The sequence below is a fragment of the Brachycentrus maculatus genome, unplaced genomic scaffold, assembly GCF_059751285.1.
Source record: "Brachycentrus maculatus isolate JH-2025_06_01 unplaced genomic scaffold, ASM5975128v1 h1tg000139l, whole genome shotgun sequence".
Taxonomy (NCBI): domain Eukaryota; kingdom Metazoa; phylum Arthropoda; class Insecta; order Trichoptera; family Brachycentridae; genus Brachycentrus; species Brachycentrus maculatus.
The window spans coordinates 137,319-400,983 of record NW_028280892.1 but is presented as its reverse complement, the minus strand read 5'-3'; the positions used below and the strand labels follow the sequence as shown (position 1 = coordinate 400,983).

The 263,665-nt window shown below is 33.8% G+C and overlaps 10 protein-coding genes, 1 long non-coding RNA gene and 1 other non-coding gene across 16 annotated transcripts in view; 6 read left to right on the top strand and 6 right to left on the bottom strand.

Moving 5' to 3' along the window:
• Window positions 1-3,399: 3,399 nt before the first annotated feature.
• Window positions 3,400-7,912, bottom strand: LOC148309085 (general transcription factor 3C polypeptide 6-like). The gene is made up of 3 exons (XM_088260636.1): window positions 7,548-7,912; window positions 6,087-6,257; window positions 3,400-3,696 (listed from the first exon to the last, which is right to left on the bottom strand). The coding sequence occupies exons 1-3, from the start codon at window positions 7,717-7,719 to the stop codon at window positions 3,470-3,472; spliced, it is 570 nt and encodes a 189-aa protein (XP_088116762.1). The 5' UTR covers window positions 7,720-7,912; the 3' UTR covers window positions 3,400-3,469.
• A 570-nt stretch (window positions 7,913-8,482) lies between these two features.
• LOC148309084 (endothelial differentiation-related factor 1 homolog) lies at window positions 8,483-9,185 on the top strand. The gene has a single exon (XM_088260632.1). The coding sequence runs from the start codon at window positions 8,607-8,609 to the stop codon at window positions 9,048-9,050; it is 444 nt and encodes a 147-aa protein (XP_088116758.1). The 5' UTR covers window positions 8,483-8,606; the 3' UTR covers window positions 9,051-9,185.
• A 1,354-nt stretch (window positions 9,186-10,539) lies between these two features.
• On the top strand, window positions 10,540-17,297 carry LOC148309083 (NEDD8-conjugating enzyme Ubc12-like). Its single transcript, XM_088260631.1, has 4 exons — window positions 10,540-10,738; window positions 12,914-13,047; window positions 14,835-15,002; window positions 16,935-17,297. The coding sequence occupies exons 1-4, from the start codon at window positions 10,630-10,632 to the stop codon at window positions 17,073-17,075; spliced, it is 552 nt and encodes a 183-aa protein (XP_088116757.1). The 5' UTR covers window positions 10,540-10,629; the 3' UTR covers window positions 17,076-17,297.
• Window positions 17,298-18,673: 1,376 nt separating this feature from the next.
• LOC148309082 (1-acyl-sn-glycerol-3-phosphate acyltransferase alpha-like) lies at window positions 18,674-51,464 on the bottom strand. The gene is made up of 7 exons (XM_088260604.1): window positions 51,263-51,464; window positions 35,342-35,436; window positions 34,212-34,300; window positions 27,787-27,920; window positions 26,689-26,870; window positions 25,976-26,141; window positions 18,674-25,079 (listed from the first exon to the last, which is right to left on the bottom strand). The coding sequence occupies exons 2-7, from the start codon at window positions 35,429-35,431 to the stop codon at window positions 24,904-24,906; spliced, it is 837 nt and encodes a 278-aa protein (XP_088116730.1). The 5' UTR covers window positions 35,432-35,436; window positions 51,263-51,464; the 3' UTR covers window positions 18,674-24,903.
• On the top strand, window positions 51,458-53,093 carry LOC148309081 (uncharacterized). Its single transcript, XR_015837598.1, has 3 exons — window positions 51,458-51,481; window positions 52,134-52,278; window positions 52,893-53,093. It is a non-coding gene; the product is annotated as an uncharacterized LOC148309081 (long non-coding RNA).
• Window positions 53,094-76,465: 23,372 nt separating this feature from the next.
• LOC148309079 (uncharacterized) lies at window positions 76,466-183,013 on the bottom strand. 2 transcript variants are annotated; one of them, XM_088260619.1, is made up of 12 exons: window positions 182,565-183,013; window positions 165,751-165,954; window positions 102,270-102,400; window positions 100,262-100,442; window positions 99,276-99,523; window positions 97,394-97,576; window positions 95,727-95,821; window positions 93,622-93,740; window positions 86,570-87,487; window positions 79,498-79,645; window positions 78,391-78,502; window positions 76,466-77,864 (listed from the first exon to the last, which is right to left on the bottom strand). In XM_088260619.1, the coding sequence occupies exons 2-12, from the start codon at window positions 165,897-165,899 to the stop codon at window positions 77,734-77,736; spliced, it is 2,415 nt and encodes an 804-aa protein (XP_088116745.1). In that variant the 5' UTR covers window positions 165,900-165,954; window positions 182,565-183,013; the 3' UTR covers window positions 76,466-77,733. The 2 variants fall into 2 exon arrangements, with proteins under 2 accessions (XP_088116745.1, XP_088116747.1); XM_088260621.1 differs by having other exon boundaries at window positions 86,570-87,484.
• LOC148309080 (small nucleolar RNA U3) lies at window positions 103,746-103,962 on the bottom strand. Its single transcript, XR_015837606.1, has one exon. It is a non-coding gene; the product is annotated as a small nucleolar RNA U3 (small nucleolar RNA).
• Window positions 183,014-183,128: 115 nt separating the features above from the next.
• On the top strand, window positions 183,129-191,540 carry LOC148309078 (pseudouridylate synthase TRUB2, mitochondrial-like). 2 transcript variants are annotated; one of them, XM_088260629.1, is made up of 5 exons: window positions 183,129-183,242; window positions 186,581-186,772; window positions 188,526-188,742; window positions 189,447-189,583; window positions 190,073-191,540. In XM_088260629.1, exons 2-5 carry the CDS (start codon window positions 186,616-186,618, stop codon window positions 190,321-190,323), a joined length of 762 nt encoding a protein of 253 aa, XP_088116755.1. In that variant the 5' UTR covers window positions 183,129-183,242; window positions 186,581-186,615; the 3' UTR covers window positions 190,324-191,540. The 2 variants fall into 2 exon arrangements, with proteins under 2 accessions (XP_088116755.1, XP_088116754.1); XM_088260628.1 differs by lacking the exon at window positions 183,129-183,242 and adding an exon at window positions 184,506-184,741.
• Window positions 191,541-191,687: 147 nt separating this feature from the next.
• LOC148309076 (nose resistant to fluoxetine protein 6-like) lies at window positions 191,688-220,348 on the bottom strand. 2 transcript variants are annotated; one of them, XM_088260625.1, is made up of 14 exons: window positions 220,059-220,348; window positions 211,842-212,128; window positions 208,936-209,171; window positions 207,493-207,686; window positions 206,651-206,748; window positions 205,696-205,846; window positions 201,562-201,717; window positions 199,630-199,752; window positions 198,840-199,085; window positions 198,201-198,296; window positions 196,604-196,733; window positions 194,321-194,495; window positions 193,045-193,187; window positions 191,688-192,263 (listed from the first exon to the last, which is right to left on the bottom strand). In XM_088260625.1, exons 2-14 carry the CDS (start codon window positions 212,053-212,055, stop codon window positions 192,078-192,080), a joined length of 2,148 nt encoding a protein of 715 aa, XP_088116751.1. In that variant the 5' UTR covers window positions 212,056-212,128; window positions 220,059-220,348; the 3' UTR covers window positions 191,688-192,077. The 2 variants fall into 2 exon arrangements, with proteins under 2 accessions (XP_088116751.1, XP_088116750.1); XM_088260624.1 differs by lacking the exon at window positions 220,059-220,348 and adding an exon at window positions 218,620-218,855.
• Pa1 (PTIP binding protein Pa1) lies at window positions 204,363-205,151 on the bottom strand. Its single transcript, XM_088260630.1, has one exon. It carries the CDS (start codon window positions 205,062-205,064, stop codon window positions 204,633-204,635), a length of 432 nt encoding a protein of 143 aa, XP_088116756.1. The 5' UTR covers window positions 205,065-205,151; the 3' UTR covers window positions 204,363-204,632.
• On the top strand, window positions 218,948-246,407 carry LOC148309075 (nose resistant to fluoxetine protein 6-like). Of its 2 annotated transcripts, XM_088260627.1 has the most exons (13): window positions 218,948-219,068; window positions 225,424-225,519; window positions 227,314-227,540; window positions 229,646-229,839; window positions 231,008-231,217; window positions 231,766-231,918; window positions 233,341-233,451; window positions 234,498-234,746; window positions 235,218-235,313; window positions 238,459-238,588; window positions 239,435-239,609; window positions 240,932-241,074; window positions 244,529-246,407. In XM_088260627.1, the coding sequence occupies exons 3-13, from the start codon at window positions 227,391-227,393 to the stop codon at window positions 244,688-244,690; spliced, it is 1,773 nt and encodes a 590-aa protein (XP_088116753.1). In that variant the 5' UTR covers window positions 218,948-219,068; window positions 225,424-225,519; window positions 227,314-227,390; the 3' UTR covers window positions 244,691-246,407. The 2 variants fall into 2 exon arrangements, with proteins under 2 accessions (XP_088116753.1, XP_088116752.1); XM_088260626.1 differs by lacking the exon at window positions 218,948-219,068 and having other exon boundaries at window positions 224,880-225,519.
• A 12,886-nt stretch (window positions 246,408-259,293) lies between these two features.
• The window catches only part of LOC148309074 (nose resistant to fluoxetine protein 6-like), a 41,448-nt gene continuing 37,076 nt past the window's right edge, over window positions 259,294-263,665 (top strand). Inside the window, exon 1 of the mRNA XM_088260587.1 lies at window positions 259,294-259,701. Within this exon, the coding sequence (XP_088116713.1) occupies window positions 259,491-259,701 (211 nt within the window). The 5' untranslated portion in view covers window positions 259,294-259,490. The remainder of the gene's footprint in view (window positions 259,702-263,665) is intronic.

Genomic DNA, 263,665 nt, shown 5'->3' with positions numbered 1-263,665 from the left:
GGTGGTAACGAATGACGTCACAGAATGGAATCCACACTTCTAATATTACAGCTCTATAAAGCATATAAATAAAGGGATACACCCCATAACACACCCGATGACGTAAAATTTGGTTACGTTTAGCGGTGTCCGTTTTTCGTATTATTAAAATGTCTAAAGTTTAAACCTTCATATCTTCCTTACTTCTCTACATATTTCAATCAAAATGTTACCAATATTCTTGTGATATTATGTTAATTTATTAGCCAATAATAACACATGAGAATGATCCATTTTTGAAACATTTTCTCCTATATATATATATATATATATTCAAACACTGTATTTCGTTGGCTGTGTCAAGCAAAAAAACATAACTCAATCAGATGTAATTCTACCCCCTATATACAGTCATCGGTGCGCAATCATTATTTTTTAAATATTTATTATAATTTTTTACTATTTCTTTTATAACATTTATTGTTAATATTACATTTTTATTGTTTACATATTTCACTGTTATTGTAGTTGTTTTGTTTTTCTTTTTTTTTTCCTTTTTCCTTGCTTTTCCAGCTTAATTTCATATCGTAGTATTTATTTACATATATTGTATACCCAAGTACAAGTTACGCAATTCTTTGCAATTTATTTGCTTTAAAAAAAATACAAAATGAGCACTATCGATAAAATTTATAAAAACAAGTGAAGATGGCTTGGACATGCAGACCGAATGAGTGAGAAAAGAAGGGTACAACTAATATTTACGAAATGAATGTATTTGGAAATATCAGGAGAAGAAGACCGAGGAAAACTTGGAAAAACACTGCTTCTATATCGCTCATTCCTTTCAACAACGTCATATATAAAAAAAAATTCAGCAGATCGTTTTTAAAGTTTAAATGTAATTATGTATTGTATTGTAAAATTATATCAAACCACTTATTGAACTTTTTACTGTGCAACAGATCTTATTAGGTAAAACCTGAAGGTTTTTTCTCCATTTGACAAATATTTCATTTATTTAAAAAATAATTAAACAATACCTTTTCTTCAAAATGCGAAAACAACACTATCTGTCCTGTAGCGGGACAATATTAAGTTAAAAATATGCCGCTTTTGCTGGGATAAAGTACATTTTTTGGGCATTCCGAAAACATGCACAACTGAAAATTGACGATTTTTGATATATGACCTTGTTGAAAGGAGTGAGCGATATGATATTTTAATTATTTTATATTTTAAGGAAATAAATGTGTATAAATGGTATCACTGTCACAAAATTCATTAAAAAAATCCGCAGCGATAAAAGCGGGAAATCGAGAATTTAAAATGCGCATGCGCCCCCTAAAACGAATTTTATTTTTAATCTGGTTTCTGTTTATGGTACCTTTATCTTGTCATTATTTATTTTTCCATGTGTACTGTATATGTATTATATTTTAAGTAAGAATAATATCCCTTGTATAAAAAGAATGTAAAAAATCTGTTATTAGACCTGAAATTTTGAATTTCATCGACCGTGTCTGAAAACGATCACGTGCTTTGCGGATTGCGTGCAACTAGGAGTAATAATTTTAGTCGTATCGAGTTTATTTGAAAACTTTTTATAATTTCCTCTATTTACTAGGAGATAAGCTTACTTTACGACTTTTCAGATTAAATTAAAATGTAAGATGTAAATATGTGATTTAATTGTAATTATGAATAAATTAAAATATATTTTAATAATGATATAAATCAATATGAAATTTCTGATTTCACTTGTTTACGTACATAAACAAATATTATAATGTTTGGCGTGTTAAGCTACCGTGCTGGAATTTCCGGGTTCAATTCCCAGGGGTGGGGGGTGAAAATAAATACTAGTAATTTAACACTCTAATATTTATTAATACTACCCTGGACTGGGGCCTGAAGCGCAGGAGTGATCGGCTTGCCTTTATATAAGTTACTATCAAGATAACACTGCGTCAATACGATGCAGTGCTCTATGCACCATTGGGTGCGAATAAGGGTTAGAAGAAGAATAATATATTGCTCACTCCTTTCAAGAAAGTCATAAATCAAAAATTGTCAATTTTCAGTTGTGCATGTTTTCGGAATGCCCAGAAAATGTACTTTATCCCAGAAAAAGAGGCATATTTTTAACTTAATATTTATCCTCTACAGGGCAAAAAGTGTTGTTTTTGCATTTTGAAGAAAAGGTATTGTTTAATTATTTTTTGAAAAAACAAAATATTTTTCAAATGGAGAAAAAACCTTCAGGTTTTACCTTAAAAGATATGTTGCACAGTAAAAACTTCAATAAGTGGCTTGATATTTATTTTTAAACTTTAGAAACGTTCTCCTGAAAAATCAAGTTTTTTGATTTACGACGTTCTTGAAAGGAGTGAGCGATATATTTACAGGAGGACCTCTTTAATCCGAAACCCTGCTAATCCGAACGCCCACTCATCCCTTAAACACATGCCTAGAATGGGCTGACCAAGTGGATATTCCTGTGCCAGAGTAGATGCTTTAACGTTAATTGAGAGACAAAGCTTTTTACTTGTTATTAAATAAATCTCGACCAACATAATATATAATTTTAAAAGTTGAATAAATACATTTTTAATTTTACAATAGATAGTTGTTTTATTTGATAAAAATACCCTACATATTACGAACGCTCCACTAGCCCAAACAAGGGGTTTATGAAGATGGTTTTTTTTATTTTAAGTGATTAATTTTTTTAAAATTTTCATTATAATAAGACTAGTTTTATATATATTTTTTTATAATAGGTTAAGTTATTTTTTTACATTTTTTATTGCTTTGTAGAGTACTGTATACACAGATTGTTTCTTCAGTTTAACTTAATGTAAAATATAATTATATTTATTATTATTATTATAGTTAGATTTGTTTTCAAAGTTTGTATTTAAGGTTAAGTTTTCTTACCTTATTTATTGCTTTTGTGTTGTTTATTTGAACTGGATAACTTTTATATCATGTAAACCTTTTAAATGAAAAATAAAATAACCTAATACCTTTAAGTTTTATTTTTGTGTATAAAAAACACGAGTACGAGGGAGTTGACCACTTCCGTGGTCAACCTCTAGAAAAAAAAGTGGGTCAAAAAAAGCCACGCCTTTTTTTTTTCACTTTTATGTTTTTTAATCATATTTTGAAATATAATAAATCAGTATAAAACATAAATAAACAATATTAGGAAAAAAAAACCAAAGTAAGAATGGATTTATCTAGACTGGTGGGGAATGACCCAAGCTGGATTCGGGCAAATCACTATTAAAGTTTCGTGCACAATGTGCCTGAACTGGATTCCGGCAAAACACTGTGTCATCAAAATACCTACCCGAATTGTATTCGGGCAAATCACACAAGGGGTTAATTAAATCATGTTTTACTTTATTTATTATTAAGTTTCTTTTATTTATTATATACATATACATCGGAAAAATAAAAAAATGGATGTTATCATTTTTTCAAATTAGTTTTCATCATCAGTTGTATCATGCAGGGGCGTTGGTTTAGTTTTAATAATCCTCTTGGTAGGTTTAGGAGGTGGGAAAAAACCGGGTGGTTTATTAGGCATCTGTATCGGAACATCCACATCATTCTCGTCAAAGTAAACTTGGAAATTTTTAAGAGCTTCCTCAACTGTCGATGCATGATACTGGAATTCTGACGCCTCGCTCTCTGCAGCTTCTTCCGTAGCTTGAAAAGAGAAGATGAAGATTATGAGGAAAAATTCAACAAATAATAACTCATGAAAGATTTATAACTATACGCTTACAAAAAAAAAGTAAACTTCCCTATTAAATTGAGATAGGTACCGCATTATCGGAGCGGACGTTATAAGGAGTTCTTCTGACCGTTATCCGCACCCAATGGTGCATAGGGCACTGCATCGTATTGACGCAGTGTTATCTAGATTGTTACTTATATGAAGGCAAGGTGATCACTCTTGCGCTTCAGGGAGCAGTCCAGGATAATATTTAATAAAAATGAGAGTGTAAAATCACTAATAAAATAACATTGAGATAGGTACCGCGTTATCGGAGCAGACGTTATAAGGGGTTAATATTTTTATTTGTATTTTTACATTTTAACCAGCAATGACTGAAATGAGTCATTTAAAATTAAAATACAATTAAAAAACATTCATATTATTTTTTTTTATTTTTTTTTGACATCTTATCAAAGATGAAGATGACTTTACACACGTGTAACAAAGTGATCACTTAGACCAGCCTATGACGATCGTCAGCCCCGTAAATGCCCAGACTTCCATATTCTTCTTAATCTTTGATGAGATGTCAAAAAAATAATATGAAAATAATTCCTGTAATTGGGGATAATCCAGATTTTGTGAACAAGTATTTGGACACACTCAAAATGTTGTAAAAAAAACATTAACCCTACATAAAGTTCCCTATGATAGATAACGCGGTAACTATCTCAACGTTATAGGGGGATTTACTATACTTATATATGCATTTGAAAATTACTTTCAAATCGAAAGAAAACAACTCTCAGCTAAGAAAAGACACAATGCATAAAAACATTCATAGAATCACAAGTTCAAAAGCGACAACAGCGAGCCTAATGGATAGACCATAATATAAGACACCCAGGCCTGCTTCTTACTATTGTGGAGGGCATGTCGCTCACTCCTTTCAAGAACGTTATAAATCAAAAAACTAGATTTTTCAGGAGAACGTTTTTAAAATTCAAAAATATAATACAATATATTAAAAATAAATATCAAGCCACTTATTGAACTTTTCACTGGGCAACAGATCTTTTTAGGTAAAACCTGAAGGTTTTTTCTCCATTTTAAAAATATTTAGTATATTTAAAAAATAATTAAACAATACCTTTTCTTCAAAATGCAAAAACAACACTTTCTGTGCTGTAGCGGGTAAATATCAAGTTAAAAATATGCCGCTTTTGCTGGGATATAGTACATTTTCTGGGCATTCCGAAAACATGCACAACTGAATATTGACAATTTTTGATTTATGACGTTCTTGAAAGGAGTGAGCGATGTGCAAAGGCACAAACTACAGAGGATGACCCCGTTCAACCTACATGGACCAAATTATATCCGACATGCATTATAGCAGATAAAGATACGAATGGAGGATAGAGTAAAAAATTTAAACACAAAACTCCTAAGTAGAGAAACCCAGATTTATAAATATAGATTTTTAGAACAATGTCTTTTTATCAGCAGATGCCATATTACCACTCTTTACCTTATTGAATAGGGTAACGAGTGGTGATATGGCATCACAGACTTCATATTCTTCTTCATCTATGTTGAGATGTCATGTTCTGTGTCGGGTTGTGGTCCGTGGTTAGTGTCGAGGACTCTTGAGTCAGAGTTTCTGGGTTGGAACCCACTCTACCACAATTTGATACCTATTTCTAATAATGAGCCGCTTATGTTCACAGAAATACAGGTCAAATCTCGGTATTACGAACTTCATGGGACCAAAAAAAATATTTCGCTAAATGAAAATTCGTTACACTGGATGTATAGGATATGACACGTTTTAAATTTATTTTATCGCTATATTATACCCACTCTTATAAGAAAAATAAAATTAGTTATTACTGTTACACTACACCCGATCTTCCGGCCAGTGATCAATACAATATAGGTACCTACCTACTACAGGACTCAACGAAAATGAAACTATGAGACTTTATTAGAAAAAATAAATTTTTAAGCAATGAAAGAAAAGTGAATTAAAAAGCAAGTTCAAATAGGTTTTTAATTTTTGATAAAAAAATCAGAAATTATCTTTTGGACTTCTCAATGTTTTAAAATGAATTGTAACATCATTTTAAAATTTTGAAAAAAAAAGTTTGTTATTCTGAGATCGGCTTCGCTACATGCAATTTTGGTTCAGTACATTTTGTATGGAAGTTTTCCGGGGATGAATTGCAGATTCGTTATACTGGAAATTTCGTTAATTCGGTATTCGCTACATAGAGATTTGACCTGTAGTATGGAATTTAAGTATTTTTGTAAATAATAAAAAAACACAAATATTTTTTCTTTTAATTTTTTTTTTTATGTAAAAGTAGGTACTTACGGACATCATCCTTGGGCCGCACGAAAATCCTTTTCATATTTAGGACTTTTCTAGTTTTACAAAGGTACTTAAGCGGCCTTTCTGGTTGCATGTCGAAAATGAAGTCTCCTTCCGGAGCGTTCGTGTCATTTTCAAAGAGTAACTGTGTGCCAAAACAGCTTTCATATTCCCCTAAAATGAATTTTACTATTGTTATTATTGGCATGGCCATGTATTCCGCATGTCTCCCGAGAGCCTCAATCAAGCTTGCCTATTTTACAAGGCATCAGGTTCGCGCCGCCCAGGACGACCACTGCTGACAATTCGTCGGCAGTTTTCGTCTGAACTTCAGGATGCGGACGACGGGAGGATGCAAGGCAGCTGGCGGCCGATAGCCTGGAGACAGTTTATGGACTCCATATTCTCCACATAGGGTGTCGATATAGTATAATATTGTTAAAGATAATAAATAATAAAAATTAATAAAGGTGTGTTGAGATGGTTTGGACATGTGGAATGAATGAGTGAGGAATGAATGGTAAAACAAATTTACGAGGCAAAGAATATTTGCAATGACAGAGTGATGTAGCATTAAATTCTCTCTGCCTACCCCTGCAGAAGCGGCGTGACGGTTAGTTAGTTGGTTAAAATAATAATAATAGTTAATAATTATACATCAATATTTGCTTCAAGGGTGCCAAAGGATATTAGAATAATGATCGATAAAGCCAATTGAGTGATTTCATGTTTGAATAATTTTTCTGGCTTCCATGATATTGGTTCGGATAAATGGAGTGCTATTAATTAAAAAAATACTTCTTGTGAGTGGATTTACGATGATTCAATGTACTATAATTCGATGGACCGATCAAGTTAAGGCAGCAGCAGGCACCTCGGTGGTTGGAGCGCTACGTGCTGCGCAGTCAAGGGATAACCGGAGAAGAGTCATCCTACAAGGGTCACAACCCTCAGTAATGAGGAATAAGACGAAGAAGAAGGAAAATAATTTTATGTAATTCATGAGTGAAAATTCTAGGCAAAAGCACTCGCTTCAAATTATAAAATACTTTGTGAGTCATGAAAAATCTTCCTCATTTTTAAGGTTATATTTCTTCGGCTTAGCCACAAATTGGCAATTATACAAACAAAAATAAAAATTATAAAAAAAAAACATTAATAAATGTGTCCGCCTCCATAGTGTTATGGTTAGAGTGTTTAGCTACTGTGCTGGAGGTCCCGGGTTCGATTTCCGGGGGGGGGGATGAAAATAAATATATGTGATTTTACACACTAGTATTATTATTACCCTGGACACCTTGCCTACATGTAAGTATCAATCAAGATAACACTGCGTCAATACGATGCAGTCCCCTATGCACCATTGGGGGCGGATAAGGGTTAGAAGAAAAATATATGTCTTCATTTGTCCGCCTAGAAGCATCGTAGCCAACTTGTGAGTTGATATTATTGCTTATAGGTTACCTTGAAAGTAATAATTATTCAGCTGTATAACAGGAGTTTCTGAGTCCATTCCAATGGCTTTTATGATTCGCAAATTTTCCGGTTTTAGAATATCGTGGTCTATCAGATCCTTAAAATCCGCATAGACCAAAATTTCTTCTTCAGAGTCCGAATCATCTTTTGAAACTTCCATTGGAGTTATATTAATTTTAACTGGATTGTCAACATAACCAGCTGGAAGTAGAGTAGAGAGAGAACCTGATTTTAGGAGGTAATGATTATATACACGAATAAAAGTTTGAAGTACACAATGCTTATTTAAAAGTTTTAAGGTAACCCGGAATACCTCTTTCAAAACAATGTTTGACGTTTGACACAATTTGGTTGTCTATGTTTATCAAATTTAATCTTAAAGACACCTAATGCACAATATTCATCTATTTTAGGGGTACGGAGAAATAAATATTTTTTGTTACTGAAGTATACTTAATACAGTAGTTTTACATTTTCAACTGCTACAGGGTAATACCTAAACCAGAAAACTATTTTAAAAACAAAAGTTAAAGTGTAATACTGTAATATAGAAGCAGTAAGATAAATAAAGCTTGTATATAGTTTCAATTGACAGTTACAAAAGCGGTTTTCATCGTTCAAAATACAGAATTTTGTGATATTTATTGTACTTTACATTTTTTTATTTGCCACTTGACTGTGAATCATCAAATAATGTTTTTGATTAAGTTTTTTACAAAAAATGGTGCTATCAGTAAAAATAGTGATATTAACTTAGAAAACAACGAATTATATATTTAATTTACGGGTGTTTGAATCATTAAGATGGCAATTAAATTTAAAGATCTAGAAGAAAATATTTTCATAAAGTTGACATTACAAAAAGTTAAGTAGGTACTTACACAAAAAGGTGCATGTTTTGCTCAAAACGGAATATTTCTATGGTTTCCACAAATATTGTTTCTCGAATCTTATGTCAGATTTGCACAGGTGTGTTTTTGGACAAGTTATATTGCGTTTTGCTATCGAAATTCCTCGTTTTGCGGTGAGCTAACGCAAATCGTCGTCATGTCTGATTGGGAAGTTCAAATGTTGAAGAGGCGGTTGCCAAAAACCGTCAACATAAATTCTGAGACGGCGATAAACGCGGCACGTCGGCAAGGGGTCGCTGTAGAAACACAACAAAAATACGGAGGAGGCACCAACAAACAACACGTCGTCACCAAAAACACAGCGAAGTTAGACAGGGAAACCGAGGAGCTTAAGCATGACACGGTTCCCATAGACTTGGGCAAGCTGATAATGCAGGGGAGGCAGGCCAAGGGAATGAGCCAAAAGGACCTGGCTACCAAGATTTGCGAGAAACCCCAAATCGTCAATGATTACGAGGCCGGCCGGGGCATACCAAACAACATCGTTATTGGAAAGATTGAGAGAACTCTCGGCATAAAACTACGTGGAAAGGATCGTGGCAAACCGCTGCAGCCTCCCGGACCTGCGAGCAAGAAATGAGTCTGGGGGGCGCGCATAATAAATTTTATTTACGTGTTTTAAAAATCAAATCATTATGAAATATTTGTCAAAGGTCGTTAAAATTTTATAATTTGTAAAGTACGATAAAAGTAAATAAAGGTGATTTTTCCATTATTTTCTGTTTTTCTCGATTATTCCAGCTAGTGTTGCCAGTTGAGAAATTCTTTAGCTCGGTTTATTTTAAAATGTGTCGGCAAAATGTCTTCCTGCGCCTGTAAATAACGTGTTTGGATTTTACATTTTTATAACACTGACTTGTCTAGCCACGTTATTCTTATCTACATAAAGATATCGCTTTTTCCACTTTACTTTATCACCTTGTACGTGCATGTGGATTGATTAAATTTAATTATTTCAATATTATATTTATAAATATACATATGTATATAAATATTAAAAAATAAACATTCATTCAAGTAAACAACTAATTTTATATTGATATCTCAACATAGATGAAGATGAATTTGGAAGTCTGGGTATTTACAGGGCTTACAACCTGTCATAGGTTGGTTTTAAAGTTATCATTTAAACCAGTCTATGACAGATCGTTAGCCCTGGAAATACCTAGACTTACATATTAATTACTAAATGAAAACCCCAGATTTGTAAACAAAGATTTGGCCATACTCAAAATATTGAGAATATAATTTTATTTTTTACTTAGTTGTGAATGGAACCTGGTATCTTATTCATTGCAGGTAAAATGGTACATAATTGACTGAGAAAAATGAAACTCTCAGCTTAAAGCACTTGAGGTCAAATGCTTTTAAAAATCCAAATTGTTTTACTTATTGATTGCATGAAGTTTTCACCCTCTTATGCACTATCGTCTACGCACTAAGAAATAAAGACAGGTCTTGACCTAGATTTTAATGGTTTTTAGATGAACCCCTTGCTTGATTGCTTCAAGCCGTTCTAATTATTTTTCTGACCGTTATCTGCTCTCGAAGATGCATAGGACATTGCATCTCATCCATGTAGTGTAATCTAGATCGTTAATTATGTAAAGGCAAGGTGATCAGTCCCGCGCTTTAGGTAGTGATTTGAAATATAATTTTTTATAAAGGTTTTTTTTAAATGATGGGTCCGAATAGAAACCAAAAGTTATACTGGACCTAAGAATGTGGCGGGAGGTTTCAGAGGTGATATAATAATAATAATAAATTTTAATTCAGGCTTGATTACAAGAATGCAATTGAAGTGGTGGGTGCAATTCATAGTCAGCCATGTGTTTTACAACATTTTAGTTACAATAATTAATAAATAAAAAATAAGGAAAAGAACAAAAATTAAATAAAAATTTAAATGAAGAATTGCTCATACTTATTCTGACTCCGCTGGGAATCGAGTCCGGGACTTCCAGTACCAAATCCATTACTGTAGCCGTTCTAATAGGTAGGTAATGCTGATAGTAAAAATATTTTGCCTTTTGATGAATATTTTTGTTACTGGCAATGTAAAGTACAGCTGTTCGAGATTTCTATTCTGTAGAGTGCATTTGTGCTGTCAAAATAATTTGTGTATTTAGTAAATTGACTCATTTGGGTAAATTTTTAAAATGATAAAATTATTTTCACTCAAACAACAAAGAAAAGACGAAGAAGGCACATCTAGACCTGGCGGGAACCAAAAGAAAGCTTCGGCGGCGCAGCTGAGAATCACAAAAGGTCGAGGCGTTTGCCAAAATTTTGACATAATGTTTTAATTTTTTTGCTTTCTATTCGTCAATTGGCCGTGTATACGCCGCTATTTTACATTTAAAAGTATTCAATGTAGCTCATGAAATGATTTATGCGCGAACTTGAAATAAAAATCTTGTTATTTTTATCAATAAATCTAAATTTTTTAGTCGTGATTCACGATGACAAACTAGTTACCTCTTGCAAAATTATTTCTTAAATTCTTTGTCTTTCTCATAAAAATCATGTATATTATTACGCTTATTCAAATTGTAAAAGTATGTTTAATTTATTTCTCAAATGTCATTCACCATTTTTAGCAAAATCAAAAATATATATTTAATTTAAGTTTTCAATATTGTTATTCACTTTAAATGCTTTTTTAATTGTGATCAACTTTAAAAATGCTTCTATATAATCATAACATTTTTACTGTAGGTATTTATTAAAATTTGTGCAAATAATGTTATTGGCAATGGCAATATTGATGGCATTTTTTTTTGTATGCATAATATTGTATTAAATCAAGTTATTATATTATTATTACGTACAATAAACCATATTTTCTTTTGAAAGGTTTCTTTTTCAGGTGTTACCACACCTGATCATGCTTTTATTTTTAAATATCGTGCTTTCAGAACAAGAAAGTATTTTGTCTATGGAATACGGTATTATCGTTTAAGAAGGATATCACATTTAACATTCCCTACATATGAAGGATTTAAAAAAAATGTTTTTATTTATAAAAACCTCACAAATCAATAACTTCATTAATCTTTTTTTTTTTAATTTCCTTATAGAAAAAAAATCATTATCGTAATTATATGTAGAAGGTGCTACCTTTTCTTCGAGTTGTTATTTTTTTAAACTCGTAATATCAATCAGTTGCACTGTTTTCCTGTCACTTAACACATTGTTTGTGAGAACCGCTAGAGATCGGAATTGGGTTTGCGGTTATTTGTGATTAGTATACTGAGGGTCAGGCGGCAGACTGTCTGAGTATAATTAGGGTTGGGGTTAGCACACAATGGACGGGTAATGTAATTCTACCCATTCGGTCGGCTATGCTTACGGGCGGGAAGGGTATTTATACCTTTTGCGCCGGCCTCATTTCTAAGGTAGAAAAGTAGGAATTACATGTTTGATGTTTTTATATGAATATAATGTACCAATCTCTTTGTTAACCGGTTAACTGCCGGCAGGTACATGTATGGCAGTACCCAGCACGCCGCGAATTTTACGACAAAAATAAAACCTTCTAAACATATTGTTATTAAAAGTGTATTAATGTTTATTTATAAAACTTGCCAAATAAATGAAGAGCGCGCCAGTCGTTCAGTCATTTATCCATAGTCATAAAATTAATTGTTCATGGTGCAGGGTACACACTTTGATTTTTAAAAATTAATAATTCAAAATCATCAGAATCGACACTAAAATCACTGTCATAAGATTCGGCAGTGACGGCAACTCGGGGATTATTGGACAACCCTGAGCGCCATCAGTTGTTCCGACGACAAAGCTCTCTTTAATTTACGTTTAAAGTGGTAAAAACAAATTCCGTTTCAATTCTAAGTATGCGAAGATATTCTCAATAGATGTCACTTTGCGTTCAATATATTTGTACATTTTAAATAATTGATTTTCTTTACTAAAAGCCCATTTAAAACGGCGCGTCTTAAGACGTAATTTTTGTATGAGCGGCGCTCCGTTCACAGAAAATTATGCGTCTTAAAACGCTCTTCGCAGTTAAACGGTTAAGGACCTAACTATATTTACATTATTATCAAATCCCGTCGTCCCGTCCTTAGTGTGTTAACACATATATTTGCTTGCTTTTGGTAGGGCGCAAGAGACGCCAAAGATCGGAATTGGATTTGTGGTTACTTGTGATTAGTATACTGAGGATCAGGCGGCAGACTTAGTATAATTAGGGTCGGTATAGATTGATGCCGCCAGACAACAAAATATAAAATATGAAATATTTAAACTTTGATCCTTTATATCTCTCTTATTTCTTTACATATTTGTATTAGTAAAGTACCAATTGTACTGTGATTTCACACATATGATGCTTTTTTGAAATCGGATGTATAACAATATTTTTTTTATATACATTATTAAATTGGATTGTTTTTTTCTATATATTTTTTCTGATCACAGATCTAAATGAACTCAACCTCCCTAAAACATGCAATACAGAATTCCCAGACCCAGATGACCTCCTCAATTTCAAACTTATCATCTGTCCTGATGAAGGTTTCTATAAGGGAGGGCGATTTGTCTTTAGTTTCAAAGTAAGTTCTCATTTTGCATAAATTATTTCATTTCATTCAAACCCTTTTCTGCACCCCAATGGTGCATAGGGCACTACATTATAAACACAGTGTTATCTTGATCGTTAACTCACGAAGGAAAGGTGATCAGCCTTCCGCTTCAGGTACTAGTCCAGGGTAATATTGAATAAATATTAGAGTGAAAAAATCAATTATATTTATTTGACCCCCCCCTGGGAATCCAACCCGGGACCTCCAGTACGGTAGGCGAGCGTGCTGACCATTAAGCCGGAGACTGACCTCCACATTTCGTCGTAACGTAACACGTTAAAAAAAAAAGAAGAAGTAACACGTTACGATGCGAGCATTCAGGCAGTCAGTACAGCGAGCCGAGCGCTCCATCCATAGTTTCGGATGATATTTATTTGACCCCCCCTGGGAATCGAACACGGGACCTCCAGAACGGTAGCCAAGCATGCCGACCACTACACACTTACACTACAGAGGCGGACAATAAATTATTAGTTAATTAAAAATACATACAAAATATTTTGCATGTTTTGAATCAAATAAGGTAGCGTCTACAACAAAAGTCAACAATGCATCAAGATTTTGATTGGCTGAAATGTACATATAGTCCGCCTCCGTAGTGTAATGGTCAGCACTCTCAGCTACTGTACTGAAGGTCCTGGGTTCGATTCCCAGGCAAATAAATATAAGTGATTTTTTTCATTCTTATATTTATTCAATTACCTTGGATTGGTACCTGAAGTGGAGGGCTAATCACTTTTCCTTCATGTGGTAACTGTCAAGATAACACTGGGTTTTTATGATGGTTTGTATATGTTTGTTGGTTTGTATGTTTTATCCGCCTCCGTGGTGTAATGGTCAGCGTGTTTAGCTACCGTGCTGGAGGTCCCGGGTTCGATTCCCAGGGGGGGTGAAAATAAATATAAGTGAGTTAACACTAATATTTATTTCATATTAATTTAATATTACCCTGGACTGGTTCCTGAAGCGCAAGAGTAATCGCCTTGCCTTCATGTAAATAACAATCAAGATAGCACTGCTTTAATTTGATAGTGTCCTATGCACCATTGGTTGCGAATAAGGGTTATAAGTTGTATTATACAGTACCCCATGCACCATCGGTTGTGGATGAGGGGTTAAAGAAGGAAATATATATACAATAATACATTTTGATAAAATATCAGATTTTATAATATTATGATTTTTGATGACTGAATATCAAACATCCATTATTTCCATCAAACGCTTCACATCATTCATGTGTAAGCAAGTGACAGCAGTTTTGTGGGTAGTAGGTTGTTATTAACCTGTGTTTGTGGGAAACGCTTAAAAGCGTCTTCTGCATACTGTTGATAGAGCGGAAGATGCATATAAGCATTCTATTTGCTTACTTTGAGCAGGGCAAGAGAGACGCCATAAAACATTGTACAGACCAGAATTGGGTTTGCGGTTAGTGATTAGTGTTAGCTTGTGATTATTATATGACCCTAATTAGTATACTAATTAGGGTCGGGGTGGATGACAAAACTGCCCAATAACAATGTGTTAATCCAATTACAACATAGATCAACAAACTAAACGAGAATGCCAACTATATTTTGTTTGATGACAAACAAATCAATTTCAGAACTACAACAACGTATTATGTATGCTGACCTTTCCAACTATATTGCAGCGATTTCAGTTTATTGAATGAATGAATGAGTGAGTTCATGTTCCATTTCCTGTGAAAGACGGGGTTGCCACATATTTAATGATTGTGAATTATGTATTTCCAGGTAGGTCCCAACTACCCGCACGAACCGCCAAAAGTAAAATGTGAAACGTCCGTTTACCATCCCAACATTGATCTGGAAGGAAATGTCTGCCTCAATATCCTCAGGGAAGACTGGAAACCTGTTCTCACCGTCAATTCTGTTGTATACGGGCTACAGTATCTATTCTTGGTATGTTGACTTTAACCTGTCCGGGAGTATGGCCATACATGGTCGTCCAAACAAAACTTTCCTCAAAAAAGTATGGGTGTATATGAATGGCCACACTTACCTAAAGCTGGTGACATTTATTTTTAAAATTGACAATTTATGTTCGAACCTGTAGATGGAAGCATCTGTAGCTTCCGAAACTAGTCGTGATAATATAATACTCAAGTGGTAAAAAACAAGTGTTTTATTTAACCCGGCGCTGTTGTGGCCGGGTATTTGATGTTTTTTTTTGACAAAGAGCTATGGTTTGATGCTTACAGTAGCTGGAGTCATTGACCTCTATGCAGTGTTGCTGCGTCATTCATTTTATCAATACATTCCAAATAAACCTGCAACTTAACTAATGATAATTATGATTATTTTTTATGCTATTGCTTTAAACATAATTTTTTGTCAAAAATTCTATAAATTTTGCTACGATAGGAATCACAAATTTATGTTCCTCAAAAGTTGCTTTATCGGAGAAAGTTTCTATTTTTATTTTTGTGTTTAATGATTATAATTACATTTATAAAATAAAACTGTTTCAATTTCATAAATAATATTAATATTGCCAATGTATATAATAACTTGTAATAATAAGCACATATAATTCATTTCGTATGTGAAATTCCATATGTGTATAACACGTCCGGCCACAACGCCCGTGATCTGTTTAATCGCCATAACGATGCCGGGTTATTCATGACTTACCACAAAGTGAAAGCTCAAACAAATAATTAAAATTTTCCACCCAACCAATTATTTCAGGAAGCTGAACTTTTGGAGCTACGAGAAATGTATTGCCAACAGTGTCTAAAATATGTTTTCGTGCGCCAACATTTATGTCCTAAAAATATTAATAGAAAGAATGAAAAATGCCAAAGAATGAAAAATGAACTAGAAACTTTTTGCAAATCCAGACTTGCGCAGACACTCATTTTTCATAGCTCCAAAACTGTTTAATTCATTGATAGACATGAACTATCTAAATTTATTTCAATTAAAAATTTTGCTTAAATTATTTAAAAAAAAACAGATCTAAGTACCTTCTTTTAAACGTATTATTATTATTATTTTTAACATATAGTACATTATTGAAAACTTTTTTCATTTTCATCTTTTGATTTTTTTTGTTTTTTGTTAAAATCAAATGTTTGTAGTTTATATTAGCTCTTTTAATCTATTTTTATTTCTGATATCTGTTGTATTCTTGCCAGTGCCCTTATATTTTTAAGTATTTTATAACCTAAAATAAAATGTTTACCCACGCACAGGCCATGCTTTTGTAGGATCTTTTTTTGTATTGATTTTTTTTTTGTACCGTAGAACTTTGATGTGTTACTTGAGCCCAGTACAAAAAAAATATTTAGATCTTGGTATCGATCGAAGTATCGTGACAATAAGTATCACCTGTCAGGGAAACAATGAATCATGTCGATACGTTCATTATTGTAGACCAAATACAGATTAATTTTTTTTTGTACTGGGCTCAAGTAACACATCAAAGTGCAAGTAGCCCCGTTCTACGGTACTTGTAATTATAATATATTATGAATGTAAAATAATTTTAAAATAACATATCGTAGTCATACAGGAGAAAGTGACCAAGTGCGTTTCTTACAAAAACGTGATCATTGACTATTTGATATCTTACTAGCTTAATATTACCCTGAAAAAAATCCCAAAGGATTTAAAACTTGGAAGTATAATATATTGACTTAGTAAAAATGACTAACTGCATTGATGTTTATTTTGTTGCCAAGCAAAAGTGACTTAAATGGCCCTCCTGAACATTTTACGTTTTGTTAGTTGGTCACTTTCTCCTGTACGACTACGATATTGTAGTTGTTGCGTTGCATTAAGAAATGTCAGTACAAATTTTGAATGTCTTAAAATGATTGTTTGCTTCAGGAACCGAATCCGGAAGACCCATTAAACAAAGAAGCGGCCGAAGAACTGCAAAACACACGGAGATTATTCGAGCAGCACGTACAGAAAGCAATGCGCGGGGGATATGTGGGAACCAACTACTTTGAGAGGTGTCTCAAGTGATGCGGCCACCGCGCACCTCTTATTTATTAATATACAAGTAACATAGTGTAAGAACCGGCGCTGTGTACAGCCGATCTCCAGTGGGGGCCCTGCACGTGTTGCCACTCTTCACGAAAGCTTTATTAACGATTGATGTTACAATGTGATTACTCATGAATAAAATAAATGTTTAACAAAAAAGAGGAAATAACAAATTCGAATACAGATTGTTTACATCTCAAACTTGGTTTTAATTTTGTGTCGGCGTTGACGGGGAAGGTTGAAAATGAATGCAGACTCAATCGGAAGGTGGCTGGGAATTTAGACTTAGTTCAAACAGGACACAAAATGTTTACAATATTGTGTGTCCAAATACTTGTGTACAAATCTGGATTATCTTGGTGGTTGAGATATCAAATTGTGAGGACATAAAATACATGAACATGAAATCTGTTTAAAAGTTTTTAAAAAATACAACCGCAGCGACTTAATCCTCTCATAGCTATCTATTCACCTATTTTTTGCCGTAGGACATTTGCACAGATCTGTGCAGTGATTTGAATGCATCATTTCAAATCACTGCACAGATGAACTAAAACTAACATCCAAATAAAAGGGTCTCTGCTAAATAAAAGCATTCTCAATCCAAAACCATAGATGGCTTTAGTGAATTCACACATACATCCTCATGAGATTAATGATATATGTATGTAAGAGTTTCAAAATTGTTGTAAGAAGTAAGGATTTATGATTTAGTCCGTCTTTGAGGTGTATTGGTTAGACTATTTAGCTACCTTACTGGAGGTCCCGGGTTCGATTCCCAAGGGGGGGGGGGTGAAAATTAATATAAGTGATTTTACACTCTCATATTTATTTAATATTACCCTGGACTGGTCCCTGAAGCGCAGAAGTGATCACCTAGCCTTCATGCAGGTAACGATCGAGATAGCACTGTGTCAATACGATGCAGTGCCCTATCGGTCATTGGGTGCGGATAAGGGTTAGAAGAAGAAGAATTTAAACAGGAAATAAAATGTCATATCCCGTATATGGGAGTATTTCACTATCCAGATAATTTCAAGACCCATAACGTAACTCAAGTAGTAAAGACGTTGGACTAAAGAAGAGAAGAGTAACAGAAGAACTGACAAGTTTTTAAGACAGATGGACTATGAACTATTTTTTTGTGGACTTTAAAACCAAGCCAACATGCCTGATATGCAATGATTCTGTTTCTATCTTGAAAAAGTATAACATTAAACGGCATTACTAGGCTAAACATGCGAATAAGTTTGAAAAGTAACTAATAAATATATATATATATGTATATATATATATATATATATATATATATATATATATATATATATATATATATATATATATATATATATATATATATATATATTTACATATATGTATACATATATAAATATCATGTTGGCTTTGAATAATACAATTAATTTTTTTTTCCGGCCCGGTAGGAAATCTCATTTCTAAAATTTGGCCTGCTTACTGAAAATGTTGGCCACCTATGATGTAAAGGTAAGGTGTATTATTTAATTGATGTTTAAAAAGAACATACATTTAGAAAGGGATACGAAGAAGAAGACAAAGCATTACGTAATTAAAATTTTATTTCTATAAAAATGTCATTTAATAATGTTATACATTACAAAAAGGGAAACAAAATATTCAATCACTAAGGTTAACATTTATTTCATATTTCACAGTATGGTTTCCACAAAGTTTAAAAAAAATTCATATGTTTATACAGAGTTAAAACAAATATATTCATATGCACTTCTGCTTGAGAAAGTGCAGTAGACTGACATCTATTGGTAAAGTTACTAAATAATTCATTAAAGGGACATATCCAATATTTTCTTCCTTTTTCATTTATTAAGACTGAGCCACAGTAATGCGTGGCTGGATACAAGTACTAATAAATTGAAATATTCTATTTAGAATTAAAAATATATTAGGTTAAATATCAAACAACATATATTACTAATTCGATGATAATACACAAACATAATAGAAACATTGGATATCACTGTGAAAATATTAGTAATTAAGTGCACTTTTGACTGCGCAAGTCACATTTTGTTACTTTTAAATCTTTTCTCGAGAGAGCGTTTGTGTTGTTATGGCTGCTTAGTATTTTGTATACCTTCAAATGGCTCTCAAACAGATATTTAAAAAATGTTTATTATAGGATTAGAAACAATCTGATATCAAAGGTTATACATTTACTAGCAGTAAAACACCATGTATAAGACATAACCTGTGTAAATATATATTAGTATAGTAGAAAAACTAAGGCACAATTTTTTTAAAGGAAAACATATTTTACATCTTAAAAATAGCAATAAAATTAAATTCATAATTTAGTGATTTAGTATTAAATATTTTGTTCACACAAATAGTATCAGACATTTTCGTTCTCTTTTAAAATACATGGAAGAAATCAGTATACAATAGTTTAATATGTCAAACTGTTTTTGTTTCATTCTCTTTAAAAATAGATGGAAGAAATAAATATACAGTGGAACCTCTTATAATGAGCACCTCTCATAACAAGTAATTTGCAAAACTAGCAAAAAAAGTGAAAAAGTTGCATCCTTAAAGAGTGATGTTTGGTATTACGAGTAACAGAGGAAGGGCAAGTCCCTTTTTCACAACATTCACTTGTGAACCGGGTTTTTCGTGGCTTGGGAAGGAGGATTACCAAGAGGACCCTCACTTCTGCTTGGAAAAAACTTTGGCCAGGGAGTGTTGTCAAATGTGATTTTAAAACAGTAAATGTGGAGTCTACAGTCAACGAGATTGTGTCATTAGCCAATATCCATAGATATTGAAGAGATTGTGAAAGAGTACAGCCAAGAGCTGACCACCAAAGAACTTATGGAGTTGCATCGTGTTTCATGGCAAGAAATATTGGAGAAGAGTTTGTTAATGGAGGAGGAAGAAGTAGAGCAACAATCTTCTAGCACAATAAGAGGAATGCTGTGGCATGGGAAACTGTTGCATCGTACATTAAGAAGGATCACCCTAATAATGATAAAGAGGTAACTATTCGTGCTACAAATTTATTCAATGATAATGCTGTGACACATTTTTGACAAATTTTGAAGCGTTGGCAAAAACAAATGTCTTTAAACAGTTTTCTAGTTAAAAGGGATTAATTATTTGTCATAAATTTATATTTTTATTTACATATTTTTTAATCCTTAACAATTCATAAGTAATTTTATTTGAATAAACGTTAAAAAAAAATCAAAATTGAGTTTTCTTTCGGCCTGGAACGCATTATCGTATTTTACATTGATTTGCACGGGAAAAAAAGGTTCGCTTAACGAGTGAGATGCTGGAAAGAATTAAACTTGTTATAAGAGGTTCCACTGTACAATAGTTTAATATGTCAAACCGTTAAAATAGATGGAAGAAATCAATATATAATAGTTTAATATAGTTTTGTTCTCATTTAAAATAGAAAATAGAAATTGATGTACAATTGTTTAATATGTCAATCATATTTATTTTCACTGATCAAAATCAAAATGGTAGAAGAAAAATACTTAATAATATTAAAAACACACATTTTTGTTTACATCATAAATATAAATGTATGTTGTGGTCATACATCTAATTTTATTTGTGCAGAATATTTTTGTGCAGTACAACAAACATATGTTCAATAATCGTTAGAATATATTTAAGCAGTAAAAAAATCACACACACTGAAAATATATTAAAACGATAATCATTAAAAATAATATTTCTAAATGTATGTAATAACTTACAAAATAAATAAAACAGATTCTCTTAACATTATACTATGTACAAACTAAAATTCTACATATTTTTTAATCACACACCAACAGCCATTTGCATTAAAATTATCATTAATAATAATTTAATCACTTCATTACTTTTTTTGAATAGTTGCACATAATGCATGATTGGGTTGTGTTGCCAGGGTTCAATCAGAAGTATGTAGTTTTTTTAAATCCATAGATGTTTTATTATTAAATTAGGTCTTAACTGTTAAGGATAGTGTTATCCATAGAACCACAATCAAATGAAAATTATATCTCAAACTTTATAATACTCTTGAGCAAAAACATACTACGCAAGAGGTTAAAATGGTTAAAGAGTTGATTTAATTTACGTCCAATTATCATCTGGACTTGTCCGGAAAATAAACCAACCATTTTTATGGTTTATTTAAAATTATAGAGTTATTTTGGTGTGGCAGAGATTTTTTTTGCTATGTATATTTAGGGCAATGTTTCTCAATTAAGGGGTATGCGAAGAGGGATGCAACTCAAAGTTGCATCAAGAGATAAAATAATTTTATCAGTAAACAAAATAATTACGTAAACAACAATTGCCAAAATATCTTTTTGATCAATCACCGTAATCATTACACTGTAATTTGTAACATGCATGGCAGAAATAATATTCTTATTAAATAATATATTTGAAACTGGATTTTTTAAAGTTCAAAAGAGTTGTCCAAAGAAAATCATGCTTATTTTTCACATTAAACTTATTTTTACCATCATTGGAACTGTATTGCGATGGTAATAAATGTTTTTAAAAAAAAACGGATTTAATTTTTTTCATCATTCCCGCAATAAGGGGTACATTAATTTGTGGTCTTTCTTGGTGGTACACAGGAAAAAGTAATTGGAAACCACTGGTATACAGTGGCGTGCACTGAGAATTGATTAGGGTAGGCAGTAGAGGTAGGTAGAAAGGTAAGCTAGGTTACTACTTACTAGGGTAGGCAGTAGAGGTAGGTAGTGAGGGAAGCTGGTTCTACTTAGTAAGGAAGGGTAGGTACTTGTTGCGTTTTTATGTCACGCGGGTTAGTTACAATAGGCACTGATTTTCTGCATATATGGAATGCACGCCCCGGCTGGTATATTGAATAATAATACATATACAGGAAATTATGTCAAGATATAAATAACATAACTTAAACTATAATATAGCTGATTTTAGATCACTATTCAATAGTCTTGGCAAAAGTGTATTACCAAGTTATACGTAAACATATTCTGTATGAAAAAATCATGTTTAGATTGTGACAATTTATTTTTATAGCGTAACGTTGATTGAGTCGGGAATTGAACACAGAATTTCATGCATGCTTATAAAAATGGATATTAAATAATACATTAATTAGCTATAAGTATTTCCAAGTATCGTATGTAATAAATCATATGAACAAATAATAATATTTATTATTAAACCGTTGTCAATCCATAAAGAACATTAATTTTAATGATGGGATTAATAAAATATGAACTGTTTGAGTCATGGATATTATTTGAATAACTTGTATGATTATGCAGTGTAACATGGAATTGAAATTGAATAAGAAAAGGCTTTCAAAGGAAAAATACAATCATACCTTTGAGACCTTTTTTATAATCAATTACCAATCACTTAAACTGCCTTTGATTTTCATTACTAATTGAATACTCATTCTACGTATACGCATCGACTGAATCATTCAAATTCATTAATTTGAATAATCTTTTAACAATTGAAAATTATTCAAACAATTATTTTTTCATTTTAATCATCCCATGACTAATTCACTCGCAGAAAAATAATATATTAATGACATGTTTTGTTTGAATTGGACCCACTGATTTTTAAAGATTACCTAAAAATACTTTATCAATTTTATAATAATTATTATTGTACATATTTGCTTTGTGACTACTGGTATTTTTGTATCAATATCAACATTTTTATTTTAACCCATTGGGCGCTGAAATCAACTATAGTCTACGGCTTGTAAAAGCCAACAAAAGTAAACAAATAAATGGAAAAAAATGAATTTTTATTTTAATGAATACTTTATTTTTTATGGAAAATTTGCTTTTTTCGAATGAATTTTTATTTTTTGCTTAACGCGTTTAAAGGGTTAAAAAAAATTATAAATAGGACTTAGATTTGACACTGGCAATTCTCTCACTAGGCTATTGTCGAATAAAACATTTTTATTCATTATTATTATTATTTTTTTAATGCTATCGAAACGCGATCTCTTAGACAAATATGCAACAAAATAATGTTTGTTTGGTGATCTAAAGTAGAGGTATGACTGATGGGTAACCGTTAATTTTTCGGTTCGGTAGAATTTCGAAATGCATAGTAATAAAACATCTGATGACATTAAATGTCTCTTATTTGATAATAATGTTACAGAGATATGTAAAATCTTCTATTTTCATTAATTGATTCGGCAGTCACTTTGTGGTAATATCCATAGATTTTTAATTTAAATTTCACTTGTTAAGTACCACTATTTCTTGAAGTGTATTTTGACACGTGTTTCCGTGCATTCCCCATCATTTTCGAACACCGAAAATGATGCGGAATGCATCCATACATGCGTCACAATAGATTTTAGGAAATAGTGATATTCACCAAGTGAAATTAAGATTTAAAATATAATTTTCTTCTCTCATTTGGGTACGCTAATTACTTATCTGTTATCTTTATTCAATATTTGATTGTTATTTTTTACTTTTCTAAGGAGCTTGTACAAACTCCCAGTTGCTTGTGTATCACAAGATTTTACGAGTATGGATATGCAACCTCGGGTGACCTAGTCATTGCTGTTTTTCTCGTTTCCCCACGTACTACTCCTTCGTTGACTTTTTCACAAAGCAGTAATGTCTTTCTTTGTGGGGACTCTTATATACATTATCTGTATTTTTAATAAAATATACTATTCTAGTTTCCTCTCGGATCTGAGCACCTTGCCTTCATAAATCTGGCAATCAAATTAACATTGCGTCAGTCAGATGCGGTGCTCTATGTACCATTTGGGTGTAGATAGAAGTCAAAGAAAAGAAGAATATTACATCATAATAGCCCAAAATCAGATATTTGTATCGTGGCTCACTCCTCAGCCCAATGACATCAGCACTGTAAGATAATGTTAAAAAATGGAAACCTAAGAACCCATCTTTACATTTAATTTATGTACATTAAAGATACTGATTATTATTGAAGAGTAATATCTACGGACCAGAGAGCAAATATTTATAACAGTCATTTTATGTATTTTAAAGATATTTACCAAAATAAGATGCATGTCATTTAATTTAGATTGGCCAAATTACAAACAAATGATGTGCCGCAAATTATTTGCAAACCCATAGCCTGGCAAATAATTTGGTTTCCGATTTCATTCAATGGCCTAGCGTGTGTCCTCCATAAGTACTTGGTACTCCAACCGAACATCATGCCAAATATCAAACATAATTATCAAATACTTGGTGCATCTCTAGGGTTCACCAAAGTGCGAGCTGGTTGCTAAAATTTTAGCAGCACATCACTGCAAAAATGTGTCAGATATTTAAAAAAAAGTATATGAGTACATTCTTTAATTTTGTAGCCCTGGGTTATTGATCATCAAAATGTGAGTAATGTTCAAATTCCACGCTTATAGTAGTTATGAATTCCAGTCGTTGCCATATTTATATTAACGCACGGAAGGTTTTTCTACCCGCTCGGTCGATTGATGCTTAGGGATGGGAAGGGTATTTTTACCTTCCGCAATGACCTCATTTCAAAGTCAGAAAAGAAGGAATTATTTAAAGTTTTTATATGAATATTACGTACCAATCTCTTTGTTAAGGTCTTAATTATATGTACACAATTATCGAATCCCGTCGCCAGTGGTCTGCAGGCGTAAAAAACACCCGTCCGAAATGTGTTAATGTTTGGAAGTAGTTAAAAGGTACGTGCACTCTTAATGAAATTTTATACTCTTTTTAAATACCACAAAAAATTGAATGTTGGTATATTGCGTTTACTATTTCTGTTTGTAAGACCGGATATTATTGTTGGACACTTTTTGCAGGGCCTCCGAAGTCGTCTCCGCATATGTTTCTTGCATCGCGTTGTAGCACTTGTCCAAAATTTGCGGAAGATCTTCTTTTGAGAGTCCTGCCGTCGGTATTGGTGGAAGAATTGTGAGTATGAAATGTCCTGAAAAAAATCAAACAAGTTTTGTACAGGCATTTCTTGGTGGAACTGCATTTTATATAATATAAAATAACAACTTTATAGTCCAAACCAGTCTGAAAATGACGAAATCGGTTATGACAAAACACGGTCACTGGTTGAATAAAGCAGTGACCTTGAAAGAACTATATACATACACAGTTGTTATTTCATTATTAATCATACATTATTTTACGCATTAATCTAACTATTTTAGTCCTACATAGATGATAATGATTGACGATGGAAGGTTCCATACATTACTGACCCTTTTTTTTAATACATGTTTTATTTTTTGATGAACGTGTCACTAGACAGAACCCATAACGAGACGTTCATTTACATCATAAAGAAATATTATTTTGAAATTACAAGTATGCAACAATAATAATTTGATTTGTCAACTCAATAAGGTTAAACCAAGTGATTTTTTTATTTAACCATTACATGATCGATGCAAGATTTTGTATTTTCTTGTTATTTTATTAATAGCTGATTTAAATGAGTAATTCAGGATGACAATATGGAGATCTCAAAATATCATTATATTTTCCACACCCAATGGTGCATAGGGCACTGCATCAAATTTATGCAATGTTAAGTTGATTGGTACAGATTTAATTTTTTTTTGTACTGGGCTTAAGTAACACATCAAAGTTCAAGTAGCCCCGTTCTACGGTACCAAGAGTAAGTAAAAACGCTTATAAGCGTCTCTCGCTGTCTACCAACAGTATGTTAATGATGCTTTTAAGTGTTTCCCGCAAACAATGTGCTAATTTTTTACCGATACTCCAGGCTGACTTCCGATTTGCCACCTGGAGAAGCTTCACCACATCCTTATCATTACTAATGAGAGTGTATATTAAATATTTTTAAGTTACCTTTTGAGAATCTTGGTATCCTCGCATCGAGGAAATAGTACTTTGAGATGACGACGGGCTGAATGGGACAACCCGCGTCCAGAGCCGCGTGGAATGCTCCTTTCTTGAAAGGCAACAGCTTTTCACTGCTGTTTCTGGTTCCCTCCGGAAACAGTAGGATTTTTGCCTGAAGAAGTGACAAATTATAAGCTGTGCATCACTGAAATTATGCTGTATTTTATGTAAGTTGTGTTTTTGTTGTTGAGATTTTTTCTTATATGAATGTTAAAATTGTTGAGGATTTGAAAATGGTCCTTTTTATAGGGCGTGTACAAAGATATTTTTCTCAAATGTTGGCCGATTTTGGTAAGTTCTTTTTTAGGTGTTGTTGGAGAATATACCCAATTACTCAAATAAAAAAGCATTTCGTAATAAACATACTAATATGTACTTAAAAATAAATGCAATTAAGTTTTTTTTTCATTCATATGAATGTGTAAAGGTCATGTATGAAATTGGATGTCCTTGGAGTTTTCACTAGCGATGTGCGTTCTCCAATTGGAAAATACAGTATAAATGTCAGACCGTAACAATATCATTTTAATAACCTGATGATGGAATGATTATTCCGAAACCAGTAGCCACGAATTAGTGTTTTTTTATTATTATTTTTAAGTGGTATTACACAAAGTGAAAGATGAATGATAAGAAGAGTGTTTAATTATCTTTCTTACCTTTCTAGATTTGATTGCCCGCACTGTCTGATTGAGGGTCTCCTGCGCTTGCTGCGCTCTCTTCCTGTCGATGAACACGGTGCCCCACAGCCAACACGCCAAACCAAAAGGCCACAGGTAGAATAAGGCACGTTTGCTTATTACGGTGGCCTCTTTCATTAGAGGCCAGAGAATAGCCAGAGCTGTAAAGAATTATCGAATAAGTTTACTATGTTACAGTAAAAACCTTTAATATAGGAAAATATTTATTCCAAGTCCATGTTAAGATACAAGTATTTACATGTAAAGATATCGTTTTTGTTTGGCGCTGATTATGTTATGTAAGTTATTATTATAAGTTAAATCATTTATTTTATATTTACATATTAAATAATAAATAAACACTGATATTTTGTTTATGTTTTAAAAAAAGAGAAATATTCGTGTTTTTATTATTTACAAAAATATTTAAATTTCATACTATTTCTGTGAGTCTAAGCGGCTCATTATTAGAAATAGGTATCAAATTGTGGTAGAGTGGATTCGAACCGAGAAACTCTGACTCAAGAGTCCGCGACACTAACTAGTAGTGCAGTAATAATTTATAGGAGACAACAATAATGAATGGGGCAACTTAGTAGACGCAAAAAATAAGTATTTGATTTAACATTTGATATATAAATTAAAATTGAGTTCTAAACACCAAATCTATAAATAAATAATTTAGTATTGGAATATTTTTCAATTGATTTAAACATTCTATACGGAAGGACATATCCCTTAGGGACAGAAAAAAAAATGTTTGGATAAGATAAAAGACCAAGGTTACAACAGGTGTGGTTCAAAGAATCGCGGAAGTAAAGTGGAACTGGGCAGGTCATCTGACACATATATCTAATGATAGATGGACGAAGAAGATGCTTTGACTGGAGGTCTAGAACAGGATGCAAAAACGTCAGACAAGATGGTCTGATGACTTAAGAAAGTAGCGGGCCTGCACTGGAAGAGAGTCCCGTCCAACAGACAATTGTGGAAGTCCAAGAGGGAAGCCTTTGTATAATACTGGACACAAGAAGAAGGCTGAAGGAAGGTAGGTGGGAATATTATTCTGAAACTTACAAACAAGATCGATGGAACTTTGATGGTTAAGTAAGACGATATTTCCTGTCGTGTTGTCGATATTTTGTTCTCCTCTCACTTCCCAAGTGAGTCCAATCAGCTTACCGCACAGTGTACATAGGTACGCAGGTATCCTGCAATGTTAAGGCAAATTGTCATTCTCATCCCATAGTTTTTTTTCGAGTGAAAAAATTCAGATATTAAAGTTATAGTAAGGAATATTCACAATAATATTACAGTACTTGAGTAGCGATACTGATAGAGTACTGTATACTTTATTAACTTCTCGATAATTTTTAAACAAAATTATGTATTATATAATTATTTTATGTAATAATAAATGTGTTTTTCAGTGTTGCATGTTTTTTGAAATGTTTTTTTTGCAAATGTTTTCGTTCAAAATCTTGTTCGAATTTCTGGGGATTTCGGGTTTCTGGGGTTCTACCGTATCTTATATATTTATTTATTTATTTTTATTTATTGATTTATTTATTTCAAAACATATTACATACATAAATCATATGAGTATCCGATGAGTAATTTCTATTTCTCATTTTAGGACATGGGATTAATGTTAACAAAGACTGGAACACAAATAATAAAGTTTTTTTTTTAAATAACCTAAACTAATACTAATACATGGCAGTATATAAAAACAATAAACAGGTATAATAAATAGGCACAAGAAGCATATTTAAAAGAAATAAATGAGAAAACATAAGGTAAGAAGCATATTTAAAATAAACAAATGAGAAAATATAAAGAACAAAAGGTAAAAACAAAATAAGAAAATAAGAAAATATGACTAATCACTACATATATATCTTTCCATAAAGTACCTTCTCAGATCATTTATTTTGGATCCCCGCATGGGAATATAATATCTTAAAATATATTTTGTTGCCTCAGTGCATTCTGCTTGTGTACTGACAATACGTTAACGCCTACGACTTATAACAATGATCATTTTCACTTCCAGATGGAACTAGCGAGGTGGCTTTTGAATTTATAAAAAAAAAATTATAATAAATCCCTTACCGCACCCCAGTGGTGCATAGGGCACTGCTTCATATAAACGCAGTGTTATCTCGATCAATTACACATGAAGGAAAGGTGATCAGCCCTCCGCTTCAGGTACCAGTCCAGTGTAATATTGAATAAATATTAGAGTGAAAAAATCACTTATATTTATTAAACCCCCCTGGGAATCGAACCCGGGACCTCCAGAACGGTAGGCGAGAATGCTGACCATTACACTACGGAGGCGGACAGACTTTATAAAAAAATATGTGTATTAAATTAACTTAACAAAAAATTTGCCTCATTTCTTACTCATATTTTACTTATATTATAGTTAATCAGCTCATTAAAAATTTCGTTAATATAATATTTACCAATAGTAACTAATTAATGCAGGATATAAATATTAATTAAATTGATACTACAATATATATCAGTATTAAGAAGTGATTATGTAAACTTTATTATACTGATTACATACTACTTATGATATTATTTCTCACATTTGTTGACTTATTATTTTTGTAATTTCCTTGTCCTTTGTTTAGGAAGTGTTCATAGTCCAACAGATGTTTGTGTTTGGGAAAATATTTATATTTTTTATGTCTTCATACTTGAGTGCCTAAATGAGCATAAAAAGATCAAAGAATAACATTTGTTATCTATCGTTTTAGATAAATCACAGCAGAAATATGATAACAAGGAGTATCCGTGCAAATTAAATGATAGAACAGCTGACAGTATGAATTAAAGTTCTATGATAACGTATAAATCTGTTGACATACTTAGATATCATAAGAGTAGAAAATGATTAGAAGTTTAATGAAATATATTTAAAATGTTATGTATGTACACCTAAGAAGAAAAATCTAAATAAAACTATTACGAAATGTATTGACATTTACAAATTGACAAATTCTCGAATTTTCTACTTCTTCTTCTTCTTTTTCTAGATCCTAAGGATCTGTTTGTGCCTCCGCTTGTAGCTCTTGGGATGGTGACTCCCAGCTGTCTTTCCACTTTTTTGGAGGTCTGCCTGGGGGTCTACGTCCTTCAGGGATTCCTTGAAGGGCGATACGTAGAAGTCTGTCATCTGACATTCTGTTTACACGATCATTCAAGTATCGCCTTCGTTGTTGTCCCCACCTCACAATATTCTCCGTCTTACACATGCTCCGGATGTTGGTATTTCTTACTCGGTCTCGCAATGTGTTTCCGGTTTTGGATCGGAGAGTCTTCATCTCGGAGGTTTGAAGTCGAGATTTTGTTCTGAAAGTATCTGCTCTTGCCTCAATCCCATAAGTGGCTAATTTAAATTAATTTCATTAATTCATAAAGTATTTGTAAGGCTCGTTTTGTGTTTATAACAACTGATATAATCAATATTTTCATTCATCATTTTCTTTTGCAAAATTCTCCATAAGTTGGTAACGAATGACGTCACAGAAACGAATCCACACTACAACTAGTACAGCTCTATACAGCAGATACATAAAGGGATACGCCCCATAACACACCCGATGACGTAAAATTTGATGTCGGTATTTCTTACTTGGTCTCGCAATGTGTTTCCGGTTATGGATCGAAGAGGCTTCATCTCTTCATCGGAGAGTCTTCTTCTCGAATTTGTTTATATATATATATATATATATATATATATATATATATATATATATATATATATATATATATATATTTGTTATAATATATGTAAAGTTTTTTCCACTTTTATTTTATTTGACCAGTGACCAGGATTTGTCGTTATCGACATCATCAGATTGGTGCGAAGCTAGACAAAATTCTTATCGATAAGAAATAACAGCCGGAAAATTTATATTAAAGAGAATACAGAATTTTCTCATACAAATGTATAGTACAAAGAGTTGTCAATCAACAGTTGAATGAAATGAAATATGACATAAAATCCTACTAAAAAACCCCTTATACCATATCTTATATGTAATTATTATTATAATATACATATTAAATAAACTCCATTTTACATTGCTCTCCTTATTATCATCTTCTGTAACTTATGTTTTTTTATATGTTAATTTGTAATTTATGTTGTTGTTTTTAATGTTCAAGTACTATCTACCCTCTGATTGCAAACAGCTATATATGGTATAAAACGTTTTGATCAATACTACTAGTCTGTTGTTGGTTGGTTGGAAGATATTGCTTTTTAGCAATAAGCCCGCTAATGTACTTATTTATTTTCTGTACTTGAAGTTTAAATAAATAAATAAATATTACACGAATTCATTGAAATTAAACACATTTTGCTAGAAAAATTATATAAAATCATGGTTTTAAACCCCTGCCTTGTTGTGTATATAACATAGAATTTTGAAGGATGCGATTGCCAATCATGCAGATGATGAATGTTAATGTTACTTAGACGAAGTGATCACTTAAACCAGGCAATAGTAGGTTTTAATCCTGTTAATGCCTGAACTTACTTAATCATCAACTCCAAATAAAGATCTCCTAAATGTAGTAAATCCAGCATTTGTGAATAAAATTTAGACACACTCAAAATATTTTCAATAAAACTGGTATAATATTGTATAAAACTTGTATAGTACAATATATTATTAAAAAAAACTGAATATGATTTTCAGACGTCATCTTGTATGATTCGGAAAAGAGACTTGCAAATATTTCATAAACGATTTTGCTAATTCGTTGATTTGGACCATAGATGTTAGACAAAGTTTTACTTTAAAAATACATTTGGTATTGTCATTCATTATGTTTTCTCATTTGTTTATTTTAAATATGCTTCTTACCTCACTTTTTTCTCATGTATTTCTTTTAAATATGCTTCTTATGCCTATTTATTATACCTGTTTATTGTTCTTCTATTTTGCCATGTATTAGTTTTGGTTATTTAAAAAAAGTATTTTTTGTAATTTTACTATTTGTGTTTTAGTCTTGTTAACCTTAATCCCATGTCCCAAAATGAGAAATAGAAATTAACTCATCGGGAATATTATATATATTTGACTTATCGCTCACTCCTTTCAAGAACGTCATAAATCAAAAATTGTCAATTTCCAGTTGTGCATGTTTTCGGAATGCCCAAAAAATGTACTATATCCCAGCAAAAGAGGCATATTTTTAACTTAATATTTACCCGCTACAGGGCAGAAAGTGTTGTTTTTACATTTTGAAGAAAAGGTATTGTTTAATTATTTTTTAAAAATAAAGTAATTATTTTTCAAATGGAGAAAAAACCTTCAGGTTTAACCTAAAAAGATCTGTAGCACAGTAAAAAGTTCAATAAGTGGCTTGATATTTATTTTTAATAAATTTTATTATATTTTTATACTTTGAAAACGTTCTCCTGAAAAATGAGGTTTTTTGAATTATGACGTTCTTGAAAGGAGTGAGCGATATGTGACTTATGTATGTAATATGTATTGAAAAAATAAATAAATACGTATATTTAATTATGTTGAGATATCAATAAAAATCTTGATAATAACGCATCCAATCGATGATATTTATAAATATTCATATTCTTAAAAGTTGACCTATCACCCTTTGACATTTTAAGAGATTGTAAATTGTTTTGCAAGTGTGTTGTGAAAATATTGACCCAGTAATAGGATTAGGTTGTGAAAACCAAACAGGTACATAGTGAAAGTAACGGCTAAGGTTGTTTGTATACTCTGATGGTATTGTGTAAAATTTTACTGGACCTTATGGGTTTCTTTGGTAACACTTTTGATGCTTATTTTGTGGTACGGTGTACAATCTTATCGGACTTAAAGAGTTTCTTTGGTTCCACTATTCATATTTATTAACCGGTTCTTCTAACCCTCATCCGCACCCCAATGGTGCATAGGGCACTGCATCATATAAACACAGTGTCATCTTGATCGTTAACACATGAAGGAAAGGTGATCAGACCTCCGCTTCAGGTACCAGTCCAGGGTAATATTGAATAAATTTTAGAGTGAAAACATCACTTTAATTTATTTGACCCCCTCTGGCAATCGAACCCGGGACTTCCAGAACGGTAGCCGAGCGTGCTGACCATTACATTACAGAGGCGAATTATAAGCGGTACTGTACAGAATCTTACTGAACCTCATGGGTTTAATTGGTTTCATAGAACAATGATTAAAGAAAACACTTGTTTTTTACCGCTTGAGTTTTATTATTGGTTTCATAGAATTTATTGAATGCTTCTATACTCTTAACAAATGTATTTCTTCCAGCAGTGTAGTGTAGGTGTAGTGCCGTATTTAGTGTAGTGCAGTGCAGTGTGTGATGTCATAAGTGTAGTGCAGTGCAGTGTATGATATCATGGGTGCAGTGTAAAGTGTAGTGCAGTGCACAATATCAGTGAAAGTGAAGTGTGGAATACTTTACTTCGAGTGTTTTTTTTCGCCTAGGGTTTTTAATTTGCCACTTTCCCTACAAAAGTGTTTGCTTTGATTTTTCTCAATACAGTGAAAGTAACTTCAATCCTCTAAATGGAATCGATGCGCTAAGCGCAGTTACTCCAAAGTGTAAACTCGTGTCCCATCAGGAACAATTCAATGTAGAATTAGGAAAAAAAAATACTTCTATACCGTAGAATACGGCTACTTGAACTTTGATGTGTTACTTGAGCCCAGTACAAAAAAAATATTTAGATCGTGGTATCGATTGAAGTATCGTGACAATAAGTGTCACCTGTCGGAGAAAAAATGAATCATGTTGGTACGTTTGTTATTGTACATCAAAAACAGATTTAATTTTTTTTGTACTAGGCTCAAGTAACACATCAAAGTTCAAGTAGTGCCGTTCTACGGTACTTCTAAAAAAGTGTGCGTTTCCCAAAAAATTACATTTTTAGGTTCTGTTTTGACAATGTATGTTATGACCGATTATAATTTGTATAAGTGTCAACTAATTTAAGAGGAACATATTACTGTTGTTATTTATTACACTGGCCAACAATGATTTTGTAACTAAAATTTTGATGACTGATTTGGACCAAGTTAATCGTTCTTATTCAAAGTCTATATGGTGACAACCTTGTATCACGTCAAGTTTTGATGTTACAGTCATATTATTGTTTTTATGGACCCCATACGTTGAAACCGTAAGGTCTAAGGGATTCAAAAAAAGTATTGATAATTGTGGAGTAACAGTAGAAATATATTAACTAATTAATATTGAATACGATAGCATTTTATGTTTATTTATATTTATACATAAATAATAATATAAACTTTTGTCAAAATCAGAATTAAAAATATCCATAACATAAAAATCTGACGCGCTACATTTTTTTCACTTTCGTTTTTTAATTCAGCTATGCAAAGTGCATAAAGATCAGGTATTTTCATGCCAGTTACAAAATAAAAGTTGTGAACTGTTGGCCAGTATTATTAATTCACACTTACAGAGCATTTGTATAACTTCTTGGCTTCAAAAACATCAGCGGAAGAACAATAGTTGCGTTGAATAAACTCGATAACACGAAGAAAACAAACTGAAAGAGAAAAAAACATAATTTCAACATTTGTCTCTTGTATTTATTTACTATATCTCCTCCTCCTAACCCTTATCCGCATCGCGGTGCATAGGGCACTGCATCATATAAACGCAGTGTTATCTTGATCGCTAACACATGGAGGAAAGGTGATCAGCCCTCCGCTTCAGGTACCAGTCCAAGGTCATATTAAATAAATATTTGACTGAAAAATCAATAATATTTATTTCGACCCTCTTGGGAATCGAACCCGGGACCTCCAGCATGGTAGCCTAGCACGCTAACCACTACACTATGGAGGCGGACATATATATATACTATATCTAGTGAGGTGTCTAATACATTTAGTAATAATTTTAATATAATTTTGCTAACACGTTCACTGCGTTCAATATATCGCGAATAATCACGAGATGCTGACAAAACAGTTATTTTCAAAACGCTATTAAAAATATGAAATAATACGAAAATTATTTTTGTACATACTAGTACACACTGCCCTCTTTGTGTGTTGCATTCACGCGCAGCTCATATTTATACTCACATTGAGACAAACGAGTATAAACATGAATCATCAAAAGGACTAAAGCTGAGTTTACACTTACAAATAAGACAAATATATTTAATTTTATTATTTATTTTTTTGTATTTTTTTATTCATTACACACAGACATAAAATATTGTGTCTCAAGACTGTAGGCGTATGTGTACTTTCAAACACGCAATGATATTTTTAAGTCACGCGTCTTAAAAATATCACCCATACGCGCTTAGCGCGTATTGCAAACTGGAGTGAAATGTTACATGTACGCACCTGACGCGTACGCCTCACCCAACATGTTGATTGTATTAGATACCCTTTAAACTGTAGCAAACAGGACATATTGTATTATTTACCATGTAGAAAATAATCGTCAATTTTCGACACAAAACTGAACTGAACTGAATTGATGGCAACTTCAGTAAATATAACGGCAAATTTAACGTCCAGAAAATATTGCAGATGCTGTATTCATATTTGGTCAATTATGTCGTACATACCTTGATATAGTACCGTGCAGCAGAACTTATATTGTAAAGGATGATCATGAACATCATAAAGCAGGCAAACAGTATGCTGTAGAGCGCCATCTTGTCTAAAAAAAGGAAAACAACAAAAACATTAATTCCTGAGAAATTATTTAAGGTGGGATAATCAAGAGACAGCAAACTTAATTTTCTTAAAACCCAGTTAACATTTAACGTAATAATAAATAATAAATCCCTTACCGCACCCCAATGGTGCATAGGGCACTGCTTCATATAAACGCAGTGTTATCTCGATCGATTACACATGAAGGAAAGGTGATCAGCCCTCCACTTCAGGTACCAGTCCAGTGTAATATTGAATAAATATTAGAGTGAAAAAATCACTTATATTTATTAAACCCCCCTGGGAATCGAACCCGGGACCTCCAGAACGGTAGCCGAGCATGCTGACCATTACACTACGGAGGCGGACAAAACGTAATAGGTAACATAATTGATTTTTTACGTAATAGGTAACATAATTATTTTTTTTCCTTAAAACATGTTTTTGTATTGAAAAATAAATTTTTCTAAGTAATTTTTCGAATTAAATACATGGTTTTGAAAATAAAACAGTTATTGAAAGGGGAGGATTTCGTTAATTGATTCGGTAGTCACTTTATGATAAAATCTATTCATCTTTATTTGATGTTTTACTTAGTAAACTTAATAATAATAATAAAACCCTTATCCGCACCCCAATGGTGCATAGGGCACTGTGTCATAAAAACGCAGTGTTATCTTGATCGTTTACACATGAAGGAAAGGTGATCAGCCCTCCGCTTCAAGTACCAGTCCAGGGTAATATTGAATAAATATTAAAGTGAAAAAATCACTCATATTTATTCTTACCCCCCCCCCTGGGAATCGAACCCGGGTCCTCCAGAACGGTAGCCGAGCGTGCTGACCATTACACTACGGAGGCGGACAAAGTAAACTTAGGGAACAATAATTATGTTTAAGAAATAAGAGTTTTTCAGAATTCTCTCTCCATTTAATAGATAATGATCACAAATTTAACAAAATTAACGTAGAAATCCTAAAAATAATTCAAACGAAGAGTCATAAATTTCACCATTTTGGGACAATAGAAATTCATAAAAATAAAAGTAATCATAAAACCATATTTAACAATATGACAATGACGAAAGCCTCCCCTCTATCGTATATGTTCCCACTGATAAGAAATAAAAAATAAATAAATGAAAATAATAAACAGCTCCTACATCGTCCCAAGGACCCAAATATTTTTTTTTATTTGTAAAATTTAGAATTGGTTTTACATACGGTGTTTGAAAATGATGCGGAATGCATCGAAACACGTGTCACAATAGATTTTAAGAAATATTGGTATTTACTAAGTATAAATTAAATTTAAAATAAAAGGTATTGAGTTAAAAAAATGATCATTATTCTCAACATTTTGAGTTACTTGTTCACAAAATCTGGATTATCTCCAATTACAGGAATTATTTTCATATGATTATTATTTTTTTAATATAAGAGTTTCTGCTTAATAAAAAGCTTTTTTACATCTCACCAATAGATGTCTCTAGTGAAGTTCTAGTGATTCAAGAACAAGATTTCTAAATTGGTTCATATATACAGAACTTCCAAGAATTTGAGTAGTGTGGTTGTCAATAATGGGTACAATTGGTGAATGTTACACGTGTGTAAAGTGATCACTTAAACCAGCCTATGCCGGTCGTCAGCCCCGTAAATGCCCAGACTTCCATATTCTTCTTCATCTTTGATGAGATGTCAAAAAATAATCATTATTGTAATAATGTATTATATTAATAATATATATAATAATATATATTCTAAAGAAAATTTAATAACTTCCAAAGGCACAATCCCATATTTGTAAACGAAGATTAGGAAACACTTAAAATATTGTGTACCAAGTAAAATAAATTAAAACATATCGCACAATAAAACTTTAAAATACATCCAATATTTGAGAATGGCTTTAATTATTTTTATCTCGAAGCGATATGATTTATATACCAAATTCGCGTATTGATATAAATTATAGATATTTAAAATAACGCAAACATTTATTTATAATTTATATTTGAAGCAATAACTTTGTGATTTTCCATTTTATGATTAGAATGTAACTTTGTTTTAAAACCACTATAAATATTTTATTATAACTTAATTATAATGTCAACCGGTTTTGGAACTAACCGCTTCTTTATCAAGACTGATTAATACCAAAACACTATGTAGGTACTTAACAAAATTCAAAATATTTTGAAGCTCCTTTGCCTAACCGTCATAATATTTTGAATTTTGTTAAGTACATAGTATTTTAGTATTAATCACTCTTGATAAAGAAGCGGTTAGCTTCGAAACCGGTAGACATTATAATTAAGTTATAGTAAAATATTTATAGTGATTTTAAAACAAAGTTACATTTTAATTATAGCAAATATTTTAGATAAATATGAAGGAAATACTTGTACATTTATCTTAAAATCAAAGCTTTAATTTACATTTCAATTGATTAAACGTCATCGTTCGAATAAACAGGTATTTCATGATAAAATAAGATGAATATATTCCACTATCAATAAATAAATAATTCCCATCGAAATACAATAACACAATCCAGATTTATTGATTGGAGTTTATCTTTTATCGGATAAATATTTTAAAAACCTGTTTACGATTTAATTGATTGGGTTATCTTATACATACTTTAACATGCTTAGTGGAAGTGTCGTTACGTATTTATTAGACGAATATGTTTTACAGCAAGTGTTTATGAATGTCCGGAAAATCTATCACTTATTTGAAAATTACACAGGGATTGCCAATCTTTAGTGGACTACGAAAAGCTTTTAAAAATAATTAGAAACATCTGAACTTATGCGTTAAAAATTGTAAAAAAAAACACATACTTACTTACTCCTCTCAACAACGTAATATTTCAAAAAACTCAATTTTTCAGATCAATTTCAGTTTAAAAATATAATAAAATAAATATAAAGCCACTTATTGAACTTTTTACTGAGCAACAAATGTTTTTAGGTAAAACCTGAATGTTTTTTCTCCATTTGAAAAATATTTAGTACATTTTAAAAAAATAATTAAACAACACCTTTTCTTCAAAATGCAAAAACAACACTTTCTGCCCTGTAGCGGGTAGAACGTTTAAATAAAAGTCCGCAAGTAAAGTTTGAGGTATCTACGCTACGTAGTTAAAACCTTTCCTTCCGCATAGAATCGACGCCCTCACGATGTTTTCACAAGTTGATATTAAAACTAAGATTAAATAATGTTTTTTAAATACATTTTTATTATTATAAGGGCAAACACAAATGATCAATTTTTTATTCGATTATTTGGGTTAAAAAGAGACGTTCATATACATACGAGTAAATAAAAAAATAACGTCGAATGAAAGTTCGAGAATATTTTTTGCAAACGCGCGAAAAAATTGTCAATTCGTGACGTCACCAAGTACGACTAATGTCGTACTAATGTACGGATTTTGTGATTTTAAAACAGTTTATTTTGTAAGTTATACATTGGACGATCTTATAAAAACCTACATATATACTACAAAAGTCAACGAATTCATTGATATTTTGAATTTGTATAAATTTAAAGAGTGTCCTATCAATATTTTTATACATCGCTCATTCCTTTCAAGAACGTCATAAATCAAAAATCGTCAATTTTCAGTTGTGCGGAATGCCCAGAAAATGTACTATATCCCAGTAAAAGAGGCATATTTTAAACTTAATATTTACCCGCTACAGGGCAGAAAGTGTTGTTTTGCATTTTGAAGAAAAGGTATTGTTAAATTATTTTTTTAAAAATACGAAATATTTTTCAAATGGAGAAAAAACCTTCAGGTTTACCTAAAAAGATCTGTTGCACAGTAAAAAGTTCAGTAAGAGGCTTGATATTTATTTTTAATACATTGTATTATATTTTTAAACTTTAAAAACGTTCTCCTGAAAAATCAAGTTTTTTGATTTATGACGTTATTGAAAGGAGTGAGCGACATATGAACATACAGTATGTTTCATCTGATACCTAGCAAAATAGCTTAATGCTTGTTAGGGGTTTTATTACATTTGATAGGCATATAGATATATGTAAGAACTAATCAAATTACTGTTCTCGAAACTAAACATGCATTGGATTGTAGCAGGTGTAAGTAATAAAGTAGGAACTGCGAAGAAAGTAAGAACTGTACTCGTAATTACAGTCACGCGATACCCGTAATGCAAAGATAGCGCTGTTTTATTATACATTTGAATGATTAGGTAGGTACTTGTTATCACACACCGTGTCATTTCACGTAACGCTTCAAGTAGGTAGGAACCTACTTATGTTAGTTATCGGAATTACATTTCGTATTAAAAATGCGAGTATGGCAACACCGAGGCCGGAGTTGCAGTGCCAAAAAATGCGTTATTTTACAAAAAAAATATACTTTAATAAATATCCCCAGCATGTGAAATAATTCGAGAAGATTCTTCTCTTAAGGCCTTACTCGCAATAATAGAATCCATTAAGCATCTGGCTTGGCTGAGAGCCGGGCGTGACTTCAAACCCATTTTTTTTTAAATGATATACTTATATCGGATTTTTATTTTTATTTTTAGAATAAATATTTTTTAAAAAAATGTATTTTTTTCTCCTATATACCTCTCGATAACTCTTTTCTTTTCAAAAACACAATTTTTTTTGGAAGAAAAACTTATTTTTCCAACACAAAAAAACAGTGTTTTAAGAAAAAAAAAACAATTATATCAAAAGGTTACCCGGGTTTAAAGAAAATTAAGCTGCGATTTAACGAGTTGCGAGTTCGGAAAATTTAATTAGCGTGGTTGTCAATCATGTGTAAAATGGTGAATGTAGTACGTGTGTAATGTGATACTTAACCAGTCTATGACAGTTCATAAGCCCTGTAAATACGCAGACTTCCATATTCTTCTTCATCTATGTTGAGATGTCAAAAATGTACAATTTTTAACTAGAAATCCAGTCCCATTACGTTCAAGCACGGATAAATATTCATGTTTGTTGATTTAAATTGAAATATATTATTTTAAATAATATTAATGTTTAAAGCATTTACTTTGTGGTTAGCCATTTTTACTTATTTTTTAATGTTAGTAATATTAGTATATAACCAATTACTGAGATTTTTATGTCTACCGGTTTCAAGACGTACCCGTCTCCTCGTCAGGACAATCACTACCATAGCACTATTTACATACTTAAAACTACAGTTAAGTTACATATTATATACTGTGTCACATGTTATAAGTTGTTGTTTTATACTAATATTAGTAACATTAAAAAAAAAATAAAGTGAAATATTACATATATTGTTTATATTCAAATAATACGGATGATTCTGGCTTCTATGACAAATGAAGAAAAAACAAAATAATGTTGACAGTCCCTTTAGTACATACGTATGTTGATATCTGCCCGTAGAAGCAGAACGAGATAACGATTTTATGATACAACTTAATAGATATAAACAATCTCTAAACAGTTTGATGTTTTTGCAAGAAATTGATACAAGAATATGTAATACGAAATGTTTTTTCACATCACAAGAATATAAACATTTTGTCTTTTATTATAAATAAATATATAAAAGCCTTTTTGTTCAGTGTAATATTTTTTTAATTTTACCCTGGACTGGTTCCTGAAGCGCAAGAGTGATCACCCTGCCTTTATTTAAGTAATGATCAAGATAACCATTGGGTGCGGATAAGGGTTACAAGTAAGTAAGTAATATATACGTATATATATATATATATATATATATATATATATATATATATAAAAATATATAAATATATATATATATATATATATATATATATATATATATATATATATACATATATATATATATAAATATAAATATACATATATATATATATATATATATATATATATATATATATATATATATATATATATATATATATATATATATATATATATATATATATATATATATATATATATATAAATATATGTATATATATATATATATATATAATATATATATATATATATATATATATATATATATATATATATATATATATATATATATATATATATATATATATATATATATATATATATATATATATATATATATATATATATATATATATATATATATATATATATATATTATTTTTTTTTATTCATTTAATATATTTACATTTTTATTTATAACATAATATATGTATATATATATATATATATATATATATATATATATATATATATATATATATATATATATATATATATATATATATATATATATATATATATATATATATATATATATATATATATATGTATATGTATATATGTATAGTCCTTAGAGTGACCTCAAGTACAACATAAGTATGTACGAATATATATTCATGAGCAATACGCACATAAAACGTTTATCTTTCCAAACACGCGTCATTTGAGTAAGCTCTGAATGATGTAAGTATGATATAATACATATTATAATAATGTTACTACAATGTCATTTCAATTATCAATTAGAATTATACCCGTATTCAGAAATCACGTTAATATTTGACCTTGTGATTAAAAGTCTACATATATTGGAAAAGGGTTTCTTCTATAGTATTATTGAAATATTCTCCTTCATCTATGTTACGATATCAAATTTACATTTTTATTTCAAAAGATTTTTTTTTTAAATACTAAAAATACCTTATGGGTTTTTTACAACATTTTAAGTGTGCCCAAATATAATACTTCACAAATCTGGATTATCTCCGATTAGGAATAATTTTTAGGAGTTATTTTTTTACATTATTTAACATCTCAACATAGATGAAGAAGGATATGGAGGTCTAAGTATAAACAGGGCATACGACCGTCATAGGCTTGGTTAAGTGATCACTTTACACACTGAAAACTAAAATAAATTAAAAATCATGTTTTCAAGCGTTTTTAAAGTATGTTGATAAAATCCAGGTTTTAAAATGGTCTGTTGCACAGTAAAAAGTTCAATAAGTGGCTTGATATTTATTCTTAAAACATTGTATTATATTTTTAAACTTTAAAAACGTTCTCCTGAAAAATCAAGTTTTTTGATTAATGACGTTCTTGAAAGGAGTGAGCGATATAGCTGCTTGCTATCAGAGGGCAGATAGTACTTGGACATTTAAAAAAAAACATAAATTTCAAATTGATATAACAAAGTAAAAACATATATAAATTACAAGAAAATAATGAGGGCAAAGTAAAATGGGAGTTTAGGGAAGGAGGTAGAGGGAAAAACTAAGGGAGGAGGATTGATGGACAGTTAGGATTCTAATGATTAATAGTAATGTCTCAGACGTCTCTTATTAAGTTAAGTCATAGTTCTTCATCTATGTTGAAATTTCAAATAATACCTTTTGGATATTAACGACAGCCTAATGGCTTTAGAAATAGGTACGTGGACTGTCACGTACATACGAGCGTATGGATGTCACGTTTCATGTGCTGTGCATATTGTTTTTTTGAACGTTTCGACATTCACTAGATTGCAAGTAACGCAACATAACCCGTTTTGTTAATCGCCGACAGTGTCAAGGGAACTCGAATGTTAGTTTGGCGAGATAGGAGATAGCTGATTACCAAACGTCGGAGAAACTACATAACCAGCATACAGAGTATACGGAGATACCTCGCTTATTCCTGCTTCGATCAAGCCGGTCTATAACAAGGACGCAAATTGAAGTTATAGGCTCTAAGGCAGCGGTCGGGAAACTTTTTTTTTTTTTAATTACACACAGTAACATTCAGCCAGTAGTTACACAAGTGTGACATTCACCAATTCTACCCATTATTGACAACCACACTTATCAAATTCTTGAAGTTCTATATATATATGAACCAATTTAGAAACCTTGTTCTTAAATCACAAGAACATCACTAGAGACATCTATTGGTGAGATGCAAAGAAGCTTTTTTACTAAGCAGAAACTCTTATATTAATTAACTCTTTTATTTGAGATGTCAAAAAATAATATGAAAAATGACTCCCATGATTGGAGATAATCCAGATTTGTGAACAAGTACTCGTATATGGAGGACGCACTCAAAATGTTGTAAACTTTATCTACATATTACGAATCACCTCATGGAATATTTAGTTTGGGTTAAATTCAATTCAATTTATTTATTTCAATTAATATATACATTACAAACTATAAAAAAATTAATCGTATACATTAAAATAATATATATGCAAGAACTATTGCTAAAGGTCTAGAAGAATCCCGCTTCGGGAAACTCCTTCAGACACATGGAACATATCAATATCCAATGAGATATTGTTCAACATAGCGGTAGCTATGCCGCACAAGACAAAGAAAGCGGTTTCGTTTAGACTGGAGTGTTACAACCGGACTATGCGAGGTATGTCCATATCTACTATTTCTCTATATATGCATAATGTACAAAATATAATCCAACTTCGTTGAGCTCTGAGAATGGCAAACAAATCAGTGCCTTTGTGGTCCAGTTAGTGCAATTGGCGAGTACAAGGTTCGAGCAGACAACTCACATGCACCACAAAGAAAAATCCTGTTCTCATGTACATACTCTATACTTATCTGACCAACATGAATATTGTTATTATAACGTAAGAATAAGACTTATATAACAAAACTCGATGCACACAATAAACTATTTTTTTTTATTTATTTAGTATGGTTACAAAAGTTTTTCATTTAATATGGTTTAAAGAAATTCTAGATATCGCCCACTCCTTTCAACAACGTCATGTATCAAAAATCGTCAATTTTCAGTTGTGTATGTTTTCGGAATGCCCAGAAAATGTACCAGCGAAAGCGGCATATTTTTAACTTAATATTTACCCGCTACAGGGCAGAAAGTGTTGTTTTTGCATTTTGAAGAAAAGGTCTTAATTATTTTTTTAAATATACAAAATATTTTTCAAATGGAGAAAATACATTCAGGTTTTACCTAAAAAGATCTGTTGCACAGTAAAAAGTTCATTATGTGGCTTTATATTTATTTTTAATACATTTTACTATATTTTTAAACTTTAAAAACGATCTCCCGAAAAATCAAGTTTTTTTTTATATATGACGCTGTTGAAAGGAGTGAGCGATATAGTTTTTAATATCAGATTAATATAATAGGTTCCACTGGAGTTAGCAGTGTTGCACTCTCAGCAGCGATGTTATTCCCCACAATCGATACTGCGATGATAAAGATAAAATACAATCTATTTCAGCGAGATAGGGAAAAACCTTCTCTGTGAAATATCAGAGATCATTTCAATCATAAATGTATCTTATCACGAAAATGTGATGTATATCTAATGATAATGTTGATGGAGTGAGATTAAACAGATGTGTTTTGGTGTTTACTGACTGAAAATTATAAAATGGATGATGTGCTATTATTGACTAATAAATTAACATAAAAAACATAAGACTATCGGTAACATTTTTATTGAAATCTGTAGATAAATAAGGGAGATATGAAGGTTTAAACATTAGATATTTTATTAAAACGAAAAACGGACACCGCTATACGTCATCAAATTTTACGTCATCGGGTGTGTTATGGGGCGTATCCCTTTATGTATCTGCTTTATATAGCTGTAATAGCAGTAGTGTGGATTCGTTTCTGTGACGTCATTCATTACCAACTTACGAAAAAATATTTTTTTACGAAAGCGAATTTTGCAAAGTTAGCGGACTAACTTTAACATCAACATAAAGTCGGAAGCGAAATGGACTTTGAAAAGAATGGCCTATGAATAGACACAATCCAGCAAAGCTCAATTATCGAATTGGATAGCTATATAGCTAATATATATGCATATATCGCTCACTCCTTTCAAGAACCTCATAAATCAAAGAACTTCATTTTTCAGGAGATCGTTTTTAAAGTTTAAAAATATAGTAAAATGTATTAAAAATAAATATAAAGGCACATATTGAACTTTTTATTGTGCAACAGATCTTTTTAGGTAAAACCTGAAGGTTTTTTCTCAATTTGAAAAATATTTATGTAGTAAATTTAAAAAATAATTAAACAATTCCTTTTCTTCAAAATGCAAAAACAACATTTTCTGCCCTGTATCAGGTAAAAATTAAGTTAAAAATATGCCGCATTTGCTGGGATATAGTACATTTTCTGGGTATTTCGAAAACATGCACAACTAATAATTGACGATTTTTGATATATGACGTTGTTGAAAGGAGTGAGCGATTTGTTAAAATTTTGCTTAGATTATTTATTAAAGAGACAGATTTAAGCTTCTTTTACTTGTAGACGTATCACTCATGAAGTACATGATTGCTAACTTTATACTTTTTCATCTTTTTTACTTTTTATGTTTTTAATTTTATTTATATTTTTTTCTTATTTATTGTTTTCTGTTAGTCAAGTATTATGTATTGTTTCTGTATTTTATATTAACACTTTTATTCTAGTTCTAATTCTTATAATATCTATTGTATTCTTGACAGTGCGTTTTACTATGACCTAAATTATATTGTATACCAACACACAGGCCATGCCTTTGTGGGATTTTTTTTGTACCTATTTATATTTAATATACATATTTTGTATTTGTATTTATATTATCTTGTATAAAGCAAAATAATTTAAAATAAAGAAAGAAAGAAAAACCTCTGGCAGTCAAACGTTTTTAACTCTAAACGAGCAGTTCTCAAACTTTTTTGACGACAGAACCCTTTTGAAACTGATATATAAACTGAGGTATAGTTGACAAAAATTGATGAGGCAATAGGACATAAAAATGTATCGGATTCTGTGGTGTCTTATTTAGAAAATAAAGCAAGACGTTTAAGACAAATAAATGAGCGATGTGACAAATATTGATTGATAATAAATATTAAGATATTAAATCCATTGTGTCTTTTGTTTAATTGTCTTTAATCTTTTGTACTGTTCTTAGGGATCAATCCTATTCATTTTATTATGAGCTATACACATCCACTACCATTTTTAAGACATACAAACTAAATATGTATGTTATAAATCCATTTGCATAAAAGGTGAGAAGAATTTTCTAAGGCAACTAATAAATATTAAAAAAAAAAAACAGATATTTTATTATGACACGTTGTTTATTCTCGGACAAAACAATAGTAAAAAAGTCAGATTGCCAGGTTTTATTTGTCGCATCTGGCACATCTTAGGTTTATTAGGGTCCCATAGCCATCGAACCCACGTTTGACACATTAAAAATATATAGTATGGACGATAATAAATATTTTAAGTATTTTTAAAAACAGAATTTCAGTAGAAAAAATCAATCTTTTAATTTAAAAAGAAGATAAAGTATTTTAAAAAAAAATGGAATTCATAACATTTTGAGTGTGTCCAAATACTTGTTCAGAAATCTGGGTTTTCTCCACTTAAGAGTTATTTTAAATTTTGTTTTACAACAAAGATGAAGAAGAATATGGAAGTCTAGAAAAAAAACAGGTCTAATTATAGAGTACATAAATATTTAAAATCATGTTTATAGGCGTTACCTAGTGTATAAAAATAATCTGGAGTTCGGATCTTACACACATCAGATGGCTGTTGTGAACTCATATGTGTGTCACGAGATTGGTCATATATCTAGGAGTTCCAAAAATTTGAGTAGTGTGGTTATCAATCATGGGTGGAATGATGAATGTTGAATTTATTAAAAAAATTAATGATCATTTAACCAGCCTATAGACAGGTCATTAGCCCTGTACATACCCAGATTTCCATATTCTCTTTCATCTATGCTGAGATGTCAAAAAAAAAATTGGAAATCTATTTTTTTTAAACTTCTTATTTTCACTTTTATGGTTACAAACAAATTCTAAAGCTAGAAAAACATTAATCATTTTTTGGCCATACACGCAAACACAGAATTCAATCAACGGCCGTCGCCGGAGAGGTTACACATCCCTTCAAGCTTGGTTTAGGCAGGCGCTGTGGCAAAGTTGGGTAGACGCTCGACTGCGAAGCTGGCGTCGCGGGTTCGATTCCCGCCAATTGAAATATGAATTAAAAAAATGTATTTTCAATTGGTCTGGGTGTTTGTGATGTATTCTTCACATTTACCTTCTCTATCCTTACTATCCTACCTGCAGACAAGCATCTAAAATAGACGCTTTGCGGGTTATTCTTTTTTTTAAAGTCTATTGGATATTTTTTTGTGTTTTTAGAATAGATATGGGAAAAAATGTTTTAACTCCATCTTAAAAAAACTCATTTCTTTTCAAAACCTTATAAATATTTCGAAAAATAAACTTACTTTTTTAATTTTTTTTAATTTTTTTTTTAAGTCGCGACTTAACGAATACAGAGACATAAGTCCATTTAAAAATGTTATGTAAGCTGATTGACCTTTTAATTCTCCATATATGCAAATGTCTGATTCAATAGAAAGTTCATTGTACTGCAAAAAAACAACAACGGAATCTTAATACGTTAATTATAATATTTTTTAAATAAATTATTTAAAAACTTGTAATACTGTATTTCAGTAGACTATTAAAGTCAGTAACCTGTTTCAATATGTATACATTACTCTAATACAAATTATGTTTATGGACTTCAAATCTATTAATTGTTTCGCGAATTCAGCCTTAATACTTTCAAACCAAATCGTCCGCCTCCGTAGTTCAATGGTCAGCACGCTTGGCTACGGTACTGAAGGTTAAGGGTTCCATTCCCAGAGGGGGGTCAAATAAACATAAGTGATTTATTCTGGTAACTGAAGCGGAGGGTTGATCATCTTTCGGTTTTGTATTAACGATAAAGATAACACTGCGTTTATACGATGCAGTGCCTTTTGCACCATCGGGTGCGGATAAGGATTTGAAGAAGGAGACTATGTACACACACATGTGTGTACATAGTCTCCTTCTTCAAATCCTACATATATATATATATATATATATATATATATATATATATATATATATATATATATATATATATATATTTTTATATTTATATATCTTTGTTAAACAAAGTTAATGCCGAATCAATAAATAATATCAAATATAATATTTTAAATACTCGCAAGTGATGGCATTTCAATACCTGAAAGCGGTCAGGTAAGCAGTCGAAATAATCAGCGGGCATGTATGAGCAGATGCATAAATGTAGAAGAGGCGAAGGTTAGTTTGTAGTAAGTTAGTTTTGAAAGTGATCAGGCCAAGAGCCGGAATAATCGGTGGGTATGTATGCGTCTCCGCATGAACGTGGAAGTGGCGAAGAAGGTTTGCAAAGACATATTGGTGTGGCGTTCTATTCTCTCTGCTTACCCCTGCAGGAGAGCGGCGTGATTTTTATTGGAAAGAATATTATTATTTAAGTTTTTATTTTGGCATTTCTGACGTGTTTTTCGATGTTTTTGGATAATTCTAAGTTTGCGTTTACAACATTCTTGGTGCCTTCAAGTCTAGGAGATTTAAAAATATGAAACGCGCCGATATACCACTGGTCTTTATTATAATGATCGATAATATAACCTGACATTGGACATTGGATGCCATTAATTCAATTTATTATACGTCATTAGTCGATAAAATAATAATATACAATAATAAATAATTACGGAACATTCATATCTTCCTTTTCCTCTCCTTCTTTCCTACAAGCGAACAATCCTTTGATATATTTAAAAAAAAATATTTTGATATTTTACAGAACAGTTACATATATATACATTTACATTTATTCATTTATTTATTTACGGCATTACTGCTTTTTACAAAAAATAACATAGAAATTAGAAATTAAGATATATTACATAGAAAATAATAAAAAAATATTAAAAAAATAAAAATAGTGAAAAAGTACTAAAAAAAATACAAACTTGGTGAAAAATTTTCTTTTAAAAAATTGTACAAATTAGGGAAGCTTATTTTATAATAATCATCATAAAATTCATAGCAAGAGATCCAAAAAGTGCTGTATAAATGTTGACATTACATTGATTTTTCCATTAGTGAGTAACAAAAAACAGGTATTTGTAACATTTCGTTTACAAAATTTTACATATGTAATTTAATATAAATACCTGGAAGAGGGACGGGAGGGAGGAAATAGGGGAAAAGGGAAAGATCAAAGATCAAGCCAAGGAAAAATTACGTGAATATTGGGACATACCACGATATGAATATTGACTTACTATGTACGCGATATAAAGTTTCGCGGGTAAAAAAAGGATTTCCACTTAATGCTTATAAGCTAAGCATACCACACTGTTGTCAGGCGGTTTTTTCATCAACCCCGACTCTAATTAGTATACTTATTAGGGTCGTATACTTATCATCAGTAACCTAATCACATGTAACTTAATCACTAGTAACGTAATCACAAGTAACCCAATCACAAGTAACTGCAAACCCAATTCCAATTTGTACATTTTTTTGGCGTCTCGCGCTCTACCAAAAGTAAGCAAATAGAAAGCTTACAAGCGTCTCCCGCTCTCTACCAACAGTATGTAAAAGACGCTTTTAAGGTCCGGTACCTATTCGGCTGTCCAAACTCAAAACATAGTAAGGGACATTTTTTGTAGTACTTTTTTTTTAGCATTTTTGGTTTAAGTAGATTCTACTTAGTCCAAAAATTAAAAAAAAGAGGAACTACAAAAAATGTCTTTTACTGTGTTTTAAGTTTGGACAGCCGTATTCGTTAGGTCGCAACATAATTTTCTCTAAATCCAGGTAACATTTTACGTATTTTTGTCTTAAAACACCGTTTTTGTAATGAAAACACGAGTTTTTCATTGAAATAATTATACCGATTTGTAAAGAAAAAAGTTATTGAAAGGTAAGGAATTTTAAAAAAATCATAAAAATATTTTTTCTTTATATATTCTAAAAACAAGAGAAAATGTTCAATATACATTCTTTAAAATATCGGGAGTGAAAAGACATGTGACCTCTCCGGTGGTCGCCCGGCGAATGAACGCTGTGTTTGCGAATATCCGCTTGAGCATTTCCCGCAAACAATATGACGTAGGTTTGTGATTGCGAATTTTGACGTCAGCAAAACAATTTTAGCTTACATTGACTGTTATTTATTGATTTTGCATTAACTTTGTAAAATAAAATGTGATGATTTAAAAATAAAAATAAAACACTTGTATTATACTACGTTTGAGTTTATCACCACTAGTTTAGAGAACCGCAGATGTTCTCATCAACAGGTGAAAATACAAACCGTTTAATTGTTATTAAACAATACATATTTATGAGGCGAATTTAGTTGGAAGTAGGACCAGAGGAAGACCAGGGAAAAGTTAGGACGTTGAAGTATATCAAATATTTGAAAATGGTCAGGTCAGGAGTCGGAACAATCGGCGGGTATGCATGAGATGCACGAATGTGGAAGAGGCGAAGAATCTTAGCAACAAAAAAAAAGGTGGTGTAGGGTTCTATTTTCTTTGCCTACCCCTACAGGAGCGAATAACAAACGTAGAATTAGACTTCCAAACCCTCTAGTACCAGTTTATTTATATATTATATATTTATTAAATATATACAATATATATGGTTGACAGCATTAGTAATTTGAGAAAAAAATCGTCATAAATAAATAAGAAGTTTGCATCTGTTTGTCGTGATGTTATATTACGTTATGTTATGAAATACGTCATATAATAAAAAAATACATAATAAAAATGGGGGAAAATACAAATGATTTATCGAATAAAATTAAAATAAGTACTTACCCGCCTAATAAAACACAATGCAAAGCGAATTAGGACGTTCTATTTTCAAATAAAAGCTGTCAATATTATGATATCCTCCCGCGCAAAACGCCACAATATTGATCAAAAGCAAATGTCAAACTATTTATAAATTTATATACCTTTCTTTGTGAGCTTGTTGTCAGTCCCACAAAACGGCCGGAAAATTCGTGTTCCTTCGCTGCTATTTCACGTATATAATCTAATATTCACAAACGTACAATTTTATTGATATACATATGTATGTTACTCCACGCACTATCTTCGGCGCGACCAGCCGACGCGATGTTCACAACACCACTGACTGACGACGAACACTGAACTAAACTGATTTGTAACATGTACGATATATATTTATTACGCATATAAGGCGATTTAGACTCTGATAAAATGTATTTATATTATACTAAATGTGATTACAAGATTTAGAACGAATAAACAAACAATAATAAAAAACTTTGACCGATATGAAACTACACTTCGAAATTTGTTTGAAAATGGCGGAAAACGCTAGCTGTCAAAACCTTTATGGTTTATTTTATTTTCAGCTTTTTTCTTTCATTTTTCGCTTTGATTTTTGTCGTTGGTTTGTTGACTCATTTATTAAAACCTTTATTGCTTATTTTACTGTTCGTTTTTTTTCGTTGTATTAATTTCGCTTTTTTTGTCGTTGGCTTTTACCCACTTTATTATTTACCTGTAATTATTTCTCGAGGATTCAAGTATTGTAATATTTCATTAATTGATTCAGCAGTCGCTTTGTGGTAATATGTATCCATTTTATTAAAGTTTTACCACATTTCTAAAAATCTATTGTGACACGTGTTTCGATGCATTACGCTTCATACGGTGTTCGAACACGTGTCACGATGGTTTCTAAGAAATATTGGTATTTACCGAGTAAAACTTGAATTAAAAAAGGTTGTAATATTATTACGTATTTTTAAGACCCTGCTGAAATAAATAAAAACAGATTTCAGTAATTTTTTTCAGGTTTTCAACAATTTTCAAGATTCAAAAAATGTAACATATTCTTTGATTACTCCTTTTTTTCCATTTTCGGGTTACCAGTGATATATTGAGAGTTATTTACATGCCCACAAGGTGATCAATGCTGCGCTTCAGGTTCCAGTCCGAGGTAATATTAAATACATTGAAAAATCATTAACATTTCTATTAAGTTTGCCTACGTTGTAATTATTTGTTCATTAATAAAATAATAAATAAATAAAACCCTTATCCGCACCCAATGGTGCATAGGGCACTGCGTCATATAAACGCAGTGTTATCTTGATCGTTTACACATTAAGGAAAGGTGATCAGCCTTCCGCTTCAGGTACCAGTCTAGGGTAATATTGAATAAATATTACAGTGAAAAAATCACTTATATTTATTTTATCCCCCTTGGGAATCGAACCCGGGACCTCCAGAACGGTAGCCGAGCGCGCTGGAGGCGGACATGAATGAATAATTTATAGTCTATCATATTTTATAATTAAGAATTCAATTAACTTGACATTGGCAAATGCATTGTATTACATGTGCAACGCCATTCTATATTAAAAAATATAAATATATTAACCTCCGTCCTATATTAACACAAATTACTATATTAACCTCTGCCGATTTCATTTTAGTGACAACTTGTAAATTGTATAAAGGGTTCACGAACCGATTAATTATTATTTACCTACAAACCGCTGAACAAGGTTGCCACACGAACATACGTTTTACTAAAGTAAAATTCCTCAGGTGGCGATTCAAGGACGCGTCACGTTTATTAGGCACATTTCGTTATGTGAGAGAGAAGCTAGATATAATAGAACAAAAGAGAAAGAGAGCAATACATTCCGATGCCACGGGAGCGAAAGAGAGCGACGTATACGCAACGATACAAAGGAATGGAATAAGATAGTGTCGCGTACGTGAGTCTTGTAGATGTACACGTCAGACGCCATATATGAACAGTTGAGGTACCACGCAAAATGTAAGTAATGCATATTTATAATTGTCTTTTGTGATTATTTACGTTTTGGTTTGTGTCCCGAGAATTCTTCTTCTTCTTTTAACCCTTATCCACACCCGATGGTGCATAGGGCACTGCATCGTATTGACGCAGTGTTACTTTGATCGTTTTTTATATGAAGGTAAGGTGATCACTCCTGCGGTTCAAGGACCAGTCCAGGATAATTTTAAATAAATATTAGAGTGCAAAACTAGTAATTTTATTTTCACCCCCCGGGGAATCGAACCCGGGACCTCCAGCACAGTAGCTAAAACATGCTAACCACGGAGACGAACAAACTAAATATACCAAACACATTTTGACATCGCAACATAGCTGTAGAATAATATGAAAGTCTGGGTATTTACAGGGCTTAAGACCTGTACCAGTACTCCAGATGTTATGTATATTTACATCTAAACGTCGATGAAGAAGAGTATAAAAGTCCGTCATATGCTGATTCAAGTGATCACTTTGTATACTCATAACATTCACCGTTCTACCCATGAGTGTGGTTGTCAATCAGTGTACAGTTGTGAATGTTACGCGGTGTTATAAAGGTGATCACTTGAACCAGCCTATGACAGTCTAACATATTCTTCTTTATCTACATACGTTGGGATGCCAACAAAAAATTGAATTCGTAATATTTGCTCGGTAATAATATTATATGTACAATAAAAATTGTAATTAAAATTTTATCGAAGGATGATAAATTATAAATAAATGTGCAATGGATGACGCAATCAGATGAGCGAGTACACATGCGAGTTTAATATTAATCAAAGTATGTAATTAAGTACTATCTCTTTAGCAGGTCATCTGGGCCAAATAACCATTTATTATATTATATTAATAATATAAATTAATTTCATTAATTGATTCGGCAGGCACTTGTGGTAAAAATCTATCCATTTTTTATTTATGTTTTACTTAGTAAATACGACTATTTCTTAAAATATACTGTGACTCGTGATTCGATACATTCCGCATCATTAAGAAGATGTAAATATATATATATATATATATATATATATATATATATATATATATATATATATATATATATATATATATGTATATATATGTATATATATATATATATATATATATATATATATATATATATATATATATATATATATATATATATATATATATATATATATATATATATATATATATATATATATATATATACATATATATACATATATATATATATATATATATATATATATATATATATATATATATATATATATATATATATATATATATATATATATATATATATATATATATATATATATATATATATATATATATATATATATATATATATAAATCGTTATTATTTATTTTATAACAACAAATATTTTATTTAACATCTGAAAATGAACAGATTAATATACATATGTGCCTACATGCATATTAGATTATTGTTTGACGAAAAACTTACTGTGCGGCTGGAATTTTATAAAAAAAATCCGAAGAGGGTATTATCTCACTCGGGAGGAATATCTAATTTAACATACTCAACCTATAAAGGATTGTGTAAGATTCGTTTTGTGTTTGTAACAACCGATGTAATCAATATTTTCATTCATCATTTCTTTTGCAAAATTCGCTTTCGTAAATTCGTAAGTTGGTAACGAATGACGTCACAGAAACGAATCCACACTACTAATATTACAGCTCTATAAAGCAGATACATAAAGGGATACGCCCCATAACACACCCTATGACGTAAAATTTGATGACATATAGCGGTGTCCGTTTTTCATTTTAATGAAATATCTGTTAATAAAGTTTAAACCTTCACATCTCCCTTATATATCTACAGATTTCAACGAGAATCGTTTTGATAGACTTGTGATATTTTATATTAATTTATCAGCCAAAATAATATCATGATTAATCCCTATTAAAAATTTTTTCTAAAATCTTACGCTCCCATATCCAACCTGCATATGATAAAAATAATAATTTACATAAAATCCTCGATAACTCAAAATCAAAAATAGGTATATTACAAAAAAATGGTATTTATGAAATATCGTGTGGAGATTGCGATAAAAAATATATGGGTCAAACCGCGAGAAATTTAAAGATTAGAATTAAAGAACATCGTAGCGGTCTTGTTAGTAATTATTTTTCGGAATTAGCAAATCACATAATATGTAGATACAGATCACTCATTCCACTCTCATAAATTAAAATTATTACACCTTGTATCACGTAAAGACATAATTATGAATTATATAGAAAATTTAGAAATCCAAAAAAACCTAATTTCTAATAATAATTTATTAAATAAGATAGTGTTTCAAAATTTTTTACCTTTGCTTTCCATTTTTCCTTTGTTTTCAAACTCCGCCCCTTGACTAACTCCCCCTCCTCCTAACTTACCCCTCTCCATATTTATATAACAGTTTTTATTTTATATTTTAATTATTTTTCAGACCTGATGACGGATGTTTAGCTTCCGAAATTTATTTTTTTTATTCCCTTTTCCCTTACTCGCACCCCAATGGTGCATAGGGCACTGCATTATAAACACAGTGTTATCTTAATTGTTAACACACGAAAGAAAGGTGATCAGCCTTCCGCTTCAGGTACCAGTCCAGTGTAATATTGAATAAATGTCAGAGTGAAAAAAATCACTTATATTTATTTGACCCCCCCTTGGGAATCGAGCCCGGGACCTCCAGAACGGTAGCCGAGCGTGCTGACCATTACACTACGGAGGCGGACGAGTATATATTAGTGATTTATAATTATTAAATAGTTTATATTAGTGTAATATAAGCTAATTAAAGAAAAAATAATAATAATGCACACTCTCTTGGATTTGAATCCTGTGGCTAGACATTCAACATTTGCTGTATCTGTTGAATTAGCATATTTTAGAATTAGTAAACATTTAGCTTACGTCAAAGCTGAATTTTGAAATCATCTGAACATCAACAGCTCTGTTTATTTAAGGCTGAATAAACAATGTTACCGAAGCATAAAAAATAACTAGAAATTAATTTCAAATGAATTTTAACACATTCTACTGTTTAGTGGTAGGATTGATTGCGTCTGATTTTTAAGATGGTAATAAAAAAAAAATTGCATGTGAATTTTAAAATTATGTAAAAATCAAATTATATTCAAAGCATAATATTAAAAAAAAACTAACTATCTAACCATCACGCCGCTTCCCCGCAGGTGGGTAGGCAAAAAGAGAATAGAGCGCCACACCACTCTGTCCTTGCAAACATTCTTCGCCTCTTCCACGTTCATGCATCTCTTCATACATACCCGCCGATTGTTACGACTCCTAACCTGGCCACTTTCAAGTATTTGGCATACCTGATCGTGCCATGTTTTTCTCGGTCTTCCTCTGCTTCTTTTCCCACTAACATTCGCCTCATAAATCCGTTTTACCGTTCTTTCCTCACTCATTCGTTCCACGTGTCCAAACCATCTCAACACACCTTTCTTAATTTTATCGATAATGCTCATCTCAGCTTTGCATTCCTTCCTTATTTCACTATTCGCACATGTATCATATATCGTTTTGTCGCACATTCTTCTGAGAGATCGCATTTCGACTGCATTCAGTCTACTTTCGTCCTTCTTTTGCCAACTCCATGCTGCATAATATTCATGGATAAATATCACGATGTGTGATTATTGGCTAATGAATTAATATGAAAAATCACAAGACTATCGGTGACATTCTTATTGAAATCTGGACAGAATGGTGAATGCATTGAATTGCACGTGTGTAAAGTGATAACTTAACCAGCATATGACAGGTCATAAGCCCTGTTAATACCAAGACTTCCATTTTTTTCATCCATGTTGAAATTAAAAAATAAAAACATTTTTAAATGGTTTTATAAATAAGTACTGTAAAATGTGCCCTCGGTACATTTAACAGTAACTCAGTAAAGGCACGTTATTGTGTTTTGTAAATATGTATGTGTATGATGAAAAACATAAATAAGCTAATGAGGAAGACCGAGAAAAACTTGGCATGGTCGGGTATGTCAAATACTTGAAAGCGGTCAGGCCAGGAGTCGAAATAATCGGCGGTTATGTATATGAGGAGATGCATGAACGTGGTGCTGGGGCGAAGAATGTTTGCAAATGAATGTGACAGAGTGGTGTGGCGTTCTATTCTCTCTGCCTACCCCTGCGGGGAGAGGCTCGATGGTTAGTTAGTAAGTTTGCTAGTTAGATTTATATTTGCTGTTGCTGTTTAAATTCGATAAAAGTATTTGAGTAATAAGAGCTATAATAAAAAGCGCCCTAGGGGCGTTTGTGCACTACACGGAACTTTACCGTCCGGTATTTCAGTTAGCATATAAAACGGATGATTGGCTTAGATTGGCTTGTGCTTTTGTCTTTCTTTCTTCGGATCGGTGTGCTCGATCGGTGCGTGATCACGGTGCGCGTAAATTCGATCACGCTAAACTGTCGAAGTCGCTTTTATTTTTCAAAACCGGACTGCCGGACGGTAAAATTCCGAGTAGTGCACAAGCTGCCTTGAGGTAGTATTTTACGAAAATGGCGCTATATAAATTACCAAAAGTTATTTATTATTTTTTGTTAAAATTAAAAGTATTTTCACTAAAAGTGTTGTGATTTGTGGCCATCCTGTTATTAATCTAGTGTACGTTTTGACGTAAATTGGGGGGCAATGTAACGCAATAGTTACAAATAACCTTCGGTCAAAGTGAATTAGAACAATAAATATTAGCTATCGATTCGATAAAACTTATTGCTTTCAAATTACACGGGTCGTATGACACGCAAAAGTAGCCACATCCAAAATATACATTATCACCATATATACACTATTAAAGTAAGAAGTTACATTTCTATGAAAAAATATTGGCATTTTCTTTTTATTTTCATTCATTCATTGATTCGATAATTTGGGCGAGAATTGGAGATTTCGTTAAATAAGAGAGAAGAAAGATATAACATAGAGAGGAGAGGTTTTATTCAGGTCCAGTATTTGATAAATCGCTACTTAATTTTCTATAAACCCAGGTAACATTTGTAGTAATTTTTTTTTAAATACCTGTTTTTATTGAAAAAAATAGTTTTTTATTGAAATAAATGTATGTATCAAATTGTGTAATGAGAGAAGGTAAATATTTTATATATCGCGCACTCCTTTCAACAAATTCATAAATCAAAAATCGTCAATTTTCAGTTATGCATGTTTTCGGAATACTCAGAAAATGTACTGTATCCCATCAGAAGCAGCATATTTTTAACTTAATATTTACCCGCTACAGGACAGACATGTTGTTTTTGCATTTTGAAGAAAATGTATTGTTTAATTATTTTTTAAATATTTTTCAAATGGAGAAAAATCCCTCAGGTTTTACCTAAAAAGATCTGTTGTACAGTAAAAAGTTCAATAAGTGGATTGATATTTATTTTTAATACTTTGTATTATGTTTTTAAACTTTAAAAACGTTCTTCTGAAAAATCAAGTTTTTTGATTTATAACGTTCTTGAAAGGAGTGAGCGACATGCCCTCCGCAATAGTAAGAAGCAGGCCTGGGTGTCTTATATTATGGTCTATTCATTAGGCCCGCTGTTGTCGCTTTTGAACTTGTGATTCTATGAATGTTTTTATGCATTGTGTCTTTTTATTTATGACGTTCTTGAAAGGAGTGAGCGATATATGCATATATATTAGCTATATAGCTATCCAATTCGATAATTGAGCTTTGCTGGATTGTGTCTATTCATAGGCCATTCTTTTCAAAGTCCATTTCGCTTCCGACTTTATGTTGATGTTAAAGTTAGTCCGCTCACAAAATGGTAGAATTCAAATCAATTACGGAAATTGCCGCGGTATTCATTTATTATTCACGTTCAGAAAATACACAATCGCTCGCTTATTCGTGTAGGCAGGCTTTTGTTATCAAGCGTGTTTACTAATGTAATTCCGTTAAGGGTGTACACTATAATATGCAAAGCCAGCACGCGACCGGCTGCGCGAGAGGTCGCACGTGCTGTCCTTGCACAATTTATGTTTAGAATATTATTTTGTCAGTATCAAAACCCTCATCCGCACCTGATGGTGCATAGGGTACTGCGTCATATAAACGTAGTGTTATCTTGATCATTAACACACGAAGGAAAGGTGATCAGCCCTCCGCTTCATACCAGTCAAGGGTAATAAATATAAGAGTGAAAAAATCACTAATATTTATTTGACCCCCCCCACGTATATCATCTTAAGATAAAAAAATGTAAAGATGCAAATAAAATTTTCCAACACTCAAAATATTTTATTTACTTACTAAAAAAGTTTCACCTCCGTAGTGTAATAGTCAGCACGCTCGGCTACCGTTCTGGAGGTCCCGGGTTCGATTCCCGGGGGGGTAAAATAAATATAAGTGATTTTTTCACTGTAATATTTATTCAATATCACCCTGGACTGGTACCTGAAGCGGAGGGCTGATCACCTTTCCTTAATGTGTAAACGATCAAGATAACACTGCGTTTATATGACGCAGTGCCCTATGCTCCATTGGGGTGCAAATAAGGGTTACATACATATACACACAAAAAAGTAATTTAAAAACGAAATTTGATGATTAATTTTCTGCCACCCTGTATATATTGAAATTCGGAAAATAAATATTTTTCGTTTATTTTTTAAACTCCCTTATCTTTCAATAACTCTTTTCTTTTCAAAACCGATTTTTTTTTTAAAAACCTATTTTTTTTCAATACAAAAACTGTGTTTTCAGCAAAAAATGCAATTACATTAAATGTTACCTGGATTTAATAATAATCAAGTAGCGATTTATCGTATAAACTACTAAAAAGTGGAGATACGTCTGGCCCCTTGCGCGGCCGGTCGCGTTATGGATTCAAACGGTTGAGATCTCAGCCTTAAGGCCCACTATTCTTTATTTTCTCTAAATTCAGGTAACATTTTACGAATTTGTTTTTTAATTCAAAACGTATTTGCATTGAAAAAATAAGTTTTTCTTCGAAATAATTATATGGTTTTGAAAAGATAAGAGTTATTGAAAGGTTTAGAAAGTTTAAAAAATATATATATATATTTTGACATATATTTTCTAAAAATTCCGGCGTGGAAAGACGTGTTACCTCTATGGCGGTCGGCCGGTGTTTGAATTCTGCATTGCGTTGTAACGGTCAAGATAACACTGCGTTCATATGATGCAGTGCCCTATGCATCATCGGGTGTGGATAAGGGTTAGAAGAAGAAGATATTTTCAGTGATTCCCGATGGCGTTTTTATAAAATTGTCAGCAAATGGGTATAAAGGTATTAGGTTACACGAAGGAGCATTGCAAACTTTCAGACATTCTGTAATAGAGCCGTTTAATGAAATTAGAACTTTAATAGCAATGGCAATCAGATGAAAATTGATCTGAAACTACTTCTGAGAAATTATATATTATTCGACCTCTGCCAGTGAATATGTATATCAGTACATATGCATGTTATAAAACATTATGTATCCATAACATACTTGGAAAGAGAACACAATGCTGTATGCCTCTAGCGAGATAGCGAGTGTTTTTGCCTAGAATTTTCACTCACGAATTACATGAAATTATAGTAACTTTACACGTAAAGAGTAAATCCACTCTCACTAGCAGGCAAAGACTATAAAACTTTAAAAGTAGAAGCCTGAGTAGGGTCGTTAAAGGCGGTGTTGCATAAGCCGTAGCTAGATTTCAGTCACTTGGACGTTAAGTAATTTAAAAAACCCAGTTCATTTGTCATAAATTATAAATATTAGGGTGTTTTTTTTAGATGTATACGAATTCAAATTTCTCGCAATAAATTGATGGTGGCACCAGCCGTGTGGCATGTTGCGACATCTTATTGAAACTACAGCTCTGTCACATCAATGCCAGTCAAATGAGGTACAAAGCAGTCAGTAATCATGGTTCTGTAGCGCTCTCCATTGACCGTAAAATTCTGGCCGGCATCGTCTAAAAAAAATTTGGGTCAATTATTCCACTTACCCATAAAGCACACTAAACAGTGAATTTTTTTAAACAATTTTTTTTTAAATTTATTTCAAAACATATTACATACATAAGTCATATATGCATATAATATTCCCGATGAGTAATTTCTCATTTTGGAACGTGGGATTAAGGTTAACAAGACTGGAACACAAATAATAAAGTAACAATTTTTTTTTTAAATAACCAAAACTAATACTAATACATGGCAAAATATAAAAACAATAAACAGGTATAATAAATAGGCACAAGAAGCATATTTAAAATAAATAAATGAGAAAAACATAAGGGAAGTTGCATATTTAAAATAAACAAATAAGAAAATATAAAAAATGAGAAAATGTAACAAGTGAGAAAAGAATGGATGTAAGGGCGTCTCGACAAAGGCTTCTGGGTTTTCTCCACTCGAAATCCGGCAATTCTGCTTATTGACTTAGCCATTTAACCAAAAATGTGCCTCATCGGTGAACAAAATTTTGCATTGAAAAAGGGGACCAGGCTATGATTGAAGATTGTTGGCAAACACATATTGGTGTGGCTTTCTATTCCTCTGTCTACCCCTGCGGGAAGCGGCGTGATGGGTAGTCAATTAGTTAGTTAGTGGAAAATGGTAAATATGACAACCCCACCGTATATGCATAATGAAATAACTCCATCAGGTATTTCACGGATAAACTTTGTATACTAGAGTACAATTTTTGCTCACAAAGTATGACGCATCTATTATACAGCTCGTACCTTATGTTGACTGATAAGAAACACAGTTTACACAGTGCATAACTTGACAGTTGATAGTGATCTTCCTTCCGGGAAGTGTTACCTGAAAAACACAATATTACATAATATACATTGTTTATAATTTGTTCCATAAAATATGTTTAGATTATCATGTCAGAATGAAAAAAATTGTAAAAATTGGGTGTCGATTTTAACCCTTTGGAGTTACTATGCCAGAAAAACCACGATTTATTCTTCTTCTTCATGAGCCCTCTGACCTCCACTGCTGGATATAGGCCTCTTCCTCTTCTTTCCATTTCCTCCCGTCTGCTTGCAGCCAGTTTCTACCCCCCACAGCGACTATGTCATCGGACCATCTCTTATGGGGTTTTCCGACGCTTCTTTTGTTCTCCCAAGGTCTCCATCTTCAAATTTTTGGACTCCATCTTGTGGTGTCCTGTCTTGCAATATGTCCACGATTTAAACATAAATAATTCAAGTAAAATGTGCTCGATAATTTATAAACACTCTGTGCCATTGTTTTGTTTTCAGCGCAACTAAAATATGTCTCTGAGTTTAGTTAACTAAATGTATGCAACGTTATAAAAAAATCACTAACTAAATGACTAACAAGTAAATGCTGCTCGCTTAATGTCCACCTCTTAAACTGTTATTACTCTTCGAAGTACAACATATTGAAATAAAAACGTAATAGAGGTAGGTAGTAAGATAAGCTGGTAATACTTTGTTCTTAGTAACTTAGGGTAGGTACTGGTTGCTTTTTACATGTCACGCGGGTAAGTTCGAATAGGCACTGCTTTTCTATTTATATGGAATGCATAGCCCTGCGTACAGTATAATAACAAAGGCGTCAACGGGTTGATACCTATTGGTACAAAATTGATCTCAATCATTTTATAATATAATTCATTTTACAAAAATGTAATTAACTGATGACAGGATAATTCGCCTTTTGTCTTACGAGATACAGATAAATGTAAACAAGATGCCAACTGCCTGAGATTTAGAGATTATTTTATCATCCGATAAATTATCTCAACAAACGACCTTTATTTTATTATTCAATCATTTGATTTTATTTGTTGAATTATGAAAATAAAACACTTGTAATAAGAGCACATTTTTAAGTACTTTAGCTACAGTATCGTTAATCAAAAAAAAGAGGGTATTCAGTTAGCAAAAATTGATGAGGCAATGGGATCTATCGGATTTGGTGGTGTCTTATTTGGAAAATGTGACAAGACAAATAAATGAGCAATGTGAGGGATCTTGATTGATGTAAGATATTGAATCTATTGTGTCTATTGTATTGTTGTATCTTTTGTTTTGTTTTTATATGGATCACCTTTATTATTTATTGTGAACTATCCACATCCACTATAATTTTTAAGAGGAATTAAACTAAATTTGCAATCCATCCATGTACATAATAAGTCAGCCTCCGTAGTGTAATGGTCAGCATGCTCGGCTGCCGTATTGGAGGTCCCGGGTTCGATTCCCAGGGGGGGTTAAATAAATGCAATTGATTTTTTCACTCTAATATTTATTCAATATTACCTGAAGCGGAGGGCTGATCACCTTTCCTTCGTGTGGTCATGATCAAGATAACACTGCGTTAATATGATGCAGTGCCCTATGCACCATTGGGTGCAGATGAGGGTTTGAAGATGAAGACATAATAAGCAAGGAAAATTTTCTAAGGCAACTAACAAATATAAAATTAAAATAAAATAATAATAAAAAATCAAAACATCTCTTTTATATTAATAGCATTGTTAACTTTGTAGTATGGTAATATATCACCTACTAGTCTAATGGTCAGCATGCTCGGCTACCATATTGGAGGACCCGGGTTCTATTCCCAAGGGGGGGGGAGGGTCAAATAAATAAATAAATTTAAGTGATTTTTCACTCTAATATTTATTCAATATTATCCTGGAATATTTATTGAATGTTACCTGAAGCGGAGGGCTGATCATCTTTGGAATAGAATGCCACACCACTCTGTCATTGCAAACAATCTTCACCTCTTCCACATTCATACATCATCTCATACATACCCGCCGATTATTCTCACTCTTAACCTGGCAGCTTTCAAGTACATATATATATGAAACAAACAACATTTTCTTTGTCTCTCTCTGTTCCAATTTCTAACTACATTCGCATTATAAATTTGTTTTACCATTCTTGCCTCCCTCATTCGTTCCACATATCCAAACCATCTCAAAACACCTTTCTTAATTTTATCAATAATGCTTATCTCAGCTTTGCATTCTTTCCAATATCTATCATACGTCGTTTTGACGCACATTCGTCTGATGGATCGCATTTCGACTGCATTCAATCTACTTTCATCCTTTTTTTCCTAACTCCATGCTTCACTTCCATAAATTCAAAATTCTCCTTTAATAAGATAATTATATTAATCAGTCGCATATTTATTTGATCAAATTTCCACTTGATTATAAAATTATCTCCATAGATAATTCACTTTATTTGCATTGAATTCAAAATATGGTAAATACGCTCATATGTAAGTCATAAACAATGAAAATTTCAGATTAATATTGAGTACCTACCTTTATATCTATGATCAAACGCAGATAGGAAGGTAGGTACTTTCCAGCACTAACATTTACCAGATAAGAAAATAAATTGGTGAATAACACCTTGATTTTGTATTGTTATTGACATTACATCCGAGTACGCCAAACTAAACTAATATTTGCTCAATTTAAACTTTGCCTGAGTCATTGACTCGAATGGGTTATGCCTAATCACTTATTATGTTATGGAAATGATAAGAAAATGGTCGGATATTTCATTTAATTTTTTTTAAAGCTAATAATATTTGTATGCGTCAAATGTCGAAGACTCAAATCTGCATTATGCCGTCAATTAAAGAATATATCGCTCACTTCTTTAAAGAACGTCATAAATCAAAACACTTGATTTTTCAGGAGAACGTTTTTAAAGTTTAAAAATATAACACAATTTATTAAATATCAAGCCACTTATTGAACTTTTTACTGTGCAACAGATCTTTTTAGGTAAAACCTGAAGGTTTTTTCTCCATTTGAAAAATATTTAGTACATTTAAAAATAAAAAAATTAAACAATACCTTTTCTTCAAAATGCAAAAACAACACTCTCTGTCCTGTAGCAGGTAAATATTAAGTTAAAAATATGCCTCTTTTTCTGGGATATAGTTAATTTTTTTTATTTTTGATTTATGCGCATGTTTTCGGAATGCCCAGAATATGTACTATATCCCAGCAAAAGTGGCATATTTTTAACTTAATATTTACCCGCTAAAGGGCAGAAAGTGTTGTTTTTACATTTTGAAGAAAAGGTATTGTTTATTTTATTTTTTTAATATACTAAATGGAGAAAAAACATTCAGGTTTTACCTGAAAAGATCTGTTGCACAGTAGAGTTCAATACGCGGCTTGATATCTGTTTTTAAAACATTTAATTATATTTTTAAAGTTTAAAAACAATCTCCTGAAAAATCATATTTTTTTTTGTATGACATTGTTGAAAGGAGTGAGCGATATGTTGTATGACACATTCCCAATATTATCAACCCGGGGGCCTCATGCCTCTGTTCAAGTTGCAATGCAATAGAAACAGACAACATTATTGAATTGACCTATGTTACCTTAGGAAATTAACCTTACACTTATTCTGTTAATACATGGCTACACCTCGTGAATAATTTATCATCTATTGTCAAAATAGCATTGAAATGCTAAACTGATTTGTTGCATGTATTATGATGTATTTATTCACATTACAGAATGTGTAATTAACACACTTCTGGTGTTTTTTACGCTTGCAGACTGCTGGCGACGGGATTTGATAATTGAGTATATATAGTTAAGATCGTCCGCCTCCGTAGTGTAATGGTCAGCACGCTTGGCTACCATTCTGGAGGTCCCGGGTTCAATTCCCAGGGGTGGGGTCAAATAAATATAATTGATTTTTTCACTGTAATATTTATTCAATATTACCCTAGACTGGTACCTGAAGCGGAGGGCTGATCACCTTTCCTTCATGTGTAAACGATCAAAATAACACTGCGTTTATATGAAGCAGTGCCCTATGCACTATTGGGGTGCGGATGAGGGTTTTATTATTTATTATTATTAGTTAAGATCGTACCAATGAGTTAGTTGCTTCCATGAGGAATAAGACAGAGAGGACAATTTTTGGTATTTTTCTGTAAATGTAAAGGTAAAATCAGAATAAAAATAAAACAAAGTCATATTTTAAATAATTTTTTACTACAGAAAAATGTACATGTTCTATATACAAAATCTCAAAAAAAAGTATTTGAACTGTTATGTCTCCAACTATTGGAAAACTTATTATGTCAAAAAATATAATAATGTTTAACCCTAGATCACGGGACTTGTTTCAATGCACCTTAATACGGGACTATCGTAAAATGTACGAGGATAAGAAACTCACATTTTACCAAAAACATTTGAAAAATAAGTGCAACACGTTTTTTGAGAACTTTATATGAAGTATGAACATAAAATATTGATAAAAAATTAAGATATATGCTAGTTGTCACTACATTCTTAATATGTGTTGCCTCGGTGCTCCCCACATATTGGATGTCTGTCGTAACTTTTACGAATGTCCAGTAATCTAGGGTTAAGGAAACCTAAATCTTTGTAACATCAGCCAACTAAAACTGCACACATTTAAACACGTGAAAATAATTTCGAAACCACAAAAAACTGTGATTTATTCAACCAGTTACCAAAATCATTTTCAATAAATTTGCAAATACTTTGATCAGTTAACAGTTGGTAATATATGTACTTCATGATACATATATTAATTTATTTTAATGGTATTTTTAGACAACGAGTAACCTCTCCAATAGAGTGTACTGCTCCTGTTTAAGGAGGGAGTTCAGTTAACAAACTTTATTTATAACTGAATTTTAAATACAATTTATTAGGTAGAGTAATTAGCACACTTAAAATTAAATATTTATTATAGTGTAAAATGTGTGCAGTTTTAATGGCATTGAATAATAATTTGAAATACTAAAAAAAAAATAACAAAAATAAGATAAAACAATATTTTCTTCATAAATATTTCCTATAAAGACGAAACCTAAATGCTTCTAGGCAAACATTGCAAGCCTCCAAATGTGATTATTGTCACTTCATAACAATAAATAATTAAAATATCAGCTACTTACTCGTAATAATTTTACAGAAATAAAGCTTACATATTAAATATATCGTCCGACTCCAGCATGTATCGTAAGTCACAAATACACAAATTTGGGATTTTTTATATGTGTATCACATTCTCCCTTTCTCTCTCTTTCTCTAGTAGTTCAAATCCTGTATCACATAGGGCAAACAATGGGTTTTTGAGGATTTGCTTCCACGGGCACAAAAAATGGGTTTTTTTCCCACCTGTATCTGGTAAAAGCACCCTAGTGAAAAAATAGCTCAAACTGATTTCACTATAGTAGTTTATAATCGAGTTATAGGCTAAAAATAATACATAGATGGAAAACCTTTTGTATCTAAGATCCGTTTTAAAAGTAATTATAAAATTTAGTTGAAACATTCAATAAAAACATGAATAATTTGGAAAATGCTGTTTAATGCCTTGAAATAATGCATTATTTCTTAATCAGTAATTTTAAAAAACCTGCTCTTTTTGCAAATAAAATCTTCATTAAAACTCAACAGCCAAAGGGTTAATGGTTTAATAAAAACAGCGGAAGCTAAACTAGCAGTGAAAAACGGAACCCAATATCCTTAGTTCCAACTAACAAAACATGTTTTGCAATCAATAAAAAATTCTTACGACACAAGACTCGAGCAAGTCAGCATAGATATTCCTGACAAAACCCTTCAATCATTGCAATTTGAGACTTACGATAGTATATGTTGGAGTGGAGCTGTCGATATAACAACCACATATTCATTTTTTGGTGTAAATCGTATAGTTCTATTTACAAATAATCTCAAACATTCCACCAGATGTACAGAATCGCTCGAACCTCGCACATTGTATTTATTTATCAATTTGGTGTTTTTTTATACTACCATTACTAAGCACATATCGGCACTATGAACATGGGTTTAACAAGTCATATAATATTTAATCTCACCCCCTTTCAAAAACCCAAAGTCTTTATGTCAAAACTATAATGCACCAGGCCAGGATGAATACATAGCATGAAATATTTTTTTAAATATGATTTTTAGATGACGATATTTAAAAAAAAAAATCAATCAATTCAGCAGTCACTTAATGGAGATATCGATTTTCAATTTCAATTTCACTAGGTAAATACCACCTTTTCTTTATGGTGGGAACTCACAGGAGCATTTTGTCGTAACGTAACATTCGCGGCGAGCATCCGAACATCCGATAAAGTATTCGGAATGAGCTTGGCTCGCTGTACTGACTATACGAATGCTCGCATCGTAACGTGTTCATAACAACGAAATGACTCCAGCCAGTCCCCACTATTAAATCTATTGTGGTACAAAATCTATGATTTGATGAATTAACCATCCAAAAAATGTGTCACAATAGATTTTAAGAAATACAGTCAACCCTGGATACAAGACAGTCCAAGGTATCGGATATTTTTCTCTTTTAACCGGATCCACGCGGCTCGCATAACCGTATGTGTTTTCACAAAACATTCCCTGTACGCGGCTGACATAACCGTTTGTGTTTTTACTTTACTCCAAGTTTCGAACCTCAGTTCAACTTGGAGGGATTTTTTCATGGTGTGGAACTTTGGATAAAATAATACGTCAATCCCTTATGACATCTGTTGAAATATCTGACTAATAATTTGTAACATCACAAGGATAAATAAGAGAACAGATCCCTGATTTTTCTTACCGACCGTGCCATAATCATGCCCTATATCTGTCTCACTCTCGACGCTACACATCGCCAGTGGGTAAGAGTGACACACGATGCGTGCTTTGATTTATTTATGTTATGATCTAATTTGTTTAAATTACGATATATTTCAAGTATACTGTGACACGAGTGTATTATAGAGTACCAAAAAGGCACAATGGATCCGATTGAACGTTTTTGTTTAGGAAAATAAATGGTTAAAGAGGCCTCACTTATATGCTTTTTTTTATATGGCGATAAAATGACAGGACCTTAAGCCAGCTCTCTTTTAATGAGGTTTTACTTATGTCCAGGTCTTTAATATCCAGGTTTGACTGTAGCTGCATTTACCAAGAAAAAAATTATAATTAGTTAATTCTTTCTGAATGCCAATTAAGGAAATCGAAATTATTTTGCTGTAAATTTTAATTCATTGAAAAAAATTTTTTAAATACTTGGGAGTTGTAAAAAAAATATATAAAAATAATATTCATCCGGAAGAGTCTGATTTTTTTCATATTTTGGAAGCAGATAACTTATTGACTTTGGATCTTACGGAATATATTTTTTGTACGCTCAACAAAGACACAAAAAAATTTATTTAGATACATAACAATTTCTAAATTTTCTTTCACACTATCCTTAATATTTAAATACTTTGGGCCAAAAAAAAAAACAAATACCAAAATTAAAAAAAAAATTGTTTCACATAATATCATTTAAATTTTCAATTTCAAATAATTTTTAAATCTATATTACAGATGTCTCCAATGATACGAGGCATTTATAGTTTTTATAGAAAAGATGATGGGAGTCCGAGCATTCCAGGGATTACGACCTGTCATTTGGCTGGCTTAAGTGATTACCATTCTGATTATTATTGAACATCCATGTCGCATCAATTTTTAAAACTTTTTTATGCGCAATGCTTCATATTGGCATGTGAAAGAAGGTGTCAATTGACAGATAAATACAGCATCCAAAATTCAAGCAGTGTGGTTGTCAATCACGGCTAGAATAGTCTATAAAGTTATCACTTAAACCAGCCAAACAGGTTGTAAAACATGTAATTTCCCAGACATCCATATCCTTTTTAAAGTATGAGATATAATTTAAAAAAATCTTGATATAAATGTTTCATTTTGTTTTACAGAATATAAGTAAAGTAAAATTTAGGATAAAACAGAATGTTATAATAAATCTTCTCACATATATATACAGTGGTACCTCGACATACGAGTTTAATTCGTTCCGCAACCATGCTCGTATATTGAATTACTCATATCTCAAAGCAAAATTCCCCATACAAAACAATTGAACTACCATTAATCCGTTCCCCGACAAAATGTCACCCCCAGTTATTTTTGTTACGTGGTTTTGAATAGTAAAAACGTATTTATAAATATCAAATATTTATTGCACAAAAACAAAAAAGAGAATGTAAAGAAATAAATTAGATATCCTCACTGGTCTTTGCCTTTTTCGCTACATTTTTCTCGCTTTCACCTGTAGGCCGTTTAGAAAAAAACATGTCCAAGGAGGTTTGTTTCTTCCTCCCTCTCAGAATGTTCCGGAAATGAGTTAGGCAAGTGTCATTAAAAAGGTCAGATGCACGACCTGTTGCAACTTTTTACACAACTGATCACAGCGGAAGCACGCTGCTAACTGATCGTGATGGCGCGACTGCGTGTTACTACCGAACCGAACTCGTATCTCGAATTTCGCTCGTAACTAAAAGCAAAAAATCACTTGCTCGTCGGCTCGTATCTCGAAAAACTCGTATGTTGGGGCACTCGTATGTCGAGGTACCACTGTATATATACAGTGGAACCTCTCTTAATGAGCACCTCTCATAGCGATTAATTCACATAACGAGTAATTTGCATAACAAGCAAAAAAAATTGTGAAAAGTTACTCCCTTAGCGAGCCGTATTTCACAAAACTTACAGAGAAAGGGCAAGTCCCCTTTTCACGACATTCACTTTTGAAACGGGACTTCCGCACCAGTTAAAACAAAAAATGTTCGCTCAACGAGTAAGATCCTGGAACGAATTATGATCATTGTGAGAGGTTCCACTGTATACTGATACTGTATACTGTATATTAATGTCAAGACTGATGTTGGAAAACAAATCATAACTACTTATACTGGCATGGAGGGATATAGATTGAACTATGCAACATATATTGGAGTTTATAAGGAGAAAAGCATTTTGTAAAAACAAAATCATCTAGACTCTAGATTTTATTGGCAAGGGAAGCTTTCATTACTATTACTTGGAAGAAAATTCTGAATACAAGGTCATTATTCTTAAATAATTAATAAAGAAGAACGCAAACACAGGTTTTTCGTTTCAAATCGTTTCAAAACAAATTGATCACCATGCAAATCAAATTGAACGTTTTACAAAACAAATTGGATGTTACATTGTATTTTATATAAAAAGTTAATGATTGAAAGTAGTATTGAAAATTTTGTCTAAAAACTTCAGCACACATCACGCGCAGAGTCTATGACAAGTGCCGCACAAGCTTGCCTACTTGACGACTAACACGTTTGCTGGTTTTAACATGTTGACTGCCAACTACGAGATAACTCGTAGACTGCGTTCTTTGCTAGGACGCCGACTAGGAGTTATCTTGTACTGTGTTACTTGCCATATTCGTACAGCTACGATAAAATTCCTAGTATATCAGTGCTAATATGGATAGATGGCGCATGGGAAGAGGACAAAAAATCAATGCTGGCTTACATGAACAGAAAATTTATCAATAAATAAACAGAAAATATAATTCTAAAAATATTCTTAAAAATCAAGAAGTAAAGGATATTTTTATTGAATATGCTTAAATGAAATTGTCTTTTTAGACCAGAATTTTGAGAATTTCCATAGCAGTTAACATGTTAAGAATAAAAGATGTGGGCAGGTATTCACCCTGACGGTATATGAAGTACTAATATGAATATATTAATTTTTCTATTTACTAATTTTTCTCTATTTTTTGTGTGTATATTAGGTTAAAATGGTTGAAAACAATATAAAAATTATTCAAAAAGAACTCCACCGACAAGACACACAAGGTGGGTCTTTGGAAAATATTTTTTTTTAAATATGTTTAAAATTGTGAGTTAAATAAATGTATACAATTTATGTTATGTTTATATTTAAAAAATTCATACTTTTTTTATAAAATACAATATAACAATATAAAACATATATTTTGTAAAATGTCCAATTCATAGTGAAAAACCTGTATGATACAGTTGATCTTTAAACATTTTTCTCTTAAAAAGAGGTCTCTGAATGAACTACTAATAATGAATAAAATACTGTTATTTAGAACAATAATTTTTAAGAAAATAAATATTTTATTACATTAAAATTCTTTACACCGTTTAAAGTATTAAATTGAATTGTGGATTATTGAAAAAAAATACAGTAAAAATTCAGTAAATTGAATGCAGAAGTAAAGTCAACTGAATTACAGTGCATTCCAGTTGAAATAGCTTCGTAATTGTGTATTTGATACATCGATTTGGGGTGAAAATGACATCGTTGGTGATATAATACAGGTTATCCTAGAAAGGCATCATCACAGATTATATTATTTATTTCGTACCATTTTTTAAACATTCATGAATTGTTTCTGCAGTCACTCTGTGGTAATATCTAACCATTTTTAATTTAAATTTTACTTTGTATTCACCATTTTGAAAATAAATATTAGTGATTTTAAACTCTAATATTTATTTAATATTACCCTGGACTGGTTCCTGAAGTGCAGAAGTGATCACCTCACCTTCATGTAAGTAACGGTCAAGATAACACTGCTTCAATAGGATACAGTGCCCTATGCACCATTGGGTGCGGATAAGGGTCAGAAGGAGATTTACCAGACACTGATTTTAAAATATACTGTTATTTACAACTATATTTTAAAATCTATTTCACAATTCGCTCACTCCTTTCAAGAACGTCATAAATCGAAAATCGTAAATTTTCAGTTGTGCGTGTTTTCGGAATGCCCAGAAAATGTACTATATCCCAGCAAAAGAGGCATATTTTAAACTTAATATTTACCCGCTACAGGACAGAAAGTGTTGTTTTTGCATTTTGAATAAAATGTATTGTTTAGTTATTTTTTTTTTTAAATATACTAAATATTTTTCAAATGGAGAAAAAACCTTCAGATTTTATCTAAAAAGATCTGTTGCACAGTAAAAAGTTCAAAAAGTGGCTTGATATTTATTTTTAATACATTGTGTTATATTTTTAAACTTTAAAAACGTTCTCCTGAAAAATCAAGTGTTTTGATTTATGACGTTCTTGAAAGGAGTGCGCGAATTGTGCAGAATGTATCGAAACACGCATACAAATGATTTTAAGAAATGGTGGTATTTACCAAGTAAACTTAAACACTTTGACATCTCAACATACATGAAAAAGAATAAAAGAAGAATATAAACATAAATGAAATAAAAGAAGTGTTGGGTTGTGTACCCGCGGTTAGTGCCGCGGGCTCTTGAGTCAGAGTTTCTCGGTTGGAACACACTCTACCACAGTTTGATACCTATTTCTAATAATAAGCCGCTTAGGCTCACAGAAATAATATGAAATTGGAGTATTTTTGTAAATAATAAAAACACAAATATTTCTCTTTGAAATTACGTACATAATATGGAAATCTCGGTATTTACAGGGCTTATGAATTGTCATAGGTAAACCAGCCCATGACAGGTAAATACCTCTGTAAATAGTCCTGTATACACCAGATTTCCATATTATATATATATATATATATATATATATATATATATATATATATATATATATATATATATATATATATATATATATATATGTTGAGATGCCAAAAGAAAGTGCGGTGTTAGTGTTTGAATACAACCACACATCAAATTATAAATAAAAACATTTGTTTTTTACCACTTGAGTATTATATTTTGTTTTTAACGACTAGTTTCAGAAGCTACAGATGCTTCCAACTACCGGTTTAAATAAAAACTATGTAGTTCATATTCAAACCCATTATTCCATACATTCAATAAGATGGGAGCATCCGAAACTAGTCATTAAAAACAAAATATAATACTCAAGTGGTAAAAAACATGTGTTTTTAAATATAATTTAATAATGTCTTACCACAAAGTGAATGCCGAAACAATAAATAACAACCACAGATGGCAGTACAAGTACTATTTTAGGAATAAATGTCACCGGGCTTTAGTTATAGGCGCGGCCATTCACGTATGCCCATACTCCTTTAAGGAAAGTTTTGTTTGGACGACCGTGTGTGGCCGCCATACTCCCGGACAGGTTAAACAAAGATAAATTTACATTAGCAGCAGTTGAACGGCTTCGGGCAGGAGATATTTAAACATTGTGATTCAAAATCGAGGGAAGCTCAAATGGACGGTGAAAAAATTGGGTTTCTTTCAAGCGAGATAGTTTTAGTCGGATATACATCGACCCTTTCCTGGCAAATTATGCTTAACGCCAGTTATATAATTTCATTTTTCATTCAAACCCTTATCCGCACCCCAATGGTGCATAGGGCACTGCATCATATAAACGCAGTGTTATCTTGATCGTTCACATATGAAGGAAAGGTGATCAGCCCTCCGCTTCCGGTACCAGTCCAAGGTTATATTGAATAAATATAAAAGTGAAAAAATCACTTATATTTATTTGACCCCCCCTGGGAATCGAACCCGGGACCTCCAGTACGGTAGCCGGGCGTGCTGACCATTACATGTTGTAACGATCTAGATAAAACTGGGATGTTAGTGCGTTTAGCTACCGTGCTAGAGCTCTCGGATTCGATTCCCAGGGGGTCAAAGTAACTTTAAGTTATTTTTCACCCTAATATTTATTTAACATTACTCTGGACTGGTACCTGAAGCGCAGGATTGATCACCTTGCCTTCATGTAAGTTAAAATCAAGATAACGCTGTGTTTATGCGATGCAGTGCCCTATGCACCATTGGGAGCAGATAAGGTTAGAATAAGAACTAATATTAATAATAATTTCCTAGGAAAGGGTCGATACATTTGTCACCTGAATGGAGAACTGTCCTAAGTCACATGCAGGCAAATTTAATTTTCATTATATAATATTTTTATTTATGCATGTTCGATTGTGCTCTTTACGCTCCTAATTTTATTATGCAGAACTTTCGTAAATTAAATGAATAGCCCTTCAAACATTATGAATCTAAATATTCAAAAGCAAATACTACTAATTGTTTGAGAAAACATTTGATTGCATCTCCGGTAAAATTTCGTTATAAGCAGTTAGGATAGTTCTGCTTCCAGGTGAGGATATGCGTGTATGTATGAAGGATTCAGCTTTACAATTTCAATCCCAAATACCATATGGTTAATAACATACATGGAATGACTATGGAAGGTTTCAGAAATGACACAAGTTTTCGGTATTATAAAAGCATCAAAATATCGTACAAAAGAGACCGAATTTCATTTTATACAAAGCGATGGATCGGTATGCGAAAATAAGATTGAAATAGTCATCGATGTACAAAGTGAACTCTCACACACCGCTGATAGGGCAACAATACGTACAGGTCCATAATTACTTATTAAACTACCTAATACAAAAATCACACAAAAGCATAGTTTATAAAAAAATAGACCAGTGACATCTGCTGGCCAAAAAAGAACATTTCTCTTGACACATCTGTGTTGGGGTATTTTCCAGCCAAATTCGGCAAGAACACGGGCAATTATTTGATTTTCGCGGGCAAAATCAACATAGGCGTAAAGAAGCCACATCTTTTAAAACATCGGTTATATTGATTTTTTGCGTGAAAATTATTAACACATTGTTTGCGGGAAAAGCTTAAAAGCGCCTTTTACATACTGTTGACAGAGAGTAGGAGACACTTATAAGCATTCGATTTGCTTACTTTCTATTTGGTGGAGTGCGAGAGACACCAAAAAACATTTTACAGGTCAGAATTGGGTTTGCAGTTACTTGCGATTAGTATACAACCCTAATTAGTAATACTAATTAGGGTAGGGATTGATGAAAAAACCGTATAACAATGTGTTAATTTACTATGTAATAAACATATCGCAGTCATACAGGAGAAAGTGACCAAGTGCATTTTTTTTACAAAAACGTGATCATCGACTATTTGATATCTTACTAGCTTAGTATTGCTCTGAAAAAATCCCAAAGCGATTTTAAACTTGTAAGTATAATATATTGACTTGTTAAAAATGACTAACTGCATTGATGTTTATTTTCTTGCCAAGCAAAAGTGGCTTAAATGGCCCTCTTGAACATTTTACATTGTGTTAGTTGGTCACTTTCTCCTGTACGACTACAATATTGTTGTTTTTAAGCTTCTGCAATTAAAAGACAAAATGTAGGGTCGACGAGGTGTGGGCAGAAGGCAGATCTCCTGGCTCCGGAATATACGAGATTGGACGGGGATCAGGACTGTCATGGCGCTGTTTAGAGCTGCCCGAGACAAGGACAATTACTCTCAAGTGATAGTTGACGTCAGGATACCTGACATGACGCGCACAGAAGACAGAAGAAATTAAAATAGCAAAGGAAGACTGTTTTAAAAAAAATTAATAAAATGGGAGTTGCATTCAATATTTACCTTCTTATTATATACAAAGTAGACTGATCACCTTGCCAACATATAATTTACAATCAAATTAACATCACACCAATTTGACGCAGTGCCCTATGCACCATTCGGTGCAGACGAGGGTAAGAATAAAAATAAAATAAAACAAAACTTAAATTAATATATAATACAATATCATACAGTAGAACAGTGCTAATGAAGAATAGCAATATGTCTTAAAGCTTCGGATAATTTCCAACAGATGTCACCGGTTTGACAATGTTCATATAAAACATTCACACGATTCAACGCTTACAAATAATACAGTCCGGGGGCTAATGCCCCCCTTCCTTCTCTTCTCACCCCACGGAGAATAACAGTGTAATAATAATATACGGTGATTCATTATGATCTTTTTGTTTTAATTCTTAACCGCCCTACACATGCGAACGTACATGATATGCGTCGTTTTTTCCGCACCGTTGCGCTAACCCTGTGCCAAAAATATTTAATGCAAGACAGAGAGAGGGAACACGGTTCCGTCCTAAAAGCACCTATTATGGCAACAAAAAAAATCTGTTTGCATAATTCTGCAGAAAAAAAGATAATTTTTTTCTACAGAATAAACTCAGAAAATAACCCCAAGGTAGGGTGTGAAAATTCTAATTAATCGTGGTACCTTTATTACCATCCTAAAGAGCAATATTCGACAATTACTTTTTAATGATATTATCTTTCAAATGTTGGCCGCCAATGCATTTTAGAATGTCCACTCTAAAGAATTTATGATAAAATTGAACAATTCCAACAGAACCAAATATTTTATTAACCTTTTAATGGATATAAAAAAGAAATTAAAGACACTAAAATGCCAGCAAAAAATTAATCCAAATACAAATGAATTAAACCACCCACAAACATAAACATTAAATAATAAGTATAAGTCCCTCTCCAAGCATAAGAGCTTAGTCTGTTTATTGGAGAGAACTGCGTTGTTAATTTTAAGGTTTTAAATTAGAAACGTGTAGAAAATGAATTGAATCATAAAAAAACTCTTGTAACTATATTACATAAATAAATAAATAATTATAAAGGTTGCGACATAAGTCTTTCCATGAGGAAATGTCAAATAATACTGAACAAATTTACCGTGAAAGATCAGCACGACTCGAGCGCGACCTATGGATGAGAGTCTATTGAAAAAAAGAGGTCAAAATGAATCACCCGTTAACATGTAATAGTAGAAGAATTGTAATAAGTGGTCTAGGGTCGCCAGGCGGGCTACCTGTCGTCCACGGCCTCCATTACGACCTGCTTGAAGGCGGGCACGCCCTGGGACATCTGCGTCTTGACCTGGCGGCTGCCGAGAGCGGCGGTGCCGTCCCTGGCGATGAACAGCTGCAGCCCGGAAGCTGGAAGAGACATTCTCAAATTAAACACTTGTATCAGACCATCTCTTCTTCTGTGCGTGTCATGTCAGGTCCCCCTGACGTCAACTATCAGTTGAGACCAATTGTGCTTGTCTCGGGCAGCTCTAAACATTGCCTCAACGGTCTTGATTCCCGTCCAATCTCGTATATTCCGGATCCAGGAGATGTGCCTTCTGCCCGCACCTCGTCAGCCCTCTATTTCGCCTTTTATGACTAGGTGCAATAGCTCGTACTTTTCTCATTTTAGTACATGGTTATTAACACAATTAGGACGAGAAACGTATTTCTATCTGTTCGGTCGATTGATGCTGAAGGACGGGAAGGGTATTTTTACCCTTTGCGCGTAAAAATTGCTATAATATTGCCAACTTTCAGCATAGAGAAGCGCAGTAAGAAGAAATACAAGTATTGTCTCTGTTCATATAAGCAAGAAATATGCATATCTGTTTTTTTTTTTTTCGTTTGAATTTTGAGTACAAATTTAGTAATACAATGAAACAGAACTTACTCTCCGCACTATCCTCAACTTGCTCGAGGTTGGTAGCCTTGATTAGTTCATCTATAAGGGATCCGGGATTCACCCGCGTGTTCTCCACTCTTCCGGATACCGTGTGCCCACCCTGCAAAAGGAATACAGTTAATCACAGTCTCCCAATATTTTACTATTACTGGGTTTTCCCGTGCCGAGGGCACATTTTACAATACTTGTTTATAAAAGTATGTGAAAAATAAATTGTTTATGACATGCAATCAAATAGCACATGGCCGAATGATGCGATCTATTTCAGATCTACCCACCTCCATTATCCATTTACGTATAGCTCTTTTATACTGTAGTTTCATTATTTAGTGACTTTATGGATAATAGAAGCAGGGTGTACAACTTTATTGCATAATAATCAAAGTTCCTTTGACCAAAAGAGGTTTTATTTGACTTGTTTCATTGTTTTAGATGTCATACACAGGAAACACTCCTTGAAATTTTAAAGATATCTATCCACTTTTATTTTTAACTATACTCGGTAAATACATTATTTAAAATACATTTTTTCTTTTAAAAAAAAGTGACACGTGTTTCGATGCTTTTAACATCATTATCAAATACCCTATCGCTCACTCCTTTCAAAAACGTCATAAATCAAAAAACTTGATTTTTCAGGAGAATGTTTTTAAAGTTTAAAAATATAATACAATGTACTAAAAATAAATATCAAGCCACTTATTGAACTTTTTACTGTGCAACAGATCTTTTTAGGTAAAACCTGAAGGTTTTTTCTCCATTTGAAAAATATTTAGTATATTTGAAAAAATAATTAAACAATACCTTTTCTTCAAAATGTAAAAACAACGCTCTCAGCCCTGTAGCGGGTAAATATTAAGTTAAAAATATGCCGCTTTTGCTGGGATATAGTACATTTTCTGGGCATTTCGAAAACATGCACAACTGATAATTTACAATTTTTGATTTATGACGTTCTTGAAAGGAGTGAGCGCTATGTGAAGCTTAGTCTAAATTTTATGTTGTGTACGTTGAAGGGTGAAGAGAGCTGTTTCTCATTTTTTATCAGTGGGAACATAGACAATAGGGAGGAGGCTTTAGTCACTGTTATATTACCTGAGGATCAGTCTCCGGCACCGCGGAAGCCATGGCGCCTAGATTACCCAAAGTACTAACGCTAGTTTTATGTTTCCTCCGTTCCAGAGCTGCCTTCGCTCGGTCCAAGGACCCAGTCTCAGTCATCACCAGCCCGCCAGAAGGATTCCTGGAGAAGGGACATTTCAAATCAACTTTTCAACAAGACAAAAGCGACACGGGAATACATCGATAAGGAAGATTCAGTTAATAATACAAAGGTAAATACAATAGACAGTCCACCTCCATAGTGTAATGGTCAGCATGCTCGGCTACCATTCTGGAGGTCCCGGGTTCGATTCCCAGAGGGGGGGGGGTCAAATAAATATAAGTGATTTTTTCACTCTAATATTTATTCAATATCACCCTGGACTGGTACCTGAAGCGGAGGGCTGATCACCTTTCCTTCATTGTTAACAATCAAGATAACACTGCGTTTATATGCAGTGCCCTATGCACCACTGGGGTGCGGATAAGGGTTTGAAGATGAAGATTAAATAATCCTAATCATTTTGACGGAAAGGTAACGCGATTTGGAAAATAATTACTGCAATAACACAGACCGACAAACGGTGCACACATCGTAATATACTAAGGTAAAAAAAACATATTTTTCTGCACGTTTTAAGATCAAATCTATTGAATTACGTCTAATAGTTTTTTTTATAACAGTTATTTAATTAAGTTGGCATTATATTTCAATGATCCTCTATTACATATGGTTTTGCATAGTTGCAGGTGACACAATCTTTCAATTTTAATTTAATTTTCCAAATTTGTATAAATATAAAGGATTTTTTATTCATAATGCTATTTTTCAACAGCATACTACTATTAGTATGGCGACTGATAGAAGTTTCGTTTTAACAAGTTTTTTTTAAGATCGAGTTTCGCAAACACGAATAAGTCTTCAGAAAGAAGTCGCTTACTTCAAAACCAGTCAACATTGTTATCAAGTTATTATAAGATATAAAGTGATTTTAAATGTAGTTATTTAAGTTATAAAATGGACGATAATAAAATAACACAAAGATAGTGCTCCAAATATTGATTGTGAAATGGGGGATCATTCAAAATTTTCCAAAATATTGGAAATTTATTTGTCTACCTCCATAGTGTACTGGTTTGCACACTTGGCTACCATACTGGAGGTTTCGGCTTTGATGTCCCAAGGATTTAAAATAAATAAAGTGATTTTTCACTCTAATATACTCTAATACGGATACCAGTCCTGGGTAATTTGATATTACCCAGGACGGGTATCCAAAGCACTGGGCTGATCACTTTGCCTTCATGTATTTAGCGATCAAGATAACACTGCTTACGTATGACGCAGTGCCCAATGCACCATTGAGTGCGGAAAAAAATTAAAAGAAGATAATGTTTGGTATTAATTAGTCTTGGGGAAGAAGCTGTTTGCTTCGAAACCAGTTGATATTTTAACCACGTTATGATAAGTGATTTGAAACGTTATTTTAAATGTTATTAAAAAGTTATTTTGAAAGTGATACACGGTTAATTTTTATATTTTTTAGGAGTAGAAAAATGAGATGATAACTTAAATGAAAGGTCATTATAACTGTTATTAAATAAGATATTGATTATTTGATCCAATTTTGATAACCATAAATCAGTTATATTATTCATACGAAAATTAATAAAAAAACATTAGCATTTTTACGAGTGTTATGATATTTACAGAGAGATTAAAAAGGGACAAACTTATATCAAATTACATTTTATTTTAAAAAAAATAATCGTTCTAATAATAAATAAATGCTGCATAATAGGAAGCGATTTCTAAAAGAGAAAAAAATACTAGTAAAATAAAACTACGTAAAGCAAATTTAGCCATAGAGTTTCATTTATTTAAATATAAAAAAAACTTCATTTTATTGATTGATTTGGCAGTTCTTTTGTGGTCATAAATCTCCATTTTATATTTAAATTTCACTTGGTAAATACCACTATTTTTATGTTTTTGGGTGTAAATTATATTTTAGTCCAAGGGATTGTAATTCTATCTGATCACTATGGTATTTTCCAATTAAAATTTAAATAAACAATTTTACAAAAAAAAACTTACCTTTAAATATAGACGAAATATGTATGTCAATAAATTAATCAGTGAAAGTTGAATAAATTGAATACAATACAAAGTATTTTAATTATATTATCTTTAAAAAACTGCATGCTTAAGGATATTATACTCAATTAATAATTTAAGAATGTTTCTTAATAATATTTAGTCTTAAATATTTTTGTATATTCTACGACACTCAAAAAAAATATTTTTGATTAAATGTGAAACTGATTTTTCAAGAATTTCAAAATTTTAATATGGGTGTACATGAACGCCCGCACTTATAACTAAAGCCCAGTGATATTTATTTCTACAATGGCAAATTTCGGATGACTGATGCACCAAAAATCACTGAAATCTTACAGTATGAAGTGCGTTCAATGCACAAAACATAGTAGCATTACAACTGTATAAACGAATCACTTCAAAACAATTTCATTTTCCATTAATATTTTTTTATTTATTTATTGATTTGGTGTTTAATTTGTAGAACTCGAATTTGTTTTAATTTACGAATTCATTTTTAAATCAAACACAGATTTTTTGAGACTACGAAGTTGAATTTATTTTATTTATTGTTTCTGCATTAACTATGTGGTAAGACATGTTACAATGATTAAAGAAAACACTTGTTTTTTACCACTTGAGTTTTATTAAAGACTACATGTTTCATAAAATAACACATGTTTCATGAAGTTTAACTTCTGAAACATAGTCTTTAATAAAACTCAAGTGGTAAAAAACAAGCGTTTTCTTTAATCATTGTAATTTGTATTTAAGTAACAAAAACATATAAAAAAAAATTATATTGTGACAATTGTTTCGCCTGGTTATGGCATTTTCAAACGAATGTTTTTCGAAAATTTAATTCGTTTGAAAATGCCATAACTAGGAGAAACAATTGTCACAATATTAATTTTTTATGTGTTTTGGTTAATAAAATACAAATTAGTTGAGTCAAAAAATCAATGTTTGATTTAAAAATTAATACATAATTATTTTTTTAACCAGTATCTTGAAAATACCAGAAGATGAGTTTCACTTTTAAATCGGGTACTTACCAACAGCGAATATCAAAATTTCTTCATAAAATATTACAAAAATTCACACATAACAGACAATACTAGCTAAAATACAAAACACATCGTAAAAACAGCAACTAGAACGACAAAAATAAATAAAAAACAAATTCAATATAAACTTCTTTTGACTTTCTACAACAGCAACAGAAGTGAGAAGCAAGCTACGGTACGGACGGATTTACGATACAACATCGAAACTGCGTACAATACGTGTAAAACTTGCATATCAATGTTTCTTAACGTTGAACACACATCTGCTCAGTATTGTCCCATTTCAAGGCGCAATGAGTTGGAGCCAAAATTACTTGTTTTATTTTATTTTATACTAGATGTAACAGGCTACATGTTGCTGTGGCTCAGTCTGGTTGAATGGAAAAAAAATAATTTACTAGCGTATTCAAAAGCAACATTGTTTAAAATTTTCAAAGCAATCGGTGAATAACTTTAGGAGATTTAAGATTTTTAACAAATGAATATTTACATACATAAGTGATTTTACACTCTAATATTTATTTAATATTACCCTGGAATGTTCACTGAAGCGGAGGAGTCATCACCTTGCTTCATGTAACGATCAAGATAACACTGCATCAATTTGATGCAGTGCCCTATGGACCATTAGGTGCGGATAAGGGTTAGAAAAAGAATAAGATATATATATATATATATATATATATATATATATATTTATTTAAGCAATTGTTACAGCAGAAATTTAATACGTCATCAATAAAGTATGAAGTCTTATCAACGCATTAATGCACACGACCACCTAACAACGCTATAACGCTTCAAACGAGCACATATTTGAGTTGTGACAAAATTCTCAAGCGGGCCGTATGTCTGGGTTTGTCCAGTCACAAATTTGTTGTGACAAAATTCTCAAGCGAGCCGTAAGTTTTGGTTTGTCCAGTCACAAATTTGTTCTAACAAAATTCAAAAAGAAAAGAGTTGTGACAAAATTCTCAAGCGAGCCGTATGTCTGGGTTTGTCCAGTCACAAATTAGTTCTAACAAAATTCAAAATGAAAAGAGATGTGACAAAATTCTCAAACGAGCGATGTGTCCAGGTTCATTTTGATAGCAAGTTTTACAGTATTGGCGGCAGGAGGATAGAGTATTGGACTGACGCGGCAGTGGCGCTCGGGCGGCGGTGTTTGAGCGTCGGCGGGAGGCTGTCGCTGTCCTGGTGCGCCGCCCCGGATCCGCACTGCCGGCACCACGCCTCTCTGCGCACACACCACAAGAGAAACACTCCGGTTACTATGCATCCATCACAAGAGAGACACTCCGGTTACTATCCACCGTCAAGAGACAAATTAATAGTCTTGAAACACCAGGGTTTACCTTCTGTATAATCACAATGGTGTACGGCGAGAGTTGAACATATACAAAATATGAATGTCATCCATTTATGGTACAAAATTGACACAGTATACATATCGCTCACGATTTTTCAGGAGATCGTTTTAAAGTTTAAAAATATAATAAAATGTATTAATAATAAATATGAAGCCACTTATTGAACTTTTTACTGTGCAACATATCTTTTTAGGTAAAACCTGAATGTTTTTTCTCCATTTGAAAAATATTTAGTATATTTAAAAAAATAATTAAACAATACCTTTTGATGACAAAAAAAAATAAAATAAATGACTGTAGGATTATTCAGGATAATTACGTTGTCATTTATTTCACTGTACTGTGCACGGGACCATTCTGGTGTCTCGGTTGAACGTTTCAGAAATCTGGCAAGCCTGCCTATATCCATTACAGATTTTTTGATGGCTCTTTCATAAAGAAATAATTTTTTTATAAATTATTTAATTATATTTATTTATTTCATAGATGCATATATTTTTTGAATTTATTTTACTATATGTATTACGGCTCCTTAGGCATGGTCTGTGTTGAGCCGAAATACTTACAAGTTAACCTTGTAACCGTTAACTTTAACTTTGTTCTCAAAAGACGCCCTTACGCTGCGATATTTTGCCATTTTTTAAATGATTACTTTTATCATGTATTTAGTTAAGAAACGATTTATTTTCCTAAACGAAAACGTACAATGGGATTCATTGTGCCTTTTTGGTACTCTATAATACACTTGTGTCACATCATTCTTGAAATATATCCTAATATAAACAAATAAGATCGTAACATAAATAAATCAAAGCACACATTGTGTGTCTTACCCACTGGCAATGCGTAGCGTCGAGAGTGAGACAGATATAGGACATGATTATGGCGCAGACTAATTACCGACTGCGAGAAAAATCAGGGATCTGTTCTTTTATTTATCCTTGTGATGTTACAAATTATTAGTCAGATATTTAAACAGATGTCATAAGGCCAAGGATTGACGTATTATTTTATCCAAAGTTCCACACCATGAAAAAATCCCTCCAAGTTGAACTGAGGTTCGAAACTTGGAGCAAAGTAAAAACACATACGCTTATGTCAGCCGTGTATGGGGCATGTTTTGTGAAAACACATACGGTTATGCGAGCCGCGTGGATCCGGTTAAAACAATTATTTATTTTTATTATTATTTGTTTTTTAAATTATTAGATTATATACGATACATACAAAAGATACAATAACAATTTACAGTATTAAGGTTTTACAATAAAATAATTACACCTGGACTTTAATCACCTTCTACCTTGTTCCTTCCAACGAGAAGCAACCATCGACGGACACTGTTCTCGGCAGATCACTACTGGAATTCTTAATGGACGCAGATCATAAGAATAATTATTTAGGATGATTTATGAAGTGATATTTTAGTAAAATATTACATCAAGAACGCTTCACTGTGATATCATACGATACATGATTTATTTCTAGATAAAACAATAGTAAAAGTCGAAATTGTACACCTTCATTGGGTAATTACTCAACGTTCCTTGACCCAAACGTGGAATATATGAATGAGTAGTCCACTTGCAAACCACATTACGTTAAAAAAAATTAAGCCAATGGCGCCAATCGGTAGAAAATAAAAAATGTTAACGTCCATATTTAACATAATCTGCCAAAACTCATTAAGTTAGGAATAAAATGGAATAGAAAAATCAGTACTCTTGCAAAACACGCTATGCCGTTCGACAGTTCTCTTTTTTAAATCTCTCAAGAAAGCTCAAACTGATTTGAATTTTTTTTCAAATCGGTAGAAGATTAAATCTTCTACCGATTTGAAAAAAAAGAAAAAAAATAATTTTGTAAAAAAAAAAATATATATATTTTTAATGATTAGAAGTTATGTTGACTTATTTGTAAATGATAAAATGTGTATGTGAAAAAAATTACTACATACACAAGCATATGTAAAAAAAAAACGTATATCCTATTACATGGAATAATTCATAATATGTACATGGAATTCGTAAAAAAAAAATTCTTGGGAAAATAACCAACTCTCCGGAGAACATCGGACATCAATTATTGTACTCTCGGAAAGGCAAAAGTAAAACACGTCAGTTAATCGAAATAAAAAAATAAATATTATGATTTATTGCTTTACATTGTCGGAGATATTTTAAGCTATAGTAGGCATGCTGTTAGTTTGCTTTAAACCTGAACCCGTGATACAAGAAATCATTAACCAAGATAATCTAATACATTTTTCAATATATCTATAACAATAAAAATAAAAATATACCAAACTCTTATAAATCATTGCAGTGTTACTTAGTTCGAGTACCTTTGACAAGTGTCATATCTTTATATAACAGGATTCAGAGCTGAAATAAAATTTCATGTAATTAATCATGATGACCTCAAGCATTAGCACACCAAGCAATTCAAGAACCAAGACGTTAGTACAGATGCAAACCATCACCGATGCACGGGAAAACCAACCCACGTATACAGAGAGCTTCACAAACCTTTGAAGGGTGGACGCCATTTTCTTATCGGTGACATTCCCGATGGTGTGACTGTGTCTCAGAGGATTGCCTCCAATATTGACCTCCCGTTTGACGAAAATGACCCCGGATTTCGACGTCTGCAGCCCTTTCTTTTGGAAGGCCGCCGCCTTTCGGTCGTTTGGTGCAGGAGAGTCGGCGAATACCTCGTCGGGATCTATTTTCCTGTCTTTGGTCTCCGCTTTAGGAGTCGAGTGTCCGAAGCTCTGTCTCAGCTTTCCGACGGCTCTTTCAGCCGCGTGGTACGTGTGCCGGGTGAAGCTCTTCCCTCGTCTGTCGTCCAGACCCCCTTCGCTCTTGATCTGATGCCTAAACTCAACATCGACATCAGGACTGACGTAAAAATCGTCCTCGTTGCAGCTGGAAAGTCTGTGCTTATCGTACAGCGAGTTCTTCCTGTTAGCCAGAGGAGTGAGGAACGGGAAGTTGTGAAACAACCCGCTTTCGTCTTCCTTCTGCTGCTCTTTAGCTATCTGCTTTTCCATGAAGTCCGGGATGGTATTGAGAGACTTCTGCTTGAATATTTGAAAGTTCGACAGAGGCAGGACGTTCACGGCCGACCTAGCGAGAGACATGACGTCCTGTCTCTTTCTATCAAAGTAGGAAGGCACTGCGAAGCAATGGTCGGGCTTGGAACCCGTCGGAGACAGAGGCGACATGTTGGTCGCATTCGGCGTGTGGTAATCGGAATCGTCGCTCAGCGGAGAGAGGGGGTATCTGGAGTTCTTCGGGATCAAGTCCGGCTGAACGGATCGGTTCAGGGTGCCGTTCGGAGTCAGGTAGGGGTCGGACGTATCGTCGGAACTGGGGGCCGGGGAAGCCAACGCTTGCGTCGCTTTTCTGTTCCTGTCGATAAATAGCTTCGGACCCAGTCTTCTGCTAACACAACAACAAAACACATTCTAGTTTGAAGATAGATAAAAAAAACATGCTAATTTCTGTTGGTAAAAAAATAGATGGAACAATGAAAATAAAACATTATGCAGTGTTTGATTTAGACTCCACTTAAACCACAGATACATCACAAAATGTTGAGAAACTTGTGAACAATTTATATTCAAACGTATGATGGAATTCACACGGACTACTGACTGAAATCTTGGGGGCAATTATATTGTCACAAGAAACAATCACCCGTATTTGCTTTCGCACTGGATTATTTTTTCAGGTATACAATGAACAAAACATGATCGAAGTCAGTTTCTTAGGAGTCAGGATCTCAAAGAGTCAATCGGTATTTCTCTTTCTCTATCTTTAATAATAATTATTTACTGACATTCCATTCTTCCAAGAACCGAGGACCTAGATGTGACGTGAATTATTGTGAGCAGTAAGTGTGGGCAACATTTTTTTTTCTTCTTCAATTTATCGATAATTCAATTCAATTCAATTCAAACCCTTATCCGCACCCCAATGGTGCATAGGGCACTGCATTATATAAACACTGTGTTATCTTGATCGTTAACACACGAAGGAAAGGTGATCAGCCCTCCGCTTCAGGTACCAGTCCAGGGTAATATTGAATAAATATAAGAGTGAAAAAATCACATATATTTATTTGACCCCCCCCTGGGAATCGAACCCGGGACCTCCAGGACGGTAGCCGAGCGTGCTGACCATTACACTACGGAGGCGGACTTTTTTTATCGATAATAGAGGAATGAACAACATAAAACATTCTACAAAAGAGAGAGGTAGTTGCCCATTAGGTACTTGTATAATGAAAATAGCACAGTAATTAGTATGTCATATACTTGAAAAAATCATCCGGTACGGAAGCAAATATGGGCATTTGTTTCTTGGGACAATATGATCGCGCCCCTGTTTAAACAGCTGTCACCGCATGGACACGTCACACGCTTCTATACAAACTCATGAGCAACAAGTTAATCACTGCTTTGTGGCGACTTTTTAGTCACGCTATGGTCTGTACAAGTTTGTATTTAATCGTAGCTAAGAAAAATGTGGTAAATTAAATAACCAAGAAAGCTTTTGAATTATGTGTCAAAATTCGTTTAGAAAATTAATTGTAACCTTTCATATATTTTTACAAAAATGTTAGTAATATTAGTATATAACCACTCACCGAGATTTTTTGTTTACCGATTTCGAGACGTACCTGTCTCTTCGTCAGGGTAATCACTACAACAGCATGCAAACAATATTACACGTCACTACCGTAGCACCATTCACACACTTATAACTACATATAAAAAGTACTAGTAATAAGGTAGTGATGTGTAGTATTGTTTACACGCTGTTATAGTGATTGTCCTGACGAAGAATTGGGTATGCCTTGAAACCAATAGGCAAAAATTGGCAGTGAGTGGTCATACTAATATTAATAATAATAATAAAACCCTTATCCGCACCCCAAATGGTGCATAGGGCACTGCGTCCTATAAACGCAGTGTTATCTTGATCGTTTACGCATGAAGGAAAGGTGATCAGCCCTCCGCTTCAGGTACCAGTCCAGGGTAATATTGAATAAATATAACAGTGTAAAAATCACTTATATTTATTTTACCCCCCTTGGGAATCGAACCCGGGACCTACAGAACGGTAGCCGAGCGTGCTGACCATTACACTACGGAGGCGGACTAATATACTAATATTACTAACATTTTTGTAAAAAAATTTGAAGTAAAAATGACTAACCATTAAGTAAATGCTTTAAATATAAACAATATAGAGAATATAATTCTAAATTCGCTATTTACAAGACATGAACCACGGATACGACCTACTCCCAATTTCTATTTTGTGAGTGATGTACGGAGTTCTATGGGAATCCCCCACTACCCCATGCACAAGAGTGAGAGGAATCAAAATGAAAGTTATTAGTGAGGATCAACAAATTCTAGATGATTTTTAAAGGAGAGTTAATAAGACAGGGGTAAAAAACATACAGATAAATTTGAAACTTGATATCACAGGTGTTCCTAGTATATCAGTCACATGTACAAATACTATGATACGTCAAGAATTAACAATAAATATGGGAGTCGAACACTGCAATATATCGTCCCGAACATTCTTAATTTGTTGCCGACGGATGTTAGAGGTCAAAATGAAATATGGAACAAAGGCAAAATAAAGGAATGGGTAAATGATCAAGAGTTAATTCTATGAAAATTGTACAATGTTTATATTCTTAATTTTTTCTCTTTATTGTGTCTATATTAGGTTAAAATCGTTAAAAACAATAAAAAATGTATTAAATAAGAACTCCACTGACAAGACACACAAGGTGGCTTGGTGGGTCTCTGCAAAAAAATCTTCTAAATATGTATAAATTGTGATTTAAATAAATGTATACAAAAATAAAATAAATAAAGAGATATGGAGCTGTAATACTACCACTAGCCACTAGTCAAATCTCACAAATCTGTTTCTAACGAATATAACCAGCGATAACATTGTCACTCATAAAACATAAAACTAATTTTAGCTTATCAATGACTTGCCGGTCAGTCGTTTTGCATTGTGTATTGTGAAGCTATCTCTTTCATAGTCTATTGGATTATTAGATACAAATGATGAAAAGAGACAAATATACATGTCGATGTCAGTCACGGCGTGTTAAATATCGCTCGGCTCAGGACTCACCGGGTTCGGAAATACGGGGAGATACGAAGTGTCACAGATATTCCGATATTAAATAATTTAGCGTACCGCGTATCGCGGCGGCGCATAGTACGAGACACAAGGAGCATGAAGCAGAGTCTGGTTAACAGACTAGTATCTGGTAACAGGTAGCGTATCCTAGTATCTTGACATGGTGATATCGGTAATAGCGATATCGCTAAGTAGCAGTTTAAACACAGCACTATTCATAGGTATAAATATATACAGAAAATGATTATATGGTCTAATCCAGTGCTCCGCAAAGTGTGTGCCGCGGCACACTGGTGTACTGTGGTGATTAGTTGGTGTGCCGCTGAATAAAGTCTAGTTTTTCAAGATAACATCCTTATAAACAATTACTCCAAATTTAGAACGCCTTCTCTCAGTTAAACAGGTTCACATTTCGCATGAAACACGATATGTTATATATCGCTCACTCCTTCCAACAATGTCATATATTAAAAATTGACAATTTTCAGTTGTGCATGTTTTCAAAATGCCCAGAAAGTATACTGTTTCCTAGCAAAAGCGGCATATTTTAAACTTAATATTTACCCGCTACAGGGCAAAAAGTGCTGTTTTTGCATTTTGAAGAAAAGGTATTGTTTAATTATTTTTTTAAATACACTAAATATTTTTCAAATGGAGAAAAAACATAAAAGTTTTACCTAAAAAGATCTGTTGCACAGTAAAAAGTTCAATAAATGACTTGGTATTTATTTTTAATACATTTCATTATATTCTTAAACATTAAAAACGATCTCCTGAAAAATCAAGTTTTTTTATATATGACGTTGTTGAAAGGAGTGAGGGATATGTTTTGACTTTATATTAATTTTTCTAATTAAATCGAAATTAAATAAACATTGTTTTTTTTTTTTTGGTGTACTTCAAAAATTTCCTAATTTGGCAGGTGTACCTTGAACAGAAAAAGTTTGCGGAACACTGGTTTAGTCAAGTATATTTCATTTGCACTGTTGTAATTGGAAAAACGATTTTTTTGTTATTCTTCCAGAATCATTTGACGCCTGAAAATGTATTTTTCAAACTTTATTCAAATTAAAATTTTATTCACAACACTTTGAGCATATCCAAATACTTTATGGAAGACGATTCCCACACGACTCTTGCGTTTAAAGCGTGGCTGCAATATTTGTATAGACATGGGAGCCGTGTTAGTCACACGGGACGTGTTTAAAATGTTTATTCATGTCGTTATTAATTAATTATTATGATTCCAACGCTTTTGAAAGTCTTGGTATAAGAGTCCACGACACACAACATAAATATTGCGATAAGTTTTGTTACACAACATAAAGTTTATTAGTGTACACGTCACACTATTAGAGCAAACACGTTGTTAGTGCAAAGGTTTCAAACAGTGTGAGGGAAGCTTAAAGGCGATGTGATATGTGACACAGTTAGAGTGAACTCATAGGCCCCAAGTTGATGAAAAAATGGCCCAGTTTTCAAACATGTTAGCTATATTCATAGTAAACTTGTATTTACAAAGTATCATTAGCTATATTCACTCTGGTTTTCAATGTATTGTTAGCTATATTCATAAAGAACTTCTTTTATAAAATACTATCAGCTATATTCACTCTGATTTTCAATGTATTTTTAGCTATATTCATAAAGAACTTCTTTTACAAAATACCATCAGCTATATTCACTCTGGTTTTCAATGTATTATTAGCTATATTCATGAAGAACTTCTTTTACAAAACACTATCCGCTATATTTACTCTGGTTTTCAATGCAATGTTAGCTAAATTAAAAAGTATCTTTTATTTTCAACATATCTTAAGCTGATTCATTAATTAACTAAACATCGTGCGGCTTCTCTGCAGGGGTAGGCAGAGAGAATAAAACTCCACACCAATCTGGCTTTACAAACAATCTTCGCCTCTTCAACATTCACGCATCCACGCCAATTATTCCGACTTCTGACCTGACCACTTTCAACTTTTTGAAATATAATTCAAATACTTGATCATGCCAAGTTTCCCGCCATCTTCGAACCATCTCAACACACCTTTATCGATTTTATGAACAATGCTTGTCTCAGCACTGCATTCTTTCCTTATTCCCATTCGAACAAGTATCATATATAATTTTGCCACACGTGTAGAGATCGCTTTTTGACTGCATTCAGTCTACTTTCATCCTTCAGGGCTGATACCATGGGCAATTTTAAGTCAATCAAATATCAGTTACATAATAAAATATCTGAACTTTTGAGTAATATATCCAAAATTAAACAAGGTTATTGGATTGAATTCAACTTTTATTTACATATATATATATATATATATATATATATATATATATATATATATATATATATATATATATATATATATATATATATATATATATATATATATATATATATATATATATATATATATAATAAAACCCTTATCCGCACCCCAATGGTGCATAGGGCACTGCGTCATATAAACGCAGTGTTATCTTGATCGTTTACACATGAAGGAAAGGTGATCAGCCCTCCACTTCAGGTACCAGTCCAGGGTAATATTGAATAAATATGACAGTGAAAAAATCACTTATATTTATTATACCCCCCTTGGGAATCGAACCCGGGACCTCCAGATTGGTAGCCGAGGGACTACCGACTATTACACTACGGAGGCGGACAAAATATATATGATAATATGTGACGCGTTTCGTCTTATTAAGAAATTATCAAACACTCAATGTCTTAATAAGGTAAAACGCGTCACATATTATCATATATCGGTAGTGTAAGGGCAAAGGGGTATATCTCAGGGGGTCTCAGACCAAATTTTACAGGAGAGCAAAAACAAACTTACGAAATTAAATAACTCATTTGTTTTATGTATTTTTATATGTACATATCTCAATAAAACTAAATAAATTTGATAATGCCCTAACAAGGGTCACAATTTAATTTTTTATGTGTTTTTGTTAATAAAATACAACTTAGTAGACTCAAAAAATCTGTGTTTGATTTAAAATTAATACATAAACTAAATAAGTATTGAAACTACGGCTATATCCTTTTGCCAGATTATGGAATACACTATTTTAGACATTATGTGGAATATAAAAAAATTGTAGAAAATAAAAAATTGACAGATATGCCCCTTTGCCATAACACTACCGATATATGTAAATAAAAGTAGAATTCAATCCAATAACCTTGTTTAATTTTGGTATTTGATATATTACCCAAAAATTAAAAATGGAATTCTACCAACTGTCTGCAGTTACAATAAATAAAATATCAGAAATGCCAGTTAGAGTGAAATTTGAAGGAGATTTTATGAGCTTGTCTCGAGAATTCGGTGTAGGGCAGAGAGAGTTCGGAGTGGCTGGTGTAGAAAGGTTGTACCAACCTGATGTGTGTGGCGGTGGCGGCCTGGCCGTGCCTCGTCCCTTCTAAGGAGTCTCCGCCTTCGGAGCTCTGCCGCGAGTGCTGGCTCTGCTGGCTGAGCGAGCTCCCGTAGCCGCTAGCCTGGAAATAACATATGTATACTGCAACCACAAATAGCAATGGATGAAGGATGCTTAACCGGATCCACGCGGCTCGCATAATCGTATGTGTTTTCACAAAACATGCCCCATACGCGGCTGACATAAGCGTATGTGTTTTTACTTTGCTCCAAGTTTCGAACCTCAGTTCAACTTGGAGGGATTTTTTCATGGTGTGGAACTTTGGATAAAAATTTACGTCAATCCTTGGCCTTATGACATCTGTTGAAATATCTGACTAATAATTTGTAACATCACAAGGATAAATAAAAGAACAGATCCCTGATTTTCCTTGGGGTAGGTAGTTAGTCCGCGCCATAATCATGCCCTATATCAGTCTCAATCTCGACCCTACGCATCGCCAGTGGGTAAGAGTGACACACGATGCGTGCTTTGATTTATTTATGTTACGATCTTATTTGTTTATATTACAATATATTTCAAGAAGTCCGCCTCCGTAGTGTAATGGTCAGCACGCTCAGCTACCGTTCTGGAGGTCCCGGGTTCTATTCCCACGGGGGTCAAATAAATATTAGTGATTTTTTCACTGTAATATTTATTCAATATTACCCTGGACTGGTACCTGAAGCGGAGGGCTGATCACCTTTCCTTCATGTATAAACGATCAAGATAACACTACGTTTATATGACGCAGTGCCCTGTGCACCGTTGGGGTGCGGATAAGGGTTTTATTATTTATTATTATCATTACAATATATTTCAAGAATAATGTGACACAAGTGTATTATAGAGTACCAAAAAGGCACAATGAATCCCATTGAACGTTTCTGTTTAGGAAAATAAATAGTTTCTTAACTAAATACATGATAAAAGTAATACCACCGCGCACGGGCGTCTCTCAGGAACAAAGTTAACGCGGTTAAAAGGTTAATACAGCGGAACCTCTCAAAACAAGTAATTCACATAGCAAGCAAATAAAAAATCCCTTTTTCACGACATTTACTTGTAAGTCAGGACTTCCGCAACAGTAAAAACAAAAAATGTTTACTTTATGAGTAAGATTCTGGAACGAATTATACATGTTATAAGAGGTTCCACTGTATATCCCTTAGGGATCGAAAAACTAATGTTTGGATAAGGGAAAAGACCAAGGTAACAGGCAGTAGGCTCAAAGAATCATACCGCTCACTCCTTTCGAGAACGTCATAAATCAAAAATTGTTCATTTTCAGTTGTGCATGTTTTCGGAATGCCCAGAAAGTATACTATATCCCAGCAAAAGGGGCATATTTTTAACTTAATATTTACCCGCTACAGGGCAGAAAGTGTTGTTTTTGCATTTCGAAGAAAAGGTATTGTTTAATTATTTTTTTGAATATCCAAAATATTTTTCAAATGGAGAAAAAACCTTCAGGTTTTACCTAAAATGATCTGTTGCACAGTAAAAAGTTTAACAAGTGGCTTGATATTTATTTTTAATACATTGTATTATATTTTTAAACTTTAAAAACGTTCTCCTGAAAAATCAAGTTTTTTTATTTACGATGTTCTTGAAAGGAGTGAGCGATATGTCTGATTATAATCATAATTATATATGGACTATCTATAATTATAGATGGATGAAAAAGGTGCCCGACTGGAGGCCAACAGGACGCAGAAGCGTGGATAGGCCGCAGACAAGATGGTTCGATGACATTAGGAAAGTGGTAGGCCTGCTGGAAGAGAGTCACGTCCAACAGACAACTGTGGGAGTCCAAGATGGAGGCCTTTGTTCAATACTGGACGAAAGAAGAAGGCTGAAGTAAGTACTGCTACTACTGAATCTTGTATGCACCCAATGATTTTCAATATATTATATCTCCAATTTGACCAGTTAATTTATTTACAACATTTTGAGTGTGTCATTAATTTTGAATTAAGCAGCTTTTACTGTATCTTTTTCAAAACGGCTCGGATTTTCTGGAGTGGATTGAAACAAGCCCGTCAGATGAAGAATAATGTATAGTTACCTTGGAAGACATTTCACCGGAAGTGTTGGAACTATTCCTAGAGTGTCCCTGCAAACAAGCGAGACAGTGACCCGTCACGGCCGAATGCGCTATCACTGGAAGAATAAAAAGGAACATAAATAAACTTGTTACAAAATAAAGATTTTCTAACATTCTATTACAAATTGGTTTAGCATATTTTGTATTTTAGAAGTATTATTAACTTTGTGGTATGGTAAAATAAAAACAAACTTAAAAATTTAACTCTGCCTGATTAGCCCACCCTAGCAAAGAAACAGCTAAAAATGATTTTTCCATAAAAACTGCAGTAGTAGTATTTTATAACGGAGTTATAATGGAGCTAATGGAGTTACTAGATGGAAAACCTTTGTGTATCGATCTGTTTTAAAAGTAGTTTAAAATTCTCTTAATTCTTATTGGTGCACATGTTAAAACTGTCACTTAGAATTATATAGCTACATAAGGACCATCAGTCCATTTGATCGTTTGAAAATGCCATAACTAGGCGAAACAATTGTCACAATATTACATTTTTATGTGTTTTTGTCAATAAAATACAACTTGGTAGACTCAAAAAATCTGTGTTTGATTTAAAAATTAATACATAAATTAAAATTATCTTAGTTAATTAATTCTCTTCTCATTTGATAAAAACATAGTGAAAATTGGAAAATATTGTTTTTTAATAATGCCTTAAAATAATGCATTATTTCACTATCACATTTAAAAAAACCTGCCCTTTTTCCAAATAAAATCTTCATTAAAACTTATCAGTCAAAGGGTAAGGTGAGTTTTTAACGCATTAATAGCGGGAATCGCTTAAAAGCGTCTTTTACACACTGTTGGTAGAGATCAGGAGACGCTTATAAGCGTTCCATTTGCTTACTTTTGGTAGAGGGCAGAGACAAACATTGTACAGATCAGACTTGGATTCGGGGTTACATGTGATTAGTATACGACCCTAATTGGTATACTAATTTTAGTCAGGGTTGAGGAAAAAACTGTCCACCAACAACCCTTCAGTGTGATGCGCTGCGTTGCGTCGTCGCAGTGTCCACCGCATAGGGTCAACACGGTGTTAATTTGATTAGTAATCATGTGATTGCAAGGTGATCAGAATCTGGAGCTCAAAAACTTACAGACTCTCGGATTAAGGAATGGATTTAAGAAGGCGTAAAGGGTCGACGCTGTGATGACGCACGTGGCGCATTGCACTAATGGGCTAGTGTGCAAAGGCAAATAGCCGCAAGTTAAAAACAGTAGTTTAGAGATAAACAAGTTTATAGTTAACTTAAAATGATGCTTAAAAGAAATGTGTGTTGAGATGGTTTGGACATGTGGAATGTATGAATGAGGAAAGAACGGTTAAACAAATTTATGAGGCGAATGTAGTTGAAAAAAGAAGCAGAGGAAGACTGAGGAAAACCTGGCACAATCAGGTATGTCAAATACTTGAAAGCGGCTGGGTCAGGAGTCTTAATAATCGGCGGGTATGTATGAGGAGATGCATGAACGTGGAAGAGGCGACGAATGTTTGCAAAGACAGAGTGGTGTGGCGTTCTATTCTCTCTGCCTACCGCTGCGAGGAAGCGGCGTGATGGTTAGTTAGTTAGGTTTTTTTTAGGTTAGGTTTAGTTAGGTTAGATGGTTAGTTAGTTAGGTTTTACCGCATCCGTCCAACATGTCAGAGCCGCTCCTCTGGCGCTGCAGGGTGCCCCCTGCGCCCCCCGTGTCCGAGTCCTCGCCGCCTCGGGCGCCCCCCACCTGCTCGCTGCTGCCCGACTCCTGGTACGGCGGCAGCTGGAGCTCTGTCGTGACGATGCTGGTCTGCGTCTGGTGGTTCAGGAGCTCTGCAAACGGAAAAAAAAACAATTCAATTTGATTCAATGAAAGAAATGTAAGGGTGAACTAGGGATAATTGAAAATATTTTGTATATTAACCTTTCCGGGAGTATGGACGTAAATGAATGTCGGTGCGAATTTTCCTTAAAGGAGTATGGACGTTAATGAACGTCGAAGTCCGTCTGTCAGTTAGTATGATGTAACTTGTGTAGCAATGATATCTGTGGATGTTTGTGTGTTATTTTGTCATAATTGAAAAATATTTCGAAGAGCTGTTTTTCCTTATTTTTAAATTATTTTAACAATTTCTATCTTCATTATACATCGTATGGTTTCTAGTTGAACACCAATTTAATTTAACAGAAGGGAAGCAAGATGAAAGCGGATTACTTTTAACACAAATTTATTCAGTACTATAAAATTACAATCAAGAAATATTAAAGAATAATCGCGTGATTCTAATGTGAGAACAGTTGAAAGACGTGTCGATCGGAGGACGGGCGGTGACGAAATGTGACGGGCCGGTTTCCGCTCGTTGCTGGCTCGATAGGGTGTTCGGTTATGCTCGTTCATTCGATTCGAGTTGCCATAGATGTGTGGGTTGCCACAATCGATTTAATGAAAAAAAAATTTTTCATGTAAAAAGAACCCACTCCCCAGAGAAAGTCAGACATATATTTTTGTGCTCCCTGAAAGGTTAAAAGCATTGATAACTTTGTGGTATGGTAATAAACACTATTTTTTCGTGATCGTAAGCCCTTTAACGACAACAACAATTCATTAAAAAATGGAGAGGTTTAAATATACATCAGTTACTAACACTTTGAGGGGATTCACATCTCCGTTACTTTGATGGCATCTTATCCACTAGCGGCTAAGCTTACCAAATAAGGTACTGTGGACATTTGGCTGTATAAACTAATGAGATTGCCGACCTCTGCACTAGATGAATCAAAAGTGCAATATTCGGTAAAATCGTATCATTAATATTCTGCTTCTCCTTATTTTTCACGAGCCCTCTGACCTCCACCGCTGGATATAGGCCTCTTCCTCTCCTTTTCATTTCCTCCAGTCGGTTGCTGCTTGCAGCCAGTTTCTACCTCCCACAGCGACTATGTCGTTGGACCATCTCTTTTGGGGTCTTCCGACACCTCTTTTGTTCTCCCAAGATCTCCATCGTAAAATTCTGTCTCGCAATATGTCCTGCCCGTTGCCATTTGAGTTTTTCCACGCGATCCATGATATCCTCTACTTTGGTTCTTTTCCCGGTATCTTCATTTTTTATTTTATCCATCAGACTTAAACCAAGCTTTCCATCGTTCCATGGATCTCTGAGTGCACTTGTAAAAAACACCCTTCCGAAATGTGTAAGAGAGAAAAGAGAACAGGGGGTAGGTGTGTGTGTGAGTGTGATTAAACCACTTCTGTGGTCAACCTCTTGGAAAAAAGTGGGTCAAAAAAGCAACCCTCTTTTTTTCAGTACATAATGAGTTTTTTTAAAATCATATTTTGAAATATAATAAATCAGTATAAAACATAAATAAAATATAGTAGTAAAGAAAAAAAAAGGAAGAATGGATATATCTAGGCTGATGAGGGAATGAACCGAGCTGGATTCGGGCAAATCACTGTGTCAGCAAAATACCAACCAGAACTGTACTTGGGCAAATCACACCGTGAGTTAATAATAACCAAGTTCCGACTCACCGCTGCCAAACAGCGCGGGCCTCTTCTTGGGCAGGGACCCGAAGCCGGAGCTGCCGGACGCTATCGAGGACCCGCAGTCGTCATCCTTGCCCGTTGGGGCCTCTTGCGGCGGAAGCGCGGGGACCGTGGGGGGAGCGGGCGCAGGCGGCGCCGCGGGGGGCACGGGCGGCGGTGCCGGGGGCTCCTCAAGCGCCGCTGCCGCCGCCAGGTGCTCCGACAGCTGCTTGTGCTTCAGCGACGGAGACGGCCTGAAGAAGAGACATTCCGTTTGAAAATAAACTAATAAACCAACACTTAATTTAAGTTTTATTATTAAACCATATCCGCTCCCTAAGTGGAGCATAGTCCACAAACTGTCTCCAGGTTTTACTGTTGGCTGCCAGCCCCTTTGCATCCTTCCAAGTCAGATCCGCGTCCCAAAGTTGTGAAGAGAACTGCCGACAAATTGTCAGCAGTGGTCGTCCTGGGCGGCGCGAACCTGATGCCTTGTAAAAGAGGCAAGCTTGATGATGGAGGCATGTGGAGTACATGGCCAAGCCAACTGAATCACCTTTTCTTGACAACAGTTGCGACCAAGATTTGCTGCGTCCTACGCCTTATCTCTTCATTCCTCACAAAGTCAAACCACCGCACTTTAATTTATGTTTTACGTAGTACATTATTATTTATAGATTTGGCGATTAATTAGTAGAACTCCAATTTAATTTATATACCAAATGTTAAAATCAAACACATATTCATTAAAGACATTCATTTGAAAATGCCATAAGGCGAAACAATTGTCACAAAATTTATTTTTATGTGTTTTTTAACAATGAAATACAATTTAGTATACTCAAAAAATCAAGGTTTTATTTAACATTTAATATTTAAATGAAAATGGAGATCTACAAATTAAATGCCAAATCTATAAATAAGGATATGAACGTCTGGGCATTAACATGGTTTACAACCTGTTTGGCTGGTCTAAGAGATGTTTGGCTTACACTTTGAAGAGGGGATCACCGGAGAGCATGTTCATGCGTATGCGCAGCTTGAGCGTGCTGTTGTCCTGGCGGCGCCGCGCGTCGTAGCCCTCCAGCAGGCAGCGGCGCGGGGCCTCGCCCGAGCCCGCCAGCTCCGCCAGGTTCACGTCCACGAACCCCAGCTTCTGGTAGGATCTGCCGCCTGCAACACACGGCCAAACACAAATACAAAATACAAGAAATCAGAGATTTCAGAATCATAGAAAATAATAAAGAATGTTTAGTAAATAGTAACCACCATCAAGCAGAGAAAGCTGATGTACTTCGGACACGTCATGAGAAATGAAAAATATCCTCTTCTCCACCTAATCATACAAGGAAAGATTGAGGGGCGAAGAACTCAAGGACGCCCAAGAACATCATGGCTGAAAAACCTACAACAATGGTTTGGTAGAAGCACCAAATCTCTGTTCCGAGCTGCAGCATCAAAAGTGAAGATAGCCATGATGATCGCCGATCTTCGTTACAAGTGGCACAGAAAGAAGAAGAAGTAAATAGTATGGTGACGCGAGCGGCGTCCAGAGAGCGAGGCAGCATAGACGGGTACACCGCGGATGAGCGTGTCGTCACCGCGCCATCGCTGGCGAGGGTGACGTCACCACTTGAAGAACGACATTGAATCTTTAAAAGAACTGACGACGAAGGATTCATCCTCTTTCGCCCCTAGTCGCCGGAGCGACCAGATCTATATTCAGTTGCCATTTTACCACATAGTCGTTTCGATAAACTTTGTAAAGGTGGAGACTGATCGGAGCATTTCGTCGTAACGTAACATGTTATGATGCGAGCATTCAGGCAGTCAGTACAGCGAGCCTAGCGCTCCATCCATATTTTCGGATGCTCGCCGCGAGCAATGTTACGACGTTATGTTCGGATGTTATGACTGACGAAATGCTCCGGTCAGTCACCACCTTTACATTTAAAAGTGCAACGTAATCAGTGATCAATTCTTTTTTCATAAATATAAACATAGTAATAAGCATTCCATACCATTATAAATATTCCAGAATTAAATGTGAGATCAAGTAAGTGATTAATTCATTAATCTAATTTCCACCCATATGTAAACGCAGCTTCTGAGGAGCAATGAGTGGAGGTTTAGGACCGCACTGAAATCCGTACAATCCACCTGTCCCCACAATAGTATTGTTTTATTTAAAGATGGCAAAAGAGTTTGGCATCACTTTTTGATCTGCTCAAGACCTTAGAGTGAAAGAATTCGTCAAAAAAGACCGGATTTTTGGGCAAACAACTCTGGATCTTGCACCACGATAATGCAACGACGCACAATGCCATCATTATCCGTGACCATTTTGCTAAAAACGAACACCATCCAACAACCACCGAATTCACCTGTTTCGCTCTCTGCGACTTTTTACTATTCGGTCGATCCAAGAAACTGCTCCCGGAACGCGTTACAGCATCCGAGTTGAGGTTGTGGAAAAATCGAAGATGGCTCCGATGGCCTTACCGCAAACCGATTATAAAAAATGTTTTGAGGATTGGATCAAGCGCTGGCATAAGTGCGTTGCAGTCAATGGGGAGTACTTTGAAGGAGACAATTTCGATTTTGATGAATAATCTTGTATTTTTAATTTTCTGAATAAATTATTTTGATCAAGGTGGTATTACTATTAGGAATTGACGTAAGACCAATCATGAAGTGTGCGGTGGAGACAAGAGCCGACACAACCGGAATCAAAAAACTACTCTGCACATTGGAAATGAAATTCATAATGGCTCCCTTACGTTGCACGGCCAACCCCAAGATAGGTGACTTCCGGGCAGACCACCAAAGAGACTTCATACCATAGTGTGTATTTTATTATACTGAATACCCACGGACGGGTTGACAGAATCGAAGTATAAATATAATTATTTATTTAAAAAAAATCATTCTTAAAATTAAAAGGGTGTGCCTCATAAGGAGGAATAAATATTTTTTGGTACAAGAGGTGGGTTTGCTAACCTTTGGACTCTTTCCGGACGGATATCCTGAGGACGGAGGGGTCCAGGACTCCGGTGGAGGCGTTGGCGGACATCTTGCACAGGAACTGGAAGGTGGCGTTCCATTTCACTGTGTGGTTCTTCACCTCCTCCCTGCAACAAGGAAACACAACAGTTAATAAAATGTGTTTATTGATTTGGCGTTTAATTTGTAGAACTCCATTTTGATTTGTGTATTCATTTTTAAATCAAACACAGATTTTTTTAAACAATTCGCTCACTCCTTTCAAGAACGTCATAAATCAAAAAACATGATCTTTCAGGAGAACGTTTTTAATGTTTAAAAATATAACACAATAAATATCAAGCCACTTATTGAACTTTTTACAGTGCAACAGATCTTTTCAGGTAAAACCTGAAGATTTTTTCTCCATTTGAAAAATATTTAATATATTTAAAAAAAATTATTAAACAATACCTTTTCTTCAAAATGCAAAAATAACATTTTCTGCCATGTAGCGGGTAAATATTAAGTTAAAAATATGTCTCTTTTGCTAGGATATAGTACATTTTCTGGGCATTCGGAAAACATGTGCCCTATGCACCATTGGGTGTGAAGAAAATAAGTCATGATAATGAATGGGTAAGACTTTGACTCTGAATCACCTAACATAACGGAATAATTAAAATAAAAGAAGTCACATAAAAAATTAATAACCTGATAAATAAAAATAAATAGATACCTAATCTAAATAGTGTCTGGTCGTGGTCCCGTGGTTAGTGTCGAGGATTCTTGAGTCAGAGTTTCTCAGTTTGAACCCACTCTACCACACATTTTGATACTTATTTCTAATGAGCCGCTTAGGCTCAAAAGAAATAGTATGTAATTGACGTATTTTTGTAAATAATAAAAACAAATACTTCTCTTTCCTCTAAAATAAATAACGAGGTGATCAGCCGATGCAAGTAACGACCAAGCACTGCGTCAATACGATGCAGTGCCCTATGCACCATTGGATGCGGATAAGGGGTTAGAAGAAAAGAAGTCGCGCATCAAAAATGGATGCGTAAATGATCGATTATTATTAGATAACTATTACCTAACCTTAAATTAAATAGATACCTAACGTATGTATATGGAGAGGCGTTCACCTCAAATATTCCTTGTACTATTTTTTTTAAATTACCTAACGTCCAAGTGACTCCGATATCTAGCTACGGCTTATGCAACACCGCTTATCATGTCCCTACTCAGGCTTCAACTTTATAAGTTTCATACCCTCTTTGCCTACTCGTGAGCGGACTTATCCTTTAAGTTTAAAGTAGTACTAATTATAATTTCATGCAATTCATGAGAGAAAATTATACGCAAACACTCGATAAATTAGATAGATATCCTGATACCTAACGTATATGAAGTGACGTTCAGTCTTACATATCTCGTACTAAGTACTAACGCACTTATAATACGAAGAAATAATGGGATTTAAAAAATGGGGCCGCTCAGAAAGCGACGATCCCCCTAACCGTCCGACACGAAGTCGTCCGGCGAACGGTCATCGATGGCCAATGGTCAGCTCGTAGAGCCGACCAGAGACCTGCCTCACGCTCAGGGAACCGCGCCACGTCTCCTCATCGCGGTATGTCACTCTGGTAGAGTGTACACGTTACGAGGGAGGAAGTACTACAGAAATGATCCTGTGAAGTACAGTCCTACCGATGCTCTGTCTCGCCGCGGTATATATGGTCGGCCGGCGCGCTTCTGCGAGCGTGTTGCGAACGCATGTGGCGTTATCTAGCGGCGGAGGATTGAACTGCGGAATGGCGCTACGCGTTTGCTGTTTATCGCTAGGAATTTCGCTCTTGTAGATGCTAATTATATACGTAAATGTATTAAATACGTGAAAACGATTTGCGTAAGTTATAGCAAGATTATAAAACAACTACGACATTAAAAAATGCAAAAAACGTATTTATTAGATGAATAAAAGAACGTATACTAATATCAAAATCATGGTATGGTCTAATTTGCCATTAGATTTTCTCTTAATATTAATAATATTAAATTAACTAACAGACAAAGCAATGACGCTGCTTACCGAAAGGGCAGGCAGAGAGAATAGAACGCCACACCAATATGTCTGTAACCGGCGTGGGTTACGTGCGATGACTCTCAAAAATGTACACGCCTGGCCTTCTTCGGAATCTCCCAACTATGCCACCGTTGTAAGGGGTGACGTTCCAGACGGCCCCGCCGTACCGAGTTACCGAGTAAGCTGGATACGGACGGAGGTGAATGGATGTATGAGCCGGGAAGAGCGGGCACTGAACCGACAAGTCAACCTCAATAGCCCTGATAAGGGCTTTCCGAAACTGGTCCGTGAATCGGTATAATGAGGCGAAGCGGTCCAGGCTGGCGGCGCGGCGAGTAGTCCAAGGAGCGGGAGCGGAGAAATGAAACACAGGTTTCAACAGTCACACCAGAACTGGTTTATTACCAAAAAATGCGCCCTCTATATACCCGGCCGTGATCGCGTACCGCCCGACAGTGGGAAAGTACAGCCAATCAGCGGCCGGGGGAGAGAGACAGCCATATCTCTGTCTCTCTCTAATGGGCACCGGACGGGCTACACTTTCATACCGTACCGGTGCCGTTCCAACAGTTCGTTATTACATTACAATTTACAAGTTTATTTTATCAGTAATCTATTTATACAACTTAACATCTAGGCGCATTTAATATTAACATTGTCTTATTCTTTCTTACATCTAATACATTCTGTAAATACATGAGAAATCGGTAGAATCCATAGAGGCCCTTCTTCGGGTCGCATTCCGACGGGCGACCGTTTCGCTCGCCGCCAGGCGCCTGGAATTCTTTTTCAGGGCCGCCGTACGGGGTGTGCGATCCGTCCGTAACACTCCCCCCGTGCAGCTAGTCTGCACCTAAATTCTCGGGGACGGGTCGCGCGCCTTCTCTTCTTATTACCGCGATCTTTGCGGCCGGCCTGGTGTAGACCCCCCTAGGGGTCTTTACCTCCACGACTCGTACTTGGCCGTCTGCTGCTTGGTCGGCTCGGGTCACTATTCCCCGCGGCCAACAGTTCCTCGGCAGGTTCGGGTCGACAATTACGACCATGTCGTCCTTCTGGATCGGAGGCGCGGGATCGCGCCATTTCTTCCGTTGGGCCAACGTTGGGAGATATTCCCGCAGCCAGCGCCGCCAGAACATATCCGCGGATCTCTGGGCGATCCGCCACTGTTTGCGAAGGCAGGCTCCTTCGTCGTCTTCGTCGTAATGCGCCAGCGTGGGGTGCGCATTAGCGGTTCCGATGAGCAGGTGGTTCGGGGTGAGGGGTATAGCTTCCTCGGGCTGCAGAGTCACCTGTGTAAGTGGACGGTTGTTAACTGAATACTCTGCCTCGGCCAGTATCGTTTTCAGGGTCTCCTCCTTCGGAGCCTGTTCGTTTAAAGTCGCCTTGAGAGCTCGTTTTACCGACCTAACGAGCCTCTCCCATGCCCCACCCATGTGTGGGGAAGATGGCGGTATGTATTCCCATCTTATGTTCCGAATTGTCAGCTCCGCCAACAATTTTCCATCCTTCCGTAGTTCCGTCACGGCGTCGCGCATCTCTTTGTCGGCGCCGTGGAAATTGGTCCCGTTGTCGGAGTACAGGGCGATGGGGCACCCTCTCCGGGAAATCATCCGCCTCACTGCCATTATCGTGGAGTCCGCTTGCAGTGAGGACGCGAGTTCTAGGTGGATGGCGCGTGTAACCATACACGTAAAAAGAACGCCATAACGTTTTTCCCGTCTTCGGCCGACAGTCACGGCTATCGGCCCGAAGAAATCTACTCCGCAGTGCGCAAAGGGCGGTGCGCCGTACGCAAGCCGGGATGCGGGCAACTGTCCCATCAGTGGGATCCTTGGTCTGCTCCGAGCTGTCTCACATGTCTGACATTCCCGTGATATTTTCTTAGCGGCGTCCCTCAGCCGCAGGATATGATACTTCGTTCGTAGGTCTGCTACAGTTCTTTCTGTTCCTGGATGTCCACCTTTCTTGTGGACATGTTCAATCAATAGCCGCACATATCGGCATGCTCCGTCGAGGACGGGTGGGGCAGTGAGGCCTGCCGCGAATTCGAACGCGGCCTTAAGGCGTGTACCCATTCGTATTATTCCATTGCTGTCCAAGTACGGCGTCGCGGCGTACAGACGGCTTCCGGGCGGGCTTCCCTTTCCCTCCCGCAGCATTTGCAGCTCGTCTTGAAATGAGCTTTCTTGTGACTTCCTAATCCACATGTTTTCAGCGTCCTGCATCTCCGCGGCGCGCAACTCAAACCCCCCTCCGGGTTGTCCTGTGACCGAGTGCCGCCGGCATCTGGAGATGAATCGTAGTACCCAGGCGGTCGTGCGCACCAGCCGGGTCCAGGAGGAGAACCGCTCCACCTGCGGGAGGGCCTCCTCGTTCCTTGTGTGTCCGACAAACTGTCGAACCGGTTTTTCTTCGAGCGCTTCTGCGCTTGGTCTCGTTCGCCCAACTTTCTCTGTGGGCCATTCTGTCTCTTCCTCCCTCAAGAAACGCGGGCCCCCAAACCACAGTCCGTCTCTTGAGAGGTCAGGGGTCCCCTTGTCGCGGGTTCCAATGTCCGCCGGGTTTTCCTTTGTGGGGACCCATTTCCATTCTTCACGCGTGGTCAACTCATCGATCTCTCCCAATCGATTGGCCACGAACGTTGCATATTTCAAAGGATCATTGCGTATCCAACACAGCACCGTGCTGGAGTCCGTCCAGTAGATCGTTCTTACTATCCTCGCCTGACTCTCCCTTTTGATGGTGGCAGCCATCCGTGCCGCCATCAGTGCCGCCTGTAGCTCTAGGCGCGGTATGGAGAGCGGCTTCAGGGGGGCCACTTTCGATTTGGCCATCACGAACGCCGCGTCGCCGGCGTTCACAAAGTAGGCTATCGCACAACAAGCCTGTTCAGATGCGTCGCAGAAGATGTGCAGCGTCACGAGTCGCCCTTTAGACTGTAGCACACATCTTGGTATTCTGCATTCGTTGTTCTCCATCAGCCGGCGCCACTCTGACCATCTCTCAGAGTGCTCCGGCAACAGCGTCTCATCCCAGCCCGTCTTTGATCGCCAGACGGCCTGTAGGATAATTTTTGACCGCACGGTGAGGCACGTAATAAAGCCGACCGGGTCAAAAATACTCATCGTCGCGCTCAGCGTTTGGCGCTTGGTGGGGTTCTCGGGGATCGAGGCCATCTCGGTCCCATATTCGAAGAGAAACGTGTCGCTCCTGGGGTTCCACATTAAACCCAGGACTCTTTCCGTTGTATTTGCTTCTCCTATTCTGATGGCATTTTCCGCCTTTTCCTTTTCCGCAATGCCTTTCAGGACTCCTGGCTTATTAGACGCCCACCTCGTGAGCTCAAAGCCTCCCCTTAGGAGCACCTGCCTCAGGCCATGTATGAGGGATGCGGCCGCTTCTTCGCTGTCGGTCGCATCCAAATAGTCATCCATATACATTCGTCCTTGTATGGCCGCCGCGGCGGCCGGAAATTCGTGTGCGTACGTTTGGGCGACCTTGTCGCGGACAAACTGGGCACTACTGGGCGAGCATTTCGCGCCGAACATCATCGATGTCAACATGTACGTTTCGGGTTCATCCCGGCTATTCGTTCGCCACAGGAACCTTTGCGATGGCTGGTCAGCTTCATTGATCCTAATTCGCAGAAACATCTCCTTGATGTCTGCGGCTACCGCCACGGCCCCTTCCCTGAATCGAAGGAGGTTCCCCAACAGCGAGGACAGGAGGTCTGGTCCTGTCAGTAAGTGGTCATTCAATGACGTCCCCCGGTGCTGGGCGGCAGCGTCAAATACCACTCTTATCTTACCCGGCTTGTTCGGGTTACTCACAGCGAAGTGAGGTAAATACCACTCCCTCGGGTGGTGCACATTCTCTTCTGCGGGGTCGAGCTTCACAGCATATCCTTTTCCAATATATTCACTTATCTTGGCCTTGTAAGCCGCTGCCAATGCCGCGTCACGTCCTAGCTTCCTTTCTAGAGAGTGAAGCCTGTTCAAGGCTGCCTGGCGATTGCACGGCAGTACGTCTCCGTCCCGAGCCCATAATAGCCCGGTCTCCCATTGGCCTGACGGGAGCTGTCTTGTAGTATTCTTCAAGAGTTCCAATGCGCGCTTATCGGTTGCGCGATTCCTTTCGGCGGTGGAGACGCCCAATGACTCCACGGCGAAGTTTCTCTTCAATAGCTCGTCCAACCCTTGCTCGACCCGGTTGTTTGGCAGATTGAAGTTGGGGTGTACGGTACCCCCGTACGTTACTGGCCCCAGTGTGGTCACTATGGTCAGCTGACCATCCTCCCGAAGCACTGGAGTGTCGATCGGGAACATGAGAGACGCGTTATCGAGGCCGATCAGCATCTGCGGTCTGATGACGCGAGCTCCAGTCCGCGCGGGCGCGCCACTTTTGTGTACAAGGTCCAAGTCCTTGATGGTCCTCGCCCCGATCTCGAATTCCCCGTTGTGATCACTTATCAAGGTCACCGTTACACGCTGCGACCTGTGTGTGTTGCTTTGTCCAGTCGCACCTTTTATCGTCAGATTCCTTGCTATCCCCGTAGCACCTATCGCGCGGGCGACACCCTCCTCGAGGAGGGTCACAGACGCAGCCTCGTCCAACAAGGCGAACACTTTTGCGGTCCCCCGCGGTCCCTTCAAAGTAACCGGCAGCACTTTGAATGTGACCGGGACCTCACAGTCATTTGTCCACAGCACCTGCGCATTGTCCACAACTTCCTCACTTTTCACGGCTTCCGCGGCACCATCCGTGCGGTAGTGCAGGATTCTATTGTGGTGTCTCCGGCAGATTTCACACTTTCTTGCTTCACACTCGGGCACCCTGTGCCCTGATTCCAAACACTGGAAACACAGTTTGGACAGCCGCACAAATTCCCAGCGGTCGTCCACGGTCTTCTTCTCGAACCGTTTGCATCGGCGTAAGTTATGCCCGCTGGCCTTACAAAATACGCATTCCTTGTCACTCGTCGTGTCGCGCGTCGTAAACACGTGACTCCTTGGCTCGACGCGTCGAGCGTTCTCGCGGCGGGCGGGCTCGGCGCACTTGTCGCGCTGACCCGCGCGCTCCTTGTCTCTGTTCCTCGCCACCATTCTGAACAGACCTCCGTGGCGCGTGATGCCGGCGGTGATCTCGTCAAGCCAAGCGGCGAGATCGTAGATACTGCTCCTCGTCTCGCGGCGGCGATCGCGGAACCAATCCCACCGGAGTTGCGTCGGCATCTTGGCAACCATCTCCGCTAGCAGCTGCGGGTTGTCGAGATAGCAAGCGTCCATCCCGTCCACGGTGGTGATGACGTTGCGTATCGAAACCGCAAAATCCACGACTGCTTCATCCGCGGGGTGGTCGGCGAGACTCGGCATCCTCCGGGCGTCTTCCAGTATCTGCGCGATGATGAGTGTCGGGCTGCCGAAGGCGTCCTCCAGCGTCCGCAATATTTCCGACACGTTGCGCGGATACAGTAGCAGGCCTGCTACCATGTGACGCGCACGCCCTTCCAGTGCGCGCGCCAATCTTCCGATGTTGTCAGCGTCCCCTATCCCCCATCTCTCAGTAGATTGGAGATATGCCGCGTTGAAGCGGCGCCATTCCCTCGGGTCTCCGCTGAACTTGGGCAACTCCGGCGGCTGCCCCGACCATCGAAAGTAGTCCCCGCCTCGGGGTGAGGGTTCCGCGTAGATTGCTCTTCCGTCATCTCTGCGGTGCCGTTCGTCCGGTCGAGCTCCGTCGACCCATTCGCGTACCGGGTAGCGATCGCGTTCGTCCGGTGCGCGCCAACGCAAGCCAGAGGTTTCCATACGCCTCGGCTCCGCGTTGCCAGTAGGCGCCGGGCCATGTCCCCCGGGCGCTTCTCCTCTGTGGCCGGTCAGTTCGTCCCGCGATTCCCCAGCGAATCGCGTAGGTTCCGGATCCAACACCGGAACCGGTAGAGCTGCGGCCGATGTCCTGAATCCCGTTCTGGGCTGATTGGCGGCGTCGTCCTGCCGCGTTCGTAGGTGGGTGGATTGTTCGACACCCGCGATAACCTCCCCCCCTGGGGAGCTTACGTTAGCTGCTGTGCACTTCGACAACAGCTCACGGAGTTGCTGGAACTGCCTCTCGTTGCTGGCGGCTAGCTCCGCCATCTGGCGGCGCAAGTCGCTACTCGTATCAGTCCGGACTGAACTGACAGAGTCCCGATCCTCCTCACGGCGCTGCTCTTCGGGCTCCATGGCGACGTTGCGTCCCGACCTCAGGGATGCAGGCATCGTAGCTGGAGACTGCGTTGAAGGATCCGGCTCGAAGGACCAAAATGTAACCGGCGTGGGTTACGTGCGATGACTCTCAAAAATGTACACGCCTGGCCTTCTTCGGAATCTCCCAACTATGCCACCGTTGTAAGGGGTGACGTTCCAGACGGCCCCGCCGTACCGAGTTACCGAGTAAGCTGGATACGGACGGAGGTGAATGGATGTATGAGCCGGGAAGAGCGGGCACTGAACCGACAAGTCAACCTCAATAGCCCTGATAAGGGCTTTCCGAAACTGGTCCGTGAATCGGTATAATGAGGCGAAGCGGTCCAGGCTGGCGGCGCGGCGAGTAGTCCAAGGAGCGGGAGCGGAGAAATGAAACACAGGTTTCAACAGTCACACCAGAACTGGTTTATTACCAAAAAATGCGCCCTCTATATACCCGGCCGTGATCGCGTACCGCCCGACAGTGGGAAAGTACAGCCAATCAGCGGCCGGGGGAGAGAGACAGCCATATCTCTGTCTCTCTCTAATGGGCACCGGACGGGCTACACTTTCATACCGTACCGGTGCCGTTCCAACAGTTCGTTATTACATTACAATTTACAAGTTTATTTTATCAGTAATCTATTTATACAACTTAACATCTAGGCGCATTTAATATTAACATTGTCTTATTCTTTCTTACATCTAATACATTCTGTAAATACATGAGAAATCGGTAGAATCCATAGAGGCCCTTCTTCGGGTCGCATTCCGACGGGCGACCGTTTCGCTCGCCGCCAGGCGCCTGGAATTCTTTTTCAGGGCCGCCGTACGGGGTGTGCGATCCGTCCGTAACAATGTCTTTGCAAACAATATTCGTCTTTTCTATATCCATGCATCTCTTCGTAGATACCCACCCGACTTGACCTGACCATTTTCAAGTATTTGAAATACTTGACCATGCCAAGGTTTCCTTGGTATTCCTCTGCTTCTATTACCAACGACATTCGCCTCATAAATTTTCTTTACTATTCTTTCTTCACTCATTCGATTCACATGCCCGAACCATCTCAACACACCTTTCTTAATTTTCACGATAATGGTTATCTCGCCGTGCATTCTTTCCTTATATTATTCGAACATCTCTCATCATTAATCGTTTTGCCGCACATTCATCTGAGAGATTTCGATCTTTAAAATAATAATTTTAATTATACTATATAACGGTAAGTACGTCTTTAAAAACGCGAATTTAACTAATTTTACTCGAATAATTATAAATTACCATTGATAAAAAAAAGTCTGAGCATAAATCTGTTTAAAAACGAATGCATTTACGTGGGAACCAATTAAGAATGAGAATAATAAAACAATACACAAAGAATAGTTAGAGATATCTTTCATTACAAATTAGAACGGTAGCCAAAAATGATATTAATATTATTAACTAACATAGTATTCTTCTCCGTCTTATTCCTCATTAATGAGGGTTGTGACCCTTGTCGAAGCAAAGCTCATATAGTGCATACTAATTTGTCAACTTTTTTCATTTTTTTTCTATTAAAATCAAATATGTGTAGTTTATTTTAGTACTTTTAATATATTTGTATTTCTGATATCTATTGTATTCTTTCCCTTTACTATGACCTAAAATAAAATGTATACCCGCACACAGACCATGCCTTTGTGGGATCTTTTTGTAGTTAGTAATAATAATAATTTGGATAATTTATATAGCGCCATTTTCGTAAAATACTACCTCAAGGGCGCTTATAAAGACATGGATATTAATAATAATAATAGAACGATGATGATAATGATATAGGTACAAAAAATAAATGGATTAAAATGTCGTCAATTGGTCTCAGGTTATCGAGTCTGGAGCAGGAAAAAGGTGAGCTGACAAATTAAAATGCCTTCCTCTTGATCCCATGGGCTGGAGAATGGCCAAGGTGACGGGCAGGACGCTTTACTGAGCGATGGTCGTCATATTTTTTGTACTTTACTTGTAATTATAATACATATATGTATTGTGAAATGCAAAAAAAAACTGCGCTTCACGTAGCGCTTCAACCACCGAGGTGCCTGCTGCTGCCTTAACTTGATCGGTCCATCGTGTGGAGGATCTTCCTCTTCCTCTTCAGGCTACCGATACAACCAATCGTTCCAGGCTATCCTCGTTGCCACGCGCATCGTGTCCAAAGAACTGGAGAATCCTTCGTGTAACGACATTGGCCAGATTCAACCCTAAGTGCAGTTCCTGGCGATTGGACTCGTTGAAGTAACGTGGTATTGGTAACAAAAAACGCGCCAAGAATGTCAGAAATAAAGACTCAGATACATAAATAATAAATAAAGGTACAGATACATATGCTACTGATGCGTAAGGCAATGCAGATACTTGACGAAAATTCTGTGCGTACTCTGCGAAGCGATGACACCCATAGACATGGCCCCCACGGGCCGCGAACCTTGGCTTTCACACTCGCGCCGCAAGCGGGACGAGGTCGCGCAAGGCCGCCCGCACTGGCGACAAAAGTGCCGACAAAACGCACACAGCGAGCAGAAAGGGTCAGAGCATCGCAAGGACAGCGGAAGTCTGAACGAGCAGACGGGTGACACACTTTGAGGAGTGTCCCGAGTTATCGGTCCCGAGAAGGAGAAGAAATTCGGTAAAGCATAAAGAATGAGCAAAAAAGTGGCAGGGTATAGTATGAAGAGGAAATTGTCTACGTCTGGATAGAATGCACCTTTTTAAAATGATACAGAGTGTTACATGACGGTTACACACGTGCTTTTTTATATCATATATTGTTATCATTCATATCGTGGTGTGTCCCTATTTTCACATAATTTGTCTTTGACTTAAACTTTGATCTTTCCCTTTTCCCCTTTTCCTCCCTCCCGTCCCTCTTCCAGGTGTTTATATTAAATTACAAATGTGAAATTTTGTAACTGGAATGGTACAAATATCTATTTTGTGTTACTCGGTAATGTAAATTTATTTATATAGCTATTCTGTAAAATTTGCAAATACAATAAAATAGAATAAAAATAAAATATCTCAACTTTCGACAAAGTGAAAGCTTTATTAATTTTATTAATTGATTCGGCAGTTATCTGTAGTAAAATCGATACATTTTTTATTTAAGTTTTACTTGGTGAATATCACTATTTATTAAAATCTATTGTGACACGTGCGATATGGTGTTTGAAAATGATCCTGAATGCATCGAAACACGAGTCATAATAGATTTTAAGAAAAAGTGATACAGTATTTGCTAAGTAAAGCTTAAATTAAAAATAAGAACTTTATTAATTGTTTCGATTATTTTTTATTATTTTGTTACTATTACTACCATTACGTCGTTTACCGTTTTCAGGGGTAGGCAGAGAGGATGGAACGCTACACTCTTCTGTCCTGCCATCCACTCCTAGCTTCCTTCACATCCATACATCTAGGCATATATGCCCTCCGATTACACAGACTTTTGACATTTATTTATTATTAATTATTTTGTTTGAAAATTAATTTTGAACTGTCAGAAACACCCTCTCACTGGGTGACTGTCAAATAAATATATGGGTATATAAAAATTAAGTAAAAACTTTTGAGAAAAGTCGGCTTATATGTTTATAATTGGGTCCCTAGCTCAATAGCTAAATAGCTCGTTGTCCCTACTCATCCGACGAAAGATTCACAGTTCAAATGATCGGGTCTTAACGAACGGATCCACTGATCCGGATCTTACCACCTCTAATGCACAGACATTTCGGCTGTCCAAACTTAAAACACAGTAAGGGACATTTTTTTGTAGTATGTTTTTTTTGCATTTTTGGACTCAGTAGAATCTACTTAGTCCAAAAATGCAAAAAACAAACTACAAAAAAATTGTCCCTTACTGTGTTTTGAGTTTGGACAGCCGATTCGGTGTGGGTATGTCCAATTTTTGAAAGGGAGAGATTTAAATTAAAAACTCAATGTGCAAAAGAGGGTATTCAATTGGCAAAAATTGATGAGGCGATGGTGTGATTTATTTGATGAGGTGATTTATTTGGAAAATGTGACAAGAAGAATAAGACTAATAAATGAGCTATGTGACGAATCTGGATCGATGTAATATATTGAATCCATTGTATACATTGTATTGTTGTACCTTTTTTGCTTTTCTAAAGTTTTTTTTAAGGATTAACTTTATTCATTTATTGTGAACCATACATCCATTATCATTTTTAAGAGATATGAACTAAATATGCTTTAAATCCTTGTACATAAAAGGCAAGGAAAATTTTGTAATGCAAGTAATAAATATTTTTTTTTAAATGCACTGACATTGTGGGCTTATCGCCGCAGCGGAAACTGCAATATCTCCCTTTGCGCTGTACCGGAAAATGATACGAGTTATTTGTGACAAATGCGTCATTTTTATAACATGGATCTAGATATCCGTTGTTGGATCCATATTACATCTGCTTTGCACGTATGGGTAGATAACGGTACAGTAAAACCTCGATATAATAGACTAATTAAGGGAAGGAGGTGTCCGTTAAAGCCGAAAGTCCGTTATATAAAAACAGATCAAAAATAAACAATAAAAAAATATAAAAAATAATAACACATATTTAAATACAAATAAACAATACAAAACACGAACAAATTTACTGTTTTTTTTAATTAAAAGATAAATATTTGTGTTTTCATTATTTACACAAATATTTCGATTTCATACTATTTCTGTGAGCCTAAGCGGCTCATTATTGGAAATAGGTATCAAATTGTGGTAGAGTGGGTTCAAACTGGGAAACTCTGACTTAAGAGTCCGCGACACTAACCACGGGACCACAACCCGGCACATATTTAATCTCTTAATTTCTATTTATTCTCTTCGGACACTCGTCGTGAAGTGACGTTGCTTTTTGATATCGACGCGCTTGCTTTCGGTAATCCTGCTTCGAAAAAGGAATCATGTTTGCACTTATAAAGTTTGCTGTTTTTTTTATATAATTAATTACCATACATAAAATTATGAAAATGCGTAAAATATGGTTGAGTATGACGTGATTATCATGGCCGCTAGAAATTGTTTACAGCGGCGAGATTTGAATTTAAGCACGTATAATATTGACAGAACGTTTTTATTTTTTTAACGTTTGACCGGATTTTTTGAGGTAATATTTTACAAAAATAGCGCTAAATAAATAATCCAAATAATTACTATATTTATACCCACGTTCTTTCCTCAGCTACCGTTCTGGAGGTCCCGGATTCGATTCCCAGGGAGGGGTCAAATAAGTGATGTTTTCACTCTAAAATTTATTCAATATTCCCTGAACTGGACCTGAAGCGGAGGGCTGATCACCTTTCCTTCATATGTTAACGATCAAGATAACACTGCGTTTATATGATGCAGTGCCCTATGCACCATCGGGGTGCGGGTCTTCGCGGGTCTTCTTCGAACCCTTATGGTTCGAAGAAGACCCGCGTTCTTAAAAGTTGAGGACGACTATTTACGCCTAAACGGTATCCAAGAGGTATTTCCAGATGATTTGACCTACCCTTCGGGAAAACGAATCCCGCAGGTATCGAGTCAATATTTTGTCATTAATCCAGGCGTACCTTCTGGGTAGACTTATCCCTGTCATTGAATTTAAATCCTACCCAAGGAAGCCGAAAAGCCTGCTAAAAATAACAAGGCGACCTTTTCAGACCCGAATTATCGCGAATAGGTAAATAGGTAAGTTTGTCTAGCATAAACAGCAATTTGTTATGACATAAAAGAGCGTCTGCAGTAGCAGGCTCTCTTGTCTGGAGCTGTTTATCTTCGCATTTGATGATAATCCAGAATCCAGAATCCCAAACAGTTTCCATCATAACTGAAGACTTTATGTATTAAATATCAAATCAATCACTGATTTTTTGAGTATATCAAGTTGTATTTTATTTACAACATTTTGAGTGTGTCCAAATACATGTTCACAAATCTGGATTATCTCCAAGTATAGGAGTTATTTTTCATATGATTATTTAACATCGCATCAAAGATGTAAAGTGACAACTTAAACCAGCCTATGACGGTCGTCATCCCCGTAAATGCCCAGACTTCCATATTGTTCTTCTTCTTTGATGAGATGTCAAAAAATTGTATTTTATTGGTAAAAAAACACATAAAATCAATTTTGCGTCAATTTTATGGCATTTTCAGGCGAATGTTGTTTGAAAATGCCATAACTAGGCGAAACAACTGTCACAAAATGGATTTTTATGTGTTTATTAAACAATAAAATAAAACTCAGTAGACTAAAAAAATCGCAATTAAAAGAACGCAGTGCTGTTGATCAAACGCCAGTAGTTGAATGACACTAATAATCAGCGTTGCCAATTCCAATTTTCAGAATCACCCTAAAATCTAGGTAATTTCCCCAAATAGGGGAAAAACAAAGTCCCGATTCCCCACATAATTATCCCATGGAAATAAACAAGTTTTCATAAAAAAAATCGTCAATTTTTGTTAATTTCTTAAAATATTAACGCCCTAATTAGGCTTTTACTTAAAATACATAGTAACCAAAAATACATTTGGTACGTAATAAAATATGTGAGAAAGTACTGCCTAAAAAAACAGGTAACATATATATTTAGTTAGATAGTACACAAACAGAATAATTGATACACTTTACTTATTATTTTGTAGCATAAACAATTATGTAGAACACATAAAAAAATTATACTAAAAGAGAACACACAAACAATATACCGTAGAACGGGACTACTTGAACTTTGATGTGTTACTTGAGCCCAGTACATTATTTTTTATTTAGATCTGTATTTGGTCTACAATAATGAACGTATCAACATGTTTCATTGTTTCCCTGACAGGTGACACTTATTGTCACGATACGTTCATTATTGTAGACCAAATACAGTTTTTTTTGTACTGGTCTTAAGTAACACATCAAAATTCAAGTAGCCCCGTTCTACGGCACTTTCAAAACATTATTATATTAATAAAAGGCCAAATGTTAAAATCCCCGCATTTTCCCCACACAGTGCCAATTCCGACAAATTCACCAATCGAATTGAGATTCCCCACAGATTGGCAACCATGCTAATAATATCTACAAGAAGCCGTCGCGACGGTGATAATGCTCTTAAACGGTCGTAATTCTCAGCAATTAAAGGTCAAATCAATATCCTTGTGTCACCGAGTGTACCTACTTGCCTATCTTGCAAATATTTTGAGGGCGCACGGCGATCTAGCGGCCAGACGAAAAAATGCGATTTGACGTACGTGTGTATTTTCCATTATGATATTTTATTTGTAGTTTCGGGATTGTAATTAAAAAAACAAGTGTTTTCATTTAAAATTTCCTTTATCGCTCACTCCTTTCAACAAAGTAATATTTTAAAAAACTTGATTTTTCAGGAGATCGTTTTTAAAGTTTAAAAATATAACAAAATGTATCAAAAATAAATATCAAGCCACTTATTGAAGTTTTTTTTAATTTGTAACAGATTTTTTTAGGTAACACCTGAATGTTTTTTCTCCATTTGAAAAATATTTAGTATATTTAAAAAAATTATTAAACAATACCTTTTCTTCAAAATGCAAAAACAACACTTTCTGCCCTGTAGCGGGTAAATATTAAGTTAAAAATATACCGCTTTTGCTGGGATGTAGTACATTTTCTGGGCGTTCCGAAAACATGCACAGCTGAAAATTGACGATTTTTGATGTATGACGTTGTTGAAAGGAGTGAGCGTAAGATATTGAATATCTATATCAACCATCACAATCAAAGATGGATTGACAGCTGGGAATCGACATCGCAGGAGGCTAATCCCTCTTGAAAAACATGTCACAAGGCCTACTACATTAATCAGAAGAAGAAGAAGATTCTCCCGCAAAATTATCGCCATTTTGTATTATTTAAAGCGGCGTGGAGGGTCGTGGAGGGGGAAGTTATACCTTGATATGATTCTGAGAATCACTCCACGTTATGCCAGCTGAAGGTTGAATAGGAATAATTGAAGTGGAGAAAAGATAACAGATAAGAGTAATAATAGAAAAGGCATAAAATAATTATTGCAATTTAAATATATGTAAAAGATAACGCTATCTGAGGTTCAATCCGACGTTCCTACGGTACAGTTGGTAATAATTCTGGCCATATTTATGAAAACAATGACGCTTTATATACTTAGATAAGAAACGAAATTATAAGATAAGACTTTTGAAATTTGTTCTAAGGTAGGAAAATTATTCTAAATTCAAAAATAATTTGGTATGACAACCTCTCAAGGTGTTAAACGGGGATGTGTAATGTCACCGTGGCTGTTAAATCTATACACGACCTTACTCTAAGCCCTAAAAGATTTTAAGAGATTTAACAAAAATTTAGTGGAAAGCGCCCCTCCTTCCGTTTTTTTTTTGGTATGACTTATTAACATTTGAAGATTGGTGTGGCGTTCTATTATCTCTGCCTTCTCCGGCGGGGAAGTAGCAAGATGATCAGTAAGTTAATTAATTATAAAAATAAAACACTCGTGTAACGCCACTATTGAGTTTATAAATGTAAACACAACTAGTTTCAAGAAATACAGACGTTCTCATCAACAGGTAAAAAAAAAGGTACAAGTTTTGTGTTTTCACCTGTTGGTGAGAACATCGATGGTTTTCGAAAATGGTCGTGTTTACTTACATTAATAAACTCAAATGTGGTCTTATATAAGTATTTCCATTTTATAGACATTTTTATAACCTTATTTTTAACCACTCTATTATTGGTACACATCCACTTTCAAAACACAATACAAACGTACAAAGTTTGTTTTCTCACCTGTTGATGTGAACATCGAAAGTTCTCGAAAATGGTCGTGTTCACTTACATCAATAAACTCAAAAGTGGTCTTATACAAGGTATTTCAATTTTATAAACATTTTTAAAAACTTTATTTTTAACAAATCTATTTTTGTACTTTTTTTACTAGATATGTATGAATAGTATGAAAAAAATGATCAAGTGCTTGTCGAAATCGGTTAGAAAAAAACTGGGGGTCGAAAACGACACGTGGTCGTTTGGACCCCCACGAGACTTAATAAAGGTTAAGTTTAAGGCTGAGGTCACCGCTGTCGTCGTGTAATTAATGTTTAAAATGATGTAGCATCGAAAAATAGTGTAAAAAACCTGTAATGTGTAAAAACAAGCTGTTCGAATTGTTCTTATTACATCATAATAGAGAAGGGCGATCGAATTACAACACAACTTTTTCGCAAGAAGTCTAAATCAATTCGGTTAATTCATAATTGGGAAGGTCCTCACCAAAACGTTACATTTCGATTATAAATAATTTTAAGTTTTCAGGAATCCTAGCTTGTAAAATTGTTACGTTTTGGTGCGATTTAATGATTTCATACTGGTTTAACACATGATTGGTCACGTTTTGTAGCAACTTTAATTAAGTTTCGATAGAATACAGCAATCAGAACAAATTTGCATTTAGAGGATTTTTTTGTGTCAAAAAATATAGAATATACGAGTATATCGGAATTAGATTTTTTTACAAGAATATTGTAAATATTCTTAAATTGTAATATTATAAAACTGGTAAATAAAAAAAATATTATCTTATTTTTTTACTCCTTACCTACCAATAATTCTTTACCACAAAGTAAACAATGCTTTTATATATTATTAAAAAAAGCTGAAAAGAAATATAAACCGAAAAAAATTAAGGAATATCATATTTATTGTAACTGCAGACAGTTGGTAGAATTCCACATTGAATTGTTTGGTAATATATCCAAAATTAAACACGGATATTGGATTGAATTCTACTTTTATTTACATATATATCATCATATGTGACGTGTTTCGTCTTATTAAGACATTATCAAACACTCATAAGAGTGTTTGATAATGTCTTAATAAGACGAAACGCGTCACGTATCATCATATATATGTAAATAAAGTAGAATTCAATCCAATAACCGTGTTCGATTTCGGATATATTACCTAACAATTCAACGAATATCATCCCAAACGAGTAACCGAAACAGCATATAGTCGCCCATCAGTCACATCTCTATATTGTGAGCATTTTTTTGTTAGTTGAGAGTATGTAGGTGTGTAAAAAATAGGTACAAAAAAATAGTGCTGTGACGTCAAAACAATTATTATTATGACGTCGTTTGTTTGGCCGAATCCCCAAAACTGACGATAACAAGCCAGTTTTTTTTTCTTCTCATCTCCCGTTCAAGCTAGCTTAACGCGCCGTGTTGTTAATTTATTGATCCGACGCCACATCCGGAGAATTTTGACGAACATTTTTTTTAAAGCGGAAATATGGAAAACAAAGTAATTAGTGTGGGTGTTGAGATTTTATATATTTAGACAGTTAGTTTTTCAATTTATATATAGTTTTTCTCCGTCTAACTGAGGGTTGTGACCCTTGTGGAAGCAATGACTCTTCTCCAGTTATCCCTCGACTGCGCTGCACGTAGCGCTCCTCCGCACATATTCCTCTTCCGTTCTTATGTTCTTACTATTATTACTTATTATTATTACTTTGTTAAAATATAGTCTTTTTACTGTTTTAACGTTTAACAAAATGGAAGTCTGGGCATTTACGGGGCTGACGACCGTCATAGGCTGGTTTAAGTGATCACTTTATTACACACGTGTAACATTCACTAAGTCTACCCATTATTGACAACCACACCACTCAAATTCTTGGAAGTTCTAAATATATATATGAACCAATTTTGAAACATGGTTCTTGAATCACTAGGACTTCACTAGAGACATCCATTGAGACTTCCATATTCTTCTTCATCTTCGATGAGATGTCAAAAAAAAAATATAAAAAAAATCACTCATTTATATTTGACCCCCCCCCCCTTCTTTGAGGGCTTCTGTATTTCCAATCCGCGATCATCTCATGTACATATCGTAGTAGTACAGGAGAAAGTGACCAACTACCAAAACGTAAAATGTTCAGGAGGGCCATTTAAGTCACTTTTGCTTAGCAAGAAAATAAACATCAATCCAGATAGCCATTTTTAACAAGTCAATATATTATACTTCCAAGTTTAAAATCCTTTGGGATTTTTCAGGGCAATATTAAGCTAGTAAGATATCAAATAGTCAGTGATTACGTTTTTGTAAAACAATGCACTTGGTCACTTTCTCCTGTATGACTACGATATTGTGTCTACGAATGCGTCCATTATCTAGAAAGCACTGCCGGGAGTTACTCGTTACATCAAGCCCCTGTTGGCGCAGACGGAGGCAAGTCACAAACCCGTGACTTGTAACCCGACCGGTCGGGTGGGGCTATAAAACTCGGCATAACCGCCCCGGGCCGTTGACGAGCGGTCATCCAAAAACGCACGAATTATCTTATCCCACTTACGAAGCGAGCACTGCGATGGCATCAGATCTTACAGCAGGCGTTTGCCCGTATATGATGGTAATGATAATGTCCACGCCACGTCAACTATTGATAAGAAAGAAATTTGCTGTTTTAAAAAATATATATTTTTGCCTGTTTTGCACTCAACATGCTACGAAGAAAACAGAAAATAATATTTTTAAATAAAGTTTTCATTGGTAAACACCACTATTTCTCAAAATTTAATTTACTTTGTTTATTAAAAAAATTTAAAACGAACTCTCTAAACACAAGTATCTACTTTATTAGAGAGGTAGAAACGTTATATTTGAAATGTTTTGTATACTTACCAACTACTTTGTATTATTTAAATATGTATTTTGTAAAAAAAAACTCAATAAAAAAAAAATTGTGATACTAGACTATGGAATGAATTACCTTTCCTTGTACAAAAAAAGCACCTTCTCTCATAACTTTTAAGAAACGTCTGAGACATTACTATTTATCATTAGAATCCTAACTGCCCATCAAACCTCCTCCCTTAGTTTTTCCCTCTACCCCCTTCCCTAAACTTCCCTTTTCCTTTGCCTTCCTTATTATCATCAATTTGTAATCTATGTTTTCTTTAATGTTTAAGTACTATCTACCCTCTGATTGCAAACATATGTGGTATCAAACGTTTTATTTATTGTAACTCCAGACAGTTGGTAGAATTCCATATTGAATTGTTGGGTAATATATCCAAAATTAAACAAGGTTTATTGGATTGAATTCTACATTTATTTATGTATATGTTAAAATGTGACGCGTTTCGTCTTATTAATTATTTATTAGAGTGTTTGATAATGTCTTAATAAGACTAAACGCGTCACATATTAACATATACATAAATAAATGTAGAATTCAATCCAATAAACCTTGTTTAATTTTGGATATATTACCCAACAAATCAAACGTTTTGATCAATATCACTAGTCTGTTATATTGCTTTTTAGCAATAAGCCCGCCAATAAACTTATTTCTTTTCTGTACATGAAGTTTAAATAAATAAATAAATCAATAAATAGAAATAGAAATATTTTTTAAAAAATAATCAAGTTTTTAACGGATTCATCGTCAGTACAGCGTATGATTATTATAACTGATGCTGTTTGTTATAATTTGACGACAATACGCATGAAACGGTGATAGAGATCGCCATGTGTTCAGCTGCCGCCGGTCCATATGGCTCGCTAATTGATCCTTGTAATACATGTTGCTATAATGTACACATTGGTGCCGATATTATGTGACCGCACGCGCTCGAACGGGCGATTAAAAATATGAATGCATGAATTTCCAAGTGACCCGCGACCCAGATCCGCGATGCTGGCTGTGTTGTAACCGACAACTCGCTTCGGTCTCTGCGACCCTGGTATCAATTTTATCGAATTCGTTTTGTTTTTATTAATTTTAATTTATTCTTGACACATTCCGTCAGAGGTTTTCAACTGTTAGGTCTGCTTTCGTAAATAAATAAGAAACTTTAATTTATTACATAATGAAATAAATACTCTAAGAAGCATATCAGGCAAGAGTCTACGAGATATGCGAGATTAAAGATGTCGTTAGGTGGGGAAGGCAACGAAGGAGACAATGGTATGCGCATGCGAGGAGAATGGAACCATCCAAACTCCCCCACATCGCACTGTACAGCCAACCCCAAGGTAGACAACTCCCGGGCATCAAATACGAGTATTTAGGAAATATTTTTTAAAAGCCTCCCTTTAGAAAATTAAAAATATAAAATACTTCATTCAGTTATTCATATACGTAACAAACGAAAAGTTCTGAAACTTTTTCCCAATATATGATACATGAACTAGTATATAACTTTGTTACAGAAAAACACAGAACACAGAATCCGAATGTAGTGCATCGACCTTTTTATTGTTGTTTGCGTCATTCCTATATTTATTGTAAATACAGTAAAACCTCGATATAACGGACAAAAAATCCGACTAAAACGTCCATCTTCTTTCTAGCCCCTATCCGCACCCAATGGTGCATAGGGTACTGCATCATATTGACGCAGCGTTATCATAACCGTTACTGATTTGAAGGCAAGGTGATAACTCGCGCGCTTCAGGGTCCAGGGTAACATGAAATAAATATTAGAGTACAAATTACCTAATATTTATTTTCAATCCCCCTGGGAATCGAACCCGAGACCTCAAGCACGTTAGCGCGGAGGCAGACATAATACTATACATGCTTAAATACATGTTAAAATTATACATGCTGAAATTCAAGTGTCGCCGCATGTAAATAATTTTTAGAGACCACGATAATCACGTCATACATATAGCACTAGAATTTGAGACATAATGCGTCCTGTTCGTACACTGCATCTAGCCGGAGCAAGAACAAAACTGTCAAAAAATGAAGTTTTAAGTTGTAAGATCACATCTCGACGATCTAATAACATCAATTGACTATAGCACAGCTGGGAATCGACATCGCATGAGGCTAATCCCACTTAAAAACAGGCCACAAGCAAAAGAAGTAAAGAAGAATATTCGTCAGGTAACAAAGTTTTACTATATTATTCGCATTTTCTTACATTTAGAGAGTTGATTATAATAAAAACAGCAAACTTCAAACAAAACTTGATTCCTTTTTCAAAGCAGCATTAGCGAAAGCAAGCGCGTCGATATCAAACAGTAACGTCACTTCACGACGAGTATCCGAAGATAATAAATAGAATTTTGCAGCAGGTACCTCAGTGGTTGGAGCGCTACGTGTAGCGCAGTCAAGGGATAACTGGAGAAGAGTCATTGCTTCCACAAGGGTCACCACCCTCAGCAATGAGGAATAAGACGGAGAAGAGATATTTTTTATAAAAATGTCAATAATATTATTTTAATGACCCGATGATGCTAGTCCAAGTGTTTATAAAAGTGGTATTACACAAAGTGAACAATGAATGATAAGGAGAGTGTTTTATAATTGAAAATATTAAGAAAAGTTCTTCAAGGACATGTGGAGCGAATGACTAAAAAAGTATACGTGGGGAATGTGAGCTCTTCCAGTGTTCTCCTTACAGAACGAGGACGGCCGAAAAATACTTGGCATGATCTTATACTCGTATTAGCACTTTTAATCGATTAATATTTTTTATATCAATTGTATCCTTTCCAGTTCCCTTTACTATAGCCTGACACCACTAACTACCACAAGGGCCACAACCCTCAGTAATGAGGAGTAAGACGGAGAAGAAAAAACGTATTTTTCTATAGTAAACTCTCGGCTTTAACAGACACCTCCTCCTTCCAATTAGTCCGCTATATCGAGGTTTTACTGTAACGTATTTACGCGGTTGTTTGCATGTGTGTCTGTGTTTATGGCGAGCGAGAGGCAATCAGTTTTTTACAGACCAATAAATACGGCAGATGAAAAAATAATCCATCGCCCATACACGTTCATTCATTGAAGCGATATAAATTTTATGGGCCACTTTAACATGTGTTTGATTCGTTTATTTAAATCACGGGGATTGTCCAATTCGCACGATTTATTGCGAGAAGATTTACGTATTCCAGAAAGATCGGGGTCTTCCCTCACAAACGCATAGGACCGGCAATTTTAAAGGTGACATATCGCTTATTATTTTGATTAAGATGCACTTAATTACGTTAAAATATATTGACTTATCAGTTTTCATTAGCAATTGATGTTTTTAATCGATATTTCATCAAAGATTAAAATCTTCCAGATTGATAATTATTTGCGATATCTGAAATTCATCTTTTCAATTAAATGATTTCAAAGATAACTTAAAATGAAAACAATACACGACAAACATGTAGATTTACCATGCGTACTGCATCATTTAAAAGATTATGACGTATGAGAGATTATGAGACGTAATGCGTTCAAATCCTGGTGGTATTGTGAAGTCAGCATGGTCTCAAGGCTCCGTGACGCAAATCAGGTACGCTGAGGGTAGTTTTTTTGTTAAGGCTTCTGCTGTTAACGTCCAATATACTTTAAATCAGAATTTATTTATTTTTAATCCCAGGTAACATTTGACGTAATTGATTTTTTGTGCTGAAAACACTCGTGTCTAATTTATTATTAGATTAAAACCAATATTTATAGCTTTTCCACTTTTTTATTTGATCAGCGACCGGGTTTCGTCATTACCGACATCATCGACATGAGAATATTGGTTTTAATCTAATAATAAATTAAAAATGCAATTCCATCACGAAGTGTCAGTGGATAATATAAATCTATTAAAAAGTCACTCGTGTCTAGATTATTTTGCCTGTGACCAGAACACATCGAAGGCTAGAACAATCAAAGGTCACCGAATACATGTGGTTTAAACCAGTGGTTTCCAAAGTGGCCCTTACGGACCCCCAGGGGTCTACGGGATCATTCAGGGGGTCCGTGGAAAATTAAAATTGATATGGGGGTCCCAGAACAACGTCATCCCTGACGTCCGCGCATGGTTCAATATAAAATAAAATAAATTGTGACCCATTTTTACTAATATGGAAGTTATAATAAATAACAATGAAATAGTTAACGGTATAATTCCATCTTGCTCACTCTTTATATTATTTTTAATCTGGAGTAAGACACAGAAAGGGGATATATTGGAAAATAGGCCTTTCGAAACATGCTTTAAGGACTATTTTCCAAGGTTGCCACAAAAGGCATTTATTGAAACAATAGTTGGAGAGCGATGTATACCGACTTTGTGGTAGGTACTTTAGACAGTAGTTTTTCATCCAGGGTCCGTGAGCAAGTTTTTCAATTTTTAATTAATATTTTTTCAATTTAATTTATTCAAAAATTAATATAAACATAACAAACAAACATTTAAGGCGTATACATCAAAAACATAAGATAAAAAGTAAGCAAGAAGACTCTTGTCAAAGATGTAGAAGAATCCCACTTCGGAAAACTTCTTCAGACACGTCGAACCGATCAATATCCAGTGTGATATTGTTCAACATAGCGGTAGCTCTTCCTACGGGCATAACCATCGGCAGGTTGGTCCTGTATATAGGAATGTGAAACAATCTAAGCCAACCCTGTCTTAGGTAACTATTGGGAACATACAGACCAATGCTCCGGATAATTTCAGGATAATCGACCATACCGCGCAACAATCGATAAAAATGCGTAATCAAATACACATTCCTTCTAGTCTATAAACTATTGTAGCCAAGCATACCCTGGAGAAACTCGGTCGGGTAGAGCCAAGGATAATAGCCGTACTCTCTCATGTAGAGATACCTCAGAAACTTCTTTTGGACTCTCTCTACCATAAGAGACTACTTAAGCTCGTGTGGCCCCCAAATCATTGAGCCACTCTCGAGTCTACTTCGCACCAAGGAGTTATAAAGAGTTCTCAGCACGCGGGTATTTCGTTTTGACTATGAAAAGGAGTCCGTGGGCCAAAAGAGTTTGGTAACCACTACTCTAAACATAATCCTAGTAAACTTTATAAACTAAAACATTGTTTTAACCACTTTTTATAGGTACACTTTTTCCAACCGGTTTCGACAAGAATCTTGGAAAAAGTGTAGGTACCAACAAAAAGTGGTTAAAACAAAGTTGTTTTATTTTATAAAGTTTATAAAATGGGCCACAAATTATCTGCGAAAAACATTCAAGAAAATAATTCTAGTAGCTTCAAAGCTCTAAAAACTACAGAATATCCTTAGTTTTTACAATCAAGACGCCTGAGAAAGCAACATACTAGTATTTTGAACGTCAGAAAATTCGCGAAGTCAATCTTGCAGACGGGTGAAAGCGTTCATTTAGCGAACCAGATAATTATTGTGATTGCGAGATGATGTTCTGATTGGTCGATCCGGTTCTCTACAACAGACGAACGGACGATAAACCATTAAAAAATACTTTAATATTGCAACGAACAGAGCTCGTGGTTGGTCAACAAATAATTGATAGCGGAATGGATCAGAATATCACATTCCCGATACCTGTCTCGAGTTATTAGGCAGATACATCTAATTGTAAAACTTGGCATGATCGAGTATTTCAAATATCGCTCACTCCTTTCAAGAACGTCATAAATCAAAAAAACTTGATTTTTCAGGAGAACGTTTTTAAAGTTTAAAAATATAATACAATGTATTAAAAATAAATACTAAGCCACTTATTGAACTTTTTACTGTGCAACAGATCTTTTTAAGTAAAACCTGAAGGATTTTTATCCATTATATAAAATAATTAAACAATACCTTTTCTTCAAAATGCGAAAATAACACTTTCTGCCCTGTAGCGGGTAAATATTAAGTAAAAAATATGCCTCTTTTGCTGGGATATAGTACATTTTCTGGGCATTCCGAAAACACGCAGAACTGAAAATTGACGAATTTTGATTTATGACGTCCTTGAAAGGAGTGAGCGATATGTACTCGAAAGTGGTCAGGTTAGGTTAGATTAGGTTAGGTCAGTGGTCGGCAAACTTATTAGCCAAAGAGCCAAATACGCATATCACAACTAATATTTTTTTGAGGTTAGGTCACCATTGATAGCAAGAATAGATCCGAATATCACATTCATGATACCTGTCTCGAGTTATTAGGCAGATAGATCTAATTGTAAAAATTGGCATGATCAAGTATTCCACCTCGAAAGAGGTCAGGTCAGGAGTCGAATGATCGGCGGGTATGTATGAGGAGATACATGAATGTAGAAGACGCGAAAATTGTTCGCAATATTGAAAGCTGTCCCACCGCATGCCCAGATCTGATACAGAAGCATCTAGGCTTCCTGACAGATGTGCTCTTGCTAAGCAATTTTTTTAAAGCATCTTGCAAATACAGTTCTTATCCCTGAACTGTATTTGCAAGATGCTTATGGACCACATTTACATTTAAATGAATTTCAATTTTGGAAGCTATATTTGTGTTAATAACAGAAACCAAAGTTGTATTTGCATGAATCTCAATACCTACTGGGGCTTTTTTTGTCAGAATCTAATGAACCAAAGATATGTTTTCAAGGATATCATACATAGGAACTACACATATTTCCATTAATCGCACTCTTGAGTTATATTTCTAACAAACTTAAACCAAAGGTGTATTTGCATAAATCTCCATATTTGCAAGAGTCTTTTGAATCTGAATGGCATTTCTCTTTGCCCCGGCTCGTTCTGAGCCCTCAACTTAATGGTACTTTGGAGCCATAATGAGTCATAATGAGACTATTTGAGACTATGATCAAACTTATTTTTGACTTAACTGCGAAATTTATCAACTTAACTGCGACTTAACTTTTTGATGTAACTGCGAAATTTATTGAAAATGTGAAACAATATAAAATTGTATCCCGATTTTACTGTAATTGTTTGCAATAACAGATTGGTGTGGAGTTGTATTCTTGTATGTATGTATGATTGTATTCGCAGGAAAGCGGCGTGATGGTTAGCTAGTTAGTAAGTTTTTTCCGCGCAGTCTCATTTAGCATGGATATCAATTACACAACAGCCCGTCGTCGTCCACTTTTCCAATACTGATTGCGTCATTATATTAATTGATGTGCCGTTACCTCGAAGGATTAGCGGCGGCAGGACGTACGTGGAGTAGGATTTATGATTGGAGGAAGTGGCAGTCACGTGGCCGACCCGGAAGGGGAAACAGTTGAACGAACAATGGAGACCCAGAGCGATAATTCCTGACTTCCGGCCGGCTCCGTGCAGAGATCTATGTAACTGCACAGGCTTAGTATAATAACTCGATGGCTCAATGGATGGATACAATCACCTCGCTCAGTCCTGATTCGACCAGTCCTGTTGCACAACAAAGCAAATAACCCTGGTGGAAAATTTGCCGAGTGAAATGATGTATACAAAGAAAATGATGTATGAAAGTACTTGAGCTCGTGCGGCCCCCAAATCATCCAGCCACTCTCGAGTCTACTTCGCACCAAGGGGTTATAAAGAGTTCTCAGCACGCGGGTATTTCGTTTTGACTATGAAAGGAGTCCGTGGGCCAAAGAGTTTGGTAACCACTACTTTAAACATAATTCTAGTAAACTTTATAAAATAAACCAACTTTGTTTTAACCTTTGTTTATATTTTATTCATATTTTGTGTTAATATTTTATTCTTATTTCTGTCCGCCTCCGTAGTGTAATGGTCAGCATGCTCGGCTACCGTTCTGGATGTCCCGGGTTAGATTCCCAGGGGGGTTTAATGAATATAAGTGATTTTTTCACTCTAATATTTATTCAATATAACACTGGACTTGTACCTGAAGTGGAGGGCTGATCACCTTTCCTTCATGTGTAATCGATCGAGATAACACTGCGTTTATATGAAGCAGTACCCTATGCACCATTGGGGTGCGGATAAGGTTTTTTTTTATTATTATTGTTTTAACCATTTTTTATTGGTACACTTTTTCCAACCAGTTTCGACAAGAACCTTGTCATCCTCACTAATTAACTATAATCTAACTATGAGTATTTCAAAGTTTTATAATTAGTACATAAACCCTGAGGATGACAAGGTTCTTGTCGAAACCGGTTGGGAAAAGTGTACCAATAAAAAGTGGTTAAAGCAAAGTTGTTTTATTGCATAAAGAAACTCTTTTATTTGCATGTGAGGTACGAATCCTGGATTATATTCACATACTTGAGAAACACTAGAAAATGCCATGAACATTTTTTATTTAAGCTTATAATTTGACCAGTTTAAAATAAATTGTCCCGTTTGGCGTATATTCAATCAGTGTCGCCTTCAAGGGAGGCAAGAGATGAATTAGGTGACATCTCAATTTGAAGTTAATCCGTATCTTCAGAGGGGTTTGCTTGGCTTAGCCTTGTCACATCCATCGGTCTTGTGATTCCTTCAGGCGTTAAGACTATCATCTATCGGTGCCCTTCCAACTTAAAAAAAAATCTGTTTTTACATTCGCTCACTCCTTTCAACAACGTCATATATAAAAAAAACTTCATTTTTCAGGAGATCGTTTTTGAAGTTTAAAAATATCATAAAATGTATTAAAAATAAATATCAAGCCACTTTTTGAACTTTTTACTATGCAACATATTTTTTAAGTTAAAATTAGAATGTTTTTTCTCCACTTGAAAAATGTTTAGTATATTTCAAAAAATAATTAAACAATACTTTTATACATACTCGGCTACTGTTCTGGAGGTCCCGGGTTCGATTCCCAGGGGGGGGTCAAATAAATATAAGTGATTTTTTCACTCTAATATTTATTCGATATTACCCTGGACTGGTACCTGAAGCGGAGGGCTGATCACCTTCCCTTCATGTGTAAACGATCAAGATAACACTGCGTTTATATGACGCAGTGCCCTATGCACCATTGGGGTGCGGATAAGGGTTTATTATTATTTATTTATTATTTAATTATTAAACCTGTTATTATTAGTATTAAAGCAATTAAACCAACAAAACCAATTAAACAATACCTTATTACAAAAACAACACTTTCTGCCCTGTAGCGGGTAAATATTTTAACAATATGCCGCTTCTGCTGGGATTATAGTACGTTTTCTGGGCATGATTTTTGATTTTTCAGGAGAATGTTTTTAAGTTTACAAATAAAATACAATGTATTAAAAATAAATATAAAGCCACGTATTGAACTTTTTACTGTGCAACAGATATTTTTAGGTAAAATATGAATGTTTTTTCTCCATTTGAAAAATATTTAGTATATGTATAAAAATAATATGTCCGCCTCCGTGGTGTATGGTCAGCGTGTTTAGCTACCGTGCTGGAGGTCCTGGGTTCGATTCTCACGGGGGTGAAAATAAATATTAGTGATTTTACACTGTAATGTTTATTTAACATTACCCTGGACTGGTTCCTGAAGCACAAGAGTGATCACCTTGCCTTCATGTAAGTAATGATTAAGATAACACTGCGTCAATTCGATGCAGTGCCTTATGCACTATTGGGTGCGGATAAGGGTTATAATAATAAAAATAATTAAACAATACCTTTTCTTCAAAATGCAAAAACAACACTTTCTGCCTTGTAGCGGGTAAATATTAAGTTAACAATATGCCGCTTTTGCTGGGATATAGTACATTTTCAAGGCATTCTGAAAACATGTACAACTGAAAATTGACGATTTTCGATATACGACGTTGTTGAAAGGAGTGAGCGATTTATCGACTGAGAATACTTCAAGTCCATCGGGTATTTTTGCTTCGCAAGTTGTGCTTGATTGACCTCGTGTCTTCTTTGCGCATGAATAATTTCCAGGTATTTTGTATTTACAATATTAATATTAATTTCTTATAACAGACACTGGATTATTCCAACTGCTCTAATGTGTAAACGCAACTAGCCGTAACTCAAGTTGCGGCTGTTTGGCTTAACGCGGCTTAAAGCATTCTTATAACTGGCCTCTATCATATACAATCACAGATTTTGCTCCATCTCTGTCTGGGTCCATCACTGGGTATAAAGTGGTATGACTTCGTCAGGAATGACGACGTGAGTAGAAGAACTCAACAGCCCCTCATACTCCTGAATAAGTCCTGAAGAGGAGAAGGTGGACATGGTTGGGACATGGAGATGGCGCGTGACAGACACACACATACACACACACACACACATATATATATATATATATATACATATATATATATATATATATATATATATATTATATATATATATATATATATATATATATATATATATATATATATATATATATATATATATATATATATATATATTTACACATAGCTTCCTATTTGGTACTGTAATAAACAACAAACAACTCATTGTTGTCTGCAAGAAAAAGAAGCGCGAACTGCTCCGAACAAAACAGACGAAAACATCATAATTAATTTTACGTGATTACCGAGAAAATACTCTTTATTTCCATCCATTCACCGGCTTCAACATCAAACTGATGGAGCCTACCTTTAGGTTGATCCGAAAAAACATTTAGGTAATTAAACTATCCCGTCATTGCGGTAATAAACCCCAAATTGTAATAAATCTTTCTCGTTCAAAGCATCTGGTAGATTGGGTTTAATGTTCGCGGTAATGAGGCACTAATCACCGTTGTGTTTATGTTTATAACCGAGTTTTTGGGCGGCTTCCGCCTAGCGTTTAGCGTTTCATAAAAGGGTTTATCATCTCGTCACGGGATAAACCTACCCGGGATTAATTATGTATTACAAAACAATAATTACGTCTTACAGTAAACCCCCTATAACGTTGAGACAGATACCGCGCTATCGAAGGAAACGTTATAGGGTGTTAATTTTTAGAATTCGCTCACTCCTTTAAAATAAGTGTCAAGCTACTTATTGAACTTTTTACTGTGCAACAGAACTTTTTAGGTAAAACCTGAATGTTTTTTCTCCATTTGAAAAATATTTAGTAAATTAAAAAAAATAATTCAACAATACCTTTTCTTCAAAATGCAAAAACAACACTCTCCGCCCTGTAGCGGGTAAATATTAAGTTAAAAATATGCCTCTTTTGCTGGGATATAGTACATTTTCTGGGCATTACGAAAACATGCTCAACTGAAAATTGACGATTTTTGATTTATGACGTTCTTGAAAGGAGTGAGCAATGTGTTGATCCACTGCCCGTCACGCACTTAGCAAATGTTAATTTTTACCGCCTATAGCACATATCAGTCAGTAAAAACGGACCCGTATCCAATCGATCTTCAAAATAAAACTCAAATCGTTTTTAACTTTGAACCACCCCAATGTATTAGGGCAGCATGAGGTACAAAGTGGCCAACGCTGTCCGATTTTAATTGCCACAAGTGAAGTGGTTAATTGGATTACCACGAATGGCACCAAAATCCAATAAAACCCACCCGTATGTGGGGGACACTCCCGTCTGGCCATTTTGACAGATTCGGGTCACCCCCTCGATATCAAGGTAATTTAAATTATTTTATTTTTATTTTATTTATTCGGGAATTGTACAGCTTACATATAAAAAAAGATATAATAAACAATAGTTACATTAACAATAATAAACATTACATTACATTACATTACATTAACAAAAATTAGTTACGTTAAAAAAAGGCCAATTAAACAATTCCACATTTATGTTATAAAACTATTAAAAAACATTCAGAGATTTAAAAAAAAGGGTATGATATAAAATAATAGATTAAGCAGGAAGGAGGAGGAAAGAAGAGCAATTCATGAGGGTGGTTAAAGGATTTTTTTCTAGGTAAGAAGTTTACATACATACACACATACATACATATATATGTACATACATATACATATATACATACATATACATTACTTATACAGAAAAAAAAAATTGTCATGCACCGTTCACCCCCCACCCATAACATAACTTGGTTATTGGTGGAGAGTATACAGAGTATGACAACTAATAGGGAATAGGGAATCGATTGTGAAACAAACATGAAAAAATTAACTAACTAACCATCACGCCGCTTCCCAGGGATAGGCAGAGAGAATAGAACGCCACACCACTCTGTCCTTGCAAACATTCTTCGCCTCTCCCACGTTCATGCATCTCCTCATACATACCCGCCGATTGTTTCGACTCCTAGCCTGACCACATTCAAGTATTTGGCATACCTGATCGTGCTAAGTTTTCGGCTTTCCTCTGCTCTTTTTTCCAACTACATTCGCCTCATAAATTTGTTTTACTGTCCTCACTCATTCGTTCTACATGTCCAAATCATCTCAACACACCTTTCTTAATTTTATCTTCGATATGCTTGTCTCAGCTTTGCATTCCTTCCTTATTTCACTATTCGAACATCTATCATACATCGTTTTGTCGCACATTCTTCTGAGGGATCGCATTTCGACTGCATTCAGTCTACTTTCATCCTTCTTTTGCCAACTCCATGTTTCGCTTCCATACATTAGAGTCGGAACCAGGACTCCGTTGTGTACTGCCAGTTTAGCTTCCGCCGATAGGTTTTTATTTGCTATAACTGATTGCAGTGCACCATTCACTTTGTTCCCAACATTCACTTCCTTTCTATGACTTTATCAATCTTTCCATCCCTAGAAAACATACTACCCAAATAAAAAAATTATCGATAATGCTAACCGATGAAATTCAGAAAGGTGTATTATTTATTGATTCGGCATTAACTTTATGAAATATAGTATACTCTATAATTGTGACACACTCGCTCGCAAACGAAATCACATCCTTGGAGGACCTCTACTGGAATCCGAGAAGGTGAAGCTCCTACCACCAAGACAGGTCGTGAGTTACATTACTCACGTAGGTCTTGGGAGTGGGCTGTGATACAGAGTGAGGTCACAATAGACCTAATATGGTCGCAGTGACGTACGGGATGCAAGATTCCTTGACTTCACAAAAAAAACTTTGTGGAATGATATCGACGGCCCCTACGTAAAGTACTGTATCTGCAAATCTGTTACTTTACAGGAGAGAGCTTAGAAGATTTTTTCAAAGTATTTTATTTATTAATTAACGGTTTTATCTGATATTTTAAACTAGTATTGCACATTTAAAAACACAATAAAATAATGTATTCAATCGTTTTAAAACTTTATGCTTTGTCAAAATTAAGTAGTAAGCGTTTTAGAGGTTCAGTTCATTTCGAAAATTCGATGTAGATAACGTCTTATGCGCCTGAAAACTAGGCGTAGTTTATTTTATATATTTTTTGTTTGCTTATATTTGTAGATAGCACTCATAATAACATACACCAAATATCTCAAAATTGACAAAAATGTAGTTAGATCACTTTCCGTAAGGCACGTCGATGTGTTGATATTTTTTAATCTAACCATCTCAACACACCTTTCTAATTTTTTTTTACAATTAAACACTTGTATAACCATTTAATGAGTTTTGTTTCAATTTAGACGACTAATTTCGAAAACTAACAAACGTTTTCATCTACAGGTGAAAATTTAAACATGTTAATTAAATTGTTTTCAAAGAAAATTAATTGCTAATTATCGTATATTGGGCCTTAAAATTAGGTAATTTAACAAACAGTAGTCTCATACAGGCTTCGCTTTTTATTCAAAACAGTGAACAATGATATATTTTATATATTAAAGTACATTAAAGTACATTCAATATCAGAGTTAAAGAACATCTCGGCTGTCCAAACTTAAAACACAGTAAGGGACATTTTTTTGTAGTACGTTTTTTTTCCATTTTCGGACTAAGTAGCATCTACTGTGTTTTGAGTTTGGACAGCCGATCTGAGGTGCCTTAATAATAATAATTTTTCGGAATTTGCTAATCAACTTATATCTGAAGACCATAATTTTAATAAATTAATGCAACGGGTTTAGAAATATTACATGTAAATAAAACTAGTCTTTGTTTAGATAATCTAGAAAAATTTGTCGTAAGTAAAGCAATAAAAAAAGACTTACCCATAATTACGGTGTTTGAAAATTATGCGGAATGCATCGAAACACGTGTCACAGTAGATTTTAAGAAATAGTCAAAAACTAAATTTATCTTCTAGTCCACTTTTGAAAATATTCCCATTGTGATTCATTTGTCGTCTTTCTCTCTTTCAAAATTTGTATTTTTAAACAAATCGCTCACTCCTTTCAAGAACGTCATAAATCAAAAAAGTTGATTTTTCAGGAGAATGTTATTAAAGTTTAAAAATATAATACAATGTATTAAAATTAATATCAAGCCACTCACTGAACTTTTTACTGTACAACAGATCTTTTTAGGAAAAACGTGAAGGTTTTTTCTCCATTTGAAAAATATTTAGTATATTTAAAAAAAAAAATAAACAATACCTTTTCTTCAAAATGCAAAAAGAACACTTTCTGCCCTGTAGCGGGAAAATATTAAGTTAAAAATATGCCTCTTTTGCTGGGATATAGTACATTTTCTGGACATTCCGAAAACATGCACAACTGAAAATTGACGATTTTTGATTTATGACGTTCTTGAAAGGAGTGAGCGAAATGTCAAATCGTAATAATTAAATTTTAATTTGAATAATTTTAGTGTAATCATTTTATTTTAATTTAAATGACCTGATGATTGAATGATTTTCCGAAACCGGTAGTCGGAAATAAGAGTTTAAAAAAGTCGTATTCCACAAAGTAAACAATGGACGGTAAGGATAGTGTTTTAGTGAACAATGACATTAAAAATACGCTAAAAATAAAAATAATAAAAAAACATAAATTTAATACGACATAAAAAACAACATATTTAAAGAAAAATACGTTTACTGGTACAAAGTATGTATATTTATACGATAGTATATCTATGCACGTGATTACAGCTAAAAAAAACGTTCAATAATCTTTTAATTGGCTTAAGAGCCACTCATTGTACTCCACTTCGAAACGCCACTGTATGTAAATAAACACACGACGACCTTGCGGGACTGATTAATTTAATTAAGATTCGATTTAATTTATAACATACAATGTGATGGAAGTGAGCTAGATTTACACGTAAAGGAATATAAATTTATATTTTAATTTATTTCTAAGCATTTTGGAAAAAACGTATCGTCTTTAGGGCTCAGTATACGACACAATCGCAAATTAGTTTTCTTTTGATCCAGGTAAAAACACCGTTTTTGTATTGAAAAAATACGTTTTTCTTCAGATAAATTCATGGTTTTGAAAAGAAGAGAGTTATTGAAAGGTAATGAGTTAAAAAAACATATTTTTTCATCAATAAATGAAATAAAAATAATAAAAACGTTTAAACACTAATTATTATATAACCACTCACCGGTGAGTGGTTATATACTAATTTTATTAACATTTTTGTAAAAAAATAAATAAGTAAAAATGACTAACCACAAAGTAAATGCTTTAAATATTAATAATATTGAGAATACTAATTATTATTTTAATAGTGTATGATAATTTATTAATAAATCGTTTTTTAACTCCCGACCAATATTTGATAAAAATACAATATATTTTTTTTCAATACAACGAACATTTACGGGCACCACACAACACACGAAACAATAACAGCTCTACAGCTGAATATAAAATGACAAAAGATGGATGCATATAAAATAATTTCGAGGAATTAAAAATATTCAGTATTAGTAGGTAAGTAAATCGAGGGAAAGGAGTTCTCTTTTCTCCTATCCGCACCCTGCTCTCTTTTCACCAATGGTGCATAGGGCACTGAAGGGTTACACGAAGACAATGTAGATCATACTTTCTTGTTATTTGATGTATCTGAATGTTGTTGTCTTATACTTATAACAACTCTATGTTATTTTTTAACTTGAATTTTTACTTGTAATAGCCCTCTGGGCGTTTGTGCGACTAAATAATTAAATAAATAAATAAGTTCTGCGCTTCAGGCACCATATTCCAAGCTGATATGAAATAAACGTTGCAGTGAAAAATCACCCATATTTATTTATTGAAAGGAGTTGAAGTCCACAAGCGTATTAGTCGCATAGATAATAACGGTGTGATATGTGTTCAAATGTGAAATAATCGACAGCCTATTATTGTAATCGCTTGTATAATAAGTCCTTATTTTTATCACCATTACAGCAATTATTACTTATGAAGTTTTCCATTATTTGACTATAATACAAGTTAGATTAGTTTACTGCAATTACCGTGAGTACGATAATTACAGGGTGGCGCAAAATGAATCACCCTATCGGAAGATGTTATAATTTTTGCAAATGGCGTCGTACGTCCATCATATTTGACATTTCGCTCACTCCTTTCAAGAACGTCATATATCAAAAATCGTCAATTTTCAGTTGTGCATGTTTTCGGAATGCCCAGAAAATGTACTTTATCCCAGCAAAAAGGCATATTTTGAACTTAATATTTACCCGCTACAGGGCAGAAAGTGTTGTTTTCGCATATTGAAGAAAAGGTATTGTTTAATTATTTTTTTCAAATACACTAAATATTTTTGAAATGGAGAAAAAACCTTCAGGTTTAACCAAAAAAGATCTGTAGCACAGCAAAACGTTCAATAAGTGGTTTGATATTTATTGGTAATACATTTTAAATTAAAAACGATCTCCTAAAAAATCATTTTTTAGGAGATCATATTATGACGTTGTTGAAAGAAGTGAGCGATTTGTGAACTAGTCAGCTGCAGTATACAAACAGATTGATAAAACAGGCACGAATGCGTATCAACACTGGCGGGAGCCACTTGACGAATATCATCTTTTCCACTTAATAGAAAAAATTGTAAAGGTACAAATAAAGATTTCCATAAATCAAAATCTTTTTATTTTTTAATAAAATAGTTACATATTTGAAAACAAAATTGGTAGATTCATTTCGCACTTCCTGGAATTAGTTATTATACTGCAGCTGTCAAGTTCACAGATCGCTCACTACTTTCAACAACGTCATATATCAAAAATCATCAATTTCCGTGTTTTCGGAATGTCCAGAAAATTTACTATATTCCAGCAAAAGCGGCATATTTTTAACTTAATATTTACCCACTACAGGGCAGAAAGTGTTGTTTTGCATTTTGAAGAAAAGGTATTGTTTAATTATGTTTTTTAAATATACTAAATATTTTTCAAATGGAGCAAAAACATTCAGGTTTTACCTAAAAAGATCTGTTACACAGAAAAAAAAATCAACAAGGTGCTTGATATTTATTTTTAATACATTTCATTATATTCTTAAACTTTAAAAACGATCTCCTGAAAAATAAAGTTTTTTTTTAATATTTGACGTTGTTGAAAGGAGTGAGCGATATGTCAAATATAATTGACGTACGACGCCATTTGCAAAAGTTATAACATCTTTCGATGGGGTGATTAATTTTGCGCCACCCTGTACTAGTAAAACTAGTGACATTTGTGCAGAAATACATAAGTGGTCATGGGAAGCAACATGTGTATAAACGTGTACTGCCTAATATCATGACATGTAGAAACAATTAATGTGTTATTAATTGCGTGTAATGCTTCAGAGTCTGATGTGTTTCCGAGAATTGGGTATCCCACTGTGTGAAAAAACACTTTGGTGTTTCGGACGTAACATACATAAGTTTATGATTTTTGATCAAACATATCGCTGACTCCTTTCAAGAACGTCATAAATTAAAATACTTGATTATTCAGAAGAACGTTTTTAAAGTTTAAAAATATAATGCAATGTGTTAAAAATAAATATCAAGCCACTGACTGAACTTTTTGCTGTGCAACAGAACTTTTTAGGTAAAACCTTAAGGTTTTTTCTCCATTTGAAAAATATTTAGTATATTAAAAATAATAATTATACAATACCTTTTCTTCAAAATGCAAAAACAACACTTTGTGCCCTGTAGCGGGTTTTATATTAAGTTAAAAATATGCCGCTTTTGCTGGGATATAGTAAATTTTATGGGCATTCCGAAAACACGCACAACTGAAAATTGACGATTTTTGATGTATGACGTTGTTGAAAGGAGTAAGCGATATATTATATATTTTTTTTAAAACACTGGCAATTCTACGAATCAAATCGTAGATGAGGAAGACAAAATAGTATATTAACGTCAAATGGATGAATGAGCTAAGAGGGATAACAAATAAATAAATTAGAGTATAAGAGATCGGGAAAAACTATCAAAATATGATAATTTAATATGTAATTAATAATAATAATAATAAAAACCCTTATCCGCACCCCAGTGGTGCATAGGGCACTGCGTCGTATAAACGCAGTGTTATCTTGATCGTTTACACATGAAGGAAAGGTGATCAGCCCTCCGCATCAGGTACCAGTCCAGGGTAATATTGAATAAATATGACAGTGAAAAAATCACTAATATTTATTTTACCCCCCTTGGGAATCGAACCCGGGACCTCCAGAACGGTAGCCGAGCGTGCTGACCATTACACTACGGAGGCGAACAATAATTAATACCTCAATTGTAATTAATACCTCAATTAAAAAGCTTTAAAACGGACGGCTTACTACAGGATAAAGGGTTTAACAAGTTTTTAAATAATTTTTTTAAAGCACGGTTTTTGTTTTGAAAAAAAAATGTTTTACTTCGAAATACACATATGGTTTTGAAAAGAAAAGAGTTATTGAAAGGTAAGGAGTTTAAAAAGTTATAAAAATATACACAACATTTTGAGTGTGTCCAAATAGTTAATCACAAATCTGGATTATCTCAAATAAATTGACTGGTCAAATTATAAGCTTAAAAAAATAAAAATGAAAATGATATTTTCTGGCGCTTCTCATGTATGTGATTATAATCCAGGATTCGGTCCTCACATACTAATATAAGAGTTTCTGCTCAATAAAATGCTTCTTTTCATCTCACCAATAGATGTCTCTAGTGAAGTTTTAGTGATTCAAGAACAATGTTTCTAAATTGTTTCTTGATATATATAGAACTTCAAAGAATTTATATAGTGTGTTTGTCAATAATGGGTAGAATTAGTGAATGTTACACGTGTGTAAAGTAATCACTTAAACCAACTTATGACGGTCGTCAGCCCCGCAAATGCTCAGACTTCTATATTCTTCTTCATCTTTGATGACATGTTAAAAAATAATATGGAAAATATATACATAAGTATTCTAAAAAACACAAAAAACAATATGAATACAAAAAAATAGGCATTACCTAACGTCCGGCTCTCTGCGTTTCCGGACGCTAACCGAATTATATTATTGCGAGTAAGACTTAAAAAACTTGAAGGGCATGCGGCTCCCCTGCCACACTTTGCCTACCAATGGCTTAAACTATTACATAAAAAAATACCATAATTTAAGTTTCACTCGCTTACGCGTGCAGGTTGCGGACGACCCTGGTGCAATATCCGAAACGTCATCAAAAGTGAATTCGGGCACGTCTCGAGGACTGGAGTTGTTTAAGTATGCGGGACGGGCGACAAGGACGTCAGGAGAAGACACGCGTTTGGTAATGACGAGATATCGCGGGGCGACATTCCTCGGCCGTATGGCCTATCCAGGTCACGCGCGAAGGCTTATTGGTCTGCGCGATTTTTCGCCTCGCGCTCGATCAAACAACTAATACCGGTGTTATGTCATATAGTGAGTGTTACCAAATTATTTTATGCCTTTGAATGGTGAGAATACTACCTAACTAACTAACTAAATAGTGGTATTTAAGTAAAACTTAAATTGAAAATATATCAAATTTTGGTTACACAACGTGCGGCGAAATTCTTAAATCTGTAGGACCCCTTAACATCCAACGTCATGGTATCATATCGCTCACTCCTTTCGACAACGTCATTTATCAAAAATCGTCAATTTTCAGTTGTGCATGTTTTCGGCATGCCCAGAAAATTTACTTTATCCCAGCAAAAAGGCATATTTTGAACTTAATATTTACCCGCTACAGGGCAGAAAGTGTTGTTTTTGCATTTTGAAGAAATGGTATTGTTTCATCATTTTTTTAAAGTATACTTAATATTTTTCAAACGGAGAAAAAACCTTCAGGTTTTACCTAAAAAGATCTGTGGCACAGTAAAAAGTTCAGTAAGTGGCTTGATATTTATTTTTTAATACAATTTCAAGTTGTGCATGTTTTCGGAATGCCCGGAAAATGTACTTTATCCCAGCAAAAGCGGCAAATTTTAAACTCAATATTTACCCGCTACAGGGCAAAAAGTGTTGTTTTTGCATTTTGAAGAAATTGTATTGTTTTTTTTTAAATATACTTTATATTTTTCAGATGTAGAAAAAACATTCAGGTTTCACCTAAAAAGGTCTGTTGCACAGTAAAAAGATCAATATTTATTTTTAATAGATTTCATTATATTTCAAACTTTAAAAACGACCCCCTGAAAAGTACCATAGTATAGTAAATATGCACCTCTGAAATTTCTTAATTTAGTAGGTGTACCTTGAATACAACAAGTTTGTGGAACACTGTCTCAGATTATGATTTCATCGTACTGATGATGCAAAGCGATGAATTTTAAACCCATTTAACAACGAGCGATAATGGAATACAATGAGTTTTCTAGCCAAATCGTGCTTCTATGTTGGTTAGTAATAATCCATTTTTATTTTATGACCAGTTTTGTAGCGATGACGAATCGCCTTCGACACACAGTTGTGTAAACAAATCCATGCCTATAATATTTATGACGACGAATCATGCAGTTCGGTATTTATGTAGATTTCTGCCGTAAAAATTGAACCATATTTTGTATGTTAAAAGCATTGTTAACTTTGTGATATGGTAATATAACACTCTCCTTATCATTCATCGTTCACTTTGGGTAATACCACTTGAAAAGACTACTTCATGACTACCGGTTTCGGAATAATAATTAGGTAATAATCAGGTAAAATCTAGACTTAGTGAAATTTCTTTGATTGATTCGGCAGTCACTTTGTGGTAAAATCTATCCATTTTTAATTAATGTTTTACTTAGTACATACCACTATTTCTTAAAATTTTCTGTGACACGTGTTTCGATGCATTCCGCCTCATTTTCAAACACCGTATGTGTTTGAAATTTCTTTTCAACCTTCAACGTCCCAAGGACCCAACTCTAAAATTCAGAATTAGCTTCACATACGGTGTTTGAAAATGATGCGGAATGCATCGAAACACGTGTCACAGTAAATTTTAAGAAATAGTGGTATGTACTAAGTAAAACATTATTAAAAAATTAAGTGAACTAGTTACGTTCTGCTATTTATGTATGTCCGCCTCCGTAGTGTAATGGTCAGCACGCTCGGCTACCGTTCTGGAGGTCCCGGGTTCGATTCCCAAGGGGGGTAAAATAAATATTAGTGATTTTTTCACTCTAATATTTATTCAATATTACCCTGGACTGGTACCTGAAGCGGAGGGCTGATCACCTTTCCGTCATGTGTAAACGATCAAGATAACATTGCGTTTATATGACGCAGTGCCCTATGCACCATTGGGGTGCGTATAAGGGTTTTATTATATATATATATATATTATATTTATGTATTCAAAACTAAAATTTCCTTCTATCTCTCTCATATTTTAGGCCCTGTGAATACCCAATATTTCATATTCTTCATCGTCTATGTTGAGAAATCAATGAAAATAACTCTCAATATCTACGAGTTCACAACACCCAAATATTTTGGATTAAAAAGCTTTTTTTGCAGAGACCCTTTCCCTTGGATATAGCGAAGTAGGAAAATCCAAATTTTTAAGAAATAAAGCTTTTTTCTTCTTCGTTGCACCGTGCTGTTTCGAAATAGTTTTGAAGGGAGTTAATTATTATATCGCCTCTAACTCCGAGTAATGCGTGTCATTAGCACCTCATTGGATTCAATAATTGCCTTTTCAAGGTTGCCTATTCGCCACGTGAGGCGGGCACTTTAGGTTGCCCGAACGACCTTGCCCGTTGCAAAGACAATAACTATTATCTGCTATATTTACACAATACGATAATTAAGATAGCGGTTATCGTGTGTTATTTCTTTATTATCATATAATACTGCTTTCTAATATAAAAAGTAAACTCATTGCATAATTTAGAGATTTTGGAAATTAAAAAAGCCATAAAACAAAATTTACATATTTTTAATAATCAATTAAATTTAAGTAACAGTCCTATTTTTAATATTTTTCCAATTTCTGTTCCTAAATTTTCTGCACAGTAGTTTTTTTTTGTTTTGTGTGTTCTCCACTTTACGTATGCGTGCGCAGCTTCATACTGTTTTTTGGGTGATTCCGTTTCGGTGATGCCGTTGAAATTAATGCAAAAAAATAATTCTTTCACATGGCAATTCTCGCTGCCAGTACTACCATATAAAGGTTTTTTCAGAGGTATACAAATTCAAATATCCCGCAATAAATTGATGGTGGCACCAGGCATGTTGCGTCATCTTGTTGAAACCACAGCTCTATCACATCAATGCTATTCAACATAGGTACGAAGAAGTCAGTAATCATGGTTCTGTAGCGCTCTCCATTGACCGTAAAATTCTGGCTGGCATTGTGTTTGAAAAAAACATATGGGCCAATGATTCCACCTGCTCATAAAGCACACAAAACAGTGTTTTCAACAAGATGGCGTCAATTTATTGCGGGAAATTTGAATTTGTATACCTCTAAAAAAACAGCCTATACTTATTACACGAGCGCAAAAAATGCATCTCAGTATTGAAACATAGTAAACAGATATTAGCATAATAAATGCAAGGCAGATTTAAATTTAAAAAAAAAACGGTTTACATAATCTGAGCATCACGCTCTAATTATTTGTAAACAATACAAAACTAACAAAGATCAGCAATTCACGGCCTTCCATCACGACTCGTTCATAGCACAAACGGGGTAAGGATATAATAACATTTTTTCGTTTTAAATTTAAATTTAAACTAACTAACTAACTAACCATCACGCCGCTTCCCCGCAGGGGTAGGCAGAGAGAATCGAACGCCACACCACTCTGTCTTTGCAAACATTCTTTGCCTCTTCTACATTCATGCATCTCCTCATACATACCCGACGATTATTACGACTCCTGACGCGGCCGCTTTCAAGTATTTGACATACCTGATTGTGCCAAAAAATTAAAATTAAATAAATTTACTAATAATAAATTTAAATTTTACTAGATAAATACCATTTTTTTATGTCCGCCTCCGTATTGTAATGGTCAGCACGCTCGGCTACCGTTTTGGAGGTCTGATTCCCAGGAGGGGGGGTTAAATAAATATTAGTGATTTTTTCACATTTATATTTATTCAATATTTCCCTGGACTGGTACCTGAAACGGAGGGCTGATCACCTTTCTTTCACGTGTAAATCATCAACATAACACTGCGCTTATATGAATCAGTGCCCTATGCACCATTGGGGTGCGGATGCGGGTTTTTTTTTTCAAATTTTTTAAATTGAAACATTTGTGTTTTTTCTTGAATGTTTTTCGCAGATACTTTGTGGCACATTTTATAAACTTTATAAAATGAAACAAATTTGTTTTTACCACTTTTTATTATTATTAGTACACTTTAACCTACCGGTTTCGACAAGAACCTTGTCATCATCAGGGTTTATTAAATTCTAAAACATTAAATACATTAAAATTCTCATATTTATTATTTACACAAATATTTCAATTTCATACTTCTTCTGTGGGCCTAAGCGGCTCATTATTAGAAATAGGTATCAAATTGTGGTAGAGTGGGTTCGAACCGAGAAACTCTGACGTAAGAGTCCGCGACACTAACCACGGGACCACAACCCGACACATTTGAATGAATGAAATGATGTATGCGACATCTTGGTCGATATTATGCTAAAAATAATCGTGAACAACTTAGAAAGAATACCATAGGCCAACGTTGTCATTTTTAATTGGTTTATTGATTACGTCAAACACGTTTGTAACGAATGTTCTGGAAATTGGCTAAATTGCCAAAGAGAAAGATGAGTTCATTGGCTGACGTGTAATTATTGATATGGATGAATAAATTGTACATTTTGAATGCGAAAAGCGCCATTAACACTGGAGCATGACAAAGCATCGCTATCAATCATTAATAAATTGTATTCAACCATTTCAACGAGTGGCGACCGGTTTCAGGGCTGTCGAAGCCGTCCAAACGCGTCTGCTAAATACTTAATATAAAAAATAAATCAATCAAACATCCACAATATTATAGATGTGTAGAAATACTTGTTATAACGCGCTTAGAGTGTCAGAAATGAAGACTCTGACAAGCATAACAGGCAAGAGTCTTCGAGATAGATTGAGAAATGCCAGGATCAGGGAAATATGCGAGATCGAAGATGTCGTTAGGTGGGGAAGGCAACGAAGAAGACAATGGTATGCGCATGTGAGGAGAATGGAACCATCCAGACTCCCCCACATCGCACTATACGGCCAACCCCATGGTAGACGACTCCCGGGCAGACCACCAAAAAGATGGGCCGATAGCTGGGAATCGACGTCGCAGGAGCTAATCCCTCTTAAAAACAGGCCGCAAGGCCTATAATAAGAAGAAGAAGAAGATGAAGAAGAAGAAGAAGAAGAAGAAATACTTGTTCACAAATCTAATATATATATATATATATATATATATATATATATATATATATATATATATATATATATATATATATATATATATATATATATATATATTAGATTTGTGAACAAGTATTTCTTCTTCTTCTTATTATAGGCCTTGCGGCCTGTTTTTAAGAGGGATTAGCCTCCTGCGACGTCGATTCCCAACTATCGGTCCATCTTTTTTCTTTTCCCAAGAATAAATTGATAGCTAAATTTAATATCATTAATATTTATCATTAGAATTCTAACTGTCCATCAAACCTCCTCCCTTAGTTTTTCCGTCTACCCCCTTCCCTAAACTCCCTTTTTCCTTTGCCCTCCTTATTATCATCTTTTTAATTTATGTTTTTTGAAATGTCAATTTGTAATTTATGTTTTTTTAAATGTTCAAGTACTATCTAACCTCTGATTGCAAACAGCTATATATGGTATCTAACGTTTTGATCAATATCACTAGTCTGTTTTTGGTTGGTCGGAAGATATTGCCTTTTAGCAATAGGCCCGCAAATGTACTTAATTCTTTTGTGTACATGAATTTGAAATAAATAAAATATCAGTTGTTGCATAAAATGGCTTATACGGTATCAATCCGTTTACGCATAATTTAAGTATTATGAAACACTTCTCGGAATATGGAGGCCTTGAAGAGTGAGTTTTGGTACTCGTATGTAGTTAGCAGCATTCTTGGTGGACTCAGATCGAGATACATTGTCGAATACGATATCGTTGAATTTATCAGAAGTTGAGAAAAATCAAGGACAGTCAGAATACTTGGCATACGTAACGAATGACGAATTGACAATGTCCAAGCACATGGTTTAGATGATGCGAGATGATAACAACATGTTCTCAAGGCGGAAGACATATATTTTTATTTATTTATTTAAACTTCATAAACAAACAGAAAAGAAATAAGTACATTGGCGGGCTTATTGCTAAAAAGCAATACGTTACAACCAACCAAAAATAGAGTAGTGATATTAATCAAAACGTTTGATTCCATATATCGCAGTCATACAGGAAAAAGTGACAAAGTGCATTGTTTTACAAAAACGTGATCATTGATTATTTGATATCTTACTAGCTTAATATTATATTAAGATTTTAAACTTGGAGGTATAATATATACCCTTATCCGCACCCCAATGGTGCATAGGGCACTGTGTCATATTAACGCAGTGTTATCTTGATCGTTTTACACATGAAGGAGAGGTGATCAGCCCACCCCTCCCTTCCGGTACCATGGTAATATTGAATAAATATTACCCCCCTTGGGAATCGAACCCGGGACCTCCAGAACGGTAGCCGAGCGTGCTGACCATTACACTACGGAGGCGGACGTGATATAATCATAGTTTATCGACTTGTTAAAAATGACTAACTGCATTAGTGTTTATTTTCTTGCCGAGCAAAGGTGACTTAAATGACCCTCCTGAACATTTTACGTTTTGGTAGTTGGTCACTTTCTCCTGTACGACTACGATATGCCTGTTTGCAATCAGAGGGTGGATAGTACTTGACTTATAAAAAAACATAAATTACATTGATGATAATAAGGAAGGCAAAGGAAAAAAGGGAGTTTAGGGAAGGAGGTAGAGGGAAAAACTAAGGGAGGAGGTTCGATGGACAGTTAGGAATCTAATGATAGATAGTAATATCTCAGACGTTTCTTAAAAGTTATTAGAGAAGGTGCATCTTATACAATTTTTACAAACGTGTATGTATAAGAAATCCATAAGAGAGGTATAGTAAAACCTCGATATAACGGACCTCTATTTAAAGAACTTCGGATATAACGGACAGTTAATCCAGTCAAATGTGAAAAAAATAAAAACGTCCTGTTAATATTCCACATTTACTTTTATTTTATTTTTACAAAAAATGTTAGTAATATTAGTATATAAACACACACCGAGATTTTTGTGTGTACCGGTTTCGATATAAAAAATATAAGAAATAAATAAAATATTTGTTATTTTTTAACATCTCGCCAAGGATAAAGAAGTATTTGGAAGTTTGGGCATTTACGGAGCTTACGACTGACATAGGCTGGTGTAAGCGATCACTTTACACGCGTGTAACATTCACCAATTCTACCCATGATTGATAACCACACTACTTAAATTCTATATATATGATCCAATTTCGAAACATTGTTCTTGAATCAATAGAATTTTACTAGAGACATCTGTTGGTAAGATGAAAAGAAGCTTTTTTTATTGAGTAGAAACTGTTATATGAGGTCTGAATCGTGGATTATAATCACATACATGAGAAACGCCAAAAAATATCATTTTTCATTTTTATTGTTTCAGCTTATAATGTGACCAGTTTTTTATTTGCAACATTTTGAGTGTGCCCAAATACTTGTTCACAAATCTGGATTATCCCTAATTATGGGAGTTATTTTTCAAATTATTTTTCAACATCTCAACAAACATTTGTTGAGATGTTGAAAAATAATATGAAAAATAACTCCTATCATTGGAGATAATCCAGATTTATGAACAAGTATTTGGACATACTCAAAATGTTGTAAATAAAATAAATTTTACCCCAATTTTTGGAGATACCCTTTGAGTGTTTGACTTTGGATGTGATGTGTCATCGGAATACGACAAATAGTCTCCACGTTCAGAATAGCGCCGAGTGTGACGACCTTCGGGCCGGGCTTAGGGCCGCTTCGCACGCCAAGCGGAACGGCCCGACGCGACGCGGACGTGTGACGAATTCGCGGTATCGCGCGACTTCGGCAGGTTTACGACTTTATTTAGACAATGACTGAATGGATTAGCAGATGAGCCCGGGGATTATGAGCTCTGTTCAACGCACCAACCTTTGTATTATGTCGCAAGCAGTGGCGTGCACAGAGAATTAATTGAGATAGGTAGTAAGGTAGGCTAAGTACTACTCACTAGGGTTTTTAGTTTTTTTTTATGGGAATTGCATTTATTATTTACCTTGCTAATTATGTACAAGGTTTATATATCATTTAGTGGATTTTTGTTTCTTCTAACTAATTCAATGTGTTTTTATTTGAATCTGTGTTCGGAATAGGAAGGATAATCTAGTGTGGGCCAATCAGGAACTTCTCAGCGTTTGCTCATTGCTGGGAGGTACTTACTAGAGTAGGCAGTAGAGGTAGGTAGTAAGGTAAGCTGGTACTACTTAGTGAGGTCTGCCTCCGTGGTGTAATGGTTATCGTGTTAAGCTACCGTGATGGAGGTCCGGGTTCGATTCCCAGGGGGAATGAAAATAAACAATAGTGATTTTACACTCTTAATTTATATCTCCTTCCTCCTCCTATTGCCTTTATGTAAGTAAGGATCAAGATAACACTGCGTCAATACGATGCAGTGCCCTATGCACCATTGGGTGCGGATAAGGGTTAGAAGAAGAAGTGTACATAGCCTGTATCCCATATTCTTCCTGGCTAGATCCCAGCTTATTGTCCTTGTAGACTGCTGGAGTCAGCTCTCCTCGTCCTCAGGTTATAGGTCCTTCTGTCCTGGACAACGTCACCTAGGTCATGACTTCGATTCATGTTATTTTTCTGCATCACCCATAGCCTGTATCCCACAAAATACCTAAATCGACGATAATTAACGCCGTGTCGACCCGGTGCAGTGCCCTTTGCACCGTAGTGGTACGAATAGGAGATAAGTACTAAAATACCGATCATATTTTTTAATTCACCGCATTTCTTATATTACCGAATGTGTACATCATTGTTATTTATTGATTTGGCGTTTAATTCGTAGAACTTCATTTTAATTTATGTATTAATTTTAAATCAAACACAGATTTTTTGAGTCTACTAAGTTGTATTTTATTGACAAAAACAAATAAAAAATTCATATAGTGGCAATTGTTTCGCCTTATTAGGGCATTATCAAACGAATGTCGGATACGAATGTGGACATTCGTTTGATAATGCACTAACAAGGCGAAACAATTGTCACAATATGAATTTTTATGTGTTTTTGCTAGTAAAATACAGCTTAGTAGACTCAAAATATCTGTGTTTGATTTAAAATTAATACATACATCATTGTTATATATCTGCATGATACGTGGCCATGACCTTGTGCGGCGTCCGTGAACGTGTCGCAGCGGAACTTGGTACGGCGCACGTGTGACAAGGCCCTAACGAGGCAAGAAGGCTGTACTAACGCAGATGGTATAATAATTAGTTTCAATATCTGTATAAAATAATACAACATACAGTCGCAGTCGTAAATCTACAACCGTTTCCAGAAATTAATTCAGTGAAAGAATTTGCGCATATTTTTACTTAGAGGACAAGTATGAATATAAGTGGAAGATCAGGGAACAAGAAGTGTTGAAGAGAAGCGAGTGGTATTAAGAGGAACTCGCAAAATGGGTGATTCAGTAAGCGATCGGCTGCGCGAGAAACCGGACGTATCTTTACGCACAATTTAAAAATAATATTTATGTATTTATTGATTTGGCGTTTAATTTGTAGAACTCCATTTTAATTTATGTATTAATTTAGAATTTAGAACTTAGAGTTGTATAGCTACATAAGGACCGTCAGTCCATTTGATCTTCACATTCGTATGAAAATGCCATAACTAGGCGAAACAATTGTTACAATTTAAATTTTTTATGTGTTTTTGTTAATAAAATACAATTTAGTAGACTCAAAAAATCTGTGTTTGATTTAAAAATTAATACATAAAATAATATTTATGTATTGGAATTTGATTTTTTAAGAATATATATTGAAAAACTTATCTTTCAATACTTTACTCTTTCTTTTCAAAGCCATATATTCATTTCGAAGAAAAACTTTACAATACAAAAATTCAATGACGTCAAATGTTCCCTGGGTTGAAGAATAAGAAATATATATTGTATGCAGCGGCAAAAAACCAAGTAATTTTGAATAACCTATCGTACAAGTGACTCTAAAATCTAGCTACGGCTTATGAAACACCGCTTATCATGCGCTTGTTTTGGCTTTAACATTATAAGCCTTTATATATTTTTTGTACGTTTTATATATTTTTGTATGCTTTGTTTAAAACTTTAGAACTTCCTCTTATTTTATTTTGTGCATTTAAAAAAATATTTATAAATAAATGTTTTTTTAAATGCATTTATTTTTATAAATATTGCAATTGGCTTTGCTGTCATGTACATGTAAATTTAAATAAATAATTAAATTACATATAAATAAAAGGATATAAATCTGGCGGTGTCAAAAGTCTGCGTAATCGGAGGGTATGTATGACTAGATGTATGGATGTGAAGGAGGCGAGGAGTGTATGTCAGGACAGAAGAGTGTGGCGTTCCATCCTCTCTGCCTACCCCTGCGGGGAAACGGCGTGATGGTAGTAGTAATAGTAAATAAAAGTAAATTTAAATAAATAAATTACATTTAAATTTAAATAAAAATCAATTTATGTAACTATTCTGTGAAATTTAGAAATACAAAAATACAAAAAACCAATGCTTATCATAAAAACCACGAGCCCCATAGTAGACGACTCCCAGGCAGACCACCAAAGAGATGGGTCGATAGCTGGGAATCGACATCGCAGGAGGCTAATCCCTCTTAAAAACAGGCCACAAGGCCTACAAGATGAAGAAGAAGAAGAAGAAGAAGAAGAAGAAGAAGAAGAATAATAATAAATAATAATAATAAAACCCTTATCCGCACCCCAATGGTGCTTAGGGCACTGCTTCATATAAACGCAGTGTTATCTTGATCGTTTACACATGAAGGAAAGATGATCAGCCTTCCGCTTCAGGTACCAGTCCAGGGTAATATTGAATAAATATTACAGTGAAAAAATCACTAATATTTATTTGACCCCCCCTGGGAATCGAACCCGGGACCTCCAGAACGGTAGCCAAGCGTGCTGACCATTACACTACGGAGGCGGACATACAAAATATAAATAAAAAAGTATTATAGCCAATACCTACTTGTGAGTGGATTTACTCTTTATGTTTAAAGTCACTATAATTTCATGTGATTCACTAGTGAAAATTCTAGGCAAAAACATACAATGAAACACTGGTATATTAGCACGTATGTTCAAATGAGATAAGAATACGTATGTAATATGTACATAAAATAATAGATACAACCTTCCGGAAGATAAAGATGGAAATTCTATTATAAATTCACGATGACAATAAATTATTGTACAACATATTGCAAAGATGCATTGTAATGATAATGTTTAACGCTCAGTAGTAAGAAAATGACAAAGGATTTCATATACTTATTAACATATTATTTTTATATTAGCAACGATTATTGTTCGATTTATCAAAAGGAAATACTGTTTCATTGTAAAAATACTGTTTAATTCATCAAATTTGAAGAAAAAAAACATTTATAATGTTGCATAAAACGCAAGGCAAGCAAACAAGGCTGCAGTCATCTCAGGATGCCTAAAAATTCTATGTGGAAAAACCCTGACATGAAGATCGGCAGCAAAATCAAAATACACTCGGGCCTCGGAACCATATAACACGGTTATATATATATATATATATATATATATATATATATATATATATATATATATATATATATATATACATTTATATATATATATATATATATATATATATATATATACATTTATATATATATATATATATATATATATACATTTATATATATATATATATATATATATATATATATATATATATATATATATATATATATATATATATATATATATATATATATATATATATATGTATATATATATATATATATATATATATATATATATATATATATATATATATATATATATATATATATATTTATATATATATATATATATATTTATATATATATATATATATATATATATTTAAAAATATATATATATATATATATATATATATATATATATATATATATATATATATATATATATATATATATATATATATATATATATATATATATATATATATATATATATATATATATATATATATATATATATATATATATATATATATATATATATATATATATATATATATATATATATATATATTTTGTCCGCCTCCGTAGTGTAATGGTCAGCACGCTCGGCTACCGTTCTGGAGGTCCCGGGTTCGATTCCCAAGGGGGGTAAAATAAATATAAGTGATTTTTTCACTGTCATATTTATTCAATATTACCCTGGGCTGGTACCTGAAGCGGAGGGCTGATCACCTTTCCTTCATGTGTAAACCATCAAGATAACACTGCATTTATATGACGCAGTGCCCTATGCACCATTGGGGTGCGGATAAGGGTTTTATTATTATTATATTATATATAATATATATATATATATATATATATATATATATATATATATATATATATATATATATATATATATATATATATATATATATATATATATATATATATATATATATATATATATATACATGAATATGTACTTTATTTTTTTTAATGTGTCGGGTTGTGGTCCCGTGGTTAGTGTCGCAGACTCTTAAGTCAGAGATTTTCGGTTCGAACCCGGTTATTATACCAATAAGATACCTATTTCTAATAATGAGCCGCTTAGGCTCGCAGAAATAGTATGAAATTGAAAGATTTTTGTGTAAATAACAACAAAAAAACACAAATATTTCTATTTGAAAAAAAAATAACAAACATATTATTTAATTCATTTATTTTTCTAAGACCGTGTTATAAAAAGCGTGTACAATACATGTGTATACAAAAAATATGCCACAGTTTATGCATCCGTGTTATATACAACTGTGTTATACGAGGCCCAAGGGTATACAAAACTTGTGTGCGACCCATCGTGACATATCGCTCACTCCTTTCAAGAACGTCATAAATCAAAAAACTGGATTTTTCAGGAGAACGTTTTTAAAGTTCAAAAATATAACACAATGTATTAAAAATCAATATCAAGCCACTTATTGAACTTTTTACTGTGCAACATATCTTTTTAGGTAAAACCTGAAGGTTTTTTCTCTATTTGAAAAAAAAATATTTTATTTAAAAAAAATATTAAACAATACCTTTTCTTCAAAATGCAAAAACAACACTTTCTGCCCTGTAGCGGGTAAATATTATGTTAAAAATATGGCTCTTTTGCAGGGATATGGTACCTTTTCTGGGCATTCCGAAAATACGCACAACTGAAAATTGACGATTTTTGATTTATGACGTTCTTGAAAGGAGTGAGCGATATGGGATCGAAGGCAGAGCGGACACCGCAGTAACAAAAAAACGCGCTAAGCGTGTCAGAAACAAAGACTTTAAGGAGCATAACTGGCAAGAGTCTACGAGACAGAATAAGGAACACCAGGATAACGGAAATATGCGAGATCGAAGATCTCGTCAGGTGGGGAAAGCAACGAAGGAGACAATGGTATGCGCATGTGAGGAGAATGGAACCATCCACCCCACATCGCACTGTACGGCCAACTCCAAGGTAGACGGCGACTCCCGGGCAGACCATCAAAGAGATGGATCGACAGCTGGGAATCGACCTCGCAAGAGGCCAATCCCTCTTAAAAACAGGCCACAAGGCCTACACCAAGAAAAAGAAGACGAATAAATAAATTATAATTTATATTTTAATCACTTTTAAAAACAGGCCACTAGCCCTACACCAAGCAGAAGAGGACGAGACATAAAAGCACGAATAAAAATCACAAAGATATCATTTAAAAGATGCTGCATTGGCTTTCGTATTTCCCACTACCAACAGACAATACTGACGCATCGCGTTTTTTTGTTGTTGTTTTCTTGGCAACGACCCCTCGAAAACGTCACATTACGATCTAAGGACGTCAGAGATGTTTCATAATTAAATTATGATTTTCGGGGAAGTGGCTGATTTAAATTAAGTAATGTCTAAATTTAAAATCGAGTAATAGACGAACGCGAGTAATCTATGGTGTTCTAAATTTAAAATCAAATAATAGATGAAAAATGTGCGAGAAATCTGTGGTGATCTAAATTAAAATCAGGTTACAAACGAAAACTTCGCGAGAAATCTGTGGTGTTCTAAATTTAAAACCAGGTAATAAATGAAAACTATGCGAGAAATCTGTGGTGTTCTAAATTTAAAACCAGATAATAAATGAAAAATATGCGAAAATCTGTGGTGTTCTAAATTTAAAACCAGATAATGAATGAAAAATATGCGAAAAATCTGTGGTGTTTTAAATTTAAATCCAAACAATAAATTAATATATACGAGAAATCTATGATGTCCTAATTTTATAATCAAGTAATAGATGAGAAATATGCCATAATTAGCCCTATTTGAAATATTATCCTTATTTTTAGAAATGATACTGATAAAACTCCACACCTCCATCCCCTCTCACTTCAAACCACATTTAATTGACCACTCATTTATCCCACGTATTCACTTATCCATCCCTAAAGATGACAAGGTGCTTGACGAAACCGTTTGGCGAAAAAGAACCAAAAATAAAAGTGGTTAAAAACAAAGTTATAGTTTTTTCTTATGAAGTTCTTGAGTAATCTTTTTTGGCGAAGATAATTTTGTAACATCGTTTAGATATAATATTATCTCAAAACCTCAAAACAAAACAAAGAAAAAAAAAGATAAGCAATTTTATCACTAAAGCTAACTAACTTTACACTCTCATGTTTATACTCTCTTGTCTCACAGCGAGTATAAACGCCAGCCGCATATGAATGCTACACACCTGACCACTTTTGTCACATAGTGTAACATTGGCTATTCTTGAGATAGTTTGTACTACCGACCTACGATTTGCGGGATCGCCACTGCCCTGAATGTTTTGTACTTTTGCCGAAAAGAAATCTCGACGGTGTATTTTAAGTACGCCGAGTATGACGTCATACGGTGTTGTGACGTCATGCCGTAGCGTTCCTCTATGCCCCGATGGCGTGAGCGTGTAATACCATTATTTTGTACAAAGTACAGTCTGCAAGTAGGTTGATTTGATGCATTTGGTTCTGGCCAACCCACGAGTCCTGGTATGATTCACTAACGTATCGTAACGTCCGCCATTTTGAATATTTACAAAAAATATTACTATTTTTTTAAATATATTTTTTGTATGTCAATATTTGTGTTTTTATTAAGAGCCTAAGCCTAAGCAGCTCATTAGAAATAGGTACCAAATTGTGGTAGAGTGGGTTCGAACCCAGAAACTCTGACTCAAGAGTCCGCGACACTAACCATGGGACCACAACCTCATTTGATATTTCAAATGTAGACGAGGGAGAATACGGAGTATGGGCGTTAACAGGGCTCATGACATGTCATTGGCTGGTTTGAGTGAACACTTTTTACACAGTGTTATATTCACCATTACGCCCATTCATTAAATAGAAAAAATGTAGTTAGTTTAACTTCATTATTATTTTTTTAAATCTGTGTGACACGAATTTCGACGCATTACGCATCATTTTCAAACACCGTAAATGGTGACAATAGATTTCAAGAAATTGTGGTATTTACCAAGTAAAACGTAAATTAAAAATGGACAGATATTATCACAAAGTGACTGCCGAATCAATAAATGAAATTAGATAATTATGTATAGATAGATGGTGAGACCCAGAAACAAATTGATAATGCTGCTGTTATATCCGGATGCTTCAGAAACTCGGTGTGGAGGAACACACACACACACATAAGAATAGAAAATAAAATGAAAATATACAAAACATGTGTTCGACCAATAGCCACTTATGGGATTGAGGCAAGAGCAGATACTTCAGATCCACACAACAACCACATACAACAGATCCTCAGGATCTAAAAAAAGAAGAAGAAGATACACGCAAACCAGAAGATTAAAGAAAGAAAAACAAAACGTCTCGAGATTAATTGATTACCATTTAAAACGGGATGATAATAAACGATGTTTAGACCACGTCTACCGAATGACGTACTCTCCAAATTGAGACTAAACACTCGCGCGTAGTAGCCAAACAAACAGAAAGCAGAAGGTAAACAAGATCAGCGGCTTTCGGCTGTGACGTCGATGATCATCGAGTTGATCTCTATGACTAACTGACTAACCATCACGTCGTTCCTCGCAGGGGTAGGCAGAGAGAATACAACGCCACGCCAAACTATGACAAGCGACGTGGCGTAGTTGGGTAGCCGCTCGACTGCGGTACTGACAAAAATTAATTTAAGAAGTATTTATTTTCAATTGGTCTGGGTCCTGGACCTTTCCTAGCCATACTATCCTACCTGCAGACAAGCCTCTAAAAAGTAGAGGCATTGTGGGTTATTCATTAAAAAAAAGCAACACGTGTTGTTCGAGCACATTTTTTTTAGAACTTTTCGCTCACTCCTTTCAACAACGTCATATATCAAAAATCGTCAATTTTCAGCTGTGCATGTTTTCGGAATGCCCAGAAAATGAACTATATCCCTGCAAAAGTGGCATAATTTTAACTTAATATTTACCCGCTACAGGGCAGAAAGTGTTGTTTTTGCATTTTGAAGAAAATGCATTGTTTAATTATTTTTTTTTAAATATACTAAATATTTTTCAAATGGAGAAAAAACATTCAGGTTTTATCTAAAAAGATCTGTTGCACAGTAAAAGGTTCAATAGGCGGCTTGATACTTATTTTAAATTTATTGTGCTATATTTTTAAACTTTAAAAACGTTCTCCTGAACAATCAAGTTTTTTTGATTTATGACGTTCTTGAAAGGAGTGAGCGATATGTCGAAAAAATGACGATAGTTCGTAAGAAAAAGCCGATGATTTGAACCATATCTAATGGCTACCGTTACATTTATAGAAATATGTATATAACTTGATGGGATTTGTTGTACGGTGACGTAAGTCCACGAGTACTCCCGACTCCCGACCTATTGCGTCATTGCCGTAAAGCCGAAATTCGTGACAGCGAGTGAATCGTAACTAGTTTTACGGCCACGTGGAGAGTCGTTACGGGGAACGTAATCCTACCGTTCGGACAATTTATATTGATTTGCTAATATAACTTAATAGGGGCCTTTCAAGATTTGAAAATATTTCCTTGCCATCTTAATACGCTATCTGCGGGAAGGGTAATTTTACCTTTTCATTCGACTCGTAAATTGCGTGTAAGTTATCTTTACGCATGACTTTTGCGGCATCTTTTGATCTCATATCGATGTATACAGTATGGTTAAATGTTATCACTTCTTTTCAGAGATGTTTATCTCTAACATAGATGAAGAAGAATTTGGAAGTCTGGGCATTTATTTACAGGGTTTATGGCCGCCATAGGCTTGTTTGAGTGACCACACTTTACACACGTGCAACATAAACCAATTCTACCCATTATGAACATCCACAATTTCAAAAACATTTTGAGTGTGTCCGAATACTTGTTCACAAACCTGGATTATCTCCAATTATGGGAGTTATTATGATTAAAGAAAACACTTCGTTTTTTACCACTTGAGTTTTATTATAGACTACATGTTTCAGAAGTTATAATGAGTTATTATACAGACCTGAATGATGGAAGTTTAACTTGTGAAACATGTAGTCTATAATAAAACTCAAGTGGTAAAAAACGAAGTGTTTTCTTTAATCATTGTAACATGTCTTACCACAAAGTTAATGCCGAAACAATAAATAAAATATGGGAGTTATTTATCATATTATTTTTTGAAATCTCAACATAGATGAAGAAGAATTTGGAAGTCTGGGCATCCACATTTTTTTGTTTATTTGCAAGATTGATCGTGTATCTAGTCCAAAAAAAATGTTGAAAACACCTGAAAAGTGGACGCTTCTAGTCAATGACTGCTTACACCTATGTTTTACTTAATTTTGTATATCATTTTGATCCCACTTAAATTTGTTTATCATTTCAATCCTACTTAATTTAACTTAATTTAAAAACGGCTAATTACGTGTTGAATTTCAGGATCAACGATCTCTTGTTACCCAAAGTCATCTAAAGAGCTCGTAAATGTTTCTGAAATGGAGTCATACAACCCATCCGGTCAACGCCAGTATTAATTTGCATGAATTTTCTATTGACATATCGCTCACTCCTTTCAAGAACGTCATAAATCAAAAATCGTCAATTTTCAGTTGTGCATGTTTTCGGAATGCCCAAAAAATGTACTATACCCCAGCAAAAGCGGCATATTTTAAACTTAATATTTACCCGCTACAGGCAGAAAATGTTGTTTTTGCATTTTGTAGAAAAGGTATTGTTTAATTATTATTTGAAATATACCTAATATTTTTCAAATGGAGAAAAAACCTTCAGGTTTTACCAAAAAGATCTGTTGCACAGTAAAAAGTTCAATAAGTGGCTTGATATTTATTTTTAATACATTGTATTATATTTTTACACTTTAAAAACGTTCTCCTGAAAAATCAAGTTTTTTTATTTATGACGTTCTTGAAAGGAGTGAGCGATATTGCGTCAAGTTGAATCGTCTAGACATTTAGACGCAGGAGCCCTGTTGTGTTTTGACTTATTTTCTAAAATCTCTCATTTTTTTACTATGCAGCAGGCATAAGTCTAACTAACTAACTAACTAACCATCACGCCGCTTCCCCGCAGGGGTAGGCAGAGAGAATAGAACGCCACACCACTCTGTATTTGCAAACATTCTTCGCCTCTTCCACGTTCATGCATCTCCTCATACATACCCGCCGATTGTTACGACTCCTAACCTAACCACCAAGTATTTGGCATACCTGATCAGGCATAAGTCCATTTGAAAAAATGTATTTAGAATATTATATCCATGTATGGTACATTTGATCGCCTCCGTAGTGTAATGGTCAGCGCGCTCGGCTACCGTTCCGGAGGTCCCGGGTTCGATTCCCAGGGGGGTCAAATAAATATAAGTGATTTTTTTCACTGTAATATTTATTCAATATTACCCTGGACTGGTCCTGAAGCGGGGGGCTGATCACCTTTCCTTCATGTGTAAACGATCAAGATAACACTGCGTTTATATAAACCAGTGCCCTATGCACCATTGGGGTGCGGATAAGGGTTTTATTATTATTATTATTCTTATGGTACATTTAGTATAAACATAAATGGAAATTTTCATTAGTCCGAAATCTTTAATCTACTTATTTACCACTACCATTAACCCTTATGGCGCATAGGGCACTGCGTCAAATTGACGCAATGTTTATTCGGTTGTTTATTATATGCAGACAAGATGATCAGTCCTGCGCTTCAGGTACCAGTCCAGAGTAATAATTAATAAATAGTAGGATTTTTTTTTTTTAAATATAAAAAAAAAATAATAAAAAAATGGACCAATCATATTGTACAGTAAATAAAAAAAACCTTACTTATCCTAACATTACCTGGCCAGTGTTAGGAAGACCTAGGTATACATGGGTAAACTGCAAATTCCAATTTACTTTTGTTTTAAGTTTTCGAACATTACCCGACAGGATTGGGTAATGCTAAGTTAACCCGGATAAACCTAGGCTTACTTCGTATTATATAGCATTACTCGTAACATAACACACAACTCCATTACTGCATACAGAAAATCATGTAAATGGTCATTGCGCGGTTAAAATATACATTTGTGCATTAAACTATGAACTTTTCTTGAAAGCCTACCCGCTAATAAGTACTCCAGAATACATTAATGCAATACACATTTGAAAAAAGCGAGTTTAAACCTTAACCATCAGTTACGGTGGGAAATTTAAACGGTGTTATTTTCCGGTTGAAATTAATCGTGTCGGGTTAAACCCTCGAATGGCGTGTTCTGCCATATTTTATGCATGGTATCCTTTATTTTTAAACGCGAATCATTTTTCTTTTTAAACTAACTAAATGTAACAAAGTTTAGTAACTTATTATTTTATTTATATTAAAATTACAGTAGTGAAAATTACAATAACAGCAGCAAGCACTCAAATCTTTCCTGACTGAAAAAATCATGTCTCTAGTGAAGTTCTAGTGATTCAAGAACAAGGTTTCTAAATTGGTTCATATATATAGAACTTCCAAACCATATAGAACTTATGACAATATAGAACTTCCAAGAATTTTACTGGTGTGGTTGTCAATCATGGGTAGAATTGGTAAATGTTACACGTGTGTAAAGTGATCACTTAAACCAGCTATGACGGCCGTAAGCCTTCTAAATGCCCAGACTTCCATATTCTTCTTCATCTATTTTGAAATGTAAAAAAAATAAAATGAAAAATAACTCTTATAATTGGAGATAATCCAGATTTACTAACAAGTATTTGGACACACTCAAAATTTTCAAACGGAGCAAGCTGAATAAATACTTACAACATTTTTAGTGTGTCCAAATACTTGTTCACAAATCTGGACTATCTCCAATTATAGGAGCTATTTTGTTACACGTGTGTAAAGTGATCACTTAAACCAGCTATGACGGCCGTAAGCCTCCTTAATGCCCAGACTTCCATATTCTTCTTCATCTTTAATGAGATGTCAAAAAATAATATGAAAATATCAGTTTTTTTTTAATAATATTTTTGTTGTTGTGATTTCTTGATAGATTTTCAGTCCAAAATATTAAACAACACTGTTTAAAGATGATATACCAAAATGATTGCCTACTTAGCGAGCATTTTTTTTCATAATTTTATAGTTAATTTGTGGATTTTCGAATTTACCCGCCTATTATTCCAAACCAAACGTTAGTCATCCCTGATTTAATGTGTGGGCGGGAGGGGGGGGGGGGGTTCCGTGATATGTGAGTGAGTGGATAGTCAAACAGCTAGTGGCCATACAGTTAGGGGTGGTATGCAGAATGTGGAATTACCTACATGGAAGGGTTGTTATATACTGCCCAATGTATTGATTTATTTCACAATAATTATTATGCGTATGTAAGCAAGACATGCGGAGCCTTAATTTAATACAAAATACAGAAAAAATCATTTAGTAGGACGGTGTAGATTTTGTTGTATGGCGGGTTCATATTTAGTTTAAAAAAAAAGTAATATAGTTGTAAAAAATGCTTTGCAGCCATTTTTCACTCAGAGACATCATATTGCAATCCGATGTGTAGTGTCTGGGGTTTTATTTATAAGAAATATAATAAAAATAAAACCCATTTTTGTCAGTACAATGTCCGCCACCGTAGTGTAATGGTCAGCACGCTCGGCTACCGTTCTGGAGGTCCCGGGTTCGATTCCCAAGGGGGGTAAAATAAATATAAGTGATTTTTTTCACTGTTATATTTATTCAATATTACCATGGACTGGTACCTGAAGCGGAGGGCTGATCACCTTTCCTTCATGTGTAAACGATCAAGATAACACCGCGTTTATATGACACAGTGCCCTATGCACCATTGGGGTGTGGATAAGGGTTTTATTATTATTATTATTATTTGTTGATACTGACTTCCATCTTTTTTCGTGTAAAGGGAAGAACAATACATGTTTTGTTATAATTTTTAACTAGAAAAAGTCGATGGAAAATAAGAAAAATATTTAAAAAAGAAGAAATATTAAGGAAAATGATAAAAAAATACTAAAATATAAATATAAAATATTGTGTTTTGATCCACTCACATTTTTATTAGCCAACTAGTTTCGGCAACAACCTGTTGCCCTCTTCAGGGTTTAATTTATGAATTTATGAAACTAGTTGGCAAATAAAAATGTGAGTGGTTCAAAACACTAAGTCTTTTTATTTCTCAAAATAATATATCAATATGATCCACAAAGTTAATGCTTTCAATATTCAAAACTAAAATATTGTTACAAAATTAAATATAGAAAAGAAAATTACTAGATTCGTGAGATTTATCAGAGCTTACATTTAGACCTGAAGATGGAAGCTTAGCTTCCGAAATTAGTGGTCATAAAATAAACTCAAGTGGTAAAAAAACAAGTGTTTTCTTTAATAATACGTATAAAATTCTCAGTGTCTGATTTAAATACGTGCTTTAAAAAAATGCATGACATCACGAGTACGCTATTGACTCTGAAACACGTGGCCAGCAAATCGCTTGATCGCCGTCCAACAATCGACGTCTGGTCAACGTTAACGGCCAGATTACGCAACGCGAATCGCCCGCCATCACTACCGGTTTCGGATCAAACGCGTCTGGGGCCGCTGTAGCACCTGATCAAACAGCCCGACCTTGACGTGCCCGGCCTGCGTCTGTCGAACAACGAGAGACTGAACTGTGTATGGAAGAAGAAGAAAAAACAACTAGCCTAACCTAACCAATACATTAATGTACATTAAAATCGAAAATATGCAATAATACTATTGCTAGAGGTGTAGAAGAATCCCGCTTCGGAAAACTCCAGACACATGAAACAGATTAATATCATATGATATATAGTTTAACATAGCGGTAGCTCTTCCTACAGCCATAACCATCGGCAGGTTGGTCCTGTGTATAGGAATGTGAAACAATCTATGCCGACGCTGTCTTAGGTAACTATCGGGAACATAGAGACCAATGCTCCGGATAATTTCAAGATTATCGATCATACCGCGCAACAATCGATAAAAATGCGTAATTAAATACACATTCCTTCTAGTTTTTATTGTAGCCAAGCATACCCTGGAGAAACTCGGACGGGTAGAGCCAAGGATAATAGCCGTACTCTCTCATGTAGAGATACCTCAGAAACTTCTTCTGGACTAAAATGATCGCTTTATTTAAAACATAATCGTTCAATACAATTGGCGACCGCTCGTCTACAAAGTTATTGCACCTGTTCTTATGTCATAATTCATGTTTCCTAAAGCAAACAGTGTGCATATTTTATGACGTGTTTTCATGTCAAGCTATCCGCGAATTACGAAACGTCACCACCCTCCAACCGCTTTGCATGGTATACACCATCTATGAGGCCGAACAAGCCGTTGATTAGTTATTTTTAATGGATTTTTAGCTCGTTAACTAACTGTCCACATGTCACCACATGACATTAACACGTTCAGGAGTTCAATATGTCACGAATAACCACAAAATAGCATTTTTCAAACCGCTGAAACTACATTAAAAATGTGAAATACTAGTAAACACATCGTAGTCATACAGGAGAAAGTGACCAAGTGCATTTTTTACAAAAACGTGATCATTGACAATTTGACATCTTACTATCTTAATATTGCCCTGAAAAAAAATCCCAAAGGAATTTAAACTTAGAAGTATAGTATATTGACTTGTTAAAAATGACTTACTGCATTGACGTTTATTTTCTTGCCAAGCAAAAGTGACTTAAATGGCCCTCCTGAACATTTTACGTTTTGTTAGTTGGTCACTTTCTCCTGTACGACTACGATATAGTAGTATTCTCTTTGTGTGTAGTATTTAATCGGTTCAATTACATGCTTTTTGCATTCTCACGTACGTTTTGTCGCTCCGTCACTCTCATTCATAATCAATTCTAAATATGTCTCTTTCGCACAGATCATGAAGAGAGCCCAGACGAATGTTTGACAGAGTTCTCCTACCGGTGCTGTGCTCCTGGAAGCTGCCCCGATTTAAAATAGCTCGATGCCAAATGCACGTGCATTTGATCGGTTCAATAACACGCTTTTATGGATTCATCATCAGTTCTGATGTTGCCTCTATCATGACCTCCTACCTGGTGCTGTGCTCCTGGAAGCTACCTTGGTTGAAAATATCTCGATGCCGAATGCCGGCGCATTTAATCAGTTCAACAACACGCTTTTATCGATTAGCACGTACGTTTTATCGCTCCGCCACTCTCACCCATCACCAGTTCTGATGATGTGTCTCTGTCACGACCTCCTACCTGGTGCTGTGCTCCTGGAAGCTGCCCCCGTCCAGCAGGCGCACCTTGGCGAACAGCACGGCGGCCACGAAGGGCACCTCGGTCAGCTCCTCCACGCAGCACTGCACGCTGAACTTGTACCGCTTCTTCTTCATCATCATGAAGGCCATGTCGGCGCGCGCATCGGGCCGCCCTTCCCGCCTACCGGCCGCCCCAGACCACACCCTGCGAACAGACGACAAATCATTTTACACTAAGTAAGTACTCGCAAACATCTCGGCTGTCCAAACTTAAAACACAGTAAGGGACATTTTTTTGTAGTACCTACGTTTTTTTTTGCATTTTTGGACTAAGTAGAATCTACTTAGTCCAAAAATGCAAAAAAAAACATACTACAAAAAAAGTCCGTTACTGTGTTTTGAGTTTGGACAGCCGATCTAATTCAGTAAGTAAGGGGCCAGACGTATCTCCGCGCACATTTTTTTGTTGTTAATTATTTGCAAAGAAATATTGTTGTAGTGTTCTACGAGTATTCTCTCTGCCTACCCCTGCGGAAAAGCGGCATGGTGGTTAGTAAGTTTTTTAATTTTATTATTTTTGAGATATATAAACAGAATATGCTATAAATTAGAGCACATAACAGGCAGAGAGAATTTTAGGCAAATAGTCCCCACTGATAAAAAATAAGAAATAGCGTCATGTTTCAACGTCCTAAGGACACAACTCAGAAATTTAAACTCAACTTCAGATACAGTGTTTGAGAATGATGCGGAATGTAACAAAACACGTGTCACAATAGATTTAGGAGATAGTGGTATTTACTAAGTAAAACTTAAATTAAAAATAGATATTACCACAAAGTGATTAACGTTTAAAAAAAAGGTTTTCGATCTGTTAATAATAAATGGATCATCCTCGAAAGACATCTGGAGGAAGACCAAAGAATGCATGGATGCTGCAGAGAGATAACTTGATTCGAAGGCATGGCTTAGGTTATTGTTCCACAAAGTGTGTGCCGCGGCACACTGGTGTACCGTGGTGATTAGTTGGTGTGCCGCGAAAAAAGTCTAGTTATGTAAAAATAACACAATCTCTCCATATTTTGATCGCCTGTGCTCAGTTAAGTAGGCTCACATTTCGCATTAAACATAATATGTTAACCCTTTCCGGTCCTACGTCCGAATGTCATTCGACATCGACTTTATTCCGGTGAGTCCAATGTCGAATGTCATTCGACATTCCTTTCTTCATCAGTTTAATTTTAAAATACAAGCAAACATATTTTTTTCTCATTCGTATTTAGTGTAAAATGTAATAATAAGAGACAAGATTGTATACATTCAAAATTAAAATAAATTTTTAACACAAGTGTAGTTTTATTTTAAAAAAACTTAGATGTATTGTTTAACCCTGTAATGCTGTAAATCTACTGTGGACGTGGTGGAATTATTTAAAAAAAATTATGGACCGGAAAGGGTTAAATATGTTACCACAATATGGTAAATATGCACCTCTGAAATTTCTTAATTTGGTAGGTGTACCTTGAATAGAAAAAGTTTGCGGAACACTGGCCTAGGTGACGTTGTACAAGACGGAAGGACTTACAACCTGAGGATGAGGAGAGCTGACCCTAACAGTCTGCAAAGACGATAAGTTGGGATGGAGTCAGGAAGAAGAGTTGTTACTTATAAAATACTAATGAAGATGATGCTCGGGATATCCTGGAGAGACCACATCTCCAACGACGAGGTACCTACTACGATTAATCAAAGAAAGGCAGCACCTACTCGCGACTATCTCCGAATGGATCTGCCACGTGCTAAGACAAGAGGGTTTCCTGCACAAAATAACAGAGGGGACGATGGAGGGAATAAACGCCAGAGGACGCCCACGCCGCGAATACCTAAGCGACTTATACGAAGACATGGGCTGCTCGACGTATGAGGAGCTGAAGAGGACTTCCGAAAATAGGCGAGAATGGGGAACGAGAGGTCATCTGTTGCTGCAGACCAATACGCAGGATTGAGACCAGAGAAGACGAAATATATTTCCTTATTTAGTATTTTTCTTAGAACAACTTTTATTTTCTCCGTATTTTTCTCTCGAAGAAAGAAAAATATTTAATTCACTAATCAATTCTATGAATCATTTGGGACCTATTTACGATTTCTCTTCGTTGCGTATTTTCTTAAGTGGCTTTCTTCCAACAACTAAGCTCGTACTTCGCAAATCTTTCCTAATCACTTCGTTCTACCATTTTATCTGATCACATTTCTTCTCTTCGATATCAAAATCGATGGTTAATAACGGTTTTATTAATATAATAAAATTATATTCCGTATTTCAGTCCATAAAGTTCGTTCCTTATATCGCCTTATCGGTGGAGCTCTGTAAGCATTTTATTTAAACGAATGGTTTTCTCGGGAGCTTATGGTTTTATATTAAAATTCATTAATATTTTTTTTGTATATTAAAAGCATTTTTAACATTGTGGTATGGTAATATAACACTCTCCTTATCATTCATCATTCACTTTGTGTAATGCCACTTTTAACACTTAGGGCGTTTGTCCACTACACGGAATTACACAGAATTTTACCGTCCTGCACGTCAGTTAGCGTTTTAAAACGACAATTGGCTTGGATTGGCTTGTGCTTTTGTCCATATTTCTTCGGATCGGTGCGTGAACACGTTGCGCGTAAATTCGATCACGCTATACTGGCGTAGTCGTTTTCATTTTTCAAAACCGGACTGCCGGACGGTGAAATCCCGGGATAATAGTGGACAAGCGCCCTTATTCGTGACTAACAGTTACGGCAGAATCATTTCATCATCAGGTCATTAAAATAATTTTTCTACGGTCATTCATCATCAAAATTATTACGGTTTGAAATTTGTACAAAAAATATCTTTCAAAATTGTTATTTTTGTACAAATGTCAAAACCGTAATAAAAAACAACTTTAGAAATAAATATTCATCCCACCAATAGATGTCTCAAGTGAAATTCTAAGTGATTAAAGTACAATGTTTCAAAATTGGATCATATAAGTATATAGAACTTCCAAGAATTTGAGTAGTATGGTATTAAATCATGGGTAGAATTGGTGAATATCGCACGTGTGTAAAGTGATAACTTAAACCAGCCTATGACGGTCGTAAGCCCCGTAAATTCACAGACTTCCATATTCTTCTTAATCTATGTTGAGATGTCAAACAATCATGTGAAAAATAACTCATATAATTGGAGATATTCCAGATTTGTGAACAAGTAATAAAGAAATAAAATTAAAATAGGTATATTTTAACGATTCTGCTTAGTAATCGCACTACAGATATACTCAATTTGACTTCTATGGTATAATTAATGAGCGCAAATACATTATGAGAAGCGAGCCATAATTTGGACAATCGCTCAAGCGCCTTTTAAGCATTCGTGAGAACGAACGCGCACGTGATATCTGCGCCTAAATGCACAAAGTTGGAGTTAATTTGTAAAGATGAAATGAGTTATTTTATTCAGACGATGGCTGAGAGGAGTTCATTCAGTACCCATTGGACTTGGGAGTCTGGGAACTGAGATTCTGTCGTCTGATTAGTGCGGAGTCAAATGTCAAGTGATCCTTATATAGACGTATTTATGTAGGTTTTGACAGACGGCATATAACCAGGGCGGTATTTCTGCAAGTAAAAAATAATGTGCGACTAGAATTGTCGATTGCAAAATCTGTAAAAGGTAAAAGAATTATAAAAAGAAAACAAGTAAAAATGAATCCTTGTCTAGTCCCCACGGACTAGGATAGTCACCTTCAGAACTAGTAAAAAGTAACATGCGACTAGAATTCTGTGATGAAACGGAAAGGGGGCACAAGTCTCTAACATATACTATAGGACTTGTGCCCCTCTTCCGTTGTCAATTGCAGAATATGTAAAAAGTAATGTGCGACTAGAATTGACACTTGCAGAGCAAGAAAAAACTAATGTGTGACTAGAATTTTCAATAGCAGAACAAATAAAAACTAATGTGCGACTAGAATTGTCAATTGCAGAACGAGTAAAAACTAATGTGCGATTAGAATTGTCAATAGCAGAACGAGTAAAAACTAATGTTGGATTTGTCAAATAAAGAACGAGTAAAAAGTCATGTGTGACTAGAATAGTCAATAGAAAAAAAAGTAACGTGAGACTAGAATTGTCATTTGGAGAACAAGTAAAAACAAATGTGCGATTAGACTTGTCAATTTCAGAGCAAGTAAAAACTAATGTCCGACAAGAATTGTCAATAACGGAACAAGTAAAACATGTGCGATTAGTACTGTAAAAAGAAAAACAAGTAATACCTAACTAATGTGCGACTAATATTGTCCATAGAAAAGCAAGTAAAAACTAATGTGTGCCTAGTATTGTCAATAGAAAAATGAGTATAAACTTACGTGCGATTATAATTGTCAATTACAACAAGTGAATAAGTGAACAGTGAAAAAGAATGTGCGATTAGAATTTTCAATTGCGGAACGAGTAAAAACTAAACTGTGACTAGAATTGTCAATTGTAGATGTAGAACAAGTAAAAACTAATGTGTGACTAGAATAGTCGGTAGAAAAATAAGTAAAAAGTAATGTGCGACTAGAATTGGCAATTGTAGAACGAGTAAAAACTAATGTGCGCCTATCAAAAGAAAACAAGTAAAAACTAATGTGCAACTAGAACAGTCAATCTGCTCGCTTTAACTGCAGCATTCGAGGGGAAAAGGCGAATGTACACCGCGTAGGAAATGAGCCATAATTCAGATGGAAAATGGACGAACTTAAGTTGTCAGTGGTGTTATTATAATATGTACAGGAAGGCAGCTGTCAGTCATTGCGCGCGCTATTTCTGATCTCGTCTTACTCCACGCGTATCATATCCCATAAATCTAGCCTCTGGGTGTTCGCTTTCTATTACCGGCCCCATATACATCCACCCATCTATCTATATATCGTAGTCATACAGGAGAAAGTGACCAAGTGCATTTGTTTACAAAAACGTGATTATGACTGTTTGATATCTTACTAGCCTAATATTGCCCTGCAAAAAACCGAAACCGATTTTAAACTCGGAAGTATAATATATTGACTTGTTAATAATGACTAACTGCTTTAATGTTTATTTTCTTGCGAAGCAAAAGTGACTTAAATGGCCCGCCTGAACATTTTACGTTTTGTCAGTTGGTCACTTTCTCCTGTACGACTACGATATGTAAATACAAATGTATACATTGAAAATCTTAAGGCCCTACATACGTTAAATCACAACTTAGTTTTTTTATTAAATTTTTTTAATCATATATTTTTTTATATTTTAAACCTGGGTAACATTTGACGTAACTGATTTTTTTAACACTCTCCTTATCATTCCATTAATATATGTATATGTAAAAAAAAACAGAGTTTTACTTGTGACATAAAAAATACGCGTATTCGAATGCAACGTTGTGTCAAAATTTAAAGCGAATTTTAGGATTTCAAGGTGAATCACTTTAGGAGATTAAGGCTTTACTTGCAATAGCTGAATTCATTACGCGTTCGGCTTCGCGGAGAGCCGGTCGCCACCTCACGCCAGATTTTTTAAAAGAATATATATTGTATGTATTAATTTTAAAATCAAACAAAGATTTTTTTGAGTCTACTAAGTTGTATTTTATTGACAAAAAGACATAGAAAATTAATATTGTGACAATTGTTTCGCCTTGTTAGAGTATTATTAAACGAAATAATAAAAAAAATTCATGTATATTGGATGTATTTTTGTTATTTAGAATGTACATACTTACGTATATTGAGAAAATATTTTTATAATTTATTCTTACCTGTCAATAACTCTTTTCTTTTCAAAACCATATATTGTACTTTTTTCAAAGAAAATATATTTTTTTCAATACAAGAACGGCGTTTTGAAAAAAAAATAGCGTTAAATGTTATCTGGGTTTACAGAAAATTAAGTAGCTATTCGTCGTATATTAAGCTTTAAATGCAATTCCACGCAGTTTCAGTAAAATATCTCAATCTGCTTCAGAGGCATTAGAATCATAATTTATTGATTTGGCGTTTAATTTGTAGAACTCCATTTTAATTTATGTATTAATTTTAAATCAAACACACATTTTTTGAGTCTACTAAGTTGTATTTTATTAACAAAAACACATAAAAAATTAATATTGTGACAATTGTTCCGCCTTGTTAGGGCATTATCAAACGAATTTCGTTTGTCGTTCGAATGACATTCGTTAGATAATGCCCTAACAAGGCGAAACAATTGTCACAACATATGTGTTTTTGTTGATAAAATACAACTTAGTAGACTCAAAAAATCTGTGTTTGATTTAAAATTAATACATAAATTTAAATGCATTAGAATCAAATCGTTTCTAAATTTCCTGATTCAAATTTTGGCCTTTTAAGTTTTCTCTTTGATTAATCTGACATAATAATATCGCCCAAAGTATTTGGATGAACATTTTAACAGAATTGAAACATTATTGATGGATATATTTTCAATATCCAATATTTCCAACGCCACGTATCGTTTTTCAGTCGATAAAAGCAACCGATGGGCGGCTTGATTCTGTCAGAAAACCATTAGATAAATTAATAGTAACATACAGTCACATTGAAAGCTGTCCCACCACATTCCCGGATCTGATACAGAAGCATCTAGGCTTCCTGAGAGACCTTTTCTTGCAAAGCAATTTTTTTAATGAGATTAATTGCGAAATTGATAGAAAATGTGAAACAAAATTGTATCGAAATTTTACTGTGAATTTACGTTTAAAAGCTTTCAATAGCCATGTCACTGCCATCAAATAAATACTTTTACTACTACCATCACGCCGTTTCCCCGCAGGGGTAGGCAGAGAGGATGGAACTAATCTAGTCATACATATCCTCCGATTACGTAGACTTTTGACACCACCAGATTTTAGATTCTGATTGTGCCAAGTCTGTTTCGGCCGTCCACGTTCTGTTCTCCCGCTCACATTCGCCACATATATTTCAGTCATTCTCTCTTATCCATTCGCCCCACATGTCCATACCACCTTAGTGGTTAGCGACGGCAATTATTTTGATTATATTTCCAACAAGCATAAACAATAAATAATAAGTGTAAGTCCCTCTCCAAGCACAAGAGCTTAGTATCTTTATTAGAGAGAACTGCGTTATTAATTTTAAGATTGTAAAAGTAGAAATGTCTATAAAATAAATTAAAATTATAATTAAAACTTTTGTAAAGATATTGATTAAAAAATAATAATTAAAAAATTTAATTTTCCCTTTCATATCGAAAAAAATGGTTAAATGTTGCAAAAAACGGAAATTTCATATGCACCGATTACAACATTTTCATAATAGGCCGGCGATACGTGGGCACACACAACACACTGGCGAATAAAACACAATATTTTCAATAAAAACAGTTTTTGATGAAATTCTCAACATGTCATCGCCCGCGTGTCTCGACTTGCCCGTCTCGTGAGTTGCCTTTCCACACTTGGCGCCCGCCCAGAGACTGCCATTGTACGCTGTTCCGTGTTCCGTCCAATTTCCCGAACGGGCTAAAGTTGAGGAAATATTTACTTTATTTTTTATTTTATTTATTAGGGAATTGTACAGCTTACATATAAAAAATGATATAATAAACAATAGTTACATTAACAATAATAAACATTACATTACATTAACAAAAGATAGTTACGTTAAAAAAAGCCAATTAAACAAATCCACATTTATGATATAAAACTATTAAAAAACATTTAGAGATTAAACAAAAAAAAATTCTTGCATATATTTTTCCTTTATTTTAAATTCTTTTGCATTTCACAACATATTATAATTACAAGTCCAGAAAAATATAAAAAATTAATACAAAGAAGATCCCACAAAGGCCATGGCCGGTGGGTATTCATTATATTTTAGGTTATAATAAAGGGCACTGGCAAGAATACAATAGATATTATCATAAATAAAAGTACAGATTAAAAGTGCTAATATAAACTGCAAATATTTGGTTTTAACAGAAAACAAAAAACAAAAAAGAGGAAAATGAAAAAACAACTACATTTGAAAAAAAAAGAAAACGGAAATATTTGTGTTGTTATTCTTTTCACAAATATTTCAATTTCATACTATTTCTGTGAGCCTAAGCGGCTCATTATTAGAAATAGGTATTAAATTGTGGTAGAGGGGTTCGAACCAAGAAACTATGACTAAAGAGTCCGCGACACTTACCACGGGACCACAACCCGACTGTATGTACGTTGTGAGTTATACGTAGAAGAAGGTACTTAGATCCGTTTTTTTTAAATAAATAATTTAAGCAAAATTTTAAATCGAAACAAACTTAGGTAAATAATTTCTAACATATAGTCTCTGTGGAATTAATGAAACAGATTTGGAGCCATGAAAAATGAGTGCCTGCGTGAGTCTCCTTGAATCCGATAATCCAAAATTATGAAAATTTGAAGAAGTGACACTCAAAAACTGATCTAAGGCGTAGATGGTCGGGAAATTCATAAAAGTGGAAATATCTCGAAAACTAAGGCACTTTTACTGAGGTCTAATTTTCATTTTTTGGTGTCACTGAGTGTCAATTTTGCAAAGCTGTTTTTGCCATAGCAATAGCGAAATTAATAATGCGATACAAGCTATCACAAGTGTGCGATATGATAAGGGCGTTATCTGCGTACAATGTGTATCGTAATCTGACCCACTGATGGATTTCGCGGCCAAAGGCCTGTATTGTGAACACGAGCGCATTGCCTATTGTAGATTGTCGGGTGTTTGGCCAGATAAGAGGCCACGAGCCGTCGAGTGTTTGCATAGCATAAAAGAGTGGTATTCTGCAAAATGTCGTCCATATTGCGTTCAAAGAATCGAGGCAAAAAAATCAATATCGATCATTTTAGCCATTTCAACAAATAAATAATGAAAGCTGTCCCACCGCATTCCCAGATCTGATACAGAAGCATCTAGGCTTCCTGACAGACCTTCTCTTGCAAACCAATTTTTAAAATTTTGTTTTATGAACTAAGTTGCGAAATTTATAGAAAATGTGAAACAAAATTGTATCGCGATTTTACTGTGAATTTACATTAAAAAGCTTTCAATATCCCTGTCACTGCCAATTTAAATAAATAAAAGTTTGTAAAACCACCACCAAATTTTCTAGAAGTGCCCCAGCGTGGGCAGAGAAAGGTATTGGTACTTAGTTAGTTCAGTTAGTCAGCTAGATCTGATTCCGACCCGACGTTGGCCGGTACACAAACGCTTCCACAACCCCAACCAGCACAGAAGACAGACACGGAACAGTTCAAGAATGAAGAAGACACGACTTAAAATAATTATATGGTTTTGAAGAGAAAAGAGTTATTGAAAGGAAAGGAGTTTAATTTTTTTCTATATCGTGGGTATACTGGCAAAAAAAAAGTTAACTCCAAAATTCCTGTTATTTCAAGCTTTCATTTATTAAATATATTATTAAACCATATCCGTCCCTAGGTGGAGCATATGGAGTCCACAAACTGTCTCCAGGCTTTTCTGTCCGCTGCCAGCTCCCTTGCATCCTCCCAAGTCAGATCCGCGTCTCGAAGTTCTGACTAGAACTGCCGACGAATTGCTTTCATTTAGCCTGAATAAAATACCCGCTTTTAAACTTAAAGTTTAATTTACATGTAAAACCACATAAATATGACATTTTAAACCACTTAGTGTATCATGCCAGTTTATAGAACGCTGAAAACTTTATAATATGCATTATTAAGTCGAAATCTCATATTTTCGAGTTAAAGTATTTTGCCAGTATACCCACGATATGTTTGTAGTAAGTTAAGTTTCTTTTTCAGAGTGTTAGCCCCTTTTCCATTTTTAACTTAAATTCTCACAGAAAAGTGAATTTCAACTGCTTTTAGATTGACATTCATTGGCTCCGGGTAAATATGCGTGCTAATACAATACGACTAAATAAAGAAAGCGAATTTGTTACAGGAGCGCGCGTCGTTTGAGAACAGCTCTGGGCATTAAAGGGTCAATATGTCGCACACCCCTTTCAAGAACGTCATAAATCAAAAAACCTGATTTTTCAGGAGAACGTTTTTAAAGTTTAAAAATATAACACAATGTATTAAAAATACATATCAAGCCACTTATTGAACTTTTTACTGTGCAACAGATCTTTTTAGGTAAAACCTAAAGGTTTTTTCTCCATTTGAAAAATATTTTATATTTAAAAAAAAAATAATTAAACAATATGTAAAGTATTTTGTATATAATATATTTTGTATTTACTAATTATACTTAGAAACCTATACCCTTATACCCTGTACTATGACTATTTATTTTGTATCCCCACACACAGGCCATGCCTTTGTGGGATCTTTTTTTGTATTCATTTTTATTTTTTATATAATATTTTTTGTTTTTGAATTTATGTAATGCAAATGAATTTTAAATAAAGAAAAAAAAAAAACCTTTTCTTCAAAATGCTAAAACAACATTTTCTGCCCTGTAGCGTGTAAATATTACGTTTAAAATATGCCCCTTTTGCTGGGATATAGCCGAAAACATGCACAACTAAAAATTGACGATTTTTGATTTATGACATTGTTGAAAGGAGTGAGCGATATGTTACAGGAACGCGCATAGTTTAAGAACGGCTCTCTGGGCATTAAAGGGTCAATATGTAAGCTTGACTCTGACCAGTGCTGTCGGGAGTTATTTCCGAGCATCGGCACTTGAACGGCACCATAAAATGTGAAATATGTACACAAGAATCGGCTTGCATGCCGCACTTAGTGCCGCCATAACGGGTCGGGAACAAAACGACGAAAGCGCGTCGAAAAGGTGCGGGTGAAGGAAATATTTTACTTTTTTTTTTACACCAACAAAATAAATGAGCCGTAAAAGGGATTAAAGTATCGTGATTTTACACTCGTATATTTATAGATTTGGCGTTTAATTTGAAGAACTCCATTTTAATTTACGTATTAAATGTTATATCAAACACTGATTTTTTTGAGTCTACTAAGTTGTATTTTATTGTTAAAAAACATATTAAAATCAATTTTGTGACAATCGTTTCGCTTATTTATGGCATTTTCAAACGAATACAAAAAAAGATCCCACAAAGGCATGGCCTGTGTGTGGGTAAACATTTTATTTTAGGTTTTAATAAAGGCACTGGAAAGAATACAATATACATTAGAAATATAAATATATTAAAAGTGCTAAATTAAACTACGAATACATACATGATTTTAACAAAAAATGTACTTGAAAAAACTTAACAAATATCTTCTTCTTTTTCTGCTTCTTTTAGGACTGGGTCCTGTCATTCTCGGGTCGCTCCTGGGAGGTGGAAGACCAGCTATCCTTCCATCGTTTAGGTGGTCTTCCTGGGGGTCTGATCCCGCTTATGTTGCTGTCCGCTGCCACCCTCACCACTCGATCCGAACTCGCTCTTCTCACATGATCTCTCCAGAAACGTCTTCTTTCTCTTCCCCATCGCACACATTTTTCTTATATCTGAGTTTCTTACTCTGTCGCGAAGTGTTAGGCCCGCAATGGGTCGTAGAGTCTTCATTTCTGATGTCCTAAGAAGGCTTTTTGTTCTCGCGGTGTCGGCTCTTGTTTCCGTGCCGTATGTCAGGATCGGTCTTACGCAGGTTTTATAGATCCTCACCTTACTCTCTTTCAGCATGTATTTGTTTCTCCATACAAAATTTTTACAAACATCTATTTTATTTAATATAATAATTTCAGCAAAATTTTAAATAGAAACAAATTTAGATAATTAGTGTCTATCATTTTTGTCCGTCTCCGTAGTGTAATGGTCAGTACGCTCGGCTACCGTTCTGGAGGTCCCGGGTTCGATTCCCAAGGGGGGTAAAATAAATATAAGTGATTTTTTCACTGTCATATTAATTCAATATTACCCTGGACTGGTACCTGAAGCGGAGGGCTGATCACCTTTCCTTCATATGTAAACGATCAAGATAACACTGCGTTTATATGACGCAGTGCCCTATGCACCATTGGGGTGCGGGTAAGGGTTTTATATTATTAATTATTATCATATAGTCGTTGTAGGAATGAATTAAACAATTTCATTTATTGATTCGGCAGTCACCTTGTATTAAAATCTATCCATTTTTAATCAATGTTTTACGCAGTAAAAACCACTATTTCAAATAGTAGTATTTACCAAGTAACACATTAATTAGAAATTAATTAAACAGTTTAGGAGCTATGAAAATTGAATTGTAATTTTCAAACGGCAATCTATTTTTGCATCTTTACACTTTCACTGCGACAACACGAATTGTGCAAACAATTCTCACATATCTGATTATTCACAATACTTGCATTGCACGTTCAATTAAGCGCTGCGTGCATCTATTTGCATGCACTTTTCCATCACACTTTTCCAAACTCATCGCGCGTGCCCTAACTGAAATAGTTGAATAACAAATTAGCGCAGTGCAGTAAAACCTCGATATAACGGACCTCTGTTCAACGTGATAAGTCCTGTGATTCATGTACCTACCCAAACTGCTATTAAGTGTAATGAAAACATATTTTTACAACTCATTATCTTTTAATAACTCTTTTTTCAGAACCATACATTTTTTTCGAAGAAAAACTATTTTTCAATACAAAAACGGTGTTTAGAGAAAATAAAACAACTGCTATTTATATATGCCTAGTATTCGTTAAATAGCAAGTTAATTTTCTTAAATCCCGGGTAATATTTAATGTAATTGTTTTTTATTCAACACCGTTTTTGTATTGAAAAAATTAGTTTTTCTTCGAAATAAATATATGGTTTTGAAAATAAGAGTTATAGAAAGGCAATGATATATTAATTTTTTAATACACATCGTAAAAAAACAAAAAAAAATCCAATATACATTTAAAAAAAAAAAGGGCATGATCCAACGATCGGTTCTATGCGTTGCCAGAATCGGGTTGTGGTCCCGTGGTTAGTGTCGCGGACTCTTAAGCCAGAGTTTCTCGGCTCGAACCCACTCTACCACAATTTGATACCTATTTCTAATAATAAGCCGCTGAGGCACACAGAAATAGTATGAAATTGAAATATTTGGGTAAATAATAAAACACAAATAAGTATTTATTTAAAAAAAATCCAACTGAGTTTTATTAATGCGAGTGTAAAATAAGTGAGTAAAATGAGTGCATTAAATAAGCATTGGAGTGAAAAATCAGCTACCTATATTTATTAATTAAAAGGAGTTGAAGTCCACAAGTGTATTAGTCGCACAGATTATAATGATGTAATTCGTGTTCAAAGGTGAAATGATCGCCAAGCTATTATTGTAATCACTCATATAATAAGTCCTTATCACCATTACGGCAATTATTACTTATGAAGTTTTCCATTATTTGACTATAATACAAGTTTAATTAGTAAACTGCAATTACCGTAAGTACGATAATTATTAGGGAAACTAGTAACATTTGTACATAAATATAGTAAAACCTTGATATAACTGACTTCTATTTAGCGAAAATTATTAGGAAAACTAGAGACATTTGTACAGAAATATAGTAAAACCTCGATATAACTGACTTTTATTTAGCGAACTTCGGATAACATAAATGTGGAATTGTTTAATTGGCTTTATTTTTATTAATGTAACTACCTTTGTTAATGTAATTGAATGTTTATAATTGTTAATGTTTTTTTCTTCATTAAAACCCTTATCCGCACCCCGATGGTGCATAGGGCACTGCATCATATAAACGCAGTGTTATCTTGATCATTAACATGAAGGAAAGGCGATTAGCCCTCCGCTTCAGATACCAGTCCAGGGTAATATTGAATAAATATTACAGTGAAAAAATCACTTATATTTATTTGACCCTCCCTGGGAATCGAACCCGGGACCTCCAGTACGGAAGCCGAGCGTGCTAACCACTACACTACGGAGGCCGACAATTTAATTGTTAATGTAACTATTTTATAATGACAATTGTTAATATAACTATTTTTATTATATACTTTTTTAAATGTCAAGCCGTACAACTCCCGAACAAATAAAAAATATATATAACAGACGAAAAATGTAAAAAGACGTCCTTTTCATATTATACATGCTTACATTACAAGTGTCGCCACATGTAAACAATTTTTAGTGGACATGATTATCACGTCATACGTCTAGCACTAGAATTTGAGACATGATGCGGTCCTGTTCGTACACTGCACCTAGCCGGAGCGACAACAACAATGCCAAAAATGAAAATATTGGTGGTAAGATCACATCTCGACGATCTAATAACATTTATTGACTTAATTGTCAGATATCGAGGTTCAACTACATATATTATATGCATTTTCGTAGTTTTAGAGAGTATTACATTTAAAAAAAAAACAGCGAATTTCAAAAGTGCAAACAAAACTTGATTCCTTTTTCAAAGCAGGATTACTGAAACCAAGCGCGTCGATATCAAACAGCGACGTCACATCACGACGAGTGTCCGAAGACAATAAATAGAGTTTTGTTTGCGTTTTGTGTTTTGTATTTTTATTTAAATATAAATACTGTGTTCATATTTTTCAAAAAAAAAGTTTATTTAAAAAAAAAATAAAACAAGGTTTGTTGGATTGAGTTCTACATTTATTTATGTATTTGTTAATACGTGACGCGTTTCGTATTCTTAGGACATTATCAAACACTGACTAAAAATATTTACGTGTTTGATAATGTCCGAAGAAGACGAAACGCGTCACGTATTAACATATACATAAATAAATGTAGAATTCAATCCAACAAAACTTGTTTTATTTTGGATATATTATTTAACGATTCAATGTGGAATTCTACCAACTGTCTGCAGTTACAATAAATAACTATTTTTTATAACGGACTTTCGGCTTTAATGGACACCCCCTCCCTTCAATCGGACCGTTATATCGTGGTTATACTGTATTCACGATACGGTCTCACTGTCAACACACGAGTTAGAAAACTCTCATTGACTCCGTGGCCGAGTGGGCAGAAACCAGTTTACGAACCGACAGCCGTGGGTTCGACTATCGGGCCACGCTTCGTCTAGGAGTAAATCGGGGACAAACGCTGGAATCTTCGGCCACCAAATCCCAAAAGTAGAAACCATTAAAAAACAGAAATTGTTCAACTTTTAAAGGGTGAAATATAATTGAATCTAAAGAAAAGTTCATCTTCGAGATGCCAAAATGACTTTACAATACCAAAATGAAATACCAAAGAATTCCAACAGAACTTTAAATATTTGGGAACCAAATACAACCTTCCCACATATAAAAAAATTGAAGATATTAAAATTGAGGATATTTTAAGATTGATAAATTTTATTCTCATTTATTTAAATCTAATAAGAAACAATTTAGGGTAGGCAACAGTTTTTATAATCGAACCTTTAAGCGATTTAAAAAAAACATCTCGCGATTTGCATTTTACAATTATTTCTAACACAGATTTTTTGATCATTTTCCTTGTTTATATGTAGTAGAATGGTCAAAGTTACTAAAATGGTAGAATTTACACCACTCAGTTATTAGGGAGAAACAAATTTCTAAAATAAATACTTCGCTTATATTTATTGATACCCTTGATTTCAAGTAACTGGGATTGATTGCACACTTTGATTTTAAATTGTGCAACGGCACACGTGTTGAATAATGTTGAATACGTTTAAACCGTATTCCACGTTACATAATTTAAAAGTCCCTAAAAATATTTTTTTGTTTTGTCCGCCTCCGTAGTGTAATGGTCAGCACGTTCGGCTACCGTTCTGGAGGTCCCGGGTTCGATTCCCAAGGGGGGTAAAATAAATATAAGTGATTTTTTCACTGTTATATTTACTCAATATTACCCTGGACTGGTACCTGAAACGGAGGGCTGATCACCTTTCCTTCATGTGTAAACGATCAAGATAACACTGCGTTTATATGACGCAGTGCCCTATGCACCATTGGGGTGCGGGTAAGGGTTTTATTATTATTATTTATTATAAAAATATTTTACATAAATCTATTCGATATATTATGATTTTTAAAATATGTAAGGGCTTGAGGCTTTTAATAGCAAAAAAAAACTTAAAAGCATTCTTATTTGTCCAACCTAACAGTTTCATTTGTGAAATAAACCTGTACATCATTTAAAATAATAATAATAATCAAAATTAATTAAAATATAAAATTAGTGTCTACAAGAACTAAATGAGTTGATAAAAAAAATGTAGGTAGGTACTTGCGTACTACCATATTTTTTTCAGATGGCTGCAAGATGTAATAGAAACAATAATATAAACGTCATCTGTATATTTATAAATGACAGAAATGTAGATCATTGAAATTATGAAGATATCCGATGTTTTTAATATTGACTTTGTAAGCGAAAAGCAAAAATTGTGTAATTTACGAAGTAATGAAAAATATAGCAAATAAATGGCGAACATCTTTAGTGTTTGCATAGTGACAGATTATAAAAATTCCAAAATGCAATCATGATTACACTACCCAGTATTTTACAATTCAATAGATGTAAGCAAGTTAATGAGGAAATGGTCAATTTACAATCAGCAAAACTTCTGCACTTGTGAAACAAAAAAAAATCATCTATTTCGTTTTTGGCAGCTAGTTTGTACTGTACACCTTGAAACTGACATCCAGAATTCTCAAATCTCTCCGAAATAGCGTGATAAATAATCATAAACACTTCTCGAATATCGCGGAACAATAAGGCACGAAGTGATTTTGACAAGTTGTGTAAACAGTTTTAAAAAAATAAGTACAACTCACGATTTTCATGGACCCTACAAATCTCAAACCACTTGGAAGACTCACTTACAACGGACACAAAACTAACAAAGGTTAATCAACTAGCATACAATAACAAAACCATCCAGCGGAAAATTGAATTAATTCAGAATTACCACACTTTAGGATATCACAAAATCTAGCCACTAATAAAAACTCGTTTGCGATCACAATCGGTTGAAAATTCGGGTATAATGCCGGTAGCCCGCTACTTCGACATCACCCTTATAATTTTGGAACACAACACAATATAAAACACTTTCACTAGAATTAAATGACATAACAAATACCGATAAAATAAATAAATAAGATCGAATACGTGACGAAAAACCGTCCCGACATACAATGCCCGTCAACCACAATCAACTGTATCGACGCAAGCGCGTTGACGTTTTGAACGTCGGTCTCCGTTCATAAAAATCATTCAGCGATCGCATGACAATATTTCACCCATTCATAAAGCAAAACCTATTCCTTTTGTCGGAAAGTGTCAGATTTATTTTGTTCACGTCATTTAATATCGTTGTATTGAAAACACAACATAAAACGAAAATCAATTGCTCTTTATTACAAAATTGTTGAAGAAATCATGTGAAAATGGCCAAATATATATTATAAACAAGGAGACAAAATGCTAGACTGCCGCGGACACACGTAAAGGTATGTGGGTTATTATAATAATAATCTTATTACCATTGTTATAATTTTTGAGTTTTTAGATTTTCGATGGTATTAAGTATTTTAGCAAATAACTCAAACCGGAAAGCTGAATTTAATTACCCTTAATTTGCGAATTCAGTTTGAAAACATATTAAATACATATTTGTATGTCAGTATAAATTTTAATAGATTTTTTCGTTAGTTTTCTGTTATTTCATAATCAGAAATTATTTTTATTTTACTGTTTCATGTTTAACATCTGCTAATAATATTTCATTTATATTTATTCTTTGTCTTTTTTCTAGTTTAAATGATCTCTGTAAACTTCATACCGAAGCGTATTATGTTGTATACCCACGTACAGTTGATCCTTTTATGGGATTTTTTGTTTATATTAAATATATAAATGAGCCATGTAATATGTAAACAATTTTTTTATAAATAAATACTAGACTGATCAAACTGTCTAATAGTTTTTTCGAACGCAGCTCTTTTCTGATGTTGTCTTTTTCTAATGAAGTACGTTCACAATTTGGAATTGGTCATATCCAACAGATGATCAATACAGAATTGAGAGTACCTACCGGGGTTCCAATAAATTTCGACGTAAATTAGAATGTAAATTTGAAGCAAAAGTGTAGGACGAATAGAGAAAATGATGACAATTGGTAATCTCGTATGCATATATTTTTGTTGTTGTTATTATACATATTGAAAATAATTTCTGATATCACAAAAAAATATAAATTTGTTATTTTACCACTAATAATAAAAATATTATTAAAATACACCTTTCTAAAATAAAAAAATATATTTTGACGTGCAATTGTTAAATGTTTTTGAGGTGACTGTGACACAAAAAATTAAATATATTTAATTTTTCTTTAATTATTCACTGCTGACAATTCGTCGGCAGTTCTCGTCAGAACTTTGGGACGCGAATCTGACTTGGGAGGATGCAAGGGAGCTGGCAGCCGACAGAAAAGCCTAGAGACAGTTTGTGGACTCCATATGCTCCACCTAGGGAGCGGATATGGTTTAATTAATTAACTATTATTCTAACGTGGAGTGGTACAATAAGACTTACTACAATTAAGTTAATAATAACGCTTTTTAAATCCAATGTTTTCTCTATTTCATTGTCATTCTATCGAGAGTCGAGGTAGGAAAAATATAAAATCATGCTTTCACATTTTACGTGTGTGCCCCACCAACTTCTGGCATGGTGATCACATTGACTTTTGGAACATTATCAAATATACGTCATGTGTCAAAAATATAAACATAACCGAACATAACCTTACTTTCCAGCAATTTCAGTTTGCACATTTTTGATCCTGTCAATATATGTATATTATTTGATATATTTAATAAAATGGTACTTCTGCGGGACCCCAGACTCGCACTGAAGGCTTTGAATGGTGTACTTTGTGTTTACAAACCCGTTGGTATATCTGTAAATAAAGTTATTAGTACAATCAAAGCAAACTTATGTCGAGGTTTGTGCAGTGTAATTATTATTGTTTTCCTATCTTGAAGAGTACTTATGTATTAATTTTATTTATTTGTAATATTAATGACTGTATTCACGAATCGAATATAACTATTTTTTTCTTTATTTTAAATTCTATTGCATTATCCAAACATAACAAATTCAAATACATAAAAATATGAAAAAAAAATAAATACAAAAAAAGATCCCACAAAGGCATGGCCTGTATGTGGGTATTAAAATATAATTCAGGTCATAGTTAAGGGTATAAGGATATAGGTATTACAAGTAGAACTAGAATAATAGTACAACATTTTGAGTGTGTCAAATGTTGTAAATAAATTGTCCGGTCAAATTATAAGCTTAAATAAAAAAAATGAAAATGATATTTTCTGGCGTTTCTCATGTGTGTGATTATAATCCAGGATTCGGACCTCACATCCTAAAATAAGAGTTTCTCCTTATTAAAAAGCATCTTTACATCTCACCAATAGATGTCTCTAGTGAAGTTCTAGTGATTCAAGAACAAGGTTTCTAAATTGGTTCATATATACAGAACTTCCAAGAATTTGATTAGTGTGGTTGTCAATAATGGGTAGAATTGGTGAATGTTACACGTGTGTAAAGTGATCACTCAAACCAGCCTATGACGGTCGTCAGCCCCGTAAATGCCCAGACTTCCATATTCTTCTTCGTCTTTGATGAGATGTCAAAAATAATAGAATAATAGTGTTAATATAAAATACAAAAAATACTTGACTATAAGAATACTAAAAAAAACTTTTAAAAAAAAATATAATTAAAAACTTAAAAACATAAAAAGATGAAAAAGTAAAAAGTTAGCAAGCATGTACTACATGAGTGATACGTCTACAAGAAAAAGGAGCTAAAATCAGTCTCTTCGATAAACAATCTAAGCAATATTTTAAATCTACACAAACTTAGGTAATTAACATTTACCAAATAGTCTTTGTGGAATAAATTGAACAGTTTACGAGCTATGAAAAATGAGTGTCTTTACGCAAGTCTGTATTCTTTTGTATTTATGAAATATTTGAATAATTTTCAATTATCAATATTAAATTATTGCGTTTGCGCTGTAACTTCAAAATATAAACATCTTAATATATTTCATAGTGTCCGTTTATTGCACATACTTTATTTAACCCTTGATTACGGGTCATTCGTAAAATTTACGACGCACATTCAATTTGTGGGGAGCACCGAGGCAACACATTTGAATTATATAGTGACAGCTAGCATGTATCTTGATTTTTTTTACTGATATTGTGTATAAAGTTCTTAAAAAACATTTTGCACTTTTTTTTTAAACCTTTCCGACTTGGGAGGATGCAAGGGAGCTGGCACCCGACAAAAAAGCCTGGAGACAGTTTATGGACTCCACATACTCCACCTAGGGAGCGGATATGGTTTAATATTACATAATTTCTATATTCATAATACAAAGATTTTATTTAAAGAAATACATATTTAATGTAAAAAAAAACCCACTCCCCAGAGAAAGTCGGACATCAATTATTGTACCCCTGGAAAGGTTAAATGTCTTTATTTAAGGATTTTGCTAAAATGTGAGCTTTTATTATTGCTTAAAGGTGGAGACTGGCCGGAGCATTTCATCGTAACATAACACGTTAGTACAGCGAGGCGAGCGCTCCATCCATAGTTTCGGATGCTCGCTGTGAGCGACGTTACAACGTTATGCTATGACGAAATGCTCCGGTCAGTCTCCACCTTAGTACCTCGTTGTTTCCTGCATGCGAGTAGAGCCTCAATATTGGGTATGTCATGGTTTGTGATTTCAAGCAGTTTGAACCACTTTTTTCAGATCTCAACACATTAGACGATCGACCTCCCCGGCCGATGGTCGTGATATCCGGCGCCACAAACTCCCCAATGAAAGTGAATCTGGCTCCAGACTTGACGGATCATCCGCTGGTTACGGGTCCTCGGTTTCAGGATGCTGACTTTCAGATCAGCTATGTGACGTATGTTGATTACAACACCAGCGGAGTTCTAGGTATTTCCGAATTGAAATTTTCTATATTCTCAATATTATTAACCCTAAAATGATTAAGGAAACACCTGTTTTTATACCACTTGAGTTCATTGACTCAAGTCAGTGTTTGATAATGTCCTATAAGACGAAACGCGTCACATATCATATATCGCTCACTCCTTTCAAGAACGTCATAACTCAAAAAACATGATTTTTCAAGATAACGTTTTTAAAGTTTAAAAATGTAATACAATGTTTTAAAAATAAATATCAAGCCACTAATTGAACTTTTTACTGTGCAACAGATCTTTTTAGGTAAAACCTGAAGGTTTTTTCTCCATTTGAAAAGTATTTGGTATTTTTAAAAAAATAATTAAACAATGCCTTTTTTTCAAAATGCAAAAACAACACTTTCTGACCTGTAGCGGGTAAATAATAAGTTAAAAATATGCCGCTTTTGCTGGGATATAGTACATGTTTTGGGAATTCCGAAAACATGTACAACTGAAATTTGTCGATTTTTGATTTATGACATTCTTGAAAGGAGTGAGCGATATATGATTTTTACATATATGACGCGTTTAGTTTTATTAGGACATTGACTGACTTGAGTCAGTGTTTGATAATGTCCTAATAAGATGAAACGCGTCATATATCATATATGTAAATAAAGTAGAATTCAATCCATTAACCGTATTTAATTTTGGATAAATTACCCAATAATTCATTATGGAATTCTACCAACTGCCTGCAGTTACAATAAATAAGATATATTAGTAAATAACCACTCACCGAGATATTTTGTCTACCGGTTTCGAGACGTACCCGTCTCTTCGTCAGGACAATCACTATGACATGTAAACAATACTACACTTCACTACGATAGCACTATTCTTACACTTACACAACTACATAAAACAAAACTTGGTCTACCATGTGATCTCATGTGATCAACAGTTTATGCAGTTATAAGTGTGTGAATAGTGCTATGATAGTGACGTGTAGTATTGTTTGCATGCTGTTGTAGCGATTGTCCTGAAATTTTCTATTTGAAATTCCAAGTAATTCGATCGCTATGAATTTTTCACATAGTTCGTTTTAAAGTATGTTTTTTTTTCTTCTTTAATTAGCTTATATTACACTAATATAAACCATTATTGACGCTTAATTTACATCATATATAATTATATATTTACATCTTCTTACAGTAAACAAAACATTTATTTTTAAATTCTTTCACTCTTTTCATTCTTAATACATTCAGGCATCTCATCATACATTTTCAAATCCTTATACATTAAACAATTTTGTGACTCGGTTTTTTTCAACAATGGCAGTCTTATTTTATCCTTAAAATATTTAGGTAATTTATATATAAAGATCAGCATATTTAATTTTAGTCTCTTTTTTATATATCGTTTTTTACAAATCTTGATTAATATAAGCTATTGAATCCATTACATCTATTGTATTGTATTGTATTGTTTTTTAGGGATTAACTTTATTCCTTTATTATTTACTACACACATTCACACGTATATTAAAATTTGTAAACACGATCCCAATTGATTCAATGTTTTTTGGCGTATCTCGCGCTCTACCAAAAGTAAGCAAATAGAACGCTTATAAGTGTCTCCCACTCTCTACCAACAGTGTGTAAATTATCCCACAAACAATGTATTAATTTTAACAATAATGCTTATCTCAGCCTTGCATTTAAATAATATATTATTGATATGATGTGTTATGTATCATTGAACCTGATTTTTTGCAGTGCTGGGAATAAATAAAGGTACAAAGCTCACGATGAAACTCCACCGAGCCAAACCCACCCGCGCCTATAAAATCCATGGAAAATTCGGTGCGGCCACAGATACATATTTTGCAAATGGGAAAATTGTTGAGAAGGCGAGTTTCAAGCATGTTACCAGAGATAAAATTGACAGAGTAGTTGGATATATGCAATCCGCTCATCAGAAGAAGATGTTTGAGTAAGTATAAATACTTAATGATTTTATTTGTAAAATATTAGTGGTTTTTCCCTACTTATTTACTATTACTCTGGTCTGGTACATGAAGCGCAGGGCTATCACATTGTGTATGTATTTCATTTTCATCACTCTGTACACATTTAAAAGTTAAGTCTCCAATGTTTGAAAAACATCTTTCAAGACCCTCGATGTACTTTTTTCAGATCTATCCATCAATTTGATGCAGTAAACTCTTAGATATTGTATAGCTTATGTAAAATGTGTCATGAAATGTCATAACTTATGTAAAATGTGGCATAAAATGTCATAACTGATGTAAAACGTCATAATTAATGTAAAATGTCCTAACTTATGTAAAATATATCATAAAATGTTATAATTTATGTAAAATGTGTCATAAAATGTCATGACTTACGTAAAATATCATGACTGTTGTAAAACGTCATAACTTATGTATAATGTGTCATAAAATGTCATAACTTATGTAAAATGCGACATAAAATATCATAACTGATGTAAAACGTCATAATTTATGTAAAATGCATCATAAAATGTCATAACTTATGTAAAATGTGGCATAAAATGTCATAATTGATGTAAAATACCATAACTAATGTAAAATGTGAGGATTGGGTTGAAATCAGCCATTATTTTAACTTATCCTGTATTCACACTCTCCTGTACATATCTAAAATTGATTTCAGTTTATCGGGCTTGGATATGTCCTCGCAGGCCGGATACGAGCTGCTTTCCTCCGGTTTGATAAGACCAGCAGATAATAAAATACCCGTCATTTACGGACTCAAATGCATTAATTTTGACTCTCCAAATTTTACTATAGGTAAGATTTTTATCATACCAAACATCTACCTACTCCAAAAAAAATCACAAAATAAAATAAAATCAAAACCGTGTTAATGCAAGGTTAAGATAAGCATTATCGATAAAATTATGAAAGGTGTGTTGAGACAGTTTGGGTATGTGAATCGAATGAGTGAGGATAAAACAGTAAAACAAATATATGAGACAAATTTAGTTAGAAATAGAAACAAGACTGAGAAAGACTTGGTATGATCAAGTATTTCAAATACTTGGACGTGGTCTAATAGTGGTTCAAATACTTGGGTACTGAGGAGAAACTTCAAAAAATAATAAACAGTTTTGCCAATGTAACCATTAAAATTGTGTCATTGCTATTGAAAAATCCTTTATTAGATGATTGAAAGAACTAACCTTCAAATGTCCATTTTCCGTGTATGCAGTTAGGATATTCTGCATTCAGATGGCAGTTTAGTTTCTACAAATCTTAATATACATTTTTATGTTGCAGAAATTCAATCGATAAACGAATATGAAAAATACCTCCATACTATAATCCACGATATCGGAATGCAGCTGAAGTCTGTGGCGCATTGCACTGCCACCCAGTGCATTCGACAGGGGAGGTTTACATTGGACCACGCTATCCTGAAGAAGCATTGGGACCTTCCCAACATTTTAAACTCCATTAAAACGTGCAATCAGATTCTAGAGGAACATGAAACTTTACTACAGCCAAAAGCCGCCTTATCCATGTCATAAATCAATATTTTGTATCCAATTTTGTGTTCCGTAGCGTGATGTTTAGTGCGTTTAGCTACCTGCGGTACTGGAGGCCCCGGACTCTTTCCCGGGAGGGTTAAAATAAATATGAGTGTATTTTGTATGTTAAAAGCAATTTTAACTTTGTAGTATGGTAATATAACACTCTCCTTATAATTTATTGGTCGATTTGTGTAATACCGCTTTAAGTTTATAACCTGCGCGGTCCTATGACTGTACAGTTGTTACATATGGATTGATGAAAGCCTTATTTTATGGAAAGGTCATTTGGCGTTCAAAATGTATATACTATCAAAAAGGCATCACTTTGGTATAAAGATTTTCGTATTTTGTGATGTACTTACCAGATACCATTATTTACACGGCTTAGAATCTGACATAATTTTGAATGCTGATATAGGCATATCGGGTCCTATAGTACTGACTTTTTGGACAAGGGCAATCAATTATACATGGATTATTGGTATACAGACCCGACACTTTTTGATTTTCTTTTTGTGAATGGAACAAACGCTTGCGGAACGGCCAGAACCGATAGAAAAAATATGCCCAATTTTGACAAAGCCAAAGTGAAAAAAGGTGACATAGAGTATTACGCATCTAGATCTCTTATGGCAGTCAAATGGAAAGACAAGAGGGAAGTAATAATGCTGACCAATATGCATGAGAGCGAAATGGAAGTAAGCCAAAAAATTGACTACCGAACATGTCAATATAATAATAATAATAATAGATAATAAAATTGGATAACTTATATAGCGCCATTTTCGTAAAAAAATACCTCAAGGGCACTATATATAAAGAAACGACAGCAATTGTTATTGGTTACTCAAAAAATATGGGCGCAGTCGGCAGGGTGGACCAAATTTTGGGAATTTCAATTTTTCAACATTTTGAGTGTGTCCAAATACTTGTTTACTAAATCTGGATTATCTCCAATTACAGGAGCTATTTTCATATCATTTTTTGACATCTCATTAAAGATGAAGAAAAACATGGAAGTCTGGGCATTTACAGGGCTGACAACCGTCATAGGCTGGTTTAAGTGATCACTTTACACACGTTTCATCTCACCAATAGATGTCTCTAGTGAAGTTCTAGTGATTCAAGAATAATGTTTCAAAGTTGGTTCATATATATATATAGAAGAATTTGAGTAGTGTGGTTGTCAATAATGGGTATAATTGGTGAATGTTTCACGTGTGTAAAGTGATCACTTAAACCAGCCTATGACGGTCGTCAGCCCCGTAAATGCCCAGACTTCCATATTCTTCTTCATCTTTGATGCGATGTCAAAAAATTATTTGAATTTTAAGCACCAATTACAAATAAGAACAAAAAGATAAAGAAAATCAGTTTTTATTCAATACTATTTCAAGGAACACATTTTTCCATAATTTCACTACCTTTGTTTTAAAACAATGTGTTTTCTAGACAAAAGTTGAATGCAAATTTGATAAGAAATACAGTGAAACCTCTCATAAAAAGGAAAATTCGTTCCAGAATCTTACTTGTTAAGCGAAACATTTTTATTTTAACTAGCGCGGAAGTCCCGGTTCACAAGTGAATGTTGTGAAAAAGGGACTTGCCTTTTCTCTGTAACTCATGCGAAATTTCGCCTGCTAAGAGAGCAATTTTTTCACATTTTTTTTGCTTGTTATGAGAGGTTCCACTGTACAAATTGTAAAAAAATAGTTTAAAAATAAAATAAAACATTCTACTTATATTATTCATCACAATTCTTTTTTAATGTCACCAGTACTACTGTCAACTTTCAATTCCTTTTCCACTTGGGAATTATGTTTGACGGCTTTCCCCGAAACCAGCTTTATCATGCGGAAAAACGGGGATTCAAACAGGATTGTAAAAGCAAAACCAAGCAGGAAGCTCAACGTCACGAAACCAAGTCCATAGACAATCTGAAAAAAGATAAAATTAGAGACCATCGACAGAATCACAGACAATCTTCATTGACTTGTTTTATTTGATAAAAATACCCTACAGATTCTCTGTACTGTAATCCGAACGCTCCACTAGTTTGAACAGAGTGTAAACTTACAGTGTTCGAATTATAGAAATCCTGCTGCATATATAATCACCGCATTTTTGTCCGCCTCCGTAGTGTAATGGTCAGCACGCTCGGCTACCGTTCTGGAGGTCCCGGGTTCGATTCCCAGGGGGGTCAAATAAATATAAGTGATTTTTTTCACTGTAATATTTATTCAATATTACCCTGGACTGGTCCTGAAGCGGGGGGCTGATCACCTTTCCTTCATGTGTAAACGATCAAGATAACACTGCGTTTATATAAAGCAGTGCCCTATGCACCATTGGGGTGCGGATAAGGGTTTTATTATTATATTATATATAATCACTCCGTTAAGATAACCCCACGTATCAAGATTAGTCCATCTGAGAGCTGTTCTCCTTACATTAGCCTGCCGCGATGTAAAAACAAGAGGCGATGGTAAGGATCTCAAACGGTCAGTTGGGAAACAGCTCTCGTGCTGGAACACATCTCGGTGTCGCTCTCGGTATACATTTCATATCTATACAGTGAAACTTCTATCGTTTTTCAAGGGACCTATTGAAATAAACTATGAATGCGGGATTAAGAAGTCAATACACAAGGAGATACAATCGAGTAAAGATACCGTTCGAGGAACTATAGATAGAGGTTTCACTGTGCATCATACTTACAGCAGGGGCGACGCCGGCTTCCCATGTGCTGTCAGTGAAGCTGGAAAAGGTCCTGATTACCATCGGGTTGATCAGGTACACGCAGTATGATATGCGGCCCAAAGGAATCCACATTTTCAGAGACAAGAAGTCATTGATGATTCCTGTAAAATGAAAATCATAAAAATTAACCACTTCATGTTTCACAAAAATAGAACTAAAGAGTTTAAAGTTGTCCAGTTCTAAAAAACAAAATAGAAGCAATAAAAAATTTAAAATAAAAGCAAGTCTAACTGTAAAAATAAGAATAATAATAAAAAGATAACAAATTTGGTCTTAATCAAAGAATTTTCAAAAAATTCCATTAAAATCGGTTAAGTGGCAGCAAGTGAGATCAATTCAGTTGCTCATCTTATACATATTATGCAAATAAAATATATCCGGAATATAAGAGATTGGACGGGGATCAGGACCGTCGAGGCGCTGTTTAAAGCTGCCCAAGACAAGGACAATTACTCTCAAGTGATAGTTGACGTCAGGGGGAACTGACATGACACGCACAGAAGAAGAATAATGCAAATAAGTCGAAACACGCGAGCAGTGCTCGGGCTGGCACGATATGCGCTGTCTGAGAACACTGCTCATTCAAAAGCTTATACATATATTTAATTAGTAATCTGATACATTGGCGGCCATTTTAAAGTTCTGTATAGTGGTGATGTCAACATTTTATGATTTTAAAAATATATAAGGTTACTTGAAAGGATTTGCTGTGTCCCATGCCTTATCTCCTCATTCCTTATAAAATAAAACCACTGCACGCTTAAAATTCTTAAGGTGATTCAGTTGGCTAGGTCATGTACTCCGCATGCCTCCTAAGAGCCGCCATCAAGCTTGCCTCTTTAGCAATTCATCAAGTTCGCGCCGCCCAGGAGGATTACTGCTGACGATTCGTCGATAGCTCTCTCTGAACTTCTGGACGCGGACTTGACTTGGGAGAATGCAAGGGAGCTGGCAGCCGACAGAAAAGCATGGGGACAGTTTATGGACTCCATATACTCCACAAAGGGAGCGGATATGGTTTGAATTAATATATATATATATATATATATATATATATATATATATATATATATATATATATATATATATATATATATATATATATATAAAACCCTTATCCGCACACCAAATGGTGCATAGGGCACTGTCACATAAACGCAGTGTTATCTTGATCGTTTATACATGAAGGAAAGGTGATCAGCCCTCTGCTTAAATTAATATAAGGTTACTTTACCTCCATTTCCAGAGAGACAAGCTAACATGAGCCAGGCTACGCTGACAGCCCAAAATGATCTACTGAATCCCATGTAAATAGTGCTCGCAAATAGACTCATGTCTTTGTCAGCAAATCCAAACATCATAACTGCACCCGTTCCTACTCCGATGATCCAACCGAAAGTCTTTGTACCCTGCAATGAAAATCGTTTGAAAAATATCATCCAATAATACAAATGTGGAAGTCCTCACCAAAAACGTTACATTTCCATTATAAATGATTTTAAATAATCAGGAATTCTATTTATTGTTTCGGCATTGACTTTGTGGTAAGACATGTTACAATGATTAAAGAAACACTTGTTTTTATACTACTTGAGTAAGTATACTCAAGTGGTATAAAAATAAGTGTTTCTTTAATCATTTTACCAGGAATTCTTGTTTGTAAAATTGTTACATTTTGGTACGATTTAATGATTGCATATTGGTTTAACACAGGATTGGTCACGTTTTGTCGCAACCTTAATAATGATTTCGATAGAATACAGTAAACAGAACAGATTTGCATTTCGATAGAATACAGTAAACAGATTGCGTTTCGATAGAATACAGTAAACAAAATAGACTTCATATTATTTTTTGACATCTCATTAAAGATGAAGAAGAATATGGAAGTCTGGGCATTTACGGGGCTTACGACCGTCATAGGCTGGTTTGAGTGATCACTTTACACACATGTAACATTCACCAATTCTACCCATTATTGACAACCACACTACTCAAATTCTTGGAAGTTCTATATATATGAACCAATTTAGAAACCTTGTTCATGAATCACTAGAACTTCACTAGAGACATCTATTGGTGAGATGTAAAGAAGCTTTTTATTAAGCAGAAACTCTTATATTAGTATGTGAGATCCGAATCCTGGATTATAATCACACACATGAGAAACGCCAGAAAATACCATTTTCATTTTTATTATTAAGCTTATAATTTGACCAGATAATTTATTTACAACATTTTGAGTGTGTCCAAATACTTGTTCACAAAATCTGGATTATCTCCAATTACAGGAGTTATGTTCATATTATTTTTTGACATCTCATTAAAGATGAAGAAGAATATGGAAGTCTGGGCATTTACGGGGCTTACGACCCTTTATTCTTCTTCATCTTTAATGAGATGTCAAAAAATAATATGAACACAACTCCTGTAATTGGAGATAATCCAGATTTTGTGAACAAGTATTTGGACACACTCAAAATGTTGTAAAATAGACTTCCATTTAAAGGATTTTTGTTCAATATTGGAAATGTAACTTTTTGGTGAAGACCCTCCACAAATGAGTTAACCTGTCCGGGAGTGTCCGTTGTTGTCAAAACAAAAGTTTCCTCAAAGGAGTATGGGTATACATGAACGCTCGCCCTTATAACTATAAAGCCCGGTGACATTTATTTCTAAAATGGCACTTGTACTGCCATCTGTGGTTGTATTTAAACACTAAAACCACCATTCAGATTATTTTTCTGTCTTGTCCACCAAATTTTACTTAAAGTTTGTGTGACATCGCCGTAATGATGCTGTCAAAGAAATCTCATGAATTAAAACATTAATAATTTTGATATAAAACATGTTAACTGGTGTAACCGATCAAAGCGTAAGACGTCTATCAACAAATTCGACTGGATAGCTGGTTTAGATAGTCTGAAGCCATATTATGTATCGATTTATACATGAGTAGACAGAGAATTTTGAGTGTGTCCAAATACTTGTTCAAAAAATCTGGATTATCTCCAATTATAGGAGTTATTTTTCATATTATTTTTTGACATCTCATTAAAGGTGAAGAAGAATATGGAAGTCTGGGCATTTACAGGGCTGATAACCATCATAGGCTGGTTTAAATGATCAGTTTACATTCACCAATTCTACCCATTATTGACAACCACACTACTCAAATACCTGGTTCTATATATGTATATGAACCAATTCAGAAACATTGTTCTTGAATCACTAGAACTTCACTAGAGACATTTATTGGTGAGATGAGAAGATGCCCCAACTTCCATATTCTTCTTCATCTTTGATGAGATGTCAAAAACTAATATGAGTAGACAGAGTTCATATTCCCTTTCGGGAAAGCTTAACCAGTGCTAAAGTAGTGGGGTGATGTGACTGAATTTACAAATTCCAAAAATTTGTCTCGCTGCAGCGTTTAAAACTAAATTTTGATGTCTCTGTGTTCTGATCATTAAATTAGATAAATCACAATTCGATAAAGTGTTCAAAATTGTCTTACTTTGCTAAGGGGAAGTTTTTTATTGTGTTGTGACAAGAAATAGCCAGCTGCTAGTCCGATAAAATGTGGACCAATCCTTGTCCATGGCTTGTCGTGTACTACATCGTAATATGACCAAATATTGTCTATGCTGCAACAAAAGAATATCGATTAGAAAATGAATTAAAACAATGAGAGACTTGTTTAAATATTTTTGACATATTATCTTAAATTTTGTTCACAGCGAAAATGCTTAATGCATTCGCTGATAATATTGAAAATCCCAAGAAAACATATCAGTGCTCGATATAAATATGAATTATTAAAATGTATGAGAAATTATTAACATTGTAGGTACACAAAACTCGTCCCAGGAGGTATCTTACATTAACGTAATACAAACAATTTTAATGAAAATCATAAAAAACATTATCATACACACATGCAAGCACACACACACACACACACACATACACATGCACCAGTTCAGGGTGTTATTAACCAAACATTTACACAATTATTGAATGGTAACGTTTTATTTTGCCTGTTTATGAATGTTTTCTTATATCCAAATGGTTACAATGCTTACATATTATTTTTTGATGTCTCATCAAAGATGAAGAAGAATATGGAAGTCTGGGCATTTACGGGGCTTACGACCGTCATAGGCTGGTTTAAGTGATCACTTTACACACGTGTAACATTCACCAATTCTACCCATTATTGACAACCACACTACTCAAATTCTTGGAAGTTCTATATATATGTAAATGCCCAGACTTCCATATTCTTCTTCATCTTTGATGAGATATCAAAAAATAATATGAAATTAACTCCTGTAATTGGAGATAATCCAGATTTTGTGAACAAGTATTTGGACACACTCAAAATGTTGTAAACAATGCTTACATTTCAAAGATCGACATAATTGCATGAATACAGGAGCACACACAGACACACACACTGTTTTGCTGCATTTAGTCTAAAAAGTTAATAACATTACAGTGGAACCTCTCGTAACAAGTAATTCCCATAATGAGGAAAAAAAAATGAAAAAGTTGCTCTCTTAAAGAACGACATTTCGCTTAACGAATCACAGAGAAAGAGCTAGTTCCTTTTTTATTATATGCACTTGTGAGCCGGGACTTCTGCGCTAGTAAAAACAAAAAGTATTTCTTATTTCGAGAAATAAAAATACTTTGTGTTCTGATCCACTCACATTTTTATTTTAACCAACTAGTTTCGGCAACAACCTGTTGCCCTCTTCAGGGTTACATTTATTACTAGTTGGTTAAAATAAAAATGTGAGTGAATCAGAACACAAAGTATTTTTATTTCTCGAAATAATATATCAAGATGATCCACAAAGTTAATGCTTTCAATATTCAAAACAAAAATTATTTCGCTTAACTATTACAAGTCTGGAACGAATTTTGCTTGTGATAAGAGGTTCCACTGTAATTCCTAACTAACTAAGGCCACTGTGATAATATTAATCATAATAACAAATTTGCATGATTTATATAGTGCCATTTTCATAAAATACTAAATCAAGGGCTAATGGGTGAAGTAGGCACTGTTATTTTTATTTTTTTTAAATAAATAAAAAGTTACTTACAATGGTATGAACCCAATAGAATATGATGTATAGGCAAAGTACGAATTTGCCAGTATGATAATTCCAACTAAGCCGTAAATCACACGTTTTAGATACCTGGAATGAAAATAATAATAATAATAATAAATTAGGTACAATAAGAAAAATTGATGGAAATACACTGAAAAAGAGAAAAGATATGGTTATCATTCTGAAAAATTATTAAATAGAATAAAACAATAACCAAATCACAACTTAATACCATTTTAATAACTACTTTTTCTTCATTTGCCTTATCAGGTCCCCACAATGTTGGCGATCACTTATAGGCATAGTCATAGGCTTCAGGTTGGAGTTATACTTAGATGGTTTGACGAATGTCTGTACACGACGGATTCTTCAGTTCTTTGGATACATTTCACGCGACAATGATGCCCTGGAACAACTGGTTGTGAGCAGTAGTATGATGGGGAAGAGAGGGAGAGGAAAATCCCCCACACGATGGACCGATCAAGTTAAGGCAGCAGGCACCTCGGCGGATGGAGCGCTACGAGCAACGCAGTCAAGGGATAACTGGAGAATATTTATTACTTTGACAAAGGTCACAACCCTCAGTAATGAGGAGTAAGAGGGAGAAGAATTACTAAAAATTATACTTACGGAGTTGTTAATACTAGAAGCAGCATACCCAAGATGAAGATCTGCATGTCGCTGCTGAGATACCAACTCCAACTCATGCACATTTCAGATTTCGGGTACAAATTGTTGATGAATAGCAAATTTCTCCACCAGTATTTAGCGCAGTTGATGTCATTTCTCTCCACGGTCCAGAATGCGGTTTGTCTGTGGCGTGCTGCTGTTGCAACGTATGCACATCCAAGCGAAACCATGTAAGCCGGGAGCAATCTAAAACATGTGTACTTTTTATTTATTTTTTACAAAAATGCTATACAAGAAGAGAGTAGCGTGTACCATTATTACAAAAAGAAATTTCATATTTTTCAACGGACAATACTCTCGGCTACCATACTGGAGGTCCCGGGTTCGATTCTTATCGATAACATAATAACAATTATATATAAATAATTATAAATGATTTTTTCACCCTAATATTTACAATATTACCCTGGATCTGGTACCTGAAACGGTGGGCTGATCACCTTTCCTTCATGTGTTAATGATCAAGATAACACTGCGTTTATATGATGCAGTACTCTATGCACCATTTGGTGCGGATAAGGGTTGAAGAAGAAATAACCACTACGCCACTTCACTGCAGGGTAAGTCATATAGAATAGAATGCCACACCACGCTGTCCTTGCAAACATTTTTCGTCTCTTCCATATTCAAGCATCTATTCTTACATACCTCCCGATTACTCCCACTAGACCTGACTATAAGGCATTTTGTAAGTAAGTGAATCAAAATTAAGATGAAAGTTATTTATTACCTCAAAGCTCTGTGTATGGTTCCGATGATTATAAGTGCCATCTTTTTGTATATCGATTCTTTTTTTCCCATTTTGGCCTTCATCTTTTCTAGTTCCATAAATCCATATGCAAGAAGAAACCCACTGAAAAAAAACAGTAAGTGTTAAAAAGAGAGCCTTATTGCCTACCACTGCGGAGAAACAGCATGATGGTTAGTTAGTCAAGTCAAATATTTGAATGACAACAATTAATCTCTGTAAAATCACAAATAATATATTATTCACTATTTCCTCATGAGCCCTCCGCCCTTCACTGCTGAATGTAGGCCTCTTCTGTATCCTTCCATTTTCTAAATATATTTACGATTTACAACATTTTGAGTGTGTCCAAATACTTGTTCACAAAATCTGGATTATCTCCAATTACAGGAGTTATTTTCATATTAATTAATTAATTCGGATCTCACATACTAATATAAGAGTTTCTGCTTAGTAAAAAGCTTCTTTACATCTCACCAATAGATGTCTCTAGTGAAGTTCTAGTGATTCATGAACAAGGTTTCTAAATTGGTTCATATATATATATATAGAACTTCCAAGAATTTGAGTAGTGTGGTTGTCAATAATGGGTAGAATTGGTGAATGTTACACGTGTGTAAAGTGATCACTTAAACCAGCCTATGACGGTCGTAAGCCCCGTAAATGCCCAGACTTCCATATTCTTCTTCATCTTTGATGAAATGTCAAAAAACAAATAATCTCTGTAAAATAGTGAATAATAAAATAATTTATTATTCACTATTTGTTTATGAGCCCTCCGCCCTTCACTGCTGAATATAGGCCTCTTCTGTATCCTTCCATTTTCTAAATATATTTACGATTTTTTATTTACATAAATGTTTCTTCACAAGGTTTTCCCGTGCTGCAGGCATATTTTCCAATACTTTTTATTTATAAAATAGTACTTTATCTATCATGAGTCATGCAATTACCTTTGATACGTCCAATGATACAATTTATTTTAAATCTGCCCACCTCCATTACCCAATTAAAAATAACTCTTTTATACTAAGTTTAAGCAGGCGCTGTGGCGTAGTTGGGTAGACGCTCGACTGCGAAACTGGTGTCGCGGGTTTGATTCCCGCCAATTGCAAAATGAATTCAAGAAAGATTTATTTTCAGTTGTTCTGGGTGTTTGTGATGTATTTTTCACATTTACCTTCCCTATCCTTACTATCCTACCTGCAGACGAGCATCTAAAATAGACGCTTTGGCGGTTTTTCCTTTTTTTTTAAATCAATGCCCCTTTTTATAATGAGATCTCATAGATGAAGAAGAATATGGAAGTCTATAGTAAATGACTGATTCATATTACTTTTCAAAAATGCATATTGTAAGGAATGTGTAACACATAGCTGAAATTGTGTGCATACCCGCATAGACAGGCAAGCTCATTCTAGATTTGTCTCTCCTAGAAACCAGTCACTCACTTAGAGCTACCTAGTAATACTTATTTCTTCTTCTTCTAACCCTTACCCGCACCCAATGGTGCATAGGGCACTGCATCGCAGCGACGCAGTGTTATCTTGATCATTAATTGCACGAAGGCAAGGTGATCAGCCCTGCGCTTCTTGTACCAGTCCAGGGTTATATTAAATAAATATGAGAGTGAAAATCGGCCATATTTATTTTGACCCCCCTGGGAATCGAACCCGGGACCTCCAGCACGGTATCCAAACGCGCTGACCACTGCGCTACGGAGGTGGATAGTACTTATTCATAATAAACTAAAGTCATACTTATTATAAAAATATATTAATAATCTAAAGGAATACATAATAATAGAATATATTAATATACTAAAGGAATACTTATTTATAATAAACTAAAGTCCTAGCGAGTTATTACTGTTCGTCTTTCACCACCTTAGTATGTACATAACACATATCAAACCTGATGCAAAAGAACGTATCCACAGAATATGAAGAGTTGCTGAAAGCTTGTATGATCAGGTGGTCTGATACATAGAAAGCCGATGTCCTGTTGTGAATAAAGTCAGCAAGGTACAGCATCCCGTGGTTTAACACAATCCAGGATATTGTTAACGATCTGTAAGATTGAATTTGAATTTATTAAAATAATACTTCATTTTTGGAATTCTAATGTAAATTAAAAACCACCCTATTCTCAGGTTATTTTCCGAGAAACGGGCAACAAATCACCTTTATTCTACAGAATCATAAAAGCAATGTTTGTTGTTTTTATACCTGACTAAAATTTGCCATAATAGCTGCAGAAATTTCTTTTTAATTCAAGTTTTACTCAGTAAATACCACTATTTGTAGTAAAAATTAATTAAAAAATATATGTTTTTAATAATTAAAATGTAGGTAACTTTGTTTTATAATCAATAGTATTATTTTATTAAAACTTAATTATAATGTCAACAGGTTTCAAAGCTAACCGATTCATTCAAACCCTTATCCGCATCCCAATGGTGCATAGGGCACTGAATCATATAAACGCAGTGTTATCTTGATCGTCAACACATGAAGGAAAGGTGATCAGCCCTCCGCTTCCGGTACCAGTCCAAGGTAATATTGAATAAATATAAGAGTGAAAAAATCACTTATATTTATTTGACCCCCCCTGAGAATCGAACCCGGGACCTCTAGTACGGTAGCGGATCATGCTGACCATTATACTACGGAGGCGGACAATAAAGTTAGTACTTCAAATATAAATTATATATTTTTTATTGAAGAAAAACGGCTACAATTTTTTTCCGACCACTTTAAACTGTTATTTGTTTATTCGAGATCACAATTTTATATTTATTTTTGTACGACAAATACTTTTATTATGCAGCATAATTATTGGCTAAAAATATATTACATATTTCGCTCACTCCTTTCAAGAACGTCATAAATCAAAAACTGTCAATTTTCAGTTGTGCATGTTTTTGGAATGCCCAGAAAATGTACTATATCCCAGCAAAAGCGCCATATTTTTAACTTAATATTTACCCGCTACAGGGCAGAAAGTGTTGTTTTTGCATTTTGAAGAAAAAGTATCGTTTAATTATTTTTTTTAAAACATATAAAATATTTTTCAAATGGAGAAAAAAAACCTTCAGGTTTTGCCTAAAAAGATCTGTTGCACAGTTCAAAGTTCAACAAGTGGCTTGATATTCATTTTTATTACATTATATTATGTTTTTATACTTTAAAAACATTCTCCTGAAAAATCAAGTTTTTTGATTTATGATGTTCTTGAAAGGAGTGAGCGATTTGTGAGAATGTAAATTAGTTGAATAATAAAATTAGAATTTACCAAAAATTTATTCCTTAGTTTATGTCAAAATATACGTCTAAAGCGATATCTTGCATCCATTAAAAACATACAATAATAACATGTCTACAATGACATAATTTGATATTGTTCTGAAAAATTTTTTTAAAATTTTTTCTCCAATATTTTAATATCTTCCAAAAAAAACTAAAAAGGAGGTGTTTATTAATGTACACATTAATAAATTTTCATAAAAACTTACATCCATAATTTATTTTTTCATGTATTGTTGACACTTTTCGAAGAAATTTGAAAAATCAATTGTAAGTTCTAAGTGTTTGATTGCACCATATCGCTCACTCCTTTCAAGAACGTCATAAATCAAAAAACTTGATTTTTCAGGAGAACGTTTTTAAAGTTTAAAAATATAACACAATGTATTAAAAATACATATCAAGTCACTAATTGAATTTTTTACTGTGCCACAGATTTTTTTAGGTAAAACCTGAAGGTTTTTTCTGCATTCGAATTTTTTTTTGTATATTTAAAAAAATAATTAAACAATACTTTTCTTCAAAATGCAAAAACAACATTATCTGTCCTGTAAGTGGGTAAATATTAAGTTAAAAATATGCCTCTTTTGATGAGATATAGTACATTTTCTGGGCATTCCGAAAACACGCACAACTAAAAATTGACGATTTTTTATTTATGACGTTCTTGAAAGGAGTGAGCGATATGTTCTGTGAAGCAGTGTAATTTTCGTGAGACAATTAATTAAGTTTATATAACATTTTAATGGGCCATAAATTAAAAAGAAAATCCAGTTTCATAATGTATATGTTTATTTTCATTTAAAAATAGTTCTTAATTAATTTTTCTTATAAAAAACTTTATTATTATCATTTGGTATTCACTTATATCTTACAATACCGGTGCATTAGCTACAAATTCTGTAACACAGATAATGTTCCGTTGCAAAAAGGAATTATCTTTTAACAATGCTCCTGGATATTTCACTTAGAAAATTTTATATGTATTTATCTTCATCCTCTTCAAACCCTTATCCGCACCCGATGGCGCATTGCATCATATAAACGCAGTGTAATCTTGATCATTATTATATTGAAGGGAAGGTGATCAACCCTCCGCTTCAGGTACCAGTCCAGGGTAATATTGAATAAATATTAGAGTCAAAAACTCACATATATTTATTTGACCCCCCTCCTGGGAATTGAACCCGGGACCTCCAGTGTGGTAGCCGAGTGTGCTGACCATTGCACTACGGAGGCGGACTTTTGTTTTATTAATCGCTATCCTTATAAACCTTCAAGCGCCAACATTTTAACACGATGACTGCCATGGAAATTTTCAGAATTCCGGTTTAAAAAGCCAATTCCATTTAATCATATTATATTATCAAAAACTAATTATTTTACATATTTATTATTATTTTCTGTTAATTTATTGATAAATTTTCTGTTCATGTAAGCCAGCATTGATTTTTTTTTTCTTCCCATGCGTTTTCTTCCATCTATCCATATTAGCACTGATATACTAGGAATTTTATCGTAGCTGCTCGAATATGGCAAGTAAACACAGTACGAGATAACTCGTAGTCGGCGTCCTAGCAAAGAACGCAATCTACGAGTTATCTCGTAGTCGGCAGTCAACGTGTTAAAACATGGATTGTTTATTTTCAATGAGACACCAGATTGTCATGTAGTTAATGATTATTGGTTGTCAGAATCACGCTCCGTTTGTTGTATTCTCTTGTGTCGAATTATATTTGAAACGATTCTGTCGAACGATGACGTCTTTTTTTTCGCCGATCCACGTAGAGTGTCTTCGCCCTCTTTCCGAACGCGCAACCTCAAAGAGCTCATTTCGTCTTTGAAGTCGAAATTGGATTTCTCCGGCGTGGTGACGGAAGACTGGGTTTCCTGAACGTTCTCGTCACTGTGAACGACCGGAGAAGGAAGTCTCCTACCCGGACATCTCCATTCTAATTGTATTGTCCCGGTTTTCTCGATCGTGTTGTATAAATTTTCCAATTCGACCGGGTCCGGCGCCCATCTGTCGCCTTCTAGAGCTCCAGATTTGCTGAGTTCGTCATCTGAGCACGCAATCGACCAGTCTTCACTATTCATGTCAATTGTACTCATTTTCAGTATTGTATTTAGTGTTCAGCGGTAACGAAGCCGGATATTTTTTGACATAACGCAAACTCAAATGACAGTTTTATTTCCATAGATAAAAAACACGTTTTAGTAATTAAGTAGCTAGCTGATGAGCGTTTTTTGTTCACGTTTTCTGATTTCGGAATTGAAACGTGCTAGCTATCTTAGGGGGAAAATATTGCCAAATTTAAATTTTTCGGTTTCCAGATTTTTTGCATTTTTTGAATTCTCATGATTGATATATTATTTCATATATGAAATTAAATTAGATATATTCATTTTTTGTTTATTTAAAACAAACAAATTGGATTGCCTGGTGTTCCTTTGTACTAAGTATTTTATTAATATAATAGTATACAGTTGACCTGATGATGTAACGGTTATTCCAAAACAGGTAGTCGTAAAGAAGGATTTTCAAATGGTATTATACAAAATGAACGACGAATGATACGGAGAGTATTATATTACCATATCACAAGGTTAACAATGCTTTAAAATTTAAAATATATAAAGTAGAACGCTGTAATAATAGCAAAAAATGATAAATCTCCAGTCAAATGCAATGATTTATTATTATAATTTTTATTATTGGTTGGTGTATATTTTTTTCACTTACCTTAAGCCGAAAATTGATGGCATACTACCACTGTCTTCTTTTAAATTGGTATCCAAAAGTGATTTCGTATTAGTAGGAATACTAAAGCATAAAATAAATCTCGATATAAAAGATCTCTCATAATTTTTTGGGTCAATATAATGAATAACTCCTGTAAAAATTACAAAACAATTTCATGTTATTATTTCGAGAATAGAAATAAATTTATTTATAAACTTCGCTGTTACTTTTAATTAAAGGCATTTCGTTTTTTTTTATTTCCTAACGTCCAAGCGAAATCAAGCTACGGCTTATTTACTGCCCTACTCAGCCTTCAACTTTTTTAGTTTTATAGCCTATGCCTACTAGTGAGTAGATTTACTCTTTATGTTTAAAGTTACTATAATTTCATGTAATTCATGAGTGAAAAATTCTAGGTAAAAACACACTCGCGAAGGCATCTCGTTTTTTTTGTTTAAATTTATACCTACAAGGTGGTGCAAAATTAATCACCCAATCGGAAGATGCCATAATTTCTTCAAATAGGGTTGTACGCTAATCATATTTGACATTTGTGAACTAGACAGCTGCAGTATACCAGTTAATTTAGGGTGGCACAAAATTACTAGCCCAATTTTGTATTTGTATAACTTTTTTACTAAATAAATCAAATACGAGTGATGGAAATCTTTACTTGGACTTAACATTTTTTCGGTTAAGTGGAAAAGATGATATAGATACGTCAAGTGGCTGCCGCCAGTGTTGATACACATTTGTGCCCGTTTTATTAATATTTTTGTATACTGAAGCTGTCTTGTTCACAAGTATCAAATATGATTGAAATACGATGCTATTTTCAAAAATTGAAACATCTTCCAATAGGGTGATTAATTTTGCGCCACCTGTATAATAACTTTATTAAACAAAAAAATACAAAACATAAAAAGTAGCAAGAATGTTGAAAATTGTTACATACCATGATTGGCATCTACTTGATGTCTAGTTTTCTTACGAGTATTCAAATCGTATATAGTTCCAACGATTGTCAGCAGAAAAATAACGACAAGAGATGTGCTAGAGAAAAAATACCAGGTTGAGTCATGTATGAATCTTGCTTGAAGCTAATGAGAACTATAGGGTGTTTTTATTAGAGGTTTGGTTTTCAAACTGGCAAAATTGCTTCTACATACTGTCAATTTGACAGTTGATAGTTGATTTGTAGTCAGTACGTTTTGCCATTTCACCATGAACAGACTGAATGACCATTATGCGCGTCGTATGTTCGCGAATGGGCCGAAAACAATATTCAGCTTGATCCTCTTTTTCAACGCAAAATTTTGTTCACCGATGAGGGACATTTTTGTTTGAGGCTATGTCAATAAGTAAGCAGAATTGCTTATTGACATAGCCTTAACCAAAATTTTGCTCGAATTTGGAGTGGAGAAAACCCAGAAGACTTTGTCAAGACCCCCTTACATTCACTAAAAGTCACTGTTTGGTGTGCTTTATAGGCAGGAGCACCATATTGGCATTATTTTTACATTTTATACAGCCATATCACCACTGGCCCATATATTTTTTAAGACGGTGCCGGCCAGAATTTTATAGTCAATGGAGAGCGCTACCGAACCATAATTACTGACATCTTTGTTCCTCAACTGAATGGCATTGATGTGACAGAGCTGAGGTTTCAACAAGATGGCGCAACATGCCACACGGCGAGTGCCACCGTCAATTATTACGGGAAATTTAAATTTGTATACCTCTAAACAAAACACCCTGTACTTTTCTGTATGATGACGATATGCAAATACTTACATAAAAGTCTTGAAAATTGTTGTCTGTGTCCACGAAAAGTCGTCCTCAGTTTTTTTTACCCCCTCCATTTTGAGTGACATGTTATATACATGTTGTTGTTGGAGAACACCCGAATCGAAATAGGTTTCTAACATATCGTATACTTCAAATTCTGTGCACGAGGTAGGTAAACACAATCCAAGTGTTATCATCATCTAAAGAGGTTGTTGGGACAGTTTGATATAATAGCAGTTTGATGTTTAGAGATAATAATTGTTTTTATTAGACATGTGGAGCGAATGGATAGCGAGAGAATAACTAAGAAAATAGATCAGATCAATCAGAACCCAAAAATCTTGCGGTGTCAATTCAATTAAATTCAATTAAATTCAATTTATTCAATAATTAATATATACATTACAAACTAACCAGGATTATCGATCATACCGCGCAACAATCGATAAAAATGCGTAATCAAATACACATTCCTTCTAGTCTCTAAACTATTGTAGCCAAGCATACCCTGGAGAAACTGGGTCGGGTAGAGCCAAGGATAATAGCCGTACTCTCTCATGTAGAGATACCTCAAAAACTTCTTTTGGACTTTCTCTACCATAAGAGAGTACTTAAGCTCGTGTGGCCCCCAAATCATCGAGCCACTCTCGAGTCTACTTCGCACCAAGGAGTTATAAAGAGTTCTCAGCACGCGGGTATTTTCGAAAACCCTTGCAGTACGCAGAACAAATCCTAGCATTTTCAATGCATTACCACTGAATGCCTCTATATGATCGTGAAATGTCAGGGTGCTCACAAATCTAACGCCCAGATCCCAGATCCCTGTGTCCGAAGTCTTCGTAATCGGAGGGCATATATGTATGACTAGATGTATGGATGTGAAGGAGGAGAGAAGTGTATGTCAGGACAGAAGAGTGTGGCGTTCCATCCTATCTGTCTACTCCTGTGGTAAAACGGCATGATGGTAGTAGTAGTTATATTTGAATGGTAATATTTTCCAAGAAATACCTTAATAAGAAAATTGAAAGCAATATGGCGAAAAGGAATTTATATGCAGCTTTATGCCCATAAGTTTTATAGTAAAACCTAAATGTTTAATTTTTTAGTAACTTTGTGTTCATATAAAAAAAAATCATGAGAAGAGCTGGAAAAGGCGCCACGCCACTATCATATTGTGATAGTGGTAATATAGATAGTGATATCGGTACATTGGTAATACATAAATGTATGAATAAATTTAGTTCTATTTTTTATTACATTAAGAATAGTAACTTAAAATTGCCAGCATTCCAAATTCATTTGAAAAAATACTTCCTTGCCTATATTAGAGTTTTTATTTTATTGTTATAGCAACACTGCGAATTTTAAACCGCCATTTTGTAATTCGTACTTTTTTAACAACTTAGCTACAGACTAAAATCAGGTGTGATTGTGTAGTAGATTGCTTACCTCGTTATCCCAATGCACGAACACTTGAAGTGTGGAGTTGTGTACGAAGTAAGCTGCATAGTAGTGCACGTCGAATGGTGGAATACTGTCTGGTGTTTCATCAGTGTATGGGCCGAAGTTACGGCTGACTGGAACCCTTTTAGTAGATGTTGCCGTTAAACATTGTTTTCGGGACCCTAGCCAATATGTGTTTCCCCAGTAAAGACCGGTACTGGGGGCGCCTGATGCGTCCATTACTAAATAATAATAATAACAAAAAATATTTTAAAGGTGGTACAAAATGACTTCTTCTACTTTTTCCTCATTTCTGAGGATCGTGACTCCCCTGCTGGCTTCTTCTGGAACCTCGGACAACACTCCGCCATTGGTCCCTGCATTGTGTAGCCTTCCCACAACGGAGAGGCATGTGATCTATTTCATCCGGTCAGTCCATCGTGTTGGAGATCTATCTCTAGCTCTCCGACTTTCTAGGCCTACGGTTATGACAAGTCTGTCCAGGTTATCTGGTGGTCTACGAGTAAACATAATGACTAGAAATATTGCAAAGTACTTAAGGGAAAAAAATCCAAATAAAAAAAATTAAGTAGCAGAACTGACGTGCAATGCTTTCTAGATAATCAATTCGGATGAAACAAGCTGTAAGATAGGTTTGAGAAATCTTTTTAATTCATATTATGGGTATATAAGTAGTGGTAGCCCTGTTTCAAGTAATCTAGGAGGTAGATCTAATCGGGCCCTATGCCAGACTGAGATATTTATATCAGTAATCGGATGATTGTTCACATAAACTGGTTATTTCAGGATAATCAAGCACTTGTTTTTTTTTTTAACAAAACAAGTGCTTGATTATTATTATGTTAATATAGCTCCACCCAAGCTAGGACACAAAATGCCGAACCCTCTTCTAGTGAAATGGAAAGTGTGCTGATGACAGTCAACAGTCCGCCGTCTCCTGAGGAGTTTTACGTGGTTTCCTCCCAGCAATGAGCAAATGCTGAGAAGTTCCTGATTGGCCCACATTAGATTATCCCTCCTGTACCCAACACAGATTCAAATAGAAACATTGTTATTAGTTAAAAGAATTAATAATAATCCACTAATTGATCTATAAACCTTGTACATAGTAAGCAATTCTCATTTTAAAAATATATATTCAGCTCTACCGTTATTAAAATTTCCGTCACCAATTTGTTGATTTTCGAAACCTCTTGATAAAAGGACCCAAGTACCGTCACTGGTGACGATCGATCATAATGAGAGCGGATGCATTTGCTTCCGCACTATCTTCCGGATTATGTTTTCAGGAATATGACGTACAAAAAAGGTAATAATCATCGTGCTTTCTTCTTAAGCCAAGGACCTACTTAACGGGCATATATGCCTTTTTTCCTGTGATGTTTTATGTAGTTCATCCTCTGATGGACGAAAAGGGAGAAAAAAACTAAAGCGTACATTCAGTCTGTTCACAATTGTTTTACCTCTAGTTTGTTTTTAATTATTTATTTGGCAGTTTTATTTAAAATTATTTTTACTGCCAAATAGATAATAAAAAAAACTAGAGGTGAATATTTGTGACCATCTAACTGTGAATATTTTTTTAAATGATTTATTTGGCAGCATAAATAATAAAAAAAACTTAGGTAAAATAACTGTGAACCGACATTAGGTACCCTTGTCCGCAGATAAGTTTTCTATTTCTATGTGTTTTTAACGTGTACAAAATGTAAATGTGTAAATGTAGTGTACCTACTTTAAAAAAAACATTAAAAAAATCTTACTTCTTGGTAGTGGCAAAAGATAATATAATATTATCGGAGTACGGATAAAAATTTGTTTTGCAATACAATTTGATGAATGCGTAGTAGACGTTTTTAATGATTAAAAAAACATGTTTTTTTTTGACGGTACTATGTAATATTTAAAATCAACATTTATTTAGGAATATATTCACGTTGTAAGATTACTTATTAATACGTAATATTTAATATGTATTAATAAATTATCAGCAAGGTCATATGTACCTACCGAAAAATTAAATTTCGAGTGATTAAAAATTATGGCAATCTAAGGTATGATTAATTTATTATTTCTGAATACAATTAATGCCTGTTAATTATGACATTTTTTAGGTGCATTTCCTCTACTGCAAGGACACTTCGCTCACTCCTTTCAAGAACGTCATAAATAAAAAAACTTGATTTTTCAGGAGAACATTTTTAAAGTTTAAAATTATAATGCAATGTATTAAAAATAAATATCAAGCCACTTAATGAACTTTTTACTGTGCCACAGATCTTTTAAGGTAAAACCTGAAGGATTTGTCTTTATTTGAAAAATATTTATTACATATTAAAAAATAATTAAACAATACCTTTTCTTCAAACTGCAAAAACAACACTTTCTGCCCTGTAGTGGGTAAATATTGTGTTAAAAATTTGCCTCTTTCAATGGGATATAGTACATTTTCTGGGCATTCCGAAAACACGCACAACTTAAAATTGACGATTTTTGATTTATGACGTTCTTGAAAGGTGTGAGCGACTTGTTTGGTACTTTACTTCATACTTTAAAAAATATAAATAAATGGAAAAAATTAAAGGATGTCAATTTTCAGTCTTTCATTTTTTTTTCAAGGACTAATTGAATTTGAAGTATTTTAGGTTGTAAATTAAAAAAGGTTTGATTAAAAAAACGTATTGAGAAGGGTTTAAATCAGAAAGGTTTTCTAAATAAAAGTTCCTAAAAAACATTAAAAATGGGTATGGATACACCCCTGGCCAAAGTATCAGGGTTGTACAAATCAAAACCTGCGATGCGGAAAGCCTAAATCTTTCGCACTTGTCGTCTTATTATCATATTATTATTATTTATTTTCATAAATACAAAAATGTGAATTGATAACTTACATTTTAGAGCCCATCTATCTCGTACATCGATTCCATTCTTAATTGAAGAGAGCTCCTTCGCACATACACTGGGGTTTTGTATTTTTGAAGCCGTTAATGAAAGTCCATAGTAAACCGAATGTGTCTCTAGTTTATTACAGAAACTGAACTGAAATACACACAACAACACAACCACTGTCGCAAATGTCACGTTTTTCAATTTTAACGCCTTCATTTTAAAAAGTCTAATATTAGGGTATAGAAAACACGTTAACTATCACATAATTCAATGACGTTGGCATCAGTAGCTGTAACAATAAAAAAACATCTATTTAAAAGTATAAATGCACATTTTAAAGAGAATCTTGAAGGAATGAATAATGACCTTACTTAGGTACTTAAATTGTACATTTTTACTTTTGTTTATTTGAATAGGAACTATTTCCATAGAAATGAAATAGATAGATAAATATATTTGTAGCCTTTTTAGACCAGGGCTGTCCAAACTAGATACGATCCCGGAACTGTGCAAATCAAATAACGAAATAAATTTTACTGTGCACCGCTGAATCCGGATATAGAATAGAATGAGAAAAACTAACTAACTCAAAAACCATCATGCCACATTCTCTGCATGAGTATGGAGGGAGATTAAAACATCACACCAATTTTTGCATCTTTCACATTCAAGCATCTCCTCATACTTACCCGAAGATTATTTCAACTCCTCACCTGACCAATTTTAAGTATTTGAAATACTTGATCACAATTTTTATAAGAAGATAAACATAATACTACATAATTCTTAATTAACTTAGTAAGCAATAATACTTGTGGTTTTTTAAATGTTTTTTCAAAAAAGGTAGGTTTGGTAGGCGGTAGAATAAAAAAAACTAAAAAACTAAAAAAGCTTTTTTTAAAGAAGTCGTTCGGTTTTTGGAGTTGATCACTCGAAACTAATCACGTCAATTAATTCACAAATTTGGTTAGGTGTTGTCAGGGCATTTTTGTGGAACGGTGTTCCGGTACATTTTTTCATGGATAATATATATAAATATATATATATATATGTAATAAAATAACTAGGTACCTACCTATACATTTTATAAAGTACTTACAAATAGTACCTACATAAAACAGTTCTACCACCAGATGTCGCATGCGTCGCTCAGAATAAAACAAAAGACTTCCGATAATATTATTAACTGTCAGAATCAGATAGATAGATAGATAGATAGATATAAAGTTATTATAAAGATAAATTAAGAATAAACTTTAATTACAAAGCAACACATTGTTTATTTTATTATTATACACCCACTTTACATATTATTTACACCCAATTTATAAAGAAAAGTATTACCACGTTATAAAACGACAATTTCGTTAATTGGAAATGGATTATGAAACATTAGATGTATTAAAACAATTACTACAATATGTTCGGAGTGAGAGAGAAAAATTAGAAGATGATCAAAGAAAACGATTAGAAGATAAACAAAGAAGACGTGAAAATCTAAGAACTAGTGATAAAATTAAAGATAAAAGTCCATGTAAGATTTGTGAAAATTTAAATAAAGGAACTCGATATCACCCTGAAGCAACGTGCTGGTTTAAAACAAAGGATGATGATAAGATTAATAATAAAAATGAAGATTTACAAATTACACAGAAACAGTGCTTGAAGAATAAAAAAATAAAAATAATGTGGAAAAAATTTCTACAAAATATAAAATAAAATATACTCCAGGAAAGAAGAATTTCGAAGCAGATTGTCTGAGCAGGAATCCAGTATTAGAATCAAAGGAAAATGCAGATGAACAATTAAAAGTTGTTAATTTGGTTAAATTAGAAGATATTTTCAAAGATCAGAATATAAATGAAGACATACAATTAACACAGAAACAGTGCTTGAAAAATGAAAATAAAAATAAAGTAGAAAAAACTTCTACGAAAGATAAAATAAAATATACTCCAGGAAAGAAGAATTTAGAAGTAGATTGTCTAAGCAGGAATCCAGTATTAAACTCGAATGAAAATGCAGATGAACAATTAAAAGTTATAAATTTGGTTAAATTAGAAGATACTTTAAGAGATCAGAATAAAAATGAAGGAATTCAAAAGAAAAAAACAAATGGATTGAAAAAAAACTGTGTCTACTTTAAAAGGGTCAAGAAGAAAAAAAAAAGAAAGAAAAAAAAGAACGGAAAAAAGAAAAAAAAAACAAGAAAGAAAAAAAAGAAAGAAAAAAAGAAGGAAAAAAGAAAGAAAAAAAAAAAAAAACTTTATCATATCACTAAACTTATACCAGTCCCTTCACTACAAGAAGATGATCCGGAGGACGAGTGAAAATTTTACTATGAATTTTCATCCCCAAGGGGGGAGATGTAATAAAATAACTAGGTACCTACCTTTTCATTTTATTAAGTACTTACAAATAGTACCTACATAAAACAGTTCTACCACCAGATGTCGCATGCGTCGCTCAGAATAAAACAAAAGACTTCCGATAATATTATTAACTGTCAGAATCAGATAGATAGATAGATAGATAGATATAAAGTTATTAAAAAGATAAATTAAGAATAAACTTTAATTACAAAGCAACACATTGTTTATTTTATTATTATACACCCACTTTACATATTATTTACACCCAATTTATAAAGAAAACTATTACCACGTTATATATATATATATATATATATATATATATATATATATATATATATATATATATATATATATATATATATATATATATATATATATATATATATATATATATATATATATATATATATATATATATATATATATATATATATATATATATATATATATATATATATATATATATATATATATATATATATATATATATATATATATATATATATATATATATATATATATATATATATATATATATATATATATATATATATATATATATATATATATATATATATATATATATATATATATATATATATATATATATATATATATATATATATATATATATATATATATATATATATATATATATATATATATATATATATGTATATAAATATATATATATATATATATATATATATATATTATATATATATATATATATATATATATATATATATATATATATATATATATATATATACATGTGGTATTGTAATGAACTATTTTTTAAAGTAAAAAGCTTGACATAAAGTGAGTTCCGGGACCTTTTTTGTTTAAAAAGCCTTGGATGTTGCGCATTTATAGCTTCTAATATATTTGACAGCTGGAAAAAACAGAAAAACAGAAAAAAAGTTACGAATACCATTCACATTGGTAAACGAAAAAATAGCAGTTAGCCCATCATTGACACCTCTAATGAGCAATGAGGCAAAGGCCGCATCCGTCACAGATTATGTAAAATGTGATGTGTCATGCGTGTAAATATATATACAATAGACCCCTAGAGCGAGAATGTTTTATCTTTAAATATAATAATATATTATAGATAAACATGGTGATAATATTGTTATTCTGGATAACCGATAAGATTTTATATGAAATGAAAAAATGGAAATTAATTGATTTCGTGACGTATTAAATCGTTTTTTTAGCTAGCTTAAGATTCTTAAAATTAATTTGACTTTATATTATGTACAGGATATTTTTTTTGTCCGCCTCCGTAGTGTAATGGTTACCACGCTCCTCTATCGTTCTCGAGGTCCCGGGTTGGATTCCCAGGGGGGGGGGGGGTTAAATAAATATAAGTGTTTTTTTTACTCTAATATTTATTCAATATTACCCTGGACTGGAACCTGAAGCGGAGGGCTGATCGCCTTTTCACGCGTTAACGATCGATATACCAGTGCGTTTATATGATGCAGTGCCCTAAGCACCATCGAGTTAAAAGGATGAAGGAATATAAATGTGTATTGCTAGGATTATAACTGATAAGCAATATCTTCCAACCAACCAAGAGCAGACTAGTAACGTCACACCTGATATCTCCACGTGTTAAGAAAGCTATAATTGGCTTTTTTTTATTGTTTAGGAGTCTACGCTGATAACGACGACACCAGTGTTAGTCGAAATTCAGTCCGTCAAAAATTTATTTTTGTAGATTTTTTAAAGCCACCTTTACTAAACTAAAATATCTATTTAGACAAAATCATTGTTTGGAATGCAAGCGTATTTGCAACGTATAAAAATAAGATACTCAAAATGTGTCAAATATCAGATAATACACATATATCGCTTATTAAATGCCAAACGGCCACAACGCCAAAAAAATAAACTCTTTATTCCAAAAATGGTATCTAAATCGTCAACGTTTTCACATTCGAAAAATACACCCATGATTCTAGCGTTAGGAATGTCCATTTCATTTAGAATCATGGGAGTCTTTTTCGAACATGAAAATGTTGACAATTTAGATACCATTTTTGGAATAATTTTTTTTGTTTGTTTTTGTTTTTGCGTTGCGGCCCCTTAACATTTAACCAGCGATGTAATATAAGTTGGATAACTGAAATTGTGTCAACAACACGCTTGTTTACCTTATGTAAAATATATATTTGAGATAATACATAGATGTAAGTAAAATTTCTATCCTTGAAAATGACAAATAAAAGAATAAACATGAATAATCTACTATTTTTGCGTGTATTTTTAGACAGACCTTGCGTTTCAAAATAGCTGAACAAAATATCGCGCAGGATTATCAAAAACGTAAAGACTTATTTTAAATATTATTTTAAAATTGATAAAACACATTGATTAGTGTAAGTTTCACAATTTAGATCTAGCTTACCCACGAATGTATTAATATCACCAGGAAATTACACTTTAAACTGTTCAATTACTTGATCTGAATATAAACCAGTCATTTTGACATTGGAACACGTCCAAAATCAGCAGTGATTTATCAAAACGATTGAAAAAATTGTATTTTAAAGTCTAATACCTACGTATAAATCAGTTTTTCTAACTTCAAGAGTATAGGAAATGAAGAAATGAGAATTGCTCCATTTATCCTTTTCCTAACTATTATTCTTCAATTGTTGGGTAATATATCCAAAATTAAACACGGTTATTGGATTGAATTCTAATTTTGATTACATATGTATGATAATATGTGACGCGTTTCGTCTTATTAAGACATTATCAGACACAAAGAGTGTTTGATAATGTCATAATAAGACAAAACGCGGCACATATTTTCATATATTTGTAAATAAAAGTAGAATTCAAACCAATAACCGTGTATAATTTTGGATATATTACCCAACAATTCAATATGGAATTCTACCAACTGTCTGCAGTTACAATAAATACTATTCTTCATTAATTCTTTCACATGTAGCAGTAATATCTACTCAGTCATATAATCAGTAATACTTAAAAAAGATATAGGGTGATAAAAATAATAACTGAAAATCATGCTTCTTAAAAATGAAACTCGGTGCGGACATATTATTATAATTGTTATTATGTGCATGCTAAAATAAATAAATAAAAATATGCATATAAAACCCTTATCCGCACCCAAAATGGTGCATAGGGCACTGTCATATAAACGCAGTGTTATCTTGATCGTTAGAAATATGCATACCTACTCGTATTCTTGCATTCTACCTTCAATTTTCGCAATAAACTCAAAATTGATTTCAATACATGTCGCTCACTCCTTTCAAGAACGTCATAAATCAAAAATCGTCAATTTTCAGTGGTGTATGTTTTCGGAATGCCCTGAAAATGTACTATATCCTAGCAAAAGAGACATATTTTTAACTAAATATTTACCCGCTAAAGGGCAGAAAGTGTTGTTTTGCATTTTGAAGAAAGGGTATTGTTTAATTATTTTTTTAAAAATACTAAATATTTTTCAAATGGAGAAAAACCTTCAGGTTTTACCTAAAAAGATCTGTTGCATTGTAAAAAGTTCAGTTAGTGGCTTGATATTTATTTTTAATACATTATATTATATTTTTAAACTTTAAAAACGTTCTCCTGAAAAATCAAGTTTTTTGATTTATGACGTTCTTGAAAGGAGTGAGCGATGTGTGTTTTATTTTTATCTAATTATTCAAAGAAATGTAATGTATGAACAATAAAACGAAAATGAAATACAAAGAAAAAATGCTGGTATATCATTAATTTTATTTTTAATGTTCGCCTCCGTAGTGTAATGGTCAGCACGCTCGGCTACCGTTCTGGAGGTCCCGGGTTCGATTCCCAGGGGGGGTAAAATAAATATAAGTGATTTTTTCGCTGTACTATTTATTCGATATTACCCTGGACTGGTACCTGAAGCGGAGGGCTGATCACCTTTCCTTCATGGTTAACGATCAAGATAACACTGCGTTTGTGTTACGCAGTGCCCTATGCACCATTGGGGTGTGGATAAGGGTTTAAAAAAAATATCATTAATTAAATACAAACAATAAACGTTGAGTGTAAGTCCCTCTCCAAGCACAAGACCCTAGTCTCTTTTTTGGATAGGCACAGTGTATAAATAATAATAAATTTGGATAATTTATAAAACGCCACTTTCGTAAGATACTACCTCAAGGGCGCTTCTGTAACTAGTAAGTATATGTAATATATTTTATAAGTAGATAGATATGTGTAGCTAATGAAATAAATTGTAATGTTTATTGTAACTTTATTAAACAAATAAAAAACTAGCAATAATATTTCTGATATATTCTTTATTACAAAATTGTTTCTGCGTATTTGAATCTCGGTTAAATAGTTTCTAGTTAAAAACAGAACGGACGATAATGAAGTGACCTACCTACAAAAATACTGTTTTTGTTTGCTTGTACTACATAAACAAGTGTCTATTGCACAACACTATTAGTATTTTTCACAATTCACAACACATTTTTGATAACAATAAGAATGTTGTCGAAATAATTATCACGTGATTTGAATATGTACGATAATAGTAAACACATTGTGTTTAGGAAACACGCATCCCTATGTGATACCACACCACGTCCGATAGTGATTCTAATAACTTCAAACTACATTTGGACGATTGTGTTTTGTGTATGGTGGCTTCGGGGTCAGGCCGAATGGAAGGTCAGACAGTCTCGATGTAATTGATATATGATGTCATATTTCACCATATTCCATAACTCTAAAACTAAACAGAAAGTTATGGCACTAAGATATTTTTAAATGCTGTAGTTCATAGACTGTGCAATTTTAGAAATGCCACCTCCCACGTAGGATTATACAGTAAGTCACAAATATTTTTTGGCATTTTGTATATATTTCCTCATGTATTTAGTTCCAACTATTTTTCCATTTTTTTTTCTTGAATGAAGAACTCAATAAACCCAGTTGAAGTATGTGTAAATCCACCATTAAATTTTAATTCAATGTCTTAAAAATTAGATTTTTATGAATTTTTATTTTTGCACGAAGTTTCACTCAAAAAAGAGCTATGCTTTTTTTTATTTAGCCATAAGTATATGGAATACAACTTTCTAATTATTTTTTTGTAATCTAGTTGTCAGTCATTTGTAGATAGGTAAATGTAACAGTACTTAAAGCGTAAAGTGATCACTTAAACCAGCAAATGAAATGAAAATTTTAAGATTTATAAAAAAATAAGGGTTAAAATTTTTGTCTGAAGCCCGGTAAATGTTCAGATTTCGATAAAATCATCTTGATAGAATTCTCCATCTTTGTTGAGATATCGATAAAAAATCTTAATTTATTTGGTTTATATGCGTAATGTAATTAACGAGAAATGTAAAGTATACATTTAAAGTTCTATATTATTGCTAATAATAGACTTTTTGGTTATGTATTGGGCTTTAAATTCAAAGCCAAATAACACGCCATCTATAAACTGTGTGAACAGTTAATAGACGATTTTGACAGGCACCGTGGCAGTGTTGAAACTCGAATGCGAAACTGACGTCGCGGGCTTAATTCCCGCCAATTACAAAATGAATTCAAGAAATATTTACATTGAATTAGTCTGGGTGTATATGATATATTTTTCACCTGCAAACAAACCTCTAAAATAGTGGTTTTGTGGATTTTTACCCAAAAAAACATCGTAATTTTATTTGGTTTTCGTGTACGATATTTCATGTAGTTATGACATCCAATACGTCAAAACCACAAGAAATATGAATATGTAACAAGTTGTATTAATTTGTAAATCACTTGACACAGAAAAACATAGTATGGAAATTAAAAAAATGCTGTTCATACCATTTTACGAACACCTCCCGGAAATATGTATGCAGTTCCTTACATTGGAATAACAGTTTTTAATTATTTTAATTAACGTTTACCATCCAAACGGACCCTTTTATTTTTTCACGTAACACAAATTTAATTGCAAAACAGTTATAAAATGCTATTAAAACCAATATAGAGATACTTTTCTTATCTGTTTTGATACTAGTGGTATGAAGCCAAAAGCCAAAATACAAACTATTCATTGATAAGTGAAATGTGGCTTATTACACATTATCTAGATTCTAGATAGAGAGGGAGTCAAGTAAATCACTGATTGTTTTCTGTTTTTTTTAACTAATTTTTTTGTTGGAATATACTTGTAAATACCCAATTCCTATTTTATTTTTGGGAGACAGTTAGACTTCAAAGCTAATCAAAGTAAACTAACTGTAGTATTTTATTTTAACCATTACACATATTAAAAAAAATCTCTTTCAAATTAAAATTTAATTTATAATTTGAAATAATTTGAAATTAAAATTTGAAATTATTTTGAAATATTTTATTGGCAGTCAATTCAACACTTAATATTTGGCAATTTTATAACTCAGAATCATAGAATTGAATAAATTCATGCCTCGAGATAAAAGGTTTTGCCAGGTATTTTTTACTTAAGAATTACATGAAATTACAATATTAACCGCAAAATGTAACATATTAAGGAATACGCTATAAAACTAATAACATTGGAGCCTAAGAAGGAGGTGTTGCATAAGACGTAGGTAGAATTCAGAATTACTTTTTTATATCCATTTAATATTTTTAGAGAAATATTGATGTATGTTATTTAATGCTTATACTCAACTTCATATATTTTTTAGGCAGAAGCAACCCGTTATAAAAATAGTGGTAAAATGGGGATAGAGTGCGTTCAAACTTAGTAACACTAACCACGGGTCCACAACCTAATTTTGGAAATTATTTTTTTCGTATGGAATTATCGTTATTAGGTCAATACTAACAGTATTTGTGAATACGTATAATAATGTGCCTACTGTTTAAATTTTTTATTCTTCTTCTTCTTACCCTTATAGGCACTCTTATAGGTATAGGTATAAAAGCAGTGTTATCTAGCTCGTCTAATACACGAAAAAAATGTGATCAGTCCCACGCTTCAGGTATTATTAACGAAACCAGGGTATTATAAATGAAATATCAGAGTAAAATAATACGAACGTTTATTTTGACTTTCCTAGGAATCGAACCTGGGACCTCCGACGCGGTAGCTAAATCTATTGACCGCTACGCTGCGGAGGTGGACAAACTATTACATTTTTAAAATTTTTTATTTATCTTAAATGTCAAAAATGCATAATAATTTTAAGATTGTTAAGTAGAAATACCCATATAATAAATTAAATCTTAAAAAAATCCATAGTAACTTCATTAAATAAAAAAAATCATTATCAAAGAACAAAGGTTGATTGAATTCCCATTCCTATGTCTTATAAACGATAAAAGTATGATAAAAAAAATGTGTTTTTTTTAAATTTTGCCAGATTAAATATTGTTTTTTTTTGACATCCATAATTTTGTATGTTACTTAAAATGAATGTGCGAGAGAAAAACAAAATTGTGGTTATTTTTTAAAAAGGGTATTTTCATAAAATCGCAAGAGCAACAAAATAATGACGAATAAGGGCTTTGTTTTACGAAATTATCGAGTCGTCTTCTCTAGCCCTATTCCCTTTTGAGCAAACATGATTGACGGGTATCAAACCAAATCGAACGATCCCTTGGCGCAATCTAGATTTGATTTTTCATACTATTTTATGTCTATGGTTAAAAAATTGACAGTGGATCTGACGGGTGATAATAATTTGAATATTTCGGCGCCGAGATCTTGGAATAATATTGTGAGTTTTTCATTGTAATTATTTATATTTGTTGCTGTAAAATGAGGACGCCATTAATTACTAAAGGTGAAAATTCTGCGCTTTTTTCGCTGAATGCCATAATATTTGTTTTGCGTGCGAGGTCTACAAATAAGGTTTTATTATGACCTAATATTTATTTATTTATTATTTTAGAAGACAAGATAATAGTAATTTAAAAAAAATAAGTATACAGATATTTCATTTTATCAAACCATATCAGCACGGTATGCTTTTTTTAAACTTAAATGTCGTTTATCGTATTTCTTTTCATACAAATTTCAAGCAAAAACACAAACATACTTAACGTAAATTTGAATAATTTATATACTTATACACTTGCGTCTGTTTTTATGCGATTTTGAAGTTATGCGATTTTCAAATGTAATGGAACCCATCCCTCATTTTTGTATGTAGTTCAAGTATTTTTTATGCGAATTCGCATAAAAAAAATCTAAAATTAAGACTAGTGCAGGTTACAACCGTTAAAGTGTGATTGTGTTACTGGCGCAAGGTAAACTCAAATCTGACATCGTATTCAAGAGATACTTTATTGAAAAAAAAACAGAAAACACACTTGTAATTTGGATTGAAGATTCCCAGCTCTCATGGTCGGAACACATTAATCATGTTAAAAGAAAAATTGTCCCCATAACAGGAGTATTATTTTATTTATTGTTTCGGCATTAACTTTGTGGTAAGACATGTTACAATGATTAAAGAAAACACTTGTTTTTTACCACTTGAGTTTTATTATAGACTACATGTTTCAGAAGTTAAACTTCCATCATTCAGGTCTGTATAATAACTGACAATAATAGTTATTATACAGACCTGAATGATGGAAGTTTAACTTCTGAAACATGTAGTCTATAATAAAACTCAAGTGGTAAAAAACAAGTGTTTTCTTTAATCATTGTAACAGGAGTATTATATCGATTGCAGGGTACTCTCTCTTTATCAATATATTTTGCCATGATACATTCCCACCCGTCATACCTTTGCTGTATCTGAGGTTTCACAACAAAGAAGAGAATTTCCAAAATACAAGTTATACAAAATAGAGCTATTAGAAATATATTTCATCTACCGTACACAGCTCCTACCTTTTGACATTCTACCAACTTATGAAATTACAAATACAATCCTTCAAATAATGTTTGAAACGACTCACAGCAACACCATACAATTTTTAACAAAGAAATTCATAATCATAATTCACGAGGACATAACAAAATACATGTGGAGCTGATAAATACTACTAAATTTGGAGTAAGGTCCTTAACATATATTGCCTATACCCAAATTAACTAGCTGCCTGACATATCGCTCACTCCTTTCAAGAACGTCATAAATCAAAAAACTTGATTTTTTAGGAGAACGTTTTTAAAGTTTAAAAATATAACACAATGTATTAAAAATAAATATCAAGCCACTTATTAAACTTTTCCTGTGCAACAGATCTTTTAAGGTAAAACCTGCAGGTTTTTTTTCCATTTGAAAAATATTTAGTATGTTTAAAAAAATAGTTGAACAATACCTTTTATTCAAAATGCAAAAACAGCATTTTCTGCCCTGTAGCGAGTAAACATTAAGTTAAAAATATGCCTCTTTTGCTGGGATAAAGTACATTTTCTGGGCATTCCGAAAACATGCACAACTGAAAATTGACAATTTTTGACTTATGACGTTCTTGAAAGGAGTGAGCGATATATAAAATAGAACCCATTCGGGGATCCAAAATAAATGATCTGAAAAAATACTTTATGGAATGATAAAAATGTAGTATTTAGTCATATTTTCTTATTTTGTTTTTTATATTTTCTCATTTGTTATATTCTCTCATTTTTTTTCATTTTCTCGTTTGTTTATTTTAAATATGCTTCTTACCTTATGTTTTTCTCATTTATTTCTTTTGAATATGCTTCTTATGCCTATTTATTATACCTGTTTATTGTTTTTATATTTTGCCATGTATTAGTTTTGGTTATTTAAAAAAAATCTTTTTTTCAACTTTATTATTTGGGTTCCAGTCTTTTTAACCTATATCCCATGTCCCAAAATGAGAAATAGAAATTACTCATCGGGAATATTATATATATGACTTATGTATGTAATGTTTTGAAAAAAAAAAAAAAAAATCTCAAAAACGATTTCCCATATGGATATTTAATTAAGGAAAAAGCTCTTCTGTTTTTATTTTCATGATTTTTTATAAACTTATTTTACGATTTTTGGTACATTCTATCACATTGATTTGAATTTATGCAGTTTTGTATGTAGTTCAACTATTTTTTTGTGTGAATATTTTTTATGCGACTCCCCGTGGAACGTATCTATTACATAAAAAGAGACCCAAGTGTATATTTATTTAAAAAAAACAATTTATAAATATATATATATATATATATATATATATCTATATATATATATATATATATATATATATTTTGTATATATATATATATATATATATATATATATATATATATATATATATATATATATATATATATATATATATCTGTATATATATATACATATATATATATATATATATATATATATATATATATATATATATATATATATATATATATATATATATATATATATATATTTATATATTATATATATTGTCCCCCTTCGTAGTGTAATGGTCAGCACGCTCGGCTACTGTTCTGGAGGTCCCGGGTTCGATTCCCAGGGGGGTCAAATAAATATAAGTGATTTTTTCACTGTAATATTTATTCAATATTACCCTGGACTGTTACCTGAAGCGGAGGGCTGATCACCTTTCCTTCATGTGTAAACGATCTAGATAACACTGTGTAGATAAGGGTTTTATTATTATTATATTATAATATACATAACTTTAATATCTGCAATGAATGGTGCATAAGGCACTCACCACATTGATTCAGTGTCACATTAATTGCTTGAAGGCAAGATGATTTATTTTACGCTTCAGGTACCAGTCCAGAGTTATATAATATAAGTATTAGAGTAAAAAAAATCACTTAAATTTATTTGATTCTATTGCATAGTATAACGTTTTTTCTCACTAATTTATTTTACCGTGTTAAATATTAGTATTTATTTGTCAATAAAAATGTGTATAAAAACTTTTATTTGAAATTTCGTTATAAATAATACCTACTAATTTATTGATAATAGCAGTCATAATATTACATAAAAAAATCTGTCATTAAAATGTCTTCATAAAATTAATCCAATTCAGTGTTTGCTTTGCCTTTCAGCAGTAAACTGCGTTGAAGTTACTAAATAAAGATACCTTCATTATCAAATGATGATAGTTCATATTTTTTAAAGTAACATTTTTTCAAAGATGGCTGTGACAGTTTACATTTGTTCTTTTGTTTTGTTTTTGTGCATTCCGAATTTTATCGAATGTTCGAATTTGGAATCGCAGTCGGTTTTCTATGGTTTGGCACTTGCAGGTTCAAGAGATGAGAAAATACGGGGTACGTTGTGTCAGATAGAGTTGACACAGGTAGCGACTGGAGTAATAAATAACACCAGATGGGCAATAAAACGTAAGATTTATTATTATTTTTTTAAAATTATGTACAATAGAATTCTTCTTCTGAATCCATTTGAAAATGCTAGAAAATGACGGTATAGCTTTCCCATGAGCGATCTCCCTCTATTAGGATTGGTCTTGTGCTGCTTTGTATGTATCTGACACTGATTTCTTCATTCAGAGGGATTCGACTCGTAAACGTCAGATTCTTCAAATCGACGTATAAGTGATGAGATAACACTAAATATAGACAGTTTATGAAGTAGACAATTATCAACAGAAACATAGAAATCCGGTGCCTACCCATTGCAGCATCGATTATGTGTTTTATTATGTTGCTGGTAATTATTGTTTTATCTTTGCGGTGATATTGCGAGGGAATTAAAAAAAAACTTTCAAAAAAGTTAATAAATTGCAGCATGCTTATTTGAACAGAAACCTCAAACAGAAAGAACGTAGAAGAAAAATAATGAATGATATTTATGCATACAATTTATATTTGAAGCAATAACTTTGTGAGTTTCCATTTTATGTTTAAAATATAACATGGTTTTAAAATCACTATATATATTATATTTTCATTAACTGATTCGGCAGTCACTTTGTTGTAAAATCTATGAATTTTTAATTAATGTTTTACTAAGTAAATACCACTATTTCTTAAAATCTACTGTTACACATGTTTCGATTGTGCATCATTTTCAAACACCGTAAATGGTGTTTGAAAATGATGCGGAATGAATTGAAACACGTGTCACAGTAGATTTTAAAAAATGGTGGTATTTACTAAGTAAAACATTAATTAAAAAAAAATATTTTATTCTAATCATAAATATTTATGCAGTTAGGCGAGTGTAGAATATGTAAAAAGGGTTCGAATGTAATTTACCATTGTGCGGCTGATCGCCTGATTACTAATCGCCTGAACTCTTTTCATAAATGTCCCGTTTTAGCCGTGACCTTTATATTTTGGTTTACACTGAAAAAAATAAATGTTGGTTATGAAATACCTGCTTTGTAATATTGAAATTATTATTATGAAAATTGTAATATGGACATAATTATGTGTTCACAGTATTTTGCTTTGTAAAATTGACATTATTATTATGAAAATTTTATTCTCAATGTGTCGTATACAATTTCAACGTGAAGCAGGTAACCCTTGGTTTGTAAATTTTCAATAGTTTTTAATTTTATCATGTAGGTACATATTATATAAGATATTATGGTATTAGAATCAATTTATTCAATATTACCCTGGACTGGTACCCGAAGCAGAGGGCTGATCACCTTTCCTTCATGTGTTAACGATCAAGATTACATTGCATTTATATGATGCAGTGCCCTATGCACCATTTGGGTGCGGATAAGGGTTTAATGAAAAAGAATTATGAAAATATGTAATACAACAAATTTCAATATAAATACCATTTGACCTGAAAAATTAATGATAAAAATTTCGGCAAGTGGATTCGGCGGCGGGTGAATTCACATCCAGCCGGGTCACATATAGCCCCACTTGCTGAAGACTATATATATTCTGGTATAGTCACTCATATACTATTATACTCAAGACTGTATATACTGGTATAATCACTCATATACTATTATACTCAAGACTATATATACCGCTATAGTCACTCATATACTATTATACTCAAAACTATATATATTCTGGTATCGTAACTCATAGAGCCCCATATGCTGAAGACAACATACTCAAGCGCGAGTTGGGAGCTATTATTATGATTGATGTTTTTTTTATAGATATTTTCTACTCTATATAACAATATAATTTCCTTTTTAGTATTAGACGCATCAGGGGTGCCTCAGTCAGGTCTCTATTGGGGAGGGACTTACTGGCTAGGGTCCCGAGCACAATGTATGTTGTATATGTCAAATAAAACGTTGGAAATTCAACCGTCGAGAGTCATCCATCACCAAGACAGCACGCCTCCATTCCGTGTAGCGTACTATGCTGCATATTTCAGGCAAAATTCCAGCATTCTCAGCAAAGTCTTCTGGGAAAATGAGGTAGACACAGTTCAATTATTATTTTTCTTTACATTTCTATAAAAATATCGTCAAAAAACAAACAAAATAATATTTTAATAATGCACATAATTTTGAGTGCATCTAAATACTTGTTCACAAATCTGGGTTCTCTACAATTAGGAGTTATCATTACATTTGACAGAATGTTAAAATAACTCCGAATTGAAAAAAAAAACAGATTTGTGAACAAGTATTTGGACACACTCAAAATGTTGTGAGATTTTTTAAAATTACCTAACGTCCAAGGGACTCTGAAATCTAGCTACGGCTTATGCAACACCGCTTATCATCGAGTTTCATAGCCTATGCCTACTCGTGAGTGGATTTACTCTTTATGTTTAAAGTTACTATAATTTCATGTAATTCGTGAGTGAAAATTCTAGGCAAAAACACTCGCCAATGTTGTGAATTCAAAATAACTGGTCAATTTATAAGCTGCATAAAAAAAATTAAAATCATGTTTTAAGGCGTAATAATGCATATTTTTATTTTGTATTTTTAGTTTCTAGTAAAGATCCTTTTTAAATTAAAAGTTCAAATTTGAAATCGATATAGTGATGTACATAATTGTGAGAATTATTTTCAGTACGCAGGTTAGAAAAACCGACTAATGGGTGTTTGGTCGTTTACGGTTGGCAGTGAAAAGCCGACTAGTTGGCTTTTTTGGTAGTTAATGTGTTAATATTTAAAATATAACTCATCTTGTTAAGAATTTTAAATGTTGGCACTCGGAAAAAATCATTATTTTTGCACTACGGACTCGATAGAGAATTATGCAGGCAGTTTTATTGCGGAGCGATGTTCAAAATGTAATTATCAAGTTTATGACATCAATTACTTGTCATAACGTCCAGTTAATATTTGCAATAAATTTAATGGCGTAATTTTAAATGCATTAACCTTGAGAGAATGGTAATTAATTTCAAAACTTCAGAGCCAACAGTCGAATATAGTGAAACAGCTTGAATCTTTGCAAATTTTGGTAGAAATTTGACACAGCGTTGCATTTTAATACGCACATATTTTTATATACCTATTTAAAAAAAAAAACCTGTGTGACCTGTGAAAAACATGTTACACAGCTTATTATCACAAAGGCAGCGCCAACTGTTGAAAGTGACAGCATTGCATGCAATAAAAAAAATTCTCATGGCGGGCAGCGTGCTTCTTGACAGTGCTATCACTTATTGCATTGTTGTTTCGTAGATTTAATAATAATATTTTTATTGGTTCACAAACATGAAACATAATAGAATGCAGTGCTTTTTCTTTTCTATTTTATCAGACTGAGCCACAGAAATACGCGCCGGGTACAGAAAGAATTTTAACAAACAGTGTGTAATTTTTTGAGTAAAACTTTATCTCTGACATCTATGGTGGACATATCGCTCACTCCTTTCAAGAATGTCAAATATTAAAAAACTTGATTTCTCAGGAGATCGTTTTTAAAGTTTAAAAATATAATAAAATGTATGAAAAATAAATATCAAGCCACTTATTGAACTTTTTACTGTGCAACAGATCTTTTTAGGTAAAACCTGAAGGTTTTTTCTCCATTTGAAAAATATTTAGTATATTTAAAAAATTAATTCAACAATACCTTTTTTTAAAAATGCATAAACAACACTACCTGCCCTGTAGCGGGTAAATATTAAGTTAAAAATATGCCGCTTTTGCTGGGATATAGTACATTTTTTGGGCGTTCCGAAAACATGTACAACTGAAAATTGATGATTTTTGATTTATGACGTTCTTGAAAGAGTGAGCGACATGCTCGAATTGTGATATAAGGAAAGAATGCAAGGTTGAGATAAACATTGTCGATAACACTATGGAGTGAGTGCAGAAAGAATGTTAAATGTACAGTCAAAATGCGTTCTTTCAGACGAATGTGTGGTAAAACGTTGTATGATATATGCTCGGAAGGTGAATAAGGAATGAATGCAAGGCTGACATAAGTACAACTGAAAATTGACAATTTTTGATATTTGACATTGTTGAAAGGAGTGAGCGATTTGTTGAAATTAACAAATATTGTCGTTACGGAAAGGCAAGCCGTTTCCACTGCCAATTTTTGTTTTCAGGATTTGGTGACCTTGGGTTTGTGCCTCCCTGCGTCATGTCTTGAGTCGGAAATATTTGTGCTGCTTCAGGAGTACTTTGATTCCAGGGTTCTGCTCCATCAGCATGTTTATAACATGACCCTAAGGATGGAAGAAGTGAAGATAATAAGTAATGATATGTCGTGGTTTTGGTCCTTGAAGTACTCCCCACTGTGGTGAGCATTTAGAAATTGTGAAAAATGTTCACAATTGCTTCATTTTTCTGATTCCAACATGTATTTGTATTGAAAAAATGTTCACAATGCCTTCCCACTTGTATATTGAAAAAGTTCACTTGTACTATCGTAAAATGTTCACTTTTGCTTCATTATTCTAATTCCCACTTATATATGGAAAAAAGTTCACATTGACTTCATTGTTCCGATCCCCACTTGTATATTGAAAAAGTGCAATGTAGTTTAATGGTCACCATGCTCAGCTACCGTTCTGGAGGTCCTGGGTTCAATTCCCAAGGGGGGAGGGTCAAATAAATATAATTGATTTTGTAACTCTAATATTCATTCAAAATTACCTGTAGCGGAGGACTGAATCACCTTTCCTTCATGTGTTAACAATCAAGATAACACTGTATTTATATGATGCAGTGCCCTATGCACCACTGGGGTGTGGATAAGGGTTTGAAGAAGAATGAAGAATATTGAAAATGTTCGCTATATATTCCAATTTGTTTATTGTAAAAAGTTCACAATAGCTTCACTATTGTAATCCTCACTTATATATTGGAAAAAGTTCATAATTGCCTCACTATTCTAATCCTCACTTATGTATTGAAAAAAGTTCATAATAGCTTCACTATTCTAATCCCCACATACATATATATTGAAAAAAGTTCATAATATCTTTATTGTTCTGATTCCGATTTGCATGTTGAAAAATTCACTCAATTGTGCTGATTCCAATTCAAGTATTAATATAGATAAAGTGCATTACATCACCATATTGTGAATGTGGACAAGATATAGGGGATGCAAACCATACGTTCTTTCAGTGTCCGCTCACTACAGAGAAGGAAAACTTTCTTAATAGCTTAACACGGGCAGGAATCCAACTCCCCACCCAAGTATCCACCCTTCTTTCTGAACCTAATTCTAGAATTGCGGGCATGATTTCTAAAATGATAAAGCTAAACGCATTTAAACTATGAAATTTTGTATTAATTGTTATTATTATTTTCATTTTATATCAATTTATTAATATTTTGGTGTTGTTTGTTAATAAAAGTAATACTTGACACTGGCACAAACATCCTTTCACTGGGTGACTGCCAAATAAATACTTAAAAAAAATTTTTGTTGTCATAATTTAAAAAAATACATATTACAGGATATCTACAGTTTTGCTTTTGGCATTAAATATTCTTGGCACAGTCTACCGAGCCTGGATATATAAAGAGACAGACATTAATCAAAATAAAATCCAATACAAAAACACTGTTCAAAAGATACTCTTTGGATTTAGTATTGGAGATAACATAAGAACGATATTTAATACCAAAAATGAGAAGGATACACTGTTACCTATTCACGGATTAAGGTATTTACTATATAAGACACTGGATTATTCACCCTACGGATGATATCGCTCACTCCTTTCAAGAACGTCATAAATCAAAAAACTTGATTTTTCAGGAGAACGTTTTTAAAGTTAAATTATAATAATAAAATAATTATAATTTTAAAGTATAATACAATGTATTAAAAATAAATATGAAGCCACTTATTGAACTTTTTACTGTGCAACAGATCTTTTTAGGTAGAACCTGAAGGTTTTTTTTCCCATTTGAAAAATATTTAGTGTATTTAAAAAAATAATTAAACAACACCTTTTCTTCAAAATGCAAAACCAACACTTTTTGCCCTGTAGCGGGTAAATATTAAATTAAAAATATGCCGCTTTTGCTGGGATATAATACATTTTCTGGGCGTTTCGAAAACATGCAAAACTGAAAATTAATGATTTTTGATATATGTATGATGTTGTTGAAAGGAGTGAGCGATATGGTAGTTTTCGAATGGCTACACTGAAAAATATGTTGTCGTGTGTGCCGGGTCAATATTTTAAAATTGATGATATCATTCCAGAGTCAACACGATGTTCATCACCGTCGTTGGTCACATGATACTGTTTGCTTTCGACAAGTACGAGGGGAAGCAGAACCTCCATTATCCGGGAGGCATTGCCACCAAACTATTGCAGAACACTCATTTCGTTGTGGACTCATTCTACTGCATTGGGTAAAAGTCAAATGTATGCGATCCATGCACTTATAGTCTCTCCATGCACTCCCACCGTTTTTATTAATTATATTTATTCTTATTATTTTTTAACATAATTAACAGACTTGACAATGAATTAAAAAAAATATTATATACTTAGGTACTTATGTAAAATTAATTAAATTAGAAATATTACTGATTTTTATTTTGATTACTAAGTTGTGATACATAAGCCACGATTTAAATGGTTTTCGGGTGATTTTCGAAAAACATGCTTAGTTCAGATTGATTTTTTTACATACTTAACAGACGTTGCACCGAATAAAAAAATATATAAATATACTTATAAAAACTTACTTAAAAAAATTGATATTTAAATTGAACAGACTTAATTCTGATTTATTTTTTAACATTCTTAAAAGACTTGACAATGGACAAAAAAATATATATACGTAAGGTTAATTTTGAAAGGTTAATTTGTCCGCCTCCGTAGTGTAATGGTCAGCACGCTCGGCTACTTCTGGAGGTCCCGGGTTCGATTTCCAAGGGGGGTTAAATAAATATAAGTGATTTTTTTCACTGTAATATTTATTCAATATTACCCTGGACTGGTACCTGAAGCGGAGGGCTGATCACCTTCCTTAATATGTAAACGATCAAGATAACACTGCGTTGATATGACGCAGTGCCCTATGCACCATTGGGGTGCGGATAAGGGTTTTATTATTATTTTTTAAACAACTTTTTGAATTTTTTTTGCACGTTATGCGAATTACTCGTTATGAGAGGTTCCACTGCTTTAATAATTTCTGAATATACAAAATATGCGGAAGATCAATTGTGACGTTTCTTACAATAATCGACTCTAGATACTACAAACGCATTTACCAATTGACGGGCAGCATCAACTGGCAGATCCTTGCGAATGCTCTTAATATAAATATATATATATATTTATATATAATTACAATTTAATTTAATTTCAATTAAAATAAATTAAAATAATTAAGCTAATTTTCGTCTACATCTCTCCAAATTTATTATTATTATTATTTTTATTTTTTTCTTTCACTTTCTTATTTGTTCATTATTTTTAATTTCACTGTATAAATAAAATGTTGTAAAACATATATGGTTGACTAAGTATTGCACCCACCACTTAGTCAAGCTGGAATAAAGAGTTAAAAAAAATAAAATAATATATATATATATATATATATATATATATATATATATATATATATATATATATATATAAATATAAATATAGCTTCCGAATTTGAGGAGCGTGGTTGTCAATTATGGGTAGAGTAATGAATATTATATGTGTATTATACTTAAACCTACAGATGTCCATATTCTTCTTCATCTTTGTTGATATAATAATAATAAAAAAAACTTAATGATTATGTAGTTATTTTAGCGATGTTATTTTTTCAGTGGTTTTCTGCTTGGTTATAATTTTTTCAAAGACAAAAATAATACAAATTTGACAACGTTTAAAGCAAATTTAAAGGATTTGATCAACACAGTCTACAAACGATTCAAAAGGTATTAATTTTCTTAGCTCGTAATTTACAGTGGACAATGGGCATAGACTAGGGCTGTACAAAGCATGGAAAAATTATGGTTTCCCATGACAACTTTTGTAGACTAACACCAGTTTATATGCATATACTGATGATGGTTTCTCGTGCCAACTTTTGAGACTGTCACCAGTTTACATGCATGTACTGGTAGTTTCTCATGCCAACTTTATTTGACTAATACCAGTTTACATGTATATATTTAGGTATTAATCTTAAATCAAACACAGATTTTTGGAGTCTACTAAGTTGTATTTTATTAACAAAAACAAATAAAAAATTTATATTGTGACAGTCGTTTCGCCTTGTTAAGGCATTATCAAACGAATGTCGTTCGTTTAAAAATGCGCTAACAAGGCGAAACAATTGTCACAATAAAATTTTTATATGTGTTTTTGTTAATCAAATACAACTCAGTAGACTCAAAAAATCTGTGTTTGATTTAAAATTAATACATAAATTAAAATGGAGTTCTATAAATTAAACGCCAAATCAATAAATAGGTACATGTATATATCCCAAACTTTTGTAGATTAACACCAGTTTACACATCGCTCACTCCTTTCAAGAACGTCATAAATCAAAAATTGTCGATTTTCAGTTGTGCATGTTTTCGGAATGCCCAGAAAATGTACTATATCCTTGCAAAAGCGGCATATTTTTAACTTAATATTTACCCGCTACAGGGCAGAAAGTGTTGTTTTTGCATTTTGAAGAAAAGGTATTGTTTAATTATTTTTTTAAATATACTAAATATTTTTCAAATGGAGAAAAAACCTTCAGGTTTTACCTAAAAAGATCTGTTGCACAGTAAAAAGTTCAATAAATGACTTGATATTTAATTTTAATACATTTTATTATATTTATACTTGATATTTATTTTTATTACATTGTATTATATTTTTAAACTTTAAAAACGTTCTCCTGAAAAATCAAGTTTTTTGATTTATGACGTTCTTGAAAGGAGTGAGCGACATATGTACTGATGGCTTCTCATGCCAATTTTTGTAGACTAACACCAGTTTACATGTATGTGCTGATGGTTTCCCATGCCGCCGGTGAGTGGATGCATCGTTCATCGGCACTGATGAACAACGAAAGGATGGACCTGAGATGCTCCAAGCACTGGTGGGCCAATCTCCTCTACATCAGCAATATTTACCCCCCGTCTCACGAGTCCTGCATGGCCTGGACCTACTACCTCTCCAACGACTTCCAGTTCTTCATCGTAGCGAGCGCGCTACTCTACCTGTCAACAAAGTAAGCATCTTTCTCTTTCTTCTTCTGTGTGTGTCATGTCAGGTCCCCTGATGTCGAATATCACGAGTCATCACCATCGTCCCACACAAGAGTCTAAATAATCGGTAGTTATGTATGAGGAGATGCATGATTGTGGAAGAGACAAAGAATGTTTGCAAATATAGAGTGGTGCGGTGTTCTATTCTCTCTGCCTAGTCCTGCGGCGAAGCAGCGTGATGGTTGATTAGTTAAGGTGGAGACTGACCGGAGCATTTCGTCGTAACATAACGTCGTAACATCGCTCGCGGCGAGCATCCGAAACTATGGATGGAACGCTCGGCTCGCTGTACTGACTGCCTTAATGCTCGCATCGTAACGTGTTACGTTACGATGAAATGCTCCGGTCAGTCTCCACCTTTATATATTTTTCATGTAATCTGGCATTGTTGAGTTTGCAGACAATATGCTGATTCGTTTTGTTATTTTGTTTAGGCACTTAAAAGCTGCAGGGATTATAGGATTGGCTCTCTGTTTAGGATCTGGTTTGTACACCGCCTACACTGTCAAAGCATTAAACCATCAGCCGTTGTGAGTATTTTTATTTGATTTAATTAACTGTTTAAGTGCTGAACTACCCATAGCATTATTCCCATGTATGAGTATACATACTATGATAAAAATGGTAAATATATCTCAATATTTACACTAAAGACTGTTTTACAACATTTTGAGTGTGTCCAAATACTTGTTCACAAAATCTGGATTATCTCCAATTAATTTCTGCTCAATAAAAAGTTTCTTTTCATCTCAACAATAGATGTCTCTAGTGAAGTTCTAATGATTCAAGAAAAACGTTTCGAAATCGATTCATATATATAGAACTTCCAAGAATTTGAGTAGTGTGGTTGTCAATAATGGCTAGAATTGGTGAACGTTACACATGTGTAAAGTGATCACTTAAACCAGCCTATGATGGTCGTCAGCCCCGTAAATACCCAGACTTCCATATTCTTCTTCATCTTTGATGAGATGTCAAAAAATAATTTGAATTTTAATCACCAATTACAAATAAGAACAAAAAGATGAAGATCAGTTTTATTCAATACTATTTGAAGGAACACATTTTTTCATAATTTCACTACCTTTGTTTTAAAACAATGTGTGTTTGACGGTTGTCAGCTCCGTAAATGTCCAGACTTTATCTTTGATGAGATGTCAAAAAATAAAGACTGTTTTCATGGTACATATACAATCCTATCAGATTAAAAAAATATATATTTTCCAAATATTGTATTTCTTTCTGCTATCCACACATTGTTGTCGGGCAGTTTTTTCATCAACCCCGACCCAAATTATACTTAGACAGTCTACCGCCCGACCCTCAGTATACTAATCACAAGTAACCGCAAAACCGATTCCCATCTGTACAATGTTTTTAGGCGTCTCTTGCGCTCTACCAAAAGTAAGTTAATAGAACGCTTATAAGCATCTCCCGCTCTCTACGAACAGTATGTAAAAGAAGCTTTCAAGCATTTCTCACTAATTTCCTAGTAAAGTGTGAAATCAAGTTTTATGGAGTGTACCTGCAATTAAATAATAATAATAATAAAACCCTTATCCGCATCCAAATGGTGCATAGGGCACTGCGTCATATAACGCAGTGTTATCTTGATCGTTTTTACACATGAAGGAAAGGTGATCAGCCCTGCGCTTCAGGTACCAGTCCAGGGTAATATTGAATAAATACAACAGTGGAAAATCACTGATATTTATTTGAACCCCCCTGGGAATCGAACCCGGGACCTACAGAACGGTAGCCGAACATGCTGACCATTACACAACGGAGGCAGACAAAAAATTGCAATTAAATAACGGCCTAAAATTATATTAAGGCAGTGTTCTGTAAACCTTCCTATTTAAGGTACACCTACCAAATTAAGAAATTTCAGAGGTGCGTATTTACTATATTATGGTAATATATTCAACAAATTATGTTTAATGCGAAATGTGAGCCTATTTAACTGAGCACAGGCAATAAAAATTTTGAGCAAAAATGTTATTTTCATAAAACTAGACTTTTTTCCGCAGCACACCAACTAATCACCACGGTACACCAGTGTGCTGCGGAACAATGTATTAAGGTATACTAGAATTGCAAACAAAGAGCCATACGTCATTAACCACACTAAAAGCACAAGATCAAAAACTGAAGGCAAAATAAATATTCCTCGTGTGAGATCTTCGTTTGCCCAAAGACATTCAAATTTTATAGGCCCTAAAATTTATAATGTGCTCCCACAAGAAATATTATGTTCAGTTGGAAATAAATTCAAAATGCACACAAAAGAATGGCTCCTAAAAATTGGAAGATCCCAGCTGGAGCAGCAAATAAAAGTTTGTGTGTGATTAATCTATGTGTCAGTGTTTTATAATTATATAATCCTATTTTCTAATTTTATAATATTACTCCTTTAGATTTTACTTTTCTTTTAGTTCAACTCTCTATTTGCTTTCTTTTTATAATTATTATTTCATATTATTTCAGTCTTACCACTTTTATATTATCATTAAAAATATATAAAGCTGTATTATAAAAAGAATAAGCATACCCTGCCTACCTCAGAACAGGTATCTCCAAATACCTAGTGAGGATAGACAGTGTCCAATAAAAAAAAATAAAATAAATATATGGATATATATAAATATGTATAACTTAAGTACAAAATTATATTAAATAATAAACGCTGTTCTGCAGCACTGAACCTGAAAAAAAAAAAAAAAAACAGATTTGGCTCTCAAGAAATTTTTCAAATCGTAATTTGCAAATTTTGCTCTTTGACTAATAAGTTTGTTTCTTGAATGTTTTTCGCTGATACTTTGTGGCACATTTTATAAACTTTATAAAATAAAACAACTTTGTTTTACAACATTTTGAGTGTGTCCAAATACTTGTTCACAAAATCTGGATCATCTCCAATTACAGGAGTCATTTTCATATTATTTTTTGACATCTCATCAATGATGAAGAAGAATATGGAAGTCTGGGCATTTACGGGGCTGACGACCGTCATAGGCTGGTTTAAGTGATCACCTTACGCACGTGTAACATTCACCAATTCTACCCATTACTGACAACCATACTACTCAAATTCTTGGAAGTTCTATAAATATATGAACCAATTTAGAAACCTTGTTCTTGAATCACTATGATTCGGATCTCACATACTACATAATATAAGAGTTTCTGCTTAATAGAAAGCTTCTTTACATCTCACCAATAGATGCCTCTAGTGAAGTTCTAGTGATTCAAGAACAAGGTTTCTAAATTGGTTCATATGTATAGAACTTCCAAGAATTTGAGTAGTGTGGTTGTCAGTAATGGGTAGAATTGGTGAATGTTACACGTGCGTAAGGTGATCACTTAAACCAGCCTATGACGGTCGTCAGCCCCGTAAATGCCCAGACTTCCATATTGTTCTTCATCATTGATGAGATGTCAAAAAATAACTTTGTTTTAACCACTTTTTATTGGTACACTTTTGCCAAACAGTTCCGACAAGAACCTTGTCATTATCAGGGTTTATTTTAGTTTTAAGTTATTTTATTTTATAAATAAGTTTGTTCATTACACAGTTTAGCAACATGAGCATAGAAGGAATCACGTATTCCTCGTATCTGAATCTTTTTCACACCAATTCTGTTACAGTTTTTCATAGATTTTCTCAATTTCCAGCATTCACAGCTTATTTGAAACAGTTGACATTTTTTACTTTCCGCCTTGGATGAGAATCTCTCCTTATATTATTGGTGTATTCGGAGCATATTTTTACACCTATCACAGGAAATCTATGCCTAAAGGAAAGGTAAGAAAAATCTATCAATTATTATGAAGTTTTACAAACTACATTACATTAACACATTGTTGTCGGGCGGTTTTTTTCATCAACCCTGGCCCTAATTAGTAATTAGGGTCATATACTAATCACCAGTAACTGCAAACCCTATTCCTATCTGTATAATGTTTTTTGCCATCTCTAAAAAAAGTGGTTATGAACACATTGTCAGGCAGATATTTCATCAACCCCGACCCTAATTAGGGTCGTATACTAATCACTAGTAACTGCAAATCCAAATTTGATCTGGACAATGTTTTTTGACGTCTCGCGCTCTACCAAAAGTAAGCAAATAGACTGCTTATAAGCGTCTCCCGCTCTCTACTAACAGTAAGTAAAATACGGTTTTAAGCGTTTCCCGCAAACAATGTGTTAAAAACATTATAGGAAAATTTTATTGAAATTAAACACTTGAATATACCACTTTATCGAGTTTTATTTTTATTTACGACTAGTTTCGAAAACAACAGTTGTTTTCATCTTCTGGTACAAATTAAATTAAATTATTAATTAATTGATAGTTTTAATTTGTACCAGAAGATGAAAACAACTACCAATTAATAAATAATTTAATTTAATTTGTACCAGAAGATGAAAACAACTGTCGTTTTCGAAACTAGCCATAAATAAAAATAAAACTCGATAAAGTGGTATATTCAAGTGTTTAATTTTAATAAAACAATCATGTCATTCCACAAAGTTAATGCCGAATCAATAAATAATATTATAGGAAAACCTTGTTTATTCAAAATGGAAAAGAAGGCCGTAGTTTCAGTATATATTTAATTAAAAATAAATTGTACTTGCTCCTTTCAGATCTGGCTATCTATCATTTGGCTGTTGTATGCAGTTTTCAGCCTATTTGTGTTGTTGGGTTTACCGAAAAGGGATATCAGTATAACGTACAGCATGTTCTACACGTCCACCTCCCGCGTAGCTTGGTCCTTGGCATTGCTTTGGCTGATAATCGCCTGCCTGACGGATAATGCTGGTAGGTCCTTTTTTATTTTATTTATTTAGAAATTTAACAGACCATTGACATAAATTCATTTACACTAATGAATAACAAATAAAACAGGTAATTGTAACATTCCGATTTCTCAAATGTTAAATGAGTTAAAAGTAAACAGCAAGAATAAAATATAGCAAAAGTTAAGAAGATTAATTAGGTAGACTTAATTTAGAGCTAAAGTAAAAAAAAAAACAAACAGTTATAAGATGTACAAGTTGAGAAGAGCAATAAAGTAAAAATAAGTGCTACAAGGCAGCAAAAAAACAAACAGTAAACACATATAAAGCAGAAAACATATGCAACAGATATGTAGCATAACGTAAAAGAAGATTTTTTGCCTTGATCATGCCTAGTTTTCTTAGGTCTTCCTTTGTTCCCATTACTAACCACATTCGCCTAATAAATTTGTTTTACTCTTCTTTCTTCACGCATTCGATTCACATGCCCAAACCATCTCAACAAACCGTTTCACATTTTTTGTTGATAATGCTTATGGCAACCTTGCATTCTTTCCTTACGTCGCCATTGGAACATCTATCATACATCATTTTGACGCACATTCGTCTGAGAGATGCATTCAGTTTACTTTCTTCCTTCTTTAGCCAACTCACTCGCTTCAATTCCATACACTAGGGTTAAAAATTAAAGACTTTCAAGTATTTTGAATGTCTTAAAATATTATTTTTTGACATCTCATCAAAGATGAAGAAGAATATGGAAGTCTGGGCATTTACGGGGCTTACGACCGTCATAGGCTGGTTTAAGTGATCACTTTACACACGTGTAACATTCACCAATTCTACCCATTATTGACAACCACACTACTCAAATTCTTGGAAGTTTTATATATATGAACCAATTTAGAAACCTTGTTCATGAATCACTAGAACTTCACTAGAGACATCTATTGGTGAGATGTAAAGAAGCTTTTTATTAAGCAGAAACTCTTATATTAGTATGTGAGATCCGAATCCTGGATTATAATCACACACATGAGAAACGCCAGAAAATAACATTTTCATTTTTATTATTAAGCTTATAATTTGACCAGATAATTTATTTACAACATTTTGAGTGTGTCCAAATACTTGTTCACAAAATCTGGATTATCTCCAATTACAGGAGTTATTTTCATAATATGAAAATAACTCCTGTAATTGGAGATAATCCAGATTTTGTGAACAAGTATTTGGACACACTCAAAATGTTGTCTTAAAATAATTCAAATTTACATAATGACAATTTTTCATCTTTGCCCATCTATTTATACAATTTTCCAATAATATTTGTCTATTTCGCAGGTACATTTGCGAGAATAATGTCCAAGGATGTGTGGATTCCCATGTCAAGGTTGACATACTGCGTTTATCTAGTCAATCCAACCCTCATATACATGCTTACTTCGTTTAGAGATAAACACATGTATTTTGAAGGAAACGTTATAGTAAGTGACTTTTTCTAAAATCAGAGAATATGTATAATCATTAGATAAGCTTTAACACTAAAGTGCTGCCATAGAGGCGGCATGCATGGTTTGACACTATGGCACCAATAAAATAAAGTCTTAACATACTTTGGACGGGAAAGGTATTTCTACCCGTTGGGTCGATTGATGCTTAAGGACAGGAAGGGTATTTTTACCTTCTACGCCGGCCTCATTTCAAAAGCAGAAATGAAGAAATTATTCAATGTGAATATATATGCTAATCTTTTTGTCAAGGTCCTTACCATATGTACATAATTGTCAAAACCTGTCACCAGCGGTCCGCAGGCATAAAAAATACCCATTTGAAATATGTTAATACTAGATGTTTTTAATATTTGGCCTGTCTAAATAATACGTTGACTGACATCGTTAATTAAAATTTACTTAATTCAGTTAGATACAACATTTTGAGTGTGTCCAAATACTTGTTCACAAAATCTGGATTATCTCCAATTACAGGAGTTATTTATTTTTGGTGAGATGTAAAGAAGCTTTTTATTAAGCAGAAACTCTTATATTAGTATGCGAGGTCCGAAACCTGGATTGTAATCACACACATGAGAAACACCAGAAAATACCATTTTCATTTTTATTATATAAGCTTATAATTTGACCTATTTAAGCTTATAATTTGCCAGATAAAAAAAAAAATTGCAGTTGAATGTCTGGGTCCCCTTTAAAGTATTCACCTCCCCGACACACACTCTTATCCCAACTGTGTTTCCACTTTTGGAAACGATCTCTGAAATGCTTATGGTATTTTGTGATGTCCTTCAGTTCTTTCGTTGCATTACATTGGTGCCATAAACCAAGCTTGGACACAAAATGCCGAACCCTCTTCTGGTGGAACGGAAGGTCTGCTGATGACAGTCAACAGTCCGCCTTCTCCTGAGGAGTTTCACGTGGTTTCCTCCCAGCAATGAGCAAATGCTGATGAGTTCCTGATTGGCCCACACTAGTTTATCGTTCCTGTTCCCAAGACATATTAAAATAAATCATGTTTTTTTTTTTTCATTCAAACCCTTATCCGCAACCTAATGGTGCATAGGGCACTGCATCATATAAACGCAGTGTTATCTTAATCGTTAACACATGATGGAAAGGTGATCAGCCTTCCGCTTCCGGTACCAGTCCAAGGTAATATAGAATAAATATAAGAGTGAAAAAATCACTTATATTTATTTGACCCCCACCTGGGAATCGAACCTGGGACCTCCAGTACGGTAGCCGAGCGTGCTGACCACTACACTACGGAGGCGGACAATCATGTTAGCTACAAGAAACAAAAATCAACTTATTGATCTTTAAAGCTTGTATGTAATAAGAAAGGTAAATAATAAATGTAACTCCCATTAAAAAAAAAGCTCTCTCATCGCATTTACCCTAAACTTGGGAATCATTTCAAATCTTTTTCATTTCAAAGGTCTTTTGAGTTTGGGGAACAAATAAAAATCAGATGAAGAGAGATCAGTTGAGTAGGGTGGGTGGAGATGAACGGCGATCAAGTGTTTGGCCAACGAGTTCTGAAAGCGAAATGTTCTTTGCACCGTTACATGCGAAGAGGCGTCAGAATAATAAATTTGTGTCAATATCGCTCTTGTTGCGATATCGCCGATGACACTCGTATTCAATGTCACAACGTCTCATTGTTGACAGTCTTTTCGAATAAATTACATCCCGGTACATATTTATTATTCACACAGTATAAAGTGCTGAGTAAACGTTCAATACAAGGAAAACAAACTTGAAACACGTTTGGAATAAAAATGAAAGTTGAGTGCTCGAAATGCCAATTCAATTTCATTATGTCACTGTGTCTTGTAATACACTTGATATTTTTTAACAGAGGAAGCAAAAAATCATGCTGTTTCCCTTACCCTTAACTGCCCCCAATGGTGCATAGAGCACTGCATATTGCACAGAGCATAGAGCACTCATATTGAATCACTATTATTTTTGTTGTCCGCCTCTGTAGTGTAATAATGGTCAGCATGCTCGGCTACCGTTCTGGAGGACCCGGGTTCGATTCCCAGAGGGGGGGGGTCTAATAAATTAGTGATTTTTTCACTCTAATATTTATCCAATATTACCTGAAGCGGAGGGCTGATCACCTTTCCTTCGTGTGTTAGCGATCAAGATAACACTGAGTTTATATGATGCAGTGCCCTATGCACCATTGGGGTGCGGATAAGGGTTCGAATGAAATGAAAAATTATTTTTGTTACTTACATGATAGCAGTGGCGTGCACAGATAATTAATTGGGGTAGGCAGTAGAGGTACCTACCTCTACTGCCAAGTAGTAAAGTAAGCCAGGTAGGATAGTCATTAGAAGTAGGTTAGTAAGGTGAGCTAGGTGCTACTTAGTAAGGTAGGTTGGACTTCCACAGTTGCCTGTTGGACGCGACTCTCTTCCAGTGCAGGCCCGCCACTTTCCTAATGTCATCGGACCATCTTGTCTGGGGCCTACCCACGCTTCTGCGTCCTGTTCTAGGCCTCCAGTCAAGCATATTTTTCGTCCGTCTACCCTCACACATATGTGCCACATGACCTGCCCAGTTCCACTTTAGTTACGACGTTCTTTGAGCCACATTTGTTACATTGGTCTTTTATTTTATCCAAACATCCGTTTTTTGGTCCTTAAGGGATATTTACAACATTTTGAGTGTGTCCAAATACTTGTTCACAAAATCTGGATTATCTCCAATTACAGGAGTTGTTTCATATTATTTTTTTAAATCTCATCAAATGAAGAAGAATATGGAAGTCTGGAGATTTACGGGGCTGACGACCGTCATAGGCTGGTTAGCTTAAGTAGTAGAGGTAGGTAGTAAGGTAAGCAAGGTACTACTTACTAGGGTAGGAAGTACATTTAGGTAGTAAGGTAAGCTTGTACTACTTAGTAAGGTAGGGTAAGTATTGTTTGCGTTTTTATATGTCACACAGGTATGTTAGGATAGGCACTGCTTTTCTGCCTATACGAAAGGCACGCCCCTGCATATAACACAAGAAAGCACCTCTCAGCAAAGCACACAATTAACACACTTTACAGAAACATAAGAAGCATGCTAAATATATCGCTTAGGTTTTTTGACATCTCATCAAAGATGAAGAAGAATATGGAAGTCTGGGCATTTACGGGGCTGACGACCGTCATAGGCTGGTTTAAGTGTTCACTTGTTACGCGTGTGTAAAGTGATCACTTAAACCAGCCTATTCTAGTAACTAGTACCTAGCTTACCTTACTACCTACCTCAACTGTCTACCCTAATTAATTCTCTGTATATACCACTGGTAATATAAGAGTAATTCTCAAATGCATATGCAAAGACTGTTTTAGCATATAGTTGTTTGACTACCATAAATTTATTGCACATTTCCTCTGTGAATAACTAATGAAAACTTTTTTTTCAGCTTCTTAATGCGTTTGGGATTCTCGTGATTACGTTTATCGCTGCTTTGGTTCTGGTAGTCTTCGTGGAATATCCTTTGAGTAATTTACTTAACACGCTGTCTGTACGGGAAAAGGAATACACTAATGGAAAAATTGTACAACACCCATTGAAGGTGGATTAGGAGTTGGAATATTTATTTGTCAATCTTTATTCCAGACTTTGAGGTGAAATGTGCCAGCCAAGTTTATATGGCATATATATTACATTATTTATTGATTCGGCATTAACTTTGTGGAATGACATGATTATTTTATTAAAATTAAACACTTAAATATACCACTTTATCGAGTTTTATTTTTATTTACGACTAGTTTCGAAAACGACAGATGTTTTCATCTTCTGGTACAAATAAAAACTAACGAACAAAAATATGTTTAGGTGTAAATATAGGTTAATAAAAAAATTCAGATAAACCAATAATTAATAATTTACTGTTTCAAAATACGTCACCATTATTATCAATGTTTCCTTTTACAAAAAATCTTGTTCCTTAACCCCCCTCCCTATATTTATTTATTTTTTTTTTTAATATATATACACCTAAATATATTTTTGTTCGTTAGTTTTAATTTGTACCAGAAGATGAAAACATCTGTCGTTTTCGAAACTATAATAATAATAATATAATAAAACCCTTGTCCGCACCCCAATGGTGCATAGGGCACTGTGTCATAAGAATGCAGTGTTATCTTGATCGTTTACACATGAAGGAAAGGTGATCAGCCTTCCGCTTCAGGTACCAGTCCAGGGTAATATTGAATAAATATGACAGTGAAAAAATCACTTATATTTATTTTGCCCCCCTTGGGAATCGAACCCGGGACCTCCAGAACGGTAGCCGAGCGTGCTGACCATTTCACTACGGAGGCGTCGTTTTCGAAACTAGTCGTAAATAAAAATAAAACTCGATAAAGTGGTATATTCAAGTGCATATATATTATGTAACTTATAATGAAAAATAAACATAACATAAATGACAAAAATTGATGAGGCAATAGGACATAATGATCTATCAGATTTAGGGGTGTCTTATTTAGAAAATATGACAAAACTAATAAGACAAATAAATGAGCTATGTGACTGATATTGACTGATATACGATATTGAATCCATTGTGTCTTTTGTTTTGTTGTATTTTTGTATTGTTTTTAGGGATCAACTTTATTTGTGAACTATCTATAAGCATCCACTATCATTTTTAAGATAATAAAATATGCTATAAATCCTTGTACATAATATACAGGGAAAATTTTCTAATGCAACTAATAAATATATAAAAAAACATAAATGATTAATAGAAATAACAGTATTCTTGTGAAATCAAAGGTGTATAAATATATACTATAAAAGATGCATACGTACGTACACAAACATTCACTCAAAATCACATATGTTATACATATACACACATCTCACACATACCAGTCCAGGGAAATATAAAATACATATTGAATTGAAGAATCACATATTTATTAAGACCTCTCTGGGAATGGAACCTGGGACTCGAGCATGGTAGCCGAATGCGCTAACCACTACACTACAGAGGTGGATCTACAATATATGCATGCATACACTCATACCCATATAAATATATACACACATATAAAAATTAAATGTTTACAATTGTTAATAAAAAAAAAGTGTATTAATTTTTAAATCAAACACAGATTTTTTGAGTCTACTAAGCTGTATTTTATTAACTTTGTAGACTCAAAAAAATATATGCTTGATTTAAAATTAATACATAAATTAAAATGGAGTTCTACAAATTAAACGCCAGATCATCAAATAAAAAAATTGTACAAGCGCCCTTGAGGAAGTATTTTACAAAAATAGCGCTTTATAAATTATCCTATTATTATGTATATTTTTATTGTTAAAAAAGAAATAAATATTTTTTCTATTTACTTATGTCTTTTTGATTTCTGCCGGTGACTATCAAATTTTCCAGTTCCAAATAAATAAATATATATGTATATATATATGTATATATATATGTATATATATATGTATATATATATATATATATATATATATATATATATATATATATATATATATATATATATATATATATATACATATTTTCTTCTGTTGGATTTCATATAGTTGGTCCACAAAGTTGTCGGAGAAGGTGCATTTTTTACATGAAGAGGTAATTTATTCCATAGTCTGTCCACTTACACATAGCACGGGCTTAATTATTTATTTACTAAGCAAAGTTTACACACTCATTGGAGTTTCCCGGATATTTGCCGACCAAAGAAATAAGATGTTTCATATTTTCATTAGTTGCGCTAAAAAATAACTATTTTTTAGAATTCATTTAAAAATTAGCACTCTGTCTGCATATTTATTTGTGAGGTAATAAAAAAAAGAGAAAATATTCAAATGGGTAAATATTGATTTTTACTTTGGTTACAAATAGCCATTATCAATATTGGGAATCTATGCACATATTGCGGATAATAATTGCTTGCTACATCTGAGCCCGTAGACTTTATGAGAGAGTTTGCCATTCTCGCTAAACATCACTTGATTAACCTCCAATCTGACATAATTACACACACACAAACACACACACACACACACACACACACACACACACACACACACACAGAGACACACACACACACACACACACATTCATTCATTTGCTAGATCTACACTAAATATTTTGTACTAATCTTTATGTTTCTGTGGTTAACTATAATTGCACACACACACACACACACACATATGCAGTGGCGTGCTCAGAAGTAGAGGTAGGTAGTAAGGTAAGCTGGTATTGCTTAGTAAGGTAGGATAGGTACTGGCTGTACACACACACACACACACACACACATATACATCACACCAGGGTTCCATCACACATGGGTTTGACATTAACCACAGTGGTAGGCAGAGAGAGTAGAACGCCACAGAACTCTGTGTTTGTGAACATTATTTTCCCTTTCTACATTCATGCATATCCTCATATTTACCAAACGATTATTCCGACTCTTGACATGACACATTTCAAGTATTTAACATACTTGATGATGCCAAGTGCTTTTCGATCTTCCTCTGCCTCTATTTCCAACAACACTCACCCCATGAATTTGTTTTACTGTCTTTTCTTCACCCAAACCATCTCAACATACCTTTCTTAATTTATCGATAATGCTCATCTCAGCTTTACGTTCTTTTCTGATATCGTTGTATATTATATAAAATTATGTTCTGAGGTTTTCTTCTTTTTTCCTCATCCGCACCCAATGGTGCCTTTTTATACGAGCAGTGTTATCTTGATCGTTAAATACATGTATGAAAAGTAATCAGCCCTGCGCTTCGGGTATCAATTTAAAATTCAAAATTAGGAACGTAGGAAGTCCACGTAAAACCAAAAAAATTAAATGTCTCCGAAGCGAAACACTTTGAGAAGCAATGTGTTTAATGAGCCGTGCCCAAACCACATAAATTTATTTCAAGTTTTTCGTAATATCTGCATAATATTCGGTAAGTTTTACATAATTTACGTATGTCCGTTTGTTTTAATTAGTCGCTTGTTTAATTAATCGAATGATATGCCAACTTGACAGTGGACTAAGCGTCTACTTTCACAACTATTACGCAAAAAGTGGTTGCTAAATTTTACATCGTTTTTGCGAACATTCGATTGTCGATTTAAATGGAGTTCCAGAAATGTAAATATGCTAGACGGTCTATTAACCTTTACCTGACGGCCGAACAATGCGTATATTTAAAAAAAGGAATAACACGCAAAACGTCTATTTTAGATACTTCTCTGCAGGTAGGATGGTAAGGAAAGGGAAGGTCAATGTGAAAAATACATCACAATTCTTGAATTAATTTTGCAATTGACGGGAATCGAACCCGCGACGCCAGTTTCGCGGTCGAGCGTCCACCCAACTACGTCACGGCGCCTGGCGTGATAGTGGGGTATTTTGAGGTGTTTTAGTTTATATGTATATATATATAAATATATATATATATATATATATATATATATATATATATATATATATATATATATATATATATATATATATATATATATATATATATATATATATATATATATATATATATATATATATATATATATATATATATATATATATATATATATATATATATATATATATATATATATATATATATATATATATATATATATATTACCTGCTTCTCAGTGCTTCTCCACAGGGGTAGGCAGAGAGAATAGAACGCCACACTTATCTGTCTTTGCCAACAATCTTCTTGTGAGCCTGAGAGGCTCATTATTAGAAAAAGTTATCAATTTGTGGTAGGGTAGATTCGAACCGAGAAACTGTGACTTAAGAGTCCGCGATACTAACCACGAGACCACAACCCGACCCTTTCCTCCGGTCTTTCTCTGCTTCTATTACCAGCCAAATTCGCCTTATAATTTTTTTTTACTATCCTTATTCACTCATTCGTTCCACGTGTTCATGGCATCTCAACACCCTTCTTTATTTTTATCGAAAATGCTTATCTTATACCTTGCATTTTTTGCATTCCTTCTTTAAACAAAAGAAACATTAGAAAATTGGATACTTTGAACCATTAAAGTAAGTACCAGGACTCCATTGTGTACTACAAGTTTAGCTTTCACTGTTTTAGAAATATAAGGAAAAAAAATAGAATAAAAATTTAGAAAAGAAAAGAGAAAATAAAAATTAATACGATCTGACGCCAATCAATACTACGAGGAGATCGGGAAATCAAGTATTCAGACGATCGACAATATATAGACCATATTGGTTTTATATTCAGATGATATTTGCGCGACTAATAAAAGATCCGAGAAACTCGACTAAATGAATAAAAACCGCGTTTTTTCCTCAACCGGACACTATGATACACTGCATACCCAATAGCGGTTTGATATTCCTTTAATGGCTTAAGAGGGCAGTCACAGTTGTTAAATTTTTCTAATTTTGTTTGAGAAAAAATGTACAAAAAAGTGGTTAAAAAAATTGTGCATATCTGCCACAAAGTATCTGCATAAAAATTCAAGGAAACTTTTCTAAACTTATACTGCACAATTTTCTGTAGGAGGAATGAAAAGTTGAAATTGTATGAATTATATATTCCCTTATCAGATTGTTTTACATACTAGGAGACGCCTGAAAACATTATTTTCAATTTTATTGACAACATTTTGAGCTTGTCCAAGTACTAAAAAAATCTGGGTTTCTCCTTAGGAGTTGTTTTAACATTTTTTGACATTTTTGACCCATCACACACCATGATAACAATAACAACAATACATTTTGAGTGTGTCCAAATCTGGATTTCTCCAATTAGGAAGTCTTTTTTACATTTTGACATCTCAACATAAATAAAACTGGGTATTTATTTACTGGGCTTAATGCTTAGTGGCAGAAAGAAAAAGAAGAAGAAGCGTTCATAATTGTGATAATATAGTAATAATTATGTTGTAAATTAATTATCTGGTCAAATTAAAAGCTTAAATAATAAAAATGAAAATGATATTTTCTGGCGATTCTCATGTGTGTGATTATAATCCAGGATTCGGACCTCGGAGATGTCAAAAAATAAATATAAACTGATTCACTGCAATATGAAAGTGGAATTATGTGTTTGTACACAACGATATTAGCCTTTCACTTAACAAATTTTACGAAATATTGAATAAACACATTGAGAACAGTAGCCAATTAATACCAATACCAAAAAGTAAACGCAAAAGAATTAAACCGTGGATAACCCGTGAATTCATATGTAATTTCTATTCAACAAAGAAATATAATAATAATATAATAAAACCCTTATCCGCACCCCAATGGTGCATAGGGCACTGCGTCATATAAACGCAGTGTTATCTTGATCGTTTACACATGAACGAAAGGTGATCAGCCCTCCGCTTCAGGTACCAGTCCAGGGTAATATTGAATAAATATGACAGTGAAAAAATCACTTATATTTATTTTACCCCCCTAGGGAATCGAACCCGGGACCTCCAGAACGGTGGCCGAGCGTGCTGACCATTACACTACCATTACACCACAAAGAAATAAGCTATAAAAAATGTATACCCACACACAGCTTCTTGGTTTGGGATCTTCTTTTGAATTATTTTATATATTTTTTGTACTTGTATTTATTTAAATTATATTGTTTAATGTAAAATAATTCAAAAATAAAGAAAAATATATAAAAAAACTCTTTTTCAAGTGCTCTCTCGCGGTGTCGAGTGTTGATCTCCTCTTAACGAAAAACTTTCTTTTTTCCTCTTAAAACACCGCAAAATAGGTGGTACTATAAATTTATTATGACTTAGTATTGTGCCTAAGTACTATTACTCTCGTGTGAGCCGGTAGGTACCCTAAGGTTATGCGACTGGATACTGCCGCAGGGCAAACGGCATTGCGTATTCCGTACCGAGCGCAAGTACCTACTTTCCGGTCAAGTATTATAAAAATGTAGGAACGAGGTACTATGTTGGTGTGTTAACCTAACCAGCTGCCAAATATTTTGTATTGTTTTTAGGGATCAACCATTTCGTTTATTAATTTATTATTTATTAAGTATTCAGAGGGCCTTTTTCTAAAACAAAAAAGGTCCCTTTGTTTTAAAATCACTTTAAATATTTTATTATAACTTAATTATAATGTTTACCGGTTTTGAAGGTAACCGCTTCTTTATCGAGACTGATTAATACTGAGTAATTAATAAGTATTAGTAAGACGGACTTAATAAAAATCTTATTAAAAAACAGTTATCAAATTCTTTAAATAAAAAAAAAAAACTAAAGTAATGTGTAAATACTAATAAATAATGCGAAAACTTTAACGACATTTTGAGGTGTATCTTCATCTTTGTTAACTCAAATGAACAAGAATTTGGACACACCCAATGTTTTCAGGCATCTTCCAGTACGTAAAACGATCCGGTTAGGATCTTACATACATCTAAATAAAGTGTCCCTGCTCAATAAAATCTTTCTGAAACCAACTATAGAAGCAGCGAGATAGTGAATTAGTTAATAAGACAAGTGTCATGACGTAGTTGGGTAGACGTTCAATTGCGAAACTGGCTTCGCGGGTTCGATTCCCGCCAATTGCAAAATAAATTCGAGAAAGATTTATTTTCAATTGGTCTGGGTGTTGGTGATATATTTTTCACGTCTACCTTCCCTATTAAACTTAGTTTCCTACTTCCAGACAAGCCTCTGAAAAAAGCAGAAGCTTTGCTGGTTTATTTCTTTATTTATTTTTTACTATATAGTAATGAATGAGTGAGGAAAGAACAGTAAAACAAATTTATGAGGCGAATGTTATTAGAAAAAGGAGCAGAGGAAGACCGAGAAAAACATGGCATGATTAGGTATACCAAATACTTGAAAGTGGTCAGGTTAGGAGTCGTAATAATCGGCGGGTATGTATGAGGAGATGCATGAACGTGGAAGAGGCGATGAATGTTGAATGCAAAGACAGAAGTGTGGTATGGCGTTCTATTCTCTCTGCCTACCCTGAGGGGAAGCGGCGTGATGGTTAGTCAGTTAGTTAGTTTTTACTATATAAGAAAAAAATTATAATATATAATAATTTAACGATGGGTTAGTGTAACACGTGTTTTTTTTTTATGTAATAGGAAATAGGATTTGGACGCGAATATATTTTATGGTAGGCGAAAGATTTTGATTATACATACTGCTTTTGGGGGGGAGTATTCTTGAGCGAAGAGGGAATTTGTCGTAGCTTAGAAATCGAGATGAGAGCTAAATAATTACGTCACGCACACGACGCTTAAAAAAGGTTAAAAAAACGCATGTGTTTCGTAACTGCTTGTGCCTAGATGCCCAGCATCGAATGACATTTAGTAATCAGCTCGTCGAAAGAGTCGAGACATTCAAGCACTTGGGATAGTCTAGCGTAACTGTGAATTGGGATTTTCTTCTTCTTCATTTTGGTGTAGGCCTTGTGGCCTGTTTTTAAGGGGGATTGGCCTCTTGCGATGTCGATTCCCAGCTATCGACCCATCTCTTTGGTGGTCTGCCCGGGAGTCGTCTACGATGGATTTTAAGTAACGGAAATTTGCAGTCTTTATAAAAAATAAACTGGAATCACGTTTATGATATGCAGGCCGCAATCAACAGTATGGAGAGCAAATGCCACATATATGTCTGTATCGCTCATGTTCTCTTATACCAGTGGTGGTCAAATTTATTAGCCAAAGAGTTAAATATGCACGTTCTTCTTGTAATCCTTATCTGCACCCAATGGTGCATAGGGCACTGCATCGTATTGATGCAGTGTTTTCTCGATTGTTACTTACATGAAGGCAAGGTGATCACTCTTCATATTCCAACGATATTTTTTTCTTGAGACTTTAATTTGTTTGCAATTTTAGTACACCGTAATTAAAAATTTGGACATATTAAATTACGAGAACACTAAATAAAACTTGATATAACACTTAACAAGGATTTAATTCATTGATAAAAAAAATCTTTTGAATGTAAGGCATCCATAAAAACACTACTTATTGTGAATAGTATCGTTTAATGATAAAAAAAACACTGTATTTTGCAAGTGTTTTACTACAAGTAATATAGTTTAATTGAAAAAAAAAACATTTATTAGTGTTTTATTTTTAAAAACATCGTTTAGTTTTAAAAATAACACTTGGTTTCGTATTAATATTTAATATTTAGTTATTGTTATTATTAATAATTAAAACCCTTATCCGCTCTCAATGGTGATAGCGCACTTTTTCATATAAACGCAGTGTTATCTTAATGGTTAACACACGAAGGAAAAGGTGATTGGCCCTCTGCATCAGGCATTATAATTCAGAGTAATATTTAATAAATAGTACTTGAGTAAAAAAATCACTTATATTTATTTGACCCCCTCCCCTGGAAATTCAGCCCGGGACCTCCAACACGGCAGCCGAGCGTGCTGACCATTACGCTACGGAGGCGGACATTTTTAGTTATGTTGGATAAATATAAAAATACACTTTGTATTATACAAGTGTTTTACCGCTATGTTGAACAATATCTCATTGGATATTGATCTGTTCCATGTGTCTGAAGGAGTTTTCCAAAGCGGGATTCTTCTACACCTTTAGCAATAGTATTCTCGCTTATTTTCTATTTTTGTTAATGTATACGATTTAAATTTAAGTTTGTAAAGTGTATGTTAATTTATTATAAATAAATAAATTGAAATAAATTGAAAAAAAATATATTATACCTACGACATTTCTGCATCTCGGCGTAACCGGGGAATAGCCCCCAGAAACCACGTGTTGACCCGAGACGTTGCCAAATAGTGTTGATTATGTTCAAGTCCAAGAATGGGGAGTCCGGTTTCTGTGGTAATATGGAGGTCCGGTATGAGCCGCAAAGAGCGTCCATCCACGCCAGAAGAACGTAATAGAACGTAGTCCTAACTAATAACAGGAAATATCACTATTAGATATTGTAAAAAGAAATATCTAGAGAAAGGTTTGGTTTAACTGTCTCCTCAATTAAACCCTCAAGACTTAACCCTTTCCGGTCCTATGTTGAATGTCATTCGACATCGACTTTATTCCGGTGAGTCCTATGTCGAATGTCATTCGACATCGACTTTATTCCGGTGAGTCCTATGTCGAATGTCATTCGACATCGACTTTATTCCGGTGAGTCCTATGTCGAATGTCATTCGACATCGACTTTATTCCGGTGAGTCCTATGTCGAATGTCATTCGACATCGACTTTATTCCGGTGAGTCCTATGCCGAATGTCATTCGACATTTTTTCTTCATCAGTTTAGTGTTAAAATACAAGCAAACATATTTTTTTCTCACTCGTATTTAGTGTAAAATGTAATAATAAGAGACAAGATTGTATACATTCAAAATAAAAATAAAATTTTAACACAAGTGTAATTTTATTTAAAAAAAACTTGGATGTATTGTTTAACCCTGTAATGCTGTAAATCTATTGTGCACCTGGTGATTTTTTTTTATGGACTTGAAAGGGTTAACTCTTTTTACTTGAAAGTTTTTCAATATGTGCATATCGCTAATTCAATCAAATTTCGTGACTGATTTAATTGTAATTTTTAATATGATTCTAGTTTAATTATATTGAAAAAATATTGGGAAAATGTGTTTTTATTCGACAACATTCCTGACATATCGCTCACTCCTTTCAAGAACGTCATAAATAAAAAAATAAAAAAAATTCAGGAGAACGTTTTTAAAGTTTAAAAATATAATACAATGTATTAAAAATAAATATCAAGCCACTTATTGAACTTTTTACTGTGCAACAGATCTTTTTAGGTAAAACCTGAAGGTTTTTTATCCATTATATAAAATAATTAAACAATACCTACATTTTCTTCAAAATGCAAAAAACAACACTTTCTGCACTGTAGCGGGTAAATATTTAGTTAAAAATGTGCCGCTTTTGCTTTTGCTTTTTTTTGTACATTTTCTGGGCATTCCGAAAACCACTAAGCGGAGGGCTGATCACCTTTCCTTCATGTGTAAACGATCAAGATAACACCGCGTTTATATGACGCAGTGCCCTATGCACCATTGGGGTGCGGATAAGGGTTTTATTATTATTATTAACTTTTTGGTGAAGATCTCCAAAAATAAGCCTTATGTGAGGCCCTTCGAAAAACTCTTAAAAAATTAAAGTCTTACTTATTAATTTTTTTACAAAAATGTTAATAATATTAGTATATAACCACTCACCGTGAGTGGTTATATACTAATATTATTAACATTTTTGTAAAAAAATAAATAAGTAAAAATAACTAACTACAAAGTAAATGCTTTAAAAATTAAAAATATTGAGAATATTAAAGTATTCGCACATCTAAAACTCATTTTAGATGTGCGAATAGTGAAATAAGGAAGGAATGCAAAGCTGAGATAAGCATTATTGATAAAATTAAGAAAGGTGTGTTGAGATGGTTTGGACATGTGGAACGAATGAGTGAGGAAAGAACGGTAAAACGGATTTATGAGGCGAATGTTAGTGGGAAAAGAAGCAGAGGAAGACCGAGAAAAACATGGCACGATCAGGTATGCCAAATACTTGAAAGTGGTCAGGTTAGGAGTCGTAACAATCGGCGGGTATGTATGAGGAGATGCATGAACGTGGAAGAGGCGAAGAACGTTTGCAAGGACAGAGTGGTGTGGCGCTCTATTCTCTCTGCCTACCCCTGCGGGGAAGCGGCGTGATGGTTAGTTAGTTAGTTTTAGTTAGTAAACTCATTTTTTATCAGCGCACTTTTACGTTGTTGTATATAAATTATATCTTAGAAATCCACAATGTATTGCGGTGGAAGGGGTGACCGCTGACCTTCTAAATGTTGCGCAAAGCGTCTACATGGGCGCCTCTAATTCAATATGCCATGTATTATTTATTAGGACATGGCGACTAGCGACTAACTACTAACGAATAACGAGTAACGCTTTGTACGCCAGCTAACTAACTAATTATTATTTCAATCCCTCCTCTCTTTCTCTCCCTCTCCTTTTCTCTCTCTCTCATTTCACTTTCAAGGTGCGCAGACACGTGGTTCTGCGATATAACCATAAAGCAACTGACTGGGAAATTTTGACCCCATACATTTTTTTACCATTTTAGAATATTTAATTATAATGTAAGAAAATTGTTTAGACAATCAAATACGACATGACCGAATGATACGATTTATGTATTTCAGATCTACTCACTTCCATTAACCATTTATGAAAAGCTCTTTTGTATTTAGGTATTTTTTTAAATGACTGGAAAGATAATGGAAGCAGATTGTACAGTTTTATTGCGTAATAATAAAAGTTCTTTTGACCAAAACAGGTATGTTGCATTTTGTTTTGTGTTTTTTAAGTTTTGGATTTTTTAGTTTTATGTACATTTTCTTATTACATTTTATTTTTCCATTTTCTTCTTCTTGGCTCCATCTCAACTTATCGTCTTTTTATATTGTTTAGTTTGAAAAATAAATTAACAATATATATGGGAGTCGAACACTGCAATATATCGATCCGAACATTTTTAATTTGTTGCCGACGGATGTTAGAGGTCTAAATAAAATATGGAACAAAGGCAAAATAAAGGAATCGGTAAATGATAAAGAGTTATTTTTTTGAAAATTGTAAAATGTTTATATTTTTCATTTTTACTCTTTTTTTGTATGTATATTAGGTCAAAATGGTTAAAAACAATACAAAATGTAAAAATACAGAACTCCACCGACAAGACACACAAGATGGCTTGGCGGGTCTCTGCAATTAAAAAAAAAATGTTTGAAATTGTGATTTAAATAAATGTATACAATTTAAGTTAATAACAAAATATATGTATTTTTTAAGAAATGGTAGTATTTAACATGTAAAACTCAAATAAAAAATGAAAACAAGGTGGATTTAAAGAAATAGTGGTATTTTCATTTTTTTCATTCAAACCCTTATCCGCACCCCAATGGTGCATAGGGCACTGCATCATATAAACGCAGTGTTATCTTGATCGTTTACACGTGAAGGAAAGGTGATCAGCCCTCCGCTTCCGGTACCAGTCCAAGGTAATATTGAAAAAATATAACAGTGAAAAATCACTTATATTTATTTGACCCCCCCTGGGAATCGAACCCGGGACCTCCAGTATGGTAGCCGAGCGTGCTGACCATTGCACTACGGAGGCGGACAAAGTGGTATTTACCAAGTGAAAATAGGAGAAAATAAATAAAAATAATGTGTTAAGTCGATGTGGGGTTAAAAGTTGATAATAGCCTGTTTCGTCACATTTAGCCAAATTCATTGAAGATCCATTTTTTCAACCATACATTTGTAACAGAGATAGTTGATTTTCATTACTACCTCTCCGGGCGTCGAGCGAGTACCACGTCTAGCGTAACTGTGAATTGGGAAACACGAAATATTTCAAAGTATCATACGAAACGACATTGTTTAGCGCGCGATTCAAACAATATAACAGTGAAGTTGATTTGAAGTTAATTTACGTACAAGTAATATGAATAAAGCGTGATTCACGCTTTGAAATACGAAATTGTGTCTGTGGTGCTTAAAAAACTGTGAATCATGTTTTAAAATACGATAATATAAGAAAATATTGTGTTTATGTTTGTGAAAGTTTAAAACAAGGAATATATGTAACGGAAATATTCATTGTATAAGTTTTTGAAAATATTATTTCATCAAATTTCATTGCTTTAGGATTGCATTATTTTCTGTCAATTTATTTCCTTTTGGAGTTTTTTGTAATGTATATTATACATATGAAATTTTTTTTTACATTTTGTTAGTATTCAATTTTTATTTCATGTTTTCCACATTTGATAGACATTCTTAAACTAAATTAAACTAATAAACCGTGATACACGCTTTGAAATATGAGTGAATCTGTGATAACCTATGAAAAAGTGTGAATCTTGTTTTAAAATACGAAAATATAAGAAAAAAATAATTAAAATACAATACGAAACGACATTGTTTAGCGCGCGATTCAAACAATATAACAGTGAAGTTAATTATTGTTCAAGTAATATGAATAAAAAATGATTCACGCTTTGAAATACGAGAGTGTGTCTGTGATGCTTAAAAAAGTGTGAATCATGTTTTAATATACGATAATACAAGAAAATATTGTGTTTGTGAAAGTTTGAAAAAAGGAATATATGTAACAGGAATATTCATCGTGATTTGAAAATATCATTTCATATATTAATCGGGATTCAATAATTTCATTCAGATAATTTTTTGACATCTCATCAAAGATGAAGAAGAATATGGAAGTCTAGGCATTTACGGGGCTGACGACCGTCATAGGCTGGTTTAAGTGATCACTTTACACACGTGTAACATTCACCAATTCTACCCATTATTGACAACCACACTACTCAAATTCTTGGAAGTTCTATATATATGAACCAATTTAGTAACCTTGTTCTTGAATCACTAGAACTCCACTAGAGACATCTATTGGTGAGATGTAAAGAAGCTTTTTATTAAAAAAAAAATATTTTTATTTTCTGGCGTTTCTTATGAGTGTGATTATAATCCAGGATTAGGACCTCACATACTAATATAAGAGTTTCTGCTTAATAATGCTTAATAATGGCGAATGTTGTTGGAAAAGAGCAGAAAAAGACCGAGGAAAACTTGGTATGATCAAGTATTTAAAATATAGCCGTGGTCAGGAAAGGAGTCAGAATAATTGGCGGGTATGTATGAGGAGATGCGTAAATGTGGAAGAGGCGAAGATTGTGTGCAACGACAGGTTGGTGTGTTGTTATATTCTCTCTGCCTACCATTGGTATTGGCGTGATGGTTAGTTTGTTAAAAATACAGGAATTGATTACTGATATAGGTACACAAAAAACTGTGATGTATGTATTTTACGTATTTTAATTAGTTTCAAAATTGTTTGATTAGTTTTTTTAGTGTCTACATTTGACCTGATGATGGAATGATTATTCAGAAACCGTTAGTCATGAAGTAATGTTTTTAAGTGGTATTACACAAAGAACGATGAATGATAAGGAGAGTGTTATATTACCATACCGTAAAGTTAACAATGCATTTAATAAACAAAATATATTAAGTGTATTTTGCCGTTATTTTTCATAGCTAGAGTTTTATTCTAACTTTTGTGATACATGTTTTAATAAAATACATATTTATAAAAATACATATTTCAGGGTATTCCTAAAAAATGTGATTCGTTAAAATATTAGCATTAAAAAATAAACAATCATAAAAAAGTTATGTAAACAAATAATTTGACAATTAATGTGCCATTAAAAAAACATAAAAAAATGATGTTTTTTAACACTTAAAACAATCGACAATCTTAAAACATAAAAATCAATTGTGTTTTTATTTTCTCTTTTCAAAAATGACAAGAAATTGTGCTTCGTTTGTTTTATTGTTGTGTTTTTGTTTTTCGTGTTGTGTATCGGAGAACGAAGTGAGGTTGGAAACTCAGTCTGTTTTCTATGGATTGGCTTTAACTGCTTCGAAGAAGAAAGATTGGAGCTCCCAGTGCCATAAGGAACTAAAGGATGTTGTCAAAGGAGTCGATAACAATACCAGATGGGCTATAAAACGTAAGTGATAGAACTTATTTATTTTATTATTTTTATTTACTCTAAGAAGCATATCAGGCAAGAGTCTTCGAGATATGATTATATTGTGTACACATGCAAAGGCTTTGCTTATGCGAGATATTTTGTTAATATTTTAAATGAATATAAAAAATGCTACCATTATATATGGGATCAAAAGCAGAGCGGACACCGAAGTCACAAAAACACGCTAAGAGTGTCAGAAATACAGACTCTAAGGAGCATATCTGGCAAGAGTCTTCGAGATAAGAAACGCCAGGATCAGGGAAATATGCGAGATCGAAGATGTCGTTAGGTGGGGAAGGCAACGAAGGAGACAATGGTATGCGCGTGTGAGGAGAATGGAACCATCCAGACTCCGCACTGCTAATCCCTCTTAAAAACAGGCCACGAGGCCTACACCAATACGAAGAAAAAAAAGAAGAAGAAGATATTTTATTTAAGCGTTTGGAGAGTGACCAAATACTCGTTCACAAATCTGGATTATCTTCAATTATGGGAGACCAGACTTCCATATTCTTCTTCATCTATGTTGAGATGTCAAAAAATAATATTATTTAAACTTTATGTACAGAAAAGAAATAAGTACATTGGTGGGCTTATTGCTAATAACCAATATCTTCCAACCAACCAAAAACAGACAAGTGATATAGGTCAAAACGTTTGCTACCATATATAGCTGTTCGCAATCAGAGGGTAGATGGTACTGAAACATTAAAAAACATGAATTAGAAATTGATGATAATAAGGAAGGCAAGGGAAAAAGGGAGTTAAGGGAAGGAGGTAGAGGGAAAAACTAAGGGAGGAGGTTTGATATACAGTTAGTATTCTATCATAGATAATAATTACAATAAATATATTTATTGTATGAGACATAGTTTTTTTATGTATTTTTTATTTATTTATTTAATGAAGTTGTAGTGAAATATTCTAACTTAATTCATTTGCTAGATGTTTCTATTCTTAACATATCTTAATATTAGTTACGTTGTTCCTCTCAAAAAAAGAGGCTAAGCTCTTGTGTTTGGAGAAGAACTAATACTCAATATTTATTGTTTATTATTTTTTGACATCTCATCAAAGATGAAGAAGAATATGGAAATTCGGGCATTTACGGGGCTGACGACCGTCAACACATGGTTTAAGTGATCACTTTACACGCGTGTAACATTCACCAATTCTACCCATTATTGACAACCACACAACTCAAATTCTTGGAAGTTCTATATATATGAACCAATTCAGAAACATTATAGAATTCATATATATAGAACTTTCAAGAATTTGTTAATTTCAAAGATGAGGAAGAATATGGAAATCTGGGCATTTACGGGGCTGACGACCGTCGTAGGTTGGTTTAAGTGATAACTTTACTTAAAAATAATTTGAAAATAGCTCCTGTAATTGGAGATAATCCAGATTTTGTGAACAAGTATTTGGACACACTCAAAATGTTTTAAATAAATTGTCTGGTCAAATTATAAGCTAAAGTAATAAAAATGAAAATGGTATTTTCTGGCGTTTCTCATGTGTGTGATTGAAATCCAGGATTTGGACCTCACATACTAATAAAAGAGTTTTTGCTTTATGCTCACATACTTTTAAAGAGCTTCTTTACATCTCACCAATAGATGTCTCTAGTGAAGTTCTAGTGCTTCAAGAACAATGTTTCTTTGAGTAGTGTGGTTGTCATTAATGGGTAGAATTGGTGAATGTTACACGTGTGTAAAGTGATCACTTAAACCAGCCTATGACGGTCGTCAGCCCCGCAAATGCCCAGACTTCCATATTCTTCTTCATCTTTGATGAGATGTCAAAAAATAATATATATACTTATATATAAATAACCTTTAGAAAGGAGAGTGAATGCTGGGAACAGAGTGAATGGTGCACTAAAATCAGTTTTAGCAAATAAAAATCTATCAGCGGAAGCTAAACTGGCAGTACACAATGGAGTTCTGGTTCCAACCCTTATGTATGGAAGCGAAGCATGGAGTTGGCAAAAGAAGGATGAAAGCAGACTGAATGCAGTCGAAATGCGATCCCTCAGACGAATGTGTGGCAAAACGATGTTTGATAGATGTTCGAATGATGAAATAAGGAAAGAATGTAAGGCTGAGATAAGCATTATCGATAAAATTAAGAAAGGTGTGTTGAGATGGTTTGGACATGTGGAGCGTATGAGCGAAGAAAGAACGGTTAAACAAATTTATGGAGCGAATGTAGTTGGAAAAAGAAGCAGAGGACGACCGAGGAAAACTTGGCACAATCAGGTATGTCAAATACTTGAAAGCGGCCGGGTCAGGAGTCGTAATAATCGTCGGGTATGTATGAGGAGATGCATGAATGTAGAAGAGGCAAAGAATGTTTGCAAAGACAGAGTGGTGTGGCGTTCGATTCTCTCTGCCTACCCCTGCGGGGAAGCGGCGTGATGGTTAGTTAGTTAGTTAGTTAGTAAATAACATCATAACTCAGCCCGATTTTTCTTTTATTCCTTAGATAATACCATGTTGGCCTTCATTCTCGATGAACTTAAAATCAGCTAATATTGATGTAAAATATTTTATGATTTGAATACTAAACAGGTGGATTTCTATAAAATGAATAAATTTATACTAAATGACTTTTTTTTAATAGCATATAAATTGTGAGGATTTTTAAACTATTGATTATAATAAACGTATTTTTGCACATTCGAATAATCAAATATTCATGTTTTCATCCGTGAATGATTTTACGATGTCAGTAATGGGCGAAAATGGAATTAGAAACGGAACTATCTGAGATGTATTCGCGGATCATTTGACTACAAATATCGTATTGGAAATTATATCCTGCTAATATGCTTTTCTAGAGGAATCATATTTATTTGATATATTTTTATATTCAACTTTATTTCATACCTAAAAAGTAAAAGTTCTGTCCGCCATCGCAGTGTTATGGTCAGCACACTCGGCTACCGTTCTGGAGGTCCCGGGTTCGATTCCCAAGGGGGGGGTCGAATAAATATAAGGTAATTTTTACTCTAATATTTATTCAATATTATCCTGGGCAGATCTAAATGTGTTTTCTTGTTTGTTACTTTCTTAACTGTTTTTCAGTCTTGTTAACCTTGATCCCATGTCCAAAAATGAGTAATGGAAATTACTCATCGGGAATATTATATATGTGACTTATGTATTATTTTTTGTTATTGTCCGCCTCCGTAGTGTAATGGTCGGCACGCTCGACTACCTTTCTGGAGGTCCCGGATCCGATTACGAGGGGGAGGTCAAATAAATATAATTGATTTTTTCACTTTAATACTAATCAAAACTATCCAAGACTGGTACCTGAAGCGGAGGGTTGATCACCTTTCCTTCATGTATTAACGATCAAGATAACACTGCATTTGTATGATGCAGTGCCCTACGCACCATTGGGGTACGGATTAAGGTTTGAAGAAATAGTGACAAGTTTATAAATACCTCGTACGTCGTTTGTTTATCGTGTCTTCATTAATTTTTATACATTTAATTAGTTTATTGCTTGGCTATAATATCCACCCACAGAATTACAAGAAATCAATTTTGTGTATTTAAATTACCTAAATTACAGGGGTACACAGAGAGAGAGAGTAGAACGCCACACCACTCTGTCTTTGCAAACAATCTTCGGCTCTTCTTCATGCATCTCTTCATACACACCCGCCGATTACTCCGACTCCTGTACATATTTGAAATACTTGATCATGTTTTCCACAGTAATTTTTTTTTAATAAATACCATATGAGTATAAACTGGTAGAGAGTTTAAGGATTCTTTTTCCTCAAGAGAATAAGGTAGTAAATTTATTTATATATTTTTTATTACATCCCACTCCTCGTTATTTCATGGTACATGCAAGTTTTTAAATTTATTTAAAATATTAAAAAAAATATTCCACTTAGGCATTGCCTTTGCATGGG

Bases quoted from the DNA above. Each gene is read 5' to 3' on its own strand.
- LOC148309082 (XM_088260604.1), bottom strand. From the start codon at position 35,431: ATGGCGCTCTACAGCATACTGTTTGCCTGCTTTATGATGTTCATGATC. The intron at 26,871-27,786 runs GTAAGTTTCAGA...AATTCTTTACAG, and splicing joins AAGTTCCATCGATCTTGTTT to CTCTGGCTATTCTCTGGCCT. The intron at 25,080-25,975 runs GTAACTTAAAAA...GATTTTTTTCAG, and splicing joins GATACCAAGATTCTCAAAAG to GACATTTCATACTCACAATT.
- LOC148309084 (XM_088260632.1), top strand. From the start codon at position 8,607: ATGTCTGATTGGGAAGTTCAAATGTTGAAGAGGCGGTTGCCAAAAACC.
- Pa1 (XM_088260630.1), bottom strand. From the start codon at position 205,064: ATGAGTACAATTGACATGAATAGTGAAGACTGGTCGATTGCGTGCTCA.
- LOC148309083 (XM_088260631.1), top strand. From the start codon at position 10,630: ATGATAAAATTATTTTCACTCAAACAACAAAGAAAAGACGAAGAAGGC. The intron at 10,739-12,913 runs GTCGAGGCGTTT...TTCTGATCACAG, and splicing joins GCAGCTGAGAATCACAAAAG to ATCTAAATGAACTCAACCTC. The intron at 13,048-14,834 runs GTAAGTTCTCAT...ATGTATTTCCAG, and splicing joins GATTTGTCTTTAGTTTCAAA to GTAGGTCCCAACTACCCGCA.
- LOC148309079 (XM_088260619.1), bottom strand. From the start codon at position 165,899: ATGGCCTTCATGATGATGAAGAAGAAGCGGTACAAGTTCAGCGTGCAG. The intron at 93,741-95,726 runs GTAACTATACAT...TGTTATTTCCAG, and splicing joins CCGGTGAAATGTCTTCCAAG to GCTAGCGGCTACGGGAGCTC. The intron at 77,865-78,390 runs GTAAGTTCTGTT...TGTCTCTTCCAG, and splicing joins AGTTGAGGATAGTGCGGAGA to CTTCCGGGCTGCAGCTGTTC.
- LOC148309075 (XM_088260626.1), top strand. From the start codon at position 225,312: ATGGCTGTGACAGTTTACATTTGTTCTTTTGTTTTGTTTTTGTGCATT. The intron at 231,919-233,340 runs GTAAAAGTCAAA...TTATTTTTTCAG, and splicing joins GACTCATTCTACTGCATTGG to TGGTTTTCTGCTTGGTTATA. The intron at 241,075-244,528 runs GTAAGTGACTTT...CTTTTTTTTCAG, and splicing joins ATTTTGAAGGAAACGTTATA to CTTCTTAATGCGTTTGGGAT.
- LOC148309078 (XM_088260628.1), top strand. From the start codon at position 184,618: ATGGTACTTCTGCGGGACCCCAGACTCGCACTGAAGGCTTTGAATGGT. The intron at 188,743-189,446 runs GTAAGTATAAAT...AATTGATTTCAG, and splicing joins CATCAGAAGAAGATGTTTGA to TTTATCGGGCTTGGATATGT. The intron at 189,584-190,072 runs GTAAGATTTTTA...TTTATGTTGCAG, and splicing joins CTCTCCAAATTTTACTATAG to AAATTCAATCGATAAACGAA.
- LOC148309085 (XM_088260636.1), bottom strand. From the start codon at position 7,719: ATGGAAGTTTCAAAAGATGATTCGGACTCTGAAGAAGAAATTTTGGTC. The intron at 6,258-7,547 runs GTAACCTATAAG...AATTCATTTTAG, and splicing joins GAATAATTATTACTTTCAAG to GGGAATATGAAAGCTGTTTT. The intron at 3,697-6,086 runs GTAAGTACCTAC...TCTCTTTTCAAG, and splicing joins GCGGCCCAAGGATGATGTCC to CTACGGAAGAAGCTGCAGAG.
- LOC148309076 (XM_088260625.1), bottom strand. From the start codon at position 212,055: ATGAAGGCGTTAAAATTGAAAAACGTGACATTTGCGACAGTGGTTGTG. The intron at 198,297-198,839 runs GTAAGTATAATT...TTTTCATTCCAG, and splicing joins CTTCTAGTATTAACAACTCC to GTATCTAAAACGTGTGATTT. The intron at 192,264-193,044 runs GTAAGTATGATG...ATCTTTTTTCAG, and splicing joins AAGCCGGCGTCGCCCCTGCT to ATTGTCTATGGACTTGGTTT.